Raw genomic sequence first — 288358 nt, 5'->3', positions numbered from 1 at the left:
CTCTCCCCTCCTGGCCTGATCTCCCTAACTGCCTATCTGCACTCCCCTCCTGGCCTAAACCCCCTAACTGCCTATGTGCTCTCCCTTCCTCTCTGCGCCTTTAGACCCTGGTGCAGGAGTGCTGAGAGCTCTCTGCCAAGGCCCCACCCCCATCCTAATGCCCTCCTCTGGGCCTGATGATGCCACAGGCCTGAGCACACTTCCACGGGGGGGGGGGGGTGGCGAGGGGCACCCCTGCAGCAGCCTTATGTCCCGGTGGTGCAAGTCCCCGCCCCCATCCCTGCCCACCAGCTCCTGTGCATGTGCAGCCTGGTAGTGACTGTGACACCGTTAAGACCAATTAGCATATTACCTCTTTATTATATAGACTAGAGGCCTGGTGCATGAAATTCGTGCACAGGGGAGGGGGTGTGTTCCTCAGCCCAGCCTGCACCCTCTCTAATCTGGGACCCCTCGAGGGATGTCCGACTGCCCGTTTAAGCCCAATCCTGATCAGGCCTAAACGGGCAGTCGGACATCCCTCTCACAATCCAGGACTGCTGGCTCCCAACCACTCACCTGCCTGCCTGATTGCCCCTAACTGCTTCTGCCTGCCAGCCTGATCACCCTCTAACCAATCCCCTGCCAGCTTGATTGATGCCTAACTGCTCCCCTGCCGGCCGAATTGCCACTAACTGCCCTCTCCTGCCAGCCCAGTCACCCCTAACTGCCCTCCCCTGAAGGCCTGGTTCCCCCCAGCTGCCCTCTCCTACAGGCCTGGTCCCCACACAACTGCCCTCCCCTGTAGGCCTGGTTGCCCCTAACTGCCCTCCCCTGCCATTCTGGTCCCCCCAACTGTCCTCCCCTTAGGCTTGATCCCCCCCAACTGCCCTCCCCTGAAGGCTTGGTCCCCCCAACTGCCTTCTCCTGCAGGCTTGGTTGCCCCCAACTGCCCTCCACTGCAGGCCTGGTTGCCCCCAACTGCCCTCCCCTGCTGGTCTGTTCCCCCCCAACTGCCCTCCCCTGCCAGCCGGTTGCCTCCAACTGCCCTCCCTGCAGGCCTGGTATCCCTCAACTGCCCTCTCTTACAGGCCTGGTTCTCCCTAACTGCCCTCTCCTATAGGCCTGGTTCTCCCCAACTTCCCTCCCCTGCCAGCCCAGTTACCTCTAACTGCCCTCCCCTGAAGGCCTGGTTGCCCCCAACTGCCCTCCCCTGCCAGCCCAGTCACCCCTAACTGCCCTCCCCTGCAGGCCTGATCCCCCTAACTGCCCTCCCATGCAGGCCTGGTCCCCCCGAACTGCCCTCCCCTGCAGGCCTGGTTCCCTCCAACTGCCCTCTCCTGCAGGTCTGATCCCCCCAACTGCCCTCTCCTGCAGGCCTGGTCCCCCCAACTGCCCTCCCCTGAAGGCCTGGTTGCCCCCAACTGCTCTCTACTGCAGGCCTGGTTCTCCCCAACTGCCCTCCTCTGCAGGCCTGGTTGCCCCCCCCCAACTGCTCTCCTCTGCAGGCCTGGTGCCCCCAACTGCCCTCCACTGCAGGCCTGGTTCTCCCCAACTGCCCTCTCTCCTACAGGCCTGGTTCCCCCCAACTGCCCTCCCCTGCAGGCCCAGTCACCCCTAACTGCCCTCCCCTGCTGGCATGGTCCCTCCCATCTGCCCTCCCCTTCTGGCCTGGTTCCCATCTTGTGTCCACATGGGGGTGGCCATCTTGTATGTTGGAGTGACGGTCAATTGGCATATTACTCTTTTATTAGATAGGATTGTCAGCACCATCAGAGGTGTGCAGTAGTGAGTAATGAGACAGGCCTGCTCTATGAGAAGCAGGGGGTGACATTGGAGAAGATGGAAAGGCTATCCTTCCAAGTGCTGCAGTAAGTGACGATTGCCAGGAGAGGCGGACTGTACCCTGCAGAGTGGGTCTCTATGTGATGTATTATTCCCTATATGAATGCTCATGAATTAATGAATAAGCTGAAGTGGAAAATTTTAGGAACTTATTTCTGGGTACTTGTAAAATAGCTCCTTGGAGGGCCCTCAGAAATAACTGGAGGATCTTGTGTAAGGGAATTGGGTGTCAAATTTAATTGAGGTGCTTAATGAGAATATAAACCAATTTCCCCCACTATCATATGAGGCCAGGATCTGTTATAACTTGAAAGATAATAAATACAAAGCTTTGGGTCAATATTGCAAGAAAGAAAAGAGTCTTGTGTCACCTTGAATCTGAACTCCTCCTCGGAATGGAAAATCAATGGCTCTAAAAGGAAGCCACTCCTGGCCAGCGTGACTCAGTGGTTGAGTGTCAACCCATGAACCAAGAGGTCATCAGTTTGATTCCTGGTCAGGGCACAATAACCACAATGACTGGAGGGAAAGCCCAAGGCCAGCGGCTATAGAAAAGGTGGCAGCACTTGCTTATAAGGAGCTACTTTATTCTAACAAGAATGTGAGACAAACTGTAAAATTTCAAAGGAATTGTTTTGGTCTCATTTTCCCCTGTATTTCCAGTCTTTTGCAGAGCACTTGACACTACTTTTGACAAACTTGGTAAATACATTTTCTCACTAAATAAAATGTAAATTTTTACAAATTGGTCTCCATTGTTAAAGGAATGAATCACAAATTCCAGAATGGAGCCTGGCTGCAATCTATTTAAAGATCTCCTCTCCCAACCTTTCTCTAAGTGAACTCAGTAACCATTCAACCCCCAGCCTTTCACTAATCACATCTTTCCTAATCCTGTTTTGCTCAGCTCTTCCCTTTGTTAGCTATACATTTCTCCCAGTCCCACTGTCCATTATATATTTCTATTTGACCTCAAAGGCTGGGCTCATTCTTTTAATAAGTGTTGCGTCCACACAGACTGAATTAATCATTTCTTCATTTTCACTCCTGTAATACTTAGGACTTGGGTGGGGGAGGGAGTGTGATAATTTCTGATAGGTGGTTATGCCTTACAGTTTTCTTCTTAGCATTAGCCAGAGAGAGGTTTGGTGTATTTGTTTATTTAATGTACATTAGTTCATATCCCTCTGTTGCTCAAAATCCTCCAGTGGTTTGCCATAACACTTAAAATTCAAGTTGTCATCATGTCTGTCAAGGTTCACACTGGTGCGTGGCTGCCTCTCCAAAGTCGTCACCCCTCAGCCACTCCCTTCAACCACACTGCTTCTTGTTCCTGAGCCTGGCAAGTCCATTGCAGCTTCTGGGCTTTTTCATGTGCTTTCTCCTCTGCCAGGATCTACCATTTTTACTAGGAGCTCTTTCTGTGGCTGACTTCTTTATTTTATGTCTGTTTCTGGTTAAATGTTGTCATCTCAGAGAAATGTTCTCTGATATTCCTAATATAAAAGAGCCCCAATTAAAACCTTTATCCTTCCTATCTTCTACCCATTAATTAACAAAGAGCAATTACATACATCATATACTAAAAAATTCCAAAAGCTATCTAGTCAAATGTTAATGTATTTCTACAATAAAAACCCTACAATAGATTAGAAAGAACTTGCTTAGTAATAAAACATTGAGAGTAACATAACTTTCTAACTAATATGTAGCTGTTTTGTTCAACAAATTGAACCTATAATAAAACTTAAATAAAATCTTACCTCTTAGAAGGGAATGGATTGTGTTTGCTTTTGATCAGTAAACTGCCCTCCCCTGCAGGATGATTAGTTCAAATCCAGTCTCTCTTCCATGAAGCATATCAGGATGGAGTGCAAGTAGACCTAGACATGTGTGTGTGTGTGTGTGTGTGTGTGTGTGTGTGTGTGTGTGTGGTTTTGATATATGCTCTTGGTCTGGATGAGGTTGATTCACTAAGCAGAAAATTTTGTTCTAAACAGATAAAACCTATTTATATTTTTACCCTTAAATTGCATAAGCTTTCACCTTCTAACCTTGGTTAAAATCTTAGAAAGTCTCTGTCCATGACTTTTTAACCATAAAATTTCTTTCTGTGTATAAAGTGAACTTGAATTTCCTCAGTTTCCCTGGGTCTTCAGTTGTTTCTAACTGGCTGCTAGAAGTATATGGCTAGTTTCAGTTGGAACCATAAAATTTTAATCCCCCAACTCTTTCCTAGCACATAAATAGGTTTTGAAGAGTTTACCTAATTCTCCTGCCAAAAGAGGTGTTGTTGGTTTTTTTTTTTTCCATTTATATTACTTTGAAAATTATTTTGTAGTGTGAAATTGTGGTGTAAAGTTTGTTGTTGTTTTTTGGTCACTCCAAAAGAAGCAGAGGTTAACAAATTTATTATACTATTATTATTCCATATTGTGTCACTTACAGTAGTCTGCCATTAATAGCAGTTAGGGAAAATGCTGCATGTATGGATATCTATATATTATTTCACTCTGGGTCAAGTTTAAGTTGAAATAAATAAATAATGGAAGCTTTGGTATCCATTCGTTTTCTTTTCATCATTGGATATAATGAACAAGTATGAAAAGATTCTTACTAATGGGAACGCAAAATAAAGGGACTCCTATATGCTACCTATTGCCTATGGCAGTTGGCATCCTTCATTACCCTCTTCTGTTTTCCACTCCACAGCTAGGGTTCTGGATGAAATCTGTGTTTTGCCAGGGCATGTACTCATGTGATCACTGGAAGACAGGAAGCAGGTTGAGGCTTTTCCCGTGGTGACACTGGCTGACACATTCCACTGTCTAGTCAACACCTTAGGAGCGTAAGACAGCTGCCACCATTGCAGGGGGAGGGATCGATGACACCAAACGTTTTCCACCTGCTGCGTCATACCTGGCAAAGTGCTATTTGAAGCACAAAGGCCTAACTCAACCACATGCATTTTACTCCTCCATCCCTTGGGAAGTTTTTTAAGCACCTATATTCCCTGTATTAAATCTCATTCTACTGAAATTCCCAAAATGGTTTCTGTTTTCTGCATTCAAACCTGCCTGGTTCAGCACTTAATGTCTCTGCATCTTAAGAATACATTGGAGGGTAAGGACCTTTAATGAGAGAAAAGGCTTGTTTATCAATGATTGGTATGCTATCAAACCATGGATTTATTTCAATGCAAAAGCCATAGTTTTTTTAATCAAGAGTTATTTAATTGCAAATTATAAAAATCCAACTTTAATTACTTTTAACCCAAAGTGGGAATTTATTGGCCCACAAAAGGAGGGAACCCCAGTTACAGGCAGCTTCAGCCCAGCTGGATGAGGGAGCTTAAATAACATCTTCAAGACCCCTCTTTCCTCCTCTCTTGGGTTTGTTTTCTTTAAATATATATATATGTATATTTATAACTGGCTGCTAGAAGTATAAGGCTAGTTTCAGTTGAAATCACAAAATTTTAACCCCCCAATTCTTTCCTAGCACATAAATAGGTTTTGGGAAGAAAAAAAAAAATATATATATATATGTATGTATATATATGTCAGAGAGGAAGGGAAAGGGAGAGAGATAGAAACATCAATGATGAGAGAAAAATCATTGATCGGCTGCCTCCTGCACGCCCCCTACTGGGGATCAAGCCCGCAACCTGGGCAGGTGCCCTGACCACCAGGAATCAAACTGTGACCTCCTGGTTCATCGGTTGATGCTCAACCACTGAGCCACACCTGCCAGGCGGGTTTGTTTTCTTTTATCGCATTTACTTCTAGGCAGATTTTCCCTCTTGGTAGCCAGGGAGCTTCAAGAATTCAAGCGTCATCGTGGGTACTTAGTGCCTTAAGTATCTTTCAAAGTTTCTTTTTTTTTATTTCTTTTTTTATTAAGGTGTTACATATGTGTCTTTATTCCCCCAATACCTCCCTCTATCCCCCCCCCCCCAATCATGCCCTCACCCCCCTGGTGTCTGTGTCCATTGGTTAGGCTTATATGCATGCATACAAGTCCTTTGGTTGATCCCTCCCCTTTACTCCCACCCTCCCTTACCTTCCCTCTGAGGTTTGATGGTCTGATCGATGCTTCTCTGTCTCTGGATCTGTTTTTGTTCATCCGTTTATGTTGTTCATTATATTCCACAAATGAGTGAGATCATGTGATATTTATCTTTCTCTAAAGTTTCTTACCTCTCTCCTAAGCAAAGCAAACCTTGAAAGACCACAAACACTTCAATAAACTCCTACAGTGTGGGAATGGGTGCACTGATTTGAGAGAGAGGGTAAAATTGAAATGGCATCAACAATAAAGATAGATTTTTAAAAGATTTGAAATGGTGTCAGTGTCATTTGACATTATCTACTTCTAACTTCCTGACATTTTTTTATTAGTGTGAAGCATAACTTAAAGGAATTGATAGCTCTTCTGTTTCCCTCAAACAGATAACTTGGTAAAATCCCTGAGCAAGTTGATATTATTGAAATATCACACTCTGTTGACATTATTGAAATAGTTTAGATTATATTTTACCAAGAAAATTTTACATGAAAAGAACTCAGTATTCTCTTTACAGTACTTTGTTTGCCCTATGACTAAAGATGATGACTAGAACACAGCAGATTCTGTCTTTAGTAATCTATTGTGAAGAGCCTTCGAATGATTGCAAATTCTAATGCTGACCCACACTTTAGCTCAATATTTATAGGGAAACAATTCTTTTTTTTTTAAATCTCCACTTAAGGATATTTTTTTCCATTGATTTTTAGAGAGAGTGGAAGAGAGGGGGAAAGACAGAGAGAAATATTAATGTGAGAGAAACACATCGATTGGTTGCTTCTTGCAAGAGCCCCCACCAGGGATCAGGGCCCAGGTCAGGGAGAAGCCTGCAACCCAGGTAAGTGCCCTTGACTGGAATCAAAACTGGGACCCTTCAGCCCACAGGCTGGTGCTTTATCCACTGAGCCAAACCAGCTGGAACATTGGAAAATAATTCTGAGGTAATATTTTCTTATCTTTAAAAATGCTGTTCCTTTATTTTCTATTCTGTATCATTTCTTATGAGAAACCTATGGATTCTTCTTATCTTTGTTCATCTATATGGAATATATTTTCCCCCTGATTATTTAAATTTTTTTCTCTTCAGTTTTTTAGTAATTTAATTACAATATGTCCTACATGGTGTTTTTTTCAATGTTTATACTGCTTTGGGCTTATTAATCTTTCTGGATATGTGCTTTTTATCTCTAGAAATTTATATCTTCCATATATTTTGTCATTATTTTCATATTTTGCTTTATATCCTTGAGCACAGTTTTAACAGGTGTTTTAAAGTCCTTGTATTAACCTCATCTGTCATTTCTATGTCTGTTTCTGTAGACTGATTTTTTTCTAGTGGCAAATGGGAGATTTTTTTTCTGCTTTGCGCATATCTATTGCTTTTGGATTGGATGCTGGATATTTTTGCATGCTGAATTTTAGTTTCTCCCTCTTAAGACTATTACAGATTTTTGCTGGAAAGCAGTTAAATTACTTGGAGATCAGCTTGCTATTTTTCCAAGGCTTATTTCTAAGTACTGTTAAGACAGTGATAGAGCAGCATTTATTCTATGTTTAGCTTAGCTCGCCTCTGAAGGCATGATCCTTACAGGGTGTGCACTGAATTCCCTGGCTATTCTACAAGGTTTCTTGATCTTTGGTGGCCAACATTCCAACATTCTCAGACCTGTGTAGAGCATGATTCTTCTTACAACTCCCTGCCATCTATTTCACTGCACATGGTTGGCTCATTATCTAACAACAGACTCCAGGAAACCTCTATGCAGATTTCTGAAACTTTTTTCATTGCTCCCTCCTCTCTGGTACTCTGCCCCACAAATCCTGGTTGCCTCTTGCACCCTCACCTCCAAGCTTTGTCCTCTCTATTTAGCACGACTTCTATGATCTATTGGGGTCTTCTTCCCTGAGCCACCTTCTGAAAATGTTCTCCAGAAAGGAAACCTTGTCAAGTGTAAGGCTTAATTAATTTGTTTTTCTTCTCTATGGATCCCTTCCAGCTGTTTAGTATCTGAAAATACTCTTTCTTATATTTTTTCCACTTTCTAGTTGTTTATGATGGGAAGGCGAGTGGTTAATTATCACTGCAAGCAGCTTTTGAGCAATTGACTTATACACTGAGTGGCCAGATTATTATGATTTCTGAACGCATAATAATCTGGCCACTCAGTATATGTGTGTGTGTGTGTGTGTATGTGTGTGTATGTATATGTGTGTGTGTGTGTATATATATATATATATATATATATATATATATATATATATATAATAGCGGCCCGGTGCATGGATTTGTGCATGGGTGGGGACCAGCCAGCCTGGCCAGGAGGAGGGGACATGGGCAGTTGGCTGGCCTGCCTGCTGGTCAAACTCCTGTTCGAGGGGACAATTTGCATATTAGCTTTTTATTATATAGGATATACATTGAGTGGCCAGATTATTATGCGTTCAGAGGTCATAATAATCTGGCCACTCTGTGTATGTTTGGAGCATTTCTAGATTTCAGTTCATTTCATTAGGCTACCCTGTAAAGCCTGGGTGGTTTTCCCTTGCTTCTAAAATGTCTCTCTGTGATGTCAGTCCCAAGTCTACCCAGATCAGGCATTTATCCTCATGTGTTGAAGTTGCTCACAGACAATCTGCTCTTTCACGAGAGCTTGTTTCTCTTTGGGAACTTGTTTTATCAGGATTTCTTTGCATTCGCCACTTTTCACTATCCCCATAGGACAGTGGGATTTTTTTTTTTTTAGGTTTTATTTATTTATTTATTTTTATTTCTTAATAAATCTTTATTGTTCAGATTATTACAATTGTTCCTCTTTTTTCCCCCTATAGCTCCCCTCCACCAGGTTCCTACCCCACCCTCTGCCCTTACCCCACCCCCAGTGTCCTCCTCCATAGGTGTACGCTTTTTGTTCAGTCTCTTCCCGCACCCCCCACTCCCCTTTTCTCCCGAGAATTGTCAGTCCACTCCCTTTCTATGCCCCTGATTCTATTATATTCACCAGTTAGTACTGTTCATCAGATTTTTTATTCGCTTGGTTTTTAGATTCACTTGTTGATAGTTACCTATTTGTTGTTCATAAATTTTATCTTTATCTTCTTCTTCCTCTTCTTAAAGAATACCTTTCAGCATTTCATATAATTCTGGTTTGGTGGTGATTAACTCCTTTAGCTTTTTCTTATTTGTGAAGCTCTTTATCTGGCCTTCAATTCTGAATGATAGCTTTGCTGGGTAGAGTAATCTTGGTTGTAGGTTCTTACAATTCATCACTTTGAATATTTCTTGCCATTCCCGTCTGGCCTGCATAGTTTCTGTTGAGAAATCAGCTGACAGTCGTATGGGTGCTCCCTTGTAGGTAACTAACTGTTTTTCTCTTGCTGCTTTTAATATTCTCTCTATGTCTTTTGCTCTTGGAATTTTAATTATGATGTGTCTTGGTGTGGTCCTCTTTGGATTCCTTTTGTTTGGGGTTCTCTGTGCTTCCTGGACTTGTAAGTCTATTTCTTTCATCAGGTGGGGGAAGTTTTCTGTCACTATTTCTTCAAATAGGTTTTCAGTATCTTGCTCTCTCTTTTCTTCTGGGACCCCCATAATTCTTATGTTGGTACGCTTGAAGTTGTCCCAGAGGCTTCTTACACTATCTTCAACTTTTTGTATTCTTTTTGCTTTTTGCTTTTTCAGATGAGTGTTTTTTTCTTCTTGGTATTCCAAATCTTTGACTTGATTCTTGTAATCCTCTAGTCTGCTTTTAGGTTTATGTATAATATTTTTTATTTCAGTCAGTGTATGCTTTATTTCTAGTTGATCCCTTTTCATGTCCTCGAGGTTCTCGTTTAATTTATCGGCCTTTTATAGGAAATTCTTGAAAAACCTTATAACCGTGGTTTTGAACTCAATATCCAGTCTTTTGCTTTCCTCCATTTCCTTTAATTGTAGCCTACCTCTTTGTCTCCGCATTTTAGCTGCTTCCCTGAGTTGATGGAGTTGCTTTGTGTGTTAGGTGTCTTAGCAGAGCCCAGTGGCTCAGCCTCCCCAGTTACCTGTGGTGGATCCTCTTGGTGCACCCCTTTGTGGGCTGTATGTGCAGTCTTGTAGTTAAGCCTTGCTTGTTGTTGGTATCACTGGGGGGAGTTGATCTCCAAGCCAATTGGCTGTGAGTATCAGCACTGTCTCCACTGGGAGGGCTTCTGTGCTCAGCTTGGATGGGGCGGAGTCTCAGGGTGGTGCAGACAAGCTTTGGTTTCCCATCTGCCCCGCCCTAATGTCCCACGGTGATGGCTTTGCACACCTCTGAGAAGGCTGCTCTCGAGTTTCGCCTGTTGCCAGACAGGCCAGCTTCTCCCCGACCGGAGCTGGATATCAGTGCAGTCAGGAGGTTTTGTTTTTCTCCCGAATGAGAAAGCTAGCCACTGGGAGGGCTTCTGTGCTCGGCTTGGATGGGGCGGCATCTCAGGTTGGTGCAGACAAGCTTTGATTTCCCGTCAGCCCCGCCCTAAGAGGGCCTTGTTCTCTGTATCCCACAATAATGGCTATGCGCACCTCTGAGAGAAGGCTGCTCTAGAGTTTCACCTGCTGCCAGACAGGCCGGCCTCTCCCCGACCGGCGCTGGATATCAGTGTAATAGGGAGGCTTTGTTTTCCTCACGAACAAGAAAGCCAGCCGCGCACTTGGTGCCCGCCCTCTCCGCGCTCACAGGTCTCCGCACCTCCACAGCTCCCGAAGCTCAGCGTCCCTTTCTCTTTTATTCTAGTTGTAGAGCATCCGCTCAGCCAGCTTTCCGGTGGTTCTGGACGATGTCTGCTCTGTTTTCCAGTTGTAGTTTCAAAATTGTTGTGGTAGGCAACAATTAGGTGTTTACCCTATGCTGCCTTCTTGGTTTCTCTTGACAGTGGGATTTTTACTTTGACATATTTCTTCTTATTACCAGTCAATGAAAATCTTTCCCATCCATCTACATCCTAACCAGGAGTACAATTTATGTACTTTCGGAAATATATTTTAGCAAATCTTATTAATACAACTTCTTTTTGACACACTTTAATAAATTAATTGGTCTCTTTCAGAGATCAGTGAGGCAAACATTTAGATTTCTTGAAACATAAATCAACCTATAGGTTCTTTTTCAACACAATTCTTTGTGACACAGAGTCTGAAGCCTCTCTTTCTTTTGGCTCAGCTTTGCTGAACTACACTTTTAGTAAAGGGGCACTTTATAAGTTGAGTTCTTTAGGGGGTTCCAAATAGGGATAACAGCAATAGGTCCCTCCTCTTTCTCTTATCCTAACATGCTGGCCCCTTCTTGGATCTTAGTGCAGAGAAAACAACTTAGGATACAGATGTTGCATGTATCCTCTACCTCCCTAGAGATAGGATTTTCTAGTCTTCTCTTCTCTGATATAGAGTTAATCCCTGTCCTTTTTATTTTAATCCTCACCTGAGGATAATTTATTGATGGGAGAGAGAGAGAGAGAGGGAGGGGGGAGAGAGAGAGAGAAAGTGGGGGGAGAGAGAGAGAGAGAGAGAGAGAGAGAGAGAGATCCTGTATTCACCCCGACGGGATTGAACCCACAACCTAGTATGTGCCCTGACCACAATCAAACCGGCAATCTTTTGGTGTTCGGGAGAATGTTCCAACCACTTAGCCACCTGGGCCAGGGCAATCCCTCTCCTTTTTAACTTGTCTAAAATTATAGCCTTAACATTTGGGGTTTATGTAAGGAAACTGGCTCACTCTAGGGAATAAATCTGTAAAGCTTTCAAAAATACAACCTGAAAATGAGATTACATTGTTTTGAAAACAAACTGATATATTGGAGATCAGGATTATAGATTGTAGAAGTTTTGATGAAATCACAAAGAAAGAATACAGACTCTGTATATCTAACACGTTTTATGTGGGTTTCTTTCATTCTACAACATTGGTCTTTTGCCACTCAATCCTTGGTGTTCTTTCATATTATATCACTTGATGTAAAGAAGATAATTGAAATTGTTGTTCTGTTTATATTCTCCAGGGTAAAAGTTATGGAGGAAGACCACTAATTTTCAGTTTCTTTTTATTGAATAAATTTCTTTAATATGGAGGGTGAGCAGAAATCAAAGGGGAAAACTGGTTTTTGTTGTGTTAACTTCTTATGAAATTCTTGTTTCTTCTGAAGCAAGTTAAATGGTTGAAATACATATGTAGATAAACAAATACATTTATGAAAGAGTACTGATAACAGCGGTAAAGATGTATAGGAATTACATGTACAATATTTTTGCTATTTATTAACTAACCCATTAAGCAAATTGTTTTTGCAAGCCAATACTGCCTTGTCCAATACTGTAGCCACTAAATACATGTGACTATTTGAGTGGAAATTAATAAATATTAAATACAATTAAAATTCAGCTCCAGTCACACTAAATTTTGGAGGGCTCTGTAGGCACGTATGTCAAAGTCCTCTAGAGGGCAGCATTGCTTAATTCCAAATGTCAACCAGACAGTTGAGTTTTCTCTCTTGACAATTTGGTTACATCCTCTCTCAGGTTCTTCCCACAAAACCCAGCTTATTTCAATGAATCCAAAAGCCCTGATTCACCTATTTCTCTATGCAGGTAGCTCTTATGTATCTTCTATACTTTATATGTCAATGGGGAGTCTTCATGACCTCTTCTTCCCTAACCATACCTCCCCTATACCCAACTAATGAATAAATTGTCATGGAAAGCAAAGGACATGGAAGTGAAACAAGTGTTCCTGGGAAAAGAAAGGAAAGAAAAAAGCGTTTTAATACATTTTTTATAATTATCTTACAGGGTGAGGCAAAAGTAGGTTTACAGTTGTAAGTACGCAAAATAAAATTTATTCTTGTATTATTATTTATGAATGATTGTACTATTTTCCATATGAATAACTGTAAACTGACTTTTCCCCCACCCCGTATACAGTTCAAGAATCAAATTGGAAATGACTGAGACCAACGCTTGAGATTAGGGCTAAAAATAAATGAGTTCTTTGTGTCTTTCTAGGGTCAAAAGGACAAATCAATCCTTTAGCTAATAAGTCTTTCATATGGTGTGTATGTACCTTCAATAATGCTCTTGAATAGGAAATATTCTTGAGTGAAAAAGGAAATATGTTTTTACTTTTGCTAATATTTTATGCTAAAATATTAACATCTAGTATGATGGTACTATGTGATTATGTGATACAATAAAATCATTTTCTGGTTCTAGAATCTACCATTGTGAACTCAGCTATTTTTTGCACCTATCACTCCCTTGTTCAACTGACTGGCCTACTTTAATTGCTAAGTAAATGTAACTATTGCATAAAATTTGGACTTACTTTAAGAACATGAAGAAATTTCTTGGATTTACTATTTGAGGGAAGCATGTAGTAAGCCTGGAAAACAGATTGTCTATACAATCCAAATATCAAAATGAAATTCACTGGGTAATTTTTCAAGTTGCAAACTTCTCTAAAAAATCTTTGGGAAACAGTATCAATTGGCATCTGACTTAAAATGAGTTTATATCAAGAAATAATTTTTTTTTTCTGGCCAAACAAGCTATCTAAAATAACTCTAATATGTACTTTGGGAGAACTGCCAGCAATAAATCCAATATTTATGCCACTTAATAAAGTGAGCATAAAGTTAACTTGTGTTTAAGAAAGAAAAGCTTGTTCTCTATATTTTTTTATAAACTTTTAGAAGTTCTAATATTTTTGAAGATTAAATAATATTAGGTTTAATATAACAAAGCAAGAACTTTCTTTTGCTTTATATCATTTTTGTTAATATATGTTTTCACTCCTATGCCCTATTTTCACCTAAATGAACTACATATGCAAAATATTAAAATTCTGTATACAGGAAAAAGACAATGATACATTTCATCATTAAAGAGCAAATAATGTTAATACAATTGGAAACAGAGTCCTAGAATTCAAATATTCACTCATATATTCATTGTCCTTAATGCTCCTCTGGCTAATGTATGGGTTATCGTTTTAGCAAGCAAATACACTGTTAAGAAAATAACAAAGTGACATATAACTTTAAAACAAAATAATAATGCTTACTTTTCATTTCACTTTTACCTCAAGAGGTATTAGAGGGCTTCAGAGGACTGAGAAATCACTTCCACCTCAGGATACGTTCAAAAATTTCAAAGGAAAAGTTGAATTTAAGATAAAAGTTAGAAGAGAGATAAGATTTCTGTAGGTAGCAATGGGAGAAGAGTGCGTTGGTTGGAAGATATAAAAGAAACTAAAGTGGAAATTTTACATAATAGTAGCAGTCATGTAGTACTTACCATGTGTCAGGTAATTTATATACATTATCTCATGTAATTCTCACAAATACCTCAGATCTCCATTCTGTAAATAAGGAAATTCAGACTCAGAGATATTGAGTAATTTGTTGAAGGTCACACAACTCTCCGATAATAAAAGCTCAATGCAATCCTCGGAGCTTCCTAATCTTAATCACCATATTCAAAAACTCATCCATATAGATCTCTTGTTAATGGTCTGAATTCATAATGGAGAGAACTGGACTTTAAGGCTAGAAAATGACTCTAAGGAAGCCTGTGGGTGAATAACTACAGCTATCAGTAGCTAAGCAATGTCTTGTTTCAATGACAGACATGATATTTACAGTGAAACTGACCTTTTTTATATGTAAGAGATTCAATACCGGATTCCATTTACAGTGGCAGGATATGAAATTGACTCATGAGATTTGACCTTCCCAGTACTTTCAAGCGTAGACTTTTAAAAAATCCTGAAATTGACAACAAGCATATTACAACTAGTAACTGAATGGGAACACTGGTGAAGCATAGCTGCAACACAAAAGTTTAGATAACTTCTTATTACACTAGACTGTCTGCTGCCTTAGCTTAAGGTTCTGATTCTAGATTCCATGGGGGGAAATGAATTGAGATTGCATCACTATAAAGTAGCATATCATAAAAATTATGCACAGAATATCCCTATGAAATCAGATTTTCCCCATCATTTAAACCTGAGTGTACTGAAAGTATAAAGACTTCATCCCATAAAATACTTAAATTGCAGTCTAGCTAACATATGCTTGATTATATTCTTATCAGCTTTGAATAAATTTGGAAGGTAAAATATAAGTGTGGTGTGTGCAAAACTCTGGATTTAACACTAATGCAGTGTACAGATGATGTATCACAGAATTATATACTTGAAACCTATATAATCTTATTAACCAATGTCACCCCCAATAAATTTAATTTAAAAAAAATACTGTATTGATTATTGAGAAGTTAAGAAGCAAAGGAAATCTATGCTTTACTCTGACTCACATATTCCATAGAGAAAGGTTCCATTCATCTCATATGTGTACACATACACACACACACACACAACACACACACACACACACACACGTCATATTTCTGAGTAAACTCTTATTCTACTAGGAAGATAGATAATTGCTTTGTTTTGTCTTTGGATAAACATTCTCAAATGTTACCTTGCCATCATACACAAAAGACCTACAATTTGTATTGTAATCTCTTTCTCTTTTTTCATAGACAATATGATGAAAATCCATCAATAGTGATGGAATTTATTGCAATACTAGAGGCCCGGTGCACGAAATTCATGCACGGGGGATGGGAGGGGGGCCTAAGCCCAGCCTGCACCCTTTCCAATCTGGGACCCCACTGGGATCGGGCCTAAACTGGCAGTCAGACATCCCTTTCACAATCCAGGACTACTGGCTGCCAACCACTCACCTGCCTGCCTGCCTGATTGCCCCTAACTGCTTCTGCCTGCCAGCCTGATCATCCCCTAACCACTCCCCTGCCAGCCTGATCGATGCCTAAGTGCTCCCCTGCCAGCCCGATTGCTCCCAACTGCCCTTCTCTGCTGGCCCGGTCACCTCTAACTGCCCTCCCCTGCCAGCCTGGTCACCCCCAACTCCCCTCCCCTGCAGGCCTGGTCCCTCCCAACTGCCCTCCCCTGCTGGCCATCTGTGTCCACATGGGGGCAGCCATCTTGTGTGTTGGAGTGATGGTCAATTTGCACATTATCTCTTTATTATATAGGATTAGAAAAAGATATTTGTCCCTATAGAGATAAGTGATAAGTTGACATTTTGAGTCTCACTGGATTTACATATAACCAAGCTAGATAAAAAATGCTAGAAATAAAAAGTGAAATAAAAGAAGTTAAAAAAGCTGTCCTTGAGTTGACAGTTTGCTGAAAAATTCATTTCTTTAGTTCTTTTAATTTAACTAGATTTCTATGGAAAGATACTTGACATGGGGTGGTGCACACAAAATATACAGATAAAGTATGATAGAATTGTACATCTGAAATCTATATAATTTTATTAACCAATGTCACCCCAATAAATAAAAAATAATAATTTAACTAGTTTCATTCAATAGGGCTTATTATTTAATAAAATGATTGCATAATATACTAAACTAAGTTATAATCTATAAAAGCTAATTTTTAAACTAATAGTGTAATATTTTCTTGAATCGAAGAAAATTACGCTATTAAATATAATTTAACAACTTATTTTTTATTTTTTATTTTTATTGATTTCAGAGAGGAAAGGAGAGGAGAGAGAGAGATAGAAAAATCAATGATGAGAGAGAATCATTGATTGGCTGCCTCCTACATGCCCCCTACTGGGGATCGAGCCTGCAACCCAGGCATATGCCCTTGATTGGAATGGAACCCATGACCCTCCAGTCCACAGGTCAAAGCTCTATCCACTGAGCCAAGCTGGCTAGGGCTTAACAACTTAATGGGTTTGTTGCATTACCTTAAAGGTACTCTTCTCCTTCAATATCCTTAAAATATTTCTACATGTTTTCATCCAAATATTAAAATGTTTGAACCTTTCATCCATTTAGCATTCCTTTTTATATATTAAGATTAGTAATAAAACTTAATTTTCTTCTAAATAAATAGTCAAGATCCTAACAGCATTCATAATATTATTCTTCCATTCCCCACTGATTTAAGATGCCTCCTTTTTGCTTACAAAAATTTCAAATATGCTGGAATGTATATTTTGGACTATTCATCTGAGTCTAAAATATTCACAGAATAGTGTTGGCAGGACAAGAAAATAATTATGTGATATTGTTTTGAAGTGAAAAATAATTTTTAAAGATATTGCCTTGTAGCTCATAATGTCATTGCATTTCTCAAATCATGCTTAAAATGGAAATTTTTTCATTTTCTTTATTTTGTTAAAGTACAATTATTAATAGAGCTTACATTACCTTTTGGGAAAATAGAGTGAAATTTAGTTTTTATAAGCAACTATTTAATAGCAAAAATAGATTTAATCTTTTAGCAACCTGATAACCACAATCATCTTTTCAGTAAGGAAAACCATTGCTTCATTCTACTATATTCACCTTACTACCAAGATGTGAGCAAGGCTAAAGATGATTGAGGATCTACATCATTTTGGGGTCAATAGGGTTAATTTTTGTGTTAAGACCAAAAGCTACTGAAGTTCATATAAGTGACTTCTGAATCGTGAGTGAGGAAAATCTTGAATACTTACTATATTTAATGATGGATTACAGAGGTTTCATCATCACCAAAAAGGTAACTTCTCTAACTCCTAAATCTTGTTATATGAAAACCCCCAAATCTATTCTTTGTTAACTGACATGTTGGTATTGGATCTACTTCAAACTTAATTACTGTTGCTTGGGTCTTGGGTTAGCCTTCAAACATATGTACGTAATGTAGTCATTCACAGTTTGACACTGGATATATTAACTACTCTAACAAGATGGAAACTTGATTGCTTTTCCTTTAAGATAAACAGGTAGTGAATGCCCTGCACTCTTTGCCTAATTATACCATTTAATTTTTACTATGATTCTGTAAATTGATTTTATTATGTTCACTTTACTAATGGGGAAAACCATACTCAAAGAGATTAAGTGATCTGTCCAATGCCAAGAGCTAACAAAAAAGCAAATTTGGAATTGACAGTCTTACCTATAGGATTCCAAAGTCCACAATCTTTCAGCTCTATCATCATTCAAATTAAGTTTCAAGAAACTAGCTTAAAGCTATATACTGATAGCTCTGAGCAATCACTCTCTTGATTGAATGAAGGGTAGTGGAAAGCTTACAGAGCCAGGAGGCAGACATTTTGGTTACTTCTGGGCACCAACAAATTTTTAAAGAAAGCTTAGAGATTTGTCATTATTTTGTTTTTAAATTCAAAGCATGTGTTCAAAATATATGTTCAACAGTTACTAAGTGATCATTTCCCCCCACACCCATTGTTTTAGAACATTTATGTTATTTACTTGAATACAGCATGGCTCCTGTATTTCAGTTTGTATTTATTGTAAATATGTAAACATCTCACAGGGAATTGTTACTCTCTTCCCCCTTTCTACACTTCTACTCACTTGCAGTAGGTAAGCAATTTTTTTAGTTCTGATTTATAATTTCAGTTCCCACAGGGATCAGGCCTAAACTGGCAGTTGGAAATCCTTCTCACAATCTGGGACCACTGGCTCCTAACCGCTCACCTGCCTGCTGGCCTGTTTTCCCTAAGTGCTCTCCCCTGCTGGCCTGATAGCCCTAAGTGCTCTCCCCTGCCAACCTGATCCCCCTAACTACTCTCCCCTGCCGGCCTGATCCCCCTAACTGCTTTTGCCTCAGCCCCACCACCATGGCTTTGTATGAAAGGACATCCAGAAGGTCATCTGGAAGTTGGTCAGTCTAATTAGCACATTACCCTTTTATTAGTATAGATTGATTTCAGAGAGGAAGGGAAATAGAAACATCAATGATGAGAGAAAATCATTGATTGGCTGCCTCCTGCACACCTCGCACTGAGGATCAAGCCCACAACCCAGGCATGTGCCCTGACCGGGAATTGAACTCCAGGCCCTTCAGTCCTCAGGTGGAGGCTCTATCCACTGAGCAACACAGACCAGGACTACACTTTCCCTTTCCACTGGATGTGTTCTGTCTGCTGGAGCTGAAACACTGAAGCTATCTCACTGGGGCAGAGTGGAGTGCACTGGGTTGGAGCAGGTGGTGCCACCAAAAGCTGGAGAAAGGCCTTGTTTAACAGCCGCACTGTTTCATGGCTGTGCTGCCTTGCAGTTGAGCGGCCACACTGTTGGGCTGTGCCACAGTCAGCGGGAGTTTACACAACTGAGCTGTCTGCATGGAGAGCTTCCTCCTCACCACACCCCCAAGCTGGGGGTTCCTCTTAGGGTTGAAGTGACTCCGACCACCCTTGGTTGGTAGCCCAATCAGCCACCTTGGAAAGAGAAGTGGGGAATCCTGATTTTACGTGAACGCTCCAATTTCTTAAGTTGGCAACTAATGCGAACTTCAGATGTTAGGGCCAAACCAGAGAGGCTGGGTCAGGCCTGGTGTCCAGGCCTCTGGGCGGGACTGGGCTCCTCTGCAACGGCTTGGTGGCAGGCCCAACCCAGACCCTCCACCTCCTGGTTGTGGCCTCCATCCAGGGCACAGCCAGAGCCCTCACCACCATCCAAGCTGCCATTCAGGGGCACCCATGCTGGACCAAATCATCGCTTAGCGCAGGGTGGGGGTGCACTGCTGTTGGATGGAGCCAACGTCAAGCAAGTGGGGGAGCTCCCTACATGAGGAGCCATCTGTTGCCTTGGAGCTGCTTCTCCAAACCACGCTGCGGGCTGCGGGGAGAGCCACTTGTGGGGAGCCAGTGCTGCGCTGCTGCGGAGGAGGAACTGGGGAGGGGAACGCCATTGTGAGGTGCTGTTGTCCGGGTGTCTCCACCCAGAGCCCACGCCACCCGGATCCCAGGCTGGTCGGCCGAGAGGTGGGTCCCTTTGCCTGGAGCCTGGGGCTGGGCCCTGAGGCGGAACCTGAGCCTTCGCAGGCAGTTTGCAGGAGCCCGGCCACAGGTCCTGCTTGGGCTGGGCGCAGAGTTGCGTGTTGTCACCACGCATTGGGCGGCGGAGTATTGAGCAGAGCTCAGCCCAGCTGTAAGGGGACCTTAGGCGTCTGGGCAGGTGAAGGGAGTGGGGGCGCGCTTGGGTAATTCGGACGTTCCCCACTTGGTTTTAAACGCAAACCCGCCTTGGGGTAGAGACAGGCCTTGAAGGTCTTGTTTCCTTCTGTCTGCACACATTCAAGTGCCTAGCGCTATGTAAGTGGACATGGGGCACCTGATATTTGGTCGTCCCTCTGGTCGCTTGGTCATCGGTTACTATTTTTTCACTACATTCCTCCCATGTGCAGTGATCACACTTCATCTGGAGGGGGGCGGGCTCGAGTGACCTGGAGGAAGCATGGGGAGAGCAGTCACCCCTGGTCGCCCCTGGCACTGCTGGTGGTATCCTTTCTTCCTTGTGGAACGTCTAGGGAGGGGAAGCGACGGCAGTGCCCAAGGCCGAGTTCCAGGAGGCCGGCAGCACTGTCAGGATCGTGCCGGCAGCACCGGTCCATTGGTGCCTGGCCTGTCCTCTGGAGATTGACCCTGCAGGACTACTAAGGGAGCCAGTCCCCAGTTCCACCCCGCCTCTGCCACCAATTGATTGGCGTCTGAGGGCCAGGAGGAGGGACCAAGAGGTCTGCCTTCCAGCTGCTCACCAGTCACCGCTGCCACTGATTGATCACCTCCCGTTCCCTCAGCTCCCTAGCCTGGAATTCGGTCAAGCCTTCGGTCATTTTGGACTTTACGGACACTGGGTTTTTATATATTAGGATAAATCAAAACTCTTTACTTGATCTAGGATCTAAATGATCTGCCCCTGACTAACTCTGACGTCATCTTCTAGCATCCTATGTAGGTTTGGTCATTCCATGTATTCGAAAATAGTAAAGGACATGTTTGGACACACTTAACGTTGGCTCATGGTCTTTGAACTTGCTGAACTCTGCCTGGAACATTCTTCACACAGTTCACCCTCTTACATTATTACATTATTGCAATGTCACCTTCTTAAGCAGGCCTTTTCTCATAATGCTATTAATATTCTCTGTACTCTTGTTTGCTTTGTTTTCAGAGCATATGGCACTTCCTAACATTATATTATATGTTTATTTGCTAATTGATTGCTGTCAGTACCATTCACTATCATTTAACCTCTATGAGGCAAGCACATTGTCTTGCTCACCGTTCTATCATCTGTGCTCATGGCACTGCCTTTAAATAGTGGTGCACAAGGAATACAGGGTGGGGAAAAATAGTTTCACAGTTGTTTGTAAGGAAATTAATACAATAATAATAATAATAAATAACAATATAAGAATAAACTCTGTTTCATGTAAACCTACTTTTCCCTACCCTGTATTTGTTAAATAGATTGATAAATTAATAAATCAATATTTCCTTCATGTCTCTCATTTTTTCCTTATTAATCTCATACCCCATCCTTTTTTTTTCTGATTTTTGTTTTAAAAACAAACAAAAACTATGTTTTTTATATCATTACGCCAGATATCTGTATTACCATTGATTTTTGCTGCCATCACTGCTTTTAAAAATTTTGCTATCGTGTTTTCTCTTTTCACAATTTCCCTTTTTGTGCTTGAAGTCCTCTAGCTGTGTCTTATTGAAAATAACGATTTTCTAACACCCTACTTTCTATATCATGGAAACATTATTTCAAAGAAGAATGGTTGTTCCTCATTCTTCAGACTGATTCTCCTTCTTTGAATTGCTGAGGCATTTCTCATCCCAGAGATTTTCTTCTCCTTGTACATTGTTACAGAGGCGGATCTGTGCTCATGCACTCTTGTGATTTGAGATGGGTTCTCTGGAGAGACTGTGTATATCTCTGTAGAATCTGCCAGGCGGAGTTAAAGGGAGAGGAGAATGTTTTATTTATTGTGATTTTATTTTTGGAATCAAGGTATCACGTGGGATGGAGCATGGAAGGAGGAAGTGTTCCTTCTAGAGGTTTTTTTTTTCTAATGTTTACTCCCTAATAGCTTATAGGTTGTTATATTGTTCTTTTTTTTTCTTTTTATTTATTTATTTTTAAATATATATATATATATATATATATACTTAAATATATTATATATAATATATAAAATATATTATATATATAAAATATATTATATATATATATATTTTTTTTTTATTGATTTTTTTACAGAGAGGAAGAGAGAGGGATAGTGAGTTAGAAACATCGATGAGAGAGAAACATCGATCAGCTGCCTCCTGCACACCCCCTACTGGGGATGTACCCGCAAACCAAGGTACATGCCCTTGACCGGAATCGAACCTGGGACCCTTGAGTCCGCAGGCCGACGCTCTATCCACTGAGCCAAACCGGTCCCAGCCCTTCAAGAGTTTTTCTCAGTCAGGAGCAGCATCTCTTTGCTAAGAAGGTCCTGGTAAGTTTGTTACAGCAGCCATCTGTGCCACCCTCATAGCAAGACTATTGCCCCCAGGAGTAAGCCAAATGCAGTAAACATCTTTTCAAGGCTCCTGCTTTTTTTAATCTATCTTTTTCCCAAGGATTTTGGTAAAATGAAATTGTTCCCCACACATACAGTAACCTACTGTGTGGAGCATTTTCACCACAGGTTCCTGCACTTCTGCCTGAGAGTGTGCCACCAGGGTCCATTTCAGATGCTGCAGCAGTTCCTTGTTTGTACTGTTCACTTTCCTGGTTTACAGACTGAAATAGACTTTCCTGCATATTTATATACTTTCCCCAATTCAGGGAGAATCTGGAGAAGGGGTGCCAATTAAAGACTACATTCAAGTCACTGTTGTTACTGAAAGTTAGTCGCCTGATCTCTTAATTTTTAATGCTATATGAAAATAAAGAGAATAGTATAATTAGCCCTGGATACTCACCTCCAAGTTGGTTTACATATCAAACATAACTTACCTGGGGATGATATTTTTGTTCATTTAACGTATTATAAGGCCAATATTTTTAGATTCATTTCTCTATACTTTGTGATCAGAATGATATATTACCTGGAGCAGAAGGATATATTACCTTTTCACTTTCTATCCTGAATATAGTAATATTCTCAGAGCCAAGATTTGCCTTTACCAAATGCATAATTCTGAAATAAAAAGAAGCAATCACCTGTGAGAAGAGTGTATAAAGAATTAAGAATAATTTTTAAAATGTCGGATGGAATGTATAAAGTGTTTTTACTCTTGTCCTGAATCCTCACTGTGGACTAAAAGGCTGTGAGAGAAGGGAAAGAGATAAAATGACAGGGGCAAATTCTCCTCAACTTCTACTTTGTTCCTTTAAATTAGCCTGATCCACCCTTGACACGGTGGCTAATAGTCTTAACATAACATGCAAATTTCTTCTTGGCCATTCCCCTGGCCTCCCTCACTTTAACTACTGTTTCATTTTTCAGGTCTGCCTGATTTCTGACCTTCTCCTCTGCTTTTAGGTTCTGGTCACACACTCTTGGCTCTCAGTAAAATTGATTTCCCAGGTTTTGATCACTCAAGCTGTCTAAGCATTCAGGGTGTCCTCATCCTCTGGCCAAGATGCTTCGGTCAATTTTTTATTTCTGATTCAGGCCTCAGAGTATAGTACATAAGCGTACAGACTACAGAGCTACAATGTCTGGATTTGAAAGTTGGCTTCATGGTTTGTCAACTGAAGGTCCATGGTAAGTAACTTTATCTCTCTAATTTCCTTATCTGGAAAATGGGGATTATAATAATACTAAAAGCCCGGTGCACAAAATTCGTGCAGGGGCGGGGTGGGGGTTGTCCCTCAGCCCGGCCTGCACCTGCTCCAATCTGGGACATCCCTCTCACAATATGGGACCACTGGCTCCTAACCGCTCACCTGCCTGCCTGCATGATCATCCCTAACCACCTCTGCCTGCCTGCCTGATCACCCCTAACCACCTCTGCCTGCCTGCCTGATTGCCTCCTAACCGCTCCCCTGCCAGCCTGATCGTCCCCAACTGGCCTCCCCTGCCAGCCTGATCGCCCCCAACTGCCCTCCCCTGCCAGCCTGATTGTCCCCAATTGGCCTCCCCTGCTGGCCTGACCACCCCCAACTACTGATCTCACCCCTAACTGCTTGCTCCCCTGCCAGCCTGATCTCCCCTAAACCACCTCTGTCTCAGTCCCTGCCACCGTTGCTTTGTCCAGAAGGAAGTCAGACGTCTGGAAGATGTCCAGTCGACCCAGTCTAATTAGCATATTACCCTTTTATTAGTATAGATGAGCCAATAGGCTTATTTCAAGGAGAAAGTAGGTTCATATCGATAAAGCGCCCAGGACAGTTGTTAAAAGCATCTTGTAAGTAAAATATAAAATAAAATAGTCCATTAGCCCAGCCTGACTCCTACACAGTGAGAAGCAACTACATATTTCTTTGTTTCTGGTTTCCAACAGAAAGGCCTAGTTCTTAAAGCCAAATCATTTTCTGCTTTGGATTTATCATCTTCCAAATCAGAATCTTTGACAGCAGTTTTTCTCTCTGATTCTTCATGTCATGTTTCCAGAGAGCCTGAATTTTGGCACTGAACAGAAATAAAGTGAATGTTTGCAGAATTTAGGGCTATAATTAATATAAAACTGCTTAAAACTACATGGAGTTTGCATTTAAGGGTATATAAATTTTATGGGCAACATGAAGCTGGGCACTTCATGGGGTGGTTTCCTCAAGTGGACTTGAAAGCCAGGGCAACAGGGCCATAAATCCATCATTAGTGGGTAAGATACCTCATTCCACGTTGAAAGATTAACTCTACTCTTAGTACATCAGATACTATTGATTTATTCAAGAAAGTTTCATTCAATGTTTGTGTGACTCACATGCCTATTTATACCTTTATCAAAGAGGAACCTCCAAAATGTTGTTCACTTTCCCATCTCATTTTCATTTAGCTAGTCCTTGACTGATTTTCAGTTTCTTCCAATTTAGAATTTCTGGAAACTTATTCATCCAGATGATTGCATCTGTTTTGCCAAAATTGTGTTAGGATCAAGCCAACATTTTGTTTTTTTTCCAAGTTCAGATATTATCCAAAGATTGAAAATAGCTTAACTAACATTTATTTATAGCTAATTTTCATTAATTTATTTTTAAAATTCCATCAAATATTTTAATTCTGTCATTTTTTATTCCCAATTTGTCTGATGTGTTTCTATTTCTATTTTAGATTACTTAATTTTTTTTTCAGTTTATCTCTTGAGACATAATGATTTGAGGAAATATTATCTGTGTTTTTATCATTAGTCTGAAAGGAATTGTGCAAGAACAGATTCTGTTCACACAAAAAGGGAGAAGAAAACGTGTGATTCAAAAGATTCAGCATGGGGTTAGAGCCTCATCCCAATATGCCAAGGTTGCAGGTTTAACCCCCAGTCAGAACACATACAAGAATCAACTAATGAATGTGCATAAATGAGTGAAGCAACAAATCGATATTTCTCTCTCTAATAATAATAATAATAACAATCAATAGGGAAAAAAAAGACTTAACATGAATCTGGTGCAATGTAACTATAGTCAGATGTTATGTCTTCTTAGTCAGCTACAGGAAAGAGCAGTTAGAAAGAATAAAAACCCAAATCTGATCTTTGGAAAGACCTTGTATCAGGAGGAACTTTCAAATGTTTAGTATACCAACATCAAAGGAGTAGATACATTCTTCCAAAAGGTAACAAAGAGACTCATTTAGCCTGGTGGAGCAATAAATGTTTGAACTTACCTGTTTCCTTGATGCCAAAAGACTCAACAATATTCTGTTTAGTGGGTGTAAAACAGATTTGCTGAATAACAATTCTTTCAAAATTTTCATGCATAATGTGGATTTTTTTTCATACAAGAATTCATTTGAATCAAAGCAGATATGTTCTCTTGCCTTATTAGCCTCCCCAACTCTCCGCAGTCCCCAATTCATCTAACAACATTGGTGGCTTTTACAAATGGGTATGGCGGGGGCAACTGGCATCTAGTGAGTAGAGAACAGGGGCACTGCTAAATATTCTAAATGCACAGGACACCTTCCCACAACAAAGAATTATCCCACCCAGAAATGTCAATGATGGCGAAGTTGAGAAACCCTGAATTAGGTGTTTAAAAATATCGGTAATCAAGGAAACAAGGTCACGCATAAGAAAGAACTCATGAAATGTCAAGAAACTTAGAGAAACTTTCCTCACCTTTCAGCAAAAATGAGACTGACAGAAATCTCAAAAGGCCCTTCCAGAAATAGGGCAGGTGTAACCACAGTTGTTTCCCTTTTACTCTCCTCCTTGGTTTTCCTGATGTAGGATTTTTGGGGATGGAGGAAAGTGGTTGTCATATGTAATCTGCAGAGAGGAATCCTATCTAATAAAGAGGGGATATACAAATTGACCGTCATGCCATCACAAAGATGGCAACACCCATAGCCACAAAATGGTGGTGCCCCAGACCCCTCAGGCCCGTAGGAGTCCCCCAGTCCTTTCAGCCCCACGGGGTGGGGAGGTGGCAGGCACACAGTGCGGCAGGACCAGCCCTCAGCCCCCCAGCCACCCAGGGCCAGCCTGAGGAACAGGCAAGCCTAGGATGATAGCTGCCCAGCCGACGCCCGAGGTGCAGGTAAGCCTCGGATGGCGGCTGCCCAGCCACCCAGGGCCACCCAAGACTCAGGTAACCAGGACTGGCCAAGGATTGCACTTCCAGCAGTGGCAGCAGCAGAGGTGTGATGGGGTGTCACCTTCCCCTGATCACCAGGTCGCCTCCCGCCCCTGAGGGCTCCTGGACTGGGAGAGGAGGCAGGCTGGGCTGAGGGACCCCCCCCTCCAGTGCATGAATTTTCATGCATTGGGCTCTAGTACAGATATAAGGAGCTATTGTAAAGGTAAAAGCCCAGGGCATCCTTGAACAGGGTTCTTTGTTGTCTGATGTTGTTGCTGACTTGGTACACTCACTACTTCTGGATATTGTGTTAGTCATTTCCTTTGAGCATAATCTTTATCCTTACTCCTTTCACCTAGAACTGCTTTGTGGTGTTTTCAGCACAAACATACTGAGGCAGTTTTAGTATTAAGTTCTATTTTTCTGAAATGTCGGAGGTGAAGTTTCAAATTCTGTACAGATGAGTAAAACCCAGTTATTCTCCAGTTTAAAAAATGTTCCTACAAAGGTATTTCCTGGCAGCTGGCAGACAGACAGCCATTGTTGCTACAATCCGATCAAGTCTTTTGAAGGCTTTCGTGCCACCCCATTGACCCACTTGTCTCTGGGCCTCCAAATCATGATTTATTACAGTCCTATTCCCATTGCTTACACTAGGAGCTTTCAGAAATAGCTTCCAGAAGGGTTTGGGAGATCAAATGAAGGAGCAAATGTCAGAGAGAATCTGAACCTTTGCTTTACTGATGAGGGGGATCGGAGCATGTATTATCATCACTGCCAGAAAAAAGTCCTCGCTGTTTAGAAACCAAAGTGTCCGTAAGATAGAGAGAATGCCCCTGCAACCTTTATAAGAAGGTAATCCTGTAATGTTGGCCGTAAACCCCTCAGATACAGAGAGAAAGAGAGTTTTCTCCTGTCTACATCTGTTACTTCATATTATGCAGAATTTGACCCTCATCCTAGGTGAGTAGATAGGAGTTAAACCACAACTCTGTGTTGCTGAATCTAGGAAAGAAATATTTCACATCTGGGCCAGGTTTGGGGCTATTCCAATCATTAGACCTCTTGGCTCTAGATTTTGACAAGGCATTGTGAATTAGAGGTCAAATACATCTAGGAACAGTGAATCTTGATTTATTTTTCAATACTTTCTCCAAAGTATCCCCTAGGAAAGGGGGCTATTTGTCTTTTGTGAAAAGCTAAGGCAGTGTCCCTCTCATACAGACATCCCCTGACCTTTTCCTGAGCCAGTTCCTGTGGATTTGCAACATGAGAATCCAGGTGGTCCATTATTCCATCTTCTAAGTTAGGGAAAAGTACTTCTCTTTTTGGGGGGAATTCAGAGCTTCTTTAATGTCCACAATTTGAAGGGGAAATGCATTGATGCTTTCTTTTTTTGTGTGTGTGTACTGAGTGTAGTAAGTGGGTATTCGACTCAAAATTAGATGATTTCTTTATATTTTATGGATTCCAAGCAACTGGTTATAGAGACGCCGTCATTTTAGCTCATTAATATAAAGCACCTTGTCTTAATAATAGAAATATACATCAGAAAAAGCTACAAAATTAACATCAGCTGCCCAAGTAGCATAGTAGGATGCTGGTCTGGTACTGGGAAGCCATGTTTTGAGATGTTCTGTGTGGGTAAACATTTCTAGCTAGTCTTGAATCTTAGACTAGAGACGTAGAGGTGAGGGTGGAAATGAAGCAAGGAACAGCTGTCAGAAAGTGAAATGAAATGGAAATTTAAAGTACCTGATGAGACTGCTATGGAGTAGCATGACTTCTGGGCTTTGGTGATAACTAGTACCAGTCTAAAGCAGAAGATGCCCATTCTATGCCAGTAATCTCCAAATGCCATAGCTTTTCTCTGATCAATAGTTAGAATTCCTTACATTTCCCACTCCTTTTCACTTAAAAATGTTCCCTTTAAATTAATATTTACATTTATGCTTATATCCTCCCCTCAAATCTCAGAGAAAGTAGTGGCATTCCTCCTTTTCAATACAGACTCTCCACCCGTGCTTTTAATCCCACCTGCTTCAGCCACCTCCAGGCCCTTGTTCTAATTCTTCCCGGTGTCACCACTCTGCTAATTGTTCAAAAGGTTACATAGAACTTAATCTTTCTCCGTTGTTTTAGTTTCCTTATTCCTAAAATGAGGATAATGACAGAATCTATTTCATGGTTTGCTGCAAGGATAAATAAGGTAATGTAAGTAAAGTTCCTAGCAAAGTAAGCATGCACGTTTTAGCTATTAACCATTTAAATATTATCATTCGTTTGACAGTTATTTACTGAGTAGAAATAACTAGTCAGGCTGTAGGATGTCGGTGAAATATACAAACAGCTGTACTTCATATTAAGTGGATAACAGATGTGCCAATAGCGCTACGGAGAGGAAGGAATAATATCTGTTGGGTGGAACTGTTAAAGATGAGAACACTCAAGTTAAGTCTGTTTATCTGAAACACGACAGCTTTTGGGTCGCATTGAAATAGAAGAGTTCAGTGTTTTACAGAACTCCAACTTGAGTTTTAAATCAGAGCAAATGAAATGATGCTATAACACCAATGCTATGGCATGCGGTAGATTAAGAACAGAAATAGAAACCTCAACATTTGGCAATACCATCTCAGGTAGGGACCACATTTAGGAGTTAGGGAGACAATTATGAGACCATGTTTACTGAAAAACCTGTTTCCAAATAGGAGAAGAGTTACTCATCTGAAAATCTTAGGCAAAGAATGGTTTCAGGAACAGCACTGATGAGAGCGCTTTTCCCTCAAATACCAGTTTTATCTCGAGTAGCTGACAAGTCTAAAAATGTGTATGCAGTAGAAATGGAAAATCACTGCATTTTCAGACCGAGCTCTTCAGCAGGCAATGAACAGTGCTTAATGCCATATGGAGGTAAATTTAATAAGAATTTTGCAATACTTGAACAAGCGTCATCACCAAATCTGCTAAATGGAGTTACTGATTTTGTTTCTTTCTAGCGTGATGATTTAGTTGTACGGTGGTACTGTCACCAGATGAGATTAATCACAATAATTATGTGTCTTTTTGCTAAGGACATTATCATAAATCATTTGAATTCAGCCCAAGAGAAAATGTTTCTAGTTAAACTTTCTAAATGTTATAAAATGATTATAAAGCATGAGCAGTTGGAAATAGACATTTTCACTTCACTTTAGGAGCATATGGCAAAATGATTATTCACTGATGCTTAAGTGATTTAGCAAACACCCAGACACACACAGTGTATCATAAGAGATATTGAAAATAATGGTATCCTAAGATACCAATTTCTTGTTTTCCCAGTTACATTTATGTGACCATAGGTAACTCATTTAAAAACTGGGCCTTAGTTCCCTTATCTGTAAAGCAAATATTATATCTCTATCTTAGGGGATAACATATCCTAAAAATGCTCTGTAACCTAAAAGTAATTCTTCCTTCCTTTTCTTCTCTTCCTCCTATGCTTCCTCTCTTTTTTCTTTCTGTTCTCCCTCTTACTCATTCTGTCCTTTTCCTATTATTAATTAGTCATAATATCTCTAATATATACTCTCAGATATATTTTGTAAGCTTGCTTCAGCATCATAGAACTAAAACTGAACTCAAAGAAAGTCTTACCTTGCTAAAGTTTTAGATTCCAGTTTATTCTGTTTTCATATCATGAGATTGTTTATCCAAAAATCTGTATAACAATCCTAACAATATAGTCTCAAATTGACAATATAATCTCTTAATTGAGAGATTTGCACATAAACTTGAATTTCCTTATTTTTGAATCAGAACCAATTTAAAACTATTATGCATAAAATGTGGTTTAAGATATTCAACTGGTATCTAATTGTAATCATACAATGCATAACATCTACTTTCTTCACAGCAGTACTATGGAAATTAACTAGAAATAAGTTGCAATACTCATTTTACATTCTAAATGATATTTAAATACATAATGGAAAAGCATAAAAAATTCTTCTTAAAATACCAATTCCAAAATATGTTTTTATTTCAAGTTTGTGGCTTTTATTAGAATTTTACTTTTTTCAATGCTTTTCAGTTGATCATTAATTACTAATGTAGATGTAATGCTTAATTTAGCCATTTATATTGAATCTGGAAGGATGGAGAAAGGATGAGTTTGGCTAAAAATAAGGAAAGCACTACATTTTTAAATATTCCTTAGAAAAACAATATTTTTAAAAACTTCTACTCATATACACACTACATTTTATTGATATAGACAAAGTGAAATTAATCTTAGTGCTCCCAAAATTTTTTTAAATACCCAATGATTGCATTTCTCTAAATAAGGTGAGACTTATTCATTGGTTAATTGAGACTGAGTAACTGAGTACACTGCAAAATACCTGAACTGAGGGATTTGGTTTTCTGTGGTGTGTTGACTACATAGCTTAATAGTCAAGGAGGGCTTAAATGGGACACCTTGCATTCAATGTAAAACCTCTTGAGGGTGATCAAAGTTGATTACTTGATTACTACCTGTGAGGAAAAGGGAAACACCAGTGTGTGTTTCTTCCAGTTGCTTATTATTTTGATGCCTAAGTTACCTCATCTTTAAAAATGATGATCATCCCAGTATCTGCCTACCTCATATGGTTATTGTAAAGATTACGTTTGAAAAAACACTTAAAACTATGCCTGGCACAAAAGCAAAGAACAGCAGTAGCAGGGAGAGTGCTGCTAGGCAGAAATGAATGTGCTGACTCTCTATGGCTTCATCTGGTTTTCAGACTAAGCTTCTTCTCAGCCCAGCTGTCTTCCTATCCTCTCTTTTCTTCTGTTTCTTCTCATCTTTCCTCCCTTTTCTGTGCCCTGGCTATCCTGTGGCTATAATCACTTATTTTTTTTTCCTGTCTCTGAATTTTAGACTTTCTCTCACTGAATTTCTAGCCCACCCATTCTTTTTCTCTTGATCTTTCTTTAGCTCTTGTCTCTTCATTTTTGCTTTTTAAAGGTGTTTTTTTTTTTTTTCAAATGAATTCTTCATGATCCATATTCTATGTGAAACAGAATTTTATTATCATCAAAGGGTTTGATGATGGAGTATGAGTGTTGACACAAAAGTGTCTTCTGGAAAGATGCCCTGAGTGTTGAAAGGGGTGCCCTTCCATGTTGTGGGTAAAGGGGTCACAGTGGTGCCACCAGAGCTAATGTTTTTCCCGAGAGGAAAAACACTCATTCCTTAGGTTCCTATGACACAGGACACTTGTGGAATAAGTAAATATCTTTATCCTGACTGCACAGGGTGCTATTGTGTTCATTATTGTGCTATTGATCATGCTAGGATGAGGTACGGTGAGCAGCCAACACATGAATGAGTTTGTATCTTTCTCAATGGAGTTGCAAAGCTGAATTGAAAGCAGTCAGGCTGGGATCCAAGTGTTTGTGTCCCACTCTTTTCTTCTCTTTAAAATAAATCACAGTTTCTCTCTCTCTCTTTTTTTTTAACCAAATAAGTTTGAAGCTTACATACTAATAACAGCTAAAATGTGTTAAATATGTACTTTGTGTACCAGGATCTATAACAAACACTTTAAAGGTACCATCATATGTGATCTTTCCACAATAGTAGAAGGTATTGCTTGTATTATACACATAAAAAAACTGAGGCTGAGAAGGTTTATGTAATTTGCCCAAGTGTATACAAGAGATACGTGTCAGAGTAGGGATTTAAACCCAACCAGTCTGCTTCGAGAGCTCGGATTCTTAATCATTTTAGAGTGGTAGAGGGAGCCAAACACTGTGGCTGCAGCTGCTTGGTTCTCTGCAATAAACACAGCGCTGGATTGTCCATAGGATTTTATATAGATAGAAATTACAGCTATATGGATGTGAAAGACTAAGCACATCTACAGTGTAACTGTGAACTGCACTGCCTGTATCATTCCACATGGATGTTTTTTCTCATTTGCACAAATAATTCAACTAGATTCTCCCTTTTAATCTCTCTTTGTTTTCTTATCTACATTGATGCCAAGATATGTACTTAGTTTTTTTTCGGGATGTGTAGACAAATAGCAACTGAAATAACAGTCCATTGATGAGAACTCTCATTATATTCTGAACCGTTTTAATTTTTAATGGGTCGAATGCAAGCAAGTTCCTGGACATTGCTGAATCATCTCCAATCCTGAGGTTCGTCTTCAAGGATGTCATGATCTTACCAGGCAGTAATGCAGTTCTCTGGGGGAATGACCACCTTTGAGGGCCAATGTGAGCCATGAGTAATGAAATCACTACAGAAAAAGAAAGCATCACTTTAAGATTAAAGGGCCTCTTCTCTTGTGTGTTTGTTTTGGGGTTGGGTTTTAAGTGTTCTGTTTATTTTTAAGCACAGAGCAGCACAACTTTATTCACATGTTATCTGAATATTGACTATACGGTAAAATCAAGAAGACTTCTGTTCACATAAGAGATAATCTTGTTGGGAACCAGAGAATGAGAATCAGTCACAACAGTTATAAATTATAGACAGGGTCAAATACATATAGTCATATTTGTGTTTCATTGTCTAGCTAACCCTCCTGAAGACATTGGTGGCATTGAGAATGGAAAGTAGTGTTATATCTTTCATATGTTGAAACAATCAATTTGAATATAAAAATATTGGAAAATAGGGCTTCATTTCCAAATAGACTTAAATCTACAGAAGTTATATCACCTATGAAATCTTTTGGATGCTATGATAACTTTATTTCCTTGGTAAAACTGAAGTATTATTATAAAAATACAAAAGAAATTGTAAAACTAACAATAGCTACATTTCAGAAAATTAAACTTAAATTTCTCTTTTATGTATTACTTCACATGTATATTTCATCTCACTGTATAACTTTATAAAGTTTTATTATAGGTCAATAATTAATTAGTATGACAGAAACAAGTAAAAATGTGCACTACAGTGAAATGATATATAAAAATATAACATTAAAAACCACATACAGATTTATAAAACAAAAGTGATGTGGGTTGGATCTCAAAAAGGGAAAAATTTTAATAACTCACTATACCACTAGAAAATTGTGTTATTTCCTGGTATATTATGTACCCGATATTTCTCTTTCTCTCTCCTTTCCCATCTCTCTCTATATATCTCTGTCACTCGTTCAGTGAGCACTTTCATAGGTCGTAAATGTACATAAGTACTCACATGAGATGCAGAAAGAGAGAACCAAATTTTAAGAGGGTGGTTTTCCTTTTCCTTGGCTTAACTCTTCAGTATTCATTTGGGCTTACTTGCAATACTGAATGAGAAAACAATTTTACTGGAAACTAATTCACTGCATGTCCTTTAATTTGAATGATCAAATTATCTAATTCCACAATTATAATACACATGTAAAAAGGAAGCTTAAAAAAGACATATTTAAAAATCTACTTCACAATCTTTGTTCATTTCTGATCTCTTCACAAAGAAAAAATCCTATTAATTGAGCCATTTTTGTGACACAAAGTAGCTTTCTTCATGCTTACAATGACAAAAAAAAAATGATTAACACTGTGCTTGGAAAAGCTACAAGGCTTTTAGAAAGTTATTCATTGCCTGGCCAGTGTGGCTCAGTGGTTGAGTATCAATCAACTTATGAACCAGGAGGTCATAGTTCGATTCCCTTTCAGGGCACATGCCTGGGTTACAGGCTCGATCCCTAGCAGGGGGCATGCAGGAGGCAGCTGATCAATGATTCTCATCGTTGACGTTTCTATCTCTCTCTCCCTCTCCCATCCTCTTTGAAATCAATAAAAATATATTTTTTTAAAAAGAAAATTATTCATTATACAAAAAAAAAGTCATTAGTGTTATTTTGTTTGTGTCTGAAATAAAATATTCTATGGTTGGTATTAAATGTAATTGACTGGAACCTGTGACTCTAGAATTTGTACTTAAAATATTTCTATCTCTGTTTACTCATTACATATCAAGTACAGTACCTGATTTGAAATGCTACATATAGAATTCTGAAGTGCATTGTGATATTGCTAAGCTTTCAGACATCCAGGTGGATGTTTTCATCTTGAGTGTGTGAAATGTCTTCCTCCTTACCGAATCGTAGTTGGTATGTCTTGACTTAGCATTGAAACAACAAATTTAGCAGCCAATAGATGGCAGTGGAAGTATTTAAAACATGTTCTTTATCTTTTCCATTCCATGAATATGATTATTTCTGAAAGTAAACGACAACTCATATAATTAAATTAAAAACAAAGGTACATTCAGAATGTTCATGTTGAAGACACTCAAATATTTAATTGTTGCATTCCTGTTGAAAATGTTAGCCCCCTAACAATATGAAACAATGCTTTCTTTCTCTACATGTTGTAACTTGTTAGTATGTCATTCAAAGTTATTTTACCACTACCTGCTAGGATTGCTGGGGAAATCTGTAACTTACTTGGTATGTAGGATGTCTGCATGGATTTAATTTTTGGTACTACTTTACTGCTTATGTAATCCTGGTAGGGTGAGGATTACTGAGAAATGTAATTAAGTATTTTCATTACTGGTCCTCAACTGAATTTTTCTAAAGCCAACTTCACAAGTAATCTTTTCATTCTCTATAGTAAACAAGCCCATAAAATGTTCAATGAATCATGCAGAGTAAAAGAGAAAATAAATTATAGTACTTCAGCACAGACAGCACTGAACAGACTAATCCATTTATAGAATAGGACTAATTTCCCTCTAAAATTGGCTAGCAGCGGGCTTGATTATGTAGATTTGGTATAAAAAGATTCCATGTGGAGTTCTGTGGGAATACCACCTACATAGGAAGCCAAACAGACACTATATATTTTGTTAAATGAGATCCAGTGTCTATGCCACAATCTTTGCCTTTTTTTTTTTCCCCTCAGTTACATCAAGTGTCACACAAAGCCATGTAAGCCAGGTGAAATTTTCCGAAAAGTGTTATCAGCATGATGCAGCATCAAACGTTAAAGCTATTCCATCTTCAATTATACCCCACCACTTTTACAAAGCTCTGTCTTAAAACTATTGAAGAAGCTACTGCTTTCATCTAAAACAAGTATAAATCGTTGCTTTGTAAAAATTCAGCACCGAATGAAACATGTAGCTAAAGACTATATTTTAGTCTATTTGTTCATGCATAAAATAATAAAACATTTAAGTTGTAAATGTGTTGATATTTTGTTAATACTATTTCTTTTACATGGAACATCATAAAATAAATATATATGCACATATATTTATATTCATATGCCTATTTCATGATGATGTTTCTCATGTATGTACATATGAAATAGGGAGGTGTATCTGGATGGCCTAATACAATGCCTGGTTAGTTTTTAACTACTAAAATAAGTTACAGGACAATCAGCTAAAATAATGTGTTGTCTATTCAAATACTAACTATGTATTTTTATAAATAATGTTTATACAACCCACACGCACATCACTTTACAAAACCGTTACTTTTTTAAATGTTTTTATTGATTTTTAGAGAGAGAGAGGGGAAGGGAGAGGGATAGAGAGATAGAAACATTATCAATCAGAGTATGCTTTCTACCCTTCTGCGTGATCCCTGTCCCCTGGTAACCCTACCACTAAACCCTGTGTTTAAGCAGTGCACACTCAGTCCTCTTCTCAGAGCTGGTTCATTTAGAAGAATGCTTTTGCTTTACATCATTCCTTTAAATATATATATTGATTTCAGAGAAGAAGGGTGAGGGAGAGAGAGATAGAAAGATCAATGATGAGAGCAAATCATTGATCAGCTGCCTCTTGCACAACCAACAATGGGGATCAAGCCTGCAACCCAGGTATATGCCCTGACTGGGAATCAAACCATGACCTCCTGGTTCATAGGTGGATGCTCAACCATTGAGCCACACCATTAGGGCCATCATTCCTTAATGGAGAAACTTCTCAGGTAGTATCTCAAAGACATCCCAGGGTTTTAACCCTGGGCTATGGATAGAAATGTCTAATAACTAACTGATTATAATTAGTTGTAGGCATTAGTAATTGGATGATTCAAAGAGATGTATGGATTCTACCCTTGTCGTTACCAAAGGCAATGAATCATATCTGAATAAGACAGGTCATGGAGTAGGGGTGCTCCTACACCCCCACCTCTGCCTCTTCTGCCAGCACTCCCCTTAGTGCTTGATAGTGTGCCTTTCACATAGCTGTCCTTCAGTAAAGTTTGCATAATGAAAGCTTGGACTCTAGATAATCTACTCTGTAAGAATATAACCTCTAATCATATTCGGATCTTCAAGGCATATCCCAATCTCCAGTGAGTATGTAATGCTCAGAACTGCACACTCCTCTGATTCTCCTTAAAAATATTCCTTAGGTGCAGTTCTAATAATAGCATGTAATTAATATCCATTTCAACTCCTGCCATATTTCTGGTTTTGGAATATCTGAACTTTGAAAAAAGTCTTGCTCATCTTTACCTTCTGACAAAAAACTGTTGGCCTAACTTGATGTTTTCATTGTTACCTAATAGAGGCTTAGGCTAAGCACACTTCAGGTAGGCACTTGATGGATAGTTTGGGGAATAATCACCCACTATTTTAGAAGCTGTGATCATGAATATCTTTTATAAATCATTTGGCTTTCAAAAAAAAATCTACGTATTTCCAAAGAACAGATTAGAAAATTTTGATTACACCATATGATTAGTAGATAATTATTTTCTGGCTATAATTTTAATACCACCATTTACTATTCAAGTCAGAAAACAGATGAGCAGACATAAGGAAAAATACATATGCACATGCCAATCAAATATCCCTGTTTGACATATTTTGGCATATACACTTCTGGTTTTCATAAAAATAATAAAACTGTGAAAATCATCTTTCATATAGCCCTACCAGGAAAGGCTCCAAAGAAGCAAATGCTTATTTAGGCTAAGCTTTAAATAAATGTATGCCTGACATACTGTCTTAGGCTGCTATAACGAAATACGATAGACTGGGTGGCTTATCTACAACAGAAATTTGTTGCTCATAGTCTGGAGATGGAGAAGTCCAAGATCCAGGCATCAGCATGGTTGTCTGCTAGTGAAGGCTCTCCTGCTGATTCATTAGCCAGTGCCTTCTCTCTGTGTCCTCGGCTGGTGGAAGGAACGAGGGACGTCCGCAGCCACTTTCATAGGGCACTAAACCCATTCATGATGGCTCCACCCATATGGCTTAAGCACCTCTCAAAGGCCCCTCCTACTAATACCATCACATGGGGATTAGAATTTCAATAAATGAATTGTAAGAGAGACACATTCAGATCACAGTACTTACCAAATTATGTCGTGAAACTAGGACTAAAACCCAGGATTTAACCAACCAACACATTTTATATGTATTTTTGTGTAAAGTTAATTACAATAGATGAAGGTAAGAAATACCTATCCTGATTAGGAAAATTTCAAGTGCCAATTTATGTAAGTACATAATGTTAGATATTATATGTGTGTGTATGCATGTACAAGCATGCATGTGTTTGGTGTCTATCATGTGGATGAGGGAGAAAATGAAGTGTGGGAATAGGTATGAATAAGACACAATTCCTGCCCTAAAAACTCTTTTTTGCCTTAGAAGCAGTTAAATAAGGAAAACTTATCTTCACTTCTGTGTAAGTGATTTTGATTAATATTTGCTTAAGCACTGAAATAGAGAAACTGTCATCTTATGAAAAATTCAGTTGCCTTCAGTGCAACTCAGCAGTTCTTTTACCCATACCTAATTGACTTCCTACTGCATTTCCTACCAGAGTAACTTCAAGTTTCCTCTAATCTTCTCAAATGACCTGATCTACCCATTTTCCTTCCCTCCAAGCAGACAACCCCTGCATTGACTTTATTTAGATTAAAATAATCAGATAAGAGTTCCGTTCACTATCTTTCCCTTCCACCAAAATTGTCTCTGAATTATCACCCATGAATGTCTATAGTTCCTCTTGCACGAGGAGAAGCACGTTCTGCTGATAACAGTCCTGTGCCAGTGGTTCTGCATGTGCTCCTTCCTGTCCCTGAGTGGTTTCTCTGCCCTGCTCTGAGTTGCGGAAGACTAGCCTCTTGCGCCTACATCACTCAGCCACTCCCATATTCTGGTTTTCAGTTGGGTTTGGACAATGGCAAGCAGTGGAAGGAAATCAGAGGGTGGGAGGAAGAAGGTATCAGGCAATTTATTTCCCCATCCTTGTCCTTTGCCCCATGGCCCTTTCCTGCTTCGATGCATATGTGTTCTGGCTCAGCTCTCACCTGAATGTCTCTAAACCGTTTATTCCCTCCCTTGCCCTCTCCAGTCATAGGGACTTTCTGCTGTTACAAGTCCCTGGGCACCTCACCAATTCTTCCTGTTCCTTTAATCCCGTTCTCACCTCTAGATAATCCACCCCTTTTAAGTAACCATTTTGAACATGCCATCTGCATCCAGGTGGCCCCTTGACTGATGCAAGCTACTTTCACCTTCTTTAGGTCCAACCTGCAACTGTCTCTTTTTACCTTGCTCACAATTTTACTGTTTTTTTCTTTCACTCATTTGTAAATATGTTCAAATTTTATCAATATTGGGGCACCCTCTCTCTCTCTCTTCCTTCTTACTCTTTCAAGGTGTTGCCCTGTGGTAAACTTGCAACCCTTTCTTCAGAGTTGTCCACAAACATTTAAATGTGGTATCTGCTTCCGTAACTGTTCTAATAGAATTATGTCTTATTTCTTACTAATATGGAACAAAGTGAAGAAAACATAAATGTCCAGCTTAACAAATTGATGGGGGAAAACCCCCTTTAACTCCTAGAACACAGCCGATCCCCAGAAGCTTCCTACACGGGCTTTCCTGATCGTACGTCCCTCCTACTTCTTGCATAAATAACTATCCCTCTTTACTTTAGAGTTTTACTACCTAAATGTTCATCAGGGGAAAAAAAAGTCAATTTTGTTGTTTTTGAATTTTATATATGAAATCATAATGGTAATTTTCTTACTGCGTTGGCTTCTTTTCCTTAACATTATGCTTTTAAGATCCAGAAGTGTTTCTGTATGTATATGGAGTCTATTTTCATTGCTGTTTAGGACTCCATCATATGAATATACTATTATTTATTTATTTATTTATTTATTTATTTTACAGTTGTTTGCAGTTTTGAACCATGCACTATCAACTTTCGAGTGCATGAATCCTAATGAACATAAGCAAGCCTTTCTATGGGGTTTATGCTTAGGCATGAAATAGGCTGGGTCATATTATGTCTGTCTTCCAGGTCTACTAGATATGGCCAATTGTTTTCCAAAGTGAACTTAACAGTTCACTCTTCCACCAGCAAATTGTGAAAATCCCTGTTGATTTATATTTTTGTCAACACTATTAGCACACACTATTGGATTTTTGCCATTTTATTTGTTGATGTGTTATATCTTATTGTGACTTTAAGTTGCATTTATTTCCTTGATTGCTGGTAAGATTAAGCATATCTTAAAGTGCTTTTTAACATTTTTGCCCATTTTCCCTTTTTTTTTTGCCCTTGTTGCATTTTGAGAATTTTTAATATATTCAGAATATGAGCCCTTGGTGGGGTGGCACAGTTGATTGGAGCATCATCCCCTACACCAGAAAGGTTGCGGGTTTGATTCCCAGTCAAGGCACATACCTAGGTTGTGGTTTCCATCCCTGTTCAGGGCATGTATGAGAAGCAACTGATTAATGTTTCCCTCACATCAATGTTTCTCTCTCTCTCTCTCTCTCTCTCTCTCTCTCTCTCTCTCTCTCTCTCTCATCTCTTTCTCTCTCTTTCTCTTCCCCCCCTTCCTTTCTTTTTAAAAATCAATAAAAAATCATATCCTTGAGTGAGGATGAAAAAATATATATATATGGTGTCCCCCCAAAATGTATACACACAGTTTGAATAATTATAAAGGCAATGTTTATTAAACTACATTTCATTTTATCAGCTGTTAAAGTGCGTATATATACATATATATTTTGAGGAATACCCTGTATATATTCAGAATATGAGATCTTAGTAGTTACATGCATTTGCAAATATATTCTTCTTATTCATAGATTGCCCTTTTTACTCTTTAAGTACAATTCATTGATGAACATGAGTTCTTAATTTTAATGTAGTCCATTTGTCAATTTTTCTGTTTCTGCTTAATTTTTGTTGTCTTAATAAACCAGTTCCTACTCCCAGACTCTTATTGAGAGACTACTATTATATTCTTGAACTTTTATTTGATGCTCTTCACATTAGGTCTAAAGTTCCTCTAAAATTGATTGTGTATGTGTGTGTATTAGGTGAGATAGGGGTTTATTTAATTTTGTGTTTTGCTAATGGATAACCAGTTTTTGCAAAAATATTTATTTAAAAGATTATTTACCCTCAATGTTTTATAAAACTACCATTGCTAAATATCAAAATTTATTTCTGTGGTGTGGTTCTGAGCTTCTATTCTGCTCCATTCATACCTTTGTGTATCCTTTCACTAATACTACCTGCTCTGAATTACTGTGTCTTGGTAGTTATTTTTGAAATTGTAGAGCAAGTCCTATAACCTTGATCTTTTCTTTAAGCTGTCTCTGGTCTCAGATATTTTTGGCCCTTTGTATTTCCACACAAATTTTAAAATTTGCTTTCAAGTTCCTAAAAATAATAAAGCAACTATTTGTATTTTGATACTAATTGCAATAACTCTATATGTCAATTTGGAGAGAGTTGATACAATTCCAATACTGAGTTGTCCAACCCCAGAACAAAAAAAGTGAAACACTTTGTGAATTTGTGTATTAGCTTTGCACAGGGCCATGCTGATCTCTGCATTGTTCTAATACAGACTTGTTGCAATTGGAGAATAGGAGTGGGTAAGTTAGAATTAGAGTTTGTAGTCAAAATATGGGCTGTTTGAGCCCAGCCAGTGTTGCTCAGTGGTTGAGCCTCCACCTGTGAACCCAGAGGTCACAGTTTGATCCCCAGTAAAGGATGTGCAGGAGGCAGTCTATCAATGATTTTCTTTCATCATTGATGTTTCTATCTCTCCTCCCTTTCCCTCTCTGAAATCAATTAAAAAACATATTTTTAAAAATGGGCTGCTTGGATTTGAGTTTTTAGAGGTGATTGGTGAGGAAAATTTCAGAGGTATAACCAGGGGAGTAGGTAGCTGAAAGGTAATGGAAGAAACACTTATTAGAGATGAGAAGTCTGAGCCAGTGAGAGTATAGGACCGGTACTCCAGGTACCATTTTTGAGTTATAGAATCAGGATAATAGTACCTTCCATTGAGTATCATTGTTAGGTTTAAATAATGGGGATAATCCATATTATAAACACTAAAAACGGTGTGTGGGATATTGTAGGTGTTCACTAAATTCTGGCTACTATTTTTTGTAACTTTTATTAATTTCCTCTTTTGTAATTAAGGAGGACTTGTTTCTCAGAAAGCTTCCTGAGCTTATGGGCTACTGAAATTTAGGCTTTCTCCTCTGAGCATGAGCTGGACAGCATTTGAAAAGGGGCAAGTGAGACACATGGATATAACTATATGTTTTAAGATATATATTTAGGCAATAAATTTAGAGGTAGAATAAGACACAGAAACTGAAGATATGTGTTAGACAAGTATGGGCTCCTTCAGTGAGCCATAAATAACATTAGTTCAAAAATATTGAACTAAAAACTATAAAATAGCACATAGCAAATTGTTTCATTGTCAATGTATTACAAAATGTCTCTTTAGATGCCATGTTATAAAATAAGCATAATCTGTGTAAACAGGACAGTGCTAGTATTTATTCTTCATGCAATTTCAATCTTTCCAAAAGACAAAACAAAAAGATAAAACAAAAAGACAAAAATCAAAAATTAACTCCTCTGAACACCTCAATAAAAGACTAATAATAGACAGATGATGTGATTTCACTTCATCGTTATTCCACTTTCTAAACATTCTGATTTCAGGAAAAATTAGCATATAATTCACACAGAGCAGTTCTTAGAATGATGATCTAAGAGACAGACGTGCTGATTAAATGTATACCAATGTAATGGCATACAGCCTTCTTCGAAGCATCACATTTATAGCATAAATATAGTGCAGCTTCAGAAAAACCCCTAAGAATGACATAGAAAGACAGACATTCTATGTCCTATCAGTGCAAATACGAAAAGAACCAGTGGAAGTGAAGACATAAAAATATTACCTATTATCTACCCAGAAGAAATACAGGTAGGGAGTTGGATAGGGACCACCAATGTTAAATCCTTTCCACTGAGCAAATAGCAAAATCTTAGAGCCGCATGTCTTAAAGTACATAACTCAAACTTCCCTAGTCATTCCCAAGATCACCAGGGGGAAAAGTAGCCACTGTGAAAATTGTTAAATTGGGAACCAAGTTGCGGACATTAAGGCAAATATTTTGCAATTAAATTCTGCAGGAGGATGCAGGCATGACAAATTTGGTGGTTAACCATTTGCTGGTGTGAATGCTTCTTAGTCTGGACTTGCCTTCCTGAGCACATTCAGGAGACCACCCCTGAAGCAGATAGCAGCCCGGCCTGTGGTAAATACTAGGGCCTTACCACACAACGGGGAGAAAGTAAGTCCTTAAATGGCCTTCTCACCCACAAGTACATTAATATCAGTACATTGCCCTCAATTCCCTGGCAAGGGCATGTTTGAACCTCATTTAGATATGTAATTGCTTTCTTTGTTACTTATTTCTTAGAGCTTGCAGATTGGTGAGTAGCATGTGACTAAATGCTTGATCCTTGTCTGAGTTATCCAAACATTCTGGGTCCCTTCTGACCTTGTTTCTTTCTTATTCATTCACTCACCAAATCTTTATTAGGCTCCACCGATGTGCTAGGTACTATGTTGGCTGTTATCTGTGTTGATGAATTAAATAGATATTCTCCACGATTTTATAGAATTAATAGTTCTGGGATAATTATTCTGTTCCTGTAGCTTCCTCCTCTCTCATTCTCCTTAGCAGTATATCCCATGACACTTATCATTACTTGGCAAACAGTAAATGTTTCTGTAAATGTGTGTTCATCAGGAAATTAAAATAAGAGGTTGAAAGGGCATTTGGAGCTCAGAAATGAGAAGAAAGTTTAAATTATTTTCCTAAAGCAAGTGTTTACTTCTACATCTTCTTTTGTTTTTTAATCATTCTCTGAGGCTCGGAAACTGCTGTGGCTGCAAGAACACTCCCATGGGGGTGGTCATCTATTCTGCATTAGGGATGCCAGTGCTGTGCCCCATTAGTGTGGAGACCCATGTGCTGACTGTGCTCAGAGAGGGAAAAGCAAACTGAAGTGAGTGTGATTAGGAGTTATTAATTTATTATTAGGACAAAATAGTCTTGTTATTTCTGCTGCTTGCTGCATGGATCTGATAGCAAGAGTCCAAGTGCCCATCACTTCTTCTCCCAATGACCCTTAATCTGACTTTAGGTTTGTTCATCTTCTAACATTTATTGATTGCATTTTAAAACAAATTAATTTTGGTTAAGCAAGCAATTTTCATGAATAGAAAAATAATTGTAGGATAGTGATTTTATCTCTGGGCTATGCGAATTACTTTGTCTTTGGAATGAGTTTATCGATAGGATCTTCTGACTATAGTACTATATATTGCACTCAGGTCTAATATATTTTAAAAAGTAAAAAATATTTTATTTATTTATTATTATGTTTTAACTAGAGGCCTAGTGCACAAAATTCATGCACGGGGAGGGTGGGGTGTCCCTCAGCCCGGCCTGTACCCTCTCCAATCTGGGACCTCTCGGGGGATGTCTGACTGCCGGATGTCCCACAGGGATTGGGCCTAAACCAGCAGTTGGACATCTCTCTCACAATCCAGGACTGCTAGCTCCTAACCTCTCACCTGCCTGCCTGCCTGATTGCCCCTAACTGCTTCTGCCTGCCTGCCTGATTGCCCCTAACCACCTCTGCCTGCTGGCCTGAACGCCCCCTAACTGCTCCCCTGCTGGCCTGATCACCGCCTAACTGCCTCTGCCTGATGGCCTGATCACCCCCAACTGACCTCCCCTGCCAGCCTGATCGCCCCCTAACTGCTCTTCCCTGCTGGGCTGATCTCGACCCTAACTGCTTGCTACCCCACGCTGGCCTGATCTTGCCCCTAACTGCTTGCTCCCCTGCCAGCCTGATCACCCCTAACTGCTTGCTGCCCTGCCGGCCTGATTGCCCCTAACTGACTCTGCCTCAGCCCCCGCCACCATGGCTTTGTCCAGAAGGAAGTTGGACGACCAGAAGATGTCCAGTCAGCCCAGTCTAATTAGCATATTACCCTTTTATTAGTATAGATCCTCAACAGAGGATATTTTTCCCATTGATTTTTAGAGAAAGTGGAGAAGGAGAGGGAAAGACAGAGAGAGACAAACATCGATGTGATAGAGACACATCGACTGGTTGCCTCACTCATGCACCCTGAACGGAGCCAGGGATTGAGCCTGCAACCAAGGCACCCTGCAACTGAGACAGGTACCCTTGACTAGAATGGAAACTGGGAGCCTTCAGTCCAAAGGCCAATGCTCTATCCACTAAGCCAAACTGGCTAGGGTGTAAAAAATATTTTAAATGGCTGTCTTTTATAATACATACATATACACTGAGTGGTCAGATTATTATGATCTCTGAATGCATAATAATCTGGCCACTCAGTATATATATATATATATATATATATATATATATATATGAGGCCTGGTGCATGAATTCGTGCATGGGTGGGGTCCGGCCAGCCTGGCCAGGGGGAGGGGACATGGGCAGTTGGCCAGCCTGCCTGCTGGTCGAACTCCTGGTTGAGCGGACAATTTGCATATTAGCCTTTTATTATATAGGATATACACTGAGTGGCCAGATTATTATGCATTCATAGATCATAATAATCTGGCCACTCAGTGTATATCTCCTATATAATAAAAGACTAATATGGAAGTTAACAGAACAGAGGAACTATTGATCGCTATGAGGCGCACTGACTACCAAGGGGCAGGTGCTCAATGCAGGAGCTGCCCCCTAGTGGTCAGTGCGCTCCCACAGGAGGAGCACCACTCAGCCAGAAGCCAGGCTCAAGGCAGGCAAGCACAAAGGCAGTGGCAGGAGCCTCTCCAGCCTCCGTGGCAGTGCTAAGGACAAGATTAGCCTTGAAGTTGAGACAAGTTCAGTTAAGCTTGGAAAAGATGAGAGCACTCTCTGCAGAGTTTGAGAATGTAAGGAGTTTATTTACTGTGTAAAAGGAGTCCCAGATATGTAGGATATAGAGTAGGAATAAAAGGAAACAGAGAAATAGAACAAATTAGTCAATGAGAATTTGTTAAAGATAGAAGAATAAAGCCACTTACAATTTCACAGAACCACAGAACCAAAAATGACTGGAGCATGAGGCTCAGTGGGGATATCTAGCTTCAATTTCCCAAATAGAAGTCTGTCACATATTAGGCCCTTTATAAATATTCATTTCATAGATAAATAGTGTCAACTCAATTGTAATGTCAACCCAGACAGTGACAGATCATGACTTTTGACTGTGGCCCAAATACAGTGCAAGTAAGATGATGTAAAATGCTAATAGTGCCTGGCACAGAAAGTTCCAATTAGTGTTGGTGATTAGTATTATAGCCATTTTTTATCATTATTAGTGTTACTAGTATTCTTCCCTTGGTTTGGAAAAAAAGTAATGTTCTCCCATGGAAAATATGGTCTCTGTTTTTCTTTGATTTTGTTCTTCACATTTTTTTGTTTTGTTAATCCTCACCAGAGGATATTTTTTCCATTGATTTTTAGTGAGAGTGGAAGGGAGGGAGAGGGAGAGAGAAAGAGAGAGAGAGAGAGAGAGAGAGAGAGAGAGAGAGAGAGACGGGACATGAGCAGTTGGCTAGCCTGCCTGCTGGTCGAACTCCTGGTCGAGGGGACAATTTGCATATTAGCCTTTTACTATATAGGATATACACTGAGTGGCCAGATTATTATGCATTCATAGATCATAATAATCTGGCCACTCAGTGTATATCTCCTATATAATAAAAGACTAATATGGAAGTCGACAGATCGGAGGAACTACTGGTCGCTATGAGGTGCACTGACTACCAAGGGGCAGGTGCTCAACGGGGAGAGAGAGAGAGAGAGGAGAGAGAGAGAGAGAGAAAGAGAGAGAGAGAGAGAAACAGAGAAATAGAGAGAGAGATGTAAGAGATATACATTGATTGGTTGCCTCCTATACCCTCACCGACCAGGGCTGGGAAATAAACCTGAAACCTAGATATGTGCCCTTGACTGTGAATTGAACCTGAGACCCTTTGGTGTTGGGGGAGATGCTCTACCATTGAGCCACACTGGCCAAGACTGTTCACTTTTAGAGTTTTCCTCATACAGATCTTGCATATATTTTGTTAGATTTATACCTAAGTATTTCATTTTGGGGGGCTAGATAATATAAATGATATTTTATTTTCAAATTCCACCTATTCATTGTTGGATATGAGAAATCAGTTCATTTTTCTATATAAACCTTATATCCCACAACCTTGCTATAATCACTTATGAGTTACAGGAGTTTTTTGGTGAATTCTTTTGAATTTTCTATATGGATTACCATGTCACCTGTAAACAAAGACAGTTTTAGTCTTCCCAATCTGTATGCTTTATATTTTCTTTTTTATTTTATTGTATCAGCAAAGACCTCTACTATAATCTTAAACGAGTGGTGAAATGCCCCGGCCAGCGGGGTCTTCTAACGGGGGTACCGAGGCGGCGCACCTAAGAGAATGAGAGACAGACAAGGGACGCAGAGAATGGAGGCAAGACAAAGGGGTTTCTGATCAAGCCTCGAGATTTTATTTTTACAGCGTTCCTTATATGTGGTTTCTAGAAGGGGAGATGCCTAGGAGGGGTGGGGGCTGACCTAGATAATCGGCTAAAGTCGTAAAGGGTGCAGACTATGGATAAAGAATATGGCGGTTGAAGGGCGGCTACAGAAGGAATGCTTTGTCCTCAGGCAAGAGGAAGTGGGCCTAGTTTCAGTAACTTACTGAAGTAAGGTCAGAGTTAATCCTTTGACCAACTCTTGGCTCCTGACAGTAAAAAGGGACATCCTTGTCTTGTACCTGTTTGTAGTGGGAAAGATTCTCAGGATTAAGTATAATTTAACTGTAGGCTTTTAGGCTTTTTGAAGATAGCCTTTATGAAGTTGAGAAAGTTTCCCTCTATTTTACTTAGATTTTTTGAACATTTACTATATACTATACACTGAATTCAATACTGTTTTACTTCAAACCTATAATTTTGGTAATATTGTTTACCTTTTACAGTCATTTTGTGATATTCAACCACTTTAAAAAGGCAACGGAGTTAATATTCTGACATGGCAAGTTGCCAAATGATGCTTTCTTCATATCACAGTAGTCTCTGTGTCTGGTCTTACCTTATAATTCTTTATTTTCTGCTTTTATTCTTCTGTATCCTCCCACTAGAATAGTAAAAAATACGAGGGCAATTTTGTTTGCTATTGAATCCCCAGTGTCCAAAGTTGTGACTGGCCCATAATAGTTGCTGAATGAATAAATTAACTAGCAGGTTGCGTGTGAGTTCAGGCAGCCAATTCTGGTGCCTAAGCTCATGAAAGAGTTTCACTTTGTGCTCTCATCCTATGGACCAAAGGTGAACAGGTAACTGCCTTTCTTGGGTTCCTATGGCTAAAGGTATGGGGGAAGATGGATGGGGCCCCATTGTAGAGCCACAATTCTGGCTTCGACAACATAGAATTACACCTAACTATCAGTATCATTGATTAAGTCAGACTGTAAGGATTTAATGAAGAAAGAAAATCTGAAATAAATTTTAAAAATCCCTTTACCTATTTACAAATGAGTTCAATTTAAAATCAGAGAACAAAGAGACTTTTGCTGCTACTCTCAACTTGTTGGCTGCTGTATGTCATCATTACTCCTGAGATCTTTCTATTATTTCAAAATCTGAAGTTAAAATTAGTAAGGGGATTTGAGTCTCTTATATTTCCCAGCTGGATTTTTTTAAAATCTGAATGATTTGCATGTACACATTCAGGGTTTTAGTTCTGTATTTTTAATGCCAGTTATGAAAAGATCAAGTTACCGCACATAAGTTAATAAGTAGAGTTACAACAACAGGGCATTTGTAGCATTTCAAATAAATCAGAGGCAAAAGTAATTATATTTAGTTAGATTCAAACTATGGCTGTTCAGAGTGAGTGAGTTCTGTAGTTCTTATCCAAGGTCAGTATAGATATCTCCCCATTTGTGTATTACTAGATGACACTTTTACATTCATAATTAGCTATGTTCTATTATAAGCAATTGTTGTGTACAGCTTCCTGCCAGCTGATACTAAAAAGATAAGTTTGTTTAGAGCTGGTCCTATAGCAAAAAGATTCAAGAAATCACCCATATTAGTTTTGAAAAATAATACAGTCCCTGAAAGACATATATGGGAAGGAGAAAGGCATTGATAAAACTAGAACATGTCATTCATATTACTTATGTGCTTCTCCAGACAGTTTATCCACGGAAACTACTTGACAAACTTAAAATCTGATAATATAATTCAAATTTATCCTATTTAAAATAAAACACCCAAAACACTTACTCTCTTCACATAGCAAGCCAAAAGGACATCTCTTTTGTTTCCCACCATAGCAAATGCCAATTACTGAGGACTTATTTGCCAGTGACTTAGTAATGCTATTTCTTATCCTCATTACAAACATACAAATTGCAATAATTTTGGCTATTAAGAGGAAGCTAAGGTTTTGGAAACCTGGTTTGTCAGACTCCAAGGCATATATTCTACTTAATATTCACTTAAATGCAGATTGAATAGCATATGATTAGTAAAGTATGTGAGTGTTTTCAAAACGAAGGTCTGCTTCTTGGTCACCTAAAAGATATAGTGAATGTCTTTTGATGACGATGAACTTCATGTCAAGCATTTGGATTTTTTTCTAAAAATTAACATGCATTCTCTTTTTATACTGTTAAGCTATATTTTAGTATATCTCTTTAATAATCATAACTGGAAAAATTAAGAGCAGGGGTTGTCTTTCATGAAAAAGTAAAAAAAAAACACACAACTATATTCAGTAGCTTGGGGAGGAGAATGTGGATTATTCTGTTACCAGCACAGCCAATTTTTCCATTCATTCTGGATATTCAGTGCCAACAGTAACAAGACACTATACCAGGGAAGAATGTTGGTAGTCCTATATAATAAAAGCCTAATATACTAAGTGTCTGGTCGACTGGTGGGCCATTCAACCAATCAAAGCGTAATATGCTAATGATATGCTAAGGCTGCTCAACCGCTTGCTATGACATGCACTGACCACCAGGGAGAAGATGCTCCTACCGGTAGGTGAGCTTGCTGTTGGGGTCTGGCTGATCGGGATTGAATGAGATGGGCAGGACACACCCTGGAGTCCTCCCACGGTCCTTCCTGGGCCCCAGTCACGCACCAGTGGGGTCTCTCAGCCTGGCCTGCACCCTCTTGCAATCCGGGATTCCTTGGGGGATGTCGGAGAGTCAGTTTCAGCCTGATCCCACAGTTCCAGGCCGAGGGACCCCACTGGTGCACAAATTCATGCACTGGGCCTCGAGTCTAATATAAGCTGTCTCATCAAGAGACCCCTATAACCTTATGAAAGTATAACCATGCTTTTGGGTAAAATCTGAGCAATACTAATTTCAACATTTAAATAAGTATTCTTTTTCAAAGTACTGTGGCTTAGTATAGTAAAATTTTTATAGTCTTTGGAGCTAGATTTTTAGTCTTTGGACCTGAGATCTAATCACCTGTCTGTTATTCTTTCTTTTATAAGATCAACTGAGATAAATTGTTTAACTGCCTTAGGCCTCCATAACAGTTATAGAACTTAACTGTTGTGATCATTAAATGAGATATAGAAACCCTGGTAAATAATGGGTGCTACCATTATTGTAATTGAGACAGAACTTTATTTATTTTTTTGTTTTTTTTAAATTTCTTTATTGGTTAAGGTATTATATATTTGTCCTCATCCCCCCATTCCCATCCCAAACCCCTCCGCATGCATGCCCCCACCCCCCTGTTGTCTGTGACCACTGGTTAGGCTTATATGCATGCATACAAGTCCTTTGGTTGATCTCTCCCCCTTATCCCCACCCTCCCCTACCTTCCCTCTGAGGTTTGACAGTCTGATCAATGCTTCCCTGTCTCCGAGACAGAACTTTAGATACATCCCAGTTAAAATCTTTTAATTTTTCTGGCAAAGAACAGTGAGAACTAGAGAGTTTCTTGGCATGGCCTAGGACCCATGACCATGACTCCTGATCCCTACTAGTTCAATGCTGAATATTTTGTGTAAAAAAGAAAAAATATCTGATGGAGATACAATGCCTTTAACTGGGGCCAGGTTCTGTTTTCTCCTTTCCTCCCTCCCTGCCTGTCCATCTTTTCACTCTCCCCGCCCCCATCAGATCATTACACAGAACATTGAAAGTTATATCAGACATTATCAAGGGAATGTGTGTGCTAGAGTGATTTTTTTAATCTACAAATTAATGAGTGACTCACAGGTAGAAAAATAGCTGGAATTAGCTTGCCTCTAACTTGGTAAATCCTGCCTTTTCATCTGCCTTCTAGATTTTGTGTTAATAAGAACAGGCTGGTTCAGAACACCATTAACTGCAGAGGTAATTCACAGCCACACATTATCACTTAGATCTTTCTTCTGCTTCACAGCCCAGGAATGGCAGTCAGCTAATAATAAAGAACTCTGGATCATTTGGAAATGTCTATATAACCTTGATCTCTTCTATCTCAGGGAGATATTATCACTCTATTGTCCCTGAATGCACACTCAATTTCAGAGAGTTTGACTCCTGGGGATTTGGGGAGGTCATGGCACTGGGGGGAGCCATTCTTTCAGAAATAAAGTTTCTTATCTTCAGACCTCTTGCTTCCATCATTAGGAAGCAGAAACCCTGACACTTCCACAGTGGAGTCTATTAGGTGCTGCCTTTTCTGTAGATTTCATTAAATATATCCTTTCTTTTTTGGACTTCCTTTTGATCATCCTGATCCATATCTTTTTTGTTTTTGTTTTTTTGTTCCTGTAATATTCATAGCAAGGCTTCAAGCCAGGCTCATTACGTCATGATAGATTTTGTTACAACATGGATATGATGAAAAGTGATGTTCCAAAATTCTGAATCAATATACTGCATCTAGACTTGATTATTAAAGTTGAATTAGATAACTAAGGCTAATCTTACATCTAAAACGCTAATATAAATGGAAGCTCTAATGAAGAATAATGTTGCCAAATCAGAAAATTTTTTCTGAATATACTATTACATTTTGTTATTTATTTACTTATTTATTTATAACAAATATTAAGATGTAACTAAGATTTATATTTCAGACATGCCTTGGTCCTTTAACTATCTATTCATTGTTTAAAAGAATATGATAAGAAGACATTAACAGCCCTAACCGGTTTGGCTCAGTGGATAGAGTGTCGGCCTTCGGACTCAAGGGTCCTAGGTTCGATTCCGGTCAAGGGCATGTACCTTGGTTGTGGGCACATCCCCAGTAGGGGGTGTGCAAGAGGCAGCTGATCGATGTTTCTCTCTCATCAATGTTTCTAACTCTCTATCCCTCTCTCTTCCTCTCTGTAAAAAATCAATAAAATATATTTTTTTAAAAAAAGAGAAATTGGTGACCTGGGAAATAATTACCTAACTCCTCTCTATATCTTTTTCTTTTAAAATGAGGGTCGCCTGGCTGGTATGGCTCAGTGGTTGAACGTCGACCTATGAACCAGGAAGTCACAGTTCAATTCCCAGTCAGGGCATGTGCCTGGATTTCAGGCTCCATCCCTAGTGTGGGTCTTGAAGGAGGCAGCCAATCAATGACTCTCTCCCATCATTGATGTTTCTATCTCCCCGTCTCTTTTTCTCTCTGAAATCAATAAAGAATATATTTTAAAAATAAAAAATGAAGGTAACCAAATATTACTTTTATCTATAACTATGTTTTACTAATTGCTTTTCCACTGTAGTGTTAAAGAAAATAAAGTTTATTTCTCAAGATTTGGAGCAGATAAACTGAGGACTTCAGCAGGCATCTATTGACTTTGGCATGCAAGAGTCCCATATCCTCCTTCTATAAATGTGGCTCAATGTGAGAGCACTGATTATAGGGATCTGGGTAATGTGGCATGGGTCCATGTCCTGTCCTCTTTTATGAGTACCCTCTCCATTCAAATATTTATTTTATAAAAGGGAGAAATATAAAGTAGTTTATCTCAATGATCAGAGACTTCAGTGTCCACACATGACAAAGAATAAAGACTTTATATAATTAGCCCAAGAAAGTTACTAAACAAACAACAACAATAAAATGCAGAGAAAATCCTGGGGTAATATCTTATTACTAAAGTTTTCACTTCATTTTATTTAAAATGTCAAATTTTTAACAAAAAAATAGAATACACATGAAGTATGGCCCATACATGAGATGAAAAGCATCAGAGAAACTATTCATAAAGAAACCCAGACATTGCAATTGCTAGACAAACATTTGAAATCATTCATTTTAAGTATGTTCAAAGAACTAAAGTGAGACATTTCTAAAGAATTAAAGAAAAATAAGAGAATAATTTCTTACCAAATGAAGAATACCCATAAAGATATAGAGATTATTTAAAATAACTAAAAAGGACTAGATAGAAATTCTGAATAACTGAAATGAAACTCACTAGAGGCATTCAAAATCAGCTTTGAACTGAGAGAAAAGAGAATCGATGAATTTGATGATAGGTCAATTTCATTTGTCCAATCTGATAAACTAAAAGATAAAAAGATGAAAAAAAAATGAATTTCTGAGAGACCTATAGGAGAACATCAGTTGTACCAACATATGCATAATGAGAGTCTTAGAAGAAAAAAGAGCAAAAGAATACTTGACTAAATAATGGCAAAAATGTTTCAAATTTTATGAAAATTATTGATTTACATATCCAAGAAGCTCAACAAACTCCAATAGCATAATCAGAAAAAACAAAATCAGGCTGTTAGCCAAATCCAAAGAGAATCTTGAAAGCACTAAGGTATAAAGAACAAAATGGGTATTATATAAAAGAAAAATACAATAACCATAATTTAATAACTTAATGTGCTCAATGGCAAAATGAAGGGCAGAGAAAAAAATCAGAAACTAGAGAGAGAACCACAGAAGTTACCCAGTTTAAAAAAAGAAAAAGGAGAGAAACTAAACTAAAAAAAAAAATTTTAAAAAAGTTTAACAAAGCCTCAGGGACATATGGGACTATAAAGAAAGAAATAACAGAAACAACATACCTTGGAGTTGTGGAAGTAGAGGAGGAAGAGGGCAGGGCTGAAAACCATGCACTTTACAGAATGGTCCTGCCACCTGGGTACCCACCTGGCCCCATACCCAGTTATGTCAACATTATTGACTATATTCCCAATGTTGCAAACTGCATCTATGTGGCTATTCTGCAACTACCAATGAGTATTGTTTAATCCTTTTATTTCTTCACCCTGACCTCTAACTCCCTCCCCTTTGACACCTGTCAGTCTGTTCTCTGTATCTATGAGGCTGTTTCTATTTTGTTTGTTTATTTTGTTCATTAGATTCCACATATAAGTGAAATCATATGGCATTTGTCTTTCTCTGACTGGCTTATTTCACAGGTAGAGTTTTTTTAAAAATAGGGCAGTTCTGAAAAAGCTCAAAAAAGTATTGCCCTAAACCTTCTCAAATTTGGGTGGAGAAACATACACATAAAGATTTGAGAAGCTGAGCAACCCCAAACAGGATAAATTCAAAGAACTAGATGCTAAGACAATCTTAATTAAATTTCTAAAAACAAAAACTAAAAAAATGTTGAAAGCAGTCAGAAAAAATTGACACCTTACCTAGAGAGAAAAAAAAAAAATTAGAATGGCATCAGAACTCTTATTAGAAATGATGAAGACCAAAAAAAAAAAAAACATTTTTTAAGTCCTGAAAGAAGAGAAATCTAAACCCAGAATTCTACATCAGCGAAAATATCCTTTAGAAATAAAGGGGAAAATCAAGACATTTTCAGATGAAGGAAACTAATAAAATTTGTCACCAACTGGTGTTACTTAAATGAATGGCCAAAATAATGTCATTTTCAACAGAAAGAAAACAATAGAAGAAACCTGGGAAGATTGGGACAGATATTACCTAATTTCTTCACTTCATAGTTACTATTTTTTTTTTTGTAATGAATAGGCAATCTGTTGGGAGATATTTTAAGGTCATACACATATCCCACTCCCCATCAAAGCCCTCCATCCATTGATTCTTCTTCATGAACCAATCTAAATTATGATGGTTTGAAAATGATTGTTTTACAACTTCAGCACTTCCTCCACATTTACCAGCTGAAATTTCTCTCCAAATTATTTCTTTGGTTATATGTCTATTTAATATCAATGTGGGCATGTGAATTTCTATGTTTTTAATAATTTATAATTAATTATATTCTTTAGTTGTTTTGTGCACAAAGCACCTCAGTTTTAGCCAGTTGAAGACATTTTGGACTCGTGTCCTTATGACATGCCCCTCTATTTTATTAGGCAGTTTTCATTTCTTACATAACAAGGTATGCCCAGTTCATCTTATTCCTTCCCTGTCCCAGCCCTGGAATATATCATTTCTCTGCAAGCTCTAGTTCTTTTTAGCAAGAAATAGTACTAGAAACCAAGTTCTTGGCATTAGGTATGCTCATTGTCACTGATGTATCTTTGGTTATAATTCATTTGAGTGGAAATAGCTAGGAGCTATATGCACATGACCAAATATATCCACATAAACACATTTGTGTATGTATACATACACACATTAATAAAACTATTCATATTCACATGCAATTACATATATATGTTTTAATGATACCTCTAATTCTAATTCATTGTCACAGGTTTTTTTCCTTGTCTTCCTTCTTCCACATTTTTATCTTCCTTTTTCTACAGTGAGAACCTGGTTCATAACAGCATCAATATCTATATTTATTTGCTCATACTCCTATAATATGTCTAAAATAGATTCTGAATAGCTTCACCCATACATGGCTATATAGATATTCTCTTTCTATGTGTAAGTCAAACTTCAAAACTAACAATTTTTTTTTTCAGGACTTTATCAATTAGTGTGTTTTCAGCTACAAGTAAGAGAAAACCCTGATTCAAGCTATCTTTAAAGTAACAAAGTTTGCCCTAGCTGATGTGGCTTCATTGGTTGAGCATCATCCCATTACCAAAAGGTCACTGGTTCTATTTTGAGTCAGAGCACATGCCCAGGTTGTGGGTTCATCCCCGGTTGGGGTGCGCATGGGAGACAGCCAATCAGTGTTTCTCTTTCACATCAATGTTTCTCCCTCTCACATCTCAAAATCAATAAAAACTTATTTTTTAAAAAGAACAAAAAATTAAAGTAACAAAGTTTGTTATTCACTTATTAATTTGAGAAATATTGAGTACCTGTTATGTACCAGCTACTGATCTAGGCTCTTGAGACATAGCTTTGAACAAAGCAGTGTTCCTGTTTCATAGAGCTTATGTTCTAGGAAGGTTGTAGACAATGAATAAATAACCAAATGAATCTGATCTTCTATTATGTAATAGAAAGCCCATTGTAGGGGCGGTGCTCCAGAGTTGGTATGAGCTGTCAGCTATGTCTCCACTTCCTTTGACGTGCCCTGTTTTCCTTGATATTGGCTTTATATTCAGGTAGGGAGCAAGATGGATACAAAAGTGCTTGACACCTATTCTTCCAGAGAAAAAGATAAACCATTCCTTCTTGTTGCTCTAATTTCAGAGAGAGAAAACTTTCCCTAGATCCCTTAGTGGACTTTTCTTCACTTTTAATCCATAAAATTTGGTTCACACATTCATATGAGAACAAATTATTAGCAAGGAAAAACAAAACAAATAAATTACTATGATTGACTCAGAAAAATAATCTGGGAAGGAATGGATGTTGGTGAATCAAAAGCAATGCCCACTACAATGGCTTTATGGCAATAGATGAGTAATAATTAGATTTTAAATGTAAATATGGTTTGTTTTCAATGAATGTTTTTTTTCTTATATTTTATATATTTTAGAAGCTCCTGAATAGAAAATAACCAAATAAAAACACTCAGAGGATTTCATTACCCCTCTTTTTATTCACAATAAGCAAACACCAAACCCAAACAGATCTCTTTGAGAAGCTTGCTTGTGTCTTATTTTATTACAATCTTCCTGAGTAATTTTCCTTCCAATTTCAATTAATTTGAAAACAATCTAGTCAGACATTTATTACAGGGAGAAGTCATAGATTCAACAAACTTTTGTAATACATTTCAAATATCAGAATTATGTGGTAAATATATTCATAGAAGGTAAGTCATTTAATTTCTAATATCTGGACCATAAGGCAAACTAATTAAATTCAGTCTAATAAACCCGAACTGTAGCTGTTTTATAGTAGGAATGAGTAAGTTTTCTGTATTAGTTACTGGGAATACATGCTTTGTTTTATGTTTGTTTATTAGAATCCATGACAATTGAAATGGTTGAAAACTTCACTTGTTTTTCTTGAGCCCATGTTTCATAAATATTATGGTTGGTTTCTAGGAAATATATTTTCATTAGCCAGAGTGAGTATTTTTAAGTAACACTACATTGGTTACATCTAAGCAATGCTACACTACTGTTCATTTTGGGGGGATGCAAAGGAAACTGATAATGCTGTCTAAACGCAATTTAATTCCCCATTCTAAAAGAGAGTATCTAGTTCTTTATAAACTTTTGATATTAACCCCTTATCAGATGTACCTTTAGTGAATATGGACTTCCATTCAATGGGCTGTCATTTCATTTTGTTGATGGTTTCCTTAGCTTTGCAAAAAATCTTTTGTTTGTTGTGATCCAAATTGTCTATATTTTGTTTGTTTCTGAGGAGATACATCAGAAAAAAATAGTGCTACAAGAAATGTTCAAGATTTTACTGCCTATGGTTTCTTCTAAAATATTTATGATTTCAAGCTTTACATTTAAATCTTTAATCCATTTTGAGTTTATTCTTGTGTATGGTACAAGGAGGTGGTCTCCTTGTATCTGTCCAATTTTTCCAACACCATTATTGAATAAACTGCCTTTATCCCATTGCATGTTCTTGCCTCCTTTGTCAAATATTAATTGACCATAAATGCATGGATTTATTTCTGGGCTTTCTCTTCTTTTTCCTTGATCTGTATGTCTGTTTTTATGCCAGTGCCATGCTATTTTGATTATTATGGCCTTGAAGTTTAGTTTGATATTAGGTCACAGGATACCTCAAACTTTGTTCCTTTTTTCTCAAAATTTCTAAGGCTATTCAGGGTCTTTTGTGGTTGTATATAAATTTTAAGAATATTTGTTCTAGTTCTGTAAAATACTCAACACTAAAACAAAACAGACAATCCAATAGAAAATGGGCAAAATACCTTAATAGACACTTCTCCAAAGAGGACATACAAATGGCCAATAGACATATGAAAGATGCTCAACGTCACTAACCATCAGAGAAATACAAATTAAAAACACAACGAGCCCTGGCCATCATTGCTCAGTGGTAGAGCATAGCTCTTCACACCAAAGGGTTGTAGGTTCAATTCCTGGTCAAGAGCATGTACCTGGGTTGCAGGTTCGATCCAGAGGCCCAGTCGCGGCACGTGTGGGGGGCAATGAATCAATGTGTCTCTCTCACATTGATGTTTCTCTCTCTCCCTCCCCACCTTTTTTCCACTCTCAATACAAAACAAAACAAAACAAAACACAATGAGTTATCACCTCATACCTATTAGAATGGCTATTATCAATAAATGCACAAATGGCAAGTGTTAGCGAGGATGTAGAGAAAAGGGAACCCTTGTGCACTGTTGGTGGGAATGCAGATTGATGCAGCCACTATGGAAAACAGTATGGAGTTTCCTCAAAAAAATTAAAATGGAGCTACCTAATGAACCAGCACTTCCACTTCTGGGAATATATCCAAAGAATCCCAAAACGCTGATTCAACAGAATATATGCATCCCTCTGTTCATTGCAGTGTTATTTACAATAGCCAAAATTTGGAACAGCTCAAGTGCCCATCAGTAGATGAGTGAATAAAAAAGCTTGGTATATTTACAATGGAGTACTACTCAGCTGTAAAAAAGAAGGGAATCTTACCTTTCATGACAGCATGGATGGAACTTTTAGGTATTATGCTAAATTAAATAAGCCAGTCAGGAAAAGACAAATGCCTTATGATTTTACTTATATGTGAAATCTAATAAACAACAACAAGACGCAGAAACAGATTCATAGACACAGAGAACAAACTGACATCTGTTTAGGGGTCTAGGGGACTGGGTAAAATAGATGAGGGGATTATGCCAAAAAAAATTATGGACAACAAACAGTGCGATGCTTACCAGAGGGAAGGGTGGATGGGCACAGGTGGAGAGTGTAAACGAGGATAAATGGTGACTGAAGGAAAAGAGACATTGGATTGTGAGTACACAATGCAATGTGCAAACGATGTACATACTTGAAACCTATATAATTTTATTGACCAATGTTACTCTAATAAATATAATAAATTCAATAAATAAATACATCAGAGTATCTAATAGATATATTTAACATTTATTAGATGTCACTTTTTATTTATGGATTTAACATGAATAAAATATTCTAATAATCTTACTTCTAAATAACATGCATTTTTAAGACTATAAGAAAATGTGCAGGGTAGAAAATATTTCTGAGTTTAACCTAAATATGCCTTTTGAGAAGTTATAAATAAATGAAAGCTACAAATAGAGAGCACATGAGTTCAAAGGAGTTGACTCATATGATTTTATTTTAAAACCAATGTACAAATTGAAAAACAAATTGAGAATACTGTAAGTATATAGTTTTCAATGCCAGTAATATTCACATATTTTTGTTTTAGCTTTTTATGTATTACATATGAGGTAAGAAGATAAGTAATTGTATTAACCTTTCAGAAATTTCTATCTAAGTTAGTGCTGTGTTCTATCAATTAGTCATCTTGGAAGGTAATGCTCCTCCTTCAATGATGCTGCTCTTTCCCATATACCTATGTCAAAGACTCTTTTTAGAATCCTTTTTGGTGTATATGAGAAAACAGTCTCATCACTTTAAAGTCATATCTTTAATTTTTCTCCCACAAATGTTGTGTCACCAAATAATCATTAGATTTGGATGCAAATGACATTCAGTCACTCAAAGAATAAATAGATGAAATCAGTCCTCATTAGAGGAAAGGTTGCTTATCTTGATAATTATTTTAAAGTGAAAATATGCATTTGAACCTAATAATATTGAAAGTTGTTGGGAAAAGACTCATTCTCAAAGAGCCAAACCTGGGATCATATGAAAAATAATCAGTGCCTTAATAAATTATTATACCATCTGGAGTATGAAATATATGTATGTTATTCTTAGTAGCATAAATTATTCTGATAAGGAGGATTAGGTATGACTTTAGTATTTGCTTCAAATACTAAACATATCTGACAGGAACAATGAATTTGCACTTCTTCCACTTGGTGTCTCTTGGACAGTCTCTGAGCCTTTGTAGGGGATGAGAGGTTCTTTTTGTTTTTTGATACATGTTTATATTGTGGCATAGATATTTGGAGAGATAAAACAAGGACTTCTTATTCTAAAATAACACACTATTTTGTTTCTTGAGAAGATTGTATAACAAGATGGAAAATTGAATGATTTCAGCCTCGGTTTGACTTAAGTTCCAAAGTCAGAATTTCTACTTATGCCATGATAAGATTGTCTGTGTGGGACTCACAAAGGAAATGGCAGAACACTAGTTTTTGATGCTCGGTTCCTCATTCACTCAGGGTTTAAAGTACAGAAGCTAAAACATTGGATATTCTCTGTGGACTGTGAGTTCTATCCTACCCTCTTAAAGGACAGTGGAAGCACTTGAACCTCATTTTAAGCCTAGAAAAAGATGCCTCAAGAGAGTATGTGTCTCTTGGACCTTGAGTGATGTGCTCATTGGTGTTGGACTCATACCTGAAAAATCTAAAGCCTGAGAGTTCTAACTGCACTGAGAGCTGAGTAAGATATTGAAGATGGCTGCATTTCCAGAGTTTGGTGGGATGAAGGATTCATGACTATTTCCAGTGGGACAAGAGTGAGCTACTTGAGCAAGCAAGGCAAACGAGAGCTATCTTATATTTTGTCCACAAGGGCCATGTGGAGGTGAGGTAACCCTGGCAGAAATCTGCTGGGGATGTACCACTGGGTGACTCAGGACTGAGAAAAATATCAAAAGCAGAAAAATAACAATGACAGAGTATTTCATTTCAAGGGTTCTCCAAGAGGGAGATTCCCAGTATTGCAGGGTCCTAGAGAACCCCAAAATCACCCCATAAGGAAAAGTGTCAGTATTAAACCTCTGCCAAACCAGAGAAGACTAATGCCAGCTGACAACAATCTCAGTGAGACCTTGAGACTAGTATGCTAAGTGAAATAAGCCTGTCAGAGAAAGACAAATAATGTATGATTTCACTACTATGTGGAACCTAATGAACAAAATAAACAGATGAACAAAGGTCCAGAGGCATGGATGCATGGAACAGACTGACAGATCTCAAAGGGGAGGGGGATGGTGGGGGAGAGATCAACCAAAGAATTTATATTTATACTAGAGGCCCAGTGCATGACATTCATGCATTCGGGGGAGGGGGGTCCCTCAGCCTGGCCCACGCCCTTGTACAGTCCAGGAGCCCTCAGGGGATGTCCAACTAATGGCTTAGGCCCACTCCCCACGGACATCTTTACTGCTGCCAAGGAGGCGGCAGAGGCTCCCACCACCTCCGCTGCGCTTGCCAGCCATCAGCTTGGCTTCTGGTTGAGTGTAACTCCCCCTGTGGGAGTGCACTGACCACCAAGGGGCAGCTCCTGTTTTGAGTGTCTGCCCCCTGATGGTCAGTGCACGTGATAGTGACTGATAGTTCCTCTGTTCGGTCAATTTGCATATTACCCTTTTATTATATAGGATACATGCATAGCCTATAGACACTGACAATAGTGGGGTGAAGGCCTGGGGTGGGGCTGAGGCTGGGGCTGGGTGGAAGGGGACAAAGAAGAGGGGAAATGGGGGACATCTGTAATACTGTTAACAATTAAAACTTTTTTTTTTTAATAAGAACTTACCTGTGATTCACCTCTTCTATCTGTTAGAGGCAGCCAAAGGTGGGGGAGGGACACCACAGGCAAGAAAATGATGACAAGAACAGCAAGCCCTTCTTTTCCATTGCAGTTATCCACTTGACACAGGTGTGTGCTAAAAGTGACTAGAAAAGGCCTGGAGCTTTCTCTAGGTTTTATTCAATGGGAAGTGGCAGCAAAAAAATTCCATGAAACATGTTTAAATGTGCAATGGAAAAAGTTTAAAATACTTTTCTTATTATCTCTGTGAATTCAAATTATTCTATATAACTGTTTCAATAGTCTTTTTATTGATATAGTGCCAGAATTGCAGTTCTTATACTCAAATCCAAAAGTTATTTCCAGAAGAAGAGAATAACCTCAGAGCTGAAATCAGTGATGTTAGTGCTAGGCAGCTACAATAGAAAAATGAGGAAGACACCTTGGCACTAATGCCTGCTCTATGTCAGACCCTATGGCCCAGCAGCCTATACACATTATCTTATCTTCTTGGTGATTTTAGGGAAAAGGTGTCATAGTCCACTTTATCATTGATATCAAAGTTCACGGAGGTTAAGTAAGTCACATTGTTTAGGTCAGATAGCTATTAAGTGATAGAGGCAGAATTCAATCCAAATCTTTGTAATGGTGTCTTTCTCTCTCAGGGAACATGTGGGCACTCAGCCACAGTCCTTCCACCATCTACCCATCCTACAGAATCAGATTCCTATTTTTCTTCCTTACCCTTAGGTTATTTGGTGATGCACCCAAGTAAATAAAAGTTCTTCCCTTTAAAACTAAAGAAACGGAAACATTCATACAAAGACATGAACAGTATAAAGAAGAAATTCACAGAAAGCCAGCCCTGCCAGAACCTCTCTGACCCATGTCCAGGTCACTTCTCCCTGACTTACTTTATTCCAAACACACTGACTCTTTGAAGCAAGTCAGCCATGGTCCCACTTCAGAGCCTTTGCACTGAGGGCCTTCTCTTCCTTCAAATATCTACAGGGCTAATTCTCTGACTTCCTTCAAGTGTTTGCAATAAAGGAGGTGGTACACCTTCTCTTTTACACCTGTGCTGATCATCCTACTTAAAATTGCAACCAGTCCCACAATCCACAGCTCCAATCCCTCTTATCTTGCTTTGCTTTATTCAGGTTTTTTCTAGAACATTTACCACTTTTCAGCAGCTAATTATGTCTATTATTAATACTAGTGGCCCAGTGCACAAAATTCGTGCATTGGGGGGGTGTCCCTCAGCCCGGCCTGCACCCTCTCCAATCTGGGACCCCTTGGGGCATGTCCAACTGCTGGTTTAGGATCAGGCCTGAACCAGTAGTCAGACATCCCTCTTGCAATCTGGGATTGCTGGCTCCTAACTACTCACGTGCTTGCCTGCCTGATCGCCCCTAACGACTCTGCCTGCTGGCCTGATCTCCCCCAACTTCCCCCCCTTCTGGCCTGATCACCCCTAACTGCCCCCCCGCAAGCCTGATTGCCCCTAACTGCCCCCTTTGCTGGCCAGCTCACCCCCAACTGCCCCCCCTGCCAGCCAGATCGCCCCCAACTGCTCCCCCTGCTGGCCTGCTTGCTCCCAACTGCACCCACTGCCAGCCTGATCGCCCCCAACTGCCCGTCATGCCAGTCTGCTCACCTCAACTACCCCCCCCCCCACTGGCTTGATTGCCCCTAACCTGCCTCTACCTTGGCCCTGCCACCATGGCTTTGTCCGGAAGGATGTCCAGAAGGTCTCCCAGAAGGTCTCCTGGTCTAATTAGCATATTACCTTTTTATTAGTATAGATGTTTTTAATATGTTTTTATTGATTTCAGAAAGAGGAAGGGAGAAAGATAGAAACATCAATGATGAGAGAGAATCATTAATCAGCTGCCTCCTACATGTCCCACACTGGGAATTCAGCCTGCAACCCAGCATGTGCCCTGACCAGGAATCGAATTGTGACCTCCTGCTTCATAGGTTGACACTCAACCACTGAGCAACACCCACCAGGCTTATTATGTTTATTAGTTATTGTCTCTCCCCTTCACTAGAATGTGAGATCCATGTCGCCATGGATTTTGTTGTTGTTCTACCTCAAATGTCTACAAGGTTGCCTGGCACATGGTAGGCATGTACTGTATATTTATTAAGTGAATTACTAAGTACTGACTTTTATCCACTACTGGAGCTATTACATACCACTGTGACTTACTGGCACCTTACTTTTTGGTTTTTGCTCTACTCTACTTGCTAGAATTCCACTAATCATCTTGAAATGGCCCATTCTGTAAGTTCACCCTTGATCCCATCAGACCAGTCTGGGGTTCAGCTGTAGAGTCCAATCAATACTGACTGAGCTCCAGCCCTCACCTGATAAGTCTCTGTCAAAGTCATCTGACATGAAAAAGTTCTTAATTTTCATAACATATATTGTCAACCTATTTTAGATTTATAAATTATAGCCACTGCTTTTGATAGATGCATGTGGATTTCAGTAAAAATACACTGTTTTTCATCACGATGAATTTCGATATGTGAGTATATTCTAGTACTTACTAGGTAGATTCTTTCCAAAATAATGATTTCTGATTCTACTTTGTAATTAAAATATAGGCATGAACCAATGTTTGCATGCAATATATGGTAGCTGTTTTTGCATAAAACTCAAAAATAAATATTTATATATGAGATTGAAATAAAATAAATGTAACATTGTCTATGGCTGTGAAATTGATAATCCTTGCTCCTACAATGAAAGATTTGCAGAGAAGATTATCTATTCAACACCATTCCCATGTGGATCTATTTAGTGCAACTTTACTTGCAAGAATCTGTAAAAATGCTAATAAACCACATTTTTCAGCAGCTTAGACCTAGTTCTTTATTTGTTTCTGGCTTTGGGATAACTTTGAGTAGGAAATATAGTGTCACCATGGGTAATGAATGATGCATGCATGAAATAGTGACCTTAAAACAGCACATTTCTCTTAAAGGAATCAATTTACAAACCACTGCAGCTTAAATTTTATGAGCAATTATGTATCATGTCTTTACTATGTAAATGATAGAAAATCTATTTTAATCAACATCAATTTCCATGAAATTGTAATTTTGCTAGTGTTCATTAAAAAGGATAAACTAGATATGGGAAATGGTTTTAAGGAAACAAAGATTAAAAGAAATATAGAAAAATTGTAGGGAAAATGCATTTTTCTTCAAAAGTTATGGTTTGGGAAAAATACAGAAAATCTCAGCAATGTGCCTGGACAAAATATTACTAGCAATCCTGGAAGATTCTCCAAATGGCGGTAACAGACAGACCATACTATTGTAAATTAGAAGAATCTTTAGTACTTCCCTAGTCAGGGCATTTTATTATATTACAGGTAACTAGCTATGTAGCATTTTTTGTTGTTGTTCCCTCCCTTTAAACACTTTCTTTCTTTCAGTTTTAATCTTACATAATCACAGTTTGATGCACCATTGTTAATATTTTGCTTACTCATACTAACTGCAGTAGTTCCTGGTGGCAATACAGTGGAAGTGGACAGAATGTAAATAGATTTGAAGATATCTTCAACTTCCTTGCAAAACAAAATAGAAATAAAAACACTCTAGCCCTCAATGAACTCAATTACCCACTTTCTTTTACCTGGATTCATACAGGAAGAATGGTATCACTACTAGTATAAATTTGTTCTCACAAAACTCAAATAAGTACTTACCACCTCATGAAAATCCCACCATGCTCCTGTAAATGTACTCTCCCATTGTCTCTACCACTATTTCAAATGTTTTTAGATATATTTTTATTGATTTCAGAGAGGAAGAGAGAGGGAGAACGAGAGAAACATCAATGATGAAAGAGAATCATTGATTGGCTGCCTCCTACAGGGGATGGAGCCTGCAACCCAGGCATGTGCCCTTGACTGGAATTGAGCCCAGGATCCTTCAGTCTGCAGTCTGATGCTCTATTCACTGAGCCAAACCAGCTAGGGCTATTTCATATGTTTTCAAATCTCCCCTTATCTTCTTCACACACCACCATCCCTGCACCCTTCAGTAGATGAGCTTGCCTTATGTACCACATAGGAAGATGGAATCAGACCGGAAAGGACTCATCTTTCTAACAGTGAGTCTGCAGATCTAAGCTTAGGCCCTGAGTCAAATCCCATTTCATCTTTACTGGCTGTGGGACCTAGGCAAGCTTATAAATTTTGCACATCTATAAAATGGTGATAACAATATGAATCTTACAAAGATTATGAAGATTAATACATTGATGTAATTAGCATAACATAATATATTCATGCAATGTGATTAATAGCACACACATATATATCAGAAAAGAGTTTAGCATACAGCAAAAATAGTGTTAGCTTTATCACCATCATCATTTATTATTCTCTTCTATTAGAACAGAAAAAGTGTTTCTTCTTCTGTCAAAGGTCCTTCACATATGCCTATCTTCTTAAAAACTTTTATCTTTCCTTTACTATTGTTACCATAGATAGGTAGTTCAGAGTGCTGGGGAGTCTCTCTGATGGGCCAAGATGGTACTGTGGGAGGCTCTTACCCTGAGCATGACAAAAGCTAGAAAGATGACTGGATAGTGCCTAAGCACCCCAAAAGCTAACAAGTTAATTGGATAGAAAAAAAAAAAAAAAAGCCCTCTCCCCTTCCTATCCCTGTGACAATGCTGGACTTAAGCAGGAGGAGAAAGATTGATCTTTAAGAAGGGAGTCCACCTTTCTCCTAGGTTCCAGCACTTAAATAAAACCTCTTTCCTTTTGCAGCATCACTTGCCTTAAAGTACATCTTTTCCTGTATATTTTCATCCAAGTCCTCTCCTCTGAATTTCAACCTGCTCCTTTATTATGTTCCTTTCCTTAGCATATGGCCCTCCATTTTCTCTTCATCCAGTTGCTAAAGACAGAAAATTAGAAATCATTTTCAATATAGCTTTATAGTTACATCCTCCCCTAATCCAGTATGAAGCTCTAAATCCAAATTTATTTTTAAACTAGAGGCCCGGTGCATGAATTCATGCATGGATAGAGCCCCTTGGCCTGGCCAGCAATCGAGGCCTATTGGGGGGCTGACCAGCCAGGGTGAGGGGCCATGGGAGGTTGGTTGGCTTGGGGGACAGCCACAGGAGGTTGGCCAGCCAGGGGGGAGGGGCCGCAGGATGTTGGCTGGTCGGGAGGAGGGGCCACAGGAGGTTGGTTGTGGGAGCTCCTGTGTTGAATGTCTTCCCCCTGGTGGTCAGTGTGCATCATAGTGGCTGGTCCACCGGTCTTTCTGGTTGTTCCAGCTGTTCCAGTCATTCATTCGTAAGGGTCGCTTAGGCTTTTTTTTTTTTTTATAAATAATATATTTTATTGATTTTTTTACAGAGAGGAAGGGAGAGGGATAGAGTTAGAAACATTGATAAGAGAGAAACATCGATTAGCTGCCTCCTGCACACCCCCTACTGGGGATTTGCCCGCAACCAAGCTACATGCCCTTGACCAGAATCGAACCCAGAATCCTTCAGTCCACAGGCCAACACTCTAGCTGCTGATCCAAACCGGTTAGGGCCGCTTAGACTTTTATATATATACTAGTGGCTCAGTGCACAAAATTCGTGCACGGACAGGGAGTTTCTCTCAGCCCAGCCTGCACCCTCTCCAATCGGGGACCCCTTGGGGGGCCTAAACCGGCAGTCGGACATCCCTCTTGCAATCTGGGACCACTGGCTACTAATCACTCACCTGCCTGCCTGATCGCCCCTAACTGCCTCTGCGTGCCTGATCACCCCCAACTACCCTCCCCTGCCAGCCTAGTTGCCCCCAACTGCCCTCCCCTGCTGGCCTTATCTCCCCCCAAATGCCCTCCTCTGGTGGCCAATTTGGTTCTAATTGGTCAGTTTCTATGCCAGTCATCATCAAAAGCTCCGCCTCCTAGGCAGCCACTGCCTCCTTACAGTTGACCCAGATTTGGTTCTGATTGGCCACTTTCTACGCCAGTCAGCATCTCTGGGCCTATCAACAGGGCCTAATCAGAAAGGCAGGGCTGACCAACAGCCCTGGTGGAGGTTGGAAGAGAAATGGATACAGGGTTGCTGGCCAGGCTCAGAGTGAAAGAGAGAGGCAAGTGCTGGTCAAAAGCTGCCTCAGATGCTACAGATCAGCCCCTGCTTCTCTCTTCAGGTCTCTTTCTGGGCCTGATTCAAAGCCCCCTCAGCAGTCACTGCTGGGTCACCAGGCCTGCAGCCTCAGTAGTCAGTGCTGGGTCCCCATGGCAACCCAGCGCTGATTGCAGGACTGACTTCCGAATAGGTGTTCTGATTGGCCGGTTTCTATGCCAGTCAGTATCTCTGGGCCTATCAATGGGGCCTGATCAGAAAGGCGGGGCTGATCAGCAGCCCTGGTGGAGGTCTGGAGAGAAATGGATGGAGGCTGCTGGCCAGGCTAAGAGGAAAAGAGAGAGGCAAGTCCTGGTCAAAAGCTACCTCAAATGCTACAGATCATCCCCTGCTTCTCTCTTCAGGTCTCTTTCTGGGCCTGATTCAAAGTCCCCTCAGCAGTCACTGCTGGGTCACCAGGGCTGCAGCCGCAGTAGTCAGTGCTGGGTCGCCATGGAAACCCAGCTTACTTCCCGTTGATCAGCCTTTGGTTGTGATGAGTCATTACACCCTGGTTCTTTATTATAGAGACTAGAGGCCTGGTGCACAAAATTCATGCACGGTTGGGGGGATGTCCCTCAGCCCAGCCTGCACCCTCTCCAATTTGGGACATCCATCTCACAATCCAGGACTGCTGGCTCCCAACTTCTCGCTTGCCTGCCTTCCTGATTGCCCCTAACCGCTTCTGCCTGCCAGCCTGATCACCCCCTAACCACTCCCCTGCCAGCCTGATTGATGCCTAACTGCTCCCCTGCCAGCCTGTTTGCCCCCAACTGCTCTCCTCTGCAGGCCTGGTCCCTCCCAACTGCCCTCCCCTGCTAGCCTGATCGCCCACAACTGCCCTCCCTTGCAGCCCTAGTCCCTCCCAACTGCCCTCCACTGCTGGCCATCTTGTGGTGGCCATCTTGTGTCCACATGGGGGCAGGATCTTTGACCACATGGGGGCAGTCATCTTGTGTGCTGGAGTGATGGTCAATCTGCATATTACTCTTTTATTAGAGGCCTAGTGCATGGGTGGGGGTCAGCAGGTTGGCCCTGAAGGGTGTCCCGGATCAGGGTGGGGGTTCCCTTGAGGTGTGGGGCGGCCTGGGCGAGGGGCCTGTGGTGGTTTGCAGGCCAGCCACACCCACCGGTGACCCAAGCAGAGGCCCTGGTATCTGGGATTTATTTATATTCTACAATTGAAACTTTGTAGCCTGGAGTGGAGGCAAGCCTTCTGCTCGCTCCATGGCAGTAGCCATTTCTGTTGGGATATATTTACCTTCTATAATTGAAACTTTGTAGCCTGGAGTGGAGGCCTGGTCTGGCCAGGGCTGCAGAAGCTTGGCTTCTTCCATCACCAGGGGCAACACTAGCCTCCTGCTCTTCCAGCTCCATGGCTGCCGCCATTTCTGTTGGGATTTATTTACCTTCTATAATTGAAACTTTGTAGCATTGAGTGGAGGCCTTTGCCAGCAAGGGCAGGAAGAAAGCTTGGCTTCCTCCATTTCCAGGGAAACCCAAGCCTCCCTCCTGCTCTCTGTGGCTGCAGCCATCTTGGTTGGGTTTATTTGTATATTTGCTCCTGATTGGCTGGTGGGCGTGGTTGTGTGTGTGGCTTGTGGGTGTAGCGGAGGTATGGTCAATTTGCATATTACTCTTTTATTAGATAGGATAGTTTAATCTCCATAGCTACACCTCTGTTGCCACTTTAAATTAGTCTTATCTATATTTTTATTTTAACTATTCCATAACCAAGCTGGTATATCTACAGAACACCAAGAATGATACATTAAAATGTAAATTGGACTTTCTCTTTCTGTTTCTCCATCTATGTTTTAACAGAAGAATTGCCAAAAATCTCATTTTGCCACCAAAGGCTTCAATGATTTGGTCACTGGTTCCAACATTATATTGTATCTTTCCTTCCTTCAATTCCTAAAAAAACATGATCTTTTTATGTCACATAGACTTTTCACATAACATTCCCTCCTACCTGGAATGCTTTTCCTCTTACTTTTTACTTTGCTAATTTTACTTATATTTTATATCTTAGCTTAAATGTCACTTTTCTGGATAGCCTTCTTTAAGTCCCAAATCTAAATTACATCTCTCTTTTTATTTTCATTCTTGTAGCATTTTTCAAAAATTATGGTATAGGCCAATTTGCCTATTTGATTCTTACACTAGTCTCTGAACTTTATGAAGGCAAACATAAGGTATGCTTTGTTCAAACTCATGTCTAATCCTTATAGCCATTTAATATGTAAATAAATATATGAATACATGTGTGTGTTTATCAGCAAGTTACCTAACCTCTTTTTGTCTCATCTGTGAAGTTGGTATAAGAATTTCTTCCTTACCAGTTTGCTTTATTAACCAAGAGAGGAAATGCTTATTATCTAGTATGTTTGTTACCAAAAAGTATTGCTTCCTCTGCTTCATTTACCATCCCAACCCCCAAGCCAGCAGCCTGATATAGTGGAAAATGATATCAGATTTGATGAAACTAGATTTAATTTTTTTTTTCAGTTATTACCAGTGTGACTCTGGTAAAGTTATTTAATATCTATGAGCCTGTTCTCTCATCATAAACTGATATAATAACTATCCCAATAAGATTGTGGTTAGGATTATATTAAATAATGTGTATAAAGCATCCAGCAGGTAAATATTCTATATATGTAAGTTCCTAGTTCCTAAATACCCAAGATATAATATATAGAGTAATTTCCCACCATTTTCATCCAAGCTCACATCTATATAAAAACACTTTTAAGCTAAAATGCTCTTTCAGAGGGCAAAGAAACCAGAGAAGTGTGTCAAATCTCCATCTTCAGAAGGAATATAAAGAACCTGGGGAGCTGAATGAAATGCAAATTCCAGGGCCCCCTCTCACTGACATTTGACTCACTAGATCTGGAATGAACCCAGAGATTTGCATTTTTATAAAGCCAACAGGATGAATAAAATGTTTCACTGACTTTAATTCTGGAGACAAGTTTTTTAATGCATCAAATTTGGGATGGAATATTTTCAAGTGTTTGGGTGAGCAACAAGTGAGCCTATACCTCCTCAAAGGGCACATTTATTTCCTTAAGAGTTGAAGCTTTATTCATGCTGCTTTATGAAATGAACTTAATGTTGAACTTAGGCCATACAGGGCAGTTTCTTTCCCCAAGGCACTGTTTATCCGAATATAAATAGGCTTTCTAAATTGTACATGAACCTGTGCTTACTCTCTTGGAAATCTACCAATGAGAAGAGTGATATTATAGATTTACATATGTTTCAGAAATAATGCATTTCCTAAACAAAATTCACGATTTCTCATAAGCCTGACATGTAAGTTTACATTTTATAAAGAACATATGTTAGAAGAAGTAATACTATATAGTAGTAGTCATGGAATACAAACAAATCAAAAACAAAAATGGTAGAATGATGTAAATAGACATTTATGTAAATTTTAAAAAAATTTCAAGTCACAAGCATTTCTTTATAAATCAGTGCCAAATATAACATCTTATTTTTATTTTAAAATGGCTGACATTAAACATTTTAAATCTCAGTGGTTTTATAACTAAAAGCCATTTAATTATCTCTTTTTAAAACCAAAGTGTAAAAGAAAATTGAATGTCAAGGTACTAAGTCACCCAAGGCATAAAAGCCTATAAAGATTATTATAAATAACTCCCAGGTACCATATACATGGAACAAACATTCCAGAGTTGCTTTGGATTTATATACATATGACTAGAGGCTTGGTGCATGAAAATTCATGCACTGGGGGGGACGTCCCTCAGCCCAGCCTGCCCCCTCTCACAGTCCAGGAGCCCTCAGGGGCGGGAAACCACCCAGCAATCAGGGGAAGGCAATGCCCCCATCACATCTCTGCTGCTGCCACTCCTGGCAGTGCAAGCCTCGGGTGGCCCTGGTTACCTGAGCCTCGAGTGGCTCTAGGCAGCTAGGCAACCGCCATCCAAAGCTTGCCTGAACCTTGGGCCAGCCCTGGGCAGCTGGGGTGCTAAGGAACTGGGGGACTTCGGAGCCAGGCGTGTGGAAAGGCCGGACCCACATGGGGGCAGGCCCAGCTGTGCCACATGCCTGCCATCCCAGTGGGGCTGAGGGGACTGGGTGCCACCATCTTATGGCTGTGGGCAACACCATCTTTGAGGGCATGGCAGTCAATTAGCATATCCCCTCATTATTGGCTGTGGGCACCATCATCTTTGTGAGGGTGTGATGGCCAATTAGCATATTCCCTCTTTATTAGATAGGATTGATGTTGTCTCACTCCATAAAATATTGTTAAAGATGATTAAAATGTGTAAACCTACATTGATAAGTATAAATTTAATTTGTAAGACATAAAAGAGGAAATTTATGTCCTACCGTCTTGCTATATAGGTATGTTTTTCTCCAGATGAGTGGAAATAGTGTTCTGAGTTCTGCATTTATAACTAAGATGACTCAAAGACATGAGGCTAGTTTGAAAACATGGTAAGTTGAAGAAAGAGGCAGTTGAGAGGTTTGCTGAGAAATTGATGCTTCAAGAAAAATATAAAAATTACTGGTATCCTGAAAAACCATTAAAAGGACAGCCTATGGATGCATTTGTGTCAATAAGTTTCAGAGACTTGATCCTGACATCTTGAAAGCCTGTGAGAACAGCCGCAGTTTGTACAGTGCCTGGGCTTGTGAGAGGACCTCACTTTGTGGGTGGACCACGTGAGGTAGGGAGAAAAAAAAATGCAGTCATTGTTGCCAGCTTTGAAAATGAGGATAGAACAAGAATGAGATCGCTAAGAAAGTTACCTGGGCCCTTGATAAGGTTATCTCTGATTATCAGTCAGGATCCCCTTCTTCAGATGAAGAAACGAGGAAGTAGAGGTGAAATCCAGTTCGGTGACTACAACCCAAGCCCCATATACCAGATTTTAGAACTGATATTCCCACCTCTTCCAATGTGGCCTTTGCCCAGAAAAGAAAACAGGAATTTATTGAGGGAATGGCTATCAGAGTCACTACACTCCTCCTGTTCCATTATGGTTATCCAAATGAGGGAAGGAAGAATAAACCATATTGCCCAATTCCAGTCACATGAAATGCATTGTGACCAGATTCACTGGAGTAATCCTTACATGGTAACATCTCATAGTAGTAAAGTTAGATGGGTTAAACCATCACACTTATTTTTATAGAGAAGTTATTGAGAATAATCTTTCTAAAAAATATATGAACTTTAGATATATTTATATAGTTTGAGAAACTTTATCAAATTAGTTAAGTGCCTGATGTTTATATATATAAATATAGATATCTGTTTAATTTATTTCAGAGAGGAGGGGAGGGGGGAAGAAAGATAGAAACATTGATTGACTGCCTCCTGCATACCCCTTACTGGGATTTGAGCCCATAACCCAGGCATGTGTCCTGACCAGGAATCAAATCACAACTTCCTGGCTCATAGGTCGACACTCAACCACTGGGCCACACCAGCTGGGCGAAGATTGGAATCTTTTTATTCATTTTTATCTTCATAACCTATTTAGGTATTAGGGGCTCATAACATCAATAAAATTAATAATAAAAATAGTTTTATAACACTTTGGCTAAGTCATAGTTCCACTTAATTCCCAGAGCACTAATTAGAATTACAACAACACTGTGGTGTGGATAATTTTATTATGCCAATTTTATGAAGGGTAAAATGAGGCACAGGTGGTTAAGTAACATCTCTAAAATCACATAACTAGTAAGTTGAAGAACTAAGATTTGAATTCAGTTAGTTGACTACACAGTTCATACTTCTAAGTTCTTAATGAATAAAATATGTTGACTTGCTCAATAACTGATAACTTTTTTTTTTTTAAGTCTTTTCATCCTCCAGTCCTCTGGCTATGGTAAAATCAGACTCTAGTCTCGCCAAGTGAACCTCAAAGACACATCCTGGTTAATAAATGGTGAAAAATACTTAAAGTTACTGATGAAGTGATAGAGTGATAAATCATATACTTATTTGAATACATAATAGAAAGGTCAGGGTAGAGACAACATTAGTAATTTTAGATTTTTGAGTCACCATAAGTATTAACTAACAACACATAATATCATGAAATAAAACAACAATAGAATTGTGCCTATCAAATTTAAAACACATGAAAAAATGTATATTTGACTGCATTGAGGTGATCAAGGGAAAAGATTTTTGACAGAAGAATGGAAGCACATATTTTCTTATATAAGCAACATGCAATCTCCTAGAATCTTTTTTTTTCAAGATCTTCCATCATTTTAGAACTAGACTATAGATAATCACTTCACAAGCCTCCATAAAAACCAATGCAGAATAAACTAGCATCACTGTCCTCAGGAATTTGCATCATAATATATAAAACAGAAAAAAACCTACTGAAAATATACTATCAATTCTACTTCTTGTTAGGGTACAAATGGTCACAACACAATTTTGTTTCCATTGTAATCATTAGAAAAAGTTGTAAACTAAAAATTATATATATATATATATATATATATATATATATATATATATATTATAGATAGATAATAGATAGATAGATAGATAGATAGATAGATAGATAGATAATCCTTGACACAAGGAGTCTACAGGAGCTAAATTCCAAATAAGACTAAGACCTTCCTAGATAAGCAGACATCTGTGCCACAAGGGGGCATTTGGAAAGTCTAGCACAATACATACAAGGTCGGCAATGCCATAAATATAGGAATCTGCTTCTATGGAAAGTGGGGCTTTTACCTCTTCAGTTTGGGTGACAGGTAGGAAGCATTAAGAGCCAAAAATGCAGATCTAGTTTTTTCCAGCAATCCACTGATTCCCCCCATGGGACTTTTACTAATAGCTGGGAAATGTTGACTGCTGTGCTGGCAGCAGTGTTGAATACTGAGACTGAGATGGAAATTCAAAAGGGACCTCCACAGTCTCCTTATGTTTAGATTCCAAGTCATTCTGGATCCAGAGCTCAAGGCATTTTAAGGGCTAGAAACTGAAGTTACAACTCAGCAATCAGTTTCAATCCATTTTAGTTCCTGATTGAAATGAACTACTAGCTTCCTAAAAGAAAGAACATGCCCTCATTAAAGAAAAATGCTATTAATTCCAATGCCTATGGTTATTTAAGTAGCATAAAATGTAAAGTTATGGCAAAAATATGATCCATAGTCAAGAGGGAAAATTAGTCAATAGAAGAAGATCCACATATAACCCAGAAGTTAAAATTATCAAAAACTATAAAATAAATATTGTAAATATATTAAAGGAAATAGAAATTATACAAATATATGGACAAAATGAGTGAAAGGAGAATCTAAAAAAAAAAACAAACTTCTAACAAAAATGGATGTTATAGAAATAAAATATACAATATTTAAATTAAGAATTTATTGGAGAGTTTTAGAGCTCAATAAAATGTTTGACTATTGAAGTATTACAGTTAACAATATTTTAAAACTTAATTGTATAGCTAAATCCATTGGTTGCATTTTAAAGTAAGGAAAAACCTGATAAAAATCTAATTTCCTGTATTTCTTCTTCTTAGGGATTTAGGCGTAAAACTGTCAATATTATCATTAAGTCAACATCAACAACATGATACATTTGTACTTTATATAGCATATCATGAAGTGGGTTCATTATAAATTTCTCAGTGATAATGAATTCCAAAGTATCAGATATATTTAAAATATTTTTCATATACTCTATAATTTATTTGCAAAAATAAGTAAGAAAATTGTACAATGAATTATGTAAAAAATGATTAACCCATCTTTTGACAAATCAAATCATTCATATTATGAAAAAAAATTGAAGCCAAATCCCAAATAATAAAAATTTTATATTTGGACCATTATTGTTATATACAGTTTAATAATATCATTGAACTTAAATAAACAGTTTATCTTTCACCTTTCATATTTTGATTGGATATATCAGCAAAGGACCTCACCTAAAATGTCCTAGGAAGGATATTTTGTTTTATTTTCACCATATCATAGAAGATTAAAAGTTTTTCTTTTGCCATATTTATAAGAAGGAATACCATTTCATAGCTACAGGAAAAAGATATTTGCTGTGAGAGAGATGATGGAGTAGGAAGTATACCTTTTAAAGAAGTCAAAAAGATGGCGGCATAGGTAAACACCTAAACTGCTGCCTCGCACAACAATTTCAAAACTACAACTAAAAGACAAAACATCTATCACCCAGACCCACGGGAAAACTGGCTGAGTGGAAGTTCTACAACTAGAAGGAAAGAGAAAAGAGCATTGAGACGTGCACAAGCGCTGAAAAGCTGAGGTATGGAGGCACGCGATCCGGGCTGGCGGCGGGTGTTGGTTTTTTTCAACCCGAAGGGAGACAAGCTCCCGATTACTCTGAAATCCAGTCTCTGGGGAGACGCAGGGGACCCAAACTCCTATGGGGAGAAGTTGGACTGTCTGCCATCGGGTCGGAAAGTGAGGGTGGCTTGCTTGCAGAGCTGCGCACAGGAATAATTGTTTGCTGCACTGGGGCATGGGACACGGGGACGCAGTCTGAGATGCAGAGATGGATGACTAGCATCCATCACTGTTTGCCATGCCCTAGCCTAGTGACACCCTGAGACCCTGCCCCGCCCAACCTACAAACCCACCCAAGCTAGAAGCAGCGGCTTTTGCATATGAATGGCCTGCCCTATCGCAGCTTAACCTAGCAAACTTGCAGCCCTGGTCAGACAGCTCCAAAACCTCCAAACCCCAAGCAAAGAGGAGAGAACTGTAGTTTTCACTGTAGCTCCTGCTGGTTGGCCTCAGACAGTAGCTGACCTGCCCCCATTGGAGATCCAGAAGCCAGTGTACCTAGTGGTCAGTGTGAGACACCAGATTTCAACTCCTCACATCCATAAGTGACACATTCAAGAGGTAGACTCAGTGAGCACCAAAGTCCCACTGAAACAAGTCCTGCACCATAAGCATGTCTCCAGCGCAGCAGTTCTTCCATTATAGACACAGTGGGTCCTCACAGCCAATTGGCCTGGAGGTCAATTCCTCCCAGTGTACCAACAGCAATCAAGGCTTAACTACACCAAGACTTTGTACTCAGCCCACAAAGGGGTGTACCAAGAACGTCTGCCTCAGGTGATTGGGGAGGCTGAGCTACTGGCCCCTATAGGTCACCTACCACACAAAGCCACTCCATCAACACAGGGAAGCAGCCAAATGCGGAGACAAAGAAACATGTCACAAATGAAAGAAATGGAGGAAAGCAAACTACTGGACATAGAGTTCAAAACCACATTTATAAGGTTACTCAAGAATCTTCTAAAAACCACTGAGAAACTTGATGAGACCTCCAAGGAGCTTAGTGAGACCTTTAAGGACCTTAATGAGAATGCCAAAAAAATGGAAAAGGACCAGTTAGAAATTAAGCATACACTGTCTGAAATAAAGAATATACAGAAACTCAACTATAGATCAACTTACCCCAAGAATCAAACCAAAGATCTGAAATATGAGGAAACAAAGAACACCCAACCAGAAAAACAAAAAGAAAAAAGAATAAAAAAAATATATAGATAGTGTAAGGAGCCTCTGGGACAACTTTAAGCGTATCAACATCCAAATTTTGGGGGTGCCAGAAGAAGAGAGAGAGCAAAATATTGAAAACCTATTAGAAGAAAAAATGACAGAAAACTTTCCCTACCTGGTGAAAGAAATAGACTTACAAGTTCAAGAAACACATAGAACCCCAAACAAGAGGAATCCAAAGAGGACCACACCAAGACACATAATAATTAAAATGACAAAGGGCAAAAGACAAAGAGAGAATCTTGAAAGTAGAAAGAAAAAAACAATTAGTTACCTACAAGTGAGTACCCATACGACTGTCAGCTGATTTCTCAACAGAAGCTATGCAGGCCAGAAGGGAGTGGCAAGAAATATTCAAAGTGATGAACAGCAAGAACCTACAACCAAGATTACTCTACCCAACAAAGCTATCATTCAGAATTGAAGGTCAGAAAAAGAGCTTCACAGACAAGAAAAAGCTAAAGGAGTTCATCACCACCAAACCAGGATTACATGAAATGCTGAAGGGTATTCTTTAAGAAGAGGAAGAAGAAGAAAAAGGCAAAGATAAAAATTATGAACAACAAAAAGACATCAAATACATACCTACCAACAAGTGAATCTAAAAATCAAGTGAATAAAAAAATCTGATGAACAGAATGGATTGATGAATATAATAGAATCAGGGACATAGAAAGGGAGTGGACTGACAATTCTCAGGGGGAAGGGGGTGTGAGGGGTGCGGGAAGAGATTGGACAAAAATCTTACACCTATGGATGAAGACAGTGGCAGGGGGTAAGGACATGAGGTGGGGTGGGGAATCAGGTGGAGGGAAGCTATGGAGAAAAAAAAAGAGGAACACCTGTAATAATCTGAACAATAAAGATTTATTTTAAAAAAGAGAGAGAGAGAAAAATAGCTATGTGAAAGGCTCTGGTGAATAAGAAATGGGCTAGCCTTAACTGGTTTGGCTCAGTGGATAGAGCGTCGGCCTGCGGGCTGAAGGGTCCCAGGTTCGATTCTGGTCAAGGGCATGTACCTTGGTTGTGGGCACATCCCCAGTAGGAGGTGTGCAGGAGGCAGCTGATTGATGTTTCTCTCTCATCGATGTTTCTAACTGTCTATCCCTCTCCCTTCCTCTCTGTAAAAAAAAATCAATAAAATATATTTAAAAAACAAAAAATTAAAATTAAAAAATAAAGAAGTCAAAACTTTCCTTCATAAAAAATAATAGTAATAACATTATGGTTATATGTCAATACATATATATATATATATATATATATATATATATATATATATCAGTTTTCAAGATACTTTCTTGTACTTTATCTTATGTACAAAGAATTATATATATATAGTAAGTTATCAAATATCAAATGCCAATATGGCAAGTGACAGACAAGTCAGAGGACAGAGATACAAAACAAACAGCTAAGTAGGTGAATAGGTGATTGATACAGATTTCTTTTACAGAATATATTAGGATATAAAAATTGGCTTACTTATATTATGAATTAATACTCCTTTTAAAGATTATATACAGTCATAGACAGTTAATTTTTTATATTATGTTTTAATGCTTTATGCTCACATAAAACAGTTATTTCCTTCCCACAAAGGCAGTCGATTAGCATTAATCATATATCATTAACCAAAGCTATCTAATACAAGCACATAGCATAACCCAGTCTTCATAGTTAAACACTAAATCTAAAAAGGCTATTTGTGATTGATTATAAAAGATACAAAATCAATTTTGCATTCATGAAATTTATCATAAATATTTTAGAATATTAAAAAATTGCATCTTGAAAGATTGACTTTAAAAATAAAATTACAAAAATACATTATAATAAAATTATATGTTTTACTGTCATAGATGAGAACAAGTAAGATATTTTTTCACTCAGTAATGTAGCATTTATTTTGTAAGTTTAAAAATAATATCAGAACATGATTTTAATAATGTTCACATTTCATAGATTTTATATTTTATTGTAACACTTCTGTAGGATTTTCTTTCTAACGTCTTAACTGATCTCAAAAAGAACATGGCCCTGGGTGGTTGCACAGTGCTTAGAGCATCAGCTGTTGGACCAAAGGGTCTCGGGTTTGAATCTAGTCAAGGGCACGTACCTCAGTTGCAGGTTCAATCCCCTGGTCCCAGTTGGGGCGCATGCAGGAGACAACCAGTCGATGTGTGTCTCTCACATTGATGTCTGTCTCTCTCTCTCTCTCTATCTCCTTCCCTCTTCCCTCCCTTCTGCTCTCCCTAAAGATCAATGGAAAAATTATCCTCGGTTGATGATTAAAAACAACAACAACAAAAACACAAAAAAGAACATGAACAAAACACAAAACGCCTTCGCCTTCTGAATCTCAAGGTGACATTTAAGACTGACATCAAGCTAGCGTAAGAAGATCTCAACATTTATTCTTGTCCTGTGGGGATAAGCAAATCATTAATATAAGCAAGTATCAGGCCATTAAGTGCTTTCAACATCAACAATAAAACTTTAAAATCAATGCAAACCCTGACAAGAAGCCAATATGAAAACTGGAGGACAAAAGTGATGCACTTTGGCCAGGTACGTAGCCTCACGCTGTGAATGAACTGAACGTTGGAGATTGATTTATCAAGAAGTCGAAACATCAAGAGGGTGTACCAGTCCAGTCTCAGTGATTATCATGTTGCAGTAGTTTCAGTACCAGTCATACTTCTTTGCTCCACTCCAGTGATTTTCAACTTTTTTCATCTCATGGCATCCATAAACTAATTACTAAAATTTTGTAGCACATCAAAAAAATATTATTATTTTTTTGCTGGTCTGACCAAAAAAATAGCTATAATTTTTATTTCATTCACATCGGATGGCTTTTGTTGTCATTTTTTTATTTGACAGTTGAGGAAAAGAGGTCAGTGCCCCTGACTAAATAGTCAGGTGCTGCATGTTTTAAGAATTCTTGTGGCACACCAGTTAAAAATTGCTGCTCTACTCAAATAATGTGCTACAGACGAAAACCAGTTCTTCACAAGAGCATCATTTTGCACTGAAACCAATAAATAGACTCAAATTAATAGTAGTACTACTTGGCTGGGTAGCTCTGCTGGTTAGAGCATTGTCCCGACATGCCAAGGTTTCTGGTTCAATCCCCAGTCAGGGCACATACAAGAATCAACCAATGAACGCATAAATAAGTAGAACAACAAATAGATGTGTGTTTTTTTCTCTCTCTCTTAAATAAATTAATTAATTTAAAAATTAGTATCACTAACTTTTGTTCAATACTTTAGAATTCACACATTCTTTATCAAGTAGAATTCCATGTGATCCAGGAATAAGGATATTCACAATTAAATAATAATATTCACATACTTTTGTACTGCTATTAGTCTGATGATAAACTTAAAATTGTCTATACAAATATTAAAAAGTGAGAGTTATATGGTTCTAACAGGGGTGAGGAACCTTTATTGTGCCAAGGGCCATTTGTATATTTATAACATCATTGGCAGGCCATACAAAATTATTAATGCAAAAATCAGCCTGCTATATTTAGTCAAACATTTAATTAACTTACCCCTACTGCCTTGCAGGGCCAGACCAAATGAGTCCACAGGCCTTATATGGCCGGCTGGCAGAAAGTTCCCCACCCCTGAGCTAAACCTTACTCCTAATGTGCAAAACCTCCAATTTATGGCGAATAGTTCCAATTCCTTTTCAGTGTACATTTTTTGTCCATTTTATTCCTTACATAAACATTATATAATCAATAATACTAACAGCTATCACTAACTCACTATGAGTCATTCACAAACTGATTTAATTTACTACTATTACTACTATCCACATTTTACAGGTAAGGAAAATAAAGCAGATAAGCCAACAGTAAGTGACTAAGAGTTTACAATTTGTAAATGTAAGAACTAGGATTCTGACCCCAGAAACTACTATGTCATTTTAATATACTCTAAGTTGTTCATATGTGTGTGTTTCATTTAAAAAAATTATGATACAATTGTCACATTGCAAATAGTGAAAAAACAGAGAGGTAAATATAGTCTCCAAACAATATCATCCTTTTCTTAGTAAATAAAATCTTTTTATGCTAGTATTTATACACAAGTGACTATAACAAATGTAAGTGATTGGAAAAGTCGTTCTGAGTTCTGTGGCCTTTTTTCCCCCTGCTTGCATTGATTACACAGGATCTGGTCATTGAAAATTGCACAAATGCTCAGCGTATACTCACATAGTCTCTGTTTAAAATAAAGGATATGGTACAACAGGAGACAGAAAGTACAGGCGATCACCAAGGGGTTCCAGTCCCCAGGATCCCTTCTCAGCCACATAAAATACACTTTGTTTCCAGATTGTGAACCAAGATATGAACAATGCATCCTGGTTTCAAGGGAGCCCAGCCAAAAGTTTAGAGTGGTATCTTTCATAACCAACAACTCATGTAAGTAAACCCAGGATGTGTAATAAGTTAAAACAGGTTTAAAACATCAATATAAACATTTCTAAACAATGTACACAAGCTTGTACCAAGTGCCTCCAGGGAAGTTTGAACTTTAACATCAGATTACATATCACTAACACAGTTTGTCCTCATTTTATCTTGGCCAAAGATCAGTTCCAGACTGCCAGTCACCCACACACAGAAGCATGGAGCTTTCCTAGTCCGGCTGTGAGAGTACCTGTGGTACACAGTGACCATTACTGAGCAAGGCAATTTACTGCACAGGCGCTCATAAGCACCAGTGGACTCTTTGGAAACTCAACTAAAACTTGACACTTCTGTCTCTGGTCCCATTTTTAAAAAAATATATATTTTATTGATTTCAGAGAAGAAGGGAGAGAGAGAGAGATTGAAACATTAGTGATGAGAGAGAATCACTGATTGGCTGCCTCCAACACACCCCCTACTGGGGATAGAGCCTGCAACCTGGGCATCTGCCCTTGACTGGAATCGAACCTGGGACCTTTCAGTCCACAGGCTGACTCTCTATCCACTGAGACAAACCAGCTAGGGCTCGTTTATTACTATAAATATTCCAGCCCCTTCTGGAAGAAGTGTTGGCAAAATTGAGAAGTTGTTATTTACTATAGCTCTAAAATGGAGGAACCCCCCAATTTAAAGAAAAAGAATGACAAGATTAAATCTATAGAAAGAGTGAAAAGTGAGAACATGGAAGAGAGCATGCTATTCTGGGGTTGAGAGATGCAATCTTGGAACTGCCCTTTCTTTGCTTGTTTAGCAGGTGCAAATACAAACTAGGAGACTGGAGATATTAGCAGAAAGGAACAAAGAATTAGACAACTCATTTGGGCAAACTGGAAACTTAATACTCATCTATCACTCAGAAATGGTAATGTGTAATTCATGTGCTTCCACTTTGATTGATGCCAACCTGAATTAAAAATGGCAGCTCAGGCCCTAGGTGGTTTGGCTCAGTGGTTGAGCGTAGACTGACCATGGTCAGGGCACATGCCCGGGTTGTGGGCTTGATCCCCAATGTGGGGCGTGCAGGAGGCAACCAATCAATGATTTTCTTCATTGATGTTTCTATCTCTCTCTCCCTCTCTCTTCTTCTCTGAAATAAATAAAAATACGTTTTTTAAAAATAGCAGCTTAAAAGCATAATTTTTTCTAAGTGCAGAAGAGGAGTTGCAAGTCATAATGTTGCTCTGGTCCTTTTTTCTTCTTTTTCTGTACTGTCTATAATTTCATGTTATAATCCCCACAATCCCTATATCATGTTATTGACTATATGTTGCAAATTGACTTCTCCCTTATTTATTGCTGCTGTGATAACATTATTATGTATCTAAAAAAATATATAACTTAACATTATTTTTATTTTAAAATAAATATTGCAAAGTGAAATCCAAGGACACTTAGTTTTCTTTCCTTATCTTTAGAGTTGCCTGGTTATATAAATGTTCAAGCCTATTGCTCAAGTAGGTTGTGGATGGTGGAGGTGGTGGAACTAGGTAGGTGGTGTGTCTTTGTGACTAAAGAGTGGGGAGGAGCCCACAACAGGGAAGGCAAGGTTCACAATTGTTATTAGATTATCTGTTGGTGTCCCGCTTTAAGAATCAATGCCTCAAGAGGTTCTCCATGATGATAGAAAAGTGACTTTTAAAACATGCATTACTTGACTATTTAGTCAGGGGCACTGACCTCTTTTCCCTTAGATTGTCAAATTAAGAAAAATTACAACCAATACAATGTCTGGTGTGAATGAATCAAAATTGACCTATTTTTTGTCAGCTCAGCAAAAAAAAAAAAAAAAAAAGATTATATATATACACACACACACACACACACATATTTGGTGTGTCACAGAATTTTAGCAATCAGTTTATGTGTGCCAAGAGATGAAAAGGTTGTAAATCACTATGATAGAGGATGGTGTGTAAAGCCCCTAATATGGACCTGGGTAGCATAGGCCTCACCTGCAGCTTGGCCCCAACATCATCTTGAAACTCTGAGGCCCTGTGTCCAGATATGCTCCTTTTATCCTTCCCTATTTCACCTGCCCGACCCTGGGTAATGGGCCACCCAATTGGAACCTGGTTTGGCTCAGTGGTTGAGCGTAGACTGACCATGGTCAGGGCACATGCCCGGGTTGTGGGCTTGATCCCCAATGTGGGGCGTGCAGGAGGCAACCAATCAATGATTTTCATCATTGATGTTTCTATCTCTCTCTCCCTCTCCCTTCTTCTCTGAAATCAATAAAAATACGTTTTTAAAAAATAGCAGCTTAAAAGCATATTTTTTTTCTAAGTGCAGAAGAGTAGTTGCAAGTCATAATGTTGCTCTGGTCCTTTTTTCTTCTTTTTCTGTACTGTCTGTAATTTCATGTTAAAATCCCCACAATCCCTATATCATGTTATTGACTATATGTTGCAAATTGACTTCTCCCTTATTTATTGCTGCTGTGATAACATTATTATGTATCTAAAAAATATATATATAACTTAACATTATTTTTATTTTATAATAAATATTACAAAGTGAAATCCAAGGACACTGAGTTTTCTTTCCTTATCTTTAGGGTTGCCTGGTTATATAAATGTTCAAGCCTATTGCTCAAGTAGGTTGTGGGTGGTGGAGGTGGTGGAACTAGGTAGGTGGTGTGTCTTTGTGACTAAAGAGTGGGGAGGAGCCCACAACAGGGAAGGCAAGGTTCACAATTGTTATTAAATTATCTGTTGGTGTCCCGCTTTGAGAATCAATGCCTCAAGAGGTTCTCCATGATGATAGAAAAGTGACTTTTAAAACATGCATTACTTGCCAAAACCGGTTTGGCTCAGTGGATAGAGCGTCGGCCTGCGGACGCAAGGGTCCCAGGTTCGATTCCGGTCAAGGGCATGTACCTTGGTTGCGGGCACATCCCCAGTAGGGGGGTGTGCAAGAGGCAGCTGATCCATGTTTCTCTCTCATCGATGTTTCTAACTCTCTATCCCTCTCTGTAAAAAAATCAATAAAATATATTTAAAAAAAAAAAAAACATGCATTACTTGACTATTTAGTCAGGGGCACTGACCTCTTTTCCCTTAGATTGTCAAATTAAGAAAAATTACAACCAATACAATGTCTGGTGTGAATGAATCAAAATTGACCTATTTTTTGTCAGCTCAGCAAAAAAAAAACAAAAAAACGATTATATATATATATACACATACACATACACACACACACACACACACACACACACACACATATTTGGTGTGTCACAGAATTTTAGCAATCAGTTTATGTGTGCCAAGAGATGAAAAGGTTGTAAATCACTATGATAGAGGACGGTGTGTAAAGCCCCTGAGTAGCTGGACCTGGGTAGCATAGGCCTCACCTGCCGCTTGGCCCCAACTTCATCTTGAAGCTCTGAGACCCTGTGTCCAGATATACTCCTTTTATCCTTCCCTATTTCACCTGCCCGACCCTGGGTAATGGGCCATAGCCAAACTTTGACTGGGGCCACCCAATTGGAACCTTGGCCAAATTTATGAAATAAATACTCTGGTTCAATAAAACAAAAACAATACAAAACAAAATGTGTATATGAAGAAACTAAGATGAAGCCACATGATCCTTTAAAAAGAGTGAACTATGGTGTCAGACTATCATGTCTACTATTACTTATAATACAAGATTTTAATCTTTTATGGCCTATCTTCTAGTGAATTTTCTATATATCTTAAAGTAAGTTGTAAGTGTTAATATCAAGACTCATGCTGACCAATATCGGTATGATAGCATCAGCAAATTGTCTTTACGCTATAAAATTTCCATATCCCCATTCAACAGCAGGACATCAAATTACTTTTGCCTTCCCATAGCCACATATGTGTAGTTTATGAAAAAGCTTAAATACTGATAATGCCACAGAAAATGTACAGAAATAAGACTTCTAAAATAGTGCTTATAATCAGTGAGCTAGATCTTTAACTATCATCTGTTCATCTTCTTGGTAAGCAATTTTCTATGTTTTATCCCTAGAGGAAACTGACTTTTGTCCATCATTCCAACTGTTAAAGTGCACACATTTCAATTCAAATGTGAATTATTCCCAAAGTCTTATGCATGCTTTTTCATCTAAATGTGACAATTCTTATTAACTAGTAGACCACCAAATACTGATCTTTTAGCAAGGATTATCAAGTTTACCAAGTTATATAACAATGCATTTTTAAAAATATATATTTTATTGATTTTTTAGAGAGAGGAAGGGAGAGGAATAGAAAGCTAGAAACATTGATGAGAGAGAAACATCGATCAGCTGCCTCCTGCACACCCCCGACTGGGGATGTACCTGCAACCAAGGTACATGCCCTTGACCAGAATCGAACCTGGGACCTTTCAGTCTGCAGGCCGATGCTCTATCCACTGAGCCAAACTGGTTCTGGCATAACAATGCATTTAATATTTTATTGGCTCACTCATGAATCTTTGACTTTTGATAAGATAATAACAAGCCTGCAAAAAGGTATTACTGTTCATCAAAGGGGGAAGCTAATCATTCACTGATACCTGACAGTATGAACATAGTAGGTATTCATGCTCTCATTAAAAGAAGTCAACATTTTTCTGTGTGACCTCCAAGCTAAATACAGCACAAATTCATACCAATGATTAAAGATCATTCCCTTATTCTCTTCACTCAATGAAAATTTAGTAGTATGGTATATAAATGATAACAAAAGCAAAGAGAAAAATTGCCTCAATACATACTAACGAGAATAGTATCTCTGGCCATGCCAGACTGTAGTTGTGCTAGTTCAAAACCTCAGGAGCTTCCTGAGTGAAATCTGAAATTAACCCCTATAAGTGGAGGGCAAGGAGAGTCTGAAGAAAGAGGCAGTCCACTTCAGAATGGCGCATGGCAGTTTTAATAAGCAAGGGAAATCACTATGAGGCTTGTCTTGAGCAGGGCACAAGGGGTAGTATCTATGCACCCACCAGCCAGAATCTTGAAAGTGTATCTAGAAGCTTTAACTAGATTTAGTCACGTGTGCTGTTCAGATGACCTCACCTTACTCTTTCAAGGTTGCATCCTTGAAAATGGCTCCCCCTGTGGGAATGGTGGAAGGAACATATAGTCCAAGGACAGGAAAGGGAATGAAGAACCTTCAATTGCCTGGGTCTTGCTCGGGGGTCAACAGATGGTCATGTCCTCTCAGTGACCTCCTCCAACCAGAAGTTTCAATGTATTGGTTATTTATATTTGCTCCTCATGTGGGGTGCAGAGACTTATAACTTTTACTGCCCACATTTAATGAGAACCAGCTTGAATACCACAGTCATTTCTGGGAGAAAAGCCAGTACCATAATCCCAGGAGCTAGCATCCTTGCCTAGATCCTCCAAGTGCCTCAGGAGTCAATTTAATACAAAATGGACACTCAATAGGCTCCCTTGCTGGGCAGTGAGGAAAGTTTGTCAGCCCACATCTGCCAAACAGCCTTTGCACCCTGCTGCCGCATATCCCTGCAGTAAAAAACTGGTCTTCTGCCATCTCTCTGCAATTAAAGTCACACCTTCCTCAGCTTCATTCTAAGGGATTCTCCTCTGGAGGATACTTGAAAAAAATGACCCTACCCTAACCCTTAATGCTTCATCCTTTCAGTGCTTATCCCCAAGTCATTTGCCTGAGAAATTCTCTGCCTAGAAAAAGTTGGGTCTAATAAAAACTTTAATCACTGTTTCCTGTACCCAGAGATACCACCCAAGGACCTCCTAGTTTTATCTCCAACCTCTGAAATACAAAGAATCCATTCTGTGCCTCCCCTTTCTCCTTTTCATTTAATTATTCATAGGAGAAGTTAACCCTTTTTCATAGTAAGGAAGACCCAGACCTTAAAATATGGAAAGTCCAGTTTATGTTGGGAGTGAAGGTCCTTCTGAGGAATGGTCCTTTTCTTTCTTCCCATGCCCACAACTGTCCACAAATACTCAGACAATAAATTAATACATAATAATATTATAATACTCTTCTGTTAGAAGTATTATAAACAGTTGTAAAATAATTTAAAGTCCCTGAGCTTGGAATAAGTTTGGCAAATTTTGTAACAATTAGTCCAGTGTAGTTGAAGCAAAGTGAGCAAAAAGGAAATTAGTAGGACAAAATTTTGGAGCAAATGCATGAGTCATATTTGTAGAACCTGGTAGTCATTGGGAAGCAATTTGAATTTCAATTGAGTGTTTTGAGTAGGGGCAGGATGTGATCTCATGTTTGAAAAGAGCACTATTAAGATTGTTATTGTAATAATACAGTGAAAAATTTATGGACAAAAAATGATGCAATACATATATCCCAGGTTTGTTTAAGAAATAAGCTTGACCAGTATAGTTGAAGTCCCTATGTACTTTTTCTTGATCATATCAACCTCCTGTCCCATTCTCTTCACACACAGGTAACTATTATTCTGAATTTGGTGTTTGTAATTTCCATTTCTTTCTACTTTTAAGACATTAAATATATGTGGTATTTTTACTATACATATTATTTGTACATGAATACATCATTTTATTGCTCTTCATAGGTTTTCTTTAAAAATTGAAGGCAAGATCCTCCACTAGCAAAGATTATAATTTGCTTAATTGTGACACTTGTTTTATTGTGGTCACCTGGAACTGAGCCTGCAATATCTCCAAGGTATGCCTATACTTGCTCATATTTATTCAACAATCATCAATGTAGACATGAGTAGCTCTAGTTCATTTTTTTGCTGCTACATATTATCCCATTAATATTACAATCAATGAGTCTGTGAGTATTCTTGTATGTCTGTGTGTGCACTATTTTGCATATGTAGAACCATCTTGGCATCTGTGGAATAAATCCCACTTGATCACAGCATATGATCCTTTAAGTGTACTGTTGAATTCAGTTTGCTAATATTTTGTTATGGATTTTGCATCCATGTTCATCAGAACTATTGGCCTGTAATTTTCTTTTCTTGTAGTGCCCTTGTCTGGTTTGGGATTAGAGCAATACAGGCCATGTAAAATGAGTTTGAAAGTACTCGCTCCTCTTTTATTTTTTGAAAGAGTTTGAGAAGATTTGCTATTCATTTTTCTTCAAATGTTTGGTAGAATTTACCAGCAAAACCATCTGATCCTGGACTTTTGTTTTTTGAGAGGCTTTTTTAAATTACTGATTCAATCTCATTACTAGTAATTTGTCTGTTTACGTTTTCTATTCCTTCATGATTTTGTCTTAGTAGGTTGGTATAGGAATTTATCCATTTCTTCTAGGTTTTTCAATTTGTTGATATATTTCAATTTGTTTGTAGTAGTCACTTAAGGTGCTTTGTATTTGTGTGGTATCAATTTTAATGTCTGCTTGTTCATTTATAGTTCTATTTATCTGAGTTCTCTCCCTTTTTTTTTTTTTTTGTAAATCTAGATAAAGGTTTGTCTGCTTTTTAAAAAATATATATATTTTTATTGATTTCAGGGAGAAGAGGAGAGGGAGATAGAGATAGAAACATCAATGATGAGAGAGAATCATTGATTGACTGCTTCCTGCATGCCCCACACTGAGGCTTGAGCCCACAACCCTAGTATGTGCCCTGACTGGGAAGAGAGCCATAGCCTCCTGGTTCATAGGTTGTTGCTCAACCACTGAGCCATGCTGGCTGGGCTCTACTTTATCTTTTTAAAAAAACAGCTCTTAGTTTATTGATCTTTTCCATTGTTATTTTGGTTTCTATATCATCTATTCCACTCTGCTTTTTGTTTGTTTTTTTTTCTAGTTCCTTGAGGTATAAAAGTAGGTTATTTAAAATCTTTCTTTTTCTTAATATACTTACTTATTGCTATAGTAATATTTGCTTATCTGCAGGGGATATGTTTCAAGACCCAGTGCATGCCTGAAACTGTGACTAGTACCAAACCTATTATATCTATGTATGCTATGGTTTTTACCTCATACATACATACCTATGATAAAGTTTAATTTATAAATTAGGTACAGGGAGGCTGGGGAGAGGTCAAGGGGGAAAAAAAGGAGACATATGTAATACTTTAACAATAAAGAATTTAAAAAATTAAGTACAGGGCAAGATTAACAACTATGAGTTATAATGAAATAAAACAATAACAACCATATACTGTATTAAAGTTATGTGAATATGGTCTCTCAAAATATCTTGTGCTGTAATCACCCTTCTTCTTGTGATGATGTGAGATGACACCATGCCAAAGCTACCCCTGAAACTGTGTAACCATTCCTTGTTTGCAGTAAATGGGTTAATATCACTTGTTCCAGGAGATCCCTTGTTGAATTCTTTGTACAGGCTCAGGGCTTTCTAGTAGGCCATGTAGCCATCATTCAGAACATGTTTTCTATCCATGTCTTCTACCTACAAATGTAATACCTTTCCATTTTAACTGGGCACTTATCATGCAATGTGGCCATAACTTTTGCACTTTGAGGTGTGACAGAAAAATTAGCATGGATTTATTTTTCCTTCTTCACAATTTCACATTTAGAAGATTTATTCATACTGTAGATCTTGGCAAGCTCAGCATATGACTTTTTTCTTTTGTTATTAAGTTGAGGACTTTTATCTTTTCATATAAAGGAGATACTTAATGGCTTCTCTTTGGCATATCTGAACTGCCAGCAGTCTTGCACTTTCAGGCCATTATTAAGTAAAATAAGGGTTACTTGAACAGAAGCACTGAGATATCATGCCAGTCAATCTGATCATTGAGATAGCTACTAAGTGACTAAGAAGCAGGTAGCATGTACAGTATGGATTTGCTGGACAAAGGGATGATTCACATCTCTTGCTCGACAGGGTGGGGTGTTGCAAGGTTTCATTTCAGAAAGCCACGCAATTTAAAACAAAATGTTTTTATTTCTGTAATTTTTTATTTAATATTTTCAAACTGTGGTTGACTATGAGTAACTGAAACTGTGACTAAAAGGGGACTACTCTACAGGCCTGGCCAACATGGCTTAATGGTTGAGCATCGACCTATAAATCAGGAGGTCATGGTTTGATTCCCGGTCAGGACACATGCCTGGGTTGTGGGCTTGATCCCCAGTGTGGAACGTACAGGCGGCAGCCAATCAATGATTCTCTCTCATCATTGATGTTTCTATCTTTCGCTCCTTCTCCCTTCCTCTCTGAGATCAATAAAAATATATTTTTTTTAAAAAAAGAAGAGGCCTATTGTACAATAAATCCTCACTTAATGTTATTGATAAGTTCTGTGAGTTTAAGCAAAATAATGTGTAACAAAACCAATTTCACCACAGGCTAATTGACATAAATAAAATTTCAATTCCCACAGCACCTCAATGTTATATCAAAATGACATTGAGGAAAACAATGTCATTTGAGAACCTGTTGTATAAACTTGCCTCTTAGAAATGCTTTTGCTACATCTCATAAGCTTTGGCATGTTGCTTTTCTATTTTTCATTTATCTCAACATATTTTTTTAATTCTCTTTTGATTCCTTCTTTTGACCCATTAGTTGTTAAGTAGTATATTGTTTCATCTCCACATATTTGTGAATTTTTCAGTTTTCCAATTATAATTAATTTCTAGTTTTATACAAAGATGCTTGATATGATTTTAATCTTCTTAGCTTTATTTAGACTTGTGTTGTGGCCTAAAATATAATCTACCCTGGAGAATGTCCCATGTATGCTTGACAAGAATGTATATTCAGCTGCCGTTGAATGAAATGCTCTGTAAATGTTTGTTAAGTCCACCTGGTTTTACAGCAGTTAAAGTTCAATGTTCCCTTATTGATTTTCTGCCTACATGATCTATCCATTGTTGAAAGTGGAGTATTGAAATCTACTACCATTATTGTGTCACTGTCTATTTCTCCCTTCAGGTCTGTTAATACCCGTGCCATGTTAAAAAGATACTTACAATTTTAAAGATTACTTTGGGCCCAACTGGATGATCCAGGATAATCTCCCTATTTAAGGTTAATATTTTATCAATCTTAATTCCATCTGTAACTTTAGTTCACTTTTCCATGTACCCTAACATATTCATAGGTCCCAAGAATTAGAACATAAACCTTGGATAAGGGGCATTATTTTGATGACTACATGCATATCTGCAGAGTTTTTTAGAAATACAATTGCTGGGATTAAGAAATTAGCAATCATGGTAGTCTTGGCTAAATAGATCTTAAGCAGAAATGTTGCTCTATGTCCTTACTAATATTATTGGACATTATTACCTGCAAATTTGATATGTGTAAGGTGGGATGTCCTTCTGGTTTTTAATTTCATTTCTTAACACTTGTGAAAATGAAGCAATGTTTCATAAGTATATTGGACATTTGCTTTTCTGCTTCTATGATTCACCTGGTAATATCCTTTAACCATTTTTTCTCTTCTGCGTAAAATTTTCTTATTGATTTATAGAAGTTATTTCTATATTCAGATTGATGGAAAATAAAACTTCACTGGATTTATCAGTGCTCCTGCGAAAAAATTCCAGTCCCCTATGACAGGGAAAGGTAGATGATGAGATGATAGGGAATGCTTGCTTTCACTTCCTCCAGAAATATCTTACTCTTCACATACTTGAGAATTTCATTCGTTTCTTTAGTTAATTGCTCTGATGCAAAAGGATAATAAACATCCTCCTCTCTCTGAGAGGGCCAAATGATAACATCTTGGTCTAGATTCCTAGGTTAAACCTCCAATGGGGCAGGAGGACTGAAGCACTATCTCCATAGGTAGCTATATATATATTTCATGATGGAATAAGTCCTAGAGTTTATAGGTAACTCCAGGGTCTTAAAGGAACAAACTGGGTTATCTAATTCCTGGAGAGATGTTATTTACATACAAAATTGCTGGAACAAGGAGGAGACCCTTTTAGGAGGAAAGGGGACAACTGTTACCTTCACCTTTATCAGTATAAACAGAGAAGAATCTTTTTTTTTTTTTTTCATTTTCATCTATGGGATGTCTGGTCATTTGCATAGTACAATTAACTTGGTTTTTATCATATTGCCCTAGCCATAAGGACTAAGGGAAAGACAATGAAAACATTTATTATTTCCTGTGAGATATTTAGTAAGAAATCTATCTTTTATCCAGAACCTGGTATGTGTGCATTCACCATAAAATTAATAAAAACAATAAAAATTATATCACCAACACTTTTCTCTATAACTGCTTCATGTTTGAATCCAAATTAAAATATAAAGGAAGGATATAACTGACAAGAAGAAGATATCTGTCCTAGTTAACCCATCTTGTTTTCCAAAAAGGATTTCCTAGTACTCCTCCATTAAAGGGTAAAGTGTTAGAGATTTAGGCATGTTGTCCTAACTGACTTCCACTGGGACACAGACAGGATAAAGCAAGCTCTTTGAAGTTGGGATTTAAAGCCAAACAAAGATAAAGTCAGTAGAGGGCCACACCGTAGAAAGTCAGAGCATGAGTAGAACATCATCCAGACAATGGACATGAGGGATACCTATTAGTAAGTAGTGGCATCCATCCACAAAGACTAGAGTATGGAGCAGAAGTCACGATCCCTCAAAAGATTGGATATTTTTTGAGAAAATATTGACCACCCTTCCCAGGTGAGCAAGTGCCAAGCACTTCAATTTGGCCTCCAACATCAGGAACAAAGGCGGGTGGCGGGTGGAGTGGATGTGGCAGGTTATTTTTATGGCATGTTGGAGGATAGATGAAATGAAGACATCGTCCTGCCTGGGGTGAGCAGTGAGCAAACAGAGATGGACATATATATCAAATGTGGTGGGATGGTTAGAGAACAAAACCAGGATCCTAAATGGAGGGTCTACAGCAGAACCAGAGAGGATAGAACAAGGTTTTAGGAAGTACAGCTGGGGTTTAACAGAGGGGAAAGTAAGTTGGAAGTTGGAGTAGGGAGGGCTATATTGAGCACCTTGCACTTTGAAGTAGTTGTGAATAGAGCTGAGGGGGAGCCATGCAAGATTGATTTCTTAGAGAAAGTGGAAAATTAATGTGGAGTCAATTATGGGAGAGGAAGCAGAGATTCAGCTACTAAAATTACAGAATAACCTGAGCAATTGTTATATTAGGCTAAAGTAAAAAAAATTCATTTTTTTATCTATAAGTACTTATAGTAATACTAAGCAGAGATTAAAGCTGGTCACTTTTACCGCACCCAGTGACTCTATGAAAAATAATTTCTGTTTTTATGTAAATGTTTCAAAATAAGAGGAATTCTTCTTAAAATGGAGAAATTTTGGAGTACTAGTTTCCAAATCCTCTTATTTTGTAAATTGGAAAGAATTTCTTAAAGATGAACATAATTTGTTTGCATAATTTCTACATAGCACAATTTCTACATAGCACAATTATATTTAGAAAATATGTTTGCCACAAGATTAAACATAAAAGTGTCTGTAATGATCTACACTAACTTGGAAAAATAAGGGCTGTGCCAGATTTGAAAATCCAGGAGAGTTTGTATGAGTTTTAATTGTCTTTTTACCATGGAGTAATACTGTCTTATTAAGGATGGTTTATAACCATTTTCAAAATGTTGTTTCCTAATTTTAATGCAATTTTGAAGTAACTTTCCTCCTTTTAAATACGTGTTAAGCCTGAAATTGTAAAGTTAAATGATCAGAAGGAACCCTTTCCAAATTTAAAAAGAACCAAAAGAGCCAAAGTAACAAAGGAGTTGTTTGCCTTCTTTTACTTTTGTTACAGAGAAAGAGAAGGTAATTCATAAAGACTATCTGAAATGAAGCCATTGAGAAGATAATAATTAAATGAAAGCATCTGAAATACATCTGGCAGTTCATTAAATATAGTATCTTGTCTCAAGTTAAAGGCATACACATGATGCTGTTGAATGGTTCTTGAAATGTGGATGCTGCAACTGAGGAACTGAATTTTAATTTTACTTGATTATAATTTAAATATCTACATATTGGGCTGCATAGCTTGAGAAAATGTAAAAGTTGATATCCAAATGAAGAGAAGAAACATTTTGTTTTCTTCATGTAGCACTTCATTTAAGAGTTGAGGGGATGCCCAGCCCATATACTCAGTGAGCACTGACCCATGAACCAAAAGGCTACCACTTCCATTTTGGTCAGGGCACGTGCCCTGGTTGTAGTCTTGATCCCCAGTAGGGGGCGTGCAGGAGGCAACCAATCAATAATTCTCTCATCATTCATGTTTCTATCTCTCTTTCCCCCTCTCTTTCTCTCTGAAATCAATAAAAAAATTTTTTTTTCAAAAAAGAGTTGAGGGAAAATTTGTTTAAAAGCATCTTACAACATATTTAAAACTGAAAACAAAATGAAATTGGTAGAAAGAGTAGTTTAAGTCAAACATTCATCTCAAATGGTGAGCATTTTGCTATATACTTATGTTCATGGAATTATAGGGACATTTTACAAGAGAGCTGTCAGTCTGAAAGCAAAAGAGAATATTTTGTAGATATGAGCTATTAATACTAATTCAATTACATTGTTTGGGGAAAAAGTAAAAAATTGCCCATTTGAAGCCTTGATAATTTCTCCTGTATTTCTTATGTTCCTCAAGGTGTACAGGACTTCAATCTTACTAGAAACTATTATCTTTATTTAGGCAACAGCTCTTTATTTGTTACTATATGCAGACCTTTGTAACAGGTAGAGATGGAAATTGCCAACACACAACACACACACACACACACACACACACACTCACACACACACAATTATAATAACAACAACTAGAAGATATGAAGCATTAATCCTAAGAATGATTTAAAATCTAAGTAGGAAGACAAAATATGCATGTGTCAAATGTTTGCTGAACTCCTAAAGCACAACATCCAAAATAAGGGCATGATAAAGCTATAGTAGGAGGAGATACAACAGAGTGCTTGAAAAACAAGACACGGGGATGTGACAGAGAACCCTGGGTCTTTTAAAGCCTCAATGCAAGTATACTTCTGTATGAGTACAAATGCCTACAAAACAGCCTAGCCTCCATAATTTATCTTTCTATAATCTGCCTTTTACCTAAACCTGATATGGTGATATCCTGAGGAGAATTGAAGTGAGAAATAGGGTGGATTGTTATTGTTCCTATGTCTTTCTCTTTTGTTTTGTTTTTCCACTTTAAGCACAAGTAGCCAAGGTTATGTTGGGACTGTAGTGCCTTACATTGAGCCCTCTGCCTGGTTATCTGTCACTGAAACTCTGTCTGAGGTCTGACTATAAAAAACTTATGTTATTATTAGGTTGAACTTTCCAAATTACCAATATTCAATTTTTTTTAACCTACAAATATGTCAGTTTCAAATGTTCCAACTTACAGTATCGGTAGGTGCAATTCAAAGAGTCTTATTTTAATAATAATAATAATAATAATTACAAAAATAAAGTTAATTCTATACAGTATTGTTTCAAACAGTATATTGATATAAAAACAGTCCATTTTATTTTTGTATAACACAATTTTAAAACTTTTCATTTGCAAATTTTTATTACTGAAAATAGAAAATATCCAGACATGTTCTCAATTTCTTGTCTAAGTCCTGTATGTATATGTTTGTCTTATAGCTTCAAACTGCCTCCTTCACAAAATAAAAGATTTCTATGTCATTAAAAATAAAATTGACTAGTCTATTTGGAACTTTATCTTTCTTAACTGGATCATCCACTCATTAACGATCTTTTTCTTAATGCTGTCATATAATGTGAAGTATTACAAAATTAAATAAGGTAATTTTATTTAATTTAAAAACGTAGCCTGGCTGCTGTGGCTCAGTGGTTGAGCATCAACCTATGAACCAGAAGGTCATGGTTCAATTCCCAGTCAGGGCACATTCCTGGATTGAGGACTTGATCCCCAGTAGGGGGTGTGCAGGAGGCAGCCAATCAATGACTCTCTCTCATCATTGATGTTTCTCTATCTCTCTCTCTCTCTCTCTCTCCCTTTCTCTGAAGTCAATAAAAATATATTTAAAAAGAAAACCATTTAGGCTAAGCAGTATTGTTATAAATATTTAATGAGTGGTAATGCATATATCAGTAATATTTATGGATCTTTAGGATATATTAAATGACAAATGGAAGGTACAGAGAGTGTATGGTTTGATATTTTTTTGTGAAAGAAAGAAGAGAAAATAAAAATAACTCTATAAAAGCACTTAGCAGCATACAAAATTAACTAATAAAATGATAAAAAGGATGAAAGCAGGAGTGGAGCAAGAATAATAACTATGTATGTATCTTTTAATATTGTTTTGATTTTTGAACCATGTGAATGTGTTACCTATTCAAAAAATTAAATTAAACATTAAAAAGATATAAATAGGTCCCAATTTGCCATTTTATTGGTTTCAGTATCAGAGAACAGCTGTAGCAAAGATGCCTGGTTTTAACTCTAACAGCTCAGGAAAGAAATTCTCAAAAATGTTAGGTAAAATTAATTAAAATTAACTAGTATTTAGCATAGTGATTCTCAAATTTTATTGTGCATACAATCTCCCTAGATACTTTGCTCAAAATCCATATTCTTGGGATCTGACCCAGACTATAAATTAATATGTTTGAAGTGAGGTTAAGAATTTGCATTTTAATAACCCTAAATAATTGTCATGCAGAATGCATTGAATCTATTACCTAATATGTTAAAGTAGTTATTCTATTACATCACTAACAGATTTTCAAATATGATAAATAAAGTATTAGTTTAATATCTGAAAATAGTAATTTCCTAAGAAGAATTATTTTGTTTTTCAAATTTGATATGATTTTATTGTGTTCATTAAAATTTAATGAACAAATTTAATATTTTCTGGTCCAAAAACTTTCTTCATATTTTTAACATTTACTAGTAAAGTTATATAATAAACCATAAGAAGATAGTAGGAACATTATAGATTTATCATTTAAATGAAAGGAAAGGCTGCATACCAATTATATAATAAATTTTAAACTTTTAAAATAAAGTTGTAGCCATTGTTAATCTTTGTACCTACTCATCTTCTGAACCTCATTTCTAAGTTTGGAAAATACTTCACATTATGAGTTTTGTTGAAAGGCAGAAACTACCTCTCAATACAGAAGCTGGATACACTCTTTTCAAAAACGTCATTTAGATCTGTAAGCAGGCTTCACTCACATTCAGGGACACACAATGAGGGGCTGCCTTCCTAAGGGGTCACCTCCAAGACTTGTTCTCTGGCCCTACAAGAGAGACTGTGTGCTATCCAATATCTGTTTAATATACTTCTTTTTCTGCTCAAAAAAGAAATCATAAATGGTTCATTCTATTTTTTTGTTGTTGTTTAAAGTATTACAAATAGAAGTACATATGTCTCCTTTGGTTCTATTTCTTATTTTTATTTGTAAAAACCCTGACTAATCCATGTGAGTTGAGATTTGAAAAATCAATGGAAATATCACAAAGGAGAAATAAGGCTTAATAGGAGTTCATGCAAAGAAAAAACAAATAGATATAGTTGGTTATTATTTATTTATTTACAACTTAACACAAATCAACAATTCTATGCATTTGCCCCAAAATACCCATACAAACTTGGGAAAAGAAGCAGCATTGAAAGGATAGAGACTGAAATAAGAGTAAATACAGTAATTCTGACTCTACAGATCTGCCCTGGCCCATGCCATTTGTTTCCCATTCGTAGGCTCTGGGCCCCACATTTAGAGAAACCTTTATAAATGAGTGTTTTCAGAAGGAGGTTTGAAAATCATACCATAAGAACTGCCAAAGTGAAGAAATATTTGCTAGTATAAAGACAAAATTTGATAAAAGAACACCATCTTTCAATAATCCAAAATTTTTCCTGTGAGAAAAAAAATTAGAAATGTTTACTGGTATAATGGTCAGGATTTGCACAGGATATTATTTCATATTGAGGTTTACTTAACAATTAAAGCTACATACAGAGAAACCAAGATGGCGGCGTAGGTAAACACCTGAATTTGCTGCCTTGCACAACTTCAAAACTACAACTAAAAGACAAAATGGACATCATCCAGAACCACAAGAAGGCTGGCTAAGTGGAAATTCTACAACTAGAAGGGAAGAGAAAAGCACCTGAGACTCAGAGGAGCTTCGGAAGTCAAGGCAGAGGTACAGAGGTGTGCACACGCAGAGAGAGCTGGCAACTGAGGACGCGGTTGTCTTTTTCAAGTGGTAGGGAGACAAAAGCTCCTGACTGCTCTGAACTCCAGTTCCAGGTGAGACTCTGGAGACCCAGACTCATACAGGGAGAAACTGGACTGTCTGGCAGCGGGCGGAACTTGAGGGTGGCTTTCTCTCAGAGGTGCTTTCAGCAATTACCAAGGGACACTGAGACCCAGGGGGCCTCTTAGGGCAGGGATGACAGGAAGCCATTGCTCTTTGCTCTGCCCTCAGACTCCGCCCCACCCGAGCTGTGCACAGAGGCTTTTGCATATGAATGGCCTGGTCCTTTGAAATCTAAACTTACCTAACAAACTGCAGCTGAGTCAGTGAGACCCAGAACATCCAAAAGAAGGCCCAAGGCCCCACAGCAGCTTGCATTGCTTCACAGCTCGGCCTCATCTGGGCACTTCCAAAACCCAAACAAAGAAGAGAAATCTGTAGATCTCTCTGTAGCTCCTGCTGGGTGGCCTCAGGCAGAGGCTAAATTAGCACCTCCTTGGACATCCAAGAGCCAGTGTACCCAGGGGTCAGAGTAGGACCATCCAGATTACAACTCCTCAGATCCATAAGGGACACACTCAGGGGGCAGACTCAGTGAGCACCAAAGTCCCACTGAAGCAAGTCTTGCCTCATAAGGGTATCTCCAGCACAGAAGTTCTCCCATCATAGACACAACTGATCCTCACAGCCAATTGGCCTGGAGGTCAATTCCTCCCAGTGATACCAACAACAATCAAGGCTTAACTACAACAAGACTGTGCACACAGCCCACAAAGGGGTGCACCAAGAGTGTCCACATCAGGTAACTGGGGAGGCTGAGCCACTGGGCCCTATAGGACACCTAGCACACAAAGCCACTCTATCAACTCAGGGAAGCAGCCAAAATGTGGAGACAAAGAAAGAGATCACAAAGGAAAGAAATGGAGGAAAGCAAATGACTGGATATAGAATTCAAAACCACGGTTATAAGGTTTTTCAAGAATTTTCTAGAAAAGGCTGATAAATTTAGGGAGACCCTTGAGGATATGGAAAAGGACCAACTAGAAATTAAACATACACTGACTGAAATAAAAAATAATATACAGAGATCCAATAGCAGACTAGAGGATCGCAAGAATCAAGTCAAAAATTTGAAATACAAAGAAGCAAAAAACATCCAACCAGAAAAGCAAAAAGAAAAAAGAATACAAAAAGTTGAAGATAGTGTAAGGAGCCTCTGGGACAACTGCAAGCATACCAACATCCGAATTATGGGGTGCCAGAAGTAGAGAGAGAGCAAGATATTGAAAACCTATTTGAAGAAATAATGACCGAAAACTTACCCCACCTGGTGAAAGAAATAGACTTACAAGTCCAGGAAGCGCAGAGAACCCCAAACAAAAGGAATCCAAAGAGGACCACACCAAGACACATCATAATTAAAATGCCAAGGGCAAAAGACAAAGAGAGAATATTAAAAGCAGCAAGAGAAAAACAGTTAGTTACCTACAAGGGAGCACCCATGCAATTGTCAGCTGATTTCTCAACAGAAACTATGCAGGCCAGACAGGAGTAGCAAGAAATATTCAAAGTGATGAATAAAAAAAAAAATTTAAAAAAAAAGTGATGAATAGCAAGAACCTACAACCAAGATTACTCTACCCAGCAAAGTTATCAGTCAGAATTGAAGGTCAGATAAAGAGCTTCACAGATAAGAGAAAGCTAAAGGAGTTCATCACTGCCAAACCAGTATTATATGAAATGCTGAAAGGTATTCTTTAAGAAGAAGAAAAAGGTAAAGAAAACAATTATAAACAACAAATACCTATCTATCAACAAGTAAATCTAAAAATCAAGTGAATAAAAAATCTGATGAACAGAATAAACTGGTGAATATAATAGAATAAGGGGCATAGAAAGGGAGTGGACTGATAGTTCTCAGGGGGAAAGGGGTGTGGGGGGTGCGGGAAGAGACTGGACAAAAATCGTACATCTATGGATGAGAACAGTAGGGGAGGTAAGAGCAGAGGGTGGGGTGGGAACCAGGTGGAGGGGAGCTATGGGGGTAAAAAAGTGGAACAATTGCAATAATCTGAACAATAAAGATTTATTTAAGAAAAATAAATAAAGCTACATACAGAAAGAAATAGCCCAGTTGGCATGTCACAGTGGTTGATCGTAGATCTATAAACCAGAAGATCAAGGTTTGATTCCCAGTGGGGGCGTGCAGAAGGTAGCCAATCAATGCTTCTCTGTCATTATTGATGTTTCTAGCTCTCTCTCCCACTCCCTTCCTCTCTCAAATCAATAAAACTATATTTTAAAAAGAAAGAAATAATAGCATTCAATAGAGGCCTAATGATAACTTCTCAGTTTGTTCAAAGGATACGTGTTTCCATACAATGAAATTTACTCTATGAACCCAAAACCTAGCTTTGTCCATTTACTTTGTCTAGTTTAAATTGTCTATTTCATCGGATGATATTATGGTATACTTTTTACTCACAGACTCTTGCCACAACACTGGAAATGAAAAATAAGTTCCTACAGCACTAGCACTGAAGCTAGGAGAAATGTTTCACAATCTGTCATTGTCAGCACAAAGTGACAAGTTCGGTCCACACAGACATTCCTAAGTTTTCAGGAAGAGGTAAAGGGATTCTGAAATAGTCATGTAGAGTTTAGTTGTGGAGGACCATAAAATGGTGCATGAGATTTCAGTGGAGGAAACAGCATCATTGTAGATAACAAGATGGGCGGGATTTAAGAGTAGTAGGCCTCCGGACAATGGAGAGGACATTTGAAAGATTATGCTAGTATTGGCAGCAGCAGAGAAATTATCCTTCATGCAGTTGGTCCGTGTTCCACTGTAAAAAATGTAAGTGGATTCTGATTAATGCATCAATGTAACCTGTAATCCCTTAGTGGAATCTGAAACCAAGAATTGTATGAATCTTTCATTCAGTCTGTGGGAGACAGTTAATATCACAACAGTCCTTTTGTGTCAAAATAAATGTATTTAATTGACTGGAAATGGCTTTCAGTAATTAGCACACTTAGACAGGATATACTCATTGAATCAAATAACATGCCACCCAGGTTTTTGGTGTATATTTAGCCATGTTTGTTAAATAAACTTTGGTATTGTATCAAAGAGAAAAAAAAAAAAAAGAAAAGAAAGAAAGATTATGGCTGGTTGACTCACAAAACAGAAACCCAAAAATGAGAAGTAGAAAATATGGGAGGTCTGGTCAGAAGCCAGAAGCACTCATTAAGAATCTCATTAAAATGTTGGAATCTGCTTGTCAGTAAAGCGGTAACATGGGGCTCCAAATATCAACGTTGAGATCGGTGACCTGGCTTTTGTCATCTGGGAATATGAAATCCAAATTCGTGAGAGGGCCAGAGATTTAAAACTCGGCTTAATTATTATATGCTTAAATCAAAGAGTGTTGATCCTTCAGAGTCATGAACATCAGTGGATTAAGGAATGAGCCCAAAGTTCTTACCTGCCCTTATGCAACCATTTTTTTTTTCTTTTCTTTTTTTACAGAGAGGAAGGGAGAGGGATAGAGAGTTAGAAACATCGATGAGAGAAAAACATCAATCAGCTGCCTCCTGCTCATACTGGGGATGTACCCACAACCAAGGTACATGCCCTTGACCAGAATCAAACCTAAGACCCTTCAGTCCATAGGCCGACTCTCTATCCACTGAGCCAAACCGGTTAGGGCCCCTTATGCAATGTTTTGATGAGCTCATATAGTTTAATGATTTAAATACTGCTGCTGTATTTATGACTCATATAAATAAATGTGTCTCAAAGCTTTACATGACCTCTTAACTCCAGATTCACCTTAAGTCTCCTATCTAATAAAAGAGTAATATGCAAATTAACCATCACTCCACTATACCCACCAGCCAGGCCCACCAGCCATGCCCACCAGCCAATCAGAGTGAGTATGCAAATTAACCCAAACCAAGATGGCTGCAGCCACAGAGAGCAGGAGGGAGGCTTGGGTTTCCCTGGCAATGGAGGAAGCCAAGCTTTCCACACACCCTGGCAGGCCCAAGCCTCCACTCAAGGGTACAAAGTTTCAATTATAGTAGGTAAATAAATTCCAACAGAAAAGGCAGCAGCCACTGAGCTGGAAGAGCAGGAGGCTAGGGTTGCCCCAGGTGATGGAGGAAGCCAAGCTTCTGCAGCCCTGGCTGGCTCAGGCCTTCACTCCAGGCTACGAAGTTCCCATTATAGAAGATACAAAAATTCCAATAGAAATGGCTGCCACCACGGAGTGAGCAGGAGGCTTGGCTCTCCTCCAGGCTACAAAGTTTCAATTATAGAAGATAAATAAATTCCAGATCCCAGGGCCTCTGCTTGGGTCATCAGGGGGTGTGGCTGGCCTGCAAACCACCAAAGGCCCCTTGCCCAGGACACCCCATGCCCCAAGGGAACCCCCAACCTGATCTGGGACACCCTTCAGGGCAAACCAGCTGGCTCCCACCCATGCACCAGGCCTCTATCCTATCTAATAAAAGAGTAATATGCAGATTGACCATCACTCCAACACACAAGATGGCTGCCCCCATGTGGTCAAAGATCCTGCCCCCATGTGGACACAAGATGGCCACCACAAGATGGCCAGCAGGGGAGGGCAGTTGGGAGGGACCAGGCCTGCAAGGGAGGGCAGTTGTGGGCAATCAGGCAAGCAGGAGAGGGCAGTTGGGAAGCATCAGGCCTGCAGGGGAGGGCAGTTAGGGTTGACCAGGCTGGCAGAGGAAGGAAGTTGGGGGCAAACAGGCTGGCAGGGGAGCAGTTAGACATCAATCAGGCTGGCATGGGAGTGGTTAGGGGGTGATCAGGCTGGCAGGCAGAAGTGGTTAGGGGCAATCAGGAAGGCAGGCAGGTGAGCAGTTGGGAGCCAGCAGTCCTGGATTATGAGAGGGATATCTGACTGCCCATTTAGGTCCTATCCCACTGGGATCAGGCCTAAATGGGCAGTCGGACATCCCTTGAGGGGGTCCCAGATTGGAGAGGGTGCAGGCTGGGCTGAGGGACACCTCCCCCCCCCCCCTCCCCCCCCCCCGTGCACAAATTTCGTGCACTGGGCCTCTAGTTTAATATAATCTCAAATTCAACATATCCAGAACTCCCAATTCCATCCATGCATTTCCATATATTAATTCAATAAGAGTGAGTTTTCTCTCCCCTCCTCTCCCAACCCCCCAGTATAATGCTCTCTATGGCTTTCCATCAGTGGCAGCTCCAAATTTTCTACACAGGCATCCCTTAGAGCAGTAATCTGATTGGAAAGGGGAGTTTGGCTAGAGTATTTTGGGAAAATGTTTTAGAAGCATTGGCAGTGCAAGCAAACATTTTCACTCAAATTGTATATTTACTTAATTGAAGAAGATTGAGTGTGATGTTGAACTGCCCCCACTGGCACCTTGCAGCCATCACTTGGCATACTTGAGTGGCCTCCCACTGAAATGGAAATGAATGATATATTACATTATATTGTTTCCGGGGTATTACATGAGCTGGCTCTGCTTCAATTTCTGATGTCATTGTGAACCGCGGTCTATAGTTTCCTCTCACTTTGCCAATTACATTCCCGACACAGTACATGTCTTGCTTAAACTAGACTTGGACTTTTCTCAGTTTTTTTAATACTCCAGGCACATTCCTGACTTAAGACCTTTCCACAGGCTGTTCTGACTGAATTGGTTTTTCTTCCATTTTTAAATAAATTTCTGCCTTGTTATTTAAGTACAGTTCATGTCACCTCTTTTGCAGAAAGTGTTCTTTAATTATCTAATTTGTACTATTTCCTCTCCCACATCTAATATTCTTCCTTGCATTTTTTTTTTTATCATATTGCCTTTTGTTCATCTGAGCAGTTATTTACTTTTGTGTTGACTCATGAACTTTTGCATTCTACTACCAGGATATGAACTCTAAGGACAAAGGGATCCAATCTATCTTGTTCAACACTAGACCTCCAAAATCAGAACAGTCAGTAGTGAGTGTTCAAATGTGTAGAAAGGCTAGAAAAAAATGAAAGTAAGTAAATATCCAAAAGGGTTGGCTCAATCCAATTTTAAACATTAATAAAGATTTCTTATAATGTTAATAATATTTTATTTTAAAAAAGATGATAATTATAACATTTTAGTGTCAGAAACACATTGATCTGTGTTAAAGGTGATAGGTAACTGCTAATAGTTATTTACTTGGTGATATGGTGTTCATTACTCAAACATCTTTTCTGTATATAATTTCACACAATGCAATGGTTTCCTGGAAATAGTTGCTGTTGGATCTTTGTATGTTGGCTTAGTTTCCCATAGATAGATATTATAAATTAATCCTCCTTTGACATTAATTTCTAGTTACTAACAGATAAGGGTTTATTTCCCCCCACACTTTGCCAATAAGTTAAATACATTTATTTTTGTCAAGTAAAATAAGCAATAATTTATCTATAAAGAGAACTTACGCTAAAATTTTCCACTAATATTTTCATAAAATTGTGTTTTATATACTAGGTTTTCTCAAAATAGGAACAATCATTACCATATATTTTATTTTGAAAAAATGAATAGATACAGATGATTCCAGGAAACATATATATATATATATATATATATATATATATATATATATACATACATATATATATGTGTGTGTGTGTGTGTGTATATACACACACATATATGTAATTGATTTAAAATTTTCCAAGACTTATACAAATAGAAATATTCTCTCAAAAGGAATCAAATTCAATAGGTTTCCAAAGCAGGACTTCATTATTGCCTTCACATGAGCTTTTGTTAAAGAGTCTCACTGGAAAATACATAGACATTAAAAGAGCCTAAGCTATAAAAAATCCATTTAGATCATTTTGAACATCATGTTAGATGTTATGAGACATTTATTAAATGATTCATATTGACACTCAGGAGATCAGATTTATTTATTTATTTATTTATTTTAATATATTTTATTGATTTTTTACAGAGAGGAAGGAGAGAGATAGAGAGTTAGAAACATCGATGAGAGAGAAACCTCGATCAGCTGCCTCCTGCACACCCCATACTGAGGATGTGCCCGCAACCAAGGTACATAACCTTGACCGGAATCGAACCTGGGACCTTTCAGTCCGCAGGCTGACGCTCTATCCACTGAGCCAAACCGGTTTCGGCAGATTTATTTATTTTAAATAATAAAAATGAAACTTTCCATTAAATTTGATGCTATATAAGAAATTAAAAATTCAATTTTCCTAATTTAAAACGTTCCAATTGAACTACAGCTTCTTTTTTTTTTTAATATATTTTTATTGATCTCAGAGAGGAAGGGAGGGGAGAGAGAGAGAAACATCAATGATGAGAGAGATTCATTGATCAGCTACCTCCTGCACACCCCCTACTGGGGATGAGCCCACAATGCAGGCATGTGCCCTTGACCAGAATCGAACCTGGGACCCTTCAGTCCACAGGCCGATGCTCTATCCTCTGAGCCAAACTGGCCAGGGCTGAACTACAGCTTCTTATAGAAATATTTATAAAATTGTCAGTTTGTGTCAGTAAGTTGCATGAAAAACATGAAGTAAATTTTCAGACAAAGCAACATTTCTTTTTTTTTTTTTAATAGATTTTATTGATTTTTCACAGAGAGGAAAGGAGAGGGATAGAGAGTAGAAACATCGATGTTAGAGAGACATCGACCAGCTGCCTCTGCACACCCCCCACCGGGGGGATGTGCTCGCAACCAATGTACATGCCCTTGACTGGAATCGAACCTGGGACCTTTCAGACCGACGCTCTATCCACTGAGCCAAACCGGTTTTGGCCAAAGCAACATTTCTTAAAGACATATTCTTTTTTGTAGTTGTTAATGCTCACCTGAAGAAATTTTTTCCATTGATTTTTAGAGAGAAGGGAGAGAGGGAGAGAGAGAGAGAGACAGAGAGAGAGAGAGAGAGAGAGAGAGAGGAACATCAATGTGAGAGAGACACATGGATTGGTTGCCTCCCACTCTCGCTGACCAGAGGCTGGGGATTGAACCTACAACTTGGGTACCTGCTCTTGACAAGGAATCAAACCTGAGACCTTTTGGTGTGCTGGCCAACATTCCAAGCACTGAGCACACCGGTCAGGGCAAAGCCATATTCTTAATATTCTATTTATCATATTTACATTTCTTAAAATTCAACCCTGAGGAGCTATGGATTAATAAGTTATAGCTATATATGTTTAATAACTATTAAGTTAATTTAATTTTTAAATTAGAGTTTGCATTAAGTTAGCTTAATTTTATAGACATTAATAAACCTTAATAACTAGAGTTATTTTACAAAACTCAAATTCCTAAGGGGTGTTTCTTTTTACTCTTTATCAAATAATTAAACACTGAGCTCTATAGACTGATAATGTATTAGGTGAGCCCATGGCTTATTTAAAAATTGGGTAAAAACAGTCCTCATCTTCTTAATTGTCATTTAAAGAAAAATGTCAAAAATTGAATAAACTATTTAGATAATGCTTGTTTTTTACTGTCTCCTGTCTTTGAAGGATGATAAAACTTGTGGGCTTGAAATTTAGAAAATCTGAACTCTAGTCCCAGAATCATCTTTTAATAGATTACTGTGAATCAATAACTTGAGCTTTCTGTGCCTTCCTCTTTTTACTATAAAATGGTGAGAGCCACATCTGTCCTTCTTAATACATAGACTCTTTTGTGATAAAATTATTTTAACTGTCAAATCAGTATCTGTAAATGATTAAAGAAGTTATGGTCATGATTCATGAAGAATTTCCTGTTTAGCCCTGGCTGGTTTGGCTGCAGACTGAAAGGGCCCGGATTCGATTCCAGTCAAGGGCACATGCCTAGGTTGCAGGCTCCATCCCCAATGGGGGTTGCTCAAGAGGCAGCTGATCAATGATTCTCTCTCATCATTGATGTTTCTCTCTCTCTCTCTCTCTCTCTCTCTCTCTCCTTCTCCCTTCCTCTCTGAAATCAATAAAAATATATTTTTTAAAAAGAATTTCCTGTTTGTTTCTGTGATAAAAAGGACAAGAAAATCTGGGATAAGGGTTCAATTTTTATTTACTTCTATTAAGGATGAGGAGAATAATGGTATATGTGTATGTCTTATTAGAAAAGAGTGGATAGATTTTATTTTTTTATTCAATTACAGTTTACATTCAATATTATTTTGTATTAATTTTAGGTGTACAGCATAGTGGTTAGACAGTCATATACTTCATAATGTGTCTCTCCAATATTGCCAGTACCCAACCCCCATCATACATAATTATTATAATATTATTGACTATAATGCTATACTTTATATCTCCATGACTATTTTGTAACTACCAATTTATATTTCTTAATTCCTTTACTTCTTTCACCCAGTCTCTAGTGCCCTCTTTCCCACAACCATCAGTCTGCTCTCTGTTTCTGTTTTGTTTGTTCATTTATATTGTTCTTCAGGTTTTTACATATAAGTGAAATCATATGGTATCTTTCTCTGTCTGAATTATTTCACTTAGCATAATATGCTCTAGGTTCATCCGTGCTGTTGCAGTTGATAAGATTTTTTTTTATGGCTGAGTAATGCAGACTGTGCATTTTGGAACAAAATTGCCACATATGACAATTTTAAAACAATGCAAAAAATATTCCAAAAACACTCTTTAGGACATGAAAGAGCTAACAATAGTAGTCTTACTGCTGATAAGTAGCAACAGACTGACAGCTGTCACCTCAATAGAAAAAATGAAGTTAAAAGATTGTGAAATATCTTACTAATATGCTGAAACCAGACATTTTCTATCTGAAACAATTTCCTTTTAGAATATGACCTGACTTAAAGTCATTTTCAAACAAACCAAAAATGAAAGAATTCACTACTAGAAGACTGATACCAAAGAAAATACTACCTGGATAGTAAAGATAATACTAACAGATGGCAAGTTAGTAATGCAAGAAAAAACAAAGATCACAGAAACTAATAAATATGTGAAAAAAGTAAGTTAAGATTGGCTTTTAAACTAATAACAGATGTAACAATAACATTTCATGCCATTTAAAATATATAGTGTGGTACTGACTCAGGGAAACAGAAATAGATCAATAGGAGAGAGGACCCAGTAACAGAACCACTTGGGATACAAAACATGGCTTTGTATAGCAGTGCAACAATAAACACTCCTCCAACAATTGAGTATTCTTGTGGAAAAATTAAATTGAACCCTACTTCACACTACTGACATTCATAGAACTAAATGTGGAAGGGAAAACAATAAACAATAGAGCTTCTTGAAAGATAAAGGGAAATATCTTCATGATATTAGGGAAGAGAAATATTTCTAATACAGGACAAAAATTAAGTAATAATAAGGAATATATTTATAAGTTTGATTACATTAAAATTAAGAACTACTACTTACCAAAGGCATCATTTGAAATGTGAAAATGCAATGTTAACAGCATGTATAATTGACAAACGGCTTGTATCCAGAACATACTAGTATTTCAAAATGCCTAGAAATCAATAAGAAAAAGACAACACAATGGAAAAATGGGAAAGATGAGGATTTGAAACTTCATAAAAAATAATATGTAATTGGCCAATATACACATGAAAAGGTACAACCTCTTTGTAAATAAGAAAAATTCAAATTAAATGCATAATGAAAAAACACTGCACAAGCACCATAATGGATAAAATTAAAATGTCTGGTGATACTGTTAGAATTTGGAGCAACACAAATTTATACAGTGCTCCTAGGAATGTGAACTGATACAACTACTTTGAAAAAATCCTGAAGTATTTATCTATGACAGTTGAAAATATGTAAAGCCTAAGGTAAGCAAATCTATTTCTATGTATTTAGCCATGGAAATTGTGAGCTTATGATACTCTAGGAAATAGGCACACGAGTGTTAATAGCAGCAGTATAGGAATACACCAAAAGTCCATCAACAGCAAAATAGATAGACATTTTAATTCATTCATACAATGGAATCAAAGTGAAAAAAGTGAGTGGAACTGCAACATCACTGGTGGAACTGTAAAAGCAATTCTGGGCCTGGCTGGCATGGCTCAGTGGTTGAGCTTCGACCTATGAACCAGGAGGTCACAATTTGATTCCCAGTCAGGGCACATGCCCAGGTTGCTGGCTCAATCCCCAATGTGGGCATGCAGGAGGCAGAAACATTGATGTTTCTGTCTGTCTCTCCTCTCCCTTCCTCTCTGAAATCAATAAAAATAATAATCTAATCTAATAATAGACAAATATGCAAATTGACCGCACCTTCGCTACACCTAAGCCTCGTCCACCAGCCAAGCCACGCCCACCAACCAATCAGGACGAGTATGCAAATTACCCCAACAAAGATGGCGGCTAATTTGCATATCAAGACAGCGTGGAAAGAAGCCAAGAGCTGCAGAAGGGAGTAAAGCTTCGAAGAAGCAAGCAAGCCGGGAGGGGGGGCGGGGGGAGGAGAAGGGAGAAGCGAAGTCAGGGCCGGGGGCGCAGGCGGGCTGGTGGAGAAGACAGGGCGGGTGACAAGGGCGGAGCGGAGGCAGGGCCGGGGGCAAAGGGAAAAGCAGGCGGGCTGGAGGAGAAGGCAGGGGCGGGGGGGCGAAAAGGGTGGAGCAGAGGCGGGGTAGAGTGCAGCAGGAAATCCTATTGCAGGATTTTTCCTGCAACGGGAACGCTAGTAAAATAAAATAAAAGCAATGATGAACAAGAGAAGTCAAATACATACTTTATCATTTAAGTTATATAAAGTTTTTTAAAAATATATTTTTATTGATTTCAGAGATGGAGGGAGAGGGAAAGAGAGAAACATCAATGATGAGAGAGAATCATTGATCAGCTGCCTCCTGTAATGTGCCCTTGACGGGAATCGAACCTGGGACCCCTCAGTCCACAGGCCAATGCTCTATCCACTGAGCCAAACCAGATAGGGCAATTATATAAAGTTTTAAAATAGCCCAATTAAACTATAGGGCTTAGAAATGCAATTTTTGAAAATAGAAATTGTACAGCAAAACATGGAAATGTTAGCATAAAATTCAAGAAACAATGAAGGGAAAACAGGAGAGTGTAGTGTAATGGAAGCCAGGATAGAGTTTTCAAGTATTACATACTAATGAGATATCAAATAAAACAACTGAACAATATCCACTGGATTTAGAAAATGAAAGGCATCAAGAGTTGTTTCAGCTAAGGGCAGGTTGGATAAGCATAGAGTTGAGGAATATTGGAGATGAGGTGATAAAGGTAGTGAAGATGATAGTACAAATAACTACTTGAAAGAGTTGCATTGCTCCCTGGCCAGTGTGACTCAGCTGGAGCAAAAGGTAGTGGGTTTGATTCCTGGTCAGGGCACATACCCAGGTTGAAGGTTTGATCTCTGTGTTTGGGCACAAATGGGATGCAACCAATCAATCTCTCTCTCTCTCTCTCTCTCTCTCTCTCTCTCTCTCTCTCTCTCTCTCCTTCTCCCTCTCCTTTCCTCTCTCTAAGGGTTGCATTGCAAAATGATTAAGAAGTATCTAAAGAAAATTGCAGAATTTAATCAGTGTTTACCTGTGATTAGTTCCTTTTTTAATTTTTTTATTTTTTTTAATAATACATTTTATTCAACCTAATATATCCAAAATATTATGATTTTAACATATAATCAATATTTTTAAAATTACAATGACATGTAGCTGTTTGTTTATTTGTTTTTTTGCACCAAGTCTTCAAAATCTAATTTGCATTTTACCCACATCTCAGTTTAGACTAGCAAGACATTAAGTACACAATAGATAGAAGTAATTAGTGGTTACTGCAGTGGACAGCACAGCTCTAGAAATGTTTGCCTCTTCCCTGTACTGTATATCTATCAGTTCTTTCTTTTTTTTTTTTTTTTTTTTTTTTAAATTTCTTTATTGATTAAGGTGTCACATATTTGTCCTCATCCCCCCATTCCCATCCCACCCCTCTCCCCACGCATGCCCCAATCCCCTGTTGAACTTAACCTTTGGATAGGCTTATATGCATGCATACAGGTCCTTTGGTTGAACTCTCCCCCTCCCCCCACCCTCCCCCTACCCTCCCCTATCCTCCCTCTGAGGCCCGATAGTCCGATCGATGCCTCCTTGCTTCTGGTTCTGTTCTTGTTCCTCAGTCTATGTTGTTCATCATTTCCCCTAGATGAGCGAGATCATATGTCACTAGATATATACTAATAAGAACTGAATGTGAGACGAGCAATAATAGTTATGCTGACAGGCAAATGAATCAATCTGTAGCGAGCTTCCCCCTGGACCAACAGTTCTTTTGAGACCCAATTTCATTGTCCAGTAGTTCCTTATGTGTACATGTCAGCACTGACCCCTCAGCTCTGGATGGTGGACAAATGGTGGTAATGGAGGTCCGACTCCCTCTGGTTTGGTCTCGGCCGAACCCAGGGGCACGGCGTCACCCAGACTAAGGGGCACGTGGCCTCACCCCTACCCAAGGGGCGCGTGGTCTCACCCGGGCCTGGGACCCAGCCTTACCCGGATGGATCCAGGGGCGCACGGCCTCACCCGGACCCAGGATCTGGCTTCACCCGTACCCAGGGACGCTTGGCCTCTCCCAGACCCAGGGGCACGTGGCCTCACCCGGGCCTAGGTGCACGAGGCCTCATCCGGCTCCAGGGACACATGGTAGCACCCGGACCCAGGGACGCTTGGCCTCTCCCAGACCCAGGGCCACTTGGGCTCACCCGGGCCGAGGTGTACGAGGCCTCACCCGGATCCAGGGACACATGGTCTCACCCGGATCCAGGGACGCTTGGCCTCTCCCAGACCCAGGGCCACTTGGGCTCACCCGGGCCTAGGTGCACGAGGCCTCACCCGGATCCAGGGACACATGGTCTCACCCAGACCGAGGGACGCTTGGCCTCTCCCAGACCCAGGGCCACTTGGGCTCACCCGGGCCTAGGTGCACGAGGCCTCATCCGGATCCAGGGACACATGGTCGCACCCGGACCCAGGGACGCTTGGCCTCTCCCAGACCCAGGGCCACTTGGGCTCACCCGGGCCTAGGTGCACAAGGCCTCACCCGGATCCAGGGACACATGGTCGCACCCGGACCCAGGGACGCTTGGTCTCTCCCAGACCCAGGGCCACTTGGGCTCACCCGGGCCTAGGTGCACGAGGCCTCATCCGGATCCAGGGACACATGGTTGCACCCGGACCCAGGGAGATTAGTTCCTTTTTTAAATGGTAAGGATTCTATAATCAAATGGTTTGTTAAGTGAGCAAAACTTGATGGGACAAACAATACATTGTTTTCTATTTTTGTATTCCTCTTGTAAAACACATTTAGAATCTACTTACCCTATTACTGACATCCCAGAATGATGACACAACTTTGAAACCACTCTTAATTAAGAAGTCTGATTCTACCTTACATTAAACTTCCATCTCATTCAAGTTGAAGTTTCTTCTCTTCCATCAATTTAGATCTGTTTTCCTGGGAACTTGCTCTGCTGAAGAAGTGATTGATCTGGTCTTCATTCACTTACTCCTCTCTCTGCCGAGAATACTGCCAGGGGCAGAGCAGGGTTTGGAGGAAGGTAGGCAAAAGCCTTACTTGATATGGTTATGTAATCAGCCCTAAGTGGACTTTCTCGGTGCCCTGATGTAGACAAACGCACTGGCTGACCTCTTGCTACCTTTCTTCAGCTTCCATCTCCTGGAGGTACATCACAGAGCTTCTTAAGTAGGATCCCTTTGAGACAACTCAAGCCTAGGTACACTACCTGGCATCTGAGTGCCATGTGGGGATCTTATGCATCTTGGCTTTTCCAAATGGCAGATGTACAGCTTCAGAAATTAGCTGTCTCGTCCCTGCTGTCCAAATTTCTTTACCAGCTCCACCCTTCCGATTCCTGCAGGCAAGAAGCGGACATGGATGTCTATGTTTCCAAGTTCCCATACACTTCCAAATATTTGAGAATCCATATCAAACCCTCCCCAGAATTTTCATAGCATCCAATTGAAAGATCAGGGAGGGGTCCTTAAATGTCCTTTACCTTTACAATTCTCCTTAAGAAACCTCCTTTTAAGTTTCTAGTCCTTCATCTAAGTGGTTGGGGGCTGTGTTTGTTTTACAATAGGTTCTTCATGGATGCAATGAGTCTTTTCCCCAGAATTCTGAGACTATTAGAAAAGTCGATTACGTCATGTTATAAAAACAGTTAAGAGAGGTTGACTAGACAGCAGAGAGAACACAACAGATATCTGGAACTGCCAAGAATGTGCAGAGTGGAATGATTTGCCTCAGAGAGCCAGAGTCATTCTGTGAGGGATTAGACACAGATGTTTGAGCTTTTGTTTTATTTCTAATGTGGATTCCACTATGTTGGTATTGTGAGGCTTTTGAATATATAATCTGGGAAGTGATAGATTCCAATCTGTTCTTTCAAATGAAAATGAGTTTTGGGGTATGCAGAGGGAGAAGGAGAGAGAGGGGGAGGGAGAGGAAAAGAGAAAGAGAGAAGGTTATGGGAATAATTTAAAGGGAGTAGAGAGTGGAAATGCTTAAGAAGGCAAAGACAGTTGGAAATGAGAAAAGCAGGTGGATGCATAAAAGATTATGGAGATACAAGTGGCAGGTCAAATATGAAGAAAAAAATAGGCTCAGTTAAAGGCCATGGTAAATCTGAGTTAGTTCTGTGAATTGCTGAATGGTATGAATTAGAACTGATTTTGTCACATACGCTATGAATTTGGGTGCAAATATTACTTCTCTGATTCACAGAATCTTTACTTTAAAATTTAAATCATCCTCTGGCAGGTTTGGCTCAGTGGATAGCGTCGGCCTGCAGACTGAAGGGTCCCAGGCTCGATTCTGGTCAAGGCACATACCTCAGTTGCAGGCTAGATCCAGGCCCTGGTCAGGTGCGTACAGGAGGCAACCAATAAATGTGACTCTCTTACATAGATGTTTCTCTCTGTGTGTCTCTCCCCCTCCCTTCCACACTCTCTTAAACTCAATGGAAAAATATCCTTGGGTGAAGATTAACAATAACAAAAAAAAAATTAAATCATAATAACTTCCATAGTGACTTGGAGAATCTAAGTCCACAACAAATGCTAATGTTTATCTCTTCTCCTTTTTCTCCATGTGCAAAGGTAATTTTACTCCTGTCTTTTAAGGTCCTGTTCAAAATGTTTTTCAAACAAATAGACAAATGGTACTGAGTATGTGCTAGGCATGATTCCACCTGCTTTAAATATTGGCCCTTTCAATTTTCACACTGACCCTATAAAACAATTATTACCTACATTTTATAGGTGAAGAAATTGAGCCTCTAAGAGCCACCCAGGATCATGCAGCTAATGAGCAGCAGAGCTTGGATTTGAATCCGAGTACTTCATGCTGTTAATTACTATACTCCACTATTTTTCTTCCCTACAGAAGCCACCTTGACTCCTTCAACCGCAGGAAGTTGCTCCATCCACTCTAGCTGGAATTGCTGTACTGCTTGATCTGGACTCCTAGGCTGATTATTTCTTGTCTTCCCCCGCCCCGCCCCCCCCACCCCCACCCCCCGAGTTATAATTACTGAAAGATGAGACAGAGGGCTGAAAACCAGAACTACAGGCTTTATTAGAGGAGAAGGACCCTGCCTGGCTGCCTCGCAAAGGAGGAGAGCCCACGTGCAGGAGTGAATACGCATTTTGAGGGGAGGAACGGGAAGGGATGGGGCTTAGGGTACTCGGCACGTGCTGATTGGTGGTTTCATATAAGGCACATGATTAGGCACTTAGGTACTTAGGAATCGGGGGCTTAGGGTATTTGGCAGGTGCTGATTGGTGGTTCAATGTACAGTCCATATAAGGTGCCTGGTTAGGTGCTCAGGAATGTCCAGGCTGCAGGTGCAGTTTACGTCATACTCCGTCCATCAGTTGAGGGAAGAGAGGATCTTTTTAATTACCTATGTAAATATTATAACTAGATTATCTATGAGGTAGTGAAGTTCTGTGAGGCAAGACTACTTCTCATTCATCTTTGTGCCTGCAACCTAAAAGAGCAAAGCACTATAACATATTGAGAAATAGCACAAACCCTAGAATCAGCCAGACTTGAGCAGCCTGGATGTTCCTGATTTGCTGTGTGACTTGAACACAGTTCCTAAGATTCATGTGCTTCAGTCTCCTTATCTGCAAGATGGAGTAAAGATCTTCCTATTGTGTTTGTTATGAAGATTAAATAGGTAATGCATATAACATTTTCAACATAGTTCCTGATATGTAGTCAGCACTCATGAAATATCTATTGTTTCCATTTTTTGCTGCACATAAAAACCCTTAAAAGATATTTGTTAAATTATTGATTCTATTTTTAAGGTTATGTATGGATCTGGCTAGTAAAATCACAGAAGAGATCTCCCCTATTTAAAGTCACAGGAAAAAAAATCTTAAAATGTTATTTTAATCAAATATTTCTACTTTCAGGTATATTGACTAATCACCCACTCAAGTTTTAACTTGTAAGGAACAACTGTCAATTATTACCCAATAGTTTATTTTTGTGCATATAAAAATGACATTCAGGTAAAGACACAGGGGAGGCTTTGTTTGAAAATTTACCCAGAATCTTACAATATTTCCATCTGTAAAATGAATAATAAATCAAAACCCAAGATTAAGCCTAATCATATTTGTAATTTAGGAAATGAAAATAAATATAAAGCATAATTGTTCAAGCAAAATAAATTGAGAGTGAGAACAAATGGGTTTATGAGCTGTTTATTATTCCAAATAGCAACAAGAAAAGCAGATGTTTTCTAAGAAATAGTAGCAGATAATTACTTTTCATTCAACCTTGATTTAAAGACATTATAGATTGCCCTCTTAGGTTCTTATGTAAAAACAATGGATAATGTTATGACTCAATAAGGTATCAACACAGGAAACCTCCAAACCTGTAGAGAATTTACATTAGTTTATTTGAGCCAAAACTGAGGACAAATGTAGGGGAGCAAGATCTCAAATGCTCTGGAGAATAAGTTTTGCAATTTCTTTTATGCATTTGAAATTAAGGAGGGAACATAAGGAGGATTACATGAAGGTGAGAGAAAGCAAGCCAAATTACAAAATAGTCAGATTACAAAATAGTTAAGTTTAAGTGCTCTCTTGAAGGTAGTCCACTTTAGAGGGAGGTGTCCGAGATGTGTTCACCTTGATGCACAGAAACAATGAACGGGGCCTGCTTAAGGGAAAGAGAAGCCTTTTACTAAAGAAGTTATATGTCTGGGGAGTGACTGCTCACCATGATCTGCCCAGTTAGGAATTTATGATCAGATCACCCTGTGAGGTTACTTTCCATAAAATCCCATTTTTGTCCATACAGGCAAATAATATTTTATACTTGTATTTCTTTCCTCAGACTTTGGAAAGGTACAAACAACATATGATTCCCATAAACTCCAAATCACACGCTCCTATTATATTTATTGTCTGGCTGGATGAGACAATATTACATGAACTACAAATTGTTGCTATAATGAAAATGCAAACATTATATGTCTATATTTCTTTCTTTAAGGGGCTTTCCAAAAGAAAAGCTATTATATTACACAGGTTGGAAAACAGGGGCATTATTTTAAATGAATCTGCATACCATTTTAAATGCCACACATGCCATACATGGTTCTCCTTAGCCTTCCCTTTCTGCTAATCCTTCACTTTTATTGGAAGATTTGAAGAGGAAGACAGATAATACTGATATAGCAAAGAATGAAATGCTAAAGGTGGAATAAAATTAGAAGTAGGAAATCATTTAGAAGAGTATTCTAATCACCCAGGTACAGCTTGATGAAGGCTTGAATTAGAATTCATTTCTGTTACCTAAAAATAAACTTTTTATCCTTGTAATTTTTTAGTTCAAATTCTAGCAGCAAAGGTGTTTCCCATTAAGTGGATTTACAATTTAATGAAGCTGTAAGCCATTTAAATCTAAAGCTTATAGGGAGAAAGTAGGTAATAGACTCTGAGTTACTAGAGTTGAAACATAAATTCATTTGATTTCATGAGTCCTGGAGCCTCTATGTGATTACTCAGTTCAAGTGGGGAATCTTTGAGAACCTTAAAGCAATGAATGCTGAGAAAGAAGGAGCTAGCTTGACTGATTGGAAAAGGCCAGAAGTAAAGCCCCAGAGCCAGGTGATGCGGAAGCTGTATTAACACATCATGTCACACAGCAGTGGAAACGCTCCTCAGGTGAACGTAAGATGTTTCAGAAGAAGCTAGAAAGCCATTTCCTGAGGGCTGAGGGGCTGCCTGATGTCACAATTGGAGTCAGCCTAAAATACCCGTCATGATTGTGAAGGAGGGTATAATGTCACAAGAAAGAAAAAAAAAAGCTGAATCATTGGTTGTCAAGGGCTGAGAGTAGGAGTGGTTTGACTACTTGATTGTGGTGGGAGTTACAGGACTGTGTATGCATTTATCAAAACCCATAGGACTTTTTACCTAAAAAGGATGAATTTTCCTGGAGGTGAATTATACCTCATTAAAGTTGAATAAAAAATATTAAAAACAAACATGATTCACTTAGAAAGGTGAACATGCTAATAGACGTTTTAAAATACCACATATGGCCAAAACTGGTTTGGCTCAATGGAGAGAGCGTCGGTCTGCAGACTGAAAGGTCCCAGGTTCGATTCAGGTCAAGGGCATGTACATTGGCTGCGGGCACATCCCTGGTAGGGGGTGTGCAGGAGGCAGCTGGTCGATGATTCTCTCTCATCGATGTTTCTAGCTCTCTATCCCTCTCCCTTCCTCTCTGTAAAAAATCAATAAAATATATTTAAAAAAAAATAAAATAAAATACCACATATGTGAACAATTTAATCCACAGCAATTTTAAATTACAGTATGTTGTTTAAGAGAACCAGAGTTTAAAAAGAGAAAGGAGCCCTGACCGGTGTGGCTCAGTGGATAGAGCGTCGGCCTGCGGACTGTAGGTACCTTTGGGGAAAAATCAAAGGGAATCATGTCATGGTGTTGCAGAATTGTTTCTCCTAGGAACCAGCCACCTTTTTAATCTAAGTGTTTGAGTTCTAAGAACTGGCAAACAGGCTCAGATCTAAAGCTGAGGGCATAGATTTGTGATATAAAAATTTATATTTTATAGTGTGACTGCTTCCCCTCCCAGTATTCCAACTTTGATTTCTTCTTCTGGTTCAAGATGAGTAGTGCCTTTGTCAGCTGTGCATCTATTATGCCACTTAGTATGTCATATGCTATTTTATTATTATTATTTTTTTTTAGAGAGAGATGGAGGGAAGGAGAGAGAAAAACATCAATTTGTTGTTCTACTTACTTATGTATTCATTGGTTGATTCTTGTATATGCCCTGACCAGGGATCAAACCCACAACCTTGGTGTGTCAGGACAATGCTCCAACCAATCAAGTAATCGGCCAGGACCTGTAATATTCTATTAATCATCTTCATAACACTCTGTGGATGAGCACCTCTAGGATGCTACACCAAGCTTATTAGTCATTGCAATAATTGCTATATCCTGATTGCTGGTAGTTAAGCACTCTTATCTCAATTATGTTGTTTTGAGGCCTGATCGGCCCCATTGTTATCAGTGAGCCTACTTCTGGAACAGTCTTGCCTGAACTACAGAGGAGAGCAACTACAGAAGATTCTAGTGATGCGAGTGCCCCTATGACCAGCACACTCCTCTGGCCTTGTCTAATGCTGTGCTGTAAAGGCCTCCTTGTAGGAAATAATTATCTGGGAAGTGTTTTGGTTGTACACAATATACACATTCCTGCATACCTACTTCCCTGAGCTTTTCAATGCCTTCCTTTACCATCTGCTAAGGGAATTCTGGCATTCCAACTTTGCTCACTATGATGCTTAATCTTAAGTATCAATCTGGCTAGGCTGTAGGAGACAATTGTTTGGCTGAACACCAGTCTAGATGTCTCTGTGAAGGTATTTTTTAAATCTCATAAACATTTAAGTCAGTAGATTCCTTAAAATAATAAATCCCAATTTCTCTACCCCTACATATGTGTGTACATGTGTGCATATGTGTGTACATGTGTATGTGTGTGTGCGTGCATGTGTATGTACTATTGAGCCGCTTCTCTGGAGAATCCTGACTAACAGACTCATTATGAGATATTGCTTTATCTGTTTTTTTAGGAGCCATTCTCATAGTGAGTTCACACCATCTCTTGGGACAGTTGCCAGTGTATTAAATCCTGTATCATGAGCTTTTTTCCCAATCCACCATCTGTGGTGGAACTGCCGCCAAGATGCAGATTTTTGTGAAAAACCCTCTCGAGGCTGACCCCTTGGATACAAGAGAAAATGTAAAGGCCAAGATCCAAGATAAGGAAGGAATTCCTCCTGATTAGCAAAGACTGGTCTTTGCTGGCAAGCAACTGGAATATGGATGTACTTTGTGTGAACATAATCTTCAAAAGGAGTTCACTCTTTATCTTGTGTTGAGACTCTGTGGTGGTGCTAAGAAAGGGAAGAAGTCTTACACCACTCCCAAGAGGAGTGAGCATAGAGAAAGAAGGTTAAGCTGGCTGTCCTGAAATACTGTAAGGTGGTGAGAATGGCAAAGTCAGTCGCCTTTGTCGGGAGTGCCCTTAGATGAATGTGTGCTGGAGTTTTATGGCCAGCCACTTTGACAGACATTGTGGCAAATGTCTGACCTATTGCTTCAATAACAACAACAAAGCCTGTATCATGAGAAAGCACTGCCCTTTTAGGCATATGTTGTCAGTTTGGCTCAAACTCATAAAAATTCTCTGCATGTTCGGACTTGTCTTACATCGACACAGGTTATATCTGAGTTTATGTATGCCTCTCTCAAGTTTGATATTCCAGTCAAAGTCTTGGTAATGTAACTAGTTTCCAATTGTGCCCTGTTATTATAAGGAGAACAGATTCTCATTGAAGTTATGCAAATAAGAATATTGCCATGAAAATGACAACACTCACTGTGAGTTTCTGAAATCTGAAGAGATTAAGTAGGGAGAAACACAAGTCTCAATTTTGCTTACAAAGGTAAAATTTACCAAATAGATAACTTATATTTTTAAAAAATCCTTATATCTGGAAAACAACTATAACAACAGCAAAAAAAAAAAAAAAAAACAAAAAGACCCACAACAGCAAAGAACCAGCAATATTTCAACCAAAAAGTCATGAAAATTGTAACCATTCTTATCAGTTTAGTTAGTCCTGTGTAATTAAACCTGTTCTGCTTGAATCCAGTTTTTCTATTAGTTCACTTGACCTTGCCTGATAATTAAGGGCAATAGGGTCAGTGATAATTCCAAGAATTTTGCAAGGCTATCTGTCAAGGCTAATATAATTTACTCAGTGAAGTGAGTGCTCCAGTCACTAGAGATTGTGAAGGGTAATACTCCAATTAGGAAACACATTTTCTAAGTTTTTTGCCACTTTGAGGGCATCAGCCTTGTGGCAGGGGAAAGCTTAAACTCATCTAGAAAACATACATGCAACAAGAAATAACCCAAAATAAATGGCAGTTGAATGAAGTCTAGCTTAAATGTACTATAATGGATAAAGAAATGCAAAAACTGAAAAAAGGGGGGTTTTCCAGAAAGCCTGGAAGAACTAAGTGGCCATCTTAAGTTTCCCATAGCCGTTTGTTTAACTTATAGCCATTTTCTACCCATCTTAATTTCTTTGATTCAGGAGCAGACTGTAGCCATGTTACAGGAATATCAAGATGGCAAAGGTCTGGCAATGGAGGGTTTTGTTTGCAGAAACAGAATGGACTTTATCCTTTGAGATGACATGATGCTGTATAAAGATTCCACCAAAAACTACTAGAACTGATAAATGAATTCAGTAAAGTAGAAGGATACAAAATAAATATACAGAAATTGGTTGCATTTTTATATACCAACTAGAGGCCAGGTGCATGAAATTCATGCATGGGGAGAGGGTGTCCCTCAGCTCAGCCTGCACCCTATCCAATTTGGGATCCCTCTCAGAGTCCAGGACTGCTGGCTCCCAACTGCTCACCTGCCTGCCTGCTTGATTGTCCCTAACCACTTCTGCTTCTGCCTGCCAGCCTGATCGATGCCTAACTGCTCAGCTGCTGGCCCAATTGCCCCCAACTGCCCTCCCCTGCAAGCCCGGTCCCCGCCAACTGCCCTCCCCTGCAGGCCCGATTGCCCCCAACTGTTCTCCCCTGCTGGCCTGGAATCCCCCAACTGCTCTCCCCTGCAGGCCCGGTCACCCCCAACTGTCCTCCCCTGCCAGCCTGGTCACCCCCAACTGCCCCCCCCTCCTCTGTAGGCCCGGTCCCCCCCAACTGCCTTCCCCTGCAGGTCTGGTTGCCCATAACTGCCCTCCCCTGCCGGCCATCTTGTGACCACATGGGGCAGCCATCTGTGACCACATGGGGCAGCCATCTTGTGAGAGGGCATGACAGTCAATTTTCATATTATCTCTTTATTATATAAGATAATGAACAATCAGAAAGGGAAACTTAAAAAACAATCCTATTCACAAGTGTGTTAGTGTGAAAACATCCTAACCTGTAAAGAATTTTTGTAAGTTTATATAAGCTAAACTGTTGACAATTGCTGGGAAGCAGAATCTCAACTGACTGGGATAATGCTCCAGAGAATGGTGGGTTTTCATCTATTTTTATTTTTTTTAATTTTTTTTTAATTTTATTTTTTTTCTTTCCAATTTTTTTTATTAAGGTATTATATGTGTACATATCTTACCATTGCCACCCCCCACCCCACTCCCATATATGCCCTCACCCCCCAGAGTTTTGCATCCGTTGGTTATGCTTATATGCATGCATACAAGTCCTTTGATTGATCTCTTATCTCCCCCATCTCTCCCTAACTTTCCCCCTGTAATTTGACAGTCTGTTTGATGCTTTACTGTCTCTATATCTATCTTTTTGTTCAAGTTTATAATGTTCTTTATTACCCATAAATGAGTGAGATCATGTGGTATTTTTCTTTCATTGACTGGCTTATTTCATCTATTTTTATACATTGCAATCAAAGGAAGAGATGTAGGTGGGGTAAGTGAAATCCATTGGTGATAGATTAGAGAGGGAGAGGCAGGAGAAAGCAAAGTGGGAAAACCTCTGGGATTGGATAAAGAGTAAAATGATAAACACATACTTTTACTTAGGTGGTTACAAGATAGTTAACAGTCAATAATTAACATGATAACAATAACAATTATGGAATTTGTGGTATCTATCCTGGTGCCCAGGGCATTTGATTGTGCCCTGAGGGGTCTGGAAAAAAGGTAAGAATGAAGGAGGCATACATACTGGCTCTAATTCCCATTACCTAGAAATAACATATGTCACTTTGCCCTCAAGGTGAAACTGGACAACCCAGGGGTCCAGGCTGCCTATCACTACTTGAGCCAATTAAGCAGAGACAGGGTTGAATTGTATATGAGAGTTTATTTCAATAATGCTGGCAGTATAAGAAAGCAGGTCAACCACGAACATCTGCTCTGCAATCCCCCATAAACCAGCTGCTTATATTGAGTAGGACAAAGATTACACGGGGAAGTAGGGATTACTGGCCTGGGGAAGTAAGCTATGCAGGCTGGGGTGGGACTCCATTGTTTGGGCCAGGAGGTTGTTAATCTTTCCATAATAATAGGCAGTTCTTGAATGAGAATACACCCCATTCCAAAGTTAACTTCCAGATCCAAAGTTGACCCCCGGCCCAAGGTTGACTCCTAGGTCCCCAGGGCATACAACTCCCAACCAGGTTAGAATGCCCTCTCTTTAACCAGAACAAGGCAATCATGGTTAACAGAGCATGATTAATATTTCCCATAACCATAGCTAGTCCCCAATATTCCACTTTGGCCCCTAACAAAGGTTCTTCTGGCTGGTTTAATAATCAAATAGACATGAGACAGATTAGCAAGAGAACATAACCAAATTTAATACATATATATGTATGGGAATCCCAAGCACATGGGAGTCAGAGACCTCACATGCATATGAGGCTCGGAGACACCAAGGGGGACTGAGGTATATAAGACATCCTGAGCTAGGAATGAGATAATGCATCTTCTGTATCTGGCCCACTGTCCTGGCTCTGCTCATGTCTGTCTAACTGCCTACAGCAGAAACCAAAATTCAAGTTTTGTCCTAGCTTACAGACTAGCTATGGCAGAAGTGAGGCAATGTGAATTTAGCCAAGTGACTTAACTTGTCTTCAAATTTGAAAATGTGAGTAATCTACTGCAGTTATTATAATAATTGAGGAAATCCACCTAAGTATTTAGAACAGTGCCGGACAATGGTAAGCCCTTGTGTGCAGGAAGAAACGTTCCTCTACCCTCCAGCCTCTTCTGCCTGGTGTTATTGTCAAATACACTTGAGCCAGATTAGTGTAGATGAAGAGGGGTTACGTGCTAACCTTGTTACTGATTGGGGTTATCTGCTAGGACCTGGGTTCTTCTCAGATTTTTAGAGAGAGAGACAGAAATGGTCAGGCTGGGAAGTCAGAGAAAAGGGGGGTCTTGGAGACAGGTTCTGGGGGTTAGCCAGGGACGAGCTGCAGCTGCCCATTTCTTCCCTGGTTGCAAGTCTCATGGGGTCCCTTAGAAGTTTGGAGATACATGCTTGTGGGGGAAGGGGTAGGAAGGGGGACCCAGGTATATAAGACATCCTTAAGTAGGGCTGAGATAATCTACCATGGGGGTTTCAAAGTGTCATTGCAGGCTAGTAAGAACAGAGGTTGAGTAAATAGCAATTTACTCTGCCCTAAAGGTAGGTTAAAAGAGGCTATCTCTAATAATCACTATGGGAAAGGCTCTAATTCATGTTCTTCCAGGTAGTTAAGTTAGGGGCAGGAGTTTCTCTTGAGCCTGTGACTAAAATTGCCTTTAGCTCAAAACAGTTTCTTTTTCTTTTTTTAAAAAATATATATGTCTTTTAAAATTTTTTTATTTTAGAGAGGAAGGGAGAGAGAAACATCAGTGATGAGAATCATGGATCTGCTGCCTCCTGCATCAAGCCTGCAACCTGGGCATGTGCCCTAACGGGAATGGAACTGTGACCTCCTGGTTCATAAGTCAGTGCTCAACCACTGAGCGGCACCGGCTGGGCTCAAAACAGTTTCTATAGCACAGAGGGACATGTTGGGGTGACTTGATCTGAATCTCCACACATTTAATAAATACATGAAATTTTCTTTTTAACTATATTGCCATTTTGATTCTTTGTCTTTTGGGCATCAAAGTTCTAATTATTTTAGCTAACTTATCTTGGCTTCTCATAAACGATGTCAAGTTCTAGAATCAACAAGAAAAGCTTCTGGAAGCTATATTATTATCTAGGATTAACGTAACATGTTATCTTTCATTTTTTAAAGGCAAGAATGGGAGGTGAGGTCAGTTAAATTGACAGAAAAACTGCAGTATGAATCCTCAAATCTAAGCCCGAGTTTATTCTTCTGGACAGTTTCTTTTCCTCTCAGTGATGGCGAACCTATGACACGCGTGTCAGCACTGACACGCATAGCCATTTCTGATGACACGCGGCCGCTGAGGTTTATTAAATACAATTATATATAACAATTATACATTTATGTTATTTAAACTATAAATATCGCGAAATAATGTTTTTTTTTTCCTCAAAGTGACACACTACCCGAGTTATGCTCAGTTCTTTGGCGAAGTTTGACACACCAAGCTCAAAAGGTTGCCCATCACTGCTCTAAGTAGTAATTCAACCTTCAATACATTAAAGGAACTCAAGCTAAATGTTCATTTCCAGTCTGTCCTCTTTCCAATTTCCCCAAGAAACAGGGGGGAGGGGGTGGGGGGAAGGCAGAAGAAACCAAACCATTATCCTTTGAAGAATTAAATAATTTGAGAAACTAAAAGGAATTATTTACAAGTGGTTGTCTTTCATTTCTTACGTATTTTCAAGTTCTTGTGCTATTTTCTATCCTCTTCCTTCCACGGTGTGCATTTTATTTTCCCCCTTAGCGTGATTTGGTTGGTAAGCCTAATCTCCACCAAGGCCATCCCGTCCCTGGCCCTCCCCGCCAACCCCCATACCTTCATTCTAAAAGGACCCAACATTCCCCCCCCCCCCCCCCCCCCCCCCCCCAAGCTCACAAAGAGAATCCCCTAGTCGCCCTGCACGGTGCCAGGCTCTTCTCCATCGGTAGGCTCTTCTGTGCTGTAAGTTGCACAAGTCCCGGGCTGCCCACACAGAACTACTGCACACCTGAGAGCGTGCAGGGGCCAAGCTGGAGCAAGTCTTTTCTCCGCCAGACTTTTGGCTTTCCCTCTGGGTCCAAACTAAAACCTGAAGTGGAGTGACCCGAGCCGCGGAGAAAGTGTCTCCCGCGTTGACAATCGCTTGGAGCATGCTCAGTCCTCTGAGTCACAGGGCGGCGGTTTGTCCCCTCCCGCGGCCGGGCGGGTTCCTGCAAAGAGGATGGCGCTAGCCCGGGTTCTCTCCACCGCTCCCTCCCCTCCCCGCCCCCTCCCGCCTCCCTCCCTCCCTCCCTCCCCGCCGGGCCCGCTCCGGGGCACCCACGAGGGCGCTCCGCTGCCGCGCCTCCCCTCCCCGCCTCCTCCTCCTCCTCTTCCACCTCTGGCTGTGGCGGGCGAGGACACGTCAGGGGACATAAATAAATAAATAATTGCATTCGCCCGGTGACAGCGAGGCCGGCCGGCTGCGGCGAGGAGGGAGCGGGGAGCTGCAGTGCCCGCCCGGTGCCAGCGCCAGGTAAAGTACTCGCCTGGAGCCCGGGAGGTGGCGGAGGAGGAGGAGGAGGAGGAGGAGAGGGGCGGGCGCCCGCGGGGAGGCGGGCGAACGGGCGCCTTCACCCCGCCGTCCCGGGAGCCGCACGCGTGTTGCAAAAAACTTACGGCCCCGCCGGTGACAAACACGCCAAACGCAGTTTGCCAGGGAGCCCTGATAGAGACAAAAACAAACAACCCCCAAAGCTGCCTCCGGAGGGGAGCTCGCGTCATCCTGCGCGCGGACCGCGGCGCGGGAGCTGCGGGCTCGGGGCGCACGCGTGGAGGAGGGGGCTCGGAGGGGTCCCCGGGGAAGGCGCTCCCCGCGCGCCCGCGTGCTTTCTGCCGGGAGTTGCCCACGTTCTGAACTTTTGCACGGAGACCCTTCCGGAGCGGTGTTTCCCCCCTCTTCTTGGCCCAGGAGTCTTCCGGGGCTGGTTCCCGTGCGGCGTGTCCCCAGCATCCCGCCCTTCTCATCAGCATCCTTCCCCGGCCCCCCCGGGAGCCTCAGGGGGTGGCCTGGTTGCTGCACAGGGTGGGGGCGAGGATGGGGCTGGAGGTCACTGGGTGTAGGGACTGTCTTCTCATGTAGCAGACGGTCGGGGCTCGGAGAGGCTGGGAGGGGACCGAGTACCAGGGAGGCTGTCTTCCTTCTTTTTTTAGGTCCCCAGGTCTCACGGTGGGGTAGGAGGCGGTGGGGTAGGAGGCGGATGGAAAGGTGTGTGCGGTCCTGGTAGGCGTCCTGGCCGGAGGGGATTGCGGCTTTCAGAGAGTCTGCTCCTCCGGCTCACCCTGGGTTTCCTCGTCTCCTGCGCCACGCTGGGGGCACCGGGCCAGGTAGCGCGGGAGGCTGGCGGCGGCTCCAGGGCGAACTGCCTACTCGAGGCGGATGCTGCCCCGCAGCTGCTCTCCACACCCGCTTTTCTCCCTTACTTCCGCCAAAGGGATTGCAGACTGGTTTGGCAAGGGCGGTTGGGAGCTAGGTCCATTTTCCCGGTAGGACTAGCCAGGGTCTACGCCAAGTGCATTAAAATCACACACGCACACCCCCCGCACGCCAGAGGGATGAGGCGTGGTTTCTCTACAAGTGTCTGCCCACACTTTTGCAGAAGTAGTACTGAGAGGGCTGAGTTGCGTGAGAGCGGGCTGGTGGAAGTAGGAAAGCTAATATTTCATCTCCTCGCTTCCTGGATCTAATAAGAGACGCATCAGAGGAATAAAATAGCGGTCAGTAATGAGAATGGTGTGAAAAAGACTGGGCAAGAGGAAGCAGTGGGCGCTGGATGTCCATTCCGGGCATCCTGTGCTTTTTTGGCTCAACCCAAACAAAGCTCAAGGCCTGCCGCTGTGTGCTGTGTCATTGGAACCACAAGTACTCAAGTTTGCCTTTGGGGGAGTGTGGCTGAAAAATCTGAGCTGGGTGGTGGCTGGCAGAGAGTAGATGAGGTTTGAGCAAGGTGACGCTTATTTAACCTTGGTCTAGTTCCACTTTCTGCTTCTGACATTGCATTTAAAGGAGTCTAAGGGAGCAGGTAATTGAATCAAATGATCTCAGTGAAAGGGAAACATTATTACCTTAAGCAATTCAGTGTTTTGTATACTACTCATGAACTCAAAAACTGTTTTTTGGCAAAATTCAAATCAACAGTTTGCAATTAGGTCCTGCTTCTTTTCCTCCAGGGAGTGTTTTAATAGTGGTAAATAATATGAAATTTTAACATTTCATTTCCCAACATCCAGTTAGCGCATCTTCCTGTAAATGCTGGATTTATTTCTAGACATGCATTTACACTTGTATATTACCTGGCTTACGTTTTTTGGCCTTGAACCCTCCTGAAGGGAAGGACAGCAAAGTGACCTAAAGAAATATCCTTTATCCAGAGTCATATTTTTGGAGCATGGGTCTGACATAAAAAGGAAGTAACCTACATCTGTTTTTAGTTCTATATTCGTTCACCAAACATTTTTGATACATTCACATGGAAAAAGGTAACTAATTTTAGAGTTAGACCTAGATCTCAGGCTCAGTTCTGCATTTTGTAAGGTTGTAATTATTTAACAATCTCATCCTCAGGTTTTCTTATCTAGAAAATGGGATTGTGGGCACCAACCATGAAGTGCTATTGTGAGAAACAAAGTGTATGGCAAACACCTAACTAGAGATTGGCCATTTTAAAACTCCTAAAATCTTTCCAGACACTAAACTGTGGTTACCAAGATGAATGAGATTGGAATTCTACTCTCAAAAAATTCACATCTAGTCATCCAATCTTCCCCCTACCTTCTTTGCTTTCAGCCAGTTACCTTCTCTATGGAACAGACATTCATTCCAAATAAAACTTGAAAGGGACTTAGCAGTCTAAGAAATATTTGTAAGATCTGCTAATAGTCAAATTTGAGAAGGGTATCTTGTCTTAGAAACCTGTATATTCAACCCCATTTTTTTTTTTATTTTTTTTTTTACCATTGATAGTGACCTTGTATAAACAGATATGGAAGATTTTCTTCTAGCTATTTAGCTGGCAGACTAAATAGCCATCTCAGATAGTGGATAAAGAAAAATTGAATTTATTTAAGGAAAAGGGCGTAGGGGATGGAATATCCAAAGGAAGGGCTGCACAGCACGGAGCCAAGGGGACATTGGGTGGATGATGGCGGCTCCCAGAAGCTGGAGTTTCATCCTTATATGCAGTCACTGGCGGGAAGCTCTTATCATCAGTGGGTCTGGGGGCTGAGCTAGTCCTGAGGCAGCCATGGTGTCACTTGTCTGGCTTTGCTGCTTTTCTGGGCCTGGAGCTGAAATACACCCGTGCCTAAATGTTATCTTTAGAGAGGAAACGGTCAGGGGGGTCTAAACTACCTGACTAGGAATATGAAAGATCGGGGGTCCAAACCCCACGACCAGCGATATGCTAGAGGAGGATAGATTACTCTGGTAGGGAAGTTCTTATTTTCCCAGTTTTGCCCCCTTGCTAGGCATCCAGAGCTTTCTGCCCTGGTGGGTTTCTGTACCTGCCCCTTTGTCTTTGCTCTGGGGGTCTGTCTAACATTTCCCCCCTCGAGAATTTTTGGTATTGAATTCTTTCAGAGAAAGGGGGCATAGGATCTTTTTTGTAATGGCTTCCTGCTGAAAGGGGGTGATGTTTTCCTTCAGAGCCAAAAATCCTTGAGCTTTGTCAGAGGGACAATGAGGCCTGGGTACAAAAGGAGGGGTGGTATTTCCCGAGTATAAGGCTTGTAACTGGTGGAGAGAAACTGTTTTATAAATTTTTGTATTATTGGGGCAAAAGCTAGAATGAAAAGAATTATGAAAAGGGTCTGGTGAAAGGAAAGAAACATTAGCTTGGAGGGTTGTAGCCAAATATTTAAGATGAATTCAGGATCCAGTTTAATTCATAGGTGAAAAATAAAGCTTTGAGTTTAATATTCATAACTGTGTATTATAGAGTCTATTGAAACACACTTTTCACCCCTAGAATCACCCTCATTTTTATTAAAGAGCCAACTTAAGACTAATTTATTTACTACATTAAGTTTGGTTACAATTTGGTCTGATTGTTTGCATAAACACAGTAAGAATAGCAATTGATTACATAGGCTTTTAAAAACCTGCTTTGCTGGGATCTCATGATTGAGCTGTAATTAGACCCTCAGGGCAAAGAAGCTGAGCCTCCTTGCTGCCATCAGGTTTTCCTGCAGTACTTGTAGACGGGTGAATTCTTCAAGTTCTTGAGGTCCCCAATGATATCTTGAGGTTCCTTCTTTGCCATCTCTCAGGAAAGCAACCTTTGTTCCTTACCTGGAAAAACTACCATGAACCACATGATTAAGCAAGGTGCCAGGCTTTCTTCAAGAGGCTCTTATTGGCTTCTTAAGGCTTTCTAGTGACATCCAGAGTCAGGTATATCTCTTTCAGACATGACATCCCAGTCAAAATCTTGGTTAATAAAACTACAATTGGAAACTGGTCTTGCTGAATTCATGAAAAGAAACCTATTGCCATGATTCACTCATTAAGAATTGCCAAATTCTGGAAGGATTAGGTAGGGAGAAAACTATAAAAGCTTTCATATTGCTTATGAAGGTATAATTTACCAAACTGTTCTAGGGAAATAAAAACAAGCTTCCTTATATCTGGAAGACAGAATGATTTTCATATAACATATTTTGTTTGTCCTGATTATTAGTCAGTATTTTATGTTTTCAGTCATTATTTAGAGTCCTATAAATTTTCACTTTGAAGAGAAGACCTGTTTAGAAAGCTGTGATTTAGAGTAAATCAAAGTTCTTGTTATGAATATTTTCAAAGACTTAACTAACATATTTGTAAATGCATCAGAATAAAACGATGGTTTGTAAATGGCAGACATAAATAATGTGATTATAGACTTGACCATAAAACAATTGACAAAGAATCTTGTTTTTCTGTAAGGTATAACATTTCAAGACAACAATTTCTTGCTAAATAATAATTATTATGAAATGACATGAAAGAATAATAAAACTTATATTTTGAGATTCAATGCAGAGTTTTAAAATATATATAAAGAACAAACAATATGCAAGATTTTAAAATGTTGCACATGGCTTATTGGAAGTGTGTATTGAGCACAGGAAACAATTCATAAACACCCAATGTGTGGATTACAAACATCTGGAGTACTACTGCCAGATGCCTCCCACAGGGAACTATTATTCTAGGCTCATCACTGACAGGATACCTGTTACTCCTGAGAATTTCCTGTTTGAACTTGGCTCTGAATCTTTGCAAGTTCCTTCCTAGAGCAGATTGAAATTTCTAGAATATCCATTTTAAGAAAAATATATGTATATTCTTATTTGGCAAAGCTTCCCATTTAATTTTTCAAGCACATTAAATAGGCCTAATTAATTTAACAACTTAGGAGAGAGAATGAATCTTTGAGGTATTTCAGGGCCTGTTGGAATAAGTAAAAGTCATTTCTCTGTTAAAAAAATCTTTTGAGCCTTGCTGATGTAGTTCAGTGGTTGAGCCTTTGACCTAGGAACCAAGAGGTCACAGATCGATTCCTGACCAGAGCACATGCCCGAGTTTCAGGCTTGATCCCCAGTAGAGAGCATGCAGAAGGCAGCTGATAGATGATGTGATAGATGACATTTCTCATCAATGTTTCTAATCCTCTAGCCCTCTCTAAAAATCAATCAAAACACACACACACACACACATATATGTATATATATAATATATTAATTTTTTTTTTCTTTTGGTTAATCCTCACCCAAGTATATTTTTCCATTGATTATTAGGGAGAGTGGAAGAGAGAGAAAAAGACAGAGAAACATCAATGTGAGAGAAACTCATCGACTGGTTGCCTTGTGCACACACCCCTACCAGGGCCCAGGCTGGGGAGGAGCCTGAAACCAAGATCCGTGCCCTTGACCAGAATCAGACCTGGGACTCTTTGGTCCGAAGGCCGATGCTCTATCCACTGAGCTAAACTGGCTAGGGCAATAAACATATATTTTAAAAAAAAAGGATTTTGAAATTTTAAACTTTGGGAAGGTTGTCAAATACACTTAACCAAAAGATTATATTATAAATCTTTTGTAAATCTAGGTAAAACAAATGTATATATGTTATGGTCACTTGTCTGGCTCTGCTGCTTTTCTAAGCCTGGAGCTAAAATACACCTGAGCCCTAGATGTTATCTTTAGGGAAGAAAAGGTCAGGGGGTCTAAACCACCTGACCAGACATATGCTAGGGGAGGATAGGTTACCTTGGGGATGAGGTTCTTGTTTTCTCAGTTTTGCCCCTTGCTAGGCATCCAGAGCTTTCTGACCTAGTGAGTTTCTGTACCTGGCCCATTGTCCTTGCTCTGGGGGTCTGTCTAACAAGACTGAGCTTCATGATCTTCCAGACTTTGGACAGACTAATCCACTCACTCTAAGGATCAAAGAAGAGTATAGTAATTGCATGGTGTTGCCACTTTCTGTATATCATTAACTCCTTTTATCCCTTTAACCACCCAATGAAGTTGTTCTGTCAATATCCACATTTATAGAAGAGGAATTTAGCCACAGAGTTAAGTAACTTGTTCAAATAGCACAGCTACTAAGTGTCTGAGTTGGGGCAAGCACTGGGGCAGCCTGGTTTTAATCACTAAGTATTACAGCTTCTGCCTTGGATGAAGCTGAATGAGGATGTCTGGGTTCAAATTTCCATTGACCCACTGGTTAACTTAGTTTTATGCACTGTGGAGTAATACTTTCATGGTTTTTCTGAACAAAGAAGATAACAAATGTAAGGTGTCTTCTGCTCTACTCGACAAAGAGAATGGCATGCGATAATACTAGTTATGCTCCTGTATGGCCCTTTACCCACCCCCTCCTTCCCCTACAATCCATCTCACAGAAAAAATTTACTCCAGGTCTTATTATTGTCAAGAAATCTGTGTTCCTCTGAACTGCCTTGAAACTTGATCTGGACTTCTCTTAGGCCAGTTAATATATTTTATCTGGAATCATAATCATTTAGGTAGATGTTCTATCTCTCTTTCTAGTGATATGGTCCTTGAGAGTAGAGGCCATGTGTGTTTCATCTGGGAGCCCCTGTGGGACAAAGGTCTGTGGCAGGGCAGGGCAGAGGGTTCTGAAGTCTGGCTCTGCCACTTACTAGCTAGTGTAAGTTCTAGTGTAAGTTGCTGAGCCTCTCTGGTTTCTTCAAGTGTGAAAAGAGGACCATAATCAATTTCATGTGTTGTTTGTATAGATTAAACATGATGTCTGTAAAATACTTACTAGTAGCACTGTGCGGGGCATATACATAGACAACTCAATATATGGTAGGTATTCAATATTTGGCCTTATGTCTGTTAGATTGTTACAAGGATCACTGGCTTATTCTTTTAAACAGATTTTTTGGGGAACCTTTTGAAATGCAAGTTTCCCATTAGATGGGGTTACAGTGTTGGATTGTATAATAAACCATTAAATGGACTCTCATTGTCTGAGAGGTCATCCTGGTTTGTCACAGGCTTTCTCAACAGTGTTTGGATCAAAGCTATTAGGAAATGTGCTAGGAAACAACTGCATACTAAGCCTTAGTAAGTAATAGAACTTTTTTTAAACTTCTAGAGAAACATATTGAGAAAGCTTTATTTTCCCAATTGGTCCCTTAATTGGTGAACCCCAGTGCCTACTCTACTTGCTGCTTACAATCATAATATGAGAGAATAGCTTCCTATGGACCATTGTCTAGAGCAGTGGTTCTCAACCTTTCTAATGCTGTGGCCCTTTAATACAGTTCCTCATGTTGTGACCCACAGGTTGAGAACCGCTAGCAGGGTCGCCTAAGACCATCGGAAAACACAGATATTTACATTACGATTCATTAACAGTAGCAAAATTACAGTTATGAAGTAGCAATGAAAATAATTTTATGGTTGGGGGTCCCCACAACATGAGGAACTGTTTTAAAGGGTCGTGGCATTAGAAAGGTTGAGAACCACTGGTCTAGAGGAAGAAATAACCTTTACCACACATATTTAGCAGTTAGTAAACAAGAGAGGTTATGTGTGTTTAAGTATAAACTGTAATAATCAAGAACACTGGAAAAAATTAACCATAAGTTAAACAAATTGAACTTGGCTATAATAAAACTAGTTCACCTTGGAGTGGACTAGTGGGTACTTGGTTGCTCCAGACATATTTATAAATATTCATAAATATCAGTGTTATTCATAAATATCAGTTTAATAAGTGATGCATATATTTTGGAAAATAATTTTCCTATCCTAATACCAAAACTGTCTTCCAAATGTTCTGATTAAAATTCATTGAACCCTAAATGGGTTAATAAAACTCTTACAGGGCATTTGAGTGACAGCTACAAGATGCTATTGTAAAGATATTTGTGTTAAAAGTTTTGAGCAGTTAGAATAGTCCCATAAAAAATGTCTATGTGCTTCAATTATCTGAACTGCCAATGTATTCTTGGTAATACTAGGCATTAAAACAGCAATTTTCAATTGAAAATATTTAGTATGAGTGGTGAAAGCAAGAGAATGCAATTGTTTAAAGATCTGTGTAAAATGTTGGCATTTTTAAGAACACATTTTATTGCAAACATTGGCTGTTTCCTCACCTAATAACACAATGAAATGTATCTTAATCATCTGTACCCCTACTCAGATTCTGATAAGAGTTAATATGTGGAATATTTATCAATTATTTATTTATTTACTTGGCCCTACTAAGTACTTTACTTGAAGACCTATTTCCTTTGGAACTAGATTAGATAGGAATAAACAGTAAAACTAAAAGACATGTTTGCTTGAAAAACTCCTAAGGGATGAACTATATTAATGATGCTTACCTTATTTTAAAATCACTTCTCCAAAATTTCAGCATCTGAAGTTCTATCAGTTCTTCTCAGATATGCCACAGATACATTTAGTGATAAACAGCAGCACGTGACAGTGTTCTCAACAGGTGACACTATTGGTGTTTCGGGCAGACACCTCTTCCTTGTGTGGGAATGCATGATTTTCATTAGACAACATTTAGTGTCTATGGCCTCTGTCCTCCTTATGCCCCAGCTTCCCCTCAAGTCATTGTAATTACCTAAACTGCCTCCACATTTAAATATACCCCTTGGAAGACTAGTACTAACTATTGTCCAATAGGATAAAAATTGAGAATGTTTAAGAAAATTATCCTTGAAATCAGAGTATCTTCAAAGAAGAAATCATTTTGCTTTTTCTGCAAAAGATAATAAAAAATAATAATAATCTCACCCGGCTGGTATGTCTCAGTGGTTGTGCATCAACCTATGAACAAGGAGGTCATGGTTCGATCCCGGTCAGGGCACATGCTGGGTTGCAGGCTCCATCCCCAGTGTGGGGGCATGGAGGAGGCAGCAGATCAATGATTCTCTCCCTCTCTCTTCCTCTCTAAAATCAATAAAAATATATTAAAAGATAATAATCTCTTGTGAAACTACTTTGATTTGAAGCGATAAGATTTTCCTCATAAGCTATATATAATTATTAACATCTCATAATCAGATTATCATGGATCTCCTAGGCTCCAAATCTTCATTTGCTTTATTTTTTTAGTTTTTGTTAATCCTCACTTGAGGACATTTTTTTTTTCCCATTGATTTTTTTCAGAGACAGTGGAAGGGAGGTAGAGAGGTATAGAAATAAGGGGCTGGGGAGAGAAAGATTTTAATGTGGGAGAGACACATTGATTGGTTGCCTCCTGCGTGCACTCCTAAGGGGCCCAGGGATTGAACCTGCAACCCAGGTATGTGCCCTTGACTGGGAATCAAATGCATGACCCTTCTGGTTTGTGGGCTGACATTCTAACCACTGAGCAACACCAGCCTAGGCAACCTTTATTTGCTATAACTATCAACAGCTTTTGGCAAATTGGCATCTGCTGCCTCTCAGCCTCCATTTGGCTTCCGTGCCCTCTGTTCTCCTCTTACTTCGCTGACTGCTCATTGGCAGCTTTTTTGGCTCTCCTTTTACCTCTTACTCACTAAAGTATGTGTTCCTCAATTTATGTTTTGAGTGTTGCTTCTGTGTATAGTCTATCGATTGGCAAAACTCATCCTCTCTTCACCTTGGCTTTCACCTCAGTAGGAATAACTCCCAAGTCATTATCTTCAGCCCTGACCTTCACATAGTCTCCAGGCTGACCTTTCCAAATGCCTTGCTGGACTGCTCCCCTTTACTGTGGCTAACACCACCAGCACCTTGTGGTTTCTTCTGAACTTTCTGTGTCTTCCTTCTTTCTGCTGCTCCCTTTGCTTTTATTGGTCTTATTATTTTACAGCATTCTAGTCTGGAAGCTTTTGAAACCCTCTCTCCCAGGGCTTTGTGACTCAGTCAGTTGCTAAGACTTGACATTTGCATATCCAAAGTGTCCTCTTTTCTGATGCTGCCACAGAGTCAGGCCCTTTTGACATAGTTCCCAGAGCCATGTTGTAGTCTCTTAGCAGATCGTCTCATTTCTAGTCTCTCACTGTACAAGTTAATTCTTCCGCGCCACCAGATACTCTAACTGAAGTACTTCTCTCTTACCTACTTGTAAATAACACTTTGGTGACTCCCATTACCTAGGTCTAAGGAGCAACATTTCAGTCCTTGCTACTCCAGTAAGCTTTTTCAGGCTCATCTCCCACGGACGTCAAACTGAACTGTCTGTCCCCTGTGCCTCCTTCACCTTCATGCCACTATACCTTTGGTCATGCTGTTCTTTCATCTTAAAATGCTCTAACTTCTTGCTATTTCCATATTTCACTTTAATCTCATCTTCAAGCTGAGCTTAAACACCACCTTCAGATTTCCTCTGAAGCCCCGAATAGCCTGAAGAATCTTTTCTAAGATTTCAGTAACATTGCATTTGTAATCTCTTATTTGTTTTAGCCATTCGATCATAGTTGCAATTGTATAAGCCTTCAGTTTCTTCAAATACTACACATTTCGGGATGTTAACAATAATAACGAATTCATATTTACATGTCATTTAGCACTTTGGTGGATTATGGAATTTCAAGGAACTTAGAGGACATCTGTTTTTACTTTTACATATTCTTTCTTCAGCATCTTCAATAAACAGTAATCTATTGTGTACTTTAAGTATGCACAATGAGGCAGTCTGTTGAACCCAGTTACAATTGTTACTCAATTCTATTGCTTCTACATAGGGCCCTTACTCAGCTTTCTGGGGCCATACAAAATAAATCCCTTTTTGGGTTGATTGACAGCCTGTACATTTGTGGTGACAGATCACATGTTTATGTTTTCTCTATTAATCTAACATTCTATTTTTCTAAATATCCTTTGCATGATCTGATTAAGCTCTTTTTTTTTTTTTTTAAGGCAACTAAGTTTTTAGAGGCATTCAAGTTTAGGCAAGTCAAGAAATGTACAGAATAGTTCAAGGGTGAAAAAGGTTATTTATTAATATAAATCTTTGAACTCTTATTGGTAACTCAATTAGCCATCAATACCATCTCTTTTCTGATGAAGTCGGAGGTGAGAAATAGAAGTGTATCGAGAGAGCTGTCTATGGAAGGACCCACTGTTATCTCAGGACTGAACATTTATCTCTGTGGCCCTCAGCATAGCGAATGAATAAACGAGTAAACCCCTGAAAGGAAGGAAAGAAAGGAAACCCACTTTACATTTTGGTTACAATTAAAAATTAGCTTCTCAGTGAAATTATCCATCTTTATAGATGAATGGCATAAGAGGTAAAATGACAAACATGCCGTGCTATTTGTATGTGCATAATAAATGAGTTTAGAGACACTGGACCAAAGAAGAGGCTTTTAGGTTAAGTTGTAGAGATAACATTTGAGTAAAATTAGCTTGCCTTTATTGAACATTTCAATATGCGAACCATCCTTTTACATGTTTATGTTACATGTTTTAAGTAATTTAATCTTAAAAACCTTTTGACCCTCATTTTACAGATGAGAGAATTAGGGCACAGCGGTTTAAGTATTTTACCCAAGGTTGTACATCTCATCAGTAGGGGGATCTGGATTTGAACCTATTAACCACAATGTATATTTTTAATATTAGTATTTTAAAATACTCACTGATGCTGTGGGTTTTAAGAGATTCCAGGGGAAAGAAGCTTGAGAAATGTTAAAAAAAAAAAAAAAGACTAGTCAACTATAATGAGTTTCATTCGATCTGCTAAAAAATAAAGTCAACAGAATGATAAGGATTCCTTTTTGTTTAGAGGATGCATCTGGAACCAAACTGGGAAGCTTAGAGAAAAGAGTGACCTTGTGTCTGTAAACTCAGAGAAGCTGGAGAAAGCTGTAGGGACTGAAAGAATGATAAATCCAGGCAGCTACTATCACCAGAGGCAGCTTCTCAGCTGGGCACTATCTCGAGTGGCAGCTACTAGCCTGATAGACAGAGACCCATCCAGGCACTATCACGAGAGGCTGACACTATTGCGAGAGGCACCCAGTATACTGACAGGCAGCTACCTGTGAAAGGCAGCTACTATAGTGAGAGACAGCTACAGGGCATGGATTATGTCGCCACAGGCATCTACATGGCTATATCCATGGTAGGTAATAATAATAAGGGGGAAAAATACAATATGGTCTCAAATGGGGAAAAATTTTGATTAATATTCATTAAAGAGAGAATAAACACTCAGCAAGTTGAAGCTGTCCATTAGAGAACCCTGAGAGTCAACGTTTTAGTAGATGCTTCACTGCAGGTAAGATGCAAATGGCAACTAGATCTTACTCTCATGTCTTAAATAAGTTTAAATCAGTAAATAATTAAGCATTGCCATATGAAGTATTCTGCATAGAGAGCTGAAATACATATATATACTAAAGGCCCAGTGCACAAAATTTGTATACAGGGGGTGTGACCCTCAACCCAGACTGCACCCTCTCCAATCTGGGAACCCCCGATAGGATCCCCCGGGCAGTCGGACATCCCTCTCACAAGCCAGGACTCCCAACTGCTCACCTGCCTGCCTTCCTGATTGCCCCTAACCGCTTCTGCCTGCCAGCCTGATCACCCCCTAACCACTCCCCTGCTAGCCTGATTGATACCTAACTGCTCCCCTGCCAGCCTGGTCACCTCTAACTGCCCTCCCCTGCCAGCCTGGTCACCCCTAACTGTCCTCCCCTGCAGGCTTGATTGCCCCCAACTGCCCTCCCTTGCAGGCCTGGTCCCCAGCAACTGCTCTCCCCTCCTGGTCTGATCACCCACAACTGCCCGCCCTTGCAGGCCTGATCCCTCCCAACTGCCCTCCACTGCTGGCCATCTTGTGGCAGCCATCTTATGTCCACATGGGGGCAGCCATCTTTGACCACATGGGGGCAGCCACCTTGTGTGTTGGAATGATGGTCAGTTTGCATATTACCCTTTTATTAGATAGGATAGAGGCTTGGTGCATGGGTGGAGGCTGGCTGGTTTGCCCTGAAAGGTGTCCCAGATCAGGGTGGGGGTTCCCTTGGGGCATGAGGCAGCCTGGGCGAGGGGCCTGTGGTGGTTTGCAGGCCAGCCATGCCCCCCAGCCACCCAAGCAGAGGCCCTGGTATCTGGGATTTATTTATTTTCTATAATTGAAACTTTGTAGCCTTGAGCGGAGGCCAGGGTTAGCCAGGGCGGGTGGAAAACTTGGCTTCCTCCATCGCCAGAGGCAACCCAAGCCTCCGGCTGGCTCCAACTCTGTGGCTGCCACCGTTTTTGTTGGGATTTATTTATCTTCTATAATTGAAACTTTGTAGCCTTGAGTGGAGACCAGTGCAGGCCAAGGCAAGCGGAAAGTTTGGCTTCCTCCATCGCTGGGGTCAACCCAACCCTCCTGCTCTCTCCAGCTCTTTTGCTGCTGCCATATTTGTTGGGTTAATTTGCATACACACTCCTGATTGGCGGATGGGTGTGGCTTGTGGGCGTAATGGAAGTACGGTCAATTTGCATGTTTCTCTTTTATTAGATAGGATAAGACATCTTTCCTGACCCCCTGAGGAGACTGTATTTTCAGAGATGCACTCTGTGTATGCACTGTTCAAAGGCACAACCTAGAATAGAATTAAATGTCAAAATAAGTGGTAGAGAGCAGTGATCTTCTACAATAGAGGTTGACAAACTATAGCCCTTGGGCCATATTCAGTCAGCTGCCTGCTTTTCCAAATAAAGCTTTCCTGGAATACAGCCACCAGTTTGTTGCAATATATTCTGTGGCTGCTTTCTTGCTGCAGGGCAGAGTTGAGTAGTTGTAACTAAGCCCGAAAAGCCTAAAGTATTTACTATCTGGCATTTAGGAGAATAATATTTGCTGACCCCAGCTCTAGGATTTCAGAAGAGGGAGACTTTAGTATGTGATGGAAGAATTGAACAAGGCTTTAATGAAAGAAGTGGATATGTTTTGGAGCTGAAAGATAGATAGTATTTAAAGTGAAATGAACATATGGCCATTGTGAGTGGCACAAAACTCAAAAGCAAAAGCAAACACAAAGATAAATACTAAAGTCTGCTGAAGTATAAGAATCATATCACTGTGTATAATTCATATACTATTATAACCATTTGCCTATGAGTGTATTTTTTTAAGTATTCATCTAGGACAGTGATTCTTCACCTTGACATTTGAGTTCATTGGTGAACTGCTTAAAGAAAATATTTAAAAAAAAAAAGAAAATATTTTTGTTTTATCTATAATCTGTGATATTAAAATATTGTCCACGTGAAAAATCACTATTCTAAAGTATGTACTCATTGGACAAAATTTATTATTTTCTGCTGAGGACAGAGAATATATTTCTTTTTTCCCCCCATGTTGTCTCTACCTTCATAAAGTGCATGCTTACTGAACATATACTAATAATATTTGCTAATAACTGGGAGGTGCAAAGTGATCCAGTGCTTGTGCCCTGCCTGGGGCCATCCGGCAGGAGCTACACAGCAATCTACAGATGACTACTCCTTTTGTTGGGCTTAGATGTGCCCAGGAGAGGCCAAGGTGTGAAGCAAGGCAGGCTGCTGCTAGTGTGGAGCTTGGGGCCTCTTACTGGTAGGTATGGGGCATGCTGACACCAGCTGCTGCTTATTTGAGAGGTTTTAGGAAAGTCTGAAGCCTGAGTTAGGACAGGCCATTCATATGGAAAAGCTGCTTCAAACAGCTTGGGTGGGGATGCAAATTGGATGAGGCAGGAATCTCAGGAAAATCACCAGGATGGAGTGAACAGTGTGAGCCAGGCTGATAGAAACTCAGACATGGTGCCTGCCTCTGTGAAGTGGGAGATCTCAGTCTAGGAACAATGACCTTTGCCAGCACTTTTGTTTGGGAGAAAGATATCCCCTGAGTTCTTGCCCCAGTGCCAGATAATCCTCATGGGAGACCTCTGCAGCCTAGATATCCCTCCTGATTGTCTGGCTGGCATGTCTCAGTGGTTGAGCATTGACCTATGAAGCAGGATGTCGTAGTTTGATTCCCAGTCAGAGCACATGCCCAGTTTTGGGCTTGATCCCCAGTGTGGGGGATGAAGGAGGCAGTCAATCAATGATTCTCTCTCATCATTGATGTTTTCTCTCTCTCTCTCCCCCCCTCTCCCTTCCTCTCTGAAATAAATAAATAAATTGATTTTATATAGTTTTAGGACTTCCATTAAGCCAGCTTTCAGGCTGTTCTAAATTATGGTTCTATATTTTAGTTGTCATTTTGATGTGATTGTGAGAGGCGGCGAGTACTGGCATGTACCTATGCTGCCATCTTGGTTCCCTCCTGTTCCTATTATTCACATAGTTCCCAGTTACTTATTGCATGGTATCTTCAACGTAGCAGTAAAGTGCTTGAATGCATTTTCCTAAAGGGGTGGCCTCTGTCAGAAGGAAAACAAAGAATCAATGCAAGTTAATATGAGTTTCTTTTTCTGAACTTAAAAAGCAGCAGGTACTGCAGAGAAATATTTGCATATCACTAATAGATATGACAGTATAATGAGATAATGAGTAGATAGGAAAAGGTGAATGTTTAAAATAAGCCTCAAGGAGTATAAGAAAATGTAAGTCTGTCCCTTTGGGCAATGTTAGCATCTCTGTGGAGAGTAACCTGCTGCATAGAGAATATTAATTACACAAGGTAATGGCTTGCCACTGGAGGATTTACAGATCTAAAGCTCATCTAAAAATTATTTTCTTTTTTAAATTTAATTTTTAAATAACGTGTTAATTTAAGAAAAAATGCTGCATTGAGGAGACATGCAAATTTTAATTGTGTCTTAAATATTTTTATCAATAACATAGATTTGTGACTCTATCTCAATAAGATACCTAGGATCATTATCTACATTTGTTTTAAAATGTTCCCAAAAAAGGAAGAGACACTTCTATGGACCTATCACTAATTTAAAAAAAATATTTTAAATGCTCAGAAACCTAATTATTACTTTAGTATTTGTGATCAAAATTATTATGCATGTTTGGTCTATAACTTCATTTAAGAGTGAGTATTCCATTCAACTTTTTTAGTCTATAAGCTATTTTAAATTATTTCATGTTTTATTGGGCCTCTTGCTTTACTAGCTTTTGTCTTGAGGCAATAATACTTAATGTCTCTTTAGCTATACACTCAGATATTGAATTGCGGTCTATGAAATCTAAATTTGAATATGTAACTTTTTGGTGTTCTCTTGGTGTCCTAAGGATTCTCACAAGGACTTACTCAGGTTTTTGGAGTTGGAAAAGGGGAAAGAGATATGGTTATAGGCGTTTTATATGCATCACCTCCTGAAAGTCATTATCTGACAACCTCAACATCTCTGTAACACGGACATTGTTATCACTTATTTGGGATGGAAACGCAGCACCTGATGTCTCAGATGGGCTAGATAACTAAGCTCTATTTCCAACATCTACATTTTCCCCTCCATTCCATGTAGTTCTTCCAGGTAGAGTTGAAGAACAAATCCTCCCTCTTTGCACACACATTTTATAGAAAAGGGAAATTATGAGGAAGATAAAAGAGAAATTCTTAAGATTCTACAAAAACGTTGGCAAAGTTTTATTTAGCCCCTCTCCCGCATTGTTTTAGTCTGCTCATGCTGCCGTAAAAGTTACCACAGACTGGCTGGCTATAACAACAGAGACTTATTTCTTATCATTCTGGAGTCGAAGTCTGAGATCAGGGTTCCATTTGAATGAAGGCCTTCTTGTGGGATGCAGACTTCTCATCGTATTCTAGCCTGACAGAAGTAACTAGGGAGCTCTTGCAGGGTCTTTTTACATAAGGCACTAATCCCTTTCCTGGGAGTTCCACCCCCATGACCTAAGCACCTTCCAAAGACCTTCCTAATGCCTTCACATTGGGATTAGGATTTTAACATGAATTCAGGGGCCAAAAACATTCTGACCTTAGTACACATACATAATCTTGTTTGTTTTTTTAAATGTTAACTATGAACTGTGTTTGTGCAGACTGATGAAAGGCCAAGAAATATAGTTTAAATAATTGGGATTTGAATATTGTTTTATTTTATATTTTTGAATACTTGGTTATACTATATTAAACAGGTACATCCATTTATAACTTAGTAAGAAAGGTTTTTAAAAATAAAATGTTATTAATAATTTTTTTATTAAAATAACAGAATTTCATATTTGAACTTTAATGTTAAAGTCCACCTTAAATTCCATTTCAAAGGGACTTGGGAAGTCCCTCATTATTAGCAATTTAGCTCTTAATCATAGCCTAATGATAGAGACTTTGAAAATGGTTCTATAATGAAGTTCCAAAAAGGGAAGAGACATTTTTTGTGTGTCTCTTTAAACATACATGTTTAAAAATCTGTGATATTTTTTGTAGTGACAGATAACTTCAAAATACACGATTAAGATAGTATGTGTTTCAGCCCAGCCAGCATGGTTCAGTGGTTGACTGTTGACCTCTGAACTAGGAGGTCATGGTTTGATTCCCAGTCAGAGCACATGCCTGGATTGCAGGCTCGATCCCCAGAGTGGGTCGTGCAGGAGGCAGCCAATGAATGATTCTCTCTCATCATTGATGTTTCCATCTCCCTCTCCCATTCTATAATCAATAAAAATATTTTTTAAAAAAGATATTACATGTTTCAAAATGTGAGGCATTTGAGTTAAACATTATGTCTTATTTCTCAAGGCTCTATAGTACCTAATGCTCTTAAAATGCAGTGGGACTTTCCTTTAAAGTCGGCAATAAAATATAACTTGTGCATTGCAATTGAAATATCGTCTAACTTGACTCTAATAAGTTATCCAAATGATGAGGGGAGGGAATATTATCAGTTATTATTACTACCTACTAATAGTATTTTATAGGAGAGAGTTGATGGGGAAAACAAGAAATTCTCCATTTAAAAATTATTAAAATTAAAATTATTGGGAGTAATAATAAAATTATGGTTTATTAAAATTATTGGGGGTTATAATAAAATTATATAGGTTTTAAGTGTACAATTCTATAATACATCTTCTGTGTATTGCCTCATGTATTCATTATTATCCAAGGTCAAATCTACTTCCATTACTATGACCTCTTTACCCTTTACTAAATGCTCCATTGTGAATTGAACACTTTTAAGGACAGATTATGAGCACAGACCATCTATTTATTTATAAGGCGATGTATAATATATAAGCTGCAGTTTGCCAAAGCCAACTGTCTAAGGCCAGTAATTCAAACAAAGCTAAGTTGTGCAAATTAGGTTTTCTTGTATCATTGGGCTTCTTTCACAAAAGTGGAAATAGGGAATCAAGTTGAAAACATACTAGGATTCTTACCAACAATCCTACTGAAGGTTATTAGTCCTGATATTAACAAACATAATATTGAGGGATTGTCTATTGGGGTGAGAAAAGTTTTTACGTGAATATTTTGGCTCCTGAAAAGGACCATCTTTTGTAATGAAGTCATTAATGATTTAAAGGAAGTGGTTCTGACGTGCCCTTTATTTTATTAAAAGGCATCAGAATATAAGGTGGTTGAAGTGCCATGGTTCTGTAACTTTATTTCATTAGAGAATTAAACTTAAAAAAAAAAATCATACATTATTTTGCCTGTAGAGCCATCTCCTTTTTATATTCCCGAGAAGTCTCTCAAATTCCTAGAAATCTGAAAATAAAAACCCACAACCACATACTTTTTCAATTTTTCAGTATAATTTTGTTTCAAATATGCCAGTGATCACTAATAAACTTGCTCTACTTTCATTTGACATTGATTTTCACCTTTTTTCTTCTCTTTACAGTTGTTTGTAAGAGGAATTTCCTGATACGATTGAAAACAGGTATGTGGAGAGAATTATGTGCCAAGGTTGGCAAACATTCAGATGCTGAGTTTGCTGCCTCTGTGAAACAAGTACACTGTGTATCACACAATTATGCCAATCATGATACCAGCAAAGTTGCCAGGCATTCTTATCTTTGCTCTGTACTCCTGTTCTTGAGTGTCATGAATGGTGCTGCCATTGCTCCAGAAATCTGCCTTCGGTCTGTTTCTGAAACAGTAACCTAATCAACGTAAAGTAACCTCATCAACATAAAGACTTGTTTTTTTCTGGACTTCATCTTGGTCATCAGACGTGGATTTATCCTGTGAACTCTAAGTACCAGAGAGTCTAAAAAGATGAGTCTGTTGGAGCCTGCTTATTGCCTCACCTTGGACCCTGGCCTGGTTCTTGCTCCATGGTTTGACTCTGTTGAATCTTGGCATTGACTCTGGCCAGGACCTAGTGACTATTCCCTGAAATGCCCTTCAGTTTTACTGGAAGGGGAAACTACAAATGATAGTCATGGGAACCTAAGAGTTGCCAAAAGCCTGACTAACAAAGAAAAACATAAAGGGCAAGCAACAGCATGATGCCTGCAGTAACTGGCTGGTAGCTTTACCACCCTAGGCTTGTGACCTTTAGACATAAATACATAGAGTAGGGATTTCATTGTACACAATTTTGCTTGTCAAAATTGGAGGCACACATTAATGTATTTATTGAAGGTAGGAAGCACCCTATAGTACCCAAATAACATCATTTTATGCCAATTCTCTCTTTTGCTCCTGACCAAAGCATTTATCATTTACTTTGAACAGAACTAAAAAAAAAATAAACTACAGAAATCATTTGCCATGCAATTCAGACATTCTAGTAGAACACTAAGAGTGTCTAAATTAGCATTTATCCTCTATAAGTAAGCTCTTAGTTTTTCTTATTTTATTATTTATTTAACCTTTTGCACTCGGATGTCGAGTGTGACTCGACATGGTTAGCATTAGAATAAAGGAATCGAGAAAAAAGCAAGCGAGTGCAAAGGGTTAAAACATTTTTATTGATTTCAGAGAGGAAGGGAGCAGAAGAGAGAAATAGAAACATCAATAATGAGAGAGAATCATTGATCCGCTGCCTCCTGCACACCCTCTCCTAGGAATCGAGCCCAACACGTGGGCAAGTACCATGACCTCCTGGTTCATAGATGGACTCTCAACCACTGAGCCACACCAGCCGGGCTATTTTAGTTTTGTAAGGGCAAAAAATAATGTTCAATAAAATAAGGAAGGGGGACTGAGTAACTTTTATTATGGAGCAAAGTATTGTCCTTGGAAATTAGAGGAATTTTAGCATTTCTGGAATAAGCCCATTATATGAGGAGAGCTAAAACACATGTATTTATTTCCATAGTTTTCCTAACATTAATTATTTAAATGGTATCTCAAACTCATTTCTCCTGTTACACTTAATAACATATTTCCTAGCATCATTACTCAGTTAAAAGTCATATTCTGCTTGAGAATTTACTTCAAAGGAGTGAGATTTTATAGATTTTAATTGTTATATGTTGTGGCATAAATAGAATCTTTGCAGAAGTGGCTGGCTAACTTTATTAAATAATTAATGTATATTTTTTTCTAATACATAATATTTTGAGTTAATAGGGAGTGTGAGGATGAAATTGCCTCTCTTTTTAGCATTACTTTTAGGCCCATTTCTTCATAAACTATGGAATAAAAAAATTAATCTGCATATATTATTGCTCTATTCTTCACATCTTTAATCATGGGAATATATTACTTAAATTAGTGCACACTCTAAGATTTATAAAGGCAAAATGGTTTCTTCTTATTAAATATATGCACCCTCTCATTCATCATCTATAATAATAAAAGCATAATATGCAAACTGACCTAACGGTAGAACAGCGGAATGACCTTCTGGGTGACCTTCCGGATGAAGCCGCAGCTGTGAAGGCCTACTCTTGCACAAATTTCGTGCATTGGGCCTCTAGTTATTAATATACTCATAATATTCTACTTGACTTTGGACAGGCACTAGCTTCCAATCTACAGTTATTCAGGCAATGCCTAAGCTCATAATTGTTCACACTTATTTGATTACAGATGCCATTTTTGAACAGAATTTTATAACATTAGAATTTTATGAAACACCATTTAGCAACTATAGTCTTGAGGAAAGAACTTTGTGTTGAAGACCAAATAGACTTTTGAAAGTATTATTTATAAAGCCCTCAATGTGCTTGAAGAGTAACTAAATTTGGATTTCATTTTCAGAGTTCTAAACATGCAACATATTCTCAGGTGTTTTATAATGCATATCAAAGAAGGTAACCATGTCCCCATTTTCATAATAAAATGACAAACATCAAGACCATATGAGGTAATAAAATTTTAATATTGATATAACAATAATAAAAAACGAAATGATAAATGGAATTATTGAGGTGGAAGTTAATTGTTGAATCCTGGGGTCTGACCTAAAAGACTCAAAACTATTCAAATATGACTTCATTATTAGAGACTAAATGAACACTTCCCATGGGAGGTTACTATGGTTATTTTGTTAATTATCAATACTGTTTATGTGCTTCTCTGATAAGCAGACCTCACAGATTTCCTTAAACACACAACTCAGTATCTCTCAATGATTTTTTCTCACCACATTCTAAAGCTTTATTTTATACCTCATGCTCAAGCATTTATTGCATGGCTAACCAATATACATTTTAAAATATGGATGCTTAGTATTATTTTGCTAATTGTGTTTCCATAGAATCTCATTCCATTGTTCCTAGCATGACTGAGACCAATGAAATTAAAAATGTTGTAGTCAATAATGGGGCTAAAAGATGACTAAAAGTCACAAGCATTCAAGAAGCACAGACAAGTTTCCCAAGTTTTGACTGTTTGCCAGTCTACTGAAACAGTCACTAGACTTTTCCTTTCACATTTCCATCTTCCAAAGAAATGAAAATAAAGATATGCAAAGCTAATTCTTTTAAAGTAAAATGTTTTTTTCCAATTCTAAAATGCATGACTATTAGCAGTCTTAATTGTTCAGTACGCACGCTTAGGGTGGGTGTGTGGTCTTCATTCTGAACAGTGGCTTTGGTAATAACATCCACATGGGTATTAAGGTCAAGAACTTCCAAAGAGAAATGCTTGTGACTTTTGATTGCTGATACCATCTCCTGAGTTGCTCACAGCTCATATTTTTTCCTTGATTTTGTCAGAATCACCTATCTACAGTGAATTTTTGATATATAAATGATATCGTTGATAGGAGAAATGATGTTTTACTTGGAAGTTGGCTACACTTTCTATGTGGAATTTTATGCTGATATAATTTTTTAATTTTTCTATTCTTACATTTTCCCATTTACAACACTTGATTATAAAGAACTATTCAATGAATCCACTTTATTTCTCATCTATCCTAAAAACTCTACATGTTAGATTTTTTTAGTGACCTCTCACTTTGACATGAAGATTTTATCAAATATTTTTTGCTGAAATATACATGTAGCCTTTACGAAATGTGATTTACAAGATATACCCTTTTTATTTTCAGATTGGTAGGAATCAAACAAAGGAAAATTTAAGTTTTAGATTTGAAGGTTTAATATCATGGATTTTACACAATCTGTCCATATAAATTGAATCACACACTCAAAGGAACTTAGAGGTTGCTTAGCCCAGTATTTCACCTAGTGTTAATCCTACTGAATCTATGAAAAGTGATTATCCAGCTTTAGTGAGAAGGTTTGCCTGTACACAGTGAACTCTTCATCTACAAGCAGCTCATATTTTTCCCCAGCCTTATTTGTTAGTAAGTTTATTTTAGTACTAGAAGCTCGTTGCACGAAATTCTTGCACTGAGGAAGGGGGTTAAGGGGGAGGGGGCGTGTCCCTCAGCCCGTCCTGTACCCTTTCACAGTCCGGGACCCGTCAGGGGATGTCCACCTGCTGGCTTAGGCCCGATCCCCCTGGGGATCGGGTCTAAGCCAGCAGGTGGACATCTCTCTCACAGTCCAGGACCCCTCACTCCTTACTGCTGGCCTGCTCACCCCCAACTGCCCACCCCTGCCAGCCTGATCGCCCCCAACTGCCCTCCCCTCCTGGCCTGATCACCCCTAACCACCTCTGCCTCAGCCCTGCCACCATGGCTTTGTCTGGAAGGTCTCCTGGTCTAATTAGCATATTACCCTTTTATTAGTATTGATTAGCCTGGGAGGGAAAGTGCCTGTGAATTGTATTATTTATAAAGCCCTTTAAATGTGTGTTGTTGTTGTTTTAAATTATTGGTTTTAGAAAGAGGAAGGGACAGGGAGAGAGAGAGAGAAACATTGATGAGAGAGAGAAACATTGATCAGTTGCCTCGATACACTCTAAATGGGACCAAACCCACAACCTGGGCATGTGCCTCTACTGGGAATCAAACTGAACCAGTGACCTTTATGAGCATGCAACCACACTCAACCAACTGAGCCACACTGGCCAGGGCTACATTTTTATTAAACTATGAATTGGCAACATTCATACCAGAACAGCAGATCTTTGGTTCCCTGTGGACAGATTCTAAGGATTCTATATTCACAGCTCTGGTGAAAGCAGCCTTGTACACATCACATGGTGGCCATTCAAGTTGTATGATATCATTAACTCTGAGCTGGTGGCTATGTTGGCATATGTGCAAGGGGAAGAAGCTACCAGTCTGATGGAAGAATATAACTTACGCTCAAAACAAGCAATTATAATGATTTATTATGATGACTTGCATTTATTGAGTGCCTACTATCTCAGGCACTATCCTAAACACTTTACATGTGTTACCTTGTTTATTCCATACACATAAGATAGGTACCATTATTACTATTTACAGAAATAGGAACAAGGCTCTACGACATTCAGTGACTCACCAAAGTTCACCAAGTTAGTAATTAATAGGGCTAATGATTGAAACTAGACAATAGGTGCCAAATTGTAACACTGAAATCATACTCTTAGCATCTGAACTGGTCAGGGCCCTACAGAACTGCCTGACAACACTTTAGCTCTGCAGTTGAGTTCTGTGTTGACAGGTTTGTACTGGCTTCTTTTCCCCGTCTCCTTCAGGGATGCTGTGTGGATTTTGATTTCTTGCTCCCTTAGATCTCTACCTATGAAAAAGCTTTGATTAATCGTGTTAAGTTCTGCCGACTTAGAGAACTCTGTGTTATAGATTAATTGTTGGGATTTTATGGGCAAAGCAAAACAGATCAACTTAGAAATTTTCTACTGCCTTATATAAACCCTTTCCTCTGAAAAGTATAATTGTTCAATTTATAGTGAGTTATGTTTATGAAATATTGCATATGAAGGCAGCACAATTTGGTCTGCATTAGAGTTAATATTAAGGAGGCAGGTGTCAAACAAATGGCCCTACCTATGGGTTTAGAACAGTTTTTGCCACATGATGTCACAAAATTATAACATTTCTCTTGGCATTTTTATTAGCCTGGAAAGTCGATGACTAAGGCCCTTCTAATAACTTTCTGTTCCTGGTTTGGTTTTGCAAGAAGAATGACATCTGTATTCTTACCCCTGTGACAGCACAATAGAATTAGAAAGGAATAGAAAATAAGAAATTGGAATAAGAGGCACACATTTGTGAGGAAGAGAAAACAAGTGCGCAATAAGGATATACCTCAAAAGGGAACCATATGGGATTGTTAATTAGGAACATAATATTACGCATGAAAGTTCACCCCCTCCAAACTGGGAGAAATATTTATAGTTTTTATTATTTATAATATTACTTTTTAAAAAATTACCCTTCATACCAGAATCTGAGTTTATGACCTTTTGTCTGCTTTATTTAGCTGTGCAAAGTTAGCTCACTGATTGTACTTACAAATCCAGCCCAAATATAATGTGATTTGGCAGGCCATTCTGAGTAAAAGCAAAATATATACTTAAACAGTCTCTGCCTAGGATCCTAGGAAGTAGCAAGGCTAAGCTGGAATGGGGTTTCCCATACTGACAATTGGAAATATTAGCTTTTAGCAATGTTTCTCAACAACAAATCTGATTCAAGATTTGGTGCACTTTGACTGATCTATGGGTCTCCACTGTTGTTCTAGCAAATCTAGACACTTTTTTTCTTATAATAGGAGTTACATGCCTGCATTCATGAGCTTGAGTTTCTCATCCCCATTAGGACTACCTTATGCTAGGGTCCACATGCTGATTTTTTAAAAAATATATTTATTTATTTTAAGAAGAGAGGGAGAGATGAGAGAGAGATAGAGAGAGAGAGAGAGAGAGAGAGAGAGAGAGAGAGAGAGAGAAACAGAGTGAGAGAGAGAGACCATTTGTTGTTCCACTTATGCATTCATTAGTTGATTTTTATATGTGCCCTGACTGGGGATTGAAGCCACAAACTTGGCCTATCAGGGTGGTACTCTAACCAAGTGAATTACCCATCCAGGGCCAAATGCTGATTATTGATTATAGAAATCTTTGACTCTGCAATCCTCTGAGAACTGGGGCATTGCCATGTGCTTTACCATCTCTTTTTGGGAGAGGAATTGTTGAACCTCAGCCTACGTTGCCCTAGAGTGGATCATGTCTGTGGTGACTTCTAGCTTGCCATGTACTCTCCATCCATTGGCCTAGGATCCCAATTTGTGGTATAGACTCTTCCTAATTATTGCTAGTGATTGTCATATGTTCTGTAATATTTGATCTGGCACGGATTATTCCCTCTTGTGTATTTCTTTCTGACAAATTGAGTCTACCTCTAGAACCGTTGTCCTATACTCACACTGCCCAAACTGTCACATGTTTCTCTTTGGTATTTTATGATATTAATAAATTATTTTGAAGTTGTTTAGTATCATTTTTTTAGAAATAATATGCCCAAGTAAAAGGTCAGAAACTCTTTAATGCCTCTCTTAGACTTTGGTCAAAACTAAGTGTAAATTAGATCACTTGTTAATGTAGTGTGATTGTAGTTTTGTTTCAAATTGTAAGGTACATAAACAAGTTTTTTTAAATATAAATTTTTTTGTTTTTGTATATGGAAACTTGGAAGGTGATTTGCTTTTATCCTGTCCATTCTTGTTTTGGGTAAAGAAGAGGGTGGTGTACAGAGTAATAACCACCAAGTCAAGGGTGCAATTTGTCTGCTTTGAGGACACTATTCATTTCAGTTATATTTTCACTATTTCTGTATATGTTTATAACTTTATGTACTTTTTCCATTCCACTTTCCACTCACACACACCTTTGTGTTTTCTGATTCTTCATAAGTGAATATAAAATTAATGCCTTAGTCACCATCAGATTCTACAAAAGTTTTCATAAATGTACTGTGTTTCCCAAGTACTCTATTTTGTGCTTGAAATAAGGTAAAGATAAATTGTTAGGTGAACTAGAAAACTATCTTTTAATGAAGGATAAGCTAACATTAGAAGTATCTATTTAATTACATGATCAAACATTATTATCAACCTACTTATTTGTTGCTGGGTGGCTGTGTAAGCCAGTATAAATCTTCCTTTCAGTCTGAAAAATAGATCGTTTCCCCTCTTACTCTTAGTGATTTAAAATAGAGCATGGATATTGATAAAAATCCATTAGACTATAATTATCTTTTTCTGTCATCAAATAGAATGCAATATCTGATAAGTTTTTAGTCCATTTTTCTGTAATATTGTTTATCTTTTTATTGGTTATATAAATTCTTTATATATCCCATATATTGTGCATATACATATTGTAAGAGCCATCCTTCAGATGAAAGCTTCTTTTAATTTTCATTTTCTATATAGTATTTTTTGATAAATCATTCTGAATTTTAATAGTTGAATTTATCAGTTATTTCCATTTTTTGTTTGTTTACTGTTATTTCTTGCTTAATACATCCTTTCCAACTCCTAGGTCATAAAAATAGTATCATATCTCTTAGCACTGTCTAATAGATGTCTACACTGATGGAAATATTTCATATCGAGCACTGTCCAATATGATAGTCACTAGGCAGATGTTTCTATTGAGCACTTGAAATGTGAAGAGTGTGACCAAGGAGCTACATTTTTAAATTTAATTTTAATTAACTTAAGTTTAAATTTAAATTGCCTCATGTGGTTATAGACTATTGGATTGAATAACTCAGCAACAGCTTTGCTTTATCATGAACAGTGATTCATTTGGTAATCATTTTTCTGCATGGTGTGAAGGGATAATCTAGTGTCATATTTGCTTTATGGATGACCAGTTGGCTTAGAGCAACAGCTTTTCCCTACTGATTGATAGTGCCAGTTTTGAAATAAAAAAATAAGTTATGTGTGTGTTTGTGTATGTCTATTTCTTGGCTTTCTCTGTTCCTTGGCGAATTCATCTGTCCTGGCACCAGCACCTCTTACTGACAGTCACCCTGGCTTTATAAGCTCCTTGTCCCCACCCACTTTCCTCAGAGCTAATCACTTTTGGAATTTTTGTATTTGTTATTCATTTGCTTTATTGGGGGAGGGGGGTTGTTTGGTTTCAATAATAAGTTTTATATGGACAACCATGTGTTGTTGTTTTTTTTAAAATGTTTAGTTCTTGTAATTCTCATGGCCTCTCATTCTTTAATCACTTTTAATCCTTTCTATTTTAAACATATTTAATTTATATTTTCTGGCTGATAATTTTGCTATCTAATGTCTTTATCGACCTGATTCTACTCTCTCTAGTTTCTGTAGGTTCTTGCTTCATATTGACTTACCAATGAGCATTACCTGGATCTTTATCATGTGGGAATTATTTGAAGCTTGGGCTAAACTGGATTAACGAGTTGAGAGAATTTGCATTTCCTTCTGCCAAGGCCTGGGACATTACCCAACACTGTAAACTGTTTTCAGGTGTTTGAACCATCTTGGTAGTATGAAATTTGGCTGCAAAGCCATGTGAGGGATCAGTTGGTCATGAGTCCTCAGGTGATGGTTTTTGTTCCTCTTCCCTAGTGCCAATTTAGAGTCAGACAGGATTCTTTGTGATCGCCAGCTGGATACAGTGTATTGTGTGTGTATGTTTCTGGTACAATGATGTTACAGATGTATTGAATCAGAGGAAGGCATGTCACCTTTTAGACTTTCCATCTCCAGCTGCCCTTGGGCCTTATGACTATTGCAAGTACCCCCTGGGCTGTGAACCTTCAAGTCCAAGTCCACTGAGTTCACCAAATGTTCCAAGAGGACACCTGAATGAAATACTCCTCTTAACCATGTGATTTCCCCTTTCAGTTAGTTTTATTATCTGGACATTCCTTTCTATCTACTTTTTATTTTTTTCTATCTACTTTTTATATTTTATGTACAATTCTTAGTTGCTCCCAATGGAGGGATTTTTATACTATCAAGGACAGGGGCTTTCACAAATTAACTAAAGTAATAAATTCAGTAATTGAAAATACAGAGAATTTTCTTGGAGCCTAATTTCAGGAAGTATGGCCAGATCTTGCTGGAATGGTATTCCAGGGCTGGTTTTCCCCAGGGCCTACCAATAATCCATGGTGTTGCAGTGCTAAATGACTTCACACTTCTAGTATCCAATGTAGTCCAATGGACTCAGTCTCTGTATGCAGACTTCAAATTATTGAGATAGAAAATAAAATCATCTTAGTCTCAACTAAAGATGGTGCTAAGGTGGTAGGCAGTGTTTAAGGACGGTGTGCAGTAATGTTAGAGCTCAGGTGCTGCTGGACTGTCTGGAACTGAATTTGAGCTCCAAATCTTGTAATCTTGGGACACTTTCTTTAGAATTCTGTGACTCAGTTTCTTCTACAAATGGGGATGATAATAATAGTACTACCTCAAAGTTGTGATGAGCAATAAATAAATTACATGTGGAAAGTGAAAAGTAAGAGAAATGCTTTGGGTATAGCAACTACTCAATAAATAGTAGTTATTTTTTTCCCCTTCACTTAATGTAACCCCTGATCTAAGTGGCTGTGGCCAGGGGTTAGGATGATGTGATACAAGCATGTTTTCCTAGGTATGTTCCTTCATCACCAGTGAGATGCAAATTGAAAGAAAGGAAGGTAATAGCAAATATGACTTATATAAACTGGAGAAGTAGGACAAAACAATACATCTACATCAATTTGCTGAAACATTTAATATAATTTTCTTTATATAAAAATATACTTGAATGATAGAATTTTTACTTAAAGAGACAGATTTTTAAAAATGTACATAAGCTGAGCTATATTATGTGTAACACTTCACAGCTGAAATATTTCCTATTTCAATTTATTTCCTATTTCAATTTATTTCCTATTTCAAAAATTTCCAATTTATCATATACTTATTGACAGTCTATTGTGTGTGAAACATTGTATTATGTGGACATAGCATAAAGCAGGTAAAAGCAGAATATATTACTAGCTATTGTTATAAATTATAAAAGTAGAATCATGAGCATTTTACAGAAGAGTCTTATTTTAAATAATGCTAGAACGACCTTAAATATTTCCAGGAATTATTTTCTCTGCATTCCTTTTAAGTGTCTGAAGTTTTATTTATTTACTTTTGCTTGTTTTTGTTTTATATTTTTAAGGGAAAAACATGTGACTTTGAAGTGAGGGTCAGTACTTAAGCCTAACCCCCACAAATCAGTACATCCAGTTCTGTACTGGGTTATTTCCATGTCCTTTGTAACTTAAAAATGAGTAAATAAAAGTAACTGCATAAATGTACCACTTTTTTATCCACTCATCCACTGATGGACATTTGGGCTACTTCCAAATCTTGGCTATTGTAGACAACACTGCAATGAACATAGGGGTGCATATATTCTTTTCAAATTAGTGTTTTGGGTTTCTTCGGATATATTCCCACAAGTGAAATCACTGGGTTCACCTCTTATACCATACACAAGAAAAAAATCAAAATGAATTAAAGACAAGTGTAAGACTCAAAACCATAAAAATCCTAGAAGAAAACATAGGCAGTAAGATCTCAGACATTTCTCATAGCAATATTTTTTCTGACATATCTCCTTAATGTAAGGGAAACAAATGGGACTATATCAAACTAAAAGTTTTTGCACAGCAAAGGAAAGAAAATACAAAGACAACCCACTGAGTGAGAGAATATATACATCAATGATATATCTGTCTGATAAGGGGTTAATATCTAAGTTATAAAGAACTTATAAAACTCAACACCAAAAAACAATACAATTAAAGAATGGACAAAGGACATGAATAGACATTTCCCCAAAGATGACATACAGATGGCCAGTAGACACATGAAAAGATGCTCAACATCACTAATCATCAGAGAAATGTAAATTAAAACCACAGTGAGCCCTGGTTGGGTAGCTCAGTTGGTTAGAGCATCATCCCAATATACCAAGTTTGCAGGTTCGATTCCCAGTCAGAGCACCTGCAAGAATCAACTAATGAATGCATAAATAAGGAGAACAACAAATTGATCTCTCCTTCCCCCATCTCTCTTTGTCTCTCCCTCCTTCCCTTTCCCTTCCTCCCTTCCTTTCTCTGTCTAAAATCAATAGATTGATTAGAAAAACACACAAAAATAAAACCACAATGAGATATCACCTCATACCTGCTTGAATAGCTATCATCAATTAACAAACAAGTGTTGGTGAGAATGTGGAGAAAAGGGAACCCTTGTGCACTGTTAGTGGGAATGCAGACTGGTGCAGCCACTGTGGAAAAACAGTTTGGAGTTACCGCTAAGAAATTAAAAATGGAACTGCCTTTTAAACCAGTGATAAGAATTTTTTTAAAAGTAATGAAGTTTTTTATTTGTATAGTCTTTTACAATGAACATAGTACTTGCATGGATTCATCTCATCAATTTAGTGAGGTAGACCATTGCAATAAACCTCCACTTTACAGATGAACATAATGAGGCTCAGGGTCTTTTGGTGACACTTACAGTCACAAAAATACAGTGTAGAGCCAGACTCAGACAAGAGTCCTGAATTCAAGTTCTAGATTCTTCTCACTCCTTTGCCAGCAACCAGTCCTATCACAGAAATGAATATATTTCTGTTAACCAATGTGTTAGAATACACTCTTGAATCAGAAGAACTCTAAAATAAAAGCTTCTATTAATTTTTCCTTTAATTATGTTGCCTCCGCACTTTCAGGCTCACAGCGCGTGACATCTTGGTCAGATTGAGTAACGGGAAATTAAATTTTGTGTGCTGAAAACAAAGAGGATACAGATTGTATAATCAGGGCAGTTTTAATTTCATCGCCACTGAATAAAGTCAATTTAAACTTTCCATCTGAATGTATATCGTGTAGGAGTTCATGATGTACCAATAAGACACTTTGTTCTTAAAACATTTACAAATATTACTTAATATAGCTTTTTTCCTACTCTCAAGAACATGGAGAGAAGTTGTTAAAAGTACTCGACCTTTGAATTCAGAGTGTATAAATTAATTCATGTTATTACTTCAGTTTCACAGCTGAGTTGCCTTGTAAATAAAACTTCCCCTCATTAGAAATGAAGCCAGTCTTGCAGTTCCCTATAGGTCTCATATCACTTACACCAGGCTCTGTTTCATACATTGACCTGGAACCCCAGAGAGTTTATGCACGATTGGTGAATTAAACCAGAAATAATTTCCTGTGGCATTATGTCACAACCTCAATGATGAAAAAAAAATCCATTAATTTCTTTTGCATTTAACTAGGAACATTTAAATGAATTCTTTCAGGAGTATATAAATTTGATGGACTGCAATTTTAAGGTTTCTTGTGCTGTATAAAGTACATACCCATTTCTTATGTAAACTGTGTTATCATGCAATTATCTATATATGTATGTGTCTCTGCCAAACTATTGATTTTTACGTATTTATCATTTTATGTCTGATGGCTGCCATTCATTTTGCTCGAGAGAAACCTTATCTCTGAGGAAGGAATTTTTTTACTTTTAAGTAATGACATATTTTGCCCATAAAGTTTCAGAGGAAGTAAGATTAAATATGAGGACTTTCTCTGAATAAATCCATCGTCTTTGCTCAGTTCCCATACTTCTTCATACACTTGATAATCTTCCTCCCTACTTTTGCATGCTTCATAGACCCTTCTTTTTCTATCACCTGACACTATTTCTGAACCCTCTGTTGTTGTTTTCTTCCCTGACTCAATTTTTTCAGTGCCACATCTGTCTTAGAGTTTCAATTCAGTCCTTCCAAAGGAAAATGATGGTTTTCCTGTCTACAACTCTTGCCCTAACTAATCTCTTTTGCTGCAGTCCTGCATGGCCATTGCCTACATGATATTCTTCCATTCACAGCCACGCCAATGTTATAAACCATTAATATCCACCCAATCTTTCACACTGGGAACACCAGGGTCATTCCTGACATTTCTTACCATCTAAATCCAAATTTTCATCAAACTCATAAGACTTAAGATATAACCTTGAATCCAACATCTTTTTTCCATTCCTGATGCCATGCTTTAGTTGACATCTTTCATATCTCACACCTGAAGGGTCCCACAGCTTCTCTGTTCTTTTTGGTAATTCTCCACTTGGTCCTCACAGCAATTTTACTAAAAACCAAACTAGTTATATGCCTTCCATGCTTAAAAACCTACATTGACCTCCCTTTACTGTTGTAATCCTTAGCTTTGCTTTACTGTCAAGCACTGTCCTACATTTCCAGTCTTCATTTCTGATTTTTTTTATGCAGGGACTCAAGGCCATCATGTGCTCAGGTCTTGTCAAAAATTGTGTCTTTGAGTATTTTGTTCTTTATATCTGAAATGACCTATCAGACCTTTCCCTCCTAACTGCTTCTCTTTCATAACTCAGTTCATTGTCACTTTTCTGTGAAATTATGTCAGAGTTCCATAAGAAGCATGTATTGCTTTCATAGCAACTGAATCTAACCCTGTTGTAGCTTTTAGTACATTTGACTATAATGATATGCTTATACATCTATCTCCCCTAGTATATAGTGAAAAAAACACATCACACTCTTGGTGTGTCTGTGCATGCATGTGTGTGTGTGGGTCTGTGTGTGTGTATGTGTGTGCATGTTAGCTTAGGGCCTACCATATGATAGGTCCTCAATTATTGACTAAATAAATTAATCAATTAATTAATGTCCCACCCAGCATTCAGATTAAATTTTCCCACCTTTAGATTACAGATAGAAATAATCTCTTAACACTACATTGATTCTCATAAGACTAGTTTCTTGTCTTCATATCTCTAAATCTTCTTGGAGGTCAATTTGTTTGTTAGTTGGTCTATCTATTTACCTACTGTGTTTATCTATCTTAGTTCACTTGGACTATTATAACAAAACTAGAGGCCCAGTGCACGAATTCATGCACCAGTGGGGTCCCTTGGCCTGGCCTGCTCTCCAACATCCCCCAAGGGGGTCCCAGATTGCGAGAGTGCAGGTCAGGCCGAGGGACCCCACCGGTGAACGATCGGGGCTGGGGAGGTTCGAGGGAGGTTGGCCAGCCAGGGAGGAGCCACAGGAGGGCTCCAGGGTGTGTCTGGCCCATCTGGCTCAGTCCTGATTGACCAGACCCCAGCAGCAAGCTAACTTACTGGTTGGAGCATCTGCCCCCAGGTGGTCAGTGCATGTCCTAACGACTGGTCAGCTGGTCGACTGTCTGCCCCCTGGTGGTCAGTGCATGTCATAGGTCATAGTGAGTGGTTGAGTGGCCTTAGCATATCATTAACATATTATGTTTTGATTGGTTGAATGGATGACCGGACACTTAGCATATCAGGCTTTTATTATATAGGATACCACAAACTGGTGTCTCAAACAGCAGGCATTTATTTCTCACAATTCTGGAGAGTGGGGATTTCAAGATCAAGGTGCTAACTAATTTGGTTTTGGGTGAGAGCCTTTTTCTAACTTGTAGACAGCCACCTTCTTTCTGCATCCTCACAGGATGAGAAGGAGTGGGCATGTGAGAGCGATAGAGCAAGAGACAAAGTTCTCTGGTCTCTTCTTAGAAGGGTGCTGATCCCTTCATGAGAACCCCATCTCCCTCATTTAATTCCAATTACCTCCACAGGTCCCACCTCCTAATATCACTTTTCAGATTAGGGCTTCATATGAATTTGGGGGATAGACAAACCTTAGGTCCATAGCATTTTTCATCTAACTGTATCTATTTGTCTCCATTTCTGCCAGATACAATAGTAGAATAGTATTAAGTTTTCTCAAATTATAAGTCAGTTTTTTTTTAATCTGAAAGTTATTTGTCTATTAAGATGATATGCTTTCTCATATTTGTTTAAAATAGTATATTATGGCCAGTATACATCAAACTACAAAAATGATCTACTCATAAGTAATAAAATGAAAAAAAATTGTTTTTAACAGCAACTTTTTAGTGGAATTGGGTGGCAATATTTTTGTCATTGCTATAAAAATCTTCTGCTCCAGAGCGTTTAAGAATGTGTGTCTGTGTGTCTTAAACTTCATATTTAGTTCACTCCCCAAATATGCTATGTGCCTTTCTGTGTCCAAACTTTTGATCTCTCAATTTAGTATTTTTTTTGTAGTTTGTACCTATTGATATGTATCTTATCCTTCAAAGGCAGCTCAAATCCCATCCTTTTTAACAATGCCAATCCTGATGACTTCAGCTAGCATAATCTGTTGCTTCTTTTGAATTTTCATAGCACTCACTGATTGAATAAGAATTTTGGAACTTATATATTATTTTGCTTTTTAAATTTTTTATGTATTGCATGCAAACTTCTTTTGAAAAAGACAAACAAACATGTTTACATCTTTTTATGCTATATAATAGGCACTAAAGTGCCTTATATACTGTAAGTAGGCCAAAATCATCAGTTGGAACAAGGCACAGAGGAGTGAGAACTGGATTGGCACTGTGGGAATTGTGATACCTCCCAACGCTCCCTCCCTTCTCTTTGTGCACACCACTGAAAATCCAGCACAACGATGGCTTCCTATTTTGGTCACACTCCTTGGTGTAGTGCATTTCCTCTTTGGGAAGCTCATAGTCCTTGATTGACCTTGAACATTATTATATAGTTTAAAATCAAGTTGCATATATTAGTCCACTAGTGGAACACTCTTAAAATATGAACAGATTTTCTGCCTTTCATAGGTTAAATATAATCTGGAACATTTTGTGGATAGTAGTAGTTTGACAGCTGGATGATCATGCTTGTAGAAGCACTGTATACCAGTGGGGTGAATATGGGCAACTTGCTAAACCTCATGAGGCCATTTCTTCTTCTGCAAAAGGTGGGTTTTTACAAGTATTAAATGAAGCAGGGATTTTACAAGTGTTGAATGAAGCAAACATGGAAATTACTTGGCTCATACTGGATGCTCAGAATGAGTCAGCTCCTTTCTCCCAACTTGATGGCTATGGGCCAAACAATTAAAATGATTCTTCTTTGTCACAGAATCAAACAGCACCCCAAGAAAACCTAACACAGTAACTTTGTGACCTCAAGTTTTGAAAGTTATCATGGACTATATGTGCATTTAATTTTCAATAGAGTTATTTGTTGACAATAACTGTTTCATAATAAACTTGTAAGATTAGTATTTAATCTTTTCAGGTACTAGTTAAAGGTTAAGCAGATTCTCTGATAAGAAGATTAAGTGATTACCTTCAGCAGTTTCATAGTGTCCATAGGGGGAAAGCCTTCAGTTTCTTTTTTCAAGTCACATATTAGAAACATAAGATATATTACATTTGTTTCAAGGACAAATTAGCTGGAAAATTTGACTGTATAAGGATTTTTTTTTCTTTTTTAAGAGGAGTTGTGTTACAGATAAATATTAATGACAGATTGTCTTAGTTTATTCTTGGTTAAATTCAAAATTAGAAATGTTTCAGAATAGTTTTAAGGTCAAGGGTGAGATAGAGATTAATGGAAATGTGCTTTCAGGCTGCATCTATTTGGCTTCCTGAAGAGTTTGACATACTACAAAGCTGTTTCTTCAACTGTTATTAGGTATTAGATTTATTTTCTTCTTTAGGCTCATAGCTTCTTGAATTTAGGCTCAAAGATATTTTCTGTTAGAATAGGCCTTTTGGGGGAAAATACATTCAATTTTTTACTTTTATTTATAGCAAAATGTCAAGTTAGTTACCTGCAGAAGACAAACCTCAATAATTCTGGGATATCAGACTTGAAATAGATGGGAGACATCTGCCAGGAAAAGAAAATTGGTACCAGTTTAATAAGGCCTAATAATGCAATGTTATATTTAGAATTAGATAGCCACCAGGAAATATTATGGTTCATACTGTCTGTTATGTATTACTAGAGGCCCGGTGCACAAAATTCGTGCACAGGGGTGTGTGTACCTCAGCCCAGCCTACACCCTCTCCAATCTGGGACATCCCTCTCACAATCCAGGACTGCTGGCTCCCAACTGCTTGCCTGCCTGCCTTCCTGATTGCCCTAACCACTTCTGCCTGCCAGCCTGATCACTCCCTAACCACTCCCCTGCCAGCCTGATTGATGCCTAACTGCTCCCCTGCTGGCCAGATTGCCCCTAACTGCCCTCCCCTATAGGCCTGGTCACCCATAACTGCCCTCCCCTGCAGGCCTGGTTCCCCCCAACTGCTCTCCCCTGCAGGCCTGGGTTCCCCCCAACTGCTCTTCCTTGCAGGCCCAGTTGCCCTCAACTTCCCTCCCCTGCTGGCCTGATCACTCCTAACTGCTCTCCCCTGCAGGCCTGGGTCCCCCACAACTGCCCTCCTTGCAGGCCTGATCCCTCCCAACTGCCCTCCCCTGCTGTCCTGATCCCTCCCAACTGCCCTTCCCTGCTGGCCACCTTGTGGTGGCCATCTTGTGTCCACTGGGGACAGCCATCTTTGACCATATGGGGACAGCCATCTTTGACCACATGGGGGCAGCCATCTTGTGTTGGAGTGGTAGTCAATTTGCATATTACTCTTTTATTAGATAGGATCATGTACTAGAGGCCCAGTGCATGAAATTTGTGCCCTCGGGGCGAGTCCCTCAGCTCTGCCTGCACCCTCTCGCAGTCCAGGAGCCCTCAGGGGATGTCTCACTGATGGCTAAACCTCCAGAGGTGGGAGAGGGTCCCGCTACCACCACTGCACTCACCAGCGGTGAGCTCGGCTCCTGTGGGAGTGCACTGACCACCAGGGGGCAGCTCCTGCATTGAGCATCTGCCCCCTGGTAGCCAGTGCACATCATAGTGACTGGTTGTTCTGCAGTTGGGCCGAAACTGGCTTTCTGAATCCCCTATGGGGTCCCAGATTGTGAGAGGGCACAGGCCAAGCCGAGGGACCTCACCAGTGCACAATCGGGGCCAGGAAGGGATGCGGGATATTGGCCAGCTGGGGAGGGACCACGGGAAGGCTGTCATGATCGGCCGGACTCCAGCAGCCAGCTAACCTATTGGTCAGAGAGTCTGCCCCCTGATGGTCAGTGCACATCATAGGGAGCAGTTGAGCAGCCTTAGCATATCATTAGCATATTACGCTTTGATTGGTTGAACGGCTGACCAGACGATTGGATACTTAGCATTATTCAGCTTTTATTATATAGGATACTTGCTTCACTGATCTATTTAAAACATATTGAGTACTTTACATGTTCAAAGCACTGTTCTACATTCAGGTGGTTGGGAAAGTAAATATAAAGAAAACTTGAGTCTTATTGGTGTGGCTCACTTGAGCATCCTCCCATGCAAGGAGAGGTTGCAAGTTCCTTTCCTGGTCAGGGCAAATGACAGGGTTGTGGGCTTGATCCCCAGTAGGGGGCATGCAGGAGGCAGCCAATCAACATTTCTCTTTTTCTCCCTCTCCCTTCCTCTCTCTCTGAAATCAGTAAAGAAAACTTGGCCCATGGCCATAGGAAGCTAAATTAGTATTGTGTATTTGTGTGCATGTTTGTGTTGGGGAGTAGGGATGGGGTGAGTTAAATAAGTAAATAAATGACTTGTATAATAAGAACCATGAGGGAAAGAAAGAAGTCTGAGAAGGAAGGGGTCACAATTTGATGGGAAAATGTCAACTAGAAGGTATCTTTGCATATGGACCTTAAAGGTAGGTGAGATGAGTGAGTGGCACCAGCAGAGGGAAGACTGGGCCCTGCGCACAGAGGCCAGGAAGGAGGGTCAGATTAATTTAACTTCATTGTAAGCTATGTATGTGAATAGGAATAGAATAGGTTAAAACTAAATGCTAGCATGTGGTATTATTTCACTTTAGGCACATTTAACATACGTGTGATTTTAAATTTGTAACTTTAAGTGGAAAGGGTAGAAGTCAAAAGTTTCCAACCCAGCTTTTCTTTAGATTCTCTAAACTAGCCTGGGTTTCCCAACCTCAGCCTTATTGATATCTTGAACTGGATAATTTCTTTTGTGGGGATGTTTAGCTGCATCTCTGGCTTCTACCCAGGATCAGGACTAGGGTGAGGCCAGGGAGTCAGCTAGGGCACAGTATTTTAAGGAGGGCACTCATTTTCAGGGTCATGGAAATTTTAATCTTGCATTGGCATTATCCCAAGAGTGAGTGAATGCCTTCTTAAATTATGAGTGCTAAGTCCTACCTCGATTAACTTGAGTCCAGGCATAGCCTATATCCACTAAAAGTTAGTAGCATACTCCCAATTGCGACAACAAATATATCTCTAAACAAATCCAAGTATCCCCTGAGGAACAACGCCCCCATCCCCAATGCCTCTGTAAGAACCACTACAGTGTAACTAGAATAACTCAGCATATTTCTTTTTGATTTGTAAAATGTCAAAAGCAGCCCTCGCTGTAACTTTTCTTTTTTACCCCAGGTAGCCTCTAAATATAGGTATACTTTGGGACCTATGTTGCACTCATTCAAGGTAATAACTAAATACAACTATATTTTGGGCAATGTGTGAGTGGCTGAGACATACTTGTGGAGTAAGAGTTTGAAGAGAGATCTGTGGAAAGAAACTGTTGTGATTAATGGGCTGATAAGCATTGGAAAGAGACAAGGGTTTGTATGAAAGTTCCCTAAAGGTGAGGAATCCATTCTGCTGTTAATAATATACCTGACCTGACTTCAAGGTCTTGCTTGGTGGCATTGAAGAAGAATAATTCTGCTGTCAATCTTGGGATGGATATGACAAGATTTCAAAATGCATTTTCTTGGTCCTTGTATAAATGCTAAAAAAAACTACAGTGTTCTTGCACTTGATTTGCCTTTTACAAAATTAGACAGTCTTCTTGGTTAATATTTCATTGTACTATTCATATTTGCTGTTATCAATTCTACCTCTTCCCTACTCTAGTCTACTTTCTTGGGATTTGGGGAAGCTGTGACACTTGGGGAACTTCAGTTTGTACAATGTGACTGCCACAAAGACTACAGATACATCAGACCTTAGTGGACTACTAATGATATCAGATGAGAAAGCTACATTATCATATTATAGACTAGAGGCCCGTTGCACAAAATTCGTGCACAGGGGGGGGAGGGGGGTGTCCCTCAGCCCAGCCTGCACCCTCTCCAATCTGGGACCCCTCGAGGGATGTCTGACTGCCCATTTAGGACCGATCCCACCTAAAGGGGCAGTCGGACATCCCTCTCACAGTCCAGGACTGCTTGCTCCCAACCGCTCGCCTGCCTGACTGCCTGATTGCCCCTAACCACTCTGCTGTCAGCCTGGTTGATGCCTAACTGCTCCCCTGCTGGCCCAATTGCCCCTAACTGCCCTCCCCTGCCAGCCTAGTTACCCCTAACTGCCCTCCCCTGCCGGCCTGGTCACCCCTAACTGCCCTCCCCTGCTGGCCTGTTTGCCCCTAACTGTCCTCCCCTGCAGGCCTGGTCCCTCCCAACTTCCCTTTCCTGCAGGCCTGATCCCCTCCAACTGCCCTCCTATGCAGACCAGGTCCCCCCCAACTGCCCTCCCCTACAGGCCTGGGTCCTCCCCAACTGCCCTCCTCTGCAGACCTGGGTCCCCCACAACTGTCCTCCCCTGCAGGCCTCATCGCCCCCAGCTGCCCTCCTCTGCCATCCTGGTCACCCCTAACTGTCCTCCCCTGCAGGCCTGGTTGCCCCTAACTGCCCTCCCCTGCAGGCCCGGTCACCCCTAACTGCCCTATACTGCTGGCCTGATCACCCAAACTGCCCTCCCCTGCCAGCCAGCTTGTGGTGGCCATCTTGTGTCCACATGGGGGCAGCCATCTTTGACCACATTGGGGCGGCCATCTTTTGTGTTGGAATGACCGTCAATTTACATAATACCTCTTTATTATATAGGATTATATAGGATGTCCATTTTCATGGTAAGAGTTAAATAAGAATGATATGGTTACTTAATATTTAGCAATAGAGTTTAATCTCTAAGATTACATGTGTCTCATATTCACTTCCCCCACCCCCCTGGCACTTAATACAAAGGCTGGTACATGGTGGTCATAATAAAAAATTAAACAGTTAAGTTTCATAGCTCACTAACTTCTGGCAGGGAGTGTTTTATGTGTTTTATTTGCATTTATTGCTCAATAACCCTTGGTGGTGGTTGATATTGTTATCCTTATTTTATGCATATGGAAACTGAACTTAGCCAGGTTCATTAACTTGCTCACAGTCACATGGTTAGGGTCACTTGATTCCAGATCTGCCAACTCTGAAGTTTGTGTTCTTAAATATTACTTCAGGGCTGGCTGTAAATGGCCTTGTTGATTGTGCAGGGCACAACTGCAGCTGGTCTCATACACATGCGTGCTCTGAGCTTATACTGGTAGCTACACAATAAATACTAAGTGAATACTTTTAAGTGTTATTTACTTAAAATTTTGTTTGTTTGTTATACAATGAGTAATGGAAATATGAGCAATTCTCTCTCTCTCTCTCTCTCTCTCTCTCTCTCTCTCTCTCTCCCTCTCTCTCTCTTCTGCAAGGACATGTCTATATGTAAATTCCATGGAGAAAAGGATGGCTTTCAACGAAAAGGTGTTCCTTGCCTATTGCGATTTTACATATTCTACTGCTGAGACACTTAGGAAATTGAAACTACCCCTTTAGAACTACTCCTTCAGCTAGTGTTAATGAAAATTGTCTAATGCCACCAGAGTTCTTTAGGCCTGAGGCTAGAATATTCTCTCACCATTATTTATTATTGTCATGGAGCCATTAGCTTTTGGCATTAGAAGCTATACTTTTACTAAAGGTGTTGTAGCTGGATGTATGTGCTCCAAATTCTCATTATATGCTGCTGACCTCTCCTTATAAATCTCAGCTCAGAGTTATCAGCTTTCTACTTGTTGGCCTTAATTGGAAAGTTCTCTGCTATATCCAGATACAAAATGTACTATCAGAGCTTGAATTTCTGCCCCTTATTAACATTGCCTTTGTAACTTATTTCCTCAATTCTCTTTCCATTGGAATCCGGCTGAAACAAATTCCTCAGTTTTATATACAAAGTGAGCTTATGGTAGAACACATTACAAAACATGCAATGCAATAAGCAAGAGCCCAGTTTAACAATGCTTTTATCATTAGAGGATATTAAATGTCCTTTACTTTATTAATTAATTATTTGCACATCATTTTTTCACTTAATAATCTAGAAATAAATGCATGCATTTTTTAGCAGTTTGAACTTCAGTTTACAGTTTGAAAATCCAAGTGTTAAGTATACACTACTAGTAAATTCCATGAAGATTTTGTAAGGAGTTATGTTTCAATTTCCTGAAACCCACCTACACTTCAGGTGGATTCTAATTTGCCAAGACTCTTGTGTAGTCCAAGGGTGGCAGAGGGAATATTTGTGGACTGATTCATCTGTCCATCAGAAAAAATACTTGCCTGAGAAAATCCTTCAGATTTTCCATCTGTTTAAGCTTGTGGATTTTCCACTGGTCTATCACCATACTCCCCATTTAAGAGGTAGAAAATCTCTATACTGTACTTTGAAACTCTTTACCACTCAAATATCCTTATTCTAGGTTATTTGCATATATTAATAATGACACACTAGAAATCAGTATTACTCAGTAAAATTCATCTTAAGTAAACACTTAGAAGTATTTTTATTTTCAATACATATTAAATATAAATAGTTACTTCACAAATGTCAATTAAATAGCTCTTTCTTTGAAATAATTGTGCAGGGTAAGCTGAATGTGAGTTTTGTTTCCCTTAGATTTATTTATTTATTTCTATTAAAAATTGATTAAAGAGTCTCCAAATAAATGAAGCTTAATGATCATGAGCTTATGAGGTGAATTGATCAAAACTGCATACATTTAAATTAAGATCTATATAAGAATTATGATATTCACAAGAAATTAAACACAAACACTCCTTTTTCTCCTCAGATGAACTTTTTGCCAGCATTAATAATGTCAAGAAACAATCAAAGAGAAAACATTTAATTTAGAAAATTTCCATCATTGAAATTTGAGATTAAATTATCCTCTTTTTTCTAGTATGGAATAAAAGTTTTCCAGGCCTTTTCTGATTAAGTTACTCTACATAATATTCAGGCTGTGTTTCTCTTTATTTGGTGACAAAAATATGTGTGCAAAAGAGTAATTTATTATTGGATATTGTTACTATATAAATATAAGGGTGATAAGCAAATTCAGCTGAGAGACACGTGAAAAGGTAAAATGAGGCATATTCTGAATTTTAAGAGCTTATCTGAGCAAAAATCTATTTGAATTGGGCCATGCAAAAGTAGAAGTGGATAGGAGTGCCCCAGGATTGGTGCTTGGATAAAGTGTTATAGAGAAAAGACAAGCCAAGTAAAGAAATTATTGAATGGCTGTAGCTTAAAGCCTAGTTGACTGTGATCGGCTGTCCTTAGCTTGTAACCTTGAGGCATTTACAGGTTTAGATTTTGCTTTGCTTAGGTAGGTCACAGTGGCATTAGATCCTTGTTGGTCTAATGGCCTCCGTGTTTGGTGAATTTACCAAGTAGTATGTACATTGGATGATTATTATACATTTGATTATATAAATTTAAGATCAGAGATTTCAGCTTTCATGCATCACCAGACACATTGTGTTTAATCAATGTTACTCTCCCAGCATATACTAGACTTGATTGCTATTTTTTCAGATAGTATGTAGATGAAGAGAAACTAATTCCCAATTTTGAATAACTTGGAAAATTTTGTTCCTATTTCCAATATGGGTGTGTACCAGTAAGTACCATGGACTTTTTTGCTCATTGCTTTATGGAAAATGGAGACCATAATGATTACAAATGGTCAGCTTCCACCTTTTGAGTATTGAAGTCACACCACTCAGTTGTAAATCTAATCTTTCCTGGTATGGTAGAGGGTTATTTTTATTTCAGCCTTAGATTGCCTTTAATAAAATTTGCTCCTGCTTGGCTCTTTCTGTGTGCACATTGGAAGACATAGAAATAAATGTGTCACAAATAGTTAAATTTTTTAAAAAGTACATACATTTAGGATACTACAAATTGTTAATCTCAAATCTGTAGTATCTTGCACACATGTCTAGGGCTCAAAAGACACTAACAGAATGCACCTTGGGACAATTGAATCCTCCCCCCGTCCCCCCCCCCCGCAAATATTTTGAATATAATAATAATCTGATATTTTATGGTGACTAGCAATTTCACCTCTTTACCTCCTTGTGGCCTCTCTGTTCTTTTATAATTCTCTTTGTTTTTTCCTTCCTCTTTCTGTCTTAACAGTTCCCTATAAATAAAAGCTGTTGTCATGGTCATTACCTTTTTTTTACTGTGCCATTATTTTCTCATCTTGTGTTCCGTATTTTATATGAACTACATTCTAGACAGAGGAAGAATTTTAAAAATAAAGTTTTTAACAATACTGTCTTTTCTGTTGTATTCCAATGACTTAGTCACGTTGTTTCAGGAAAAAAAAAATAATAATGCTATTTGTCATGCAAATGTTAAGCTACCCAAAAGCAGTACAGTATATTATTTTATTCTTTTAGTGACTTAGGAGATATTCCTCTTTTAGAAATTAAGGAACTTTGATTTTCAGAGGTTAACTTAGTTTTCAGGAGTCACAAAACTTATTAGTGGTTGACCTAAGAAGAGACAGATCCTGACTCTTAGTTATTAAATATGCTACAAGTAATTATTAGATATCTTAGAGTTAAACATTTCCTAAAGTTATTCTCCAGTCCATTAAGTATAAAAACTAAAACTTCTTCCATGATAATCTTCTAGAAAAAAAATTTACATTTTTCTAAAAAAGTGTACTGGGATCTCTGATAGCTTTGGTTATAATTAACAAAGGAAACATATTACTTAGTATTTAATGAATATCAAATTATAGGACCAGTATAGGTATTTTCATGTGCCCCGATGAGTTATTACATATTCCTGTACCTTTTCTATTAATACTCGAGGCACATTATACCTTGGTTGTTGGACATGATCTGAATTAGAATAGTTGATTCTTATTTTAGCATCAAACATGGACTTAATAGTTTGCAATTCTATCCAGTTTTTATTATTAGGAATTATCAACTCAGTAATACATACATGAACAAACTTTATAACCCTTTTTGGCTCTTGGGCTTTGACCTCGAAGCCTTAAAAAAATATGTTGATTTTATTTTCTAAAGATTCTTAGCAATTCCAAGACTTGATTCGGGAGTTGAAAGCTAATTTTTCAAAATGCTCTCATAATTGTTACCATCCTTCTTTGGTTTTATTGTGCTCTCTTCTGGGAATTAGTCTTTAGTTTGCTCTGCCAATTTTTGTTTGGTACAGAACAGTGCATTGTTTTGCTCCTGTCTTATTCCTCCTCTTATTGTTGCTGGTGGAAGAGGGTTCTTGCGTTGTCATGAGGAAAGCATTTCGGGGGACCTACAAGAGAGGATGAGGTCTGGTGGCAAAATTCATTCAGGAAGCAAAATTAAAGAAGTTCCCCAGTGTCCTGTATCTGTCCCTCTCACCATGGAAAAATCAGAGCCAGAAAGAGTCAATGTGCAGAGATTCTGTGCAGTGTGAAAACTTAGTTCAGACGAGCATCTGGCTGACTTAGCTTGTGCTCCTGCTGCAATCCATTGCTTTGCCGCTGTACCTAGGCTCCTGCTGGAGCCTGTATGTGGGGTCTGCAGGGCCAGTGGCCATGCGGCTTTTAGGGCCATGTGGCTATGGAGAGAGAACATGAATGAACGGGGCAAGTTCAGGTCTCAAGCAAGAGATAGAGAGCTTCTTTGTCCACCTGGGATTATGTATTCTGGCTTGGGAGAAACCAGGAGCTTTTTCAAAATAGCCAATCAGCTTCCCATACTGATGCGGGCTTCTGATGGGGTCCATCCCTAGCCAGTGATCTTTTTCCCAGGTTAGACTGACAGGCCTCTATGGTCCCGCACCTCCCTCTGCACCATTTTGTTGCTCATGTTCTTATCTCTCCCTCTGCTTTCCCCTCGCACCCTACACAACCTGGTACCAGATGGGGGGAAAGAGAGGGTGTTCATTTCCTTGGAGGGGCTATGCTGAGGTTTGTTGGGGTGTGAAGTTGTAGCTTCCTGGTGAAGAAAACAGGCCTCTGCTTCCCAGATGAATATGCTCAACAATGTCTGACTCTTCCTTTGCTTCCTTTCCCATCAATAATTAGCTGAGGAAGGGAACATTTTAATGTTCTCACAGATATTACTGTGTATGACAAGAAAGCAAGCATAAAACTACAACACAAAACTCTTGTGATAGTGAGGGAATTGAAACCATTCTGTGTAACCAAAATGATGTAGCGAAGAGCAGTATTGCCAATAAAGAATGACAGTCATTTTCACGGCATCATCATGGGTTTACGATTCACATTCCTCCTTGAAGCAACTTTAACCGATGTTGACCTACTTCTCAGCCTTCTGACCCGTTTAAATGTTTGTAAGGAAACTCGGGAATGTTGTTAGAAACAAAAAAGACGAGGGAATTTGTGATTTACTCTTTGTATTGCATAGTTGATTTTTGAGGGGAGTTTCATGATTTCAACTTATATATTTCCTCTAAATTTTGGTGAATGTTCCTTTTTATCATTTGAAATGAAATCTTATGTTAACTTGAACTCCATACGCTGACAGAAAAAAAATATTTTAGAATTTTACTTTTCCAAACATGTGATTGTTATTTTTGTTTTGTGAAATTAAATGGCTGAAATTCTGAAAAAAGTAGTGCTTTTCCTAAATAGTCTTGAATTCTATCTACCCAAATAACAGGAGGATTCATACCACCCATGCCAACTGTTTGTAATGTGTATGATTTTTTTTCAATGATTTTGTTTTTCCTTTCTACCTTTTGATTGACAGGCATAATGAAAGTCATTGGCAGCCCCTATCAAAAACAAGTGCTGCCATGTATTAACAACTGAAAATACCTTTCATGTCGGTGGCCTAATAAAGAGGCTGATGTTCTAAATGCCTTTTCCAAAAATTTAAAGAGAATATTTTGGTGCTTAAGCAAAGTTCCCTCAGGAACCTGTAAAATAATATACAGGCATTTTGAGAGGACCTGCATGTATGAAAAATGACTTATGAGCAATTTGAGAAGTCTAAAAAGGTTTCTAATTTTACAAAATATTGAATACATCATTTTTATAGAATCTAGTGTTTCCATGGACATTTTAGAGAGAGTGGAAGGGAAAGGAAAAGAAAGATAATAACATTTACGAGAGAGAGAAACATTGATCGGTTGCCCTCTGCTCACCCCATATGGGGAGTCTGCGGCTGGGCCTGCAACCTGGGCATGTGCCCTGACCCAGAATTGAACCAGCAACCTCTCAGTGCATGGAACTATGCTCAACCAACTGAGTCATACCAGCCAGGCAAAAATAATCTTGTATTAACTCTTTTAACTTTAACTTTTTTGTCTATAAATTGGAGATATGATAGCTGCCAGGATACACTGTAGTGAGAACTATATGACACAGCACATATATAGTACTTACCTAGGTAAGTCTTTATCCTTCCCCCATAGAGGCCTTCCTTAAACACATTAGTTTAAGGAGCCTTTTACCCCTCCCTTTATTCCTATGCTTGTTTTTCAAATATATTTTTATTTATTTCAGAGGAGAAAGATAGAAGCATCAATGATGAGAGAGAATCATTCATCAGCTGCCTCCTGCACACCCCAAACGAGGGATCGAGCCTACAATCGGACATGTGTCCCTACCAGAAATCAAACTGAGAACTCCTGGTTCATAGATCGATGCTCAACCACTGAGCCATGTTGGCTGGGCTGCTTTTTTTTAATTTACTTCATACAAATCAATTCTTTTAATTTGTATTTTAATTTAAATTGTATCTCCTGCCAGCGCAGAGATGTTGTGTATTAATTTTCTGCCAAATTCTCCTAAGTCTAGTCTTATACATGGCATTCATTAATTCATACATTCATTCAGAAGTAGTTCTTAGAACTTACTTTGCTTGAGATGTTGAAAGTGTGACAAACAAAAATGAAGTCCTTGTCCTCATGGAACACAAAACTAGTTTTTGCATTAATAAATGAATATTTTTTTATTGGTCCAAATTTATTCTAAAATTGTGCAATAGTTTCTAGGGCTATTAATATATATGTACCAGAATAGAAATAGAGTTAGTCTTTGTTATGTTTTTTAAAAATACGTTTTTATTGACTTTTTTAGAGAGAGAGAAAGGGAGAGGGATAGAGAGATAGAAACATTAATGAAAGAGAAATATCGATTGGCTGCCTCCTGCATGTCCCCCACAGGGGATCGAGCCCATAACCCGGGCATGTGCCCTGACCGGGAATTGTACCTGTAGCCTCTCGGTTCCTGGGTCGATGCTCAACTGCTGGACTATTATGTTGTTTTTTAAAAAATGTTGTCTTTATGACTTTTTTACTTTTAAACATTCAAGGGAGTCATTTTAGCATGGATATTTCTGATTTGGGGAGAGTCACTGACGTTATTAGGTATCACTGGTTCTCACTTTTTCCATTTCTGAAAAGAGGGAGTCAGTTCTTGTGCTTTTCTACAACCTAGGGCTTAATGAGCCATTATTGATTGTGCTTCCAATGTGTGTCAGCTGTGGTCTCTCCTAGATGTAATGAACAAGGCAGGTTTGAGCTTGTCTTTGGTGAGAAGATGCACAGTAAAGTTAATACTCCACCATTTTGGAATATCAATACTGTATCCATATGACCTGAAACACTGAATGAAATCTAGCAAAGCAGATGTTTCCTAATATTGTTTTTAATGGTGTTAAGAGTGTTTGAATTTACAGATTTAAAAAAATTGTATTGTCAATTCATTTTAATTTAAACACAATCTTAAATAAAACCTTTCCTACACATTTGTATGCTGCAGACATACTTTGTGAACTGATGTAACAAATGTTTCAAAAATAAATTTTTACCAGTGGGAGATAGAAGAGGGTAAGAGGGAGATAGAGTGAGGTAGAAGTGAGGTAGAAGTGAGGGGGTAGAGTGAGGTAGAAGTGAGGTAGAGGGTAAGAGGGGGATAGAGTGAGGTAGAAGTGAGTCAGGTAATAGAGTGAGGTAGAGTGAGGTAGAGGGTAAGAGGGGCATAGAGTGAGGTAGAGTGAGGTAGAAGTGAGGTAGAGGGTAAGAGGGGGATAGAGTGAGGTAGAAGTGAGGTAGAAGTGAGGGGGTAGAGTGAGGTAGAAGAGGGTAAGAGGGGGATAAATGGTGATGGAGGGAGACTTGACTTGGGATGGCAAGCACAATACAATATACAGATGGCATATTATAGAATTGTACACCTGAAACCTATATAATTTTCTTAACCAATGTCACTCCAATAAATCCAATTAAAAAAATAAATAAATAGACTTGCTGTCTGTATGGGTGCACGATCATTGGTTTCTGTGCTTCATATTGACCCTTGGAATGCCCTTCCCCTGTCCTTTTTGCCCATTGATTCCTCCTTATCTTTAAGAAGCATTGCTTTTTCTAAAATTCTGTCACTGTCTTTTGCTTACCCCAGGCTAGTTAGATACTCTTTCTCCAGGTTTTCAAAAAGCCACACCCTTAATTATTTTACTTACTTTACTACATTTTTCATAATTATGTATTTCTAGGTTTGTTTCCCCTAATTAGATTATAAGCTCTTTGATACTAGAGACCTCATTGTGTTCATCTTTTTTTTTTAAATATTCTTCTGCACCTCCTTTATGAACTCACCTATTTTTTTAATGTTTTTATTGATTTTTACAGAGAGAGGAACAGAGGGGGATAGAGAGATAGAAAAATCAATGAGAGAGGAACATCATCGATTGGCTGCCTCCTGCATGGCCCCTACTGGGGATCAAGTCCCCAACCTGGGCATGTGCCTTGACTGGGAATTGACCCAGCAACCTCTTGGTTCCTGGTTGACTCTCAACTGCTGAGCCACACCAGCCGGGCTTTTGATCATCTTTGTAACTCTAAAACCTAATACAGTATCTGGTCATAGATTGTCTTAGTTTGTTTAGGCAGGTGTCACAAAATACCACAGGCTGGGAAGCTTATAAACAACAGAAATTTATTTTTCACAGTTCTGGAGGCTGGGGATCTGAGAAGAGTGCCAGCATAGTCAGATGAGGGTCTTCTTTTAAGTCACAGATTTCTCGTTGTGTCCTCATGTGGTGGAATAGGCAAGGTAGCTTTTTGGAACCTCTTTTAAAAGCCACCAAGCCCATTCCTAAGCACCACGCCCTACTTCCTAATACCATTATCTTAGACATTAGGTTTTCAACATATGAATTTTGGGAACACAAACATTCAAATCAGAACATAAATGGTACTCAGTGAATAAATGGATGAATACATGCTACGGGTTGAAATTGGACCTGATTCTTCGAAAGTACAACCCAGAAGGGAGACACATTTTAGAGACAACTACTCTTTCCATTTGAGATTGGTTGAAGTTATGGAATAAAGGTTAATAAAGAAATGAAAGTTCATTGAGGAAGAGCATACAATCTAGGCCAGAGAATTGCACTAACCATGAATTAAGATTGTGGTTATGGAGACCAATTGAGACAGTTCTGAAGAATTTGAAAATCGTGTACAGAGTAAACTGATGAAAGTAATTGAAAGTAACTTGTTGAAACAGCTTATAATAATTGGGAAAACAGACACAAAGCTGTTAGAAAATTCATTTTAATGCCATAAATTATTGATGAGTTATCACATATTACTGTCCACATATGCTCAAAATAGACATTTTGTCAATTTTTAAAAATTGAGATAATTTGAATTAGTATAATACACTTAAAAGCTATATAAAATATTGATACATGAAGTTACCTACCACACTAAGGCCTTACTTCATGCTTTGGACTGAGCTGCATACTTTTGTATGCACTACCTTTAATACTTACCTCTGTTTACATTTTACAGACAAGAAAACGGTGTTAGAAAGTTCAATCCACCTTTGATCAATGAACTCTTAAATACCAGATCTGGCATTCAATTTATTTCATTTGATCTGCAAGTCAGTGCTTTGTTATTCTATACTATACTATGTCTCAATGAGTTTCTGAAATATGTGTACTTCTTCAGCATGAATGTAAAGTGACAAGTATAAGTGTATATAAATTTAATTGTAGCTCACATGGTCATCCATTCATTCACTCATCAAACATTTGTTGGCCTTCTAAGCTCTGTGCTAGGTATTGTATATACAACCATGCCCTTGTGAAATTTATAGACAGACATTAGAAATATAAAGAACAGTATAATAACAATTTTCATAAATGCTATGAAGGAAAATATAGTGCCTTTTATTAAGTACATTACAGAGCAGGGTCTATGTGTACTTACTTTCCTGTGGGCAAGTGTAATTAGATTTGTAATATAGCTAACTGTAACCCAAGAAGATGCTTAAAATAGCTTTAGGTAAGTGGTACTACATCAATGTAATTGAGCTGAACCTTTTGAAAACATTGGTCTTCCAGCAGCCTTTCCACAGAACAGAAGAAATTTTGGTGAACTGGAGAAAATTGTGGCCAAATTTTCAACTTTTTATTTCAGCTTTGGAAGGTGACTTTGACACTATCTCAGCAATGATGTACATCTGTTAAAAAAATGCAATAAATATCCATGGCGATGATGATGACACTGCCCTTTAGAGAGCAGCCTCTCTCCTCTTGCAACACTGAGCATGTGGGTGATTTTGTACTAGAAATATTGAGTATTTGATAAGTTTGAATATTTGGGTAACATTTAGCATAAAATATAAATAGCAGTCAAACAGGAGAAGGTATGTCATTTAGAACGTAATAAAGCTGGATGATCAAAATAAAACAACCAAAAAAAATCTTAAAAAAAAAAAAACACACGAAAAAACTAAGCAAAACGATGCAAAACTTTACCAGATGTTAATTACAATCTAGCCTCTGGCTTTATTATAGGTCAAAGGGTATAAAATCCTAAATTTCAGTTTCAGAAGTTACCTCAGGCTTGTATTATAATGATATTATAAGTAACTGGTAGAAAAGGAATTTGTGAAAATTGCAGAAAAATTAATAATGTGTGTTTATTCTAGTTTGATTTTCCTGCCAGCAAATGTGTGTTAAAGCTTAACTCATTTTTCCCCTCTCTCCTTTCAAAATCACTTCATAAACAGATGGAAAACTGGTGATTTCCTGACAGTTGGAGATATTTTTGTAATTATCTGAAAATCTGAAAGGCTTAGGAGTCTATTTCTTTGCTTTCAGGGAGCAATTGAAATGCTTTTCAATAAACATAAATGTATATGAAAGATAGAAGTTAAACAAGACATCTGACATCATAATTGAGTCTCATTATCATCTACCAACTTGATATTGTGAGGCTTCCCTTTTATCTATCACCTTTCCTGAATGTCCTCACTGCATCAATACTTCTTATCATCCTCGCCCTTATGTCTTTCTTGTGTATACTTTCACAAAGGAGGAACTCTTAAGATTGGTCTTGAGGAATAAATAGGAGGAGCTTGTCTAATAGAAAAGTGAGAAGAGGATTTCTTGATAGGCATGGATACCTAGTAAGACAGTAAAGACATGAAGGTATAAAATAATATGGGATGAACTGGAAACAAATTAATTCAGTGTTGTTAGACTATACACTGAGTGGCCAGATTATTATGATCTCTGAACGCATAATAACCTGGCCACTCAGTGTGTGTGTGTGTGTGTGTGTATATCTCTCTCTATATATATCTATATATATACCTATATATATATAGATAGATAGATAGATAGATAGATTAGAGGCCTGGTGCATGAATTTGTGCATAAGCGGGGTCCGGCCAGCCTGGCCAGGGGGAGGGGACATGGGCGGTTGGTCAGCCGCCTGCTGGTCGAACTTCTGGTTGAGGGGACAATTTGCATATTAGCCTTTTATTATATAGGATATACACTGAGTGGCCAGATTATTATGCAGTCAGAGATCATAATAATCTGGCCACTCAGTGTATGTTGCAAGGGAAGAACTGACATTAGAGGAAAATGAAAGGGAAAGGGTCTGATGGCAAAAACACAAATGTCAAGGAGAAATTATCACAAAGTGGGTGAGGGTCTATTTGGTGACTAGGAAGGCATTTATCTCCACTACCAGGGGAGGAGGAATTGAATGAAGGATTAATAGAGATATAGAAATGTGTACAGGTAATAACAAGACATTGGGAGACTTCATGTCTGTTCTGATTGCTTTTCTTTTCTCTGTGAACAAGAGGTCAGGTTAACTACAGGTGATGACTAGGGGTTGTTAGGGAACTTGAGGAGGGGGGACCATGGTTAGAACTGTAATGGAAAGGACAGCAAGATGCCAAGAGGTGTGAGAAAAGCTTCCTGGAGAGGCATTGAAGTCCATGCTGAAATTGAAATCTGTGAGTGTGCAATGGTATCAATCTGTGCAGGTAACCCATTTTTTTTCTGGTTCTACTCAGTACTATAATTGTAAGGTCCATTCTGAGTTTGGAAGTTTCAGTCTCCTTTTTGCAGGAAGATAAAGGTGTAACATGAGAATGTTGGTGATTATAGATGACATTAATGTTTACTAAGTACTTAGAATGTGTTAGGAACTTAGTACAGTAAGTACATTGTCACATTTATCCCCTTCTTTCTATATATATATATATATACTATTCTTCATTTTAAAAAATTGGGCCCGCAACCCTGACCATTGTGGTTCAGTTGGTTGAGCATCGTCCCATGCACCAAAAAGTCCTTGGGTTCGATTTCCAGTCAGAACACATGCCTGGATTGTAGGCTCAATCCCCACTAGGGGGGTTGCAGGAGGCAGCCGATCAATGTTTCTCTCTCGCATGTTTCTCTCTTCCTCTCTCTCTTTTTCTCTCTCTCTCTCTCATCAATACAAACATATTTTAAAAAATTGAGGATCCAGTTAAGTAATTTCTTTCAAGGTATTTTACCAAGAAGTACATGGAAGAACTGGAATTTGAATAAAGATCCAATGTTGCAGCTGAGTAGAGAAAAATTGAGGTTAGAAAAGGGCTAAAATTTTGGGAGAAGATATAAGTGTCGAGGAAGTGGAAGGTTTCAAGAAAATTCCAGAATAGGATTGATAGAATAATAGTTTTAAGGTTGCAAAAAAGATAGAAAATTAATTGGGAAATAGAATATCAATGTTTAAGAGTTCAATGATGGAGCTTTTCAGAATGGCCGTGAGGTTCAAGAAATGAGAGTTATTGAAACGAGAGGGGATTGGAGATCATGGATTCTTTGGCTAGGTTATTCATTGTAATGTATGGGTATTGATTATAAATGTGGATTATGGTTGGACTTTAGAGTGAAGAAAAATGGATTTTGAAGAAAAGACCTGAAAGCTGATGAGTCTGAGTATTCAGGTGATATAGCTTGGTGTAACCAACTTAAGAAAATATCCCGCCTCCCCCCACAGTCATGAGTTGAAATAGTAATAATACAAAAGCTACAGGTTAGAGATGGACTATGCTGAGCCTCTGTTCTGGCCACAAAGGTATGGAATTTGCATTCCTTCAAGAGCATTTTATTTAAGTCAGATCCTCAAAGAAGAAAGGATGCAGAGACAAAATAATTTTCAGGTTAGGAATAAGGAAGTTTGTTTATTTAAAAAAAAAGAAAAGCCGTTGGGGCGGGCGCGGGGGGGGCGGGGGGGGGGGGGGCGGTGCTCCAAAGGATACAATGGAAAATGTTAGGAAGGACATCAAAGTGATGTGTAGTGTGGAAAATATGATCTGAATGGGAAAAAAATACATACTATGAGGATGATATTGAGAAGGATTGGTGATTAGAGCAAACAGTTTATTTAGGGCTTGACAGCAATAGAAACAAGAGGCACCAGTGGAATTTGTTGGATTCAGATTTGTAAATGGAGCTTTGATTTATAGGTGTTTTGCTATTTTGTTTCCAAATAATGACATGACCTGACTCAGTCACATTAATGTTTGAGCTAAGTGGGGCTGGCACTGTCCAAAACACTGTAGGTATTGGGCTGATACACATACTTGGTCATTCAATGTAAGATGTGCATAAAATTAACCAGATTTATACCACTGGTTTTGTGTCCTTGGTTGATAATATTTTATTTAAAAAATTCTAAACTTGATATTAGTACATATTGACAGACATGCTTTTCTAATGTTTCTCTTATTCAAAGCATTGTACTATAATGATTTAATATTTAGTATTCAGAATTTATATATCATCATCTTTTGATTACTAGGACAGATTCTCGCTAATGATATTTAAAAACAACAAAATCCTATCTGAGCACTTTAATTACTATAACACAAATTAAGAAATTTAAATTGGGTCTGTAGATTTACCTGTCCGACAATGTATAAAAAAGAATGGTGGCTTATATATATATAAAAAAAAAAAAGACTTACATGAAAATACAATATTTTGCAAGTGCATTTTCTTTTCTTTAAATATATTTTTATTGATTTCAGAGAGGAAGGGGAAGGGATAGAGACAGAAACATCAATGATAAGAGAGAATCATTGATGGGCTGCCTCCAGCAAGCCCCTTCCTCAACCCAGGCGTGTGCCCTTGACCAGAATCAAACTCAGGACCCTTCAGTCCACAGATGGACACTCTATCCACTGAGCCAAACCAGCTAGAGCTGCAAGTAAACTTCCTTAATAAAATTCATCAAAGTTTAGCAATGGAAGTGTTTTAATACATCACATAGTCCAACCACCCATTAATGGCTAATACATGCATTCAGGGTCTTTTCATGAACAAGATGTCTTCTAATTGAATGATCATTGTGGAAAGGGTCAGCAAAATCAAGGTTGAAATATTGTCTCCTGCCCTCAAAATTCTGTAACCCTGAGAACTTGGTTTCTCCAAGCTAAGAGTCTCCTGTTCTGTAAAATGGAGATGTTAGTATTATGAAAGGGTAATTGGGAGGATTGGAGCAGACTATTTAAGCTGTAGCTATCTCTGACTATCAGAGGTTCTATTTACATGGAACAAAAAGCTCTCTCTGTGTAGTTTTCTAACCCATTTGTTATAGTTCAGCTGCATAGAAACTACATTAGGAAGCTGAATATAATCTAAAAACTAACTTTCCCACTGAATTTCATTTTTGATGTTTATACAACAACCTGGGCTTTGACAACTCAATAATAACAATAGTTTATTTTCCCAAAGATAACTAATGAATATCCAGGATATGCCAGGCAAGACTACGCAGGAGTCCCATCAAAATCAGTCATCAGAGGAGTTCCATATATCTTGGGAATCTCCTGCTTTAATGTCCCTGTTTGCTTAGATGTAGCCCAGGTGCAGCCCATAGGAAGTGTGGACTCTGTAAATCCAGCAATGGGTTTCAGAGCTAGCAGCTTGGGCACTTGGTCAATTACACTTCCTCTTGTCAGAGATATTCAAGGCACATTCTTAAGAGCACCACAACCTATTTGTCCACTTGAATCATATCTAATAAAAAAAGTAATATGCAAATTAACCATCACTCCATTACACTCACAAAGCCACGCTCACTAGCCAATCAGGAGCGAGTATGCAAATTAACCCAATCAAGATGGCTGTGGCCACAGAGAGAGCAGGAGGGAGGCTTGGGTTTCCCCGGCAATGGAGGAAGCCAAGCTTTTCACACACCCTGGCCAGCCCAGGCCTCCACTCCAGGCTACAAAGTTTCAATTATAGAAAATAAATAAATCCCAACAAAAATGGCAGCAGCCACAGAGCTGGAGGGAGCAGGAGGCTAAGGGTTGCCCCCAGGAATGGAGGAAGCCAAGCTTTCCACACACCCTGGCAGGCCCAGGCCTCCACTCAAGGCTACAAAGTTTCAATTATAGAAGGTAAATAAATTACAACAGAAATGGCATCAGCCACAGAGCTGGAGAGAGCAGGAGGCTAGGGTTGCCCCCAGTGATGGAGGAAGCCAAGCTTCTGCAGCCCTGGCCTGCCTTGGCCTCCGCTTAAGGCTACAAAGTTTCAATTATAGAAGATAAATAAATCCCAACAGAAATGGCTGCCACCACAGAGCGAGCAGAAGGCTTGGCTCTGCTCCAGGCTACAAAGTTTCAATTATAGAAGATAAATAAATCCCAGATACCAGGGCCTCTGCTTGGGTTGCCGGGGGTGTGTGGTTGGCCTGCAAACCACTACAGGCCCCTCGCCCAGGCTGCCCCATGCCCCAAGAGAACCCCCACCCTGATCCAGGACACCCTATCTAATCCTATCTAATAAAAGAATGATATGCAAATTGACCATCATCCAACACACAAGATGGCTGCCCCCATGTGGTCAAAGATCTTGCCCCCATGTGGACACAAGATGGCCACCACAAGATGGCCTGCAGGGGAGGGCACTTGGGAGGGACCAGGCCTGCAAGGGAGAGCAGTTATAGGTGATCAGGCTAGCAGAGGAGGGCAGTTGGGAGGGACCAGGCCTGTAGGGCAGGGCAGTTAGGGGTGATCAGGCTGGCAGAGGAGGGCACTTGGGAGGGACCAGGCCTGCAGGGGAGGGCAGTTAGGGGTGAACAGGCTGGCAGGGGAGCAGTTAGGCATCAATCAGGTTGTCAGGGGAGTGGTTAGGGGGTGATGAGGCTGGCAGACAGAAGTGGTTAAGGGCAATCAGGAAGGCAGGCAGGCGAGCGGTTGGGAGCCAGCAGTCCTGGATTGTGAGAGGGATGTCCGACTGCCCTAGGAGGATCGGGCCTAAACAGGCAGTCGGACATCCCTCTAGGGGTCCCAGATTGGAGAGGGTGCAGGCTGGGCTGAGGGATACCTACCCTGTGCACGAATTTCATGCACTGGGCCTCTAGTCATATATAAGAATAGTATTGCTGAAGACTCTGGTGTACAATTTGCTTCATCAAATAAAAAAAAAATGGTAATTTGGTGCAGGGGAGATGGTAGCTAATAGAAGCTGCTATCTTTTGGCTCTCTTCACATTTTCCCATATGAGTCCCCTTCACAGCTACCCCTACCTGCATCATAGAGCTAAGATAAACTAGGTATGGCAACTAATCACCAAGACAAGCTCACTAAGATATGCTTTCAAAATGTGTTTTGATTTTGTCCCTCTTCATGGTTAATTTTCAATGTGGTGCTAAGAAAATTATATTTGTTTTTAATACCAATTGATTTTCTCTCATCGAGACTCCCTCATTTAGAAGGGCAGACAATTTATATCACCATAACAAAGATATGTAAGTAAGATTAGTACATTCAATATTTTTGCTCAAGTTCTGCTATCAAAACTATTTGACTTAGTGTTTCCTCAATTTATTTTCATTTTAAGATGGTATAAGTCATTTCCTTATATTCCTCTCATAATTTTATTGCACTTGCTTAGAAATTTTAGGTTATAGTACTTATTAAGGAGTGCAGTAGAATTCCTTCAAGTTGGTCATGAAAATGGCTGTATATGGTAGTTGTAAATAGCTTTAGAGACTGTGTCTCCCTTGACTTTCAAAGATCACCTTTGGTGGTTGTGTAAACTTAAAACAATGGATTTGTTTTTGGATATCTAAGAGTGTGAGTTCACGTGGTGCTCCTGCCTGTCATTTAACAGCAAAAGAAATTCTTCAGCTTGCCGGAATGCTCTCACATGCTTCGACCTTGGGTGGGTCAGCCACTGATCAGCTGATGTGATTTTACATGTTTACCTTGATTATTTATTGTTCACTTTAAGTTCTCTTGTAGTGTTTGCCATTTGTTTCCAAAACAAGCATGTCTTCTGTGTTTGTGGGGAAAGAAAAGAAGGAGATTTAAAGAAAAATACCAGATGGGTTCTCAGTTATTCTTTTGACTTAATTGCTAATGCTAACTGCTGTCATAAACTATGGAATTATGAATTAGGTCTTAATGGATATTTCATTCAAGAAGCTTTTTCTTAAGCCCTAATGAACACTAAATATTTAAAAACATGATTGGATGATGCTGTTAAGTTAAAGAGAATTTTTTTTTTTCCCTAAGAGAGTAGAATTATCTGCTGTTTCTCCTGAAAATTTGAGTGTGGATTTACATAGTGTTAAATATTCCTTTTAACTTTACTTTGGTCTCTAAAAACAGTTCCTTAACTGCCGATGATGGAGAAGACATCTCAGCTTGCCTGCCTGATCGCCCCCTAACCACCTCTGCCTGCCGAGCTGATTGCCCCCTAATTGCTCCCCTGCCAACCTGATCACTGCCTAACTGCTCCCCTGCTGGCCCGATCACCCCCCAACTGTCCTCCCCTGCCAGCCTGATCGCCCCCAACTGCCCTCCCCTGCCAACCCGATTGCCCCCTAACTTCTCTCCCCTGCCGGCCCTGATCGCCCCATAACTACTTGCTCCCCCGCGCTGGCCTGATCGTGCCCCTAACTGCTTGTTTCCCCGTGCCAGCCTGATCTCTCCCCTAACTGCTTGTTCCCCTGCTGGCCTGATCACACCTAACCGCCTCTGCCTCGGCCCCCACCACTGTGGCTTTGTCCGGAAAGAAGTAGGATGTCCAGAAGATGTCCAGTAGACCTGGTCTAATTAGCATATTACCCTTTTATTAGTATAGATGGCAGATGCCTTGAATAGGTGTCATGATTTTGTTTCTTACCTATAGAATATGTGAATAGTTGAGGTGGAGTTAAATTATATAATGGATTACAGTATATGAGGACTCTACTAATACTTTATACCTCTTTTTTACTTTAATAATTCTGGCTTGTTAACTGTGCATGAATCTACCTTCCATCATGGAAGAGTGACTGTATGAGAAAAGAGAACCTGTCTTATTTATCCTGGCATCTCTACTATTCAAAACACAGTAACTTTTGTATGCTAGCTACTCACTAAATATTGGTTAAATTGATTCATTAATATAGGGGGAAAATAGATTCAACTACTCATGGAGTTTCTAATTTGAACTTCTCTCCAAAACTTAGGCTTTCCTTTTGTATGAGCAGAATCAGCCCTGACAAAATTATCATGCAGTATAGACCCTCCTTTGTAGGAGAGCACATATGAAAAAGAAATGTCGGTACTAAGCTTGCTTAGTTGTTTTCTTCCAAAGTCAGCAATCAGATGTGGAACAGACTGAAGTGTTATTTTACACAAGTGTCTCCATTAAGAAATACGAAGTCCGCAGGTGAGACGCCTGAAACTCAGAGAGGTTAGGGAATTTGTTCAAGGTAAGAAGAGTGCAGGTTTGCACACAAGCTTTCTCACACTAGATCAAATGCTTCCTTTTCAATCCTTCAGAATAGGTTGAAGAAGGATAGCAAGGAGTTATGTTACACCATGGTAGGAATAGCCTGTTCTCCATGGATCAAGACTCGTGAGGAGCCTGGGCCCTGTCCAAAGGCCAGAGAAAGGCAAAAAAGGTCCATGGGCTCTGTCTTCTGCTGAGGAGGGCGCCAAGGAAGTCTGTTTACACAGGAAAGCAGAGAGAGAAAAAAAAATGGAACCATAAGACTTTTATCAAGTCCTAGGGTGTGACTCTGACTCCTATAAACTGCCTTTGCCATATGATTCTAGATTACTTTATTTTCCCTGCTTTGTTGAGATATAGTTGACATATGGCATGGTATAAGTTTAAGGTGTACACTGACATGACTTGAAAAGAGTGTATATCGTAAAATGTTTACCATGATAAAGTCAATTAACATGTCCATCACTTTACATAATTGCCATTTTGTTGTTCTGGTGAGAACATCAAAGCTCTACTCTCCTAGCAACTTTGAAGTAAACAGTTCGGTGTTAACTCTAGCCACCATGCTGTACACACACACAGATCCCTGGCAATTATTCATCTTATAATTGGAAGTTAGCACATTCCATTTCTTTCCCCACCCTTCAGCTTTTGGTCACCACCATTCTACTTTCTGTTTATAGATTCCATATGTAAGTACAGTATTTGCCTTTTTCTGTCTGATTCATTTCACTTAGTATAGTATCCTCAAGGTCTATCCAGGCTGTCTCATAAGGCAGAATTCCTATTTTTTTATGTCTGAATTATTTACATATAATACATACATCTTTATCTTCTGTTATAGATGTACATGTCTTTTTCCATTTATCCATTTATAGACACTTAGGTGTTTCCATACATTGCCCATTGTGAATAATGCTGTGATGAATATGGGAGTGCAGGTATCTCTTTAAGATAGTGATTTCATCTTTGTCCGTATACCCAGAAGTGGGATTGCTGGATCACACAGTAGTTCTATTTTTAATTTTTTTAGGAATCTCCATACCATGTTCCATAGTGGCTGCACCAATTTGCATTCCCATCAATAGTGCCACCAGGGTTCCCTTTTCCTCACATCCTCGCCACCATTTGTTATCTCTATCTAGTCTTTTTGACAATAGCCATTCTACTTTTCTTATATATAGCCCATGGTATCAGCATTTGAAAGTTTTGTGCTTTCATTTAAACTAAAATTTCATTAAAAAAATGTAAAGCTTTAATTTCCTTTTACTGAAGATATAATGTTATTTTGAAGTGTGGAAGGATCTCATACCTAGTGACATGTGAATGGGCCAGTGCATGCAGTTTTGTCTTAAACTCCATATACTCAATTTTCTTAATGTCTAATGCCTTTGTAGTGTTTTTAAAACCAGGAGAAATAATGGCTTTTATTTTGCTAATGGCAGTGAAAAGCCAAAGCACATCAAAACACCTATGTTAGTATTATTGCCTCTAACAATAGATAGAACTATACACTTGATCATATTTTATTACATATCACTTGTTGTGTGTGTGTGTGTGTGTGTGTGTGCACAATGCACACACAGATGTTTGTGGTGTTTGGATGTTGGAAAGGGGAGGTGAAGAGTTATTGACCTGTTTTAACTAGAAGTGTGTAATGGTCTGAGCTTGTATTAACTGTACAATTTAGTCAATGATATTGAGGCTTTATTCAAGTAGAGGGATTGGAGGCTGGGATAACAATTGGAAAGCTACCAAACTGATGGAAATTAAGTGGTGCCTGTAGGAAAAAGGAAAAGGAAATAGATTTGTTGCCCGAGGAAATAGGGGTTTTCCACAGCATTGCAGGGAATGCATTCCCAGGCTACACATGTAGGAGGATTTGAGGTATAGTGGCAAGATCTATTGGAGTGAAAACAAAAGACTTCCCAGGTACCCACTGCCTTACCCACCGTCAGGTGGCTCAGTGCCGTCTTGCTGCAGAAGAAGTCCAGGCTCTGGGCCTGTAGACTTACACTTGTCCCCACCAAGCCCAGAAAGAGGCCCAGGACCAAAGCCCCAGCACCTGAGGCTCCAGTGGTCCAGCACAGTCTGTCCCTGTCCCGTGTGATCTGCCCTGTACTTTGCCCCCCTGCAGCTGCTAAGGGAGAGAGTGCAAAAGCCTCTGGCCTTTGTTAAGCTCTGTTTATAGTTACTTAGGTTTAGAGAGGAGTAAACTTTCAATCTATCCAATCACTTTCCAGGATCTTCCAGGGTTTCCTGCCCTTACTCTATCTGATCTTCCCCCCAGATTTTCCCAGGCTAGACGCCTCCTCTTTTGGCTTCTACTTTGCATGCCTCATCGTTTTGCCTCTTCATCTGGATTCTTCTGTTGCATGCACATGTTAGAACTTCTCCCTGACTCTTTATTCCTTCCCTCCAACCCCCCACCCTCATAATCCTGGCTAATGGGCCAGTTGTTCCTCCTGGGAGATTGGAAAGCTGGTCTTCCCTGCCTGCTTGGGGATTAATGTCCCTCTGGTGGAGGAGGTGGCTGTCCCTGGGGTGTCTCTGAAGCTGTGGCTTCCAGACTTAATCAGGCTCAATCAGTTTTGCTCCCTTCTCTTTTGATAATAACTAACTAGCGGCCTATGTGGAAGTACAATCTACTAGAATTGACAACTTTGATTTGATGGTAGAGAGGGAGAGACAGTGTTCCTGACTCTGAGACTTTGAGCTGAGTCACTGGCCAAATGTTGGTGCATTTATTTAATAGAAAGCCGTGAGACACAGTGCATGGTGTGGGTGACATCAGGGAGCTAAGTGAAATCACAGGTCCTGGACTACAGGATAGTTTTAAAGCACTTTCTTTATGAACATGCTTCCTGTATTAGCTGAATATGGTAATGTTATCGGTGGGGTGCTCTCCGTGTCCCCACCTGTTGCTGGTGAAAGTGGGCCTCTTGCCATGAGCAAAGCTAGAGAGCAAGAGACAGAAAATTCCTTTGTCTGGAGATCATGTGTTCCCCTATGTTTTGCAGGCTTGCATTGGGTTCCACACTCTTAGCCAATGATCTTTGTTTCCAGGTTAGACTGATAGGCATGTGTTTTCCCTACATTGCACTTTCCTGCACATACTGTGTGTGCCCACTCTCCTTTCCCTAGTGATCTGCAAGGAATAGACTAGTGGGTCCCTGCGGAGCATAAATTTGCAGCTTTCTGGTGAAGCTGCCCAGAGGGCCATGCTTATAACGTTTGGCCTTCCCTTTGTTCCTATTTTATTACTTTAATATTAATAACTAGCTAATTACCTTGGTAACAGTAATACCTTCTATTGACTGGATAACAGTTAAAGAAAAGCAGGGTCTTAAATGTTCTATGTGCTCAAATCACTTCTAATAATTCTGTTCTATTAGTAGTGAGCCACTGTCAGCAGCAAAAAGTGTGTGTGGGGGGGAATCTATTGAAATGATAATATATTTGCATACTTGTGTTTAGGACCACCTTGCTCCTATTATATTTCCCTGTGGTCTTAAAGAAATTATTCCATGAAGACAAAGTTAAAGACTTTTTTTTTCTTTTATGCTTATCAAGTTAAAATTTTCTTTTTACGTTATAATTCTGAAGGATACTTAAATCAGGGAATAAATTTGGATATTTTTCTCCTGTGGGTGCTGACTTTTAGTGCCATTATAATTCTAGAATTCAGAATGTAATAGGATCACAGTCAGTTTTGCTAAATGAATATTAAAATGATGGTACTTTTTTTCCAGAAAAAGAATATGGAGATGCTTTTTATCCAGATGGGTAAAGGAATCCATTAGAAGGTTCTCATGGTATTTGTGAGGAATGTAATTTTTGTGCCTTCTGACTAGTTTACTGCCTTTCCTCACCCAAAAATATATGCCTGAGCTTTCTGCCCTGGGGAATTTCTTGCACTTTTAATTCAGATGAAAAATTTGGGCTTTCCATATAACCTCACTTTTCACTCCTTAGTCATAATGCAAAAAAACATCAAAATCTCACAAGGGAAATGCGCAAATGCTGTGTATACTTTGGGAATAATACTACAAACAAATTCATTGCCAAGAACGTATTGTCTTGCTTGAAACTCGGAATTAAAAACTTGTTCCAAGAGCACACTTGCTCTCCATCACAGTCTCCCCCCGAGATTTTATTTCCTCTCTGTCCTGTACCTACATTATTGGAAACTGGAATTAAAAAATAAAAGCTCACATTAGCATACTTTTGAGAATTTGTAACCTTGGCAAAGGTTAGTCACCTTCAGCTATTCTCTCCCCAGGGCCCCTGGTACAGTTACCTTTTCCTTTCTCAAAGGTTTATGTAGCAAATCCCACAGTCTGCGTTTATCTCTCACCCCGCAGAACTCAGTGATTTAACTCAGGTAACCTGGTTTTCTGTAGTTAACTCAGATATATGTCTTGTAACAAAATGAGTAAAATTGTTGAAGTTTTTCTGTGATTACATAGGTGTTAAAAGTTGCAGATTAAAGTCACTTAGTGATACTTGTTTTTTTTTTTTTCTACTTCAGCAAACACTAACTTTAAATTAGGAAATTTTGAATTTTTGGTAGATTTGATAAAAACAAATACTTCAGATGTTAATAATTTAGTAGGAAAAATAACTTAGGTGAAAAAAAGTGAATTCTACATGTAAAAATATATATACAATTATATCTCTTTAAACTTTTCTAACAGGCTCTATAAAATTAACAGACCACAGTTTCTATCACTTAGATAGTAATTTTTTAAGAATTTAATATTGTAAGTTATGCAAAATCATACAAAAAATACAAAATATATATAAAATTATAATTTTTATATATCTTATGTTGTCATGTTACTTTCTTGATAGTATAATGTTACATATCAAACTCAGATATATCTTTGCAATTCTTTTTTAACTTTAAAAGTTTTTATAATAATACTAAGTAAGAAATTTATTTATATATAAGCCTTTTTAAATTTAGCATTCTTGTTATTAATAACGTTTACTTTATAAAGTTAATAATCATTTGTTTGCATGAAATTGAGTCTTAATGTTCATATTTGTGTTATATAAAAGTAGTTGATAAAGCAAGCAACCTTCTTGAAATTTATTCCTTCACCTTTAAAAATTTTTTTTATTTTATTGATTTCAGAGGAAGGAAATGGGAGAGGGAGACAGAAACATCAATTATGGGAGAGAATCATTGATCAGTTGGGTTGCCTCTGCATGCCCCACACTGAGGATTGAGCCTGCAACCCAGGCAAGTGCCCTGACCAGAATCGAACCGCTACTCCCTGGTTCGTAGGTTGACGCTCAACCACGGAGCCATGTGGGCCAGGCATCCTTCACCTTTTTTGAAAAAGAAAGTCCTTTGAGGGGTCTCTGTAGAGTCCAAAATGAAGTTATATTTAATTGATCAATCACCTATATTATTACTTCAGGTAACTTTACCCTAAATGAATGAATGGAACACTTACTAGCTATTAAGTACTTTGCTGTGTTAGGACAAAGGTTTTGAAGCATTCTCAGTAAAGATATGTGTTTTTGATTGTCAGATGTACTACATAATTGTGCTATTCACAGTACAGCTTGTACAGTGTATTATAATCTTAGTGTATGTTTAATTTTGAACTGCACAAAATTTCCTGATGCTTTTATTTTATTTTTTGAACTAATGTTTTTAATAGAAGAGACAGAAAAATACCACATCTTATTTTGTAAAGGTACTTGCTTTACTTGGTTAAATTATAGGAAATGTCCATAGATTGTTTATTTTATTATTATAACCATTATATACATTTAGAAATGCAGACTATTAAAATCACTGGGAAACACATTTTACAACAGGCTATTGCTTAGTGCATAGGTCCAAATAAAGGCATCTTTCACATGGAAAACCAAATTTCCAACACCCACTGACCATGGAAAGGTTGGACTGCTGTTCAATAGAGAGGAAAATGGACCTTGGATCCATACAAACTAGAAATGGAATCCAGAACCCAGTGTTTATTAGCTATATGACTTTATATAAGTAACCAAATCTCTGAACTTCACTATTTTCATACTTAAATTACATATGTACTTATCTTATATGGTTTAGAAAATGATCATAGTTGTAATTATTTGGTAAAATACCTCCCTAGAATATGAGACACACCCAATAAACAATTGTTCTTACTTGGCTAGTGTGGCTCAGTGGTTGAGCATCGACCTATGAACCAGGAGGTCACAGTTGGATTCTGGTCAGGGAACATGCCTAGGTTGGGGGCTCAATCCTCAGTGGGGTGTGTGCAGGAGGCAGCCAATCAATGAGTCTCTCTCATCATTGATGTTTCTCTCTCTCCCTCTCCCTTCCTCTCTGGAATCAATAAAAATATATTTATAAACAAACAAAACAATAGCTCTTTATTTCTCCAAAGGTTATTGTAATTTCTTCAAAAAAAAAAAAAAGAAGGCAACACTGACCCATCAGATTCACCATCACTGTTAGGGAGGACTTTTGTGACAGAAGGCATGAATTTACAGAATGACTGGCAGAGTAATGAGTGTAATGTAGGCAACAAAATGAAACTAACTGGCTCTCAAGGGATTCAGCACATGACCTTGGCTTCTTTATTATTGTTCATAACTTTACTGAGTTATCTAGTCTCAGACTCAGTGAAGATTCCCTGGAACATTATGTATACAGTACTTTCACAATGTGTTTTATGTATGATTTACATACAGTTGAAAATGTGGCTGTATTAACATCAGAGAATCCGAAGATTAAATTTAGCAGTTCCAATGGTCATACTTGGTCACATTCTTTGACCTGGGATATAATTTAAGCCAAGTTAACTTTAACTGTGAAAAGTATGAACTAACTGTGAATGTCAAAACAAGTTCTTCAAGAAGAGAGAGTTCCCTTTCCCCTATTTGAGGGAAGACAGAGGGAAGGGCAAAGCAGAGTGTCTCTTGAGATTTGTGTGCAAAGTTGCCTTTGGCTAAAAGTTAATGATCAGTTGCCTCTGAGCCCCGAGAAAAGTGTCAAACTCATGTTCTGTCTCTATTCAGGTAACTTTTAGATTATACAAATTGTGCCATGTTAAAACTATTCTGTAGATTATAGACATGTGGTGTTTTTTTCCCAATCCATTTAATATAAAATGATTTTATGTTCTGAGCTTAATGAAAGAACAGTGGAAAACTGTTTATAATGTTGGCTTATAGAAAAAGATTTTGCTCTTGAGTTGTATGAAATTGAAGCTAATAAAGGATCCTATACTTGTATTAGGAAAATAGAGTTTTTAAATGTTTTTATGAAACCATTGTCATCGTAAACCTCTTTGCTGACAGATGATTAATCATAATTACTTATATAGCCTTCCAAGTCTTCATTAGTCAGGAAAATTTTAAAGTTTGCTGAACATTGAAATTTTAAAAACAACACTGAATCTTTAATCACTAAAATCTCACTCTTACTTGATATGTAAATATCAAAAGTAATCTTATTTTCCTTCTTCAAAGTCATAATGATTTACATAAATGCCTATGTGTACTTTGCTGAACAAATTGTAAAAATAAATTAGGTTTAATTATGGGCTTAGGCAATAAGTTTCCAAAACATTTGTGATTGTATGATAGCAAAATATGAAGTTATTATATAGTTGTAATTCAGGTGATGCCATCTGTATAATTTAGACATAATTAAAAGACATTGCTTACTAAATTTTACAGTTTTTAAGGCTAGTTTCTAACAATAAAAGTATCTGCTCTGTACCTTTACAGATTAATCATATTCTTAACTGAATTCTCAACATAAAGAGGTACATTGCTTAAACCAATGAAGCAACAAATTAGATCGACTTATATAGAGAGTTTCTATTCTTTCTAAAGAGTTTGAACATTGTTATCTTTATTTAGCAAGTATTCCAGGGCAAGAAAACTTATTTTGGTTGTATTCAGACTCAAGTGATAAAGACAAGCAAACATCAAAAGCTAAACATTATTATGGTGCTACATATGCAATTTTCCATTTATATTTCTCTTGAACAGAAATGAAATGTCAGGCAATGATTGATGATTATACAATGGAAATGTGGAGTTAGTAGGCACATTGAAGAACAAATATTTTTTAAAAATATATTTTATTGATTTTAAAGAGGAAGGAAGAGGGAGAGAGAGATAGAAACATCAATGATGAGAGTGAATCATTGATTGGCTGCCTCCTGCATTCCCCCTACTGGGGATCAATCCCGAAACCCAGGCCTGTGCCCTTGGCCAGAATCGAACCTGGGACCCTTCAGTCCGAAGGCCGACACTCTCTCCATTGAGTCAAACCAGCTAGGGTGAAGAACAAATATTTAACAGTTGACAAAAATAGAGTTAATGGTTTATTGGTCAACGTTTCTGCTGTTTTTGAAAGGGGAATCATATTTTATTCCTTAATACATTTCTACTTGGAGGTATAGCTAAATAATCACTGGTATTTAAGTTGTAGTTGTGGAATGATATCTTCCAGATTCACCCTTGGCATTGCTAAAATTTGTGTATCAATTTATTATAATTTATACTAGAGGCCCGGTGCATGGATTTGTGCACTATTGGGGTCCCTTGGCCTAGCCTTCAGAATCGGGCCAAAACTGGATCTCAGACATCCCCTGAGGGGTCCTGGATTATGAGAGGGCACAGGCCAGGCCAAGGGACCCCACCAGTGCACGATTAGGGCTGGGGAGAGACGCAGGAGGTTGGCCAACTGGGAGGGAGGGCTCCAGGGCGTGTCCGGCCCATCTTCTTCAGTCCCAATTGGCCAGACCCCAGCAGCAAACTAATCTACCAGTTGGAGCATCTGCCCCCTGGTGGTCAGTGCACGTCATAGTGAGTGATTGAGCAGCCTTTGCATATCATTAGCATATTATGCTTTCATTGGTTGCATGACTGACTGGTCGACCGGACACTTAGCATATTAGGCTTTTATTATACAGGATAATCTAGTCCTTGGGTTTGTATATGGATTTGCTTATGTATATTTATATTCTCAAGGTTAGAGAAAAGAGCACTGCCAGTTCTTTTATTTTAACTTTACTTTTATTGTTGACATTAGTGGCCCGGTGCACGAAATTCGTGCATGGGAGGCGGTTCTCTCAGCCCAGCCTACACCCTCTCTGATTGGTGACTGCTGGCTCCTAACTGCTCACCTGCCTGCCTGCCTGATCACCTCTAATTGCCTCTGCCTACCTGCCTGGTTGTCCCTAACCCCTCTGCCTGCCTGCCTGATCGCCCCTAACTGCCCTCCCCTGCTGGCCTGATCTCTCCCCCAACTGCCCTCCCCTGCCAGCTGATCACCCCTAACTGCCTCTGCCTCAGCCCCCACCACCATTTCTTTGTCCAGAAGGAAGTCGGACGTCCAAAAGATGGCCAATGGATGACCCAGTCTAATTAGCATATTACCCTTTTAGTAATATAGATAGATTACATAGGGTAGGATTGCTTAAATTGGGGGGTGGGGGGTGGAAGCCTTTTTCAGCAGGAGGAGATGCTCTTGGCAGACAAAAATACATAATCCCTATATCTGGACTGATAGCCAGCCATATTCACTATACTGTCAAAGCAGTCATTAAAAAATTGAACCGCTTTCTTACACCTTACACCAAACAGCTGTTGCCCTTAAAATACCTCCTCAGCCCCCACCTTAGGTTCTGCCTTCGAAGTTCACCCAGATTAGGTTATAATTGGTCGGTTTCTATGCTAGTCAGCAGCATCAAAAGCTCTGCCTCCTAGGCAGCCATTGGCTCCTCACAGTTTACCCAGATTTGATTCTGATTGGTCAGTTTCTATGCCAGTCAGCATCTCCGGGCCTATCTCTGGGCCTGATCAGAGAGACAGGGCTGATTAGCAGCCCCCGTGGCTGCTGGCAAGGCCTGGAGAGAAAGAGAGGCAAGGGCTGATCAACAGCTGACAAGGGGCAAGGTATCAGACCCTGCTTCTCTCTCTGGGCCTCTCTCCAGGCCTGATCCGCAGCAGCAGTCAGTGCTGGGTTGCCACGGCGACCCAGCATTGACTGCAGGACTGACTTCCGGTGTTTGGTTATCCGTTCAGTCGTTTTGGAGGTTACAGACCCTGGCTCTTTATCTATATTGATTATTACAAAGTCCCCACCCCACCCCCTCTTTGCTCACCTCCACCCAACCCCTGTCACCCCTTCCCTCTGGCCATCACCACACTGTTGTCTGTGTCTATGGGTTATACATATATGTTCTTTGACTAATCCCTTTACCTTCTTTCATCCAGTCTCCGCTTCCCTTTACCCTCAGACCTCTGTCAATCTGTTCCACATGTCTATGCCTCTTTTTCTACTTTGTAAGTCTTTCTTTGATTTGCTTATTTCCCTTAACCTACTAAACCATGCTGATGGGTTCATAATATATAAGTTAAATGTTCAGGTGGCTAAAGTTTCACTAACTTAGAAAATTTAAAATGTGAGTAAAATAAAAATATATGGGTAAATATGAAGCATTGCCATTTAAGTGTGAAGCAATCTGCAAGCAATCTAAGCATAAAACAAGTATTTGACTTACGATGATTAAAAACTAAGTTTGAAATTTTTGAAGAGTCTACTTTTTCTTTAAGTTGAGTATGTAAAGATTTCTTATCTTTTTTAAAGTAGACTCTTCAATTTGTCTTGATTATTAGATAGTTGCATTCAGAACCTGGCTTGTACATATTTAATATGTAGGTGCTATTGGCTGTGTCCAGTGGATATTTACCTACTTCTCACTTACTTATTGAGAATATGCAAATCAGGTTACCATCAAAAAGTTTGTCTCTGCTCATTTAGCCCATTATCCGATGTTTTCCATGAATTGCTAAAAAGTTCACGGAGACCCTTTGACAGTTACCCACAGATATTAAACACACACACACACACACACACACACACACACACACAATCTATCTAAAAATGAGGAAAAATAGAGAGTATCAATGTTTTCAATGTTGTAAAGGTAGTAGATGTTGGAAAATTTACCTCAAAATGCCAGCATTACAGTTAACTTGCTTTGCAAATCCTATGTAAACCATACATCCTTGTATTGAGCCTCTGTCAGGTGGGCTATGAATGGGGGTTATAACAATAATAGTAGTGTTTCCTTCACTTGTTTAATATGAGAACCATGTAAATTCATATAAAACTACCTTGTAAACTATAAAAATTACAAAGCACTTCCTGGGGCTGCTATAACAAAGAGCCACAAATGAGGTGGCTTAAAACAACAGAAATGTATTACCTCTTAGTTCTAGAGGCTAGAAGTTTGAAATCAAAGTGTCAGCTAGGCTGGCTTTCTTGGAAACTTCTAGGGAGACGATCCTTCCTTTCCTTTTCTACCTTCTGTTAGCCCCAGGCTTTAGCAGCATCATTCCAGTCTATGCCTCTGTCTCCATGTGGAATTCCCCCGTGTGTTTCTCTGTCTTCACATGGCCATCTTCTTATAAAGACACCTGTCATATTGGCTGAGGAGTCCACTCTATTGCAGTATTACCTTACCTTGACTTATTATATTACCTATTTTCAAATAAGGTCACATCCTGAGGTATTGGGGGTTAGGATTTAAACATATTTTACTTGAGAGACACAATTCATCCCATAACTGTCTTCCTTCTGACCCACCCCAAACGCAGGTCCTTCCCATGTAAAAAAGATGTTCACCCAATTCCAACATCCCCCAAATCTTAACCATTTCAGCATCAACTTCTAACTAAATTAGTATGGGTGAGACTGGGGTTTGGCCCTTCCAGGGGCAAAATTCCTCTCTATCTGTGGACTTTTGAAGTAAACAAGTATCTGCTTTCATGATACAACAATGGGACAGATGAAATAGACATTCTCTACAAAAAGTAGAAATTGGAACTTCAATCCCTTCTATTATGCAGAACATGAAGTTCTGCCTCCTTGCCTGCTTCCTGTTCCAGATTCCAGCAGACTCATTGTTTCACCATATTATGCTTTGGGTCAATGGAGATGTTTGTTGTTATTGGTTTTATTATTATTATTTTGGTTAGTTATTTAATTTGGTTTTTCGCTTTTCAGATTTTATTTTCCATCAGCATGTGCTTGCACCAGAGTGGTTATATCCAAATGCAAATTTACAGAATTATCTTGATCTGCTCACTAACTTTTGACTAAAGTTGGACAGCAAATAATCAAACCTGAAGTGGCTGGCAGTTCTGTATTGTCTGTTGCAATGAGATAGATCTGCTTTGTATTCTAATTGGGTGGGTTGCAAAAGTGGCATTATTGAACGCTTACCTAGATGGAAGGCTATGCCAGCTCTGTACCAATATTGTTCTGCAAGAGTACTTTATAGTATGAGGACTTTAATTCAAATGCAGTTTTAGATCTAGTCAATTATTTGTACCAAAGCTTTAACAAAGCCATGGAATTCTGTGCTATAAAGTATAAAAGATTTGAATATGACTTGGGATATTTTGTTGGCAGGAAGTTTCCATTTCTATCACTTTTATTATAAATTAACTTATAAGGCTTTTATAAAATTTAGAATTTTGAACAGTATAATATGCATGTCAGGATGATTTTGCTACATAATACTTCACCTAGAATGAAGCTAATCTATTGGATAGAATTTTTAGCATTTTATATCTGGTGTAGGACATCTACCAAAAATGATGAGTTAGTTTTGGCATAATTAACAGTGAGCGGTTCTTTCAGACAGTAATTGGCCAATAGATTCAGTTGTTACTTGAGGCTAGATATGGAATATACTAGAATGACCATGTCATCAACATAGACAGAATAAGTATTGATGATGAGATTCTGATGATATTGAATAAAATTAAACCTAACTCAGTAAGGTGAGTTAATTAGAGACTAGACAGATTGGCAGGGAAAATAGGCTTCTTTGTCCATTGGTAATGCTTACTATATTTAATTTTTTAGCAATAACATTTTATATTAACATTTAATTAATACATTTTATTTTTACTGTAGGTTAAAATCATAAAAATAGTAAATAACTGTGTCATGTAACCTAGGAGGGGATAGGCAACAATGAAAAACATTATATTTCTTACCCATAATACTGAATTTATATTTAGAAACACTTTATAAAGATGGAACTATGAGTTTCATTTTGTTTCTCAGTTCTTTCAAATGACTTCAGTCTCTATAGGACTTTCCTGTGATATTTTCTGGGGCATCATTGGTTGTCTAACAGAAAGAGGAAATCAACTTTATTTGTTAGTTCTCCAAGTATCTCAGGATCTCTTTACCAGTAATCTTTGCAAAATATATATTATATTTTTCCCCCACTTGATTAAATCATGCTCATCATTCAAAACTTAACCAAAATGTATTTACGATTTCCTCTGGCTGGTTTAATTATACTTCCTAATATAATAGTTATCAACCAAGACCAGTTTTTCTCATCAAGAGTTTGGTGAGAAAATTACACCTTCAGGCCATAAGTCTTAGAATGGATTGGATTAACTTATCTCTTGTGCATTGAGTTGCCTAATATCTGTACAACACCATTGGGAGAACTGAGAATAATCACTCAAATCGTTTTTTGTGTTTGATGGTTCAGATAACTCCAGGCATTCCCCTGTGTTTCTCTGTCTTCACATGGCCATCTTCTTATAAAGACAGTATTATAATCTTTCTCTCCACCCCAGTCCTGGATTTGTTGTTGTCTCTCAAAGAATTTTATAGTCTGTGAAGTCATAGATTGTATCTTGTTCCATCATTATATTCCTAATCTAGCACATTGAACTCCTTCCATGTAGTTGTGTGAGAATTTATTTGTGAAATAAGTGATGATATGAAGGAAGCTTCTTCTGGCAGAACTTTGATGATAATCATATCACAATATCCAATATGCAAGTCTAGATAACATAAAAACTAATGTTAATATTTGAAAGATCCAGTCAAGTGGGGAGCGTTGGGCTAATCTATAGTTATAATTGTCTCAGAGAGTGATAGCACTGATCTTCGGCTCTCAGGTCATTCTCTTCATAACTGAGCTGGCCTAGGTCAGCAAGGATGAAGATGGGACAAGGCATGTGTCTCTCATTATGCAGCAGGCTAGCTTGGATTCCAAGTTTATAGGGTAGTAATGGCAAGGGTCCCAAGAATAGAAGAGAGGAGGAGCTCAAATGCACAAATGGTTTTCAAGGATCTACTTGCTGTTGCATTGGCCACAGTGTATGGACTGATTGTTTATGCCCCACCCAAAATTGTGTGTTGAAGTCCTAACCCTCAATGTAGTGGTATTTGGAGATGGAGCCTTTAAGAGGTAACTGGATTATGAGGGTGAGGACCTGGTCTGATGGAATTATTGCCCTTATAAGAAGAGATACCATAGAGCTTAATTTCTCTCTGTGTACATGCACCAAGGTAAGGCCATGGGAACACTCAGTGAGATGGTGGCTTTCTGCAAGCCAAGAAGAAGATTCTTACTAGACCCCAACCATGCTGGTACCCTGATCTTGGACTTCCAACCTATAGATGTACGTGAAAATACTTTTCTGTTGTTTAAGTCACCTAGTCTTTAGTATTTTGTTATAGCAGCTCACAGAGACTAATGCACATAGCAAGTCACATGGCCAAGCCCAGAGTAAAAGTGAAAGGGAACTATTTAAAGAGGTGAATACAGGGAGGGGAATAATTTGTGGCCAATTTCCCAACCTACCATAATTGTGTTACTATACAGTCCTTGAATAAGTATCATGCATGACTTAATAAAAAATATGTATTTATAAATTAATGAATTAGTTTCTTTTGGTATAAAACATTGAAAAGGAAAGCTAACCCTTTAGAAAAAATGATCTGGAGTCAGATATTTTGATATTATTCAGTGCTTACACATCATGCACTTAATTATTAAGTGTAGTTCATGAGTATTATATGTTTTACTAGTTTTGCAGATGATCTTATATTCCCCAGTGGATATATTCATGAGACCAAATGATAATGCAGGCTAAATATTAATTAAACTTACCTTCATGAAATCTGTTCAAAACTTAAAATCTCTATTATTTCATTGTCAATCGACCTTCAGGCAAATTGTCAAGAAATTTATGAGGGTACCATCATGAATATGTGTTCCCAAGTGTCTCTTGGGTAAAATATGACTCATGTCATTCTTGTTCTTAAAATGATTAAGCCTCAAACCTGAACTTGACAGCAGAGTCATTGTACAGATTGATGTTCTCAATGACTCACATTTGACAGATTTTTGCTTCTGATTTATTATGCTTCTAGGTATAAACAATTTACCTCACTTTTTAGTATTTTTACTATGCTCTTTTACTAATTGGGTGAAAAATTTAATTTCTTTTATACTGATTTCATATGCATTTAAAATAAACTAATTTTAAATTACTTTTACTTTATTAAAACATATCATTTTAATGTTTTTATGTATGCTGATATAATTTTGCTCTTTTCTTTTTTATGTCAAGTAGCTTCTGAATTTTTAAAAATTTGTACCTAACAGAACAATAATACATACATATATATGTATATTTACCAATTATTTTATTAACCATGATCTAGTCAAGCACATCGAATGTACTTGAAAAACGATAATAATTAAGTACAGCCCCCACTAAATGAGTTTGTAATTTCTCAAAAATAAAAAAACTAAGAAATCACTTTTCTCTTACTCTTCAGGAGTACTTGAATAATTATAATATTTTAAAATATTTTTTAAAGTACACCACATTAAAAAAGAAAACAAAGTGCAATAAATGGAGTCAGGGAGAATAATATAAAATTCCTTCCTACAGTATTTTCTTCTATTAAGTAGATAAGAGAAAATTATTATTTATTATATGCTTTACCAATATAGATTTGATAAATACAACCAATTTTAAGTAACATTTGCATAAGTTAGAAAGAAGATTCATATAATGCATATTCTGGAGCCTACCATTCAACTGAAGAATTCACTAGAAACATCTCTTGAAATGATTTTCTTCTTCTTTTTCATCCTCAACCTACTCCCTAAAGAAGTAACCATTTTTTAAAACTTATTAATTTATTGCTTTGTGTGGGTGTGGGGGGTATCTGTGTTTCCCAGTTTTATTGAGATACAACATTTTGTAAATTTACGACATAAAAACATGATTTCATACATATATGAAATGATTGCCCCAATAAGAGTAGTTAACACCTTCATCACCTCATATAATTACAATTTTTTTGGTGGTAGAATAATTAAGATCTATTCTCTTAGAAACTTTAAGTATATAATAAAGTTTGGTTAACTATAGTAACCATGCTACGGTATATATTAGATGCCCAGAATGTATTCATCTTATTACTCAATGTTAGTACCCTTCATTCAACATCTCCCCAAATCCCCCATCAGACAACCCGTGGCAAGCACCACTCTACCCTTTGTTTCTATGAGTTTGATGCTTTTAAATTCCACATATAAGTGAGCTCAGGCAGTATTTGTCTTTGTCTTATTTCACATAGCATAATGCCCTCAAGGCCCATCCTTATTGTCATAAATGGCAGAACTTCCTTTTGTTTATGGCTCAATAATATTCTCACACACACATATTTTCTTTATCCATTCATCCATGAGGGGGCACTTAGGTTGTTTCTGTGTCTTGGGTATGGTGGATAATGCTACAGTGAATGTGGTGTGCAGATATCTCTTTAAGACAGTGATTTCATTTTCTCCAAAATGGTATTGTATTTGAACCCAAAAACCTGGCATGTGCCTGAACTGGCAACATTCCAATGCACGGGACGACACCCAACCGAGTCACACCAGGTACCACGGTGGCTCTTCTAATTTTATTTCTACCAACATTATACCAAGGTTCTCTTTTCTCCATGTACTAGTCAGTACTTGTTATCTCTTGCCTTTTTAATAATAGCCCTTCTAAGAGGTGTGAGGTGATATCTCATTGTGGTTATGATTTGCATTTCTACAATGATTATTGATATTGATCTCCTTTTCATATATCTACTAGAAGCCTGATGCACAAAGAATCATGCTAGAATGGGCTTTCCTTTCCCTGGCTGCGGAAGGAAAACTGGTGCCAGTAGCCAGGTGAAGGAAAGTCTATTGCACGATTCTTCGTGCAAAGGGCCTCTAGTTATTATATAATGACCTTTGTTTCTTGTTAGAATTTTTTACTTAAAGTCTATTTTGACTGATATAAATACAGCTGTTCCAATTCTTTTGATTACCACTTGCATGGAAATATTTTTCCATACCTTTCCTCTGCACCTGTGTGTGTCCTTAAAGCTGGTGTGAGTCTCTTATAGGCAGTACATAGTTTTATCATTTTTAGTTTTATTTTTTTGTTGTCCATGTATCCACTCTATGCCTTCTGATTGAGAATTTAATCCATTTACATTTAGAGTAATTATTGATAGGTGAGGACTTACTGATACCATCTTATTGTTTTTTTTTTGGCTATTTTATAGCTCTCTTTTCCCCTTTTACCTCTCTTGCTGTGGATATGCTTTAATCTTCTCTTTGTCTTTTGTGTATCTTCTGTAGGTTTTTGCTTTGTGATTTCCATGAGGATGATATAAAACATGTTATAAATATAAGTCTGTTTTATGCTGATAACAACTTTGATCACATATAAAAACTCTACCTTTTACATCCTTCTCGCAATCCAACCGCTCACCTGCCTGCCTGCCTGATTGCCCCTAACTACTCACCTGCCTGCCTGATCGCCCCTAACCACTCTGCCTGCCTGATAGCCTGTAATCCCTCTGCCTGCCTGCCTGATTGCCTCTAATTGGCTCCGCCTCGGCCCCCGCCACCACAGCTTCATCTGGAAGGATGTCTGGAATGATGTCCAGAATGTCATTCAGCTGTCCGGTCTAATTAGCATATTACGCTTTTATTATTACATTTTTTTTTTATTATTTACTTATTTATTTATTTATCCTCACCTGAGGATATTTTCCCATTGATTTTTAGGGAGAGTGGAAGAGATAGGGAAAGACAGAGAGAAGCATCGATGTGAGAGAAACACATCGATTGGTTGCCTCCTGCAAGTGCCCCAACCAGGGCAGGGCCGGGGAGGAGCCTGCAACCACGATATGTGCCCTTGACTGGAATCAAATCCAGGACCCTTTGGTCCACAGGCCGACACTGTATCTACTGAGCCAAACTGGCTAGAGTATAATTATTATTTTTAATAATAAATCTTCCTTCCTACTCTGTGAGGGCTTATCTAGATTACTATAATGAATTTCACTATTTTGCTGATATATCCTCTATCTCCTTTCAACCATTTTCTTAACCCTATCTTTAGGATTATTTTCTAAAATGCAGACTAACTAAATAATTCCCTCACTCATAAAGCAGAATAAAAATTAAAGAAAAAAACAATAGTTTGAATTCTCTAAAATGTCTCCCACTAAATACTTCTTGGAATCACATGAGATGAGAGAGAGAAAGAGATCAAATGACTTTTTCCATTACTGTTTCTCACCATTGCTAAGGCCATCAGTGGAAACAACAACAACATTGCCTATTTAAATAATAAAGGTTCATGTCTCTTAACACTCCCAAAGTAACTGATCCTCAAGGACCAGAGCTGAGGTGCAGGCTGTAATGGCAAAATGTTCCTTGTCCTAATCTACACCAAATTTGATCTTCTGTATCCTAAAACATCACTGTATACAGAGATTTTAACTTCTGTATTTAAAATCTTTTTCCACTGGAATCCCCTTTCTGCTGTTGTCCCTAGATTTGAAATGTTGTCATTCTAGTGAGCAGGCCGGAAGGGATAGCAACTTGTTCCTATTTCAGATGCTTGTCATGCTGTCTGTCAGGCTAGGGTGTTTGGTATGAGCAAACAAAAGCCAGAGAGCATCATGCTCTCTTGTGGAGCATGAAGGAATGTAAAGGAAGCATTAGGACAAAGAAGTAAGTGAGAGCTTTTCATCTAAGGCTGAAGCAAAGACAGAACAAGCCTGAGTGAATGGCGTGGAGCTGAATGGTACCCAGTCAGGCAGGAGAATCTCTGGTCTGGAATGCTTGGTAGATGCCAGGGTGTATGAGAAAAAGGCAAGGTGGAAACAAAGTTAAACTAATGAAATGCTTAATTTAAAGATGGTGCTTGGAATTATTGGATGTCTTCTGCCCAGTTGGCAGCCAAACCTGGAAGAGAGCAGCCTTTAGGAGAAAGCTAAGGGGGAGAAAAATGAATGCAATGTGCAATGGGGAAAGGTTTCTAGTAGTTTTGTTACTTCTAATTTGCTTTGGTACACGTATGTCATCAGTTCCCAGAGGACTGTATTTGTTTATTTATTCATGTATTTTTGTGGGAGCCACAGGCTTGACCTGTGTAGTGAGAAAAGGGGAAAGGGAACAATAAGAGTTTCTTCTCTCTGTGTGATGATGCTTCTTTCTGGTGACCTTCCGAAAGTGATAAGCAGGATCCAGCTAATTGATTTATTTTCAACAGCTCATGTAGCTCCAATCTAGGTTGTATTTAAGTTCGGGTTCATTTTTTTTTTTTTTTTTCAGTCAGCAATAACTTCATGACCAGTGTTTAGTGAATATTACAGAACAATAACATCAAATTCTAAATACAGGGCTGGAAATTGTGAATTCTGTGGAACTTCACAGTGAGGCTTCCTTAGAGAGGATCTTCATAGTGAATCTTCAGAATGTCATAAGCTGTCAGGAAAGTGATCACTTTCAGCTCTACCTCCTATTTCAGCTAGGTTTCATTGATCGTTTATAAGAAATGACAGCAGTTAACAGTCCCCACTGATGTCAGTGTCTTAAAATTTGTAAATTTGACAAGAGGAATATCTTTTGGAATGTTTGTAAATAATGTTTATCATTATTAATCATCTTATTTAAATTCTATTGAGCAATATATGATTGACATGATTCCTATTTGGTAGTTTATAGTATAATATTTTTAAATTTAAGAATATATAAATGGAATAAATGGGAAACAAAGATGTATTGTGTATGAATTGTACTATTACATACTTCTTTAAAACATTTTAAGTATTAATATGTGAAGAGTTGTTTGCATTCTTTGAAAAATATCTTCATGTGATTTACTTGCAAAATCAAACTAATTGTCCCACTTTTATGGGAATATATTTTATTTATTTTTTATTGAATTTATTGAATTTATTGGGGTGACATTGGTTTGCAAAATCATATAGGTTTCAAGTGTACAACTCAACACAACATCATCTGCACACTGCATCATGCACCCATGACCCCAAGCAAAGTCTCTTTCTGTTCCCATTTACCTCCCTTTGCCTACCTCCACCTACCCTCCTCTTTTCCTCTAACTATCAACACACTGTTGTTTGTGTCTATGTGTCATCCTTCCTATATAATAAAGAGGTAATATGCAAATTGACCATCACTCCAACACACAAGATGGCCACCCCCATGTGGTCAAAGATGGCCACCCCCATGTGGTCAAAGATGGCTGCCCCCATGTGGACACAAGATGGCCACCACAAGATAGCAGGCAGGGGACAGCTATTGTGGGTGATCAGGCAGTTGGGAGGGACCAGGCCTGAAAGAGAGGGCAGTTGGGGGTGATCAGGCCTGCAGGGGAGGGCAGTTGGGGGAGACCAGCCCTGCAGGGGAGCAGTTAGGCGTCTATTAGGCTGGCAGGGGAGTGCTTAGGGGGTGATCAGGCTGGCAGGCAGAAGCAGTTAGGGGCAATCAGGCAGTCAGGCAGGCAGGCGAGTAGTTGGGAGCCAGGTCCCAGATTGGAGAGGGTGCAGGCTGTGCTGAGGGACACCCCCCCCATGCACAAATTTTGTGCACCTGGCCTCTAGTGTATATATATATAATTTTTTTAAGTTAATCCTTTCACTTTCTAGTCCCCCCAACACCCCTTCCCTCTGACAGCTGTCAGTCTATTCTATGTATCCATGCCTCTATTTCTAATTTGTCCCCCAACACCCCTTCCCTCTGATAGCTGTCAGTCTATTCTATGTATCCATGCCTCTATTTCTAATTTGTTATTCAGTTTATTTTGCTCATTAGATTCCACATATAAGTGAAATCATTAGATTCCACATATAAGTGAAATTATATGGTATTTGTCTTTGACTGATTTATTTCACTTAGCATAATAATCTCTAGGTCCATCCATGCTATCTCAAAAGGTCAAAATTCCTCCTCCTTATTCTTTTTCTTCTTTCTTTTTTTTTTTTTAATGCCTGAGTAGTATTCCATTGTGTAAATGTAACACAGCATTTTTATCCACTCATCTACTGATAAGCACTTGGGCTGTTTCTAGATCTTGGCTATTGTAAACACCCTTCAGTGAACATAGGGGTGCATATATTCTTTCAAATTGGTGTTTTGAGATTCTTATGATATATTCCCAGTAGTGGAATCACTGGATCAAAAGCAGTTTCAGTTTTAATTTTTTGTGGAAACTCCATACTGTTTTCCACAGTGGCTGCACCAGTCAGCATTCCCACCAACAGTGGGTGTAGGATCCAATTTTTCCACATCCTTGCCAGCACTTGTTGTTTGTTGATTTATTGTTGGTAGCTATTATGACAGGTGTGAGGTGGTTTCAATTTGCATCTCTCTGATAGTTAATGATGCTGAGCATTTTTTTCATATGTCTATTGGCATCTGTAGTACCTCTTCATAGAAGTGCCTAGACAGGTCCTTTGCCCATTTTTAATTGGGTTATTTGTCTTCCTGGTGTTTATTTGTATAAATTTTTTTTAATATATTTTGGAGATTAACCCCTTATCAGAAGAATCATTGGCAAATCCTGGGAACATATTCTTTTAAAGCAAAAGACAATATACTTCAATATTTTAATCATGAGAAATGAAAAGCTATTCAGATGTATACCATCATCTGAGGATGTCATACAAGAGCTTTTGTGGAAACTAAATTGTTATTTAGAAATTGAATACAATTCTATGCACATTTAAGGAACTAATACTTGACCTTTAGTAGCCTCTAGTATTTAATTAAGCACATGGCCCTGTCTGTTTACATATTAGAATTTCCTCACTTGTTACTTTCAAAAGAACTTTTCCCATAGTTTTTAGAACCTTGGAAAACTTGCTCAGATACTGTCTATCTGTCCATTAGTTATTTTTGAATGGCAGTAGCATTTTCCCAGAGAAAGGGAGAAATATGTTTTTCACATGCTAAGTTTATAAATAGGACTATTTTGGTGTCAGAGAATCAAATATGAGCTGAAAAGGAACCTCAGGGAACACTTAATCCTATTCTATTTTTTTTTTTTTTTTTTTTACAAAAAAGGAAACTAAGAACCAGTGTGAAAGTCACTTGCTCAAAGGGTTACAACACTTTATTATAATACTGTGACATTTATTGTGATATATGTATTTAAATTATTCAGTGTAGTATCTCTGTACATCACATAAAGCAAGTTACAGGACACTGGAGTCATTCTAATCACTTGGTCATTTTACATTTCCAACAGTCACTATTCCTTTATATTCAGGCTGGTAGCACATTTTATAGTGTGACCCTTTGAACAATATTTTTTAAAGTATTTGGTTCTAGTTAGTGCAAACAGTAACTCAGTTCTATGTGAGACATGTCTCTCTCAATAGATTTTATTATAGGAAAGTTAAGTGTATTAGACCTTTTGGGACCACGCCATTGATCATTTCTTCATCAACACTCCCACTATTTTGCAAACTGAAAGAATTTACTAGTGTCTGACTTAAGCCTATAAAGAGGGTATTAAAGCTGAAACCCATTAAAATGAACCACCCAGTGAATTTAGAGAAATGGTATTTGTCAGGATTCTAAAACTTTGAAGGAAAGGACTGTGGAACTCTTAGGAACTTAATCAAGTTATTAGTTGTGTCTTCTACTATACACAATAAATGAAATTAAATTGGTGTTTTTATTTTTTGTTCATAATCATTTGTCTCCTACCCATGCTTCTCATGCTTCCATACCCACTGACTTTGAGCTAAGCTATACTATCTAATAAAAGAGCAATATGCAAATTAACCACCACTCCGCTACTCACACAAGCCACACCCACCAGCCAATCAGGAGTGAGTATGCAAATTAACCCAAACAAGATGGCTGCAGCCACAGAGCAAACAGGAGGCTTGGGTTTCCCCGGCAATGGAGGAAGCCAAGCTTTCCGCACACCCTGGCCGGCCCAGGCCTCCACTCAAGGCTACAAAGTTTCAATTATAGAAGATAAATAAATCCGAACAAAAATGGCGGCAGCCACGGAGCTGGAGAGAGCAGGAGGCTTGAGTTGCCCCCAGCGATGGAGAAAGCCAAGCTTCCGCAGCCCTGGCCTGCCTTGGCCTCCACTCCAGGCTGCAAAGTTTCAATTATAGAAGATAAATAACTCCCATATACCAGGGCCTCCGCTTGGGTCACTGGGGGGCATGGCAGGCCTGCAAACCACCACAGGCCCCTCACCAAGGCTGCCCCATACCCCAAGGAAATCCCCACCCTGATCTGGCACACCCTTCAGGGCAAACCAGCTGGCCCCCACCCGTGCACCAGGCCTCTATCCTATCTAATAAAAGAGTAATATGCAAATTGACCATCACTCCAACACACAAGATGGCTGCCCCCATGTGTCCTGACTGGAAATCAAACAGTTACCTCCTGGTTCATAAGCCTACGCTCAACCGCCGAGCCACATCTGCCACTTTCTTATAAAAATACATGTGATTGCTTTTAGAGACCACTTGGATAATCCAGGATAAGCTCCGCTCTTCAATTCTTTAACCTAATCAGACCTTTTTGCCGTTAGTCGTAGTCTGTTGGAGTTGCTATAACAAAATACTGTTGACTGGGTGGCTTTCTGAAAGCTGGAAAATCCGAGGTTAAATAGGTGATAGTAGATTCGGTGCCTGGTGAGAACCAGTTTCGTGGTTCATACATGGCCATCTTCTTGTGTCTTCTCACAAGGCAGAAGGGGTAAGGGAGCTCTCCTGATGGCCTTCTTTTATAAGGGCACTAGTCCTATCTCAGCCTATTCATGAGGGATCCACCCTCTTCACCTAGCCACCTTCCAAATTCCCCCTCACAGTGAAGATTAGATTCAACATATGAACTGGGGGTGAGGGTATGCACAATCATTTAGTCTATAGCATTCCACACCTTGTCTTCTACAGTTCAAGTTCTCTCTCATGCAAAATACATTTATTTCATCCTAATAGCCCCAACAGTCTTATTCCAGGATCAGCTTACAATTCGAAAGTCCAAAATCTCATCTAAATGTCATGGAAATCCAATATGGATAAGACTTTAGGTATAATTCATCCTGAGGCAAATTCCTCTCCAGCTGTGAACTTGTAAATATTTCAAAGTATAATGGTGAGGCAGGCATAGGATATCTACTCTCATGCCAAAGGGAGAAATAGGAAAGAAGAAGGGGGTAACAGGTCCTAAGTAAACCCCAAACCCAACATTAAACTTTAAGAGCAAACAACGTTGTCATAAGGTCAAGTATAATCTTCTTTGACTGGATGTTCTGCCTTCTGGACTCACTGGGGCTGTAGTCTCACCTCCACGACTCTCATGGGTTGGAGTCCACTGGTTCTCCAGGGCTCCCCTAGGCATAGCCTAGTTGGGGCTGTCTGCCTGGGCTCTACCCTTGGTATCTATGGCTCTTCCTGGGTGGGTTCCCAAGCCTGCAGCTCTGCCAGGCATCTTTTGAAATCTAGGTGGAGACAGCCATGCCCCCATGGCTCTTGCATTCTGCACGCAGGCAGAGATGGTGAAAGAGTTTGTAAACCATGGAAGTTTATCCTCCAGAGGAGTGACCACAATGACCCCATACTCGGGACCACTGGAACTGCACCTGGGGCAGCCAGGGGGCTCAGTGCTGGAGTGCAGAGAGCAGAGCCAATGAGTGAGGCACCACATGCCAAAGTCCCACATGCTCAGACAGACCCTCCTTTGAAACCACTCTGCCCCTGGGGCCCTGGTACTCTGCGCCTGTGAGGGATGAACAGCTTTAAGGATCTCTGAATTGTCTTGGGAGTTATTTTTCCACTGTCATATAATAGTTCCGGCTTCTGTAGAGATGTATGACTAATCTTGTGGAATGGTGTTTTGTCCATTCCTTTAGTGTTTTTCTTTTTTACCACACTTTCTCATTCTTTTCAGTATGGATGGTCTGAGAACTTTCCAAATATTTAAGTGCTGCTTCCTTTTTGATTAACAGTTCTGCCTTCATTTATTTCTCTCTTCTGAACATTTTGAATAATGCACATTAAAAAAATGTATTCTTACAAATTGTTCTGCAATCCAAATATACAATAACTTGGAAAACAACATTTAAAAAACAAAAGCCTTGGCTTGGGGGGTAGGAGTAAGCTGGAAGGGGGTAAATTTGGCGGGAGGTGGGGAGGCATATGTAATACCTTCAACAATAAAGATTAAAAAAGAAAAGCCAATGTAAAAAGACAGATCAAAACAACTAGAACAGTACAGGTTTTATATGGCTCTGACTTTACAGTTTTCTTACTACATCATCAATGTCAGAAATCTGTTCCTTCAGCTGGCTCCATTGCTTGGGATTTAAGGAAATACCTTTTCTTCTGGTTTCATGTCACTTTCTGGATCCATCCAACATTCTCTAACATCAATTAGGACTTTTCCTTTCAAATCCCAAATGCTGACAGACCTCATTTTCCCAATCTGAAACATTCTCTATTGCTTAGAAGATGACAGGCTCTTGAAGCTTCAGTAGTCTTTTGCTTCTTATTTTATTTTACTTTTTTATTAAATTAATTGGGGTGATATTGGTCAACATGAACATATAGGTTTCAGATGTGGGTTCCAATGTTACAAGATCTGCATATTGCACCATGTACCCACCACCCAAAGTCAAATATTCTCCTGTCACCTTATATTAGGACCGCCTTCTCCCCCACCCCCTTCTGGCAACCACCACAATGCTGTTTGTGTTCATGAGTTTTAGTTTTATATCCCACATATGAGTGAAATCATAGCTTTTCAATTTTAGCTTTTTCTGACTGACTTATTTCACTTAGTATAATGTTCTCAAGGTCCATCCATGTTGTGGCAAATGGCACTATTTCATCCTTTTTTATGGCTGGGTAGTATTCCATTGTGTATATGTGCCACATCTTCTTTACCCAGTCCTCTATTGCGGGACACTTTGGTTGTTTCCATGTTTTGGCCACAGTGTGTAATGCTGAAACAGGGATGTTCGCTCTCTCACCGCTCCATGCTCACCCTGCTGGACTCCCCGCTCCCTCTGGCCCCACAGCTCTCTGCTCCTCCACTCTGCCAAGGGAAGTGCCTGCTACTGCCAGCTTTCTTCCTTCTCCCTGCAGGCCAAGCCCTGAGCTTTCCTTTCTGCTCATTTTCCCATTTAATTCCGGATGCCCACCTTTACGTGTTTCGGTGTGCGGGTCTCTCAGGTATGCATCTGTGTTGAACAGGTTTCTTTGTTGAATTATAGATGGTTAACTTGTTGAAATGTCCAGGAGAAAAGAAAAGTTGAGCCCTTATGCTGCCATTCCTCTGACATTACCAGTCTTTTGCTTCTTTATACGTTTTCCTGAAGAAACTTGCTTTTTCCTCTTTAACTTTTTGTCAACTTCACTGTCAGAATCGCTGCCAGAAGAGCTTGAAGAAACAAGTTTCTTTGATTTGGGCAGTACTCCGCCCCTGCAACCGACCATCCCTGTGCTTGCTCTCTTCTGACTTCTTTCTCTAAGGAGCCAGGAGGAATCAAGGCCACTCCCTCCACATTTTGCTTAGAAATATCTTCAGCTAAATGTCCAATTTCATCACAACTTCTACAATAGAAGTTAGAAGATGATCATAATTCAGCCAAGTTCTTTTCCACTTTATAACAAGGACTGTCTATCCCCCATTGTCCAATAACATTTTCCTCATTTCCATCTGAGACTTCATTAGAATGGTTTTTATGTTCTGTATTTCTACCATTTTCTATTTAAGATGATATGTATTCTTTTAAGAAGATCTAGACTCTCTCTATAGCTCTCTGCTTTTCTTTCTGGGCTCTCATCAGAATTGCTCTCAACAGTCCATTTACAGGCAATAACCTTTTTCTAGTATGTACCTCAAAATCCCTGTTACCCAGTTCCAAAGCCACTCTCACATTTGTAGGTATTTCAGGGAGCTCTCTGGGACCTCATTTATGAGGGTACTAATTCCATTCACGAAGTCTTCACTCTAATGACCTAATTGCCTTCCAAATATCTCATCTCCTAATACCATCATATTGGAGATTCGATATTAACATGAGAATTTTTGGGGAACACAAATATTCAGTGTATAGGACCATGTAAAGCATATTACAGATCTGGGGGTTAGGACAGGACATTCACATCCTTTTGGCAGTCACTACTCAGCCCACTATAATTGTCTTTTCAAAATTCTTAAAGTACAGTGTTAGGGGAACTGTTTAGTATGAGATATCAATGTCTAATTTTTCATAAATAATTCTGAGCTGGTTCATATTATTTTCCCTAATTTGCCCATTATAAAAACAACTTTAGTTAGTTTGACCCTTATTACAATTAACATTTTCAGAGTCCATTAACTACAGCTATAATTTACATCTAAAAATAGGTTTTGTGTTACTGACATTTTGTGGGCCAGGCACTATTGATACCTCTCTTGTCTAGTTGTCAAAGTGAATCAGTCAGTAGGATTTAAAAGATGGTCCACTTAAAAACAAACAAACAACCTTCCAGGACTAGATTCCAATTTTAATTCAGTTATGTGTTGGAAAAGAAAATATTTGGTTCAGCTTAATTCCTGTTATAAAATTGGGTGAGTTGTCACCTAAACTTAAACATTGTACATTAATTTGGCATTCCTATATCCTTTTATATAATAAAGAGGAAACAGAGAGCAAAGGAGCATATTAATTCCTTTAGGTGAAAACAGGCCATTTTAGAGGTAAGATGTAAAGAATAACTTGTGCTTTATCTCTAAACTATCTTAAAAATTTATTGTGAAACCAATAGTCTCCTAACCACTATTGATTTAATTTGGGACTAGTTTGCTAAGTACATTATTTCTGGACTGTATTTTGAAACATAAACTTCTGGATGCCAGAGACCCGGGGTGGGGAATGTCTGGCACATGTGCATGCTCTATAAGGCCTGCAAAATCATTTGGTCTGGCCCTGCCAAGGCATTAGGGGGGAGTTAATTAAATGTTTGACCAAGTACAGCAGGCTAATTTTTAAGTTGATAATTTTGTATGGCCCACAACTGATGTTATAAATATCCAAATGGCTCTTGGCAGGAAAAAGGTTCCACACCCCTGGCATATACTATTAAATTGATGTATCCCAAATTAGATTTGGTAAGTTGAAGAAATAATTATTCATAAAACATGTAAAGAAACATTCTGATATTCTGTACAACTGAATGAGAAAGACCCTTGAATGTAATACTAGAGCCTAACTATTGACCATTGCTGATATTTTCATTACTTTTTTTTTCTTAATTCTCACCCAAGGATGTGTTTTTATTAATTTTAGAGAGAAAGGAAGGGAAAGGGAGAGAGAGGAACATCAATGTGATAGAGAAACATCAACCAGTTGCCTTCAAAATGTGCCCTGACCAGGAATCAACCTGCAACCTTTCAATGTATGGGATGATGCTCCAACCAACATAGCCACACCAGCCAGGGCGAGTTTCATTACTTCTTTATCCTAGATCTTCTTCATAAAGTAATCAGCCCAGATTGATTTCTAGAAGATAAGGCAAAGTTCTTGGGGGTTAGCATATCCTCCCACATAAGTTTTTGAAAAGCACTTTGTGGGAGTTCAGAATGAGCCACCCCAATATGTGCCTCTGCGATGTGCAGATTACTTTGAGCTAAAGGCAAACCTAGTCACAGCTCAGAAGAAACTTCTGCCCCTCCCTTTACTACCTAGAAGGACTTGAATTAGGGGAGGCCGGGGGGGAGGTCAGTGGGAAGAAAGAAAAAGAAAAGAGAGAGAGAGAGAGAGACATATGTTGGTCTTCTATTGTTTTTTGTGTTGTCTTTCTTTAGTCAAACACACAAATTCTAAAATACTATCTTTTATTTTTAAAACTAAAGGCCAAGATATGCATTGTATAACAATATCTGCATAAATGTGTATAAAAATATACTATATTAATTGATGTAGAGAAAGGAATGTAAAATCTTTCATTATTTCCATTTCTACCAGGGGGGAAAAGCTCTAGATATGGATTGGTCTACACTAGTTAGGTTAAGGTGCTGTGAAAATTTTATAGAATTTAGAATATGGACTTGTCAAAATTTCTGATGGAGCTGCTGTGCTTGAGTTATCTGGCTTAAAAAAGTCACCAAGGCTCCCAAGGATGTGAGCCTGTACCCACTGCTGTGACCCAGACTTAGGAGACCCATTTAGGCGAGCTCATCATTCTCAGCACAAGTTAAAACTTTAATTTTGGCTTTATCTCTCAGATTTTATCCATGATTTTCTAATTTGCAGTCTTCATTGTAGACGCTTCCCCTCAGTTAGTTTCTCATTGACTTGGCTACTAGAACGCAGACCAACCTCATCTGACCTGGCGGCTGGTCAGCTTTCACTCACCACTTCAGGTCAGGTGACCCTGGATGCAAGGAAGGCGACTGGTTATGTAATAGGAAGAGTTGACTTTTTCTTAGTGTTAATCTAAGCAAGGGAATGTTTGGACCAAACCAAATAAACTCTTAAGTACCAGCTGCTATACAGTCATCATCAGATTTAAGATGAAATAAAGATATTTGATGTATTAGGGAGGGTTAGCAGGTTCATCAGCTGTCCAGACTTGATTAGGAGGTATGAATTCTAAATCAGAGGATTCCTAAAATTCTTTTCTTTCTCATGACCCTGTCTGTCCCATTGTAAGACATGTGTATTATTGATAGTATTTCTAATACTTTTAAACTTTCTACTTACTTTCATTGTCTTTGGGGATTTTCTTTAACTGAATTATACTAAATGAATGCCAATATATTCCCTTCTCATATTAGTGGATATGTAATCTATTGTTGCTTATTGTTTTAAAAACTAATTCTTCATTTTATATTTTTGCTCATGTACCTATTTAATCATTTTGTTCATACTTTAGTTGTCCTTTTAATGGATTGGCAAAGAAATATAAATCTAGATATGTGTGTGTGTGTGTGTGTGTGTGTGTGTGTGTATGCAAGGTGAGGCAAAAATGGTTTATAGTTGTTCATATGGAAAATAATAAAAAATTAATAAATAATAATATATGAATAAACTTTGTGTTTTGCATACTCACAACTGTAAATCTACTGTTGCCCAATCCTGTATATTCAATTTTTCTCATTATTAAACCTTGGTCACAATGTACTGGAATGAGTTATAGCTAGTGGCTCCAATGAGGCTTGTAGAACTCAATTATACATGTAACCCTTGTTTTCTATTTCTTTAGATAATCTGGAGTCTGCTCTACCTCTCTTCCTCTGTATTGCCTTCATATATCACACTTCAAGGAATAGTGACTGGACTTACCAAGTCCACGTATAAACCAAAGAAGTCTGTTCAAGTGTGAATCTGTCAACAGGTAAAGTTATACTCTGTTTTCTTGATTATGCCCACAAATAAAAGCCATAAATTGTATAAGATATAGAATTGTGCATGGGAAAATAAATGAATCCAATGAGTGTGTATGATTTGGACCTTGACTATTAGTCATCTCAAGAGTTGTTAATAATGAACAGGTGACAAACTTGAAAGTATAATTTTTCAAGGGTTAATTGGTCTTGGGTTTACATCGCAATGATTTAGTTAAGGTGTCATCAGATTTCAATTTATATGAAAGAAACAAAACAGGTAGAAGATAAGGAAGTGTTAAGAGGTATATAAATAGTGACTTGTAATTTGTAGCATGCGATTACAATTAAAATAAGGAAATATGCTGGAAATAGAAAATAAAAGATCATATACTAAGATAAACTGCTAAATTATGCAAAGAGAAAAAACAGCTCAATCATATAATGCTTTCACTTTTTCATTTTTTAAATATATTTTTATTGATTTCAGAGAGGAAGAGAGAGGGAAATAGAGATAGAAACATCAGTGATGAGAGAGAATTATCGATTGGCTGCCTTCTGCCCACCCCTCACTGGAAATCTAGCTGGCAACGCAGACATGTGCTCTGACCAGGAATCGAACTGTGACCTCCGGGTTCAGGCAATGAGTTCACTTTTTCTGTGAGCATAGATTTCTATCTGTAAAATGGAAATCTCAACCTAGCTCATTAGTAAATTTTAATATTAATATTTATAACATAATTTAATATTAGTAAATTTCAGTATTATTCACTTCATATGATTATCTAAAAATATAGAATTAAAATTAGTTAGAAATGTTATTATGACTTTTGAAATGACTGAAAAATAAATCATCCAGTTGTATTTTTAAGTGTTTACTATAGCAGATGTAATAAAAGCTACAAGAGTTTAAACTCATGAATTAATAATGAAAGTTTTTTTCCCCCTTTATACAAGTAAGATAATTGTAGAATAAGGACTTTAAATTTCATAATTATTTTTACACTCTGGTAATAAAACAAAGTAGATGCCCACATAAATGCCCTTTGGTATTTTCCTTAGTATCCCTCTATGTTTTAAAAAAAGATATTTTCAAGCAGTAAGAAATTTAACTACTTTAAAATATACTAACAAACTTTACTAATATGTAAATTCAGATTCTTCAGACAACTTTCAAAGGCCGATTGCTGTTTCCAACTCATTTAACACACATGTACAATGTATTTTTCTCTTTCATTCTTAAAGGTTATACTTTTAAAAATACATTATTTCCAGTGCTCCTGTGCTATAAGCCAAAATTCAAATTAAATATATAGATAATTTTGGTTATTGCCAAGAAAGCAAAAATTATTACAAAAGCAGACTGTAAATATACCGAAGACATTCAAATCTTTTCATGTCATCGGTGTGTATCAATTAGTAGAACAGGGCAAATAAATGGTGATCAAATACTGGAAGTCCTAATCAGACCAATTACACAAGAAAAAAATATCAAAGGCATCCAAATCGAAGTAGAAGAAGTAAAATTGTCTCTGTTTACAGATGACATGACCTTATTCTATAGTAACCCAAAGATTTTGCGAAAAACTATTGGAACTAATCAGTGATTCAGTATTAAAGTTGCATAGTCCAAACAAACATTGGTGTTAGGGAACAAAGTTGTTTGTAATGTAATATCAGTTGTATGAAATGATGTGTGATCATTGTTTCCACAGGAGAGTGGGTTGTTCTACACCATAAAGCAAACAGTTATGTTCCTCGGCTTATCCAAATAGACAGTATCTTTCTTTCAACAAACAATAAAGTACTATCCATTTGACTAAGAGAATATCATTGCTACAAAAAATATGTAAAATCTTTCATTCACAAATTTTCCTAAACCTATAAATTAGAAATTATATGGTTGCAATTCCAACATGACCTAAGTTAATTTTAATGCAATTCCAACTTGGAATTGCATTAAAATTAACTTAGGTCATTAGAACGATACAATTTATAATCTTATAGGTTTAGAAAACAGATCTATGCTGAAATATTTTTAAATACCCTCAGTTATTTTTTTAAATAAATGGTTATATAAAAACTCAAACATTTTGGATTAAAAAATTTTCCAGTTTTAAATGATGCTAGCTCCATTTTCTTTATACTTAGAAATCAGATTGAGATTGCTTTTATTTTTTTTTTTTGCTTGGTACTTCAGTACAGATCTGAAATGTTAACTTCTCTTCAAGTAATGTTTGCTTCCATAAACAAATTAAATGCTTTTAAGTCCTAGCACATAGCAGTCAAAGTTACATACCTCATTTCATTTTCAAGTACCTTTTCTGAAAACTTTCTGAGTATAAGGATATTAAAAAATATTCATGAAAAATTATATAGTTGTAGCTGTAACTGGAAAATACTATTTTAATGTGATCAAGAGTGAAATGTAACATTTAAAATAGGGTTTAAACCTGTATTTCATTATTTGAATACAGGTTACCTGAATTTCAAAGAGAAGAGCAGAAATGCCACCACCTGCAGGTGGCCCCCCACTACATCCACCTCCTGATGGAGGATGGGGCTGGGTAGTGGTTGCGGCATCTTTTATCTCCATCGGATTTTCATACGCATTCCCCAAAGCCATCACAGTATTCTTCAAGGAAATTCAGCAAATCTTCACCACTAGCTACAGTGAAATAGCATGGATATCATCCATTATGCTGGCTGTAATGTATGCAGGAGGTAAGGTTCTTTTGAATAAATATAATTCTGGATTAAGAAAACAATTTGTCCACCCTACAATGTTGTACATGTAGCATCTTGGCATATTAGAGCCATTTTTTTTTCATATGAGCCACTTAAAATCAACTAAATTGGTAATTGGAAGGGAATTTTTAATAATTTTAGTGATTCAATATCATAAACTATTCACATCATTCTGGGTCTTACTAGAATATTTGTTTGAATGAGGATTTCTTTGTACAAACTAATATTTACTAAATCATGGACCTTCTGAGGGTCCATTTAATTTGGAATAAAGTCTATATACTACAGTGTTCGTATCATCTCTTACGATTGCTACAATTAGTAGAAATGTTTTCTCCTGAATGAGAAAGAACCTCACCTTGTTGACAGTTGATAAGCCAAGGAAGTACTTCACCTTAAGCTGTGAAAATGGAGTGTAATTATGTACCTTTTGGATCCATTCAGGTTTGCGTGATTGAAATAATTCTTTATCTCTGTAGTACTCATTAAATATGACACTTTAAAATTTAAATGGTTGCCTGACAATTATCTTGTTACATTTCATATTCAAATGAGGGTATTCATGAGGGATAATGAATAAATCAAAGTACCATGTCACTTCTGAATGTCAAAAATTATGTATGTATATATAGAAATGAATTGGTGCATTTGTATGCCAACTATCTTCTTTAAATCAATTTCAATAGCAGACCAGACTGTCCTATAGATTTTTTTAAGGCATTTCTTGAAATATTTAGATTTGAGTTTTCATTTTTTTCAATGGCATATGTTACTTTAAGAGACAGGTATAAACTCAAAATACACTGCTTAAAGTACTCATACAAATCATCTAGTGCAATTTGTTACTTTCCAAGTGAGGATAATGTGGCTCATAGTGACTGAACTATGTCATTAGCAAAAATATCCAATATTTATTAGTATTAAATTTTAGCTAAGACCTCTCTAAATGTTTGCTGTGTGTCATATGGCTTAATCTTCTTAATAATCTATAAAATAAGTATGAATTTCTCTCCATTCTGTAGCTGAGGATATAGAGAGAAAACAAAAAGTCTTTCCAACTCTAACAGCTCATTAGTGGCAGATAGAAATTGAGACCCCAAACATTTCATCACTGTGTTGTTCTGCCTTTCTCATGCCTCCCTCTTTACCTGAAGAAAATGGCAGACCTAATTCAGGCCTTTGCCCACCGAAGTCATTTGTTTAATGATATAATAATTATTCTTTAGTATGTTGTCTATTGTACACCAAGGTAAAAATTTGATCCCCCAGTAATCCTCTGTGTGTTTGTGTGTGTGTGTTTTCCACTTTTCTGTATGTTAGCAATTTTACAATAATTCAGTATATGTCTCCCTTACCCTTTTGGTTATGTTAAATTGGTGCATTTTTCCCCCAGTAGCAATAGGTATCTTTAAAATGCTATTTGGCTATGTCATTGAAAAATTCTGCTTCTAAAACACTTTCTGAGATTCTCCTTTGGAAGTTGCTTTAAGGCTTATGACTGCTATTTCTGATGACTGTAGAAGTAGTAAGTACTGTGCTTTAGGTTTTCTTTCTCTATCCCAGGGGTCAGGGTTCTTTAATAATGATTTGCTAGAGCAACACACAAAGTCATCTTATCCTGAGCTCCACAATGTGTTAATGTTAAATACATTAAATACAACTGAAACAGATTCCTTTAGTGAATGAACATTTCTATTGAATTTAGAATTCAGGTCCTTTATATTCATAATTTTATGTTGAGTAGATAGTTGATGAACTCATAAGCAAGAAAAAATTTTGTAATTTTGTATAACTTTTTAATTAAGTCAAGTCTTAATTGACTTCATTAGTTTTAAGCAAACAATCTCAAAGTCCCACTGCCTTAAGGCAATACTAGTTTATTTTGCTCAAGCAATGCATTCTCAAGCAGTGTTTCATCCAATGGCTATGCCATCATGTAAGGCTTTGTAGTGTTCCTAAATCTGCTCCATCCATCTGGACAGAGAATGAATGCAGACAGCATGGAAGATAAATGGGATATTTTAGGGGCCGGATCTGGAAGGGAAAAAATGTCATTTCTGCGCACATTCCACTGGTTAAAACTCTTATACCTCCCCACCTAGAGGCAGGGCCTGGGGTTGCTGGGAAATGCAGGCTTCCTGTAGCATCCAGTGAGACTCAGACAGAGCTTAATATCCCAACAATCATTCTCCATTCAGTGGAAGCAGAATGTGTTTATTTTTTCTTTAATATTTGAAAGGTCTCTATTTATAGAGAGGCCTTTTAGAATGATGATTATAAAATAAATTCAAAGACCATAAGGTGAAAAGGCATATAATTTACTATAAAGTATGAGTCTCTCTACCAAGTGACTAAAATATCCTATTCAACATAATGCTAATTGCATTAGCTTATCGAACATCTAAGATCTGACACACTCATTAGAGCTTAGCACTCAAGCTATTAATCACCACAGTGGGGTCACTGGGTAAGATGGAGTGTGGTCAGAGGCCTGGCCTATGATGTCAGGGCTGGAGTCTCTTGTAGTAATTAGTTGGCATCTGGGCTTTGGTAGCAAGGTATTATCTTCCCTTCTGATGTCCGTATTAAAAATGAAGCTAATAATATGTATGCGGGAAGGATGGGCAGGAATGCAAATTATGTTTATCCCTTACTTCATTCTTAGAGTAATGGCATTAAGTCACACAACCCATCTGCTTGTCCATATGGTCTCCTGGACTTCTAACGGATTTCAGCAATAGGTCAAGCAGAGTGGTCACCCCATTAATAAAGCACTAAGTAGAGGTAGAAAACATATTAAACTCAAACTTTCCACATTGTTTTAAATGGAAATGAGGATTTATTTTGTAAACAGTGATTACACAGGATTACCTTTTAGTGAAATCTTTAGCTTTGTTACTCTATCAAAAGATAATGTGAACATGGCTTACAGATTTGGGGCTGCCACTATATGTGAGGACTGCATGTTGTTTTTCTGAGGATGTGTTTGTTATGACTTGGAAGACTCAGCTGTTTTGGAGAGGGGCGTTGGCCCTGTCTTCTTGGTAACTTACTCTTCTGTTTCATGTGAGTGATGAGCACCAGTTGTGCTAAAGCAAGGGTGATGGTTTCATGAGGCACTGCTCTACACAGGAGACCGAGCGTTAGACCAGTGGGCTTATTTTACTGGAGGCCAAGAAGCAAAAAGTTTTAGGCATAGGAGGTTGGTGACCATAATATGCAATGTGTATTTTTCTTTTCTTTTTAAAGTCTAAATAAATGTATTATATTATTTTGCTGTATGCTTTATTTTGCAGAATAAAGGAGACAAAATAAGTCATATAGGGCTGGATCTTAGCTTCTATGATATGATAAAAAATTTCATTCCATTCCTGTGTTGGAGATACCAAAGGCTTTCATCTTAGCTTCACAAAAACTAGAGAGAACCAGGTACACATGGACAGTCGTGGGCAAGCAGGCTGGGTACTTCTTATGCCTAAGCCACAGTAGATTTTTTTTCATCCAGGAACATAGATATTGCTGAAGTTTTCCTAGGAAGTACAGTACAGTGTGGCAGGAACTGTTATGCTCACCATTCATCCAGGGCACCTGTGTATAATACCTGTGTATAATACCTGTGTATTATACACAGGTTGAGGCCAAGTGACCGGTTCTGACCAATGAATAGTGAGTGGAGGGATTTAGGCGCACCCCCCCCCCCCCCGCCCTGGACACCTGGACAAAGCAGTTCCAGCTGGTGTACATCTTCCTTTTTCCTCTTCCCTTCTGCAGCAGCCTAATTTCATATGACATGGCTACAGGGGAATGTCCTTGGTCCACTTATACTTTGAATGAGTAAGAAACGTTTTGTATTATGCTTCTGCGGTGTACTACACAAAACAACTTAGGTTATACTGATCAATACAAACACAAAGGGTTAGATTGTTGTGTAGCTACAATATACTAGCAAATTATGTAAATTACTAGAGGCCCAGTGCATGAAATTTGATCCCAGTCAAACTCCCGGTTGAGGGAGTTTGCATATTAGGCTTTTATTATATAGGATAGGATGAAGGGGGACTAGTACAGGGTATGGGATGACCTTCCTCATTTGACTTAACTTCATGAGAAGGTTTGTAAGTGTGCTACTTCTTCAAATCTCTGTTAAAGAAGAGGAAGCCTTCAGTATCTCAAGAAGTGAAAAAGGAATTATAAGTGGAAATCATCATTGCCAGTTTTTTGGGGAATAAAAGTGAGAGGCAGGTAAGGCACAGAAATAGGGACCAAATCATGCCCATGCAGCTTTCTACCGTTAAAAGTGTCTTTGTCTCTCTCTCTCCAGACAGGGAGGGAAGGAGGTAGGGATCAAGGGCAGATTGCAAGAATGCTCAGCCCTGTGAAACTTTTCCAGGAGACACTTTCCCTACAGTGGGCTGACAATCCAGTTCAAATAACATTGAGATATTACTAAATGTTATTTTCAGCAGAAAAAAAGAACAATTTAAGAAACTTTGTTGAAATATTTTATGTTTTATAGTGTGAACATTTCACTTACTAACTTATAAGAAATGCTACTTACTCTAAACTAAGTTATTATATCATTATATAGGATAGGATGAGGGGAGACTAGTGTATGCACTTGTGTTTTAGTAGCAAATGACAGAAACCCGATTCAAAGCCCCTAAGGTCCAATGAGAAATGTTCCTGCATACACATCAAGGTTATATGAGGTCATGAGTAGGGTCCTATTCATTAGGATTGATAGCCTTATAAGACAAGGGAGAGAGAGAGAGAGAGAGAGATATCTTTCTCTCTGTGCCACACACCAAAGAAGAGCCATATGAAGACATAGCAGGAAGGCAGCTGGTTTGCAGGGCAGGAAGAGAGCTATCACCAGAAATCAAATTTGCTACCTTGATCTTGGACTTCCAGTCTCCATAACTCTGAGAAGTAAATTTCCGTTGTTTAAGACATTCAGTCTGTTATATTTTATTATGGTAGCACAAGCTGACAAATACAGGCAGTGTCAAGCTTGGTTTCTTTGATCTCCTTCATACTCTGTGAATTGCTATTAGTCCTTTCTTCTTTAACTAAGCAGAATAGGTATATGATAGATATATGTGGAATTAAGTTCCTAAATGGTCCTGGTGCCATCTAGCATGAAATACTTTCCTGAACTATATTGGTTAATTTGAAAACTATCCTATGGATGTTTCTTTCAGAAGAAGGAACCATTATACACTCCCTCAAACAGCATTTCTATGAGGATTGAGAATATGCAACAGGTTTTTTTTTTTTTTCAAATAACTTTTCAAAGGACCTTATAAAAATAGAAATTTTATGATTTTATATACTGTGAGTGAGTTAAGTCTCATGGGTTATGTCAGAGAATTGGAAATACCCAAATACCCGTCCTCCCCCTTTTTTAAATCCTCACCCAAGGATATTTTTAAAATTGATTTTAGAGAGAGAGAGAGAGAGAGAGAGAGAGAGAGAGAGAGAGAGAGAGAAGAGAAACATCTATGGGTTGCCTCCCATATGCACCTGCAACCTGGGTATATGCCCTGACCAGGAATCGAACCCACAGTGCTTCGTTGCACAGTATGATGCTCCAACCAAATAAGCCACACTGGCCAGAACTGGAAATTCCCTTTGAATGGGTATTTCTTTCTTTGTTATAACAGTAGTGACTTTGGCCGACTAATTGCACTATTTCAGAGAAGTTTCTAAATGATTAATCCAAATGGCTGTTCTTGAGCAAGAATTTGTTCATCTGGTTAGAATTACAAATGCAGATGTGGGGGTCATAGGTCTGACCTTAAGGCGAGGCTTCTGGCTGTGGCAGAAACTCTAGCTTTGCCCAATTATTGCTCAAACATCTGTGATCATCAGAGGTGGGGATATAAAAGTAATCCAGTGTCTTAGTTGTGGAGAAAGCCTTATATAATGCCACTCATTCATTCATTCATTTACCCTACAGATATGCATTGAGCATCTGCAGTGTGCCTGGTACTGGCTTGGCTCTGGGAAAGCCACATCAGGCCAGCAGACACAGGCTGTGCTTTCATGATCTGAAATAGGTATTTTCACCTTTATTTAATTACACTTATGATACAGACAAGTAAAGGAACACAGTAGTTACCATGAAACTATATAAACATTGAACATCTTATAGCTGAGTGATCAGGAAATGTTGCTCTGAACTGAACTTGAAGGATGAGGACACAGCATTAATCAAAGGAAGGGAAATACTTCAGACTCACCTGATCTCTTCAGATGATGGGTAAAACATATCTGTAAATAAGACTCTGAGTGAAATCTGGGTAATGAACAAAGGGGAACAAAAGGAAAAACATTTTGTGTGTGTAAGTGATTTGGAGTTTCTTTTAATTTTTCCAAACTTTCACCAGGAAACCCAATAGTCATGACTTACATTGATATAGAAGCAGAAGAATCATTTATAGACCAAAATCATGAAAGCATCACTTTAGTCCTTTTAATTAAGAGGAAAAAAATTATACAGTGAGTTAAAAATATTTGAGATTTTTCCTCCACTGGTATAAACTGTTGTAATACTAGTGGGAAAATGAAATGGTATGTGCTGTGGAAATGACAGTTGTGAAATCCCTGTGGCACAAATAACAGATGGTTGCTTATTGGACTTCTGGGCAAGAATTGGGCTATGGAAACTATTTTTGAAACATGTCTGTCTCAGTGTTGCAGACTTCTATTATCTCCCAAAGAGTGGACATGCATCTAAAGATTGAGAAACTTTTAAAAGCCTCTGGATATTCTTTGACCCTTGTTGTTTGGGACAAACTTTGTTTTTTGTCTTTTGTTTTTTCTCTATCAGAAACATGCAAAGGGTTGAGTTTTAATAACCTTATTTAGAGTGTCCTTGAACACTTAGAGGTTGTCATTAACCTTCCAAATGCTCTTGGGTACAAGAAGTATTTCACAATTAGTTTAAAATACATGGAAAAGATCTACGTTGAGATAGTTTTGCCTTTTCAGAAAAAGAAAAACAAGTTTAATGAGATGACTCAGATAAAATAAAATAAGCCTTTTCTCTTGAACATTGCTCCTCTCAAGAAATGATAGTAAATACCTTTATGTTGTGGCCAAAATATTACTAGAGCTGTTCCTTAAATCAAACATGATATGTCTTCGAAGCTGGATAAACTTTCCAAGGGCAGCATAACCTCTGCTCCCTAAAGTTGGCTCCCATATCATCTCAAACACAACTGAACTAGAAGTTTGAGGCAATTCCTGAGTGTTTGCAGAAGAAACTACTTGCGCTGGCAAAATAACCTGGGCCATGAATACTGTTAGCATTCCAAAATATGCTTGTGGGAGAAAAAAACAAAACCATTTTTATTCACTTGGTATTTTAAATTTATATTTGTGACCTCTTCTTTTGTCTCTGACTAGTTTTATTCTCTTAGGTAAAATGAATGATGCAGCCATTAATGTTTTATATATGTGTATATATAATGAATAATCATTACATATAGATTTTAAGAAAAATTTATCTACTTGTGAAGAGATAAACTTCACAAGTAGAAGTGTGAAAGTAGAAATGCTTTATCTTTTCTATACTTTCAGCATTCATTCTCCCTAGGGGAGTCGCGTTAGCTAAGTTGTGAATATTTATTGACCATAGGATGAATTTAATAAGGCCCAAATTAAATTAGCTAAATGTTTTTCTTCAGTGATACATAATACTAGTATTCATGACCTTCCAACTGTACCTGTTTTGTTTTGTTGTTGTTATATTTTTCCTAAGAGGTGTTCCTTTCACTTATTTCTTTGTAGTGCATAACCATTGGTTTTTTAAGTGAAGATGAAAAACTGATTTTTTAAAACTAAATTCCTAAACAAAAGAAGCCTCCCTCCCCTGCTAGAGGTACTGTTACCTAATGGAATGGTGGAATAGGTGATGGAATTGGATTTGGCTGTGTGGTGCTGCCACTTACTAGCTGAGTGGTTCGTCATGTTACTGCATGCATCTCTGCTTCAGTTTATTATAAATAAAATGTCCACGCTCTTTTTCATGTATGTATATATATGTTTCTGAACTTCCTGTAGGTTCTTTTCATCTCAGTAAGAAAGAACAGTGCAGTTATCTAGGCAAACATCCTTACCATCCACACCCATGTATGTTATGTTCTATTAAGGTAATGTCCCACCATTGAGCTTCTATAAGCTGTTTTGAAAACTCAAAATTATCCAAAGACCTGCACAACTTCTCCAGTATGGAAACTAGGAAAAATGGGATTAAAAAGGAAAGTATCATTTAATAATGCCTACTTTGCCATAGATTTCAACCTAAAAGGATTATAGATATAAAAAAGATTCATCTATTACTTAGATGACATTTTACCTATCTTTCTTCTAGAAATTGTCTACTAGTAAAATAGATGTTTTAACTTTTAGTCCATTCTTTATGATCTAGGTTTCTTTTTCCTTATTTTTTTGTCGTTAGAGATTCTAATACATTATGTGCACAAAATGAGCACCACATAGGATAACATGATTCAACCAGGGAAAATTCAAAACAGAGACGTGAAATTGATCAGAAACATATTTTGTGAGTTTGTATTTGTTTTTGAAATGGAGAAAACCTCTACTATCAAGATAGACAAATTAGATTTTTTCTTTACAGAGTAGAAATACCAAGTCTAAGAAGAGATATAATAAAACAGTATGAAGTCCTGAAGGGTATGGATTATATGAATGGATGTGTTAACTAAATTCCACAATATTGGAATTGCAGTGAGAGAGAAGCAGAAACAGTAGGGCATGAGAGAATTCTGAAAAGATAAATTTTATATTAGAATGATAATTCAATAGAATTTATGATCCCAATAAAAATGAATTCTACCAAATTTTAGCAAAATCAAATAAAGTTTTGATAAACTTATGAATGATAGACCTAGATATAAATAGAAACAAATGTATTTAATATATATTCCTTGTCAATCCATCCTTACTGGAGATTGTTGAATTATGAATTTACTAAGTTTAAGATAGCATGCTAATCTTTCAAGGAAATGTTGGAAACCTCTGTCTGACTTTAAAGCTCATATTTCTGCTTACTTTATGTTTTAATTATATAATAATTTATTATCACTATACCTTATTCTTTTCTCTCCTAATCTCCAGGTTGGGATAATGTGCAATAACCATGTATTTCCTCAAATCCATTGTGGCATCATTTTCAAAGAGCACAGAATTGAAAGGACATTAGATTTGTCCTAGTTTAGAATTTCCTTGCATTATTGTTACTTATGTATTTATAGTTGACTAAAATTTCTTATTAGGCCATGTTTTCTTTTTCTTGTAGCACACATTTATGAATTTACTCTGTGTTTGCTTGAAATAGAATACTCTTGTGAGCACATAGTTAGTTTCCATGCTAATAAAAATATATCTTTCTATAATGAAAAAGAGCCAGTCAGATAGTGTGAACATCTGATGTCACTAAAATAAAATAGAGAAAAGTATATTTTTGAGGTCAGGTAGACCTAGAAATTTCCTATTTCCAATATCTCCTTAAGCATCTTATCTGTCCTCTCTGAGCTTTAGTGATTTCTCAAAATGGGAGGGAATTGTGGACTCTAACCCAGATATTTTGTTGTAATAACAAAAGTAATGCATGAATAGTAATCATTATCATTGCCATCATCACCATCACTACCATCCAAAGCCTCTGCATAGAGAGCCTAATTCCCATGTTTCGGTTCTTAAACTTGTCCTTATCAATAACTTCAAATCCTTCATATTCTCACCTTTCTAATATATTACTCTTCACTACCAACTCTTTCTTCCTGCCCATTTCCTTCAGTACCTCAGCTCTACTATTCCTTCAACCCCACTGGTGCTATGCATCTGCTAATACTGCCACACTCACCATTGCTCCCTTCATGCCACCTTTATCTCCTTACCTAGCCAAGTATCAGATTCAATGATTATCACTTCCTTGCATACAGTTTCACTCGCATACCTGTCACTCATGTTCCTGTATCCCTTGATGAGACCAGGCTGGTTAAAGTTGGATCTCTACCTGCTCGGTGCCTACATCTGCACAGCTGGATGGAACTGAAGGAAAATGTGCTGCAGGACTGACTGACTGGCCTTTTTAAATTCATGATCAGTAATCTCAAGGAGGCCCGTAAGCTGCCTAGTAACCATACTACATTCTGTTGCCCCACCCCAGTCTCTCTCCCTTCCTATCAGATGATTATTTTTTATTGAACCCTCATTCACAAAATCCACTATCATTTCCTCATTAATTCTTCATCCCAGGTGATAACTTTGATTCTTACTTCCTTTACAAGGCCAAAGTAATCAGAACTGTCACATGCTTCTACTACCACATTTTCTCACCTGTTTACATCTGGGCTTATATACTTTACCTTCTCTGCTATATTGTCTGTGTTCTAGCTAAGCTCAACCCTTTTACTCACACATTTTATCTTACCGTTCACCTGTTGAAGGACTGTCCTCCAGATGAAATTTTTTTTTTTCTCCCTCCTTCAACAGCAATAGTTTCCATTACAACCCATAACACATAAACATAATATTATATCTTCCAACTTGGGAAAAACAAAAGACCAATGAGAAACATTCTCTAGACCCATATTTCCTGTCAGCCACAATTCCATTTCCTCCCTTTTAAGCAAAATTTCTTGAAAGTGTTGCTAGATTTATTATGGCTAATGTCTTCTGAATTTCTTTACCCCCACCACGCATTTGAAATGCTGTTTTTAAAACCTCTGTTATCAGATTAGTGGTCATTTCTCAGTCCTAATCACACTGGACTTTTCAGCAGCATTTGATATAGTAGTTCATCACACTCTTTCATTAAACACTTTCTTAATTTTACTTGTAAAAGACCACACTTGTGTTTTTCCTTTGATGCTATTAACCATGCCATTTTAATATTTATTTTTCATGTTTCTTTATTTCCTTAAACTATCAACACTGGAGTGCTCTTGGATTTTTTTTCTCTATTTTCTATATGTACTTGCTCCTTAGGTTACTCATACTTTTTCATGAATTGAGCTATAATTTATAAGTGGATGCCTCTCACATTTCTATCTCCATGCATAACCTCCCTGAACTCTAGAGCTGTGTTATGAATCTCCTTTCAACATTTCCACTCAAATGCCTGATAGGCATCTCTAACTTATCCTGTCTAAAATTGACCTCCTGATTTTCTCCCCCAAACCTGTTGATCAGGTGAAAAAAGGTTGCAGCCATCCTTGATTTCTCTTTTCTTATCTTAATCTCAATGAGCATATCTTCTAAATAAATCCAACATCTAATCACTTCTCACAACCTCGCTGCCATTACCTGTTTAAGGGATTATTATTTATCATCCAGACTAGTATTGTGGCCCATCATTTAGTTTCCCTGTTTATGGATATAGCTGCCAGTGCGATCCTTTTGTAACCTAGGTCCAATTTCGTCCCCTGTACAAACCTATCCAAGGATTCCCGTCTTACTCTGCATATCTGCTCTCCCCTATTACTTCCTGACTCAACTACTCTCCCTCTTGCTCACTCTGCCCTAGTTGCACTGTGTACCTACTAGAATATGCCAGCCGTGCATTCATCTCACACATTTATACCTCTTCTTTTCTTTACCTGGAATAACATTCCCTTGAATTTGTAAGTGGCTATCCCTGTGCCCTTACTCAAAATTCACCTTCCCAGGGAAGTCTTTCAGGGCTAGCGCATCTAAAATTTTAACACCACATCCACACAGTTCTATCTTCCTTTCACGTTTCCCTGTGTAACACCTCTCGCTGTTGTTTAGTTTTTATAACAATGGTACTGTCTTATAAAGCTTGCTGTGATGATACAAATGCTCTTTAAATTTGATTGTCAATATATGTTATCTACTACTCACAGGTGGCTATTGAACACTTTAAATGTTTGTTAGTTTAAGAAAGGAATTGATTTTTTATTGTATTTCATTTTAAGTAATTTAAATGAAACAAACAAACAAACAACCCTCAGTTGGCTAATGGCTACCATATTAGATAGTGGAGATTTAGAAGATAAACTTACAGCCCCTCACTGAAATATAAATTTAATGAGAGCAGGGATGTTTTCCCCCATTTTGTTTATACTTGTATCCCTGATGGGTCAGTATGCTGTGGGGCATTGTAGATGCTTACTATTTTTTGAAGGATGAACAAATGTATCATTATCAAAATTATTGTAGTAATCATGAAATAAGCTGTGAAAGATGGGTTCTATTCCTAGATATGCTATTCTGTAGTGGTGTGAATTTTTAGGACTCCCTTCCTTTCCCAGAACCCAAGTTCCTCCATTTATTTTTAATTTTATAAATGTGTATTGAGCTCTTCTTATGTGCCAGGAATTATGGTAGACATGGATGTACAAAGATGAAAAAAACATGGTCCCTGACCAGGAGTTTTGTCCACACAGGAAGAAAAATAAGTAAAAAGTTATTAAATCTGTGTGAGAATTCTAAAGACAATTTAGGATATGAACTGCTCTGGGAGAAGATAAAAGAATAAAAGGCAGCCTTAATCGTCAAAGCAACAAACAGTTGGTGGAAAGGGGAATGGCAAGCACTACTGGAGGACAGAGAGGATTTGTAATGTTTCGAGTCAGCCTTTTAATGTGAGTGTAACAGAGACCATATTTGAAATTCATTCCTCCCTATAACATAAAATGTGGCTGTCTGAGCACAAGGCGCTGTGTAATAATGATTTCATGTGCTATTATGAGGGCACAGTGTAAATATACAGGAAATTCTCTTATAAATTCTGAAATCCTTCTGCTACTTTCTGTTACAAAGTTCTAAAACAATAGTCATTTTTAATTGCTGTTCCTCTATTTGCCTTGCTTTTTCATTTCCATTGCCTTTTCATGTATGTCAGAATAGTTGGTGAAGATTTTACAAATCCTTTTTCCATTCCTAAACAGGCATTCAGGTTATAAAAACTGACCATGAAAAATTTAACGGTGAAGGTAAAAATATATGTTTATATGATGTCTATCTATCATCTATCTGTCTATCTATCTATCTATCTATCTATCTATCTATCTCTATCTATCATCTATCTATGGCTTTAATATTATAAATACCGCATCAACTCCTCAGCAGTCATACACACTTTCCAATAAAACTGTAGAGCAGAAAAGCCTGAAATACCAGGGCAGTGCAGAGCGGCTTCTCGTAGCTCATCAGTGACGTCAGCTTTTGTGTGGGTCTCTCATTCTAGTGCTGAGGATTAGGTGACAGTGGAAGAACGAATACTGTTAATGTGGGGAAGCAGGGTGCTGTTTCACCTTTCACACCAGCCAAAGAACATATCCGGTGTCTCCCCTGAAACTTTAGCTTGTCGGCATAGTTCGTTGTCAGTTTTTCAGGTGCATACATCTTTAAGGAAAGAAGAAAATAAAGTTATTAAATAAGAATAATAAAATTAATATTAACAATATGTTTAAACAACTACATCTCAAATTTTTCTTCAGGTTAATCTTCAGGTTTTATATTAATTATAGACAGTTAAAAAGAATTATAATGAAGTTTGTTTATCTGCTGTATACTTTCCAAGGAAATATATCTTGTTGTTTTTAATGTTTAAATATATTTTTATTGATTTCAGAGACAGAAGGAGAGGGAGAGAGAGAGAATCATTGATCGGCTGCCTCCTGCATGTCCCCACTGGGGATTAAGCCCACACCCGGGCATGTGCCCTGACCAGGAGTCGAACCATTACCTTGTTCATAGGTTAACAACTCAACTACTGGGCCACACTGGCCAAGCTATATTGTGTTTATGTGATAGAACTTATAGTAGACTTTCTGGAGTTAGATGCTTATGTCTGAAATGTTTGCCAAGCTGCAAAACAGAATAGGACTAGAATTTAAGACATAAGTGTGACTCTGTAATTTCATTGTCTAGAGGATATTAACTAGTTTATGATGTCAAGAGAATATTTTCATTAAAAGTATATTTCAAGAGATAGTGGAGGTGTTTTTATATTTTAGAAATATTTTTTTTAAAAATAGAGATGTATCTGAAATTTTTACATTCAAGAATACAACAGAAAGTCCCATGTAAGTTTTTTACCTCTGAAATGGTGAAAATATGAAATTTTTAGTTTATACCAGTAAATAGATATATTATGCAAAGTACAGTGTGCTTCCTACTATGTAATAAATCACTACAAAACGATAGCTTTGACATTCCAGTACCCAAGAATAATGGTATATCTCCACAAATACTGTAGAATAAATTCTTTCCCTCAAGAGCATATCCATATTTAATCAATGATACAGGGAATCATTTTTGCTCATATTCATTCCTGAAGAGCTAGAGTGTTGCTGATGAGTACTTAGTACCATGTTATTGATGTAGTTTACCTTTCAACAGCTAGAATCCACTCCCAACTCCATATAAATAACATTCAAAGAAACATTCATGCTTTGAAACATAATGATCAGTTCTTATGTATTTACAAAGTGAAGGAAAGCATCCTTCACTCAATTGCTGCTTTACTTTACAGATAAAGTAAATTAAGAAAATTCTGAGTTTTCCAAAAGCTACACAGAGAGTTCCAGTGATAAGATTGAGGGCATCTGCTTCTGTCTCCTGGGCTTTTGTGGATTATTTCTCCTTGTTAGGCCAGACTTTATCTTTCCTATTTAAAATACTACATAACATTCTTCTATTGGCAATAACTGCCCACAGTCAAATTATTTTCATCACAAAAATGGTTTTATGGGTTTAAAAGAATTTCTTTACTGCTTAATTACATCTGACATATGTGAGATGTATTTTGAAAAGTGTACTAAAGAAACGTAAGCTATTAGTGATTATTGTTACTATTCTGCTTGGTGGGTAATAATGTTTTTACTTTCAACATGTTTAAGCCTTTCAGAAAGTATGAGCGGTTAGTCCATCACCCTCCTTTGTACTGTTTAACCAAGCTACTCACTTTTTGTCCTCTTAATCATCTCTCATAAATCAGTCTCTTAGCCTTTAGACATTCCACTTGTTTCTCCCATTTACTTCCTCCTACTGTGTTCTTATTATTGTAATTTATTTTTTTAGTGTTGACAATTTACTGGGCACTGTTCAAAACATAACATCTTTCTTTTCAGAGATGTGGCTCAAATTGCCACGCTGTGTTTAGTGTGGTCTCAGCAGACCACGGAAAGAATGTGGAGTAGCCCATTTCAATCAAGTCTGGGGTATGAGGAGGAGATCAAAACTGAGTTAGTGGGTAGAGTTCAGAAGCATTTTTCACCTCAATTTTGTCTTTCCCCTGACCGTGTTTAACGTTATCTCACTTATGATGAGGGATGAGTCCATGTGGCTAATTTGGGTTGTCTTGGGCCTATGGATTTTCAGAATGCTTCCTTGCACTCCAGTGGCATTCACATAGAAAATAACAAGCAACTTGAAACTCTTTTGGGAAAGGCCATTGGGATTTAAAGAATGGCTATTTTCAGTGGCCAGAGTGTGTGTTTTTTAATCGATATTTTAATCGGTTTCGAAAACAGAATATTGAAACATTTTAGGTATAGACAATCTTATTACTATTCTCACAGCCCTTGGATACTGAAAAATATGGTCTAAAATCTTATTGGCAAATTTCTGATATACTAGATTTTAATGACTCTGTTCATAGCAAGCAAGTGAATAATTAACATTGGGAATTAAAGGTACAGAACTGGGCACTGGGAAATCTGACTTATAATGTAGGGTCCCTCATCTTTAGGAGATCAGGGTGCTGGCTGTGATGGTACAGGTATGCTCTGCTTCACCTTTCTGTCCAAAGATCTAGCACCTGCAAGCCAACTCCTCCAAAGGCTCACCACTGAGTGATCATCTCTGAAATCTCTGAAAAAAATATAAGAACTTTGTGTGATACAATACATGGAAATAAGATTGTCTGGAGATTTATTCGTCATGGCCAATGCATAAGTGGATCAGAATAGAGATATGCAAAGGTAGCTTAAATAATAAGAAAGGGACTCTAGGTTATAATAGTAATCATACTAAATCAATCTGTTTATTTCTCCAAATAAAAATTACATTCAACAGGTCATGAGGCAAAGTTATCAGTATCTTTCCAAACAGTATCTAGTGGTGAATGAACTTTCACCAAGTGATATTATTATAATTCTGTTAGCAAGATCATTGAAAATGTGAAGTGGAAATAAATGTTGTACTGAGACAGCCTTGGCCAGTTTGTCTCAGTGGATGAGAGTTGGCCTGTGGCTGGAGGGTTTTGGGTTTGATTCTGTTCAAAGGCACATACCTCAGTTGCAAGCTTGATCCCCAGCCCCAGTTGGGGTGCGTGTGGGAGACACCAGTGGATGAGTCTCTCTCACATCGATGTTTCTTCTTCTCTATCTCCCCTTCTCTTCCACTCTCTCTTAAAAAATATATCCTTGTGTGAGGATTAACCAAAAATAAAAATAAAAATATTGTACTGACATGGAATAAAAATGCATATTCAGGTAGAGTGGAATGAGTATTAAGTCATGGGGAAGATGAGTTAGTCTTTGGGGATGACTTTTCTGGTGTCACCACAGGCTGACTGCAGACAGGTGAGTACTGGAAGAGGGAGGACAGGTGTTTTGAGAACAGAAGAAGTAGTATGTAAAATCTTAGACAGTGGGAAGGCTAGCTTATTTGAAAAGCATATAGCAGTATTGAGACACTGTTAAGATGACATTTGAAGCTTTTTAAAGGCACCAGTCAGTACGGTCCTATGATTTTTCTACAGCAATTTTTAGGTTTTTGTGTGTAGAAAAGGGGATATGCCTGAGGTCATCCTGGGCTACTTATTTTCCAGATGAACATTATCGAGGGAGGAGTAAAGGAATAAAGGATGCTTTCAAAGGAGCTGTAAGAATGAGTTCTACAAGGGAAAGAAATGTAGGAGAACTTGATATACGTTACAGGTTGGAGGGGGAACAATAGCATCTATGGATTGGAAACCTTGATGAGACTGACAAATTTTTAATAGCAAGAGCGAGAGCAAGTGAAATGAAAGGGCCAAGATGGTGAGGGGGATATTTATATTTGAATGGGCAGGAGGACTGCAGTGCCATATTAGTTGATTCCAACTATCACCATTCTGTGCATCATTGGAATAGAATGCAACACAAAGAGAAAGAAAGGCAAAAATCAGGGGAAATAAAAAACATCAAGAAATGTAGAAGCCACATATATATTGATGTCCCTTAGAAAGATTATTGGCAGTGAAGTGGAGATAGACACTTAGCCCTGTGTCAGCCATGAAAAAGTGTGAGGGGCAGAGAGACCCAGGTGCCAGTATATAACAGCAAGAAGATTAGAGACAGTGCTCTTACTTGATGGAAATGGCTTCATAGAAGCACATACTATCTAATAAAAGCCTAATATGCTAAGTGTCCCATCATGGAGTCTTCCATTCAACCAATCAAAGCATAATATGCTAATGATATGCTAAGGCTGCTCAACCCCTTGCTATGACGTGTACTGACCACCAGGGGGGCAGCCAGTTGACCGGTTGACCAGTCGCTATGATGTACACTGACCACGAGGGGGAAGATGCTCCGACCAGTAGATGAGCTTGCTGCTGGGGTCCGGCCTATCGGGACTGAGCAAGATGGGCCGGGCATGCCCTGGAGCCCTCCCGTCGTTCCTCCCTGGCTGGCCAACCTCCTGATCGTGCACTGGTGGGGTCCCTGATCGTGCACTGGTGGGATCCCTCAGCCTGGACTGCGCCCTCTCACAATCTGGGACCCCTTGTAGGATGTCAGAGAGCCAATTTTGCCCTGATCCCGCAGGCCAGGCCGAGGGACCCCACTGGTGCATGAATTCGTGCACTGGGCCTCTAGTAGACTTATAAAAGAAAGAACAATGGAGGAGAGGAAGTTTAGAGATTGACAAAGAACAGGGAGAACACTTATGCCACTTCCTGTCTGAAGTACTTATGTGGGAGATAAAATACTAAAAGGGTGTCAAGGGAGGTCATTTTGTAGTGGAATAGCCATAACACTCAAAAAAACCAAACCACAAACAAAAGCATTAGAGGTCCATAGTCTATAGCAGGAAAGTAGAAAGTAGAGAGTGTTGAGTGATGGATTTAATTGATAACATGGATATGTAAGATCACTTCAGAGTTAGTTAGGATAAACAGGAATTTGAAACATAAGGAACTAGGCCAGATAGAGGAATATTGGCACTCACATAGTTCTAGTTCTATGCTCCTAAATATTTCCTGTAGTGACACGGTGGCATCCACTGCATATTCTCCTCTTAGCTACAGACAACAGTGTGGCCTTGATGGCTGTGAGCATCTCTTTAGATAACATTTAACAGTCTGTCAATAAATAATAGTGACTTGAACTAGGATGGCAAGTGGTCAGTATGAGTTTGCCCCCAAGAAGATGGATATGCTCTCAGAATACTGACAAAAATAGTATTTGAGCTTTCAAGACAGTGTTGTAGATAATGAATGCCACACTGTGAGACCTATGGGATGAGGTTCAACCATAGTTCCCCCTGAAAGGACACACACTGCTATCCATTGTGGTATGCTTTTCTTTTTTTATAACACAGGAAAGTAGAAAGCTAGAAATTAGGAAAGTTTACTAACTTGTGAAACAAGGTAGAATCTAATAGGTAAGTGTCCTACAAAGATATTTATTTGATATTGTGTTTTCAGTATATCTACACTTTAATCATTTTGTCAATTAAAAATTACAAGATACTTTTCCACCTCAGATTATTAGTGATGTCATTAAGTTGGGTGAAAGTCTTGTCACATATGTCTCATCACTGCATACTCAACGTATTCTCATTAATCATGCCAATGCATGGTTTATCTTTCTCTGACTGACTTATTTCGCTTAGCATAATTATCTCCAGGTCCCTCCATGCTGTCTCAGAGGGTAATAGATCCTTCTTTTTTACAGCTGAATAGTATTGCATGTGCAAATGTACCATAGCTTCTTTATCTACTCATCTGATGAGCACTTGGGCTATTTCCATATCTTAGCTATTGTAAATGTAAATATTATAAATGTATGTTCAGCACTTATGAAGAAACTACCCTTAGCTTAAGACTTTTTCAGAAAATCTCAGTGACAAAAACAGTAATATAAAATCAGTGTAGTGTTTTAAAGTTTATGATGTTCTTTAATATGTATTACCTCGTTTGAATTTTGAACAGCTATGAGTTTGGGGAAGGACATGATCATCATTTTGTAGATTGCAGAACTGAAGTTCAGAAAGGTCAAGTGACTGGCAGAAGATCACAGGACTATCTGCAGGAAAATGAGCCTTGTAGCCCCGAGCTCAGTGCTTTGAAGTGTTTGACAGCAGGATAAGAGTCCCAGATACAAGTCCTATTAATTTTCTCTCTACTTTTTCAAATCCTTGAGTTAGTTGACTATCACTTTGATTTAAAATGAAAAGACCACATGCTAGTCTTTGCTCCAGTATTTGTTAGCCATGTGACCCTCCTGAGAGTCTGACTTCTTTATCTGTAGTTAGGTTATAATGCAGCTCTTGGCTGGGTCCACAGAGGTCATGTGACCCACACCCAAAAGGGAAAGTGCTGGGAAAATAAGTGAGTACTGCTGTAACTTTAAAGAGCTACTATTTCATAATACTTTGACATTTTGTCATGAGGATTGCACCCTCAGGTAAAGACAGAGGGTCAAACCTTCACTACACCATTGATCCCAGGCAAGTCCTTGAACCAACGTGATAATCTGTTGTGGCCACTAAAAAATAATAATTTTTGAGTGATGTTTATATCACTAAAGTAGTTATATTTATACTAGAGGCCCAGTGTCCCTCAGCCCAGCCTGCACCCTCTCCAATCTGGGACCCCTTGAGGGATGTCCGACTGCCCGTTTAGGCCCCATCCCAGTGGGATCGGGACAAAATGGGCAGACATTCCTCTCACAATCCAGAACTGCTGGCTCCGAACCACTCACCTACCTGCCTGCCTAATTGCCCCTAACCGCTTCTGCCTGCCAGCCTGATCACCCCTTAACCACTCCCCTGACAACCTGATTGATGCCTAACTGCTCCCCTGCCAGCCTGGTCCACCCCTAACTGCCCTCCCTTGCCAGCCTGGCCGCCCCTAACTGCCCTCCCCTGCCGGCCCAGTTGTCCCTAGCTGCCCTCCCCTGCCAGCCTGGTTGTCCCTAACTGCCCTCCCCTGCTGCCTGGTCACCCCTAACTGCCCTCCCTTGCCAGCCTGGTCAACCCTAACTGCCCTCCCCTGCTGGCCCAATTTCCCCTAACTGTTCTCCCTGTCGGCCTGTTTCTCCCCCCCCACCCCCCGTCAACTGTCCTCCCCTGCAGGCCTGGTCCCCCCCAACTGCCCCTCCCCTGCAGGCCTTGTCCCTCCCAACTGCCCTCGCCTGCAGGCCTGATCGCCCCCAACTGCCCTCCCTTGCATGCCTCGTCCCTCCCAACTGCCCTCCCCTTCTGGCCTGATCACCCCCAACTGCCCTCCCCTGCCGGGCATCTTGTGGTGGCCATCTTGTGTCCACATGGGGGCAGCCATCTTTGACCACATGGGGATGGCCATCTTGTTTGTTGGAGTGATGGTCAATTTGCATATTACTCTTTATTATATAGGATATTACAGATGTTAATGAGACATCAGATGGGATAAACAAGTTTGAAGCTCTTTATATACTGGAAACGTGCTATGCAAATATACATATATACATATATAAAGAGAAAAACCTCATTAGTGTGCAGTAAATTTACAATTTTTTATGTTTTTTAGTCCTATGTCAAAAATCATAATGGTTCCTGAATCTTTATGTGTTCTAAAGACAATTAGCGGAAGCAGGTATATGAAAGGGTGCTGTGCACAAAAAGACGATATGTGACAAAAATTTGCTTATCTCCATACATTTTTTTGCCTTTCTCAGGAAGTTTCAACCTCTTTCTAATTTTATTTATTAATATTCTCAAATACTCAATGTTCTCATTTTTCTGCTGCTTTGTAAGGGACTTCATAAAAGTTGAACTGACATTCCATACTGATGCCTCCCTTCATGTATAATTCATCAGCCCATTCACTCCATTAAAGTGACTGCATGCTTGAGCTAGATCCAGCTAGACTTCTAGCCCAGTCATCTCTAGCCTCCTTACCCTCCCTGCCAACACCAGTTTTGTAAAAGAGAAGGGTGTTAGGTGAAGGGTTGATTTCTTTACCAGTTGACATAAGAGATCACTTTATAATGTCTTTGTTGAAAAAGTATGCAGTTCATTCCCACTGGTATGTGAAAACAAACCTCTGAAGTTGCCAATTGAAGGAAAACCCAAGATGGTGAACAAACATACTTAAATGGTAACTATACACCATCGTGTACAAATACGGTGAGTTACCTCAATTCAAACCAGACTTTGTGACTATAGAGAGGAATCCAAAGTGTAATCTGGGAGATTCAGGTTAGAATCACAAACACTTCTAAATTTCTCTTAAGATTATAGTTGATGATGTGGATTTGGGGACTTCATAATTTTTAATTTTATTTATGTAATTAGATATTTTTAAGTGTTATATTCTAAAGAAAAATTATAAAAAGATGAGCTTAAGTTGTTTTATTGGGTTTTTAATCACATTTTTTAAAAAAATCCTCATGTATTGCTATAAATTTATACATTCATGCATTACTCTCTAGTTTCTTAAAATTCAACTTGAAGTTTTCTTTTCCCTGACACCAGCAATAAAGCCCAGTGCATTTCCTATATAATTAAATCATTTTGAAAAGAGTTTAAAATTTGATACAAAAACGAATGCAAAATTGTCTTTTATAGCTCATGAATATATTTTGAATGCTCCCTGGGCATTTAAGGTGGCAAATAGCTGAGGTATAAATAGTATACCAGTACAAGGTTCCTGAAAATTATTTTGATTCGAGACATATTTAATTTCTAACTCAAAAACATAGTTTTTATATTGGAAGAAATGCCTTTTTTGCTACTAGAAAACCTAAATAATATTCTCATCACAAGCATAACGTGCTATATCCTTCCTGAAGTTGGTGTATTTCATTGGATCATTTTAATGTGCTCTGGCTGAAGACTATCAATATCACTCTTCAGATGAAAGGTGGTTCCAGTAATGCCTGCTGTCTAAACATCATTTGTAATACAAATGGCAGGGGAGTCGGTGGCTTAATGGGTACTAATTTATTTTGAATTTATGATGCATTGCAGCCATTAGAAAGAACTGAGCTGCTTTTACAACAGTTCATGGGGAAATAAATGTTCTGTTTGTGGTTGGTTTTATTTTGTGGTGTCAGATCGGAAAATATACCCATTTCAAAAGAAAGAAAAAAAAGGAAAAAGTCTGCACTAAAATGAGATTAGGGTAGAAGTGGGCCGGTGCTATGTAATAGTTCTCATACATCATGCTGTATGCCACTGTGCCTGACCGTAGGTAGCCATAGGGTGGTTTTACATGGCCCTGTTGGCTTTGCATTATATTCAAGCATAAATTTAATGTGCAATTTTTTATCATTTTTGAAACATTGTTTCTTAATATATATTTATCATGAAATATTTCAAAATAAAGAAAATACTATAAATTTAATGTAATGGAGATTGCCATATATATTAAATGCACACCAACATTAGAATAAAATTAAACTCTGAAATAACACTTATTGAGTATAAGTAGTACTCCATGATTGGTACTGTTGAAGAAAAGAGAAGCCATGTGCATTCTTTTGCCATCTACTTGAGGTAACAGGATTTTGGTGGGAATAAGTATACTAATGCATGGTTTCAGTAAGAATGCAAGGTAACAGGTGGTAATATTTATTCCCAGTAGACAGTAAGCGATTTATTCCCACATCTGACAATAGATGGAGTCAGTGGCTGGAAATTTGAGAGGAAGGCTCCGAGGACAGACCATCAAGGATGTGGTGAAGTTTAAGCTGGTCTTAAAGGAAAAGCAAAATATGATCAGGAACAACATGCACATATAAGACGTGGTGGAGACAAAAGAATAAGAATTGCTAGAGGTTAGATGTTATATCAACTGCTCTATCTGAGAGATTTCATAAATACAGAATAATAGAAGATAGAGTAGGCTTGAGTGAAGTGCTTTAAATGCACTCAGAACACAAAACAAAATTCTGCACATTGAAAGTAATTTCAAACACAATATGCAAATTTGTAATTATAGTAGCCACCAAGGTCCATTGAAGGGTGGACTTTTGTAGTGAACTAATGCTCTCCCCAACCTTCGGGCTCAGGCATCCCTTCAGGGCTGGATTGGTCCAGGAGGTTACAGATGGTCTCTCATTGCACTATAAACTGCTGCAGACACTGTAACCATTTAGTTAAATAACCCCTCCCACCAAACAGCATTCTGGGAAAACATCACTTTAGGACCCTAACAAAGGAACTTTTAACTAGCCTTATTAGAATCCCACTGCCTAGTTCTGCCTGGCAATTAAAAGCATTTTGTTCCTTATCACTGTTTAGCCTTTAGTGCTAAACGTAAATCCCCCTGATCATCTATACTCATGCCCACATTTCTCCACAGGCTGACCATGTTTCTTCAATGATTTCTAGTCCCACACTGCCATCCTTCCCATTGAACACCTGCAAATGCTTTGATTTTGGATATCTCATCCTCTGGTCTCTACAATCTCAGCCTCTTTCAATGAACAAGCCCTGTGGCTCCTTTTCCTAAGCAAGTCCTGGCTTCTTCTCTGACTCCACTTTCTCTCAGGAGGAGACTGTGTGTTGTCTCCCAGTACTTTAACAGTAAGTTACCAACAGCCTCCTCACCCACCCTGAGACTCGGTATACATTGCAAAATACATTGCAAGTCAGCATCAAATGGGATGCACAGCTCAGTTTAACTCATCTGCCTAATTCTAACCACTAGGCTATCTTTGAAAAAGTTTTGGTCCATGCCTAAAAGTTTGAAGAATAACAATGATGTTGCTTGTTACTCTATGAAATCATTAACAAATTAAAATAGAAGTGTTATAATAAATTAAAATGCTAATGTGTTGGCTGATTGCATTATGGAGAAAGAGGAATTTCACACCAGGTTATTGGCATTCTCAGTTGTGATTATTGCTTAGTAATGGACCTTTAAAAATAATCAATGCAATCTCTAAAAACCTTTTCCTCTTGTAATATCATTTAAATAATTTTATTATTATGATGTTCCATAATTGCTCTGGCTGGGATAAAAGTGAGCTGACTTTTTGAGTAACTGGGAAAATTAAATGGGACTTTTCCTTTTTTTTTTTTTCTAATGTCATTGCTGTGGTACGAAGACACTGGACTCTTATTTGTTTAAATATATTTTTATTGATTTTATAGAGAGGAAGGGAGAGGGACAGAGAGCTAGAAACATTGATGAGGGAGAATCATCGATCAGCTGCCTCCCACATGCCCCCTACTGGGGATTGAGCCTCAAACCCGGGCATGAGCCCTGACCGTGACCTCCTGGTTCCTGGGCTGATGCTCAGCCACTAAGCAACACCGGCCGGGCATCACTGGACTTTTTTTTAGGTGACTTGGCCTCCTTACCTCAAACAAGTTTTCTCATCTCTGAACTAGTGCTCATGTTCCTGGTAAGAAAGGATAATTGACTTTGGCTCTGGTTCTCTTTCTATCTTGCCAACTCATGTACCAGCAGAACTCCTGGAACAGTTTGCTGCTTCTTTAATGTTTTAATATCTTAGCTTGTGTCCTATAAGTCATTGCTCTAAACTAGGATACATACACATAGTTAAGGGATTGCAAACACTAGTAATGCTTTGCCTCTACAGTATGAGATAATCATTTTTATATTTTAATTCATTATTTTTATAAGATTTATATAAAATTAAACCTACAAAGAGCTATATGCTTTGCATTCTCCTGGTGCTTTATCAGATACTAGAGGCCTGGTGCACAAAATCGGGCACAAATGGGGTCCCAATTGAGGTGGGAGGCGGTGATCGGGGCCAGGCCGGCCGGGGGGAGGAGCCACGGGTGGTTGGCTGACCAGCCCTGCCCCTGATCGGGACGGTAGGGGGCTGATTGCAGAGGGCCCAGCCGGGGGAGTTATTAGTGTCAAAGATCTTTGCAGGGTGTATACACGTTTGCTGTTGGCTTTCAGATGAGTTGAAGCTTCAAAGGTGCTTTAGTGTCAGAGACACTTACAGCTTCCGTTTCTAAGCCTCTCCCTAGACAGGTAATGTGGTTTAGTTCCCTGCTGACAAAGCCTCTAAAGAGAGGCTGTGGTGTGATGTGGCTGCCCTCTTTGGTAGTAAGCAGTGGAGAGAGAACACACGCAGATGGTGGTTGTGCTGGGCACCTCTCCTGGACACCTGACTGACAGTCCAGACCATGAGCAGTTTTCCTCCTGATCACTCGTCATTCAGGTCCCTGGTCTAAGAAGGCTGGAGAGCGTTTCCTTACTCAGAATCACTGAAGGTCACACTTCAGTGATGGGGGGAGGGGCAATCAGGGGTGGGGCCTACAGGGGGGAGGGGCTGTGGTGGTTTGCTGGCCAGTTGGGTGGTTTGCTGTCCCCGATTGGGCCAGTTGGCCACCACAGTGCATGTCATAGCCACTAGTTGTTCTGGTTGTTCTGGTCATTCCGCCATTCGGTTGCTTGGCTTTTATGTATATAGACTAGAGGCCCGATGCATGAAGATTCATGCAAGAATGGGCCTTCCTTCCCCTGGCTGCTGGCACCACCTTTGCTCCAGCCTGGAGCTGCCTTTCCACCTTCCCATGCTACCCAGAGGCCCGGAGCAGCTGGGGCGGTGTGGAACACCTTTGTCGTCGCAATGGCGATGACGCAAGTGTCCCACCCCTGGCCGCTCAGTGCCTGTGTATGCAAATTAACCTGGCATCTTTGTTGGGTTAATTTGCATATCACTCCTGATTGGCTGGTGGGTGTCACGAAGGTACGGTCAATTTGCATCTTTCTCTTTTATTAGTGTAGATTATGCTTGGGGAAAAATGTGTTTACAATAATCCCAGGCCAGATATCTGGTATAAGCTGTTCAGCTCAATAGACCTACCATAGTTGATTTGGGAATTTTAAAGTTTTTATTTGAAGAATCACTTTAGTAGTCTAGGAAGGTCACACTGTCACAGGAATGAAATCCTTCTGCCTAGGAATACATTTTAAAGTTATCTTTCAAGGATAGAACTATGAGATTTTCAAAGATAGCTCACCTTTTATTAATAAACTAGAGGCTCAATGCACGAAATTCATGCAAGAATAGGCCTTCCTTCCCCCAGCTGCCAGCACCGGCTTCCTTCTGGTACCCGGGACCCAGGCTTCCCTCGCAGCCCCGGTTTTGTCCAGAAGGTTGTCCAGTCTAATTAGCATATTATGTTTTTATTATTATAGAAATGCAATTGTTAAAAGCATATGTGTGAATAATTATGAAATACGACTATAAATTGAAACTGAGTAAGAAAGATTACCGTATTTTCCGGCCTATAAGACGACTTTTTAACCCAGAAAAATCTTCTATACACCCAGTCATCTTATACGCCGGAAAATACGGTAGGTAAACTGAAAAATAAAATTAGGATGTTAAATATCACAAAATACTTAATATCCAATCTTCTTAATATTTCCTCAGTTGGTAGGTTATAAGAAAGTTTATGGGTTTGTTCTTTGGAGATTAAAGTATTTTTGCTTGATGTCTTCTGTGGTCTCCAAGTAAGTAGCTTGGGAATGTCATATGTTGAGTAATAGCAGAGTGGGAACATTTTAAATGGATTTTAAATTTTAAGAGATTTGGAAAAATTAAGATAGCCATTTCATGTAATTTGAGTGGAAAAGGATGGCTAAGTCACTTGGAGATAGATACCCCAAAACAAGGTAGGTAATCATGACTTTATATTAATAACAATTTCTTACATAACTTTAAGGAAGTAAATATCAGCCAACATGAGATGACTACAGCAGTTCTAATGAATAACTGGTGAGTGACATTGTCAGAAATCTGAGTAGGGTAGCTTGCTATTGGCAATAGGACAAAGAATGCATTCAAGCTGCATTTGCAAAATGAGGTCAACAATAGGAAAACTTTTTGCTTTGAAAACTTCCCCCAAATTCCTCAAATTGAGGGATTAAATTATTCCCAACAAGAGCACCCCTGAGGCTATTGTAAGACCTGATGTTGGATACCTGACTTGTTTAGCCACACTTTGCAAAGATGGTGCCAGTCAAGATGGATATCTTACCCTAAAAAAAAAAAAGCAATGACTGAAAATCTCTGGGAGGATTACTCTGAGTATGTTCTCATTCAGATTTTCCTCTCTGACCTTATTTTTCACTGCAGGTTTAATTATTTGACTTTTAAAATTTTTAAATTTTTTTTTTTATTGTGTTAAGAACACAACATGAGAGCTACCCTCTTAACTTTTTAACTGTACAAGTCAGTGTTGTTAGCTACAGGTACAATGTTGGACAGCAGATCTCTAAAACTTCTTCATGTTGCTTAACTGGAACTTTATGCCTGTTGGTTATTAACTCCTCATTTATTCCCTCTTGCAAGCCCCTGCCAATCATCATTCCACTCTTCTATTAGTTGGACTATTTCAGATATCTCCTATAAGTGAAATTCATGTAGTATTTTTCCTTTGTAACTGGTTCATTTCACTTGGCATTATAGCATCAACGTTCATCTGTGTTATCTTATATTGTAAAATGTCCTGCTTTTTGAAGTCTGAATAACATTCCATTGTATGTATATGCCACATTGGCTTTTAGCCATTCATCCTTCACCGAACACTGAAGTTTTTTCTACATTTTTGCTATTTTGAGTAGTACTTAAATGTACATGAAAATACTAATATCTCTTTGGGATTCTGATTTTAATTTTTTTAATAAATACTCAGAAACGGGATTGCTGGATCATATGGTAGTAGTTTTATTTTAACATTTTAAGAAACCTCCAAATTATTCTCCATACTGGCTATACCATTTCACAATGCCACTAACTATGTTCAGGATTTTAATTTCTTCACATCCTTGCCAACACTTTTGTGGCCTTTTGCTTCTTTGATAATTGCCATCTGATAGGTGTGAGGTGACATTTTATTGTGGTTTGGATTTGCATTTCACTGATGATTAGTGATATTGAACACTGCAAGAACTTTCTCCTTGCTCATGGTTCTGGTAAGTCCCAGGATCAATGGACTTGCTTAGCTTTTGTGTAGATTTGAGAATAATGTGTAAACCACAGTCCGCTAATATGAGGGTTTTTTAAATTATTATTATTGATTTTTAGAGTGAGAGGAGGGGAGAGAGAGGAAGAGAAACATCGATCAGCTGCCTCCTGCACGCCCACACAGGGGATCAAGCCCACAACCTGGGCATGTGCCCTGACCAGGACTGGAACCAGTGACCTCTTGGTGTATGGGTCAACACCCAACCACTGAGCCACACTGGCTGGGCACCAATATGAGTTTTTTTGTAGTATTTTTAGATCTTAAAAATTAAACACATTTGTCAACTGTGATAATTTCTATCATTTGTTACACTTCCATATACACATTTCTGTTTCTCTCTTAAAATAAGTCTGTACTTGCAGTTAACTGTTTCTTGGGCATCAAGGTATGAAAAATAAACACATCTTCATATGTCAGACTGTTTGAGGATAACATTTTGATGAGGGTTTTTTTCTTCCATTTTTGAGACTTATTGCCATTTTTAAGGCTGGCAGCTTTTATATAATTTGATATAAAAGATATTCTTGGGATAATAATGAGTATATCATGACTCTGCTGGATAGATTTTTCCTATTTACAGAATGAGTTCTGTGTATTCTAAAAATAAATATATTTTAATCCATTGTGTGATAATTACTACCTATGAATATGGTGACAAGTATGTGACTTGGAACTCTTATTCTTCTTCAGAATCATAAAACTAAGCAAACATCCCATCATAGTTCTTATGTAAAGAAGGACCTGGTAGAGTGCCTAGATTAAAATCTATTTTAGATCTAGCCATCCATCTACTTACCTACCTACCAGTACATCTCTAAAGGTCCATTTTTCAAGGGAGATTATGTTCTTAGAAACATTCAACAGCCTTTAAAATACATTATACTTCATGTTTGCCAGCATCTTTCTTAATACTTCTGGACCATAATTAGGGAATTATAAAATTATAAATTCTACTTATGTTTCATTGTTTCTTTCCAAATCATTATACTAAAAAATATTATTCAACCTGGCTGGTGTGGTTCAGTGTTTGAGCATCTACCAATGAACTTGGAGGTCATGGTTTGACTCCCAGTCAGGGCACATGCCTGGGTTTCGGGCTTGATCCCCCGTGGGGGGCTTTCAGGAGGCAGATGATCAATGATTCTCTCTCATCATCAATGTTTCTATCTCTCTATCCTTCTCCCTTCCTCTCTGAAATCAATAAAAACATAAAGTAAAAATAAAAAAGTAAAAGACCTGATAATTAAAAAAAATCCAGATTTCTAAAAAGGGATACAGTAATTTTTTAAAAAAATAAATAGAAATAGACATCTCTAGAGACATGTAGGTTTAAGATACAAAAGGAAATATTTTTTTAGATAAGTTTGGGATAAAAATGAGGGAAACATTTTTATGCAGAATGCTTTGTTCTGCTTCTGAGTGATAGAACAATGTAGTGGCACATTGAGGGGTAAATTATACAAATATTGAAAACTGTCTTTTCAGCAGAATTATTTTAAGTCAGTTTTTATAAACTCTTTGTTTCTTCAACTGTGCGTTTCTAATATTCGCGTGACATTAAACCTAGCCACTTTGTTTCTCTAATGAAAGTCATTTGTTGATCAGAAATAGATGGCCTGAGTTCTCAGTGGTCATTGAGAAACCAAAATTATGTTTTGTTAGCACCAATAGTATTTTCAACTCTGTGGATCACATTAGTTTAAAAATCAAAAGTTGTGGTCGCTAAGAAGTACACAAACAAGATAACTCGGCTATTCCAGGAACAAAGCAGTTCAGAGTTAGGCTTTGTGAAACTAAGTCTAAAATGAGACTCTTATTTGTGTTACAGCAAAAAAATACTGGCATTTCTAGGAGTAGTTATAGATTTTATAGTCCCTGAAATATCGTAACATTTGGAGGAAACTTTAAAAATATATAAAAGCATCTTTTCAGATATTTTACTTTCGAGGGACCCAGGCAGGTGCAGGCCTCCGGCGTCTAAGCTGCTCGCGTTTCTCAGGACACCTACATCAGGATATAGTGAAAAGGCTTGAAGCAAGAGGCAGATTGCTCAATGGCTTGTTATCATTAGTTAAATATTTGGTAACACGGTACACATATTTTCCTGTTAAATATTAAACCAAATGTCTTTTTAACCAGCTAGTCTCAATGCTTCCAATATTTAATTCCATTTTCAAAAAAGTCACATGTAGTTTGACAATATGATCTTTAAGTGCAGAGATTACTGCAAAATGTACTTGTGTTTGGAGGTAGGATATTTGAAACTTTTCTTGATTCCCTGCAGCCTTCGTTCAGTGCAGTTTGCAGTCATTCCCAGAGACACAGAACTATTCACCATTAAATAATCAGTAGATAGGATTTAGTTTTTTCTCAATATCTCATAACAGGTTCCTAAGTCTTTGAATATTTGGGGAATACATTTATTACTTTAACTCAACTTGATTGATATACAAATGTTCACTTTATTATTTGTAATGGAACATAAACTCGCAATGCATCTGTGATTCTTCACTAGCAATTGATGTTATAAAGATGTAGAAAATAGTGATTTACCTTAAAAACTTTGTGTCTGAGTCTATTTATTCAATCCTTTTACTTTCTTTACATTTGTTTGGCTAACAAATTATTTTATGTTTCTTTTTTAACTAATCATAATGATAACTAATCTTAAGTTAGCCCTAGTAAACATTTCAGTTATAATTAAGAGAATAAAAGTCAATGATCTGAACTGCTCCAGCTGTTCAAAGGTGTTTTTCTTTCCAGCTAATGACTTGTCCTAAGAGTGAGTAAAGAGAGTAGCTGAAAATAATCAATTTAAATTTTGAAACAATCTTTAATGAACATTAATTTTTATCAGTGCTCTCTTTACATTGTTCTCATCAGATTCTCCCTCAGAGCAATGTGTTCCTTGACTGTAGTTCGAAGAACTGAAGTCATTGAACAAAAATTGCCATCACTTCTGCTACCCACGCTACAAAGTGTATGGCTTCTCAACACTTAAAAATAGGACCCCCAAGCCCCCCATGTATAAAGCCTGCCTACCTTCCATAGCAATATGCATAAGACAGGCAGGAGGCTTCATTGATAGTTTTGGGAGGCTTTATTAATCATTAAAAAGTATCTAGGAAAATTCTCTATACAGTTGTTTCTTTGGTGCCTTGGGGATTTTAACACCTCTGAGCAGTTGGCTCCTGTGAAAACAGAGGTAGGAAAGAAGAACCTACATGATAATGGGATTTAGTACATATGGAAATTGTGGATTTAAATCATTGTATCCCTTAAATATCAACAGCCCTATACCCTTTGGAAAGTTTCCATTACCTCCATCCAAGAACTACTACAGCTCAATCTGAAAACCACTTATCTAGAGAAGTTTCAGTTGATGGAGTCACAACACTCTTTCCTCTGTCTGCAATGCCTTCCCTTACCCACTGTTAAATTCCCCTGACTCCAGGAGGGGACCTTAAGTGCTCCTTTCCTATACCTGTCTTGAGATCTCCATAATAACAGTATCACATTACAGTTTCCTTATATGTCTGAACCACCCGCATTTACTAAACTCTGAGTTTCTTTAGTGCAACCCTCTCATCTCTTTGTAGGGTTTTTTAAATCCCCAGCAACCAAGGAAGCATTTAAAATGTGTGGCATGCCCTAGCCGGTTTGGCTCAGTGGATAGAGCATCGACCTGCGGACTGAAGGTTCCCAGGTTCGATTCTGGTCAGGGGAATGTACCTTGGTTATAGGCATATCCCCAGTGTGGGTGTGCAGGAGGCAGCTGATCGATGTTTCTAACTCTCTATCCCTTTCCCTCTCCCTTCCTCTCTGTAAAAAAATCAATAAAATATATTTTTATAAATAAAAATAACTTCTTACTTTTGTCTATCAAATATCCTACCTAATAAAATAGTAATATGCAAATTGACCCTAACTCTGCTACACCCACAAGCCACGCCCACCAGCCAATCAGGAGCAAATATGCAAATAAATCCAACCAAGATGGCTACAGCCACAGAGAGTGGGAGGGAGGCTTGGGTTTCCCCAGCAACAGAGGAAGCCAAGCTTTCTGCATGCCCTTGCCAGCCTAAGCCTCCACTCAAGGCTATAAAGTTTCAATTATAGAAGGTAAACAAACCCCAAAAGAAATGGCTGCCGGCCACGAAGCGAGCAGGAGGCTCGGCTCCGCTTCAAGCTACAAAGTTTCAATTGTAGAAGGTAAATAAATTCGAGATACCAGGGCCTCCTCTTGGGTCACCAGGGGGTGTGGCTGGCCTCCAAACCAACACAGGCCCCTTGCTCAGGCTGCCCCATGCCCCAAGGTAACCCCCACCCTGATCCAGGACACCCTTCAGGGCAAACCAGCTGGCCCCCACCCGTGCACCAGGCCTTTATCCTATCTAATAAAAGAGTAATATGCAGATTGACCATCACTCCAACACACACTATGGCTGCCCCCACGTGGTCAATCCTGCCCCCATGTGGACACAAGATGGCCACCACAAGATGGCCATCAGGGGAGGGCAGTTGGGAGGCACCAGGCCTGCAAGGGAGGGCAGCTGGAGGCGATCAACCCTGCAGGGGAGGGCAGTTAGGGGTGACCAGGCCAGCAGAGGAGGGAAGTTGGGGGCAAACAGGCTAGCAGGGGAGCAGTTAGGCATCAATCAGGCTGGCAGCAGAGTGGTTAGGGGGTGATCAGGCTGGCAGGCAGAAGCGGTTAGGGACAATCAGGAAGGCAGGCAGGCGAGCGGTTGGGAGCCAGCAGTCCTGGATTGTGAGAGGGATCCCAGATTGGAGAGGGTACAGGCTGGGCTGAGGGACACCCCCCCACTCCGTGCACAAATTTCGTGCACCGGCCTAATAGCCTACCTAATAAAATAGTAATATGCAAATTGACCGCACCTTTGCTATGCCCAAGCCACGCCCACCAGCCAAAGCCATGCCCACCAGCCAATCAGGGCGAGTATGCAAATTACCTAACAAAGATGGTGGTTAATTTGCATATGCTGAGGGAGGGAGGAGTGAAGACTGAAGACAACTTAGAAGGAAGAGGGGGGAAAAGCGGAAAGCAAGGTGGCTGCCAGAGGGAAAGCCCCGGCGGGGCGGGGTGGAGCAGGGCGGGCGGCAGCGGCAGCGGCAGCGCACGCGGCCGCAGTGGCTACTTGCAGGATTCTTCCTGCAAATGGGCTACTAGTATAATATAATTCCCAATTTCTTGGTTTTGGTTTGAACTCACATTTTCAGACATTTATAGTTATTCCTTCACTTTTTATATTATTGCTCATATTCTCTCCAGGATTTTCAAAATAAAAATATGCTGCAAATACTTTCCTCTTTTCTTAAGTATTGTTACAAACTTGCTTCTGAAAACCATTGTTTGTTGCTCATATGTCCAGTTGTCTGTGGCCTTCATTGCAGGTGCTGTTGCTATAAATAGCATGTGATACTCTTTGGAACTTGTTGATTCCTCATTCAGAAAAATAAGAAGAGCATACACCACTTGTGTTAAACCTTAGGTTTTATTCATTCATTCATTCATTCATTCATTCACTTGTTTAGATTTGCTTTTGTGAACACCAATATGGCTGAAGCTGCTCATAGAGATTGTAGATGATGTCAAAAGATTAAAATTATCCTATCTAATAAAGAGGGAATATGCTAATTGACTGTCACACCCTCACAAAGATGGTGGCACCCACAGCCAATAAGGAGGGAATATGCTAATTGACGGCCACGCCCTCAAAGATGGCAGTGCCCACAGCCACAAGATGGCGGCACCCAGTCCCCTCAGCCCCACTGGAGTGGCAGGGGTGTGGCACGGCTGGGCCCGCCCCCAGGTGGGTGCAGCCACTCCGCACAACTGCCTCCTGAGTCCCCCAGTCCCCTCAGGCCCCCAGCCGCCCAGGGCCAGCCCGAGGCATAGGCCAATCTCGGATGTTGGCTGCCCAGCCGACCAAGGCAACCCGAGGCTTTGGTAATCAGGGTCGCCCGAGGTTTGCGCTGCTGGCAGTGGCAGCAGCAGAGGTGTGATGGGGGCATCGCCTTCCCCTGATCGCCGGGTCATCTCCCACCCCTGAGGGCTCCTGACTGTGAGAGGGGGCAGGCCAGGCTGTGGGACCCCCCATCCAGTGCATGAATTTTCATGCACCGGGCCTCTAGTTTATTTATAATATTTTCTTCTGGATTAATAACAATGTTACATATATTAAAACATATATGTCCCACAATTAAGAATAAATAATGAGCCTGGCTGGCATGGCTCAATGGTTGAATCTCAACCAATGAACCAGGAGGTCATGGTTCAATTCCCAGTCATGGCACTTGCCTGGGTTGTGGGCTCGATTCCCAGTGCGCGGCATGTAGGAATCAGCCAATCAATGATTCTTTCTCATCATTGATGTTTCTATCTCTCTCTCTCCTCTCCTTTCCTCTCTGAAATCAATAAAAATATTTTTAAAAAGAGAATAAATAATGAGACAATTCTTAACCTTTCTAAAAATTTTGTGAATTAATATGTATCTGTGTGTGAAGATAGTTTGTTATGAAGAAGTCAAGTGTGTGTGTGTGTGTGTGTGTGTGTGTGTGTGTGAAGGTTATTTGTTATGAAGAAGTTAAATATAAGCCAAACACAAAGATATATAGACAATGTTACATTTTTAATCTAAACTCTCATGAAGTTCAGAAAAACCAATAAACTTTTATCAACTTTAAAGTTATTTAATTTATGAATGTATGTAGTACAATAAATTTATGTGTGTCACTTTTTCCCTAAATCTGTAAAACAAACTATTGAACAGTAATACCCAATTCTTCAAAGTAAACTGAATAACAACTTCTCAGTTAGACATGTGATTGAACCAAATTTTTTTGTTAGAATTACTCTTGGTATTTTCAAATCTGTCCTTCATTATACCACAATATTTAAGGAAAACTAATTTATTTTACTTCAGGTTTATCTGCAGAGATACTGTCAGCTTAAACACTCAATAGGCTTACATACTAAGTAAATACCTATCTCACTTAATAAGATTTTTACATATAGGGTGACTATAGAATGGCAGCATTAGGTTCCGAGTCTACTTCACTGTGATGCTTTTGGAATGGCTCACTTCTGTGTTTCAGCCTTTTCTTCAGGCCAGTTCTTTATATTCACAGTTTGGCTGCTGTGGTTCAAGGCAATATATGCGTATTTCCACTCATGTCTCATTGGCCTGAATTACAGCATAAGCCCAGCCCAGCCAAATCATTCAATGGTGAGGGGAATGAGATTTCCCTGATGGACTTTGTAAAACAGGATTGGATTACCGCCTCAATATAGAGTTTAATTCTCTGAATATAAGTCTCCATGATGAAGAGCAGGCTCCTACAAGGAATCTGTGTTCTCCCAAAAGAAGAAGCAGGAGAAAATGGAGGCACAGTTGATAACCAAGAATATTAGCCAAGAGAGGACCCATTATTAGTTATTATTTACTGGAGACCCGGTGCACAAAATTCATGCACAGAGGGGGGTGGTGTCCCTCAGCCCAGCCTGTAACCTCTCCAATCTCGGACATCCCTCTCACAATCCAGGACTGCTGGCTCCCAACCGCTCGCCTTCCTGCCTTCCTGATTGCCCCTAACTGCTTCTGCCTGATAGCCTGATCACCCCCTAACTACTCTGCTGCCAGCCTGATTGATGCCTAACTGCTCCCCTGCCAGCCTGTTTGCCCCCAACTTCCCTCCTCTGCCGGCCCGGTCACCCCTAACTGCCCTCCCCTGCAGGGTTGATCACCTCCAACTGCCCTCCCTTGCAGGCCGGGTGTCTCCCAACTGCCCTCCCCTGATGGCCATCTTGTGGTGGACATCTTGTGTCCACATGGGGGCAGGATCTTTGACCACATGGGGGCAGCCATATTGTGTGTTGGAGTGATGGTCAATCTGCATATTACTCTTTTATTAGATAGGATAGAGGCCTGGTACAGGAGTGGGGGCCAGCTGGTTTGCCCTGAAGGGTGTCCCGGATTAGGGTGGGGGTTCCCTTGGGGCATGGGGCGGCCTGAGCAAGGGGCCTGTGGTGGTTTGAAGGCCAGCCACACCCCCTGGCTACCCAAGCGGAGGCCCTGGTATCTGGAATTGATTTATCTTCTACAATTGAAACTTTGTAGCCTGGAGCGGAGCCAAGCCTCCTGCATGCTCCACAGCTGGCAGCCATTTCTGTTTGAGTTAATTCACCTTCTATAATTGAAACTTTGTAGCCTTAAGCGGAGGCCTGGGCCTGGCCAGGGTGTGCGGAAAGCTTTGTTTTCTCCATTGCTGTGGGCAACCCTGGCCTGGTTTCTCCAGCTCCATGGCTGCCGCCATTCTGTTTGGCCTGAAGAATTCAATAATTCTATAATTGAAACTTTGTAGCTTGAGTGGAGGCTTAGGCCTGGCAAGGGCATGCGGAAAGCTTGGCTTCCTCTGTTGCCTGGGAAACATTGCTCTCTGTGGTTGTAGCCATCTTGGTTGGGTTTATTTGTATACTCGCCCTGATTGGCTGGTGGGCGTGGCTTGGGCTTAGTGAAGGTGTGGTCAATTTGCATATTACCCTTTTATCAGGTAGGATTCTCTGGAATAACTAAAGAACTGTAATTATTATCACTCTGTAGTACTTTATAGCATAGTAGTGGCCTGGTGCATGAAATTTGTGCATTGGCGGGGGGGCATGGCTATCCCTCAGCCCGGACTGCACCCTCTCCAATCTGGGACATCCCTCTCACAATCCAGGACTGCTGGCTCCTAACCATTCATCTGCCTGCCTGATCGCCCCTAACCACTCTGCCTGCTGTCCTGCTCGCCCCCAACTGCCCCCTGCCAGCTTTCTCATCCCCCAACTTCTCCCCTTGCTGGCCTGATCGCCCCCAACTGCCCACCCCCGCTGGCCTGCTCACACCCAATTGCCCCCCCCTGATGGCCTAATCGCCCCCAACTGCCCCCCTGCCAGCCTGCTCTTCCCCACTTGCACCCCCACTGGCCTGCTCACCCCCAACTGTCCCCCCCCCGGCCAGCCTGTTCACCCCCAACTGCCTCTCCCCCCCGCTGGCCTGATCAACCCCAACTGCCCTCCCCTCCTGGCCTGATCTCCCTTAACCACCTCTGCCTCAGCCCCGCCACCATGGCTTTGTCCGGAAGGATGTCCAGAAGGTCTCCTGGAAAGTCTCCTGGTCTAATTAGCATATTACCCTTTTATTAGTATAGACTAGGACTTATGTAAAAAGTGCACAAAGAATAGTTGGAGCACATTCTCTTGGTACTATATCACTTGGATTCATCATACACAACACACACACACACACACACACACACACACACATACACACTGGCACATACACAAATACATCTATCTCTGCACTATGTACATTTCATGTGCTGTAGAAATAGTAGCAAGGATTCAGGGGTAAGAGGACCTCATAACTTTAGTTGGGAACTTTGTTTGCTTAAAACACCTTTACTCATAAACCAAGGTATTTTTATTTTTTAATTTATTATTATTTTTAATTTTCCCCATTAATATTTATTCCTCTATGCTCTCTTCTACCTCCACTCCCCTTTCACTTCCCCTGCAATCACACTGTTGTCCATGTTCATGAGTTCTCTCTCTCTTCTTTTATTCTTTATTGCTCAATCCCTCCACCCCCCTCCCTACCACCACCACCAGATCTGTCTGCCTGCTCTTTATTAGAGCCTGTTTCTATTTTGCTTGGTAGTTCAGTTTGTTCATTAAATTCCACATGTGAGTGAAATCATGATACTTGTCTTTCTCTGTCTGGTTTATTTCACTTAGCATAACACTCTCCAGGTCCATCCATGATGTTGTAAAGGGTAAAATTTTCTTCCTTTTTACAGCAGAGTAGTATTCCATTGTGTAAATGTACCACAGATTTTTTATCCACTCATCTGATGGACACTTGTGCTGCTTCCATATCTGGGCTATTGTAAATGATGCTGCAGTGAACATAGGGGTACATATAGTCTTTCAAATTAGTGTTTTGGGTTTCTTCAGATAAATTCTCAGAAGTGGAATCACTGTGTCATAAGGCAGTTCTATTTTTTAATTTTTTTAGGTAACTCCATTCTGCTTTCCACAGTGGCTGCACCAATCTGCATTCCCGCCATGTATGTATGAGAGTTCCCTTTTCCCCACATCCTCGCCAACACTTGTTTGTTAATTTATTGATGATAGCCATTCTGACAGGTGTGAGGTGATATATCATTGTGATATTAATTTGCATTTCTCTGATTAATGACGTTGAGCATGTTTTCATATGTCTATTGGCCATTTGTATGTCCTCTTTAGAGAAGTGTCTATTCAGGTCTTTTGCCCATTTTTTATTTTGATTGGTTTTGGGAGTGTGTGTTGAGTTTTATAAGTTCTTTATAAATTTTAGGTATTAACTCCTTATCAAATATATCATTGGGAAATATGTTCTCCCATTCAGTGGGTTGTCTTTTCATTTTGTTGATGTAAATCAAAGTACTTTTAAAGAGAAGAGTTAAGATGAATGGTGATCATATACCATCTCTAAAATGATCTTTATCCTCACAGTGACTATTTTTTATCATTATATGTGTTGACTATTTTTTATCATTATATTTTAGATAAGAAGAGAAAGGAATGTAGTGTAAGCTTCCTCTTAAACTTTTTCTATGATAAATACTGATATCATATTAATTAAGTGATTGTAGCATCATATGACAATCCTAAATCAACTTCTAAAACAATTTAACTTAATTAAATGTAAGATAATCACTATCTACTATATGAAATAAATTAACTCTCCTATGCCTAAGTAGATTATAAATATAAATATAATTGCACCTCTGCCCTCTAACAGTTTAAACTCTAGTGAATAATGCAAATATGCAAATAAGTATACCACAAGGTAGAATAATATTACTATCTTAAGAGAGATAGGAACAAAGTAGTGTAGCAGTTAAAAGCTTAGAGAATTACATTAGATAGATGAGTTCATGTTGTGCATTATGGCAATGTTATTTAAAACTAATTTTGAAGAGTAGATGGAGGGAAAGAATATAAAATTTTATAAGACTTCATACAACAGTATTCTATGTACAGTAAGAGTTATGAGGGGAAAATATTCATGATCAGAAATGTATGTTAGCATCTTTTGGAAATGGTCATGTTGTTTATCCGTTGCCTAAGACAGATAGGAATCTTCAATTTACAAATTGGTTATGGGTTAATGGAAATACATATTTTTAAAGATACATTTTGAATTACATATCCCCATTTCAAAAATCCTATTGAGATTAAACTATTTCAACCTTTAATTGAGAATAACAAATTGGAAAAGTCTGAAGCTCTTTAAATGTTCCATAGTTAGATTATACTGAGATAATTATTTGAAACTAAGTAACCTTTCAAGCTTTAGAGGAAAAAAAGGTATTTTGTAGATGTTAACTACTACTTAGTGTGAGATAGTCTTAACAGATTTTATGTATTTGTAATAGAAATTGAATGTTTTTCTATCATTATATTAGTTGGGATATTTTGGACTGTAAGTAAGGAAAAAGCCAGTGTCCATTGGTAAGCTAATAAGGACATTTTATGATGTCATATCACAAAGAAGTCTAAGTAAGGCAGCTCCTAGCTTGGTTGATTCATTGGCTCTTGGATGTAATCGAGGGCGAATCTACCTAATCTCCAAGCACCCTTCATGGGCCATCGATGACTATGGCACCTCTAGGCATCACATTGTCAAGAGAACATATTGAGGCATTTTATTGTTTTGTAAGACTGAGGAGATGCTTTCTTAGATGTCCCCAGAAAACTCTTCCTATGTGCATTGTCACAAAATGCTTGTGTTCAAACCAGGATTTGGTAATGGGAATAGTCCTATCATGATTCACTTATGATTCACTCCCAAGTGTTAGGCCTGGGCTCTCACAGAAGAGGTTAGATATAAATTAAAATCGGGATTCTGTTAAGAAGGAAGATAGCGTGGCTCTTGGGTAGGTAACCAACAGTTCTGCAATTACAGCCTTATTTTGTTATTTTCTTAAAATTTATTGCAAATGTTGTGTAATGTAGTATTAAGTGTAAATTTTTATTTTAAAGAATGAGCATTATGTAAACAATATTTAATCATTCCTCCCAGAAAAAAAGAAAATAACTCTTCACATAGGCAGTTATAGCAAAATGCTTGAGCAATCCTTAAAAGTCATTACTTTGCACCTCAGTCTCCTTATTTATAAAATGGGAATGAAAATAAAATGGGAATGAAGAAATACTACCAACTTTTAGAGAGGTAGTAGGATTAAATGTAATTTTATAATGTGAAGAGTTTAGAAGTGCCAAGTCCTCAAAAAATGTTATTTTTATTATTATGTAGCCATTGCATAGCCTTAAACAAGTGAGAATGTTTTTCCTGGTTGAGAATAATGTAACCTATAAACACCAAGGAAGTGCTTAGCATTTCTGTTCTTGGGCATAAGAGAATGATCACTTTCAAACCCTTTGATTTCTATTAAAAGATTTTGATGTCAATTTGTCTGTCCCCCTTTCCCTCCAATACAAATAGCATGATTATCCCTTTTAAACAGTTGTGATGATGCCTAGTTGGGAAAAAAAAAACTGTGGTTGAATGAATATAGAAATGGAAAAAAGTTCATGTACAGAGAGGAAAAGAAAAAAAAACACATAAAAATAACTATCTTCTTATTAAAATTCAAGAACTTGTCTTTGCAACCAGGCCAATGGCAGACAGGCATTGAAATGTGCAAAAAAAGAAAAATATGGAAGGTATGGAAAATGAGCTATAGCTTTATAAGTGGATTGAAAAATAGCATTTAGTACCTCATTAAAGTTTGATAGCTTCATCTATTGGAACAGTGAGCAATCTCTCTGAGTAGTCGATATATTTGCAGAGACCTGAGTATTAGAAAAATAACTCATCTATATAATAAAAGCCTAAGCGACCGTTAAAGTGGAACGACCAGAATGACTGGTCGCTATGATGCGCACTGACCAGCAGGGGGCAGATGCTCAATGCCAGAGCTGCCCCCTGGTGGTCAGTGTGCTTGCAGAGGGGGAGCGCTGCTCAGCCAGAAGCTATGCTCACTGCTGGCAAGCACAGCAAGGTGGTGGGAGCCTCTCCCATCTCCGCAGCAGCACTAAGGAGCAGCAAGCCAAATGGTAAGGAGCCTGCTGCTAAGGAACAGACAGCTGAGCGGTAAGGAGTGAGCAGGTGGGCGGTAAGGTGTGAGGGACCCCAGATTGTGAGAGGGAGCAGTCCAGGCTGAGGGGATGACCCCCCCCCCCGTGCACAAATTTTGTGCACCAGGCCTCTAGTTTACATATAAAGGGGAGAACATTCCCAACAGAGGAAACTGCAAATGCAAAGCTGAGTTTGTGGACCATGTCACCCTCTGTCCCTGTTATAGAGCAAGTACATCCATCATGTTAATCAGTCCCTTTCTTGACTTCCACAGCTACTCAAAGCACTCACTCAAAACATTTATATGCTTAAAATACTGGTTAATTGCTGAGTGAATACACAATGAGTGTCTTCAGCCGACATTAAGATTCATCTTTTGTGGAGCTGGATGAGCTCCAGTAAGTTAACCTGGGGCACTTATCATTGAGCAATGTGCTGATGACTTACCTGGCTAACAGTGATGTCTTCATCCATTCAGAAAGCAAATGCAATGGCTGCTTCTAATTATCAGGGACACTCCCTTCATGTTTTTCACTAAATTGAAATGAAAGAAAATCACCTGGAGAGAGGAACCACGTGGATTTTCAATCCCAACTTCAGTGCAGGAATCGACCTCAGGCAAACAAGTACTTAATGAAGAAGAGCCCACACTCTGTCCAACTTAAAATAGCATCAGTTTTCTAATTCAAAAAACACCTCTTTGAAAAATATTTCAAAATTATAATGTTTCTGTTAGTAACAAAAATACTATGGTAGTAAACACAGATAAATTTCTGAAATTGCAAACACCTTTCTCCCAGTCTTGAACTACTGCTTTCTATCATTTGACTTGACAGGATACTACATATACAAATTGGAAATAAAGCAAATGAAAAATAAATTATAGCAGTTTATCATTTCTTCTGTTAGTGTTTATACTGTGCATACAAAATTTTATATAGCTCAAATTCATAGTCAATTTCAATTCATGGTTTTAGATTGATCAAATATATTTATGAAATGTTCATTACATAACATCCTCTCCAAATTTTCTCACAGCATTTATTATGTGCTCATGTAGCATACAGAAGAAATAAAAACAAGCGCTGTTAATTTACATCTACAGAACAGAATAACAATATACAAAACAATAGACTAGTATACATACATACACACATATATATGGCATACCTTTTAAAATATTAACAAGACCCATCTGTTTATAAGTTCTATATCAAAATTCAAAATTAGCAGTAAGAGAGATCACACCCAGGTTTGATTATTTGTTTCTAGATTCACAAAACTCAAAAATGTCTTCCATGGCCATGATTTATTACAATGAAAGGGTGCAAAACAAAATCAGGAAGAAACAAGCACATCAGGCAAAGTACAGAGGAAACTAGTTGCAGACTTCCAAGAGTCTTCTCCCAACAGAATCACAAAGGATGGGTTTAATTCCTTCAGCAATTGGTTTTGACATGTGGGAAGTGTTGCCTAACAAGGAAACTCAATTGAGACTCCGTGTTTAAGGTTTCTGTTGGGTTACTGGTTACATAGGTATTCCTGTCTGGCATATACCAAAATTCCAGACTCCCAGAAGGAAAGCATATATTCAATATAAACTATATTGTTTATTTATTTATTTTAAAACTACATTGTTTATTGTTTGTAAAACAGTTTAGGCACAGTAAGCCACTCTTATCAGCTAGGGAATGATGGGAATACTTCTGAAATCCAAGTTTGCAGATGCCAATCAAAGCCAGACTTGCAATCAGGCCTTATGTATGTATGTATGTATGTATGTATGTATGTATGTATTTTTAATGATTTCAGAGCAGAAGGGAGAGAGAGAGAAGAGAGAGAGAGAGAGAGAGAGAGAGAAGAGAGAGAGAAACATCAGTGATGAGAGAATCATTGATCAGTTGCCTCCTGCATGCCCCCCACTGGGGATCGAGCCCGTAAACCAGACATGTGCCCTGAGCAAGAATTGAACTGTTATCTCTTGGTTCATAGGTCAACGCACAACCATCGAGCCACACCAGCCAGGCACAAGTCAGGCCTTTTGAAGGATAGTATCTTAGCCTTGCTGTTGTTGACTTTTTTCTGCACAGTAGTTAATAGCACAGTTTTATAATCAGGTGCCTTTGGGCTCATATCCACATTCTACCATTGATTCTGATGCGATCTTAAACAAGTTATCTAAGCACTTTGCACACCTCCGTTTTATCGACTGTTATGTAACTTTAATTAGGCAATTATATCATCAAATTGCCACACAAAAATCATGTAATAATTCACAATTATTAGCACACTAACTGCAAAGAGTAGTAACTCAATAAATATTGATGAATATTTGGCATGATGAATAATAGTATATATGGCAGCTACTTTCACAAAGCTTAGAATGTATGAACAAGATTCAAACAAATTAAATGCAGAGTAAATAAGTGTGTGTGTGTGTGTGTGTGTGTGTGTGTGTGTGTGTTACCAACTCTAAGTGCAACAGGAGTTCTAAGAGTGGGCAAACTCTGTAATTTATAAGAACCCACAGAAGCTTCCTTACCAGAATAAGTATCCTTTTGGTAAATATTAAGGAGCCATACCAAGAAAAACAGAAGTAGCTGACAGAAATAGCTTTCAGAAGACAAGGAAGTAGCGGAAATGCAGGTAACAATATTGAGATCCTTACACTGCTCTCTGGGGAAACTCTCCTATACACCTTCATAGTTAACATGCATGTGGCCATTAACTTGACACTAAAAATTCTTTGGAAAGCAGGATCAGAATAAATTAGTGGGTACATAGTCTGATTTAGATACAGTCTGATACTTTTGTGAATTTTTTTTGGAAATAAGATATTATTCTTGCATGTCATTTTTTATAACTGCTTGATGAGCAAATAAAACAAAATTTTTGATGAACAATAACTGCTGTACTTAGATATGGACTCAAATATAACTATCAGTAGGTACAGAGTTTCCTTTTTTGACATAACTAATAATTAAACATCATGATTACTTGAAAACACATGCTGAGTACAAACTTCCAGTATGATTGAATTAATAGATAAATGAATGAATGCGCTCAGAATATAATTAGGCCTATGATTCATCAAAAGGGGACACCTGGGAAGCTAGCTCATGCTTAATAAAAATCACATGTGATGAGAATCCGTTTTTGTTTTTAATTTTATATTTCTTGTTAGTAACAATAAACTAAGCCACTTGTAGGATAGAGAGAGATAATGGATGGTGTCGTTTTACATCTAATGTTAAGATGCCTCCTCAAGCTAATATTAAGCATTAAAAATTCTTTACAGTCCTAACCGGTTTGGCTCAGTGGATAGAGTATCGACCTGCGGAGTGAAGGGTCCCAGGTTCAATTCCCGGTCAAGGGCATGTACTTGGTTGCAAGCACATCCCCAGTAGGGGGTGTGCAGGAGGCAGCTGATGGATGTTTCTCTCTCTCTTATTGATGTTTCTAAGTCTCTATCCCTCTCCCTTGCTCTCTGTAAAAAATAAATAAAGTATATTTTAAAAAAAATTATTTACAAAATGAGTGTATTTTACTTTATATCATAATTTAAATTTTAACCCACAACTATTACGAAGTAGACATATTTTATGACATTTTATACGTATGAACTAGATTCAGACAAATGAAATGGAGAATAAATAATTGTGTTTGTGTGTCTGTGTGTGTTTATTACCAGCTCTAAGTGCAACAGGAGTTCTAAGAGTGGGCAAACTCTGTAATTTATAAGAACCCATAAAAGCTTCCTTGCCAGAATAAATATCCTTTTCGTAAGTATTACGGAGCCACACCAGGAAAAACAGAAGTAGCTGACAGAAGTAGCTTTCAGAAGACAAGGAAGTAAAAGAGTATGGAGCTTTGATTATTTCTAAATAATCACTTATGAAGTATTTTTTGGTCAGGAAAAAGATTATAGATGACTTTGTAAATATATCCCATATAGAATATCATTTAACTAAAGTATATAACTTAAAATAAAATTATTTGTTAAAATTATAACTCTTATTGCATATTGACTAATCCCAATGTAGAAACTATCTAAGCCACCTCAAAAAAAAAAAAAAAAAATTAAAAAAAAATGCCAGCACCTCTAAATGTTTTCTTTAGTGACTTCCTTTAGTTAATCACAGTGATGGGAAAAGCTTTGATTTAGTTATCCCAATATTTAGATATAATTATTTCACATACATTGCAAATTTAGTTGTAATTAACAGCCTATGTTCCAATTTAAGTTTACACATTTTGGGCAAACACAATTATAAAATGTAGTAAATCAGTTAACTCATTTTTTTAATTATCTATGCACCACATAAAAAATGCTATACTGAGAAGAGATCATTGTTATTAATCCAAGTAATTGGTCAGTGCCTTTGAATTTATTCTGATTGTCTAATCAAAGCATCCACCACAGTTCTTAATACAACTTCTTGATTATTTTTTTCTCTGGACTGGAATGTATTGAGGATTAACTCATCCTTGGCATGTGAAAACTGGCTCAAGAAATACTGTATTAAACTAATTTGAGTTAAGTTGAATTAAATTGAGTTAGTTAAATTACTTTAAGAAAAGTAGTGTCCCTAGTTTCAGATGAAATATAATTTTAAGTTAAAATGGAATGTCAAATCAAATCACTTACACATTGACAAGTTTTATAAACTAGTATGGATTTGCATTGACTCTAAGCCTCAATTGTTAAATTGTATATTATTTTTAATATTTATTTATTGATTTTAGAGAGATTTGTTGTTCCACCCATTCATGCATTCATTGGTTGATACCCATATGTGCCCCGCTAGAGATCAAACCCACAACCTTGGTATATCTGGCGAGGGCAGTTGTACCATTATTTTATAAAACACCACTAAAGAAAAAATGTTGTGCACAAAAATAAGATGCAGCACTTTATTAATATTTATAACTTTAATTTTATAATTACCAAAAGCACTTTTAAAGACATACTTAAATTAATTTAATCATTTTAATCACTCTTGAATATTTTATGCATACACACACAAATAGGACACATTTGCCAGAAAATTTACATTTAAAAAACTGAGCAAGGCATTTTAAAACCTTCTTTCTAGGCAGTATTTGGCTCTTCTAAATTAGTTTTTGAGTCCAAGTCCTTGATGTTCATGTTTAACATAAGAGATTGTTCTACTTGTCCATGTGGGAGCGTATTTTCAGGGAGAAATCCACCATTTTTTCTGGTAATTCCATCTATACTACTGCGCTCATTCTGCAAGTTTGGGCTGGTTCTTTCTTGGCCTTACCAGAATGTGTCAACAGAAAATTTTTCAGAAAACAATGAAGATTTCATATTCCGTTTTAAATGGTCCTTAACTGGTTTGATTGAAGTATTAGTTAATATGAGTTACCAGTATTCCTATTGTCCAACCAAGCCACAGCAATAACATACAGTTCAAGCATTCATGGGCCATGATAGCTACATAACTACCTATGACTGCACCCTGATAAACAGGAATTGTTCAGAGATCATCAAGTGTAAGACATCCTTATTTCTAATACAGTAAGATATAGAAAAAATCGGTGTCTTAGAATCAAAGAAACATAATATTAAAGAAAAAGTATAATGGATTCTAATTTAAAAATTGAACTCTAATTAAGAGCGTGAGTGTGTGTGTGTGTGCATGCACAGTATTCTAAAAAACAAAATTCTAACACAAATCATTTATATAATGGCTAGATTTTTGTTGCAAAAATTTTCCTGCATTTACTAAGATATTTCGACAATTTAGCTATATTTTGTCAAAAAACTTTTTCATCAAAAGTTGAATGACTGTGATCATAAACTATATAGTAAGTAGTTCTAAGGTATTATTTTATGTGCTTTTACATGTATGATTAAAGATAATCAGTCAAACTGATTGGAAAGTATTGAAGTCTTCATTATATGCTCTGTGTGTTTTTCTTTGATCATTAAAATGTGCGTCTCAGCTTTCAAAATTAACAATGTTAAAAATAAACGACCCAGCAACTGAATATTTCTTCATCTCATCTCTACTCAGGTCCCATCAGCAGCATTTTGGTGAATAAATATGGCAGCCGGCCAGTGGTGATGTTAGGCGGTTTGCTGTGCTGTGTGGGATTGGTCGCAGCCTCTTTTAGCACCAGCGTAATAGAGCTCTACCTCACTGTGGGGTTCATTGGAGGTAAGTTTTGTTTTCAGCTTACTATCTTAACACTCATGTTGTTCACGAAGCTCTCTAAAATACATGAACAATAGGACATTTTTATTGTTTTCTTTGAATTTTATTTTTATATCAGGTACGATCTTGAATTATTTTCATCTAGTACATTGAAATACTAGCTATGGAATGTCCAATCAAAATTATTTCAGGTAATAGGAAAAAAACAATTTACCAGATACATAATGCTCTATGATATAAATGTCAGAAACAAAACAGCATTGGCCTGTTTTTATCATTTTATCCTTCACTCTTCAGCCAGCTAAGATGGCAGACAGAAGCTTTCTGGCATATAAATAGCTTCATTTAAAAAAAAATGTATTTTTCATTGCTTATTAGTATTTACAATATCTGATGTTTCACATAATAGGTTAAAAACAGTGGCAAAGAGTTATTTTCTGGATGCACTGACTTAGCTTTAACAATAGAATTATTGTATTCTGTTTATGGTGGAGCTCTGTATTGTGGTGCCTCTTTGTTCCCTTCCTAAAAAGATTCTGGTTTAAAGCTCTACAAGGCACATTGGCTACTAAACACAAATATTTTCATATGACATCCATCCTAGTATTTGATTATAGTTGTTTCTTATGCAAAGTGTCTTTGGACTTAAACGGACCTGAATATGTACATTTGGAAAATACAATGTTTATTAACCTCAATAATAAATTGAATCAAACAAATCTATACTCAGTTTTAAGAAAAATTAGACTTCAATATATAAAGAAATTGAATATTTTTCTAATGCCCACAGATAACAAGGTAAACATATTTCTCTTTTTATTGTGATTTTAGATCAGTCTAACCTTGCACTCATGTGTCATGTGATGAAAAAAATGTGAAGCATTAAAGCCTACAACGGAGTGATGATAAATCCTTCTCTTTACTATCTATCAACACCCCTCTCTCTCTTTTCTTGATACGGTAAAACATCTTTTGTGAATGAGAGAATCTTATTCTATCTAAAAATTGCCAGAAAGGAGAGAATGCCATTTCCTTTGTGCTGAAATACTGTGTATTATATTTGACTATGGAAGTAAGGCTAAGTCTACAAGTAGATGTATTAGGGAAAAGGTGATTTGGGTATTACTGCACCACAAATAGCAACAATATTATACAGGTGGGACAAAAATAGCTTTACAGTTGTGAGTATGTGAAACAGTTTATTCTTGTATTATTATTTATTAATTACTAGAGGCCTGATGCATGAAAATTGGTGCAAGAGTAGGCCTTCCTTCCTCCAGCTGCTGGCACCGGCTTCCCTCTGGCCCAGGCTTCGTCTGGAAGGACGTCCGGAATGACGCCCGGAAGGACATCTGGTCTAATTAGCATATTACCCTTTTATTATTATAGATTGTATTAGTTTCCATACAAATAATTGCAAACCTTACTTTTGCCCCACCCTGTATATTATTCCAACTTCAATTCCATTCCTTTGGGTCTTGGAGGCTTTGATGCTGCTAGAGTCAACCATTAAATACACCTGTAAAAATTATCATAAGTTATTGTCAGCCAATCCTTTTTGGTATCTGAAATCAGACAAGTTTTTTAGAAACCTGACTCAGCACACATTAGCTGTGTGATCCTGGGTAAATTAACCTCCTTATGCCCCATTCTCTTTGTCTTTAAAATGGAGGAAATGATAGCTCTATTATTTGGGAGTTCTTGGGATGATTAAATGAAAAAGTTAACATAAAGTACAGAGTGCCCAGCATTTTATTACTGTTAAATAAATATTAGCAAATAATAATCATCACAATGTTGTTATATAATATCTTACAGTTCTAGAACTTAGTTTATTTTGGCAACCGTTATTTTTGTTGTTGAGGGAATTAGAGCTTAAGAAATCTAAATGTTTTGCCGAGTACTACACATAGGTAAGTAGTTGAGGCAGATTTAGATTTTTTTATTTCAAATCTCTTGCTTGTTTTGCCATGCCAGAATAGGAAATAGATGGCCACTCTCTCTTAAGGAGAACTTGGATTACCATCTGAAAGTAAAATTCCAGGTGACAGAATGAGGACTGAGGGAGAGGAGATGGCATAGGATAAAGAAACTTAGCACACAATTTCAAAACACAGTTTGGGCCCTGGCCAGGTAGCTCAGTTGGTTAGAGTGTCCTCCCTGTGAGCCAAGGTTGTGGGTTCGATCTCCAGTCAGGTCACATGCAAGAATCAACCAATGAATACATAAATAAGAGGAATAACAAATCCATCTCTCTCTCTCTCTCTCTCTCTCTCTCTCTCTCTCTCTATATATATATATATATATATATATATACATATATATAATTATATATATAATTGTCTCTGTGTGTGTGTGTATATATAATTATACACACACACACATATGTGTGTGTGTGTGTAATTCCTGGGTTTTAATTTTGGTTCTTCCACTTTCAAGCCACTGACCATAGGCTGGTCAGTTGGTCAGTTTTATTATTTGAATGTTAGGTCTCTTAACACTTATTCTACATATCTCGCAGGTACGGCAGACGGCATATGTAGAATCAGAGAGCATACTGCCCTGTTACTCTCCAAGCATGCTCTTTGTTCCTCCCAGTCAGCTTTTAGGGACCCTCCTCCTCATAGAAAACATTTCTATTAATTGTTTGCAATAAGTATTTGTACTCAGAACTGAGTGTCCCAGAAACTAAATACTTAACTAGTTGGCAGTACTGTCTCAATTTACATAGATTAGTAAATGCAGAATTCTGACTTCTGTAACTCCTAAAATAATATGGAATAATATGTAGGCGAAGAGTGAAAGAGAGGTAGTTTATATCAATCAATTTTGTGTACTTTTTAAACAAACTTTTTCATTACGATGGCTAAATAGTACCTTGGCGAGCTATAAGAAATAATAAATTTTCAAAGGTGATATTTAGCACTGCCAAGAACTTCCCTAGACAGCAGGGACTTGTGACTTATATAAACAACAACCTTTACTCCCTGAAATAAGACTATGCTTCAAGCCTCAAAATTATTTGCTTTTTAGTTAACACACACATGCATCTATATTCATGAAATGTGGAATGTGAGGATGGAGAGCATGAAACTAAAGACATGAATTTATTATATTTTATTATTTGCATGGCTTTGAAGAAATATCTCTGGGGAGACCTAAGATTGTTTATAAGTGACAAAATTTTTAGTGTGTTCAACTGAAAAACAAACCATTCATGTTTTAAATGCAGTCTTTCCCACAAGGAAACAAATCTATCATAAATATATACTAGAGGCTCAGTGCCCTCTCCCAGTCCAGGAGCCCTTGGGGGAAGTCTACTGATGACTTAGGCCCGCTCCCTGTCTCGGCCACCGCCACTGTGCTCGCCAGCCATGAGCCCGGCTTCTGGCTGAGCGGCGCAACCCTGTGGGAACGCACTGACCACCAGGGGGCAGCTCCTGCATTGAGTGTCTGGCCATGGTGGTTAGTGCATGTAATAGCAACCGGTCATTCTGCCATTGGGCTGAAACTGGCTCTCTGACATCCCCCAAGGGGTCCCAGATTGTGAGCGGGCGCAGGCCAGGCGGAAGGACCCCACCTGAGCAGGATCAGGGCCTGGGAGGGACGTGGGAGGTTGGCCAGCTGGGGAGGGACCGCGGGAAGGCTCCAGGGCATGTCCGGCCTGTTTTGCTCAGTCCTAATCAGCCGGACCCCAGCAGCAAGCTAACCTACTGGTTGGAGTGTCTGTCCCCTGCTGGTCAGTGCATGTCATAGTGACTGGTCGACCAGTCAACTGTCTGCCCCCTGGTGGTCAGTGCATGTAATAGCGAGCAGTTGAGCAGCCTTAGCATATCATTAGCATATTACGCTTTGATTGGTTGAACAGCCAACTGGACGACCGAATACTTAGCACATTAGGATTTTATTATATAGGATATATATGCATATATATATATGTATATATGTTTGTATATATGTATGTATATCTATATATGTATGTATATCTATATATTTATCCTATCTAATAAAAGAGTAATATGCAAATTGACCATCACTCCAACACACAAGATGGCCGCCCCCATGTGGCCAAAGATGGCTGCCCCCATGTGGACACAAGATGGCCACCACAAGATGGCCGGCAGGGGAGGGAAGTTAGGGGTGACCAGGCCTGCAGAGAAGGGCAGTTGGGAGGGGACCAGGACTGCAGGGAAGGGCAGTTGAGGGGGACCAGGCCTGCAGGGCAGGGCAGTTGGGGGTGACCAGGCCTGCAGGGGAGGGCTTTGGGGGCAACCAGGCCAGCAGGGAAGAGCAGTTAGGGGTGACCAGGCTTGCAGGGGAGGGCAGTTGTGGGAGTTCAGGCCTGCAGGGGAGGACAGTTAGGGGCAACCAGGCCTGCAGGGCAGGGCAGTTAGGGGCAACCAGGCTTGCAGGGGAGGGCATTTGGGGGCAATTGGGCCATCAGGGGAGCAGTTAGGCATCGATCAGGCTTGTAGGAGAGTGGTTAGGGGGTGGTCAGGCTGGCAGGCAGAAGTGGTTAGGGGCAGGCAGGAAGGCAGGCAGGCGAGCGGTTAGGAGCAAGCAGTCCTGGATTGTGAGAGGGATGTCCGACTTTCCATTTAGGCCCGATCCTACCAGGATCAGACCTAAACGGGCAGTCAAACATCCCTCTAGGGGTCCCAGATTGGAGCGGGTTCAGGCTGGGCTGAGGGACACCCCCCACCCCCCCCTGCACAAATTTCGTGCACCAGGCCTCTAGTGTAAATATAAAAGGAGATGAAAATCTGTGGAACTAAGTGATTGTAATTATAAGAATTAATAATTTTGTTCTAGTTTCAACCTATGCTCTGATTTTTGAAACATCAGTAAAAGCTTTTGGTTTTAATTTTGTGCTTTAAAATGAAAGGAATATGAAACCATCATACATATCAAGTGTCCAATTATGAGAAACTTTTTATGTGCCATTCTCTTTATATTGATGATTAACAAAAAATCAACACCTGCTATTGCCTTTTGAGTCCTGCCTTACCCAATTGAATGTATGTTTTGAAGAGTAATTTCTTTTATGAGTGGCATAATGTGTTTGTGTTTTTCTTTCTTCTGTTTTGTTCTTTGCAGGTTTAGGTCTGGCCTTCAACCTGCAACCCGCCTTAACAATCATTGGCAAATACTTCTATAAGAAACGACCCATGGCGAATGGTCTTGCCATGGCAGGAAGTCCTGTTTTCCTAAGTACATTAGCTCCTTTCAATCAGTTCCTTTTTAATACTTTCGGCTGGAAAGGAAGCTTCATGATTTTGGGAGGCATATTGTTGAATGCCTGTGTGGCTGGGGCTCTCATGAGACCCGTTGAATCCAAATCAACTACTAAGGCTCAAAATAAAATTTGCGAAACAGAGCTTGAGTCGCATGTGAAAAAAAGCCACAAGAAGCAATCAGTCTGGGAAAAAATTAATAACTATTTAGATTTCTCCCTTTTTAAGCATAGAGGGTTTTTGATATACTTATCTGGAAATGTCATTATGTTTCTAGGATTTTTTGCCCCCGTTATATTCTTGGCCCCATATGCTAAAGACAAGGGAATTGATGAGTACTCTGCAGCCTTCCTGCTGTCTGTTATGGCTTTTGTTGACATGTTTGCAAGGCCTGCAGTAGGATTCATTGCGAACACCAAACTTGTTCGACCTCGAATCCAGTACTTCTTCAGTTTTGCAATTATGTTCACGGGAGTGTGTCATCTCTTGTGCCCATTGGCAGAGGACTACATAAGCCTGGTGTTTTATGCTATATTTTTTGGCCTTGGATTTGGGAGTGTTAGCAGTATCCTCTTTGAAAGCCTCATGGACCTTGTTGGTGCTCAAAGATTTTCCAGTGCTGTGGGACTCGTCACAATTGTGGAGTGCTGTCCAGTTCTCCTTGGCCCTCCTCTTGCTGGTAAGATTTCTCATCAAGGAAAGCAAAAGGCATCAAATCAATAGCTATTGACTGAGATGTTCATTGTAATACATCACATGCCTTGTAATTAAAAAAATACTAATAGCCTGAAGGACTGAGCATGTGTTAATTTTAGGGTTTATTAGGTATTTTTGAACTTCATAATTAGTTGAATTTAGATCTAAATTTGTTTCAAACGCTGGACCTATGAACTTAAGAATTTAAGTTAAACTGGTAATTAGTAGCATAATGTTTAGATTTTTTACCCATATCAGTTGTTTTTGTGTTTTTAAAAATGTTTAATGAAAAAGTCATTTTTTAAATTTTATCATTGATGATAGATTTCTCTTCCATCTATATTAAAATTAGTCAAAAATTTAAAATAGCTCTCTCAAAAAGTCAGGATCTATTTTCTTATTGGTTATATTGATATGGAACTTATTACATGCCTAAGGGAAGAATACTTTTATAATACCCACTGATAGGATATACTAATATATATCCATGAAAGTCATTTTTATCAGACACTTATAGTTCATATTTATAAATTATAAAGACTACCTTTTAATTTTAAGATCTAAAATATTTTTTAATATGCTTATAAAAGCATCTGTGTAAATAGCCCAGTAAGGACACTAAGATGCATGTATAAGTTCATTTTGAAGTTTAGACTTTGCTTAATTTTTGTTTATAACATACTAATGTTATAAATATTAAATGCTTTTTGTGGACCAGAATTTTTCAGTAACCATTATATATTATTTTGGTTAATACTAAACTTAGGTATTCACTGAGATTCCTAGCCTGCCCCCTGGTGGTCACAGTAAATGCAGGGCTAAATGTAAAAATTTCATTGTATTTAAATCAGTTAATAAAAGGCTTCGTACATGACATTAAGGAATCATTTCGAAAGTGGGGAAATTTATCTTTAATTTGCTAACTTAAGGCACTTTGACTTTTTACCTTTTGCTTTTTCACTTGGGTAGGAATGAGGGAGTATTTGTGTACTTGCTGCCCACCACAGCTGTCCTCTAGTAAATTGTACAGTTGTTTTGGGTGGTGTATCCCTCAGCGTGGATGTACCATGGCACCAAAACAATTTTTAAAAAGGGTTAAAACCAGTCAGTATATTTATCAGCCAATTGATTTTATTTTATAAGACAAGTACAATTGGCCTATCTTTTCATACAGAGGCAGTTTTACCAAATGGGTTTTAGAAGCCTATTCATTAACAATAAAATTCTTAGTATAAACAAAGAAAACTGTTATTTCAGTAGCCATGGTGGGATGATAAAAAAAAAAAAAAGGTCAACCGATGTAGTGGGTGGGCTTTCGGGATGAAAAGGAAAGAATCTGATTTGGCTACTCCTCCTTGGGCTGAGAACTTTCCTAACATTTACATCTATTTCTGTACCCTTAAATGCTATTGTTTAATATTGCCAAACCATTGCACCAGTGATAGCTATGGCAGCAACTGACTTGCTGCTTCATGAAGCTCTCACACTCCAGCCATAATACTTCCACCTTTTTCATCCTGTTTCTGCCTCCTGCTGCCCCTGACAGACACTGCATGACTTTGAGGTGGGCTGCTTCTCTACAGCATTTGGCATCTCCTAGAGTGGTGTCTGGCACATTGTAGGCACTCAGTAAATACTTTTGAATGAATGTGTCCTGTTGTAGTTACTTCTCACACATTTGCTGCTGCTCCTGCTACTCTTGTTCGTAGAGCAGTGAAGGGTAGGGAGAGAATGATTTCTCTTTTTTGTCAGTCAAGTCTTTCACTGCTGTACTCACAGAGAACTGAAGCTTTAGTTCTAGAAATCATATATGGTTCCTTGATGATGATTAAAAAACTCCCAAAACATTTAGAAAGTAGGTTGACTTGGCAGTCCACAGTGATATTAACTCTGATGGGGCCATAGAACTGATGTTTATGTATTTTGAAGTGTAACAATCATTGTATAAAAAGAATATTTGACTTAAAGTCAGAATGGGAAATTAAATTACGCAGTTTTTGTTATGCTTATGTATGTGTCATATGTATTCAAATAAGCCTATTCCACCATTTACCCAATTAAAACAGGGAACCTTGTTCAAATAGTTAATTTCAAAAGTAACTAAATTTAACACTGAGCTACTGACTAGGTTTCAGTTAGAAGGATAGAGATTCTGACGAAACAAATAGGTGTATATCAGAATCACCTGGAATAAGCATATAAGAAACAACATGGGTTTGTGTCCACTCCATTTTGCTGGTAATAATTATCGTTAAGAATCAGGTGCCTGCAAAAAATAAAAAATAAAAAAAAAAAAAGCAAGAGGCAAATCTATGAATTGAACTATTTTTAAAAGTCAATAAAGCCTTCAGATTATATGGCACCAAGCTAGTTTTTTAATGTTTTCAATAGTCAAATGGAATAAACATTTTCTTTCTTTTTAAAAAAAAAACAATTATGTTTTATTGATTTCAGAGAGGAAGGAAGAGGGAGAGAGAGCTAGAAACATCTATGATGAAAGAAAATCATTGATCAGCCTCCTCTTGCACACCCCTCCTGGGGATCAAGCCTCGAATGGGAATCGAACCATGATCTCCTGGTTCATAGGTTGATGCTCAACCACTGAGTCATGCTGGCTGGGCAATATTTTTTCTGATTAGTTTGGCCTTAATAATTTAGATTTAGATAAAGTAAAAAATGTAATTAGCCACAAAAAGTGACATAACTCTTAACCATGAGATTTGGTGAAGCCATTTAAAGAACAGTTAGGAATATGAGATTCAGACAGTCCTTGATCAGACCCAGAGTCTGCGCCTCCCTGGCTGTGTAACCATGCTCAGATTACTTCCTAGTGCTCTTATAGAAGTCAATGAGATATTGCAGATAATAGTGTTTAGCCTAGTGCTGGGCATAGAGAAAGCATTTAGTAAACATCATGTCCTCTACGAACTTTATAAAAGCCTTTGGGTCTTTCCTAAAGAATGTAATGTTTCCCTCTTTTTTGAAAAGATAGGAAGTATGGAAAGGAGTGAAGCAATCTCAATGTGTCTGCTGTAAATAAACAGATAAATATATCTATTTCTGCATGAATAGATATTAAACATGTATTTATGAATATGCACTCCAAAGCATATATACCTACTTTGTCTTAATTGTACATTTTTATTGAGGGAAATAATGTTAAATAATTTTAATATACCAGTAATATAATGCTGCATGTGTACATTCATGTCTTTATTTATATACTAGAGGCCCGGTGCATGAAATTCATGCATGGGGGTGGGGGGTGTCTATCAGCCCAGCCTGCACCCTGTCCAATCTGGGACCCCTCAAGGGATGTCCAACTGCCCATTTAGCCCCGATCCCTAAACAGGCAATCGGACATCCCCCTCACAATCCAGGACTGCTGGCTCCCAACTGCTCACCTGCCTGCCTTCCTGATTGCCCCTAACCACTTCTGCCTGCCAGCCTAATCACCCCCTAACCACTCCCCTGCCAGCCTGATTGATGCCTAACTGCTCCCCTGCCAGCCTGTTTGCCCCTAACTGCCCTCCCCTGCAGGCCTGGTCACCCCCAACTGTTCTCCCCTGCAGGCCTGATTCCCCGCAACTGCCCTTCCCTGAAGGCCCAGTCACCCCCAACTCCCCTCCTCTGCTGGCCTGGTCACCCCTAACTGCCCTCCCCTGCAGGCTTGATCGCCCCCAACTGCCCTCCCTTGCAGGCCTGGTCCCTCCCAACTGCCCTCTCCTTCTGGCCTGATTGCCCACAACTGCCCTCCTTTGCAGGCCTGGTCTCTCCCAATTGCCCTCCCCTGCTGGCCATCTTGTGGTGGCCATCTTGTGTCCACAAGGGGGCAGCCATCTTTGACCACATGGGGGCAGCCATCTTGTGTGTTGGAGTGATGGTCAAGTTGCATATTACTCTTTTATTAGATAGGATATAAGTTATAAAAAAGAATAATTTTCATTAAATATTTAATATTAACTTAAATAAGAAATAGGTACGTACTGTGCCTATGGAAGAATTTATTAGAAAATTTTATTATTTATGGCTCTTTTATTATTTTATCCTAAAATATGTTTTTTGTTTGTTTGTTTTGTCTCTTAGGTAAATTGGTGGATGAAACTGGAGAGTATAAATATATGTATATAGCCTGCGGGGCTATTGTATTCCTAGCAAGTGTGTGGTTGCTCATTGGTAATACTATAAACTATAGAATGCTTGCAAAGGAAAAGAAGTTGGAAAAAGCAAAGGAAGAAACGTATAACAAGCCGGATTCCCAAGAATCTGAACCCTTGAACGCATCTAAACAATGTGTTGTTGAAGTCAAAAGCACGAGACCAGAAAATAATCCCTCAGAAAGAGAAACTAACATGTAGCAAGAATCACATCTCTGATTTCAGTGTTTATGACTTTTTTAAAAATATGTTTTTGTATTGATTTTTTAGACAGAGAGGAATGGAGAGGGGGAAAGAGATAGAAACATAGATGAGAGAGAAACACTGATTGGCTGCCTCCTACTGAGGATCAAGCAGGCAACCGGGCATACGCCCTGACCAGAAATCGAACCAGTGACCTCTTGGTGCATGGGACGACGCTCAACCACTGAGCCACACCGGCCAGGCCAGTGTTTATGACTTTCTTACGAGAACTTTTTTCCCCCTCCAAAATATTGGAAAGGATTTTAGTTTAAATAAAACCTCATAATGAATGACGGAGATGAGATTTCCCTCAATGTCAAATTTTAAATGTTTCCTTTTAAAAAAATATATTTTGAGATTATGCATATAAAGAATCCATGCAAGGGTTTTATTTTCATACATGACTCTGGTTGTGGTGATTAAAATAATTTCCAAATCTTCTAGTGACTTCCAGTCTTAATTATAGAGATCTGAATTCCAAACCCCTGGTTTAAGTAATTCTATAAGAATACCCTCTCCACATTTCATTTTTTAAGATATTAAAGTGTGAAATGGAACTAAAGGCAAATGAATTTCCACTCACAGTATCTGGAGAACAAAAGACAAATAAGTTCAAAAAGAACATTATCACCATACTATTTTTTTTCTTTTTACTTAAAAAATATCCATGGAGAAAAAAAGAAGTGTGTTATATTTGCATACTACTGTACATGTGGATTTTAAAGATAAGAACATGGGTGGAAATGAGGTGATCTTAACTTGAAAATACAACTAACTTTTTTAAACCGTAAGATTTGATTAGCCCATGCACACGCTTTCTTTGAGGGAGCCATTAGTACCTGGTAGTAGAGAACAGCACCCTCAAATTAATTTTTAGAATTTTTACCTAATATGTAAACTAACTTAAAAGCCTAAATTACCCCCAAGGAATGGACTACATCCATTGATTTTAAAAGAGATTTTTAAAAAGGTTTTTTTATTGGTTTTTAGAGAAAGCAGCGGCTTTTCGGAGGAGGGATGATGCCCAACCCACTGAGCTACACAGGGCAGGGCTAAAAAAGGATTTTTGTTAGTAATCCAGAAAGTAATAACCAGGGATTTTATTTTAACCAGAACTCATCTGATCTATTTTCAGACTGAGACAGCAAGCGGAATCAACCCAAATCCTGGTGGATAGGTTTACAGATAAGCCAAGTTATAATTTTTCCCAACATGGTGGTGATCAGTAGGTTACTGTTATGAGTAATACATTTGGGAAAGCTAAGAGTGCGGGGGTGCTTATAATGAGCCCTCTAAACTCTCATTTCCCTCCCTTCCCCAAAATGCAAAAGCAAAAACCAAAAATCACAAATAGGCTTTTTACTCAGCCGCCGAAAATGCCTCATATTATAGGGATGTCGGCACTTGAAAATTCTGCCCTCTATGGACTGGGCTTCCTGCTGCCTGTGAACATAACTGTTAACTAAACCAGAAGACTGTTAAAACACGGCTGCTAGCACTGGAGGCTGTGCGTGACCTGGTATTTGCACTTGAGAAGGGCAGGGATCATGTACAACAATAGCAAGAAGCTTGCAATCCTGCAGCCCAGAGTAATTTCGCAGTTTCTCGTTTTCATGGCGATGTGAAAACATCTGGGAACCTGCAACACTCTTGAATACAGTGGCACATGATAGTTTTCTGTACATTCAGAGCTATAGGCACCATTTTGAGTTATAAAGCGCTTGTAAACAAGAAAGAAATTGTGCTTTACGACTAAAGGTATAAATATTTTCGTCTACAGATCTGAAGTTTAAGTTAAGACCATGACTAATAAAAAGCATTTAGTGCTTGGTTATTGAAGTGATGTCACTCTCAAGACATCAAAGGGAATTTGCTGGGGGTTTTGTGTGTTTTATTAATTGCGGTAGAGGCAGGTGCTATTCCTATCCCCTAAGAGATTGTACCTGTATATCAAGCTTTGGTGATAGCTTACACTAAGGATTAATTTGTAAAATGTATACACTGTTTAAGCATGCGCCTCACATTCAGGAAGCTATATAAAATTCCATATTTCATTTAACATTCACTTTTTGCATATAAAAGAGGTATTTGTATTTTTCAAATATTAAGTAAAACGATATGTGCCAATACCATCAGTAAATTAATCAGGGAAATGTGGCAGTATATGGCTGTGGTTTTGTGTTTGTTGTGTTTTTTTTTTTAATTTCATTTTGCCCAATCTTGAGTCTTGAATAAGCTATTTTCATATTATGAGTGCTTTTCTATGTAACTCTGACTCGTCATTAGCAACGCAACATCGTAAGTTAGTCACTCTCCAATCTTCAACATTTCCAAATGTGTCTTGGATTCTCTGGAAACACACTTGTAAATGAATATAGATACTAGACTCAGGGGTGAGGAGAATAAACAGCAGAGTAATGATCGTGGGGTTTTAGGTCTAAGGCTCTGGCCCTTTTTATCACCAGCTGCTAGAGACATGCTGGTGGGTGCATTCCAGTAGTTTTCTCCACGAAAGGAGATTTATTCACATACTGACGAATTTCTTGTCAAAAACCGATTCGTATTTATTTTATTGCTCCTTGGCCATCTTCATTATGCTTTCATTTCTGGCACTGATTATATCAAATAGTTTAAAAAAAAAAGGGAAGGGAAATGGTGCATTCAAAGTGCACAATATGAGGTACATAGTCATGTCTGGCAGTAGCGATGAAGAAAGTTATAAATACACACACATACCAATTCTCATACATACATATTGAACATTTAAATCAGAGTATACTGGAAAGAGTGATGTAAATTCTCATACAGGACGCAGAATTGTTCCAGGGTAAAATAAGTTTTTCTACTTGTTCACTCTTCCGGCTCTCTTGAACTTGTTAAAATATTTATTGATTTAACAGAATCTTTCAAAGACTGAAAAGAGAATATCAACTTAGAACATTCATTATCTTGTTGTCACATAATGATTATCTTTCCTGATCCTTCTTAGGTCCAGTCAGCACACATTTAAGAGGCAGGGAGTCAGGCTCTGGTGTACTTCATGTGGGAAGACTTGATGTTTTCCCAGTGTAACTTCACATGATGCATAAGTTTCACTTTGTTAGTACAGAGTTCCAGCCACCTTATCTACCCACACACACACACACACACACACACACACACACACACACACACACACACACACTGTTCCCAGACACTAGGAAATAACTAACATCATTAGGTTTGATACACTTGAATGTGCACTTTAGAAATCTAGGTATTTTTTACTCATCCTTCTCTGGCTACATGTGACAATTGAGGATAAAGAAAAAAAGACCGTAATATGTATGATGTAAGTTAATGTTATAAAATATAGAAATAGCCTTAATCATTAGTTGAAACTTATTTTCCATCAAAAATAAATTTAAAAAAAACACACCCCAAAACCTCTCATTTGTATAAAATTTCAGGCTTAATTAAAAAAAAATAAAAATAAATTGTGACTGTTAGGCTCAATTTAATAGGAAGAAAGGATGCAAAGTGGGAAGGGAGCTAGTCTTTATGTATTATGCATTTTGCCTACCTAATACCTTTTAATATTCAAGCCAAATCATAGGTAGAGGCTATTGGCCTGATATAATAGATGAGTGACACAAAACAAAAAACAGATGAAGAAATTCAGCAAATTACCAAAGATAAAAGGTAATATGTGACAGAATCAGAACTAAAGCTCAGGTTTATCTAAAAGTAGAAATAGCCCCTAGGATGTTCACTACCATGCTGTCTCCTAATAGAAGCTGTAGAAGCTAGGTACAATATAGATGCAACAAATTTAAACTTTATGCAGGGAAACCAATTAGGTTTAACTTCAGTCCATATTATGATTTATCTAGTTTTGTTAGAGACTGCATTTGCTATAACCTGATTACATAGTTTCAAGTTGGCTGTTTTTCTAGTCAATGTACCTTATCCCAAATCATGGTAATGATTATGTAATATCTATAATTATTTTAATGTGACTTTTCATAAAAATAATGACATATTTGTATGATTCAAGTGTAATATATTTTCCCTGAGGTTGGATTTAGAAGAAAAGTTATTTTCTTTATGGATAAGTAATTCCCATATTGGTAGCTACTTATTATGACTGAAGAATTAAAAGTACTTACTATAAAACATTATTTTCAGAATTATGATTCTTATTCACAGGATTATCTTAAATTACAAGAAAAACAACACTTTAAAAAGTTTGTGACATATAAATAACTTGGTTCACCTATGCAATATATATTTATTTCCGTTATTTTCTGCAATGGCCCCTATACCTTTACTCATTTTTCAAGTTTCCCTGAACATCTGTGTTGTCATTTTCCCCCCTGTCCCTTTGATCTATAGAAAGAACAAGTGCCATTGCTTTTTCCCTCTCATTCCACACTTTGGCATGCATGGAACATTGTTCTCCTTAGCTTTATTTCAGATGGTGCACTTCTAATGTCTTACGTCCTTCACAAAGTCACCCACGCTGCATCTGGTCTTATTTGTGTTTAGCAGCAATGGCCATATTCCTGGGGCCAACAGTGTATACTTTTGGCAATTATCACTCATCTTTCAAATAAAGGAACTTGTGTGACTGTACATTTGATACATATATATTTGAATGCGATTTTTAAAAATCTATAAAAATTGATCTTTTTGTGCTTGGCCCTTACTCTCCTGGATGTTTCTAATTTTCTTAAAGTGCCTGACAACTTGGAGAAACCAAGCTTACCATCAAGCATAGTACCATCACATCCATCCTGTAGGTCCTTTCGATGCAATGACATCACTGATACAGCATACTAAGTAGATTCCTTACCACAACAGTTCACAATACCAAAGAGCATCAAAATGATTGAGATAAAATAGAAATTACAGTCTTTATTCACGTCACTTCTTTTTAGGGTTAGGATTCTACATGTCAATGTGCATGACCTCATGTATGAGAAATCCACTTCAAAACCAAGAGACCCCTTGTCAGTAATTATAATGCTTGCATAATCAAATCAGAAACTTGAGTTCCAGAAACTATCTCTGTGGATCATTAAAAAATTGAATAATTTGCTGAGCTCATGGGATTTTGTTGTGATATTCTCTTCTTTGTTATCAATAGTTTGTACACTGTAGGTTTTAACTCTACCTGGTTCATTTTACTCCTCTGTCCTGCACTGCTTTTCTTTCACCTTATTTGGCTTATGTGCGGTTCGTGAAAGAATTGTTAGGGTAGTATTGAAATTCTTAATTTTAGGTCTCTGCCTTAAAAGGAAAAGTAATGCTGCAAAAATATATATATATATATTTTACTTAAATGGCGCATAGGAGAATTTTTCTTTAGACCATGTTATTTCTCCCATCCCAATCCCATGCTGCTTTACCTTTCCCCCATCCTTTCTTCTTTTCTATCATTATTTTTAAAAATCATTTTCTTTTCTCTCTTTTTTTTTACAATGTCTAGGTCAAGTTCTTTAGAATTTTTCATCTAATCAAGGACATTTTTAGCACAGGATTTTTGTTTCTTTGGCGGGTTTAGTTTACTTCCCCTATTTGCCCGCTTTCCATGTTTTTCAGTCTTCATAGGTGCTTGTTAGTAAGTTGCATAATATACAGTATTTCAGCAGGCAATTGATTATTCAGAGATCATAAATCCACTGTCTTTCAGTAGATATTTTTCTTCACACAGTTTAACAAGCCTTTTGCTCTTTTGTTTTAAATTCAAATATGGCAAAACAAGCTAGGAAACACAGGCACTCAATATTCTGTCAAGTATAGATTAGTAAAGAGTTCTGGTCAGATGAACAAAAGCATTATGTGAATGTCAGAGTGAAGTTTTAACACATTCTTCTAAGATTTTCATTCTAGGTTTACTGTTGTTTTGCTTTCATATGTATCTAAAAAAAAAGGTTTTTAAGTTTGACCCAGTTTATATAGCTTGTTCATTAAAGTACAGGACAAATTCTTAATAAACTATTTAATTGACTTTGGTTTTCTGCCAATGCTACTCTAAGTAAAGTATAAATGTTTCTGGATTTAGTGAGAAAGGACATGTGAACTGAACTGTTTATTTTCTAAGCATTATGTGTAATTTTTATTTGTATTGTATTTTCTTTTTAATATATTTATGTATCAAAGATATATTTAATTAATTTGTTTCGTCATCTCATCGTCTTAAGTTAGGTTTGTTACAAATTCATAGTTTTGCAGAATAATACCAAAACAGGTGAAGGGCTTTGACTAAACATATATCTGCCCTCTGAGTGACTGGATAAGCCATTTCACTTGTAATGGTGAACTTTGTAGCGTGTATACATACTTTCCTGGAAATAGTCTAACCTTACTTAAATCCTTTATTTCCAAAATGAATATATTTGTCCTAATTGAATTATACTTTACAAAATTATGTTTGTAAATTTAATTTGAAGAATATTTGCTGATTCCCACAATAGATAATTCTTAGTAAATTGGATGTAATAACTGGAGGGATGAATGATTTTGTCCAATATGTATATGTTGTTACAGCAATATCTAAGTCATTAAAAAATGCACACTAATGATTTGTTTACAGAGTCTATGTGTCAGTATTCCATTGATTCCTTTTTTGTCTTATGCTCATATTTTATTTCAGAAGCATTACCCACTTATTTTTTCCCAAAAAAGTACAGCACAGAACACACAATACGAGTTTGTTGAATTAAGTCATACGCAAGAAATTAATGCCATTGTATAATCTCAAGGAGAACACCCCAAACATATTTTAAAAGACTTTATTGATTTTTAGAGAGAGAGGAAGGGAGAGAGAGAGAAACATGGATGTGAGAGCAACACATCAGTTGGCTGCCTCTTGCATGCCCCTGACTGGGGATCGAACTGACAACCCTTCAGTGCATGGGACAACACTCAACAAAATGAGCCACACTGGCCAGGGCCCAAAAATATTATTTGACTTAAAAATATGAGAATGGGTTAATAAAATAATTAGAATAGGATCTGTCTCAAAAATGCTTGCTTTTTTAAATGGTCACTTCACCTACTTTAACGGTACACTAAAATGCCTTTCAAAGTTTAAAAATATAAGCTAGAACCCTCTACTTTTTGCCTTCTTACAGATGAATGTATTTAAAGTGATTGTGATTTGATCTTGCAATATATATTGCTGTTATTTTTGTACATATAATAGTTTTAAACTTGGCAAGAACTGGCATTTTCATACAATATATTTTGTCTAAACACAATGTAGATTTATTTAAATCAGACGTATATTGTGTTGATCATTTTTTAAATTATATTGTCTTTAATGTCCTTTATTTTTAAGTTAGCTTGTTTGAATAACTGAATCATTTACCACTTTGCTTTCATTTATACACTGTTATATGGACATACTGTTTTAGAAAAATCTCTGTTGTCGTGTCTAGGTTTAACTACATAACTAATTTAAAACCAAATGTTGAATTCTTCTGCCGTGGAGCAGGGGGAGGGGCTGGTGAGGAGGAGGGGGACGGTATATATTTTGCCTGCAGTTTTGAGTATATTTTCAAGTTTATCTCTTCCTTATTAGACTGTGAGCTCCTGTGGACAGGGACATTCTCTTAGTTGCAATAACAATTTTAGTGCCTAGCAAAGTGCCAGGCACAGAATAATTCCTTTCTTGAGACAAATTGATTGGGCTAGATTGTTACTACTACAGTGTTCTATGGTGCAGGCTGAGTGTATGTTAGAATTCTCTGGCTAATTTTCAAAGTAAGGTATAGAAAGCACACACTTATAGCATTTTATCTTTAAGTTGATAGTTTATCTTGAATATTTCATTTTTGTCAGGAAACATTTTATGCAAATGTTGAATTATGCAGCAGCTAAATTCATGGTACACATTAACTAGTTTTAGTTTCTTTACAAAATGAGAAAAGCTCTTTAGGCTTCCTGAAGATAAATGTTGACAATTGTTTTATTGACCAAAGGTGCTACGTATTTTATAATATTTACCTTGATCATAAATGCTCCTATCTGCTGAGCTTTATTTATTTTTTTCAGGGGGCAGAGGGTGGAGTGCAAAAAATCAGAATGTAATTTCTTCCTGAATTATGCAATTTACCACTATATCTTTCTTTGTACTCTATTATTATTGTATTTAAATTATTATTTACTGCTTACTAATTTTTATTGCAGGGCTATGCTGTTTCTTAGAAAGTATATGCATTTGTTTATATAATATGTAAGGAAAAACTGTATTGCTTATTAAATTAACATTAAGGTAATAAATAAATGTTCACTTTAAATTTTTAAAATGAAATGTACACTGCCTTTTTTTAAGGACCACTAAATAGTATGCCAACCAAAAGATAATTTTCAACATCTGCTCAAATGTGAGGGCACCACTTTTTTCTGAATGCACATAATTGATTAATGTCGATGGAAGTCAGACATAGTCAAAATACAAGCCACTTCTAAGGGCTGAAATAAATGTCCGGTGTTTGCTTTTATATGCATATACAGTTTAATGGATTTATACAGAAATAACACACTCAGTTCAAAAAAAGAGCATCATCTGCACCATAGAAGTTCTCCTCAAACCACTTCTCAGCATATGTTCCCTCAACTTATTTTTTTAAGAGACTTTATTGTTTAGAGAAGTTTTAGTTTCACAGCAAAATTGAGTAGATAGTGCAGAGATTTCTCATATATGCCCTACAGATGCAATTGACACACTGTTATCACCCAAAGCCCATAGTCCACATTACTGTTCACTCTTGGTCTTATACCTTCTATGTGTTTGGACATACTTATAATGGCATATGTCACCCTGGAGAAAACAAATAAAAAATATAAATCACTTATGTTAGATACTACGTGCTAAGAAAAATAAAAGAGCAGGGAAGGATCATAAGGAGGTTGCTATTTTAGATAAGGTGGAAAATAAGATAAAGTAACATTTACATAAAAACCTAAAGGTGGCAAAGGAACAAGACGTGCAGATTTCTGAAGGAAGAACATTCCCAGCAAAGGAAACAGGGAGTGGGAAAGCTCATCCATGTCTGGCAAGTTCAAGAAATGGCAAGATGTCAGTCCAGCTGGACTAAGGGAAGGGGAAGTAGATGAGATCGGAAAGGGATGAGGGAGCAATTTTTAGAGCCTTAATGTCAAATGAAAAGGCTGATTTGTACACTGAGGAAAAGTAGCATTTTTGTACAATTCTTTTTCATCAAGATAGAAGACAAAAACAAGAAAAACAATGCAATTGTAGAAGAAAGCTATAATCAAATCTAGTGTTCTACCTTCCTTATGCTCATTACCGCACCTCACCTGTGTTCTAAGTTCTACTCCAAGTGTTTGTCTATTTTTAGTACCTAATCCCCAATCTATTTTCTCCAATGACTAAATCTAATTCTCCAGTCCATTTCCCCCCATGACTATTTACCCATATTCTACCTAGATTTCAGTCATCACCACTACCCTCCCAAATGTTCCATTGACTGTTTTGTAAAGGAAAAGGATCAAAGTTCTGAGCATGGTATTACAATTCTTATTATCTATCACCACTTAACCTTTCAGACTTATTTCTTAATAAACCCTTTATAATTGCTAAAATATAGTCACGTGGATCTCTTCTTATTTTCATAAATTTGTCATTTATTTTTGTATCATGCTATTTTATAAGACTATAATGTATTTTCTCATTCCTACTTTTAAAGGTCTGGTAAATGTTTTTCAGCTATGAACTTTTGCCCTAAGACCTAATTATTAATGAAACTTTAGTTAAAATGGAAGTTTGAATATATACATCTAATTCTATCTATTCTAAATTCTGAAGAAAATTATCAATAGGCTAAAAAAAAAACCAAAACATTCTACACTTGTATTTGAAATAGGGAAAATTATGTAAACATGCCAGAAACTAAAATTTCTTCTAGATAAAGCGTAGAATGGCAATATACAAACTTCCATAGGATTATTTCTGATGTCTGCTCCTTATCAAATGTACCCAACTCTTCTTACAAGCTACTATCTTACTCATCCTTTAACATAGATAACAAGGTCAAATTTTTCCATAAGCCATCTCCTGGCTAATAATCCCTCTGGTGTTAGCCCTTGTCAAGTCACTATTTTAAGACTTTTTTTGGCCAATCTTATTGAGGTATACTTGACAAATTTGCATATATTTTAGGTGGACAATGTGATGTTTGATATACCTTGCAAAATGGTTATCACAATCAAGCTAATTAACATGGGCATCACTTCCCATAGCTATGATTTTTTGTAACATTTAAGTGTATATTGCAAATTTTAAGTGTAAAATGCAGTATTGTTAACGATAGTCATCATGTTGTACATTAGATCTTCAGAATTTATTCATCCCTCATAACGTAATGTTTATAACCTTTCCCAACATTTATTTGTTCCCCTCCCCCACCACTCAGCCCCTGGCAACCACCATTCTATTCTCTGCCTTTATGAGTTAGACTTTCTTAGATTCCACATATGAGTGAGATCATGTAGTATTTCTCTTTCTGTATTTGTCTTATTTTATTTAGCATAATGTTCTCCAACTTAATCCATTTGTCCAAAGTGGCAGAATTTCTTTTTTTTTTTTATCATGGCTGAATACTATTCCATTGTATATATACCACATTTTCTTTATCCATTCATCTGTTGATGGACACTTACGTTATTTCCATGTGTTGGCTTTTGTAAATAATGCTGCAGTGAATATGGGAATACAGATATCTTTTTGATATACTGATATCATTTCCTTTGGATATGTGTACAGAAGTGGAATTGCTGGTTCATATGGT

At 38.5% G+C, this 288358-nt stretch overlaps 1 protein-coding gene and 2 pseudogenes across 2 annotated transcripts; 2 read left to right on the top strand and 1 right to left on the bottom strand.

Moving 5' to 3' along the window:
- The first annotated feature begins 72421 nt into the window (after positions 1 to 72421).
- Positions 72422 to 75574, top strand: LOC103304904 (protein BTG3-like; annotated as a pseudogene).
- A 51209-nt stretch (positions 75575 to 126783) lies between these two features.
- Positions 126784 to 277999, top strand: SLC16A7 (solute carrier family 16 member 7). Of its 2 annotated transcripts, XM_054718918.1 has the most exons (7): positions 126784 to 126987; positions 145760 to 145798; positions 216771 to 216902; positions 219369 to 219615; positions 267089 to 267232; positions 272327 to 273142; positions 277246 to 277999. In XM_054718918.1, the coding sequence occupies exons 4-7, from the start codon at positions 219399 to 219401 to the stop codon at positions 277515 to 277517; spliced, it is 1449 nt and encodes a 482-aa protein (XP_054574893.1). In that variant the 5' UTR covers positions 126784 to 126987; positions 145760 to 145798; positions 216771 to 216902; positions 219369 to 219398; the 3' UTR covers positions 277518 to 277999. The 2 variants fall into 2 exon arrangements, with proteins under 2 accessions (XP_054574893.1, XP_054574894.1); XM_054718919.1 differs by lacking the exon at positions 145760 to 145798.
- Positions 211814 to 213014, bottom strand: LOC129149706 (activated RNA polymerase II transcriptional coactivator p15-like; annotated as a pseudogene).
- Positions 278000 to 288358: the final 10359 nt, after the last annotated feature.

This window comes from Eptesicus fuscus, chromosome 7 (genome assembly GCF_027574615.1).
Source record: "Eptesicus fuscus isolate TK198812 chromosome 7, DD_ASM_mEF_20220401, whole genome shotgun sequence".
NCBI classification, from domain to species: domain Eukaryota; kingdom Metazoa; phylum Chordata; class Mammalia; order Chiroptera; family Vespertilionidae; genus Eptesicus; species Eptesicus fuscus.
Note: the sequence above shows the minus strand (reverse complement) of the source record. Positions and strands in the feature narration are given on the sequence as shown.

Excerpts from the sequence above, each read along its gene's own strand:
- SLC16A7 (XM_054718919.1), top strand. The coding sequence starts at position 219,399 with ATGCCACCACCTGCAGGTGGCCCCCCACTACATCCACCTCCTGATGGA. Across the intron at positions 219,616-267,088 it reads GGCTGTAATGTATGCAGGAG|GTCCCATCAGCAGCATTTTG; the intron begins GTAAGGTTCTTT and ends ATCTCTACTCAG. Across the intron at positions 267,233-272,326 it reads CACTGTGGGGTTCATTGGAG|GTTTAGGTCTGGCCTTCAAC; the intron begins GTAAGTTTTGTT and ends TGTTCTTTGCAG.